Raw genomic sequence first — 252,661 nt, 5'->3', positions numbered from 1 at the left:
TATACATCATTTTAATATTCACAATAAATTTGTTATCAAACCCAATTCCAGAAAGCGATTGCAAGGCCGATAGTGTATCATAAAATTTATGGACGCATTAACTACCAACGATCCAGGTCAAAGCCTCTAGTATTGCATATAATTCAGCCTGGTTCACTGTATTCGTGAAATTTAATAAGAAATGTGTGTGATCAATCTCAGTTCCGTAATAATACACCACAAATGTGCAACCAACATTTTCTCTTAGTCCTGAACCATCAGCATAAATATTATATTCATTTACAGTACATAATAATCGATCATAATTTAGTCCAAATTTATCTGCAAGGTGAATTAATTCAAGACATTCTTCAAACGCATCACTTTTTAATTTTGCATTAGAGATTTCCAGTGATGTAATATATTTGTTTTTCATTAAAACTTTGTTATAGAAAAAGCCATTTTGATATGAGAGGGGTGCACACTGGCAAGCATACAAGCCACCTCCGTTGAAACGGTCTGGAAAGCACGCGTAGCCGCAAGCATCCAGCCTCTCTGTATCTCCTCTCTGTCTCACAAGTTCCCCCGCCCAGCAAACAAATGTGCTAATACCATACATAACAACTGGAATTACTAGATTTTAAAAAATAAGCAACAAGGTAGAGCTCTTCCTTACAAGACTTACCGCAATAAAAATATTGCGATAATATTTCAAAATACCATCAGCACTTTTGGTATATCCTTAAAATGATCCCCCAAAATTAATTTCGTATCGATAATAACTCCGAGGTGTTTCATCTTTTCAACGAACTTTAATAGTTTAGCATTATATTTCAACCTGGGAGGGCGAGTAACTCTACCACCTTTCTGGGAAAAACATTGCATATGTCTTTTCTAAATTAAATTCTATTTCTTCTTGCAATTTTCTGAAAGCTCCATCAAGTCGCTAAATAAATTTTCCAATTTGTCAAGCGATTTTTCATATAATAGAAATAAGTCATCAGCACAATAAACAAAATCTACATTTTCCAAGTCAATATTGTATATTAACTTATTGGCTATGAGGCCCCAGAACATGAGCCTTGTGAGCATCCCTGGAATAATTGACGTTTAGTCAGTACTTGTTTATTTTCATCCGTAACTAGGATCCATCTACTTTTAAAATAATTTCTTATTACCACAAATAGATTATCAGATATTTTCAAATCTTCTAACCTCCCAAGAAGGGAGCTCCATTTAACTGAATTAAAGGCACCGCGAACTTCAAACGAGACCAGGGCCACATGATATTCTTTACGTTTCTGCCGGACTTCACTTATAACCGTATACAACACTTGATCCGTGGATCTACCCCTCGTAAATCCATACTGATTATCAGGTACATTCCCGGTAATTTGTTGATGAAACAAGTTTTATTTTAATTAGCTTATCATAGATCTTCCCCAAAATTTTCAGCAAGCATATCGATCTCAAAGATCCGTTTTCTTTTGGAATGAAAACAATCCTTGCGATTTTCCACGTTTCCGGAAAAAGAGCATAACGTAAACATTGATTGTACAAAATAATAAAAACAGAGGGCTAGTCTTCAAGTAATTGTTTTATCAATAAGACCCCAATCCCGTCGAGCCCAGGGGCACATTTATTTTTTAAACTATGGATCACTTCGAATACTTCATAATAAGAAAATGGCCTTTCAAAAACCACCTCATCTATATCATGACCAATATCTTCAGTAGGGTGTTGTACGCCCAATAAATCATCTAACATCTCCTTATAGATTTCGGAACCGGTTCTGAACCGGTCTCCGTTATTTCTTTGTAAGAGCAATTTCTTTCTCATCTTATTTTTGGACACTCTAAAGTTCTTATCACAATTTTCAGTACTAAACAGTTATTTATTTTATACCTTTTTTTCGCTTTCTTAATATTCATCTTATATTTATCCAATTCACGTTTACAAATCCTTTTTCTCTTCAATCTCATGGAATCATCCAAAGTCAAAATCTGAAAGCCCTTACAAAATGCCATTACTCTCCTTCTTCGAGAATCTAAATCCGAAACTCACCAGGGAGAATGAATTTTTCGATCATATACTTTGTTAGAAATTACGAGTTTCGTATTCATTTTCGATTTTAATTTTTCTTCAAATTTTTCAATAACTTCGTTTAATTCATAACCGTTCTTTGAGTCCATAATATGACTTTCAAATTCCAACATATCCTCCTATATTTATTTGTAGTAATACACTTTTTCTCATTTTTCCTACATTCCACTTAATCAAAATCTATATATATGTATTTATAGTCACTCAATGATTCTTCCTCTAAAACTTCCATACATACTTTATTAAAATCAGTGCCCAGTGAACTAAGGACTATGTCCGTCCAACCCACTCCCACCAGCGACATAAAAGTAGGAGGTTCTTCTTTATTTACTAAAACCAAATCATGCTGTATAATAAGGTCATTAAGTAAGAAACCTCGTGCATCCACGTTATTTGCTCCCTAATGATAATGTCTAGCACTAAAATCGCCAGCGATAATAAAATCCTTGTATCTATTCTTTATCTCTTCCAGTCTGGCAAGATGAATATTCAAATCTTTAGTCGGGGAGAAGTAGATGGACAAAACTCCATATCCATTAATAATAATAATGAATTACAGATATGGCAACAATATTATCTTCAACAACATACATTATGAAATCTGAATTTTTATTTAAAACATAAATAACGGTCCTCCCAAAGTGAGCATTTATTGCCCTCCATTCTGTATCCATATATGCCCAAATTATTCTTTACATAATAGGGCTCTTGCATAGATATCAAATCAATATATCTACCAATATTTTTATAACAGAGAGCCAGCAGGCTGAGGCCGCTCAATGATTCAAGTTGATGTTTAAAATCTTCATAGTTAAAATTATATAAAATAACTCGTCCTACTGGTCTGGTGCCCAACTGCGATCTTCGAGCGCCCGATTCAACCGTACACTGACATGCGATGGGGTAAAAGGAGCATAAACCACAGGTCGTCGGGCGTACGGTCCACCTTCATGCAGTCGACGCGACACAGTTTGGCAGGATATGGGCGGCCGTACAGCATCAGAGAGATGCGATGCCAGTTGTGCTGTTAGTGATCTACGACGTCTTGCACAAAGCAACAGGAAGCGATCGTCTGCCGTTGTGGTAATCCTCCGACGTCCAGACCCACCTCTTCTACAGAGGTTTTAATACCTTTGGTAACGATTCCACAGTCTACTGTTAACACTACTTTGCATATTTAGCTCTCTCGCAACAGCGGATTATCTTGCACTAACCTGCAACATCTTCCTGCAGCCCTCCGTGGATTTCGTAGTCCAAATGGCATCTTCGGATCATGTTTTCCGCTTTGGCTACCGCGTATTACACAAACGTTGCTTGCCAATTGACGTACAGGCCCGGTATGCCCCTTTCTAAGGGGCTTTCATAGGACTGCAGGATTGCATTTTATGCTAATTTTGATCGCCTATTTGCATTCAGCGATGCAACCAAAACTAAAATCATATTGATATCATATACCTCATATGTTACTTGTGTGCTTTAATTCCTCTCTTTGCATTCGTACCTTTTCTTTTAGCGTTTGTTGCTTATTTTTTAGAACGAGTGTTATTATTATTTAACAAATTTCAGTTTCATTTTAAACCCAGTAGATATATTTCATTGCCATATGTCATGGTTGTTAATTATAATTCAAAAGTGAACCAAAATAGTATTTAACTCATACTCCGACTCAAAATTTCCGTATTAATTCCTTGTTCCAGTGAATGTGAATATGTTATTTAAAGATAAAATTTCGTCAGAAAACAGATAGAATGATAAAATTTGATTTTGGAAATTAAGTTAAAATATGTCAGAGAATTTCAAGATGAATCCGAAATAATTTTTCAGAGGGAATGGAAACTGTATTTAAGTATATTATAATTTTTCTTATTTAAAAAAAAATTCAAAGCACTGATAATGTGAATGCGTCTATGTCGTCAGATTTATTGGAATAATGCTTAAGTAAATTCAGAATATTCGAAATGATATTCTTAACAGAATTTGAAAACTAAACACACAGGCTGAATCCAAGGCATATAAAAAAATGTCAATTTCTGGAACCTTACCAACTTGGCTGTTGCTAGTTCTTGTTGATAGATGCTTCATGACAACTACTGACCATTCTTTCGCATTTGGAATATATTAATGCTCAACAGCTTTTCTTGGAAAGAAGGGATCTGGAGTTGTTGTAATTCTCATGTTCTCCACGTTATAAGGCAGGGATGGGCAAACTACGGCCCACGGATAGAATTTAGATTTGCCGGTCCAAGGCAAGTTAAAAGAAATATATATTTATATATTATATATCCATATCCTTTTCTACTTTGTTTAAATATTATTTTTTTCTTCCTTTTTTTTTCAAAGGACCGATGATCTTTTTACTGTATTTTTGTTCTACAAAACATAAATCAACATAAATAGCAAGCACAGGCAGCTTTCAATTGGTTATGTTATCAGGTTCAATGTTCCGTCTTACTTTCTTCGGGAACATGCAAGGACCTGACTCGGAACAGAGAGCTTACTAAAGCTATGTTCAATAACTGTGGGAAGTAGACAGGATACACAAGAAGGGTATACAAAACCCTTTATTTTTTCTCTATTTACAATAACTTCCGTACTTCGGAATACAAAGACCCACTACTTGTGGTCTAAACGTAAAAATATAAAAATAAAACTAAACTCTTAACTTTGAAATAATAAACGTGGAAGATTGGCCTTATATTAACAGGAAGCCGTATGTAGTACAGAGAACTGTGAACACTACAATACGTTTAAAGTTATCAAGAGGATTAAACCTCTGGCCTGGAAGGCAACCAGCAACTGAGTAAAACTTCTAAGGTAAGCGGCCTGCTTCGACTAACTGCTTCCTCTCTGCTTGGCAAAAAGCCACAACTTAAATACTTGGCGTTCGCCAGACAAACTTTGAATAAATACGTTAACGCTTATAATTCTGGCCGGAAGTAGAAAATAAGAAGTGATAGTAAAGATTTAAAATAAAATAAACGTTAGTAAAACTTAAGATACTTACAATGTGTTAAAATCAGAAGTTCTTTCGTATACACTTTTTTTTTCTGGAGGAGTAGCCAGGTGGGAATCCAATATAGGTGAATTAGACCTCACATGTGGCAGACTGCGCATTTTAAGTTGCAGCCAGCGGCGTTTTCTTTTGACCCAAGTTCTAATATTATTGATTGCGTTATGGAAAGATTGCGGACATATAGCATCATTGTGAATGGCAGTGAAATTAATTAAAAGTATAGCATAGATGGTGCTTTTTTAGGTTATTCGTAAAATACACTCATGTCCACAAATTAAGGATAATTCGGAGTCATGCGGAAACCGAACTCTAAAATAAATATATCACCTGTAACATCACTACATACATCTTCAAGAATCATATGCAAATATCAGGAAGTAACCAGATGACACCGATGGTACGTCACAATGACGAGAGTGATATATAAGGAATACAGGCAAAGAAGTAAAATTGTTCGCAGGCGCTTTATAAGCATTTCAATGCAATAACCGAATAATTATGACACAAAGGACGCATTTGGATGATTTTTTACGTGGTAGAGTGAGTGAGTGAGTGCACCGCTATGATGGCTTCCAACCACGGACATGAACCAAACGGAATTATATACCATCACGGCGGGGAAGACTCCAGAGTAACAAGGTTGAATATTATAAACTAATAACAGTTTTTACATATTGTTAACTGCAAGGCACTAAGCGTTATTCTGGTTATATGCTTTAAGTTCTGAACTTTTGAAACATTATAATATTATCCACTGTTGTTTCTGCTTAGGCGGTGTCCTGAGATTTTCTCTATTTTATCAAGGGCTATTCTGTTTTTGAGTGTGTTAGTCGTCCAAATTGCCCAGGCACAGTCCGCTGGTTTCTTCAAGTGCCAGGTTCCTGTATGTACATAGTGGAAGTAATAATGGTCCGTGTCGCCTTCCTCTCCGCATTCGCAGAAAGGAGTATCCCTAAGTCTGAATCTGTTCAGGTATACTGGGAATGGTCCATGACCTGTCAAGAACTGTGTTAGGCTAGCACTGTGGGTCTTTATTTCCATGTTAACTTTTGGCAGTAAGCGAAATGTCCTTCGTCCTACCTCTGCCTCTGTCCACCTACTTTGCCAATTTTGTAGCAGACTTGTCAAAGTTGTTCGCTTAATATGAGACCAAGGAAGTTTAGTTGGTCTTTGTAATATATCCGTGCAGTTGGCTGCCTGCTTGGCCAGTAGGTCAGCGGCTTCATTGCCTTGAATTCCTGTGTGAGCGGGAACCCATTTTAAAGTGGGTCTTTGCGAAATAGGCATTGTCAGAAGCTGTTTCTGAATTCTGTATAGCAATGGACTCCGGCTGTTTTGACTTGCGATAGCCGCCAGACTTGATGCCGAATCACTGAGTATGGAGAATTTCTCCTGTTGACATGTTTTCGCATATCTAATTGCAGCACTGATAGCTAGAAGCTCTGCTTGGTATACCGAGTTGTTCGAGCCTAATTTCCTTTTCCACTCGAATGTTACAACTCCATTTTCTAGTCTACAGAAGGCGCTGCCCGTGCCGTTCTCAGTTTTGGAGCCATCTGTAAAAAGGTTATTACTGTACCTCTGAATTGGTTGGTCGTTTATACTGATACCGTCAGAGAGATTAAAAGCTGCTGGATGAAAGTTATTGCAGTTGTTTTGCTCCTCGTAGTCCGAGTGGTGATAACTATGACCCCAGAGTGTTGAAGTTTGACCCAGCCTGGTAACCCTTACGATAGCTGCCTCCCTTTCTACTATCAAATCTAGGGGAGGAATTCCTGCTAGTTGTTGTAGGGCTAGTGTTGACGTGGTACGGTAGGCCCTGCATACTTGAAGTAGCTGCTGTCTCTGAATAGAGAGCAGGGATCTTTTCATATGAGAGATAAGTTCGCCACCCCAGATTGCTGCTGCATAAGTTATTACTCTTTCTGTAATGGTTCTATGCCAAATTTTTAGTAGCTTAGATGAGATACCCCATTTATGTGAAGTCATGCGTCTCATGTTGTTGCTTAGGATGCTAATTCGAGTCTTAAGATTCCTGACATGTGGCATCCAAGAAAGTCTGTTGTCAAGTAATAGCCCAAGACATTTCTATTGGGGGAAACATTTTACCGGTATCCCATGGAGTTTAATGCTTGGGTTGCGTCTTAGCTGCCTGCTGCGTCCTATGAGCAAAGCTTTAGTTTTCTCTGCCGAAATCTGAAGCTTATGTGCTCTGGCCCATTGGGAGAACAGATCAAGACAGTATTGAGATCTCATTTCGAGGTTACTCCTTCCTGCCACAACTAGCATAAAATCGTCCGCATAGGCTATGATTCGAGCGTATTCTACGCTCTCAAACTGACGAAATGCCGAGTTTGCCACTATATTCCACAGTGTTGGTCCAAGGCATGACCACTGTGGGCATCCTCTAAAGACATTTTTGACATAAATGGCCGTCTGGAATGTGGGCGTACCCAACTGGAAGTATCAGACGAACCTGGAATTGCCCAGAGTGTCATCTCCAGGCTTTGGCAACGATTCCAAGATGATGGTATTGTGAGTAGACGTTACAACACAGGTCGCCCCAGAGTTACAACACCGAATGAGGGCCGGTATTTGGCAGTTACTGCCAAAAGAAACAGGCGGAGCACATCCTCAGACCTGTCTCGTCAGATCTCTTCAGCCACTGGTACGACAATTTCAAGACCGTGTACAGACGCTTAGGGCAGATTGGTCTATATGCTCGTAGACCTGTCAGATGCGTTCCACTTACTGCAACTCACTGTCGCCTGCGGTTAGCCTGGAGTAGAGAGCATGCATTGTGGACACCGCAACAGTGGGCTTGTGTGATGTTTTCCGACGAGTCCAGGTGTAGCTTGCAGTCTTATCCTCGCCGGACTTTCATATGGAGAACTCCAGGTACCCGTTACCACCAAGAAAACATCATTGAACGACACCATTACGGTGGTGCAGGAGTGCTCCTTTGGGTTGGAATTATTCTGGGTTCCAGAACTGACCTGCATGTTCAAATTGGAGCCATGACAAGCCAACTCTATCGGGACGTCATTCTGGAGCAACATGTACGTTTGTTTTGGGGTGCCATGGGCGCACACTTTGTGTTTAGGGATGACAACGCCCGTCCTCACCGTGTAAACATCGTAAGCGAGTGCCTTCAATTGGAGGATATCACCCGTATGGACTGGCCAGCATTCTCACCGGACTTGAATCCAGTAGAGCACGTGTGGGACATATTTGACCGACGAGTTGCAGCCCGTCAACCTCCTCCTACATGTCTACCGGAACTTCGGAGAGCATTGCTTTTTGAGTGGTGTAATATCCCCCAAGATCAGATCGATAATTTGATACTCAGCATACTTAGGCGTTGTACGGACTGTATTGCATCGTCTGGGAGACATAGAATGTATTAACAATCATACCAACCATGTAATATTGGTTTTTTTAAAAAAAGTTTTTTTTTTTTTTTTTTTTTTTTTTGTAATTTGCTCCAGGGGAAAAAATCGCTAATTTTTTTAATAATATCAAACATATAGCATCTTTTTTTGCTCTTTACCTTTTGTTTAATAAATAAGCTTTACAAATAATTCAAATTTGTTTTGCTTCTAACTCTTCCTTTGCCTGATTTTGCATTATCCTTAATTTATGGACATGAGTGTATTTCAACCCCAAAATGGCTACTGAAAAACGTAAAGTTGATTCGGAGTGTCATGCCTTTTAATGATAAATGGACCTGGAAATATTTTTTGCAATTGTTAAAGATAAACCAGTGTGTCTCATCTGCAATGAAGCTGTAGCAGTCTTCAAAGAATTTCCTGTCATTTCACACGTAAGCATAAGAATTCCAATTACGAAACAATGTCCGAATATGAAAGAAAATAAAATGCAGAAAGTCTTTGTAAAAAATTTTCAAGCCGAGAAAATTTTTTCAAGAAGTTAAACAGTATCCAAGAAGCAGCTACACATGAAAGTTACATTGTAACATACAATATTGCTAAAAAAATAATAAAACTCTCAGTGATGAGGAGTTCGTTAAACAATGCATGCTCCAAGCTTGTGTTGTCTTGTGTCCTGACAAGAAAAATAATTTTGAGACTGTAAACTTGTCTCGAAAGACGGTGACTTCTAGAATCGGCAAGTTTAAATTTTGCTCCATAGCTATGGATGAAAGCACTGATATAAATGATAATGCTCAATAAGTGTTATTTATAAGAGGTGTTGATGAGAACTTAGAAAATTACCGAGGAACTTGCGTGCATGTGTTCTTTAAAGCAAACTACAACGGGATGTGATATTTTTCGTGAATTTCAGGAAAGGCTTTTAACTTTGAAAGTGCCTATAAGAAGTATATAATATTACGACCGATGGAGCACCAAATATGACAGGAAAAAAATCAGGATTTCTTGGACTCTTTAATCAAAACTCTTCCGGGAACAATGTTGTTTTTCTACATTGTTATATATCAAGATGCTCTGTGTAAATCGGCATTGAATATAAAACCCGAGCTTGATGCAGTCGTGAAGCTTGTAAGTACTTTTCGATCTCGTGGACTTACTCCGAGATTTTCTTCAGTCCGTGCAATGTGAACACTCTGAAGTACTGTATTACACGAAGTAAGGTGGCTTATCGCAGGATGTGTTTTCGAGCGAATTTGGCAGCTGAAAGACGACATTGTGTCGTTCTTCCGTGAGAAACAGTGTTCTTCAGAGTGTTAAAATGTTAAAAGATACAGAATGGCTTTCGGACTTTGTATTTTTTACAGATCTTCTTTGTCGTATGAGCAACCTAAATGTTAAAATGCAAGGTAAAAATCATTTTATCGACGATATCAGGCCCCATCTCAAAGCTTTTAAACTAAAATTTAATCTGTTTGCTGAGCAGCTAGCTAAGAAAGACTTGTTTCATTCTCCGAGGTTAAATTCAATACCCTCAGTAAATGAAGAAAAGCTTAAGAATTATGAAGATGACTTGAAAAAACTAAATTTTGAGTTCGAACGCAGATTTTAATATTTCAGTGCCATTCAAACAGAATTGGATATTTTTACCATGCCTTTCAACATAAATTGTGAAGCAGAGAGGTCAAATTTGCAGCTGGAATTAATTGAGTTGCAACCTAACAATCATCTCAAGCAGTTGTTTCTAAGTATTCCAAAGTTAGAGTTTTACAAATCATTATCGAAAGTAAGTTTCCAAAATTTAACATCTCGCGCCCAGAAAATCAGTGCTATGTTTGCTTTATCTTATATATATGAACAAGTGTTTTCAATTACGAACCTTAAAAAGAATTATTTCAGAAGTAGACTGACAGATAAGCCTTTAATCTAGTTCCTTAGAATCAGTACATCTCACTTCGAAATTCAATATAAGGAACTTTTGAAAATGAAATCGCAATTACATTCATCTCATTAACATATTTAAATTGTAATACTTGTATATTGTTTTTAAATTTTAGAAAAATTTATCTCGGCCCGCCAAACTTTTTTTTTTATTTTGGCCGAAAACTTTTGCCCATCCCTTTTATAAGGTACATCTCCAGCCTTCTTGACATGCCTTCGTGGTGTGGTGCTCTGCACGCTGGGCGCGTATTCCAGAGGCCCGCGGTTCGATTCCCGGCGAAGGCGTTGCTAATTTTTCATCTTGCCAGATTCCAAAAAAAAAACCTAACGTCTCTACAACGTAATGCTAAAAACGGTATCCCTTCCGACTGGTCATTAAATGATTGATGTATATATTATTATATTTTAAAGGAAAATTTAAAAGTGAAATATTATGTTTATATTTCTTTGTTTTTTCTCAATAATATTCATAATACATTTCGCATAATTTCTAAAATACAAAGACTAGAAGTGACAGAAACGTATTCTTTAGTGAAACGTACATGCTTTCCACTCTATCCTGTGCTCTCAAGAAATGAATTAAATGCATTTTTCCAAGTATGTCAGTTGCACTGAATTAGCTTGTGAACGTTAGTGTACTCAGCGGAAAGTACTTTTATAAAGCGAGTACTGATAAAATTATCTATGATCTTCAATGAATGCAAAACGATTAATTTATTTATTTATAATATGGCAAAGCACTCGACAGCTATCTTGCCTAAAGGAAGGAATGCCTTCGTGGAGGACATTCTAAGGGAAACTGGCTCGTATACAATTTACACATAAGGAGAGCTATGAAAACGCCCATGCAGCCAGCCTTTTGCCGGGATTCGAGCCCCGGACCGAAGTACCATTATTCCGCACAGCTGCTGGTGGACCCATAGAAAACGATTGAACGGTCTTTCTGTCACAACAGTTGAACATCAAATTGCACATTCATTGGTTGGTCACTCTGTAAGGATCTTAAGTTTTACTAACGTTTATTTTATTTTAAATCTTTACTATCACTTCTTATTTTCTACTTCCGGCCAGAATTAAAAGCGTTAACGTATTTATGCAAAGTTTGTCTGGCGAACGCCAAGTACTTAAGTGGTGGCTTTTTGCCAAGCGAGAGAGAGGAAGAAGTTAGTCGAAGCAGGCCGCTTACCTTAGAAGTTTTACTCAGTTGCTAGTTGCCTTCCAGGCCAGAGGTTTAATCCTCTTGATAATTTTAAACGTATTGTAGTGTTAACAGTTCTCTGTACTACATACGGCTTCCTGTTAATATAAGGCCAATCTTCCACGTTTATTATTTCAAAGTTAGAGTTTAGTTCTATTTTTATATTCTTACGTTTAGACCACAAGTAGTGGGTCTTTGTATTCCGAAGTACGGAAATTATTGTAAATAGAGAAAAATAAAGGGTTTTGTATACCCTTCTTGTGTATCCTGTCTACTTACCACAGTTATTGAACATAGCTTTAGTAAGCTCTCTGTTCCGAGTCAGGTCCTTGCATGTTCCCAAAGAAAGTAAGACGAAACATTGAACCTGATAGTGGCGCCCAACGAAGAAGAATAACCATGGCCGAGTTTCAAGAAGAACCTGTGCTGCCTGCAGAAGCGGCTCAGAATCCAGAAATGCCAGCTGCCGCCCTGGAAGGATTTGGTTACATCGTCCAGACCATGCGCGCTTCGATGAAACCAGAAGCAACATTTAATGGAAACTCACCGGTAACCAGTTTTTTGGAAAAATTGGATGACCACTTCATGCTCTACCCCCTGCACGAGTTTCAAAAAGTTACCTTAGCTACCAGCGCTTTGAGGGGCCAAGCGCTTAACTAGTTCAAATGTATAGGCACAAGTCTCTTGGGTCAAGCAGGAAGTCCCACCTATACTTACGAGAATTTCAAGACTGCCCTAGTAAAAGCCTTCCCTATTGTAAGGGATCGTGCGAAATTAGAAACGGAACTTTTCAGTATATATCAGCAAAGAATCGAAAATCTCTCAAGCTTTATTTTAAGAAAAATTCACGTCTTCAAACTCTTGTATGGAAACCGTCCGGATCCTGAGATAATTCAAGTGATTTTGCCGAGGTTACTGCCCCAAGTGCAAGACTTTATTGAATTAAGAAATCCGACTACACTGGAAAAGTTATTTGAACTAGCAATCCAGTTTGAAAGTAGAAGAACGGCGGACATTGAAAGAAGACTCCAATATCAACAGCGAAACCAATTTGGTGCCCCAAGACAACAGAAAACTCAAGCACACGGCTACGGAAACAAAGCGAATCAGTGGGCAAGGAAACCCGAGCATTCAAAAACAGCCGGCGAACGTCGACAGTTCAATAGCAATCCAGGAAAAAAGTCTCAAGGCCAGTGGAAAAAGAAGGAAAGCACGGAAATGAAAAATAATTTAAACTAAAACGGATTTCTGTTGACGGGAGGGTGCGGAAATCCGAAGGCCACGAAAACCCCTCTTCCCTCAAGTTAAATACAGTAATGGTGAAAAATTTGACTCTTCCGAAGATTGAAGTGTTGGTGAATAATATCCCAGCCACCGCACTCCTGGATACAGGCGCGCAGTGTTCCTGTGTGGCAGAAGATTTTTTTAGGAAGTATTTTCGTAAATATCGTATATATAATTCGGATAATACGACAGTGTTAGCTGCGCAAGGAGAAAGATGTAAGTGTATAGGTAAATTACCGCTGTATGTCCGTATCAAGGACGAACAAGTAAAGGTTATGTTTTTCATAGTAAAGAATCTGCAAGCACATATTATCTTAGGAATAGATTTTCTTTCAGAGGCACAAGCAACGCTAGATTTTTAACGAAGCGTCCCTTAAGCTGACAATGAAACCAGTTCGTGAAGAAAAGGCTGAACCGCCGATGTTAAACCTTGACCACCTGCCTAATGAAGAGCAACGAAGAATCCGACAAGTAGTAAGTGAATTTGCTTCGTTATTTAGTGATATTCCAGGATTTACTCAGGTTACTAACCATAGTATTGACACCGGAGATTCAATGCCAGTTCGCCACAAAGCATACCGGTATGATAAGAATAAGGAAAAAATTATAGAATGGCATATCACCGATATGCTACGTAAAAAGATCATAACGCCCATCTCAAGTAGTTATGCTAGCCCGGTAGTTTTATGTAAGAAAAATAATGACCATCCTTTGACACATCCAAAAAGGTGGAGATTCGCAATTGACTACCGTAAATTAAACTCCATAACTAAATATCCGGAATATCCGTTACCTATTATTGAAGAAATTCTAAAGAACATAACATCCACCAAATATATGACGACTTTAGACTTAACGACTGGTTATTTTCAAATAGGGGTTAGGCCTGAGGACGTGCCTAAGACTGCTTTTATAACCAAGTCTGGCACTTATGCATTTTTGCGTATGCCGTTTGGCCTTTCAGGGGCACCGGCAACATTTCAGCGATGTATGGACATTGTGTTAAGGCCTGTTCTTGGAAAGTCCACATTTATCTATTTAGACGATATCATTATTACTAGTGATAATCTCGACCAACATGTACAGGATTTAAGACAGGTGTTTTCTTTATTAAATGAGGCCGGTCTAAAAGTTAATGCCGAAAAGTGCAAATTTGCAGCTCCTGAATTAAAATATTTGGGTTACAAAATATCTCAGAAAGGAATCGAGACAGACGAATCAAAAATAATCGCTGTACAAAAGTATCCGACTCCAAACACGGCAAAGAAGCTCTCTTCTTTTCTAGGACTTTGTTCATATTATAGGTCCTTTATAAAAGATTTTGCAGCTATTGCTGAACCACTGTTAAAATTAAAAAGGAAAAATGCAAGATTCTCGTGGACGGCCGAAGCCAATAGTGCTTTCGAAAAATTAAAACAAGCATTAACGCAAGCCCCTGTGTTGAAATTTCCTGAAAAGGATGAGAATTTAGAAATTTCAGCGGATGCTTCGGATTATGCGGTAGGAGCGGTACTTTCGCAAAATCAGCAGCCCGTGGCATTTTTTAGCCGAACTTTAAATCAAACACAAAGAAACTATTCCGCGACCGAGAGAGAGGCACTTGCAGTTCTGTTAGCAGTGCAAAAGTTCCGAGTCTATTTTGGAAAGGCGCCAATAACAGTGTACTCTGATCATGCGGCGGTAACTAGATTGTATTCAGGGAAAAACTCATCCCCAAGGTTAATAAGATGGGCACTCAAGCTACAAGAATATAATCTGGTAATCAAGCATACCCCCGGAAAGGAAAATATCGTAGCAGATGCCCTATCCAGAATTAAAATAGATGAAGAAGGTAATACTGTAAAGGTGGCAATGCTCACAGCATGTACAATAAATTCCCGAGAAACTGTAACAACCGAACTGGGTAAGGATCCTGAGTTTGGAAGCATTTATGAGTATTTAAAGGATCCTGAAAATTTTAGCCACCAAGATATTGTGGCGATAAGAAATAGGGCGGCCCATTACGAACTAATAGATGGTCTATTATTTTATACAAAAACTACGAATTCCAACAACGAATTTCGACCTGTTATCCCAGCTAGTCTTAGATTAAATATCCTGCAGGAGCTCCATGACAGCCCTTTAGCTTCTCATGCTGGTATTCGAAAAACTATCCAACGCGTACGCGAGGCAGTCTATTTTCCTGAACTGCAAAAGTTAACAAGGGCGTATGTCCAGTCCTGCCCAACATGTCAAGCAGTTAATTATATTAATTTCCGCCCGGCCGGGTTTCTAAATAGTATTAAATCCGAATTTCCAAATGAAATAATTGGCATCGATTTATTGGGCCCTTTCCCAAAAAGTCAGTTAAATAAAAGTCGCTATCTCCTTGTTATGGTTGATCATTTTAGTAAGTGGACCGAAATTGTTCCCTTAAAACGAGCCTCCGCGAAATTAGTTACTGATTCTATTTTAAATAAATATATTTTAAAATACGGGGTGCCCCTAAAAGTTATATCGGATAATGGTCCTCAATTTGTAAGTAATGTATTTGAAGACATGTGCCAAAAACTGGGCATACGTCATTTAAAAATGGCCCCGTATCGGCCGCAATCCAATATAGCGGAACGGGTCAATAGAAATATAGTGAAAATTATCCGTAGTTATGTTAAAAATTTTCATAAAAGCTGGGATAACCATGTCAATGAATTTGCTTTCGCTCTTAGGACCGCAAAACATGATACAACGGACAAAACTCCTGCTGAGTTATTTTTAGGCAGAAAGATTATAACGCCGTTAGATAAATTATTTTATGTGCAACAAAGAGCCCCAGAATTTAAAATGGGTGATATAGAAAAACTAATTAAAGAAGCAAAAAAGAATACTGAAGTAGCACAGAGAAAATAAAAGCTGTATTATGACTTGAAACGACGGGGAGTAACTTATAAAGTAGGGGATGAAGTATTAAAAATTAAGCATTCACTTTCTTCAGCACCAGAAGATATAACTGCCAAATTTTTTCCACGATTTGAAGGACCATATGTCATAGAAAAAATAACTCACGCTGTAGTAGTGTTAAAAGCCAGGAATGGTGAATCTTGCTCCGCAAACATTGATCAAATCAAACCCTACTATGATCGTAATAAAATGCAAATATTTACAGATCTTTTGCACGATCCGGCACGGCAGACACGGCAGGCACAAGCTCCAGAGTTGGAACAACGACAAGTACAAGGGCAAGCCATTAAGAGGCAGGAGCAAGTGAAAAGAAAGTTTCCCCGCGGGAAAATTCAAGGTAACAAGAAAAAGAAGCCGTTCCACCGTCCAGAAAAGAGAGCTCACGAACACCCCCAGAATGAAGAAGGGAAAAGGACGACGTATGCAAAGAGAGCCAGGAGAAATGACGGCAACTATAACCCGGCTCTAAAACGGAAGATCTACTCATCCGACAGGACTCTCCGCAGCAAATGTCGCCGAACTGCGGAAGGGCCACCAGCGGCGGAGGAAAAGTTACTAGGAAAATTTGAACGGCCAGCAACGAGGTCCAAGCAGGAACGCGAAAGAAGTTTCCCGGTTCCGCCAAGACCAGCTGCCATCAAACGGCCAAGACCACAGGCAGAGGCGAAAAAGAAGGTATTCAAGGGTGACCGAATTGGAGAAAAAAGAAAGCTTCTAGAGGAAGGCACTGAAGGGCGAGCCCGCACAAGAAGGAGGATAAATCAAACGAGAATATGCGCTACCTTCCAGGACTGGGCTCAGAAAAGAATGTCCGAATATCACAAAGATAAGTAAAATTTTATGTTACTTTGCAAACTTAAGTTAATCTTTCATTCTTACTGCAAGTGGCAGAATTCAAGAAGTTTTACCTCATGCGAGGTCTACCTTTATCGCCAAAAGGGCGAGAAATGAGTTGTTACCGATTTTGGTATTATGTTTTTCAATTACTCGCGCGTAAAACTAAAGTTGATGTATAATAGCGATGTGTAAATACTTAAATATTGTAAAAGTTATTGTATAAATTTTATTTAAAACATTCTGGCAAGAAAAAAGTTTTAGTCTGAAAGACTTTTTGAAATGTAGCATTTCAATGTAGAAAGAATTGGCACTTGCTTTGAAAAGAATAGAAGTTAACAATGTACTACTAATGTATGTTTTCAAATGCGTAAAATTAACGGCATGTTAATATGTTCTTATATACAATGCGAACTGTTATTTCAAATGTTAAGAAATACCGTGATATGGTAAAAGTGAAAGTAATGTTAAATTTTTTTTTTTATTCGTGTGACTGTAAAAAGACCAAATCATGGTGAATATGTGTTAAAGGTTGAATGAATGTAGTTAGGCTCTCTGACGCTACACTTCAGAGTTAGCCACTTTCAGAATAGTACCTCAGGGTTTAGAGTTGAAGTTAGGGTGTGTTACGAGGTCTTGGTATGTTGAATTTTAACACGTTAGTGTTTTGATTGTAGGAGTAAGTGTTGAACACGTATACATAAACACATTCGTGTTTGGTGTTCTTTTACAACACATGTCAGAGAGCACGGGGAGAGATAATTAAAATAGTCATGAATGAAATAAGAATGTTAAGAGAAATATAATTATACATGTTACTTGCCATTTCATTGTGTAACATTTCATTAAACTAGTTTTCCTTCCAGATCTCTGGAAGGAACCAGATTTGAATAAAAGCTCCTGTTTAGATGCAGTACAGATGAAAAATTGCGTGTCCTTGGAGCTGCTATTGTAAAAACAAATTTCTTTTTTTTTTTTTAATTTCTAGTTTCTAGCCAGAAATGTTTGTAAAAGATTGGCCTCGCGTTAGATTCTAGAGCTAAAAGTTTTCAACAAGGTCGTTTTAGACCTCAGTTTCAAACTAATTAACTCTGGCGGGAAGTATGTAAGGATCTTAAGTTTTACTAACGTTTATTTTATTTTAAATCTTTACTATCACTTCTTATTTTCTACTTCCGGCCAGAATTAAAAGCGTTAACGTATTTATGCAAAGTTTGTCTGGCGAACGCCAAGTACTTAAGTGGTGGCTTTTTACCAAGCGAGAGAGAGGAAGAAGTTAGTCGAAGCAGGCCGCTTACCTTAGAAGTTTTACTCAGTTGCTAGTTGCCTTCCAGGCCAGAGGTTTAATCCTCTTGATAATTTTAAACGTATTGTAGTGTTAACAGTTCTCTGTACTACATACGGCTTCCTGTTCATATAAGGCCAATCTTCCAAGTTTATTATTTCAAAGTTAGAGTTTAGTTCTATTTTTATATTCTTACGTTTAGACCACAAGTAGTGGGTCTTTGTATTCCGAAGTACGGAAATTATTGTAAATAGAGAAAAATAAAGGGTTTTGTATACCCTTCTTGTGTATCCTGTCTACTTCCCACAGTTATTGAACATAGCTTTAGTAAGCTCTCTGTTCCGAGTCAGGTCCTTGCATGTTCCCAAAGAAAGTAAGACGGAACATTGAACCTGATAACTCGTAAATGAATTAAAATGTTTGCTGCTCAGAAGTCAAAAAGTTTGAAGATTTAAGTTATGCAGAAAAAGTTACCTTAAGAGGAAAGAAGTCGAGAAAGAAAAAAAAAAAAAATAAGTGATTTTACACAATAAAATTGTGAAGATGCAAGATAAATTGTGTTAAAAGTCATAAGCTTCAACTTAAAAATAAATCAGATTATGTATTTAAGTAAATGTACACAACATAATAACGTGAAACAAGAAAGAATTAGAAGAAATGTGTTGTAAAATATAATAAAGGGTATCCGGAATGTCTCTGTACCCCAAAGTTTGAGTATCACAGAAAAAATGTCAGTATAATTTTTGTTATGCTATTGGCAACATTACTTTTGACATTACTTTTCATGTTCGTACCATATTTTTTGAAGAATATGCGAATGAGCATTTTTATTTACGCATGTGGCAAACGTGGTTAATACCTTAGCTGTAACAAAAGAGAATCATGGTCCATATGGTGGATATACAGGATAGAACTCCAGCCCATTTTGCTCTACAGATTCATGATTTCCTAATGCACAATTTCCAAGCCGTCAGATCGGGTATGTTTTTTCAACATCTTTATTCTCATACAAAATGGCTCTCAAGAAAATCAGACATTTCAACGTCACTGTGGGAAATAATCAAATACTATGTGGATATAAGATAAATGATGAAGAACTGCGCGAAAATATGAAAGAAGCCTTTCGAAAGATCCAACTGGATTTTTAATTCATATACGTAAGTACTTAACTATAGTATTTGCTAAATAAATAAACTAAAATTATAGTTAACATTGTTTTCGTTGAAACTCAAACCCATGTGTGGGGACTTCCCGGACATCCTGTATTTGAGATAAACTTATTTTTCATACATTTTAAAATATTCCTGTTGAAATTTTCAAAGATGCAATTTTGAATTTAGTGAAAATACGTTAGACTTTTCAGATTTGTTTTACTAAGAGTAATATGTTTCAGATATGTTTTATGAAGAATAATATGGACTTTGGTTAATATTACACAAATATGACATAATAATTTTGTAATGCCACTGTATTCCATTTGACTCTAGAAAACTACATTATTTTGAAATCTGCTAATATGCAAAAAATATTATATACATAAGTACTTGTAATGTTTTCCTTTCGAAATAAATTGATTAGTGATAATGAATTATGTAATATTCTGACCGGCCATAGACAGTATAGTTTTTAAAGGAACACCGCTGCTATCACACATCAGTTTGTTTCGGAAGAACAACTGTTTGGAACAATTTTTCAATTCAGTGCATCAGTTTCATTAATGTATAGGTGTTAAAGGTTTCATTTCTAATAATGTATTACATAGCCATGTAGGATAATTTATGTTCATGTATTTTTATTAATCGTCATCTTTCATATTTATTCAAAAGTATCATCTTCAGTGTGTCGTTTCTAGTATTAATGTTTAAGTGTAGCACTTCTACTAATGTATGTATAACCACGTAGGACGCTACACGATTATGTGTATATATTAATTGTCATCTCTCGCAATGATGCATAAGCATTACACTCAGTGCAACATTTCTGTCAACTTACAGGTGTTTAAAATGTCTTATTTCTATTCATGTACGCATAGCGCAGTAGGATAATACATGATTATGTGTTATCATTAATCGTCATCTTTCGTATTAATGTGAAAATTTCATTGTCAGTGTACCATTTCTATTAATGTATAAATGCATCATTTACCATGTTATAAATGTATATTAATGTATAAGTGTATCATTTCTATTACTGTATGTATAGCCACTTAGGATGATACACGATTACGGGTTACCATTATTCTTCATCTATCGTATAATGCACAAGTGCCATTTTCAGTATTTCATTTCCATTAATGTATAAGTGTTTAAGTGTATCATTTGTACTAATATATATGTACAGCCAAGTAAGGTAATACACGAATATGTGTAACCATTAATTGTCATAGTTCACACTGATACACTGTTTTCATTCTCGGTGTATCATTTCTATCAACGTATAGGTGTGTATGTATCATTTTTATCGATGTGTGCATAGCCTAGTAGAATAATGCATGATTATGTGTTTTCATTTATCGCCATCATTCGTATGTGTTTATGCATATCATTTCTAGTAGTTTATGCATAGTCATACAGGATGACACACGATTACGTGTATTCATTAATTGTCATCTTCTGCATTAATGCGCCAGTTGCATTATCAGTGTTTCATTTCTTTTAATGTATAAGTGCTTATTGTTTGCCTATCTCATTAACCACTTAGACCAATATACATATGTATCCAATGTACCTATACCACCAATGTACCTGTGTATGAAACTTTTTATTAATTGTATACTGAAGCATATATATGCACACGCCCTTGTCTGGCTACGTCAATACCTCATATTCTCCATTAATTTCCGATGCAGCCCTTTCAGGAAGTCGCCGGGGTTGTGTTGTTCTAAATAGGTGCGGGTACCGGAAGACACCCGATTTGTCATATTAAGCCGTCCGGGTGTCCGGGCCCTGCATTCACCTGTCACCTGTTTTGTCACAGCAGCCAATCACCACAAGGACCAAGGAAGGGTTCTATCAAAGAATCTCTAGGGGAACTCACTATAGATTCTTTGGTTCTATTAGGGGGCTCTTAGGCATGTAGCCTTTATCCCCACATCGTCAAAGAATTATCTTTATCGCCAAAAAGAAGGTTCCGCAAAGAGGTAAATTTAGTACCAATGACCACAGATCACTTTGAAGTTAACATGCAAAGGGGAAACTGGTTCTACATTACAAACAAGCTGATAGCTGATTGGTTGAAAACGAACAACTTGCAATTTTTTTTCGAAAGGAAGGAAAAAAATCGCTCATCTTTCTTTCAATACTAAACCAAGCAGAAAAGTTGTCTAAAACAGTTGTTCGTATGAAACAAATGTATGTGTGATATGGGCCTTAGTGCATTCCATTCTCCCAGCCTGCGAGTGAGCCCCATATTCCTTAAAATGGCCCCATGTATATGCCTATATGACTGTAGGGCCTGACGGAAAAATAATTAAACCTGTGATAGTATACAAAGATTCTAACATGATAGGTAATTTTATAGAAAGCACTTAATGAGATGAAAGACATATATAGCAGAAACATTAACAGTCAGCGTGCCTAAATAACACTTCAAGAGGTCAAAATATTAAAGTCCTACTCATCGCTTCTTGTGTGAAAAAGATCTAAAAAAATGACCGTGCGAAGGCTCATGATCACTTTGCTGGGAAATACAGAGGAACTTTCCATAATGCATGCAATTTAAAATATAATCTTCAAAAAATTCTGGTAGTATTCCATAAATTAAAACGTTATTATGCACATTAAATTATGTAAGGAGTTGGTAGAATTCAAAACAGACTGCGTAATTACAAATAATAGTGAAAGATATATTTCTTTTGATGTCAGAAGAAAATTTAAAAAAGAAAAACTTGTATCAAATCTATCAGAATAAAAACTTTGCTTTTAAAAGAGAATATTTCGAATCAAGATTTAAAATTATTATTACGGAAGGCTATATATCTTTACAAGTATACGACTTCCTATGAAAAAACAAATTAGCGAAACTAAATTGCCTCCTTTAAAAGATTTTCAGAGCCTATTAGCTGGAGAAAGCTCATTCTTCGAAGATTATATACATGTACAAAGTGTTTGGCAAGCTTTTTATATAGAAAATTCAGATTAATAACACAATCTATACCACACATGCCTAAATTCAAGACGATTGGAGCCGCGTCATTGATTTAATGAAAGTTCGAGGGCCGCAAGTCCAAATTTATATCGTTTGAGAAAAACAGATTTTGAATAGAAAGAAACTTTTGAAGTAAATTAATGAATATGTGATTAACATGATTACATATAAATATGAATACATATATCTTATATCTACTGTTTTGTGTTTAGAAAAGTTAAGTCCGGAGAAATAAAAATTTGTAATTCTTGTACTGGGCAACTGAGAGTTTTTAATTCAGGTTAAGAAACTAAATATTTTCTTCTGATCTCCTTTATACCTCTCCGGTTATAACTATTGACTTTTATTTTAATAGAAGTAAAATGAATCCGAAGCATATTCATCGGTCTACAGTTATATAAAAAATGTTATTTTAGTAAACTGGAAATCATTATTTAAAAGAAAACCGAGTGCTTTTTTTTAACTCACGAGCAGTCTTTTAGAAAGGATAAATTGAACGATATACGTCAAAGCGCCCTGTAGAGAAACTGTTATTTGAGAAAGAATATTTGTTTAAAAATAAGCTATTAACTTATTTAGGCTTTTGCTTAAAAATTAGTTTTGTTTCTTTAAACGATTAGCAAAAAGACCAACATACTGAGATCATTCGAAACTTTGGATCCTAACCTAAAAAATCGTTAAACAATTTTTCCCAAAACTTTGGAATAGCTGATGGCCAATACAGAAGAATTCACCAAAACAAAGAAAAGAAAAGAAAGGAATATGATTACAATATCAGTGTTATTTAAGTAATCAGTATCTCTCATGATGGCTCTGGCTGATACAGTATTTCAGCGTGGCATCAAACGGAGTCTGCCAGAATGTTTTAGTAGTCAGTACACTGTGCATCGTTGAAAATTCTCAAAACTATGTCTCGAATCGTCCCGATAATTTTGGACATTGATAATGAAATTCAGGCGCATCATTGAAAATTCTCGAAACTATCTCTCGAATTGTCCTCATAATTTTGGACATAGATAATGAAGTTCATGTGCATCATTGAAAATCCTCGAAACCACCTCTTGAATCGTTACGATAATTTTGGACATACATAACCTATTGCTAATAAATCTAGTAGTTCATGCCGGGCTATATAAATGCTTCGTCGAGCACATATTCCATCTGTCTACTAGCTGAACTCTTCAACATAGCTATTTAATTTTGAGCTATTTTTCAAATGCATGTCAAATCGAAAGTAATGTTACAGAAAGAAAACATACCTGTCACTACTATAATGAGTTTATTTCGGAAATGCAAATATAACATGAACCCGTAACTCTTCATATTTCTATGGCACATGCACAGATGTTCGATGTGGAGGCCTTTTGTAAGACGGCAGACGTCTGCACAATAGTTTAGTTCTTAAGCTCTTGCTAAATAGGTCTACGGATCCACCATATTTTAACTGTTGGGCCCACAAAGGCGGTCAAATGACTTATCGTCTCGTCTTGAATTTCTAAGTAGAATAACTCAGAAGAAAGTTTAAAATAATCTATTGTCAGCCTAACGTATATCTTTCCATCGGGTTACCTAAGCTGTGTATAGAAAATAAATCTCAAATGGAGTTTGACATGGAATCTGTAGGCAGAGGATACATTAGCAAATAAAAGACCAGGCTTTAAAAATAAACGTTTACAGGAGCAAAATTCACGTTATTGCCTGAAATTTGGTAGTGATCAAGTAGTGGATCATTGTACGACTTTTCGTTTGGCTACTACACTTTCATGAAGCACGTGTCGGATGTAAATGATGATCGAAAATTAGGAAGACAAAAAATGTCAACAGATTAAAAGAAGTGTCAGAGCCAGGGCAACCACTACAGCTGCAGAGCGGCAGTACTAAGGGGTAAAAAGTTTAGATAAGCCGGATAGCAAAATGTCTCTAACCTAGTTCGATATTTACCGACGACTCTAACCTAGTGCAGCAAAATATCTCTAAACTGGTATGATATTTATCAGCGACTCTAGCCTAGTGCAGCAAAATGCCTCTAAACTCGTGCGAGGGGAAAAAAAATTATAAGGTATTTCTCCTACCTTTTTGGCGTGCCTTCGTGGTGTGGTGGTCTGCACACTGGGCCGGTATTCCAGAGGTCCGCGGTTCGATTCCCGGCGAAAGCGTTGTTAACTTTTCATCTTTCCTGCTTCCAAAATACCTAATGACTCTACAAGGTCATTGAACAAGAAATTGAAATATACGAGAAAATATCACAAGCTAAAGAGATTTAACCAATATCAATATGTCGATTTGACAGAAACTTTTAAGAAGAGAGACGTTTGTGTTCTGTTGATGCTCCATTGCTTGATGCAACGTTATTGATATGAAGATTTGACGATTAAGGTGAAAGATCTCGATCTAAAATAACAATATGCGATAAAATGGAAATTAAACATTTTGACTAAAATTTAAATCGTTGTCAAACCAGTGATGCTTCCCACCATTAGTGAAATAAATTATGATTTCTGTTTAGGATTACCAAGGAATTATTACGAAAGCTAGAGGTTTTTGTGGGGATAGTGTTCATTAACCATATTATAGTGAATGGTCACGAAATATGTGAAGCAATTACATAAAAATCCCTGACTTGCTTAGGGATAGGAAATTAATTTTGAAGGAGTTCCGCAGAAAATTGAGACAAGTCTCTTAATCAAGTAAGAGGCTGAAGGTTCACTCCACCAAAAATAAAAGCCTCTTAAAATTCTTCCACAAATTAAAAGAGCTCTGTATGGATTGCAAGGCAAAACAGGTTTCTTCAGCAGTTACTCACGCCATTTAATGACTAAGTAAAAGTAGTACCCTATGACGAATAGCAAATCCTCCAGTTGGATCACAACTGTTATGAACAATTGGATCACACAGGAATGTAAACAGATACTGCCTGAAGTAAAATTAACTTTCGAAAAAAATTATTAGGAAGAATAATTAAATAAAAATCGCGTTTTAGATTAACTTAGTATTAGTGTATTTCAATGACCATTACCTGTTAAAAAAGTAACATAATAGGAATAGTAAGTACCAGAAATGGAACTATTTGTAATTTTATGTATTTGTTGCTCTGACGATAAGCCAGCAGTATACAGTTTCAATCAAATTTTTGAATACATAATATCAGACATTAAATTAGCGATTAATAAAGAAACGTGGCACTGCATGATTTCTATTTCAGATTTCATTTGTATTAAAATTGAAACTATATTTATTCAAAACAAGTCGCATTTCAGATGGCAAAGGATCGAAAGTAGCTCGCAAGCCGCAGTTAAGATGTCGGAGAGCTGCACTTTGGCCATGTCTGATCTATACAATTAAAATCGGTGTGCGTCTGTCTGTTTGTTTGTGGCAGTATCTCCTCCGGAACGGCGGGGAGTTCAGTTTCGAGAGAGGTACCCCCAGCATTTCAAAAATTCGTGGGAAGCCATTTCGACCATTCTCATCTTCGTACGACTTTAATCAGCTGAGATATCAATGAAAAATTCTGAAAAACCTGATTTTCGCAATTATTTTTCCGAGTGGCAACAGCCTCGCACGCTGGATATAAAAATCTGCTTATTTCGAAAAGTGTTGTCACTGCTCGCTTTCAAATCGTAGAGTCTGTTAATAAGAAATTTGTAAGTTTTACAAAATATGAAATAAAAAAAAATCTGAACGGTTTCATATTTTAAATTACGCCCAAACGGGCGTTTTTTCAACGTTTTGTGTGTTACCTTTATTTATTAAATATCATATTCTTTCAACTTAAACCATAAAATTCAGTTCAGCAGCAACGTTGCAAAATAATTTTAAAATGAGGGTATCTTTAGAATTTCCGACACACAGTTCCGCGGCGCTGGAGATAAAAAAGTTCCCCCCCTCCCTCCGTAGAGTGTTGCCATTGCTCGCTTTGATATCCTTGAGTTTGTTACTCAAAAACACGTGAAAGTTTTACAAAATATGAAATCGATAATAAAACAAATTCTAAATTTCAAATTTGGTCTTCCACATGCCCATATTCGTAGGAGGATTACGTCATTCAAAATTCGATGGCTCTATGTACCGTTGTTTTATCACAATGCGAGAAATATACATACATTTATGCAGATTTTTCATTATTTAATTTCTTCAAATATAATGCAGGACTCTTAACATTTGGTGGCAACAGTTTGAAAAGTGAAATGGACATTTAGAGTGATTCAACGTAAAATCGCAAAACGAAAACAATAGTCCTTCAGGGACAAGCCCCTTTGGACTAAAAATAGTATTGCCAAACATTAAATAGTATATTATTTCTGATTCCAAGAATTCGTGGGAAGCCATATTGAACATTCTCATCTTTCTACAACTTTGATCAGCCGAGATAATTAAAAACTCTGAAAACGCTAATTTTCGCTCTCATTTTTCCGAGTGGCAACAGTCTCGTGCACTAGAGATAAAAATGTGCTTTATTTCGAAAAGCGTTACCACTGCTTGCTTTCAAATCGTAGAGTTTTTTGAGCAAAAATTCGTAAGTTTACAAAATATGGAATAAAAATAGCATTGCCAAACATTAAACATCTTATTATTATATAGGGTCCTATTTTGGCGTTGAAGGAAGCACGCGGTTTCATGTGACGTCAGAACATGTCGAAAATTTTTCTTTAATGTCAGCATTTTAATAAATAGCTGCTGTCGGCAACTTTTTTTGTTTTAGGTTAGGATAACTGAGATGGTATGTTACTGCCACGTTGATTCTTTTATCGCTATTAAAAGTTGTTATATTACATTAAATTTAAAAAATCAGTTTAACATTTTAAAAAAAAATCTGAAGGCTTTCAAATTTTATGTTAGCCCAAAGGGTAGCTTTTTTAACGTTTTGTGTGTTACCTTTATTTATTAAACATTATGTTCTTCGTACTCAAACCACATAAAATTCAATTCAATAGAAATATCACAAAATATTTAAAAACAGCATAGCTTTAGATTTTCCGATAGACAGTCTCGCGCTCAAGATATTTATTTATTCCCCCCCCCGTACAGTGTTGCTTGCCTTGAAATCTTTCAGTTTGTTAATCAAAAATTCATCAAAGCTTTACAAAATTTGAAATAGATAATAAAACAATTTTCAAATTCCAAATTTAGTCTTCCAGATGCCCATATTCGAAGGGAAACGTACGTTATTCAAACTTTGATGACTCTAGGTACCGTCGTTTTTTCACAGTGCGAGAAACATAAATACATTCATGCAGATTTTTCATAATTTAATTTCTTTAAATATAAAACAAGGCGATAATATTGGGTGGCAACAATTTAAAAAGTGATACGCAGTTTATAGTAAACCGACGCAAAATACGGTTTCCAGACTAATAGTCCTTCTAGTACAACGCTCCTTTGGGCTAATCATGACGTCACACGTAGCGTATTAAACTAAAATGTTAAACGTTTTTGTTTCCTAGTTTGGCAACAAAAAACATTTTACGAATTCGTTGTTGCTTGGAAAGACTGAAATGATTTCATTCATATTGAAATGTTTTTATACATTTTCTTTTCACGTGTACATAGAACTTATAAATTTTGCTTGGCCGCAAGCCGCTCATCTGGTGAGCTTGCCCGCTAGTTAATAGATAAAGCGTGATATCTTCCAGTTAGCTAATAATTTTGGAAATTTTAGAGACTCTGAAACATATTATAGTTTAAACTATGCACATTCAGTAACTGCACCCGGATTGCCTTGGTAAACCTGTTAAAAATGAGTAATCAAGCTTTTAAGTAACTGGAATTATTCCAATATCAACATACATTTATTTACAGAGCGCGGAATTTGCAAAAAGTTATTTATGATTAGTCACGTAAAGCTATCACAAAGAAGTATCTTGAAAGTTTCATCGCTCTAAAGGAAGCATATATTGTATCTTGATTTATACAGTTGTGCTACGAACCAAGCTTACAGAAATGCTGAATGCGTTGAACCAAATAAGGATAAAATAGAAAATGTTTTAACGTTATCTGAAGCTAGTTTGGAGGTGTACAGCTTGAAAGAAGACCTCGAGTATCCTGAAGAATTTAACGATACGTCTAATGATTACCTATTTGCTCCAGAAAATAATGAAAATATAAGCTATAATCTTTCTCCTCACGCAGTATGTGTATTAAATAATAAGTTTATATCTAAATTAAATTACTTCGTATACAATCAAAATTTACAGCTGTGTTTATAATATATCTAAAATTAATTTATTTCATAAAATATTAAAATTTAATCAAAAAGCGTTGTTACAGTTTTATATGCAATTTAACACTGATTACGTAAAAATGTGCAATCAGAGTAAAAGAAATATATTTTTAAAACTAATGGCCGATAATGTACAAGGAAAAACTACGCAAAACGTATAGGGTTCCTCTATATCTAAAGGCTTATTTCAATACCTTGCAGATCCTACCACACTGGGAAGAGAGATTGCGCTTTAAGTCTGAAACAAATGACCAAGTTATAAGAAAGTTCCAATAACCTTTGTATTTAACTCTTAAATGAAAAGAAGGCACTGCTTGTGCTACAGTATTTTACATAACATAAGACGAGGTTAATTTCAATGTAGGTAACGTAATCTGAGACTACACTCAAAGTAGATTACTGAAGCTGGTTCAAGATAAATAACGGCGTGTATTCTAAACGTTGTCTAGCAAGAATCTAAAGCCGGGGTACCTTTGACACAGCTGACGATAATACGTAACCGCAAGGCGAGGCTGTTAGAAGTTCTAAAATATTTAAATCTCTGGTCTTAAGTGCACAACAACTAAACTGCATTTTTTTCAAGACTACGGAAAGAAGTTAGTAAAAGTAAATGTTCAAATCATAATAACTGGTTAATTAGCATAAGAACATTAACATAAGAACTCAACAAACGTGATGAGACATATTGATGTTCAGTTAGGGTAAATACTGAGAAAAAAAGGCAATTAGACATGCAGGGCTTAATCTTCGAGACAAGCATGCGATTAATGGCAGGATCAACCAGGTAACTTTTCAGGTAACAACAGGATCGACCAGTTTACGTTCATAGAACGTTCGAGCTGCCCGCAACTCGATTCCGCCAGCGATAGCCTTAGAGATTCTTTGGATAGCCCACACCTTGAAATGCGCTGGGAGCTGCTGTCGAATGACGGCTTCCTCTTTTATTGCACACGCAAGGTTTTGGTTCATTCATTAGATTACGGCAAAGCACTCGATGGCTATCTGCCTTAAGGAGGGATGCCTTCGTGGAGGACTTTCTAAGGGAAACTGGCTCGTATACACGTTATACATGGGGAAAACCACGAAAACACCCATGCAGCCAGCCCGTTCGCGGGATTCGAACCTCGGACCGAACTACCAGTGTTCAGCGACGTTACCGCTCAGCCGCTGGTGGGCTGTGCACACGCAAGGAATCTTACCTCGTGCTTTCAGTAAACGGTTCAAATCACGTCCTCCACGGCATTAGCGCCGGGAGATGAGCCTTCGTGAGCAACGAGGGGCTTTACTGCTGCGTGGGATGCAGTTATAAAAAGCTGTGTTTCAGTTTCTTACGTCTTAGCAGAGCTGCTCGCAGACGTGCTGATGAAGTTTTCGAAAAAATTAGTAGCAGCTCTCTCTTTTCAAAATTTTAGTAAATTTTTAGTAAATCAAATTTTTAGTAATTTAGTAAATTTTAGTATTTTTTATAATGACATGGTTGGAAGACAAGATGTGAAATTGTGTTACTTTAAACAGAGCCATTTATGTGGGATTCATTATGCTGGAACTTAGCAAATATTACATACATAATTTTTATTATAATCACATTATAAGAAAATATGGAGAGGGATGCAGTGATCTAAATTACTTTTCACAGACACATTTTTTCACATAGGTAACTGAGGAAGTACATCAAGACATGAGTTTGCATATACATATTTATAATATATCCGATAATCTCCGGAATCATCATATATATATTATTACTACTAATAAAAAATGCTTCCCAGACGGAAAAGTGCATAGTGACTCTGATTGCCGTACCAAAAGGCAAGGGTACGAATCCCGGAGAAGGCATGGATGTAATTTGTACATCCCTTCAATATGAGGCAACGGTGGTCCACCTATTACGTCTCTCCCTAATAAATGACCACCGCTTCCGGCCGGCGTTAGTAGCGTCCAACTGCTCTGCTAAAGCTCGCCATTGGCGAAAAAAATTTTTAATAAAGATAATTGATGTTTCAAGGACGAGATGAACTCAGAATCTATAGCAGAATTTGGAGACCAAAACTCTAATCCTTATATTATCGAAGAATGGAGAGAAGGAAACAGCCAAAGGAGTCAGTTTTAACGTGTTAAAAAAATAAAAAATAAATAAAAAAAAAAAAAGCACAAAACTTATTAAAACGTTTAGAAGAACTCCCATTCGCAAGAAACAAGAGAAATATACAGTATAATATATAAAGACTATCCTCTTTTCATAGTTTAGCGCTAAATAAAATAGTACTTTCTTCGTTTGATGACAAGTGATATGTCCAGAAAAACGGAAATCTTCCCTATGGATATTATAGAAGTGAAAATTCTCAGTGAAGGGAAGAATAATGCATGGATTGCTGCGACACGTTTATAATGTCACGTGGAAGTGGAAAAATCCAAAAAATGATAATAATTTTTTCCAGAATGTTTAGCTTTCATCCGCCCCTGAAGAAGGATGATCTTTAGAGGAAAGCCACTGTTACGTCATTAGCTACACCTACGCAACTTAGCCCTCTAGCGGCATTTTCTGTATATACTTAGGAGAAGAATAAAATTATTCATTAGCGGAGTACAGTCCATGAATACTGGTCCGTCTCGGATGAAGATCAGTGCCCATTCAAAGCGACAAAAATAAAATGGATAAATTAATGCAACTAAATCGCCAAAGAGGCGTGATAAAAAGCAAAATTACAAAACTAGAGAAGTTCGTGAATAACTTCAAAGAATCCGAAGGAAGTTCAGTTGAATTAAAAGTAAAATCAAAGAACGTGAAGGAAGTAAAAGTTGGCCTGACTCACCTTCTATAACGACTACTACAGCGTTGATGAAAAGCTAGATATTGATGAAAGCTTTAAAAAGTATGGAAGAGCTGGACTCACCTCTGAATAATGTAGAGGTAAGAATTAAATACTTCTTTCAACGATTAAATTAAATAATGCTTCAAAAGTTAAAGAGAGTGGTGTATCAGTGGATAACGAGAGTGAAACTTTCTGTAATGTAAAATTACCTGAAATTCCACTGCCTGTATTTGCGGGAAATTATAAAGACTTTAGTAGCTTTAAACAGAAATTTGTTTCCTTAATTGGCGATAATAATAAACTCAGCGATTTACAAAAGCTCCATTATTTAAGGGCCGCCGTAAGGGGAGAAGCGAAACAAATACAAACAGATCAAGATAGTTATAATTCACTTTTTAAAGCTCTTGAAGCTCGTTTTGAAAATAAAAGAGCAATTGCTGATTCTCACATACAAAATATATTAAATCATGAAAAAAATTAACAATGAATCCCCCAGGGAATTACGCCATTTATTGGATAATATAAAACATAACTTGCGCGCATGGAAGGTTCTAAAATTTGAACGCAGTAACTTATCTGATGCTATATTAATGAATATATAGCTTCAAAAAATCAATAAGGAAACGCGTAAACAACTCGAGTTGACTTAAAAACAAAAGAAGTACCCGCTTTAGAGGAATTCTTAAGCTTTCTGGAAAACATAACTTTAGTATGAGAAAGTTTGTATAAAAACACTAATCAGAAACCAGTGCTGCGTAAAAATATTATTTCAGGTCAAAGGAATATAAAACCTAAGAGTTTAATTGTAAATACAGCGAGAAAAAATATGAAACCCTGTATTCTCTGTAACACGGAACATTCTTTACACAAACGTTCTAAATTCCTTAATATGAATGTCTCAAAACGTAATCAAATAATTCAAGAATCAAAATTGTGCAAGATATGTTTTAAAATGCATAAAGGACCGTGCAAGTCAACGTCTATGTGTAGAATCTGTAAAAATTCCGATCATAACGGTTTAATTCATGTTAATTCAAAACCCGAAGTTTCTCAGACTGTTTGTTCCAAATGAGCCATCGGCAATCGCCGCCGAGAAGAATGAAAAAGATTCCCTAGGTTGCGCAACAGTCTGCGGAAGTGTTAAGTGCCATATTAACCAGCAAAAGTAAACAAACAGGGTTACTATGTATAGTATCATTATTTATTGAAACCACATGAGGGGAAAAAAGTAAATATAAAATGAATATTGGACTCTGGAAGAAGCTGCAATATATTAACTACTGAAGTGGCTGATGCTCTGGAATTGAATAAGCAAAAAAGAAATACAACCATAACAGGAATAAGTGGAGGAGAATATTTTATGAAAAACGAAACAACCGCAAAAATCTCAAATGAAGATGGTGATTGGTATAGGAATTTATCCTTTTTGATTTTACCTCGCATTACGGGTCTTACACCTACAAATAAAATTGATATCTCTAAATTAGATTTCTCAAAGGAAATTAAACCAGCAGATCCTAACTTTCCTAGTAAAATTCATGTATTATTGGGGTGTAAATTATTTTTTGAATTGTTAAAAGCAGAAAGATTCAGCAGGTTCGATCAAAAATTCAATTTCTTATCATTTCTCTGGGTTAATTTCAGAAGATGATAATTTAGATCAATCAAACAATTCTTCGAGTTAGAATCCTTTCCTGGTGATCACGCTAAAAAAATGTAAGTGATAAAACTTTTGAAAGGCAATTCTGTGAGGAGCATTTCATTTCTACCCACAAGAGAATTGAAAATGGAAGATATATTGTAAGGTTACCAGTAATTGAAGATAAACTGCCGACGTTGGAAGAGTCGAAGGAAATAACAGAAAGGCGATTAAACTTACTTTGGAAGAAATTAGATAAAAATAAAATCATCGCAACTTTATATAAGGCATTTATGGATGAATATCTGTCCCTTGATCACATAGAAAGAATTAGAGACGATGAGTGTTCCAATATAGAATATTATATCCCCCACCATGCCATTTTTCGTCCTGAGAGTATGTCAACTCCCTCCGCGTCATCTTTGATGCGTCTTCTAAATCAAGTAATAGGGTTTCGCTCAAGTCTATATTGTTAAATGGAGGAACTGTACAACAAGAGTTATTTTCTATTTCAGCCAGATTTCGTACTCATAGGTACGCATTTAGTGCAGACATCAAGCAAATGTATCGTCAGATACTAGTGGATGGAGCTGATAGAGATTTACAACAGATATTGTGGAAGTCGAGTCTGTTTGCTTCCGTGGAGACATATAGATTGAAAACAGTAACTTAGGGAACATCATGTGCTCCATTTTTGGCAGCTAGAACACTGCGAACATTAGCAGAAGATGAACAAGGGAAATTTCCTCAGGCATCGAAGGCACTAATTAACGAAACATACGTTGATCTATATCATCCGTCGACACATACACATCCGGATCTAATAACCTAGAAGAAGCGAAGAAATTGCAGATTGAGTTACAAAACGTCTTAGCTGCAGGACCTATGGAATTACATAATTACATTTCGTATAATCCAGCTTGTTAAATGACAGTAAAACCGAGGAATACATATTCTCATCAGACCAACCTACAGTTCAGATTCTTGGTTTATTATGGCGACCTTCTTCAGATTGTTTTAATTTTAAGGTATCTGAACAGTTGTCCAACAATTTTACAAAACGTGAAGTCCTTTCAACCATCACTCGACTCTTCGACCCATTGGGTCTTGTAGGTCCAGCTATTACCAAAGCCAAAATATTTCTTCAAGAAATGTGGAGGAATAAACGCAACTGCAACGATCCAATTCCATCAAGTGAGTTAAAAGTCTGGTTAAAATTTCTAAAGCAGCTGCCAGAAATAAATAAATTAAAAATTCCTAGATTCATTTTTATACCTGAAGCCATTATTATTGATCTTCATGGATTCTGCAATGCATCCGTAAAAGCTTTTAGTGCGGTGATTTATATCGTCTCAAAGGCCAGAAACGGAGCTGTGAAAACAAGTCTACTGTGCAGCAAATCAAGAGTTTGCCCAATTAAAAGCTCTAACCATTCCCGGACTGGAACTGTTAGCTGCGCTGCTTTTGGCCCGACTTGTGGCAAAGGTGCTTGTAATTCTTCAAATCCAATTCAACCACATTTATCTATGGAGTGATTCAACAATTGCGTTAGTATGGATCAAGACGTCTCCTGAAAGATTAAAAACCTTTGTCTCTAATCGGGTTAAGCTGATAAATTCTTTTTGCCCAAATTTTGACTAGAGGTATGTTCCAACAATCAATAATCCTGCAGACGTCATTTCCAGAGGTACCTTAGCTAAAGAACTTTTGAGCAATTCCTTTGACCTTCCAGTGCCAGGTGCTTGAGCAACACCAATGGATGAGGACTTTGAAAAAGAACTAAAACTTTCTAGCTTACCAGTTTTATTAATTAATTCAAATTGTGACTTTATTGATAATTTTTTATCTTTAAGTTATAATTTCACTAAACTTTGTAGAATATTAAGCTTTATTTTCAGGTTTTTTCATAACATGAAACATCCCATGGAGCCCAGAAAGTTAAGTGTAGAAGAATTGAACCAAGCTTCAAAGCCATTTGTAAGATTAGTGCAAAACCATGAATTTTGTGAAGAAATTTCTTGTTTAAAGAGGAACAAAGGTATTAATTAACTAATCTGAACCCATTTTTGGATGAGAATGAGATCCTTCGTGTCGGTGAACGTTTGCAAAATGCAAACTTTGATCAAAACAAAAAAAACATCCCAAACTTACTAAAATTTAAATGGAATTCTGCATAGGAGATATTTACATATAGGTCCTCAAACGTTATTACATTGCGTGAGGCAGGAATTTAGCTCGAAAAATTGTAAATGAATGTATAATGTGCTTAAAAATTAAACCCAGATCCTCTGAACAGCTTTTGAGAAACTTACCTGCAGAGAGAGTTAACCTTAATCCTCCATTTTATAACTGTAGAATCGACTTCTGTGGCCCATTTTTGATTAAATACAAGGGTCAACGCAAGGGCACATTTCAAAAGATTTATGTCTCAATCTTTGTATGCTTTGCCACTAAGGCTATTCATTTACACTCATGTCCATAAATTAAGGATAATTCGGAGTCACGCGGAAACCGAACCCTAAAATAAATATATCACCTGTAAAATCACTACACACATCTTCAAGAATCATATGCAAATTTCAGGAAGTAACCAGATGACACCGATGGCACGTCACAATGACGAGAGTGTAAGAGAGTGATATATAAGGAATACAGGCAAAGAAGTAAAATTGTTCGCAGGCGCTTTATAAGCATTTCAGTGCAATAACCGAATAGTTATGACACAAAGGACGCATTTGGATGATTTTTTACGTGGTAGAATTATCGTCCGTCTGGAATGTGGACGTACCCAACTGGAAGTATCAGACGAACTTGGAATTGCTCAGAGTGTCATCTCCAGGCTTTGGCAACGATTCCAAGATGATGGTAATGTGAGTAGGCGTTACAGCACAGGTCGCCCCAGAGTTACAACGCCGAATCAGGACCAGTATTTGGCAGTTATGGCCAAAAGAAACAGGCGGAGCACAGCCTCAGACCTGTCTCGTCAGCTCTCTTCAGCCACTGGTATGACAATTTCAAGGCAGACCATGTACAGACGCTTAGGGCAGATTGGTCTATATGCTCGTAGACCTGTCAGATGCGTTCCACTTACTGCAACTCACTGTCGCCTGCGGTTAGCCTGGAGTAGAGAGCATGCATTGTGGACACCGCAACAGTGGGCTTGTGTGATGTTTTGCGACGAGTCCAAGTTTAGCTTCCAGTCTGATTCTCGCCGGACTTTCATATGGAGAGCTCCAGGTACCCGTTACCACCAAGAAAACATCACTGAACAACACCGTTACGGTGGTGCAGGAGTGCTCGTTTGGGATGGAATTATTCTGGGTCCCAGAACTGACCTGCATGTTCAAATTGGAATCATGACAAGCCAAATCTACCGGGACGTCATTCTGGAACAACATGTACGTTTGTTTCGGGGCGCCATGGGCGCACAATTTGTGTTTATGGATGACAACGCCCGTCCTCACCGTGCAAACATCGTAAGCGAATGCCTTCAATCGAAGGATTTCACCCGTATGGACTGGCCAGCATTCTTACCGGACTTTAATCCAGTAGAGCACGTGTGGGACATGCTTGGCCGACGAGTTGCAGCCCGTCAACCTCCTCCTGCATGTCTACCGGAACTTCGGAGAACATTGCTTTTTGAGTGGTGTAATATCCCACAAGATCAGATCGATAATTTGATACTCAGCATGCCTAGGCGTTGTACGGACTGTATTGCATCGTCTGGGAAACATACAATGTATTAAGAATCATACCAACCATGTAATATTGGTTTTTCGTAAATAGGGTTTTTTTTTTTTTTTTTTTTTTTTTGTAATTTGCTCCAGGGAGAAAAAATCGCTAATTTTTTAATAATATCAAACATATAACATCTGTTTTGCTGTTTACCTTTTGTTTAATAAATAAGCTTTACAAATAAGTCAAATTTGTTTTGCTTCTAACTCTTCCTTTGCCTGATTTTGCATTACCCTTAATTTATGGACATGAGTGTAGAATTAGTAACAACCTTATCTACAGCCGCATTAATTGCAGCTCTAAAACTCTTCTTCGCAGGACGAGGAAAATCTTGCTTATATTGGGATAATGCTCGTAACTTTGTTGGCGCAAATTCATAAATAAAGATGTTGCATAATCTAATGAGCTTTCCCCCAGCCAAATGTGTTTGCTTTCAATGAAGGAAGGAATTTCCATTTTGCATTGATTATAATAGTGTAATTGCATCTGTATTCTTTATATATTTTTCAATTATATCAATGTTGAACTGTAATTTAAATGCAAATTTGAAATTGAAACTTCAACGCGGAATGTATATGTTACGTTATTAGCTACACCTACGCACCTAAGTCCTATAGCGGCATTTTCCGTATATACTTAGGAGAAGAATAAAATTATTCATTAGCGGAATACAGACCAGCCACTTTTATTTTTTTTTCTCGTAACGTAGATTGTTTTCAAAGACGCCGACAGAATGATCGATTTTAAAAAGAATTTCAAGTCCGAAACATATATTTCCCTTTTACGTCAATAGAGAGGGCCATGAGCATATGTTACCACACCCCACAAAAAGTAAGATGCGCAAGCAAAAAAAATCCTATTTGTCTCCTACCGGTTGGCAATTTTGAAAAACAAAATTCAAATGTGAAAATGAAACTAGTAGCAGCAGGAATTTTACACCTTACATCAACCAGCAGCCTGAAACTACTCATCTCCACTTGTGCCGTCATTTATTATGTCGCTAACCTCGCCTTCTTATCCATTGTTGCAGAACTCCTTTGCTAGCAATACTACATATCCGATTTTCAACATCGTCATCGTCAGGTACCTAATTTGCATATTTCAAGGCGTTAACTTAATGTTCAGAAGACCAGTTTTGCGTTCAGTTGCACATAATTATCATAAACAATTACAGCGTTGACACTAGTTGAAAATTTTAATCAATCAATATATTTTTTCAGATTATCCTTTAATTTGACAATCAATGCAGTAGGCACCCTGTCGACCGACTACCATGAGAACTCTCCATCGGAAAACGAAAAGAGCAGCTAAACCAATTTATAGAGCACACCATAAACACTTGACAAGCTAAGCGAAAAAAAATGTCATAGAAACACTGTCACACGCAATGTTTACTCTATTTTTTTAAAACTAAAGAATTATAAACTATATCTTTATTAAAAGAAAAAATACTCAAGAAGAAATCCAGTGTCTTCCTTAGCCTTTTTATAAACATCATTTTTCTAAAAAACGAAATGCTGCCATTTCTGTATGAACATCATATTAACTTCTTGCTGCTCAATGTTACCAATTCCAATGCAATTTTCGCTTCGGCATTCAATAGATGTCTATACCCCTCTGACGGTATTTTTCCCCTTTTTGGACATATGACCTGTTTCATCGTCTTTGTCGATAACGATTCTATGATCATAAAAGAATGCTTTTTCGAATTTATTACCAGCAATTACACTATTTCGCATTTCTTTTTCAATGAATCTCGTGTTTTCCTCTATGCGTAAGGTGAATATGAGCCATTTTGCCTTAGAAAGCCCTCCACGAAAGCATCCTTCTCCTCAGGCAGATAGCTCTCATATGCTTTGGCATATCAAAATAAATAACTTTAAGTGAGTTCATTAGAGTCAAGAAGTTCCCGTTAATCCAATATCCAATATTTTTTAACACTTACTCAAGTGTTTCTATAAGACTTTCTTATTCTTACCTTCAACATTTAACAATATTTGATAAAAAAAAAAATCTTTCTGCTTATCTTTCCTTGATGAAATCCACAAGGACACTTGGATTTTTTGCCATTTTATCACACGGAAAACTTTATTTACAGCTATTTACAATTTGTTTTCTCATAGAAGAACATTCATAATTTTTTTATCGTTGCCACTACATCTCAATCAAATAATCCGCTAAGCCGTAAGAAAAATAATAATCATAAAATAAAAAAGCTGCACCCTCACGTGGCCAGCAACATGAAACTGTAACATCTTTGCTCTCGATGAACTCTTCGTTCATCAAAGGATTGGATTCTGAAGTTATCTTAATACTAAATGTTTTTAATGTTCTACAAGTTTAAATGTTTATATACTCAATGTTCGCAATTTAAACTGACTATGGTCAGTTCAAAGAGTTCAGTCATTTCTAACGGGTACAGTAACTGCACAGGACGCCGAAGATGATTTCCATTAGCTAAACGGATAGTGCAAGCCCTTATCTTTCCATCTCGTTCTGGATGACACTCCTGTACAACTCCCATCTTCCATAATAATCTTGGTAGTTTTTCTTCATCTACTAGAATTACAGATCTCTTCAAAAGATCTGTAACGGCATTACCTCTCTGTATTTGCTTTAAGTTTCTAATTTCAAGTAAGTATACCCTTTTCCCTCTTTTCCAAAAACTTTATAATTATCTTAGCCGATATTTATTTCGTCTTGTTAAATTTTCTTTAGTTGAATCATGTTCAAGAAATTTGCCAGGTGGTAAAGATATCAATCTTCGTCCATCTAGAAAATGAGCTGATGTCAGCGGTTCTGGTTCTCTGACTTTACTATAAATAAAAGTGAATTTAATATTGCCTCAATTTCAATTAAATATATTTCCAGCTCTTAAAATTTAAGTTTTGCCTTTATGAGTATTTTCTTCAAGCATGATTTGATAGATCTAACTAGCCTTTCCCAGAAACTGCCCCACGAGGCCGCCTTTTCCACATTGAATTTCCACTCAATACCTTTAGCGCCAAAATAATTTTGAACTTCTGTGCCCTTGATGGTATTCCATAGTTCTTTTACTATCCAAAATTTCTGTCTAACTTGAGTTAAAATTTCAGATAAGCCAGCGTGTCCTTGCGTTCTGTGACAATCTTTAATGATATGATCTGTTAAAGGACACTTCTCAGGTAATATTGCTGGGTATGTTTGGTTATAGTTTAAACCAGCATTTTGAAGCTTTCTACCTACTCTGAGTATTCCATTTGGTTGTAAATGGATTTAATGTAAACATTTTCGAACTATCTATGCTTTGTTTCATTTTAAACTTCCTTATTTCTTCTCTAAAATTTTCTTACTGAGTCTTTCTGACCCAGAAATTCTCTGCTTCAGTCATTTCTTCAGTTTTGACAGGTCTAATTCTTCTTAGTTTGGGGTTCTTCATATTATTGATAAATCTAAAAACGTAAAATGTTATTCTACATACTTTCTTTATATCACTGAAGTTCTCAATCGGAATGATAGGTTCGCTGTTTTCAACAATACAGTTTACTGTTAAGGTTTCTTGTTTCTTTCCTTTTCTTTTCTCTGAATTTGTTATTTTATCATCTTCATTAAGAATTCTTGAAGATATGGTCCAAAGGATGTTATTTTTAACAAGCCAAGGGCTCATACCACCACAGTTCATTTTTAAAAGGATTTCTACTTTCTGTCCTCTCGTTAATAAGTCCGAAGGGTTCTCATAGCTGGCACAATAGTTCCATCAATCTAGATCAGTTTCCTCTTGGATTTCTAAACACCTATTTTGCACAAATTGTTTCCATTTCGTCGGATCAGCCTTTACCCAATATAGTACAATTTCTGAATCTGTTCACACATAAATCTTCATTTCTAAGTTCTTCAATGCATGTCGAATAAATTAGATGAGTCGAGCTCCTATGACTGCTCCTAAAAGCTCCAATCGAGGTTGTTGTTGCTCATGCTCACTTGTCTGACGTAGTCAGCCCAAGCCCGCGAAATCTCTCGTGGCAAGCAGCACAACATTACGCCTGTCGTTGGCAACAGCCTTGAGCACCTAACAAGTGACAGTGCGACTTGGTTCAGTTCCGCCCCCACCCCAATTTTGATGGAGAGTACCCTGGGGAGTACGGGTCCGAAGGTCTTCTACCTCTCTCCCCTTCCACCAAACCTCACGAAAGGACTTTCGGCTTGCCGGATATTTAGACTGCCCCAATGCCGCATCGACACTATACATTTACAAACATCCATACCTTCTCCGGAATACGAACCCGGGCCATTCAACACGGCAGTCAGCCACGCTAACCACTATACCGGTTGGGTGGCTTCCAATCGAGGTAAGGCAACCTTTCTTTATGGGAGCAATTCTTGCTTTGGACATAACAAATGATGATTTTGTTAGCTCATTTTCATTGTATCTCAGATATGCAACGGCACCATATCCCTTTTGGCTACTATCTGTAAAACAACGAAATTGAATATTCGACATATGAATTTGTGAGAGATTGTTGAAATAATATATTGGAATTTCAGCATTTTTTAGTTTAGCCGTTTCATTATACCAGGCTTAAAATCGTTTCTGCAATTCTTGGTCAAGTGGTGCATCCCATTGTTATCCTCTTTGCCAACATTCTTGCATCATCGTTCTAGCTACAACAACAAAGGGAGATATGAAACCGATAGTATCATATATTTCGTCTGAAACTTGATGAATCTTCCGTTTTGTTACTTCCTCAGCCGGATCTTTGAGTAATTCATCTTTGATTCGAAATTCCAGTCTCTCTGCTTCCAGTCGCGGACACTTAACCGACACCAGTTAGTCGACAAAACATTTAGCCGACATGGACACTTAGCCGGCAGGACATTTAGCCGACAGGACATTTAACCGACACGGACACCTAGCCGATAGGACATTTAGCCGACACGGACACTTAACCGACAAGTCATTTAGCCGACATGGACAGTTAGCCGACATGGACAGTTAGCCGACAAGACACTTAGCCGACAGGACATTTAGCCAACAGGGACAGTTCGCCGACAGGACATTTTGCCGACACACAGAGTTAGCCGTCAGGACATTTAACTACGGGATACTTAACTGTCAACACATTTAATCAACCGGACACTAAGCCGACAGTGACATTTAGCTGACACGTACCCAATAATTATTCAAACTTATTATCAAATACAAAATTTCTCGACTTCTCCATGAGTTCAAAATTTAAGTATATTTAAGTTATTTTTTTTTTTTTCACTATCAATAAAATTCATTTTTCGATTCTTAAAGATCTCATATGTGCTTTTAATTATTTTGTTAATTTAGCATTTTTTTATATGTATAGTGCTGTTTGGTGTATATTGGCCAAATTGAAAAAGCGCTGAAATTTCTCGTCGGGGAATATGAATGAAATTTCGAAAGGAAAAAGAAAATTTTTTAGCTAAGTACGGTAGTCACTTAATTACATTTTAATGTGGGATCTTCAAAAATTATCCATAAAGCTTCTTCATTTAATCAGCTGGGTTCTTTTTAACACTTTCACATCATTAATAATTTTTCTTGTATACTTAAAGATATTAATTTTCAAATCTCGCTCTCCCAAATGCTTTCAAATTTCTAATACCTTTACGTTTCATTACTATTTTACTCATCACATCATGTTACAGTCTTTCCCTCACAAAATCGTTTGGCTCCTCCCACTAATGAAGTTTCCTTTCCCTGTTATGAAAAATCTGAATAATGCAATAAAAATTATTTTTATTCTTGAATTATACTTTTTATAGGATCATATGGTGCTGAGAGTTAGTTTAGAAAATATATTTTATTTTGTTATTAAAAAAATTAGAAAAAGTGAATTTTTAAGACAAGCAAAGGTATAAATTATTTGTGACCTCTATATTTTGCAGTTCATGTCAACATTCTCGAAATAAAAATTCTGTAACATTTTATTGACCATGCCTCTCGCTTAAAATACTTACTTAGGTTAATGTTTATATCCCTAAACTAGTGCATAATGTTTAATTTAGAAGTAAAATATTCTTTACGGTTTTGATTTATTCATAACTGAAGCTGCAGAAGGAAGGGGCCACAAACCAAGTAGGGCGGAGCAAAGCATCACATCGTAAAAGTCACCGTAATGTGGTGCCATCTATCGATGCTAGATTTAACTAGATTAGTCATGTAAATAGAAAATATTATGTACTATGTTTTGAAAGTCGCGATGTGTAATTTTTAATATGGTATGTTATGTTTTCTTATAAATTATTTTCATTTTTTTTTATCTCTTTTATTCCTTCTTCCTCGTTTTTGGTTTAGCTTTACGGATAATTTCTGAAGATCATATTAAAATGTATTTAAGTGACCGCCATATTTAGCTAAAAAAATTCTTTTTTTCCTTTCGAAATTTAATTCATATTTCCTGACGAGAAATTTCAGCACTTTTTCAATTTTGCCAATGTAAACCAAATAGCACGATACATATCACACAATGCTAAACTAACACAACAATTAACACCACATATGAGATTTTTAAGAATCGAAAAATGAATTTTACTGATAGATGAAAAAAACGACTTGAATATTGAACTTATAGAGTAGTCGAGAAATTTTGTAATTGATAGTTTAAATAATTTTTGCATACGTGTCAGTTAAACGTCACTATCGGCTTAGTAACCTCTGGACTAAATGTCTTGACAGTTAAGCATCTCGTACCTAAATGTCCTGATGGCTAACTTTCTGTGTTGGCCAAATGACGTGTCGGCTAACTGTCCGTGTCGGATAAATGTCCTGTCGGCTAACTGGTGTCAGTTTAGTGGTTGTCGGCTAAGTGTCGCGGACCCATCTGCTTCATAATTCCTAATATATCCTAACAAAATGCTATTCATTCCGTCTTTGTTAAAATTTTATTTTCAGCTGCATTCCAAATCGCATGTAATTGGGAGTTACTGCTCCTCCACTTTCTCATACTGAAACTAGTCAGCATCATAATCTTTCCCACATCTTTATAAATTTCTGCAGCTTCTTCATCATCATCTGTACCATGAAAAATCAAATCATCTAAATATTTTCTTCAAGAAGCTGGCAGATCTTCGAATATTGTGATTTCAACTTTCTTGCGTGATGCTTTATAGTTGGTGCTAACAGAAATGGACTACAGGTCGCTCCGAATATTACACGCATCATTGTTGAAAATCCTCGGTTGCTCCTCTTCTTTTGCAGTCCAAAGAAATCTTACTGCATTTCTGTCCTCAAGCTTCAACAGAATTTGTAAAAAAGCAGCTTCGATATCTCCAGTGAATGTTATTCTGTGTAGACGAAAATTAATTAGCAAATCTAATAATTCAGGATTTAAATTTGGTCCTGAATGTAAGCAATGATTTAAAGATAGACTGTCGTGAATATGTGAGGAAGCATCAAATACGACCCTTAATTTCGCAGAATCGTGATCTTCTCTGATTACACAATGATGTGGCAAAAATAGATGTTTTCTGCAGAATTCTAAGGAGTTTTTTTCAGCTATTCCTTTATCTATCTAGATAATCTTCAATTACCCTTGAATACCTGTCATAAATTTTAGGAGTTTTCTAAAACCTTATAAGTAAACTGTTCCATCTGTTTAAGGGATGTTATAATTACTACCCATTTTATTAACGTTGTCCCTCCAAGGTAATAAAACTTCATAATGATTGTTTTTATATTCAATTGTTTTTTCAAATCTTCGCATATCTTAGTGTCATTTTCATTTGTTGTACAGCAAGTATTTCAATTGCCTTGTAATTTTCGGCAACTAGTGGAAAGCTTTTTATTGACATTAAAGTTGTGTCCTTTAGTAATGATTTGAGGTAATTAAATTTGTCTACATCTTTTAAAGCAGTCATTATCTATAGCAGATTCATATTGTTATGAATTTTGTATTTAGTAAGATATTTTTATTTGTATTTAGTGAGATATTATATTGATACATATAACTTACATATATTGAAAATATAATGGTTAGCGTCACTGACTGCCGTGTCGAAGGGCCTGTGTTCAAATCCCAGAGAAGGCATGGATGCTTGTAAATGTATATTGTCAGTGCATCATGGCGACAATCTAAATATGCGGCGAGCCAAATGTCCTCTCGTGTGGATTGGTGGAAAGGGAGAGATGTGGGAGACCCTTGGACCCATCTCCCTAGGGTGCTTTCCTTCAAAATCGGGAGTAGAACTGAGCTAAATCACAGTATCACCTGAATGGAGCTCAAGGCTGCTGCCAACGACAGGCGTAATCTAGCACTTCTTGCCACGAGGATTTTCGTGGGCTTGGGCTGTCTATGTCAGACAAGTAAGCATCAGCAACAACAACAATTTCTTTCTCTTCTCCTCAATTAAAATTCTGCAGTTTGAAGTGGATTGTTTCAAAGATTCATTTTCCATCTTCCCACAAAATATACAATCGTCTCTCGATGTATTTGTACAACAACCCAGTGCTGGGGCAAAATGTTTTTGTATGTGTCCATATGTGTGTATATATATATGCGTGCACATAGAAAGAAATTTTGTCAAGTTTGAAACATAAATTTATATTCCTTCTAGAACAGTAAGGAAATAATACTTTAGAGAAAAATTTAAAAAATAGCATCACTAGAGCATATTAGAGTAAAAATGTTGTTCATTCAAAAATGCACTTAGTAATGCCCAACAGAATGTAAACGAACATCAGAAATGTAACATCACTTATGTGGGCAGAGTTAATGGTGACCATAATCTGGATTGTCATTGGTCAAACTCAAGCCATTATCCTAGCAGTGCATACATTTTGCTTAATGCTTCCCGGCTGGCACGCAGCCATGCCACAGCGTTTTCTTATTCACCACCAGTTGTTACATATTTATGTCAGTGTTCTCGAACGCTTTAAAGATCACTACATGGCATCCTGTGTCCATTCATTATTCATTACTTTTGAGCTGAATATAGTTTCAGGATTTCTAACCTTCAGTTTGATCACATTCTACGTAACGTTGATATGATGTTGCTGTGGAGGAAAGAAAGCATTATGTTAATAAACTCGTCTCTATAACTCTCCACGTGATATAAACATTCCGTTTCCAATATTCCTCCGAATCCTTTTTTCTGTACTTCACAGGGTCTTTTAGAGCCCACCAGTGGACGAGCGGTGAAAACCACTGAACACTGGTAATTCAATCCAGGGTTTGAGTTCTGGTGAACGGGCTGGCTGCATGGGCATTTTTGTCGTTTGCCCCGTGTGTAAAATTGGATATGAGTTACTTTCCTTTAAAAAGACCTCCATGGGGCATCCCTCCTTTTCCATGTAGTGCCTAAAGGCGGAGGATGTAATACATAAAATATAGGGCCTTTTAGGGTTACTGTTTGAAATTCTGTTATGCTTTGCGTTGTTTTCGGATATATTTCACGTTCTTTCCTTTTTATTTTTGGAAAGCCTCGACTCCAATTTATTATGTCGATTAAGCGTTATTTATCAGAGGAAGGATATACTCGCATAGTAAATGAGCCAATTAACCCTTTGAGGTTCGGTGCATAAAAAAAAATTGGGGGGAAAAATAACTTTACACATAGATAATTAGCCGCTAATACAATGTTATTTCATGAAAAAAAGAAGAAAAAACACACACACAGGTAAACTTTTAAGGTAATTCATGACATGGTGGGATACCGCTTGTCCCACCATGCATCTAGAGCAGTAAAATGGCATCTTTGCCTGAGCGTAAATTCTCCTAAACATGTTTATCTAAAGTGCTAGTTTTAGCAACCAAATGACAATGCAAGATAAAAAAATTTTGAAAATATATACATCCATAAACATTTACTTTATTAAAACAATAAATCTTCAAACAGCTGTAAAATACAATCTAAGTAAGATTTTACTGAAGATAAATTGATTGACGTAAGCACAATTCTTATATAAATTATAATAAATTATGATCAAAACTATTTATCACAGGTTCATAATTGACAGACGTTTTCATTATTGTTCTTATTCATACTAACATAGTAATTAACCTTTTATTATCACTAACCTATCTATGGACTCTTCCCCCCCCCAAAAAAAAATTTAAGTACTTCAAACATATTTTTTCTTTGTTTATATGTACCAAAGGTTATTTGGAATTATTACCAATAGCAAATGCTTCTCTTTTAATAAAACGGAAGGATATTAATAACATAAAATATACTGAAACATTTTGATAAAATGTGCACAACTTATACACTGAATCACATTACAAATAAAAATACAATTTTAATGCAATTAACAAAAATTACATTAATTAAATTGCTCATGACAAGAAAAATTCTTACAGATGTGGCAATAATTGCTTACTGAAGTAAAATGAATTATAAATGGCAGCAAAATTTTTATGACCTTTTGCTAGTTAGAGAATTGCAGAAAAACTTATTTTTTTCTTGAAAAATATATTTTCTAGATGCTGATAATAATAAGATGAGAATATAAACCTTTGCAAACCAGGAAAATGCAAATTATATATGCTACACAATACATGCCTTAAACTTTTGTATCAAAAGACAACTAGTACATATAAAAGAGTAACAAAAAATGTTGCCTCATCAGACTATAATAGAAACATGTTTTTTGTAAATAATACATATAAAAACTAAAATCATATGCAGATGTTGAATTTTTAGCTTAACAAGAAAATATCTTAAACTTCAATTTGAATATACTCGAATTAATATTTTTATAAGAACAGAATAAAACTTTTCATGATATGCCAAATGCTGCTTATAAACAAAAATGTAAATTTAAAATTATTAAATACTCATTTTTACATATTCTAAAATGAAAGTAACCACATACATAAATTTATAACAAAAAATTTTAAAAACAGGTATCAGAGGACAAAGAACATCTGTTCCATTTCATTCTTTACAGTTATTATATTGCAACATATCAATAATATATATTGCACTTACCAAAGTAAAGATCTAATAAAGAGTGCTAAAAATAAATACTCATTCATCATAACAGAGTTATGGCAGAAAACTTCAAAGTCAACAGACACATTAGTATAATAAAAACTGATAAAGATTACAATTCATGATATGTTAGAATTTTTAAAACAAGTACTAAGTTACTTTAATTAAATGATTTATCTTATCAAAATTAAATCCAACAAACAAAAAATTGGAAAGCAAATTAATCAAACTAATTGCACATATGGCATACTTATGTTTATTCGTCAAGTAAATTCTCATCTGCATATCCCTTGAGAATACATTCCTTAAACAGAGATTCAAACTGAGAACACTAGCATGATTCAAGAACTTTTTATTTTTAAATATTCATAATTTTGGGAAAAGCACGAATCACAACAACGTGCTGCAACTGCACAAAGAGCCATAACAAATTTCATAGGCATATTAGTAATCATAAAAAAGGAAAATTTACAAAAATTAGTTTGTATTTAATAAATTCATGCATAAAATTAGAATTAATGCAGTAATTTATTACAGTTAAATAGAAAACGTGATTTTTTTTTCATTATGGCATTTCTGATACTGAAGACAATAAACTAAGCTCTGCTATCTTTAAGCGAACTGACATTGAAACATTTTATGAGAACTACCAGTTTTACATCCAATGTAGCTGAAATAAACTATACTGTAGGATTAGTTTAAAAATGAATCATCAATGATAAATTTCGCTGCCCCCCAAAGAGTCTTTACTAAAGGAAGATTTAAATTTAAAGGAAAAAACATCTAGAAGTGAGCTCTTAAAATATCATAAATCACTAAATGGACGGAAGATGAATATTTATAACCTTTTTACAGAGATCTCCACAATTTTTTATGAATGCCATTTACTCACATAATTCCCCTCTCTTATTACTAATTTAGTCACACAAACTAACAAATGAAAAGTTTTTATGGATAAACTAACAGTAACTATAACAATATTATTTATTTAAAAGAAAACTACATTCCAATAAGATTTACACAGTAATATTATCAATAAGATATCGTCATTTTTACTTCCTGTATATGGAATCTCACTTTTATTACTTTCAACTCCTACTTCCTAGGCCTCAAATCATTATATACTTTTGGAACTGCTGTCTGCTACAGCCTGCAGGTCATTGCCATCATCACCATTCAATCTGTCTTCCCACCTGCAATGAGCTTTAGAATCATCACGAGCATGAGATATCTTCATTTTCTTGAAGTTCTTCACTATTATTGTTTAGAGCCCATGCAGCCAAAATCCACATGCAAATCAATTTGTAAGATGAAAATGATCTATATAGTTGAAACCATTTTAAAATTTAAGAAAGCTTGCTTTCTGACTTATCTTGAAGATGGGGAAGATTATGTGAATACTTAAAAAACTTTCAGCTAAGGGTAAATAGGGTATGTATTCAATTTACATAAACACAGCTTAACTATAACATGAATAAAGAAATAGCAATTTCATAAAAAAGTGTTTTTATTGAGAAATTTATTTTGACAGAGCCATATTTTAGCTTAGCATATTAGTGCACAATTCTATGAGAAGTAATCCCTGAAAAACACCTTTAAATGCAAAAGACTTATGAACACAATACTATAATAATCATGCTTCCCACAACAGTAGTCCATTTTTTTATAAATATTTCCATAAATAAGTACTTGTAAAGTTCAAAAAGAGAATGATTTTAAAACAATGAAGTAAATAAATACAAAGCAATGTTCTCAGTACTAGCATGTATTCAGAATCACTTTCTGATGTAAAACACGATCTCAGAAATCCTCTCTAAAAAGCTTTTAGGTGGATAAACATAATACGGATTTTACACATCATTAAGAACTGCTTTACAGTCAAAGATAATCACATTTCTTATCAAATTAGGTAATATCAATGGAATATTACTTAAAAATATGAACTCTGATGTCATTTCCTGCTGCCTATACAGACTCCTAATGATGGGGAATGACTGAAGCAGCAGATTTTTCAATTCACCTTATTGCTTCCTCCAATTCCGCTTATCATGCTTTGCTACATGAAAAGCAGGCGAATGGAGGCTGACCTAACTACAGTCTTACATGCGGTGGAGAAAATAATGAGTCTTGTGTGGTGATGATGGCATGCATTATTTTTGCAAATGAAGAAGGCTGACAACAGCCTTGTAGTTCCTATTTTAACAGAAACAAACTATGGTAATTTTTCTACAGTAGCAAATAATGGTAATGAAAAATGTGTGCGTTATTTTAAAAGTACATGCTGAGTTATATCATATTCTAAATATTTTCAAATGACTGAAATCTTTGCATCATTTAACAACCTTTAAATATGAACTCCAATGAGCATATCTACACCCACCAGAGCACATGTATATGCATTAATACCTTCAAATAAATACATACTTTAGTTTTCATTACCTACATACTTTAAAAATGTGTAAAGAGAATAAGAAAAGGTTTAAATATTGCACCATACAAATATTTTTTTAAAAAATGCACAATTACCTCATAACTTACACTGGAAGAATATTTGATTAAAACAATGCAATACTGCTCAGTTAGAATGAGCTTAAAATTTCAACTTTATCAAATATATTAGGAACACTTTGGCAAAACAAAGGAAATGGCTCCAAATTGCATTATTATTATAGCATTTTCAACAATTATCAAGCACAAAGCAAAGTCAACAATTACATTCCCAAGTCAACAATACAATTTCGCACAAGATATATTTACAACATACATCGACATAGCTTTTTCACTATGTACCATCCCTAGTATCAGAACATATTCTCAAAATACATACATATAAAGCAAGAAAATTAATGAGAAGCAGAAAAATTATCATGGAAGAAACAGTACAATATATCTGCAAAAATATAATTTTTTAAAATTTACAATATATTCCAATATTAGCTTACATATCCTCAAGAAAGCTCACCAAAGTTTATGAGGAATAAGGCAGCAATTACATATAGATTCGTAAAATTGGTAGACAAGATAACATTCTTAAGTTTTATTCTTATTTGCAACAGACTTAATTTTTAAATTCTAAATTTAACAATAACAAACAATAATATTTTGCTCTGAAATAAAACTTTTCATGTAACAACATTATACGCACTTCACATCCATTTTTTTCTGACACAACCACATGTTCTTAAACTTTAACATATTTTAGACAAAATAGCTTTCCTTTTCCTATTATTCTATAATAAGCTAGCATGTCACAGAAAATACGAAACAGTTTTCCTTATACGAGGCACACAATTACAATTTTTGAACATGTAAAGAATATAAAATAAATGAAAATGATAACAGCTTATAAGTCAACACACATGATCAAGTACTGATACACATTAAGTTATAACAATTAAGTGCACAAAACTAGGAAATGAAAATAGTAAAAGGTTTTCAGAAACGGAAAATAGTCAAGTCTACACTAGTCTACGTAATTTTAAAAAAAGGTATATTAAAAACTAAACTCTTTTTAACGTATGACCCAAAGAAACAATTATGATACAAAAAGACTTCCTATTTAAAGTTAAAGGAACCATAAGATGGACATTACATTAGTCACAACGTTTAAATGTAAATAAACATGTCAAAAATTTAAAAATTAGATTAAATCTAGTTAGCGTTTCAACAGAAGTTAGTAAATTAATTGCATAATAATGTAAAGATTAGTCTTCTCTTCAATATTGATACCAAGGTTGCTTACGGATCCAGCGGACTCGAATACCAGAATCAGTGCGTATTTTTATGGATGCAGCCTCACATGCACGAACTGTTTCCTTCACAGATTGCATTAAATTTTGAGCATTGCCAACCAACATTTCTGTGGCTTCCAAATCCTCGTCTGTTCCTAAAAAACAGTTTCATGTGTTAATGTGATATTTAAAAGTTTTTATTATTGAAAAATATTTATTTGCAACAAGGAAAAACATTAATGTCACAGTTAAAAACTGAACCTCTTGAGCTCATACCTTGGCCAGCAAGCATTGTAGCTTTAACCGTAGATAAAATTCGAAGCTGTGTACTAATAGTAGGGATACGTTCACAGACTTGGAGAATATTCTACGAAATAAAAGAATTACAAACATGTTAGATTCACACATTAAAAAGCAAAAATATTACAAAAATTTTAGACATAAAAATAAATTTAGGACACAAAAATAAACATCAGAAAATACACAAAATATTTACAGATGACCAATAGAACTGGATGTCCACCTTAGTGGTCATGTCTTTTTACCCCACTTTCCGAGGTGGAAGGGTGGGGTGAAATGTCAAATTTTGATACCTCTGGAGACTTGACCAATTATCTCTTCAAAAGCCTTTAAATTAAGAATATGATTTTCTCTATATTTCCCTTTTCATTACTGCAACTAATTTGGGATGACCGCATTTGTAAATTGTAAACATAGTCTTGATTTAAAATGTTTTCCTTTTTTTCAGTTATTTTGCTTCGTTTTATAGCAATATACCAGGTTGAAGAAGAAATACTCAAGCTTCGTCAAGAGCATGTGAAGACCTAAATTATGTAACATCATAAAACACAAAATAATAATACAAAGTATTGAAGACAGCAACCATGTTGTTAACTTCATTCTTTCAAAAAACTGTATGCAAACTGCAATTTCCCCTTCTGATTTGAAAGCTTTTAGCCATAAAACTTGCTTTGATTTTGATAACCCAGTTCAAGACATTCTTTTATTAAAACTGCAAAATTATTAAAAAAAAGACAAACGGAATTAACAAATAACTGTGGTACTTTCCAGTGCAATTGTACTACTAAATAATAAGTTACATTTTAATTAATTCAATTCCTTCTATTATTAATAACAGAAAAATGATATCATTTGCTAATTTTTACTACTAAATAATAAGTTACATTTTAATTAATTCAATTCCTCTATTATTAATAACAGAAAAATGATATCATTTGCTACTTTTTAATAAAATGCTATTTGTTCATATAATTCTGTGTTCTAATTTTTAAAATTAAATTATGCCAGTACTTCCTGCAAGGGATACGTTTGAGTAATGGACAATTATATTAGTTCTGGTCCCTCTGTATAGGGGACCTTAATGTATTTACCTCTTATTAAAGGACACTAAAAAAAAGTTTCAAAAATAAGTAAATGCTATTTATTAGTAATTTTTTTAAGTTTTAAAGGCAAGTTTGTGCTTAATGAAAGATAGTTTTGTGACTACGGGAAAATAAAACGAAAAGTTAATCACTCTCTCTTTGAAAACTACTTTTCAGTAGAGAAAGGGGGAACAATACAGTGGGGAAAATCAAGTTGTGATGCAATCAAAAGGATACTTCACAATGAGAGAATTCAAAATCCAGTTATTTTTACTAAAAGATGGTGAGAAGACTGGGATCACATGCCAAGATATCAAAATGAGGATAGAGTGAAAAATTTTATCAATTTTTATTTCTTGCTAGGAAAAGAAGTTTAATTTTGTACTAATGTGTTAATTTTTACATATGTTATTTAGTGTGTCTTCAATGAGGAAAAGATCAACATTTAAAAAAAAGAGTTGATGTAATTCCTGTAGCAGAAATTGAAAAACTTACTTTGAGAGATTTAGAGCAGAAATTTGAAATAAGCATAAATGAAGTATATCATGTGCTAAAGGTTAGAAAATGAATAACAGTATTAGGGATTAATAATTCAAATGAACATTCCAAGATTAGATCATTTCGAAAACTGAAGCATGTCAAATTGTACTGTTCAGTTGGTTTTGTTCTATAAGAATAAATAATATTCCTGTAAGTGTAGGATTATTGCAAGAAAAGGCAAAAGAAGTTTGGGAACTACAGAACTTCAAAGTATCAGCTGGTTGGTTAAACAAATTTAAGCATACATACCATTACTTTTAAGACTATTTGTGGTGACTAAAAATCAGTAGATTTGCAACATGTAACATATTGGATAAAAAAGCTAAATTTGTGACAGCTATGAGGCTAAAATTATCTACAGTGCAGATGAAACTGGATTATTTTATTGAATTTCACAAAACGAGACTCTATGCTTCAAAGAAGGAAAGCACTCTATGGTAAAAGCTCCAAGGAATGTCTAATTTTGCTACATTAAACTAGAAGAGAAACACGCTAATGTGACAATCAAAATCGTAAAAACAACCTTGTATTTAGCGTAAGTATGATGAAACAATCAATTTCGAGGGCAGCTATAACCACGTGCTGTGCTGATAAGGACCACATGTTTCTGAGACTCCTTCTCCTTTATTTTCTTCTTTCTAGGTATTTCTTTCTCCTGATGAGGAGGGACCTTTAGCTGCCCTCGAAATCGATTGAGTGTTTCATTATACTTACGCTAAATACAAGGTTGTTTTTACGATTTTGTTTGCTACATTGTTATAACATTGAAGGAGTATGAGCAACCTCTTATAACTAGAAAAGCTGAAAAAAACAAGACGCTTCAAACACACCAATCCAAAGATTTATTGGTCCATTAGCGTCACAATAAAATGTCATGGCTGAAGCAAAGCATGTCAGAATGGTTTGTTGCCCTTCATGACACAATGTATAGGAAAAAATAGGAATATTCTGGTATTTCTTTACAATTCGCCAGCCCATGCACCAAATGTAAAACTGAAATAAGTGAATTTAATTCTTTTACCCTAACGCAACATCAGCATGCCTTTGGATCAAGGTATAATTTGAAGCTTCATGATTCATTACAGAAACTGTTTTTAAGACATGTTCTTTGTCAAGCTGCTTGTGGAGAAAGCAATCAGCTTGCAAAATGTGTCTACATAATAAAGTTGATAACAAAGGCTGTTAAATCCATACCGCAAAGTTGTGTTCAGCACTGTTTTAAGAGAACAAACGTTGCAATTCCACTTTTGAGTGACATCAGCGAAAATATTACTGATGAAAAATGAATCGTTTGAACTTATCAAAATCAGTGTCAATGTTAAAATGCAAGAATATTTAGAAATTGATGCTAACTTGTGTTTTGAAGACACTTACGATGACAACAGAAATACCTTGGGAAAACGAGGCAGATGAAGATTAGCCAGACAAAAAGTGTGACCTAACTATACAGATGTCTTTAAATAACCTACCAATTAAAAAAACATCTTGATAACTGTTGGTGACAGTGAAGGACTTAAGATCATCAGTCATTCTAATACCCACGTGGAAAAAATGCTTACAGTGCAGACTTTCAAATAAACCTGTGTAAGGGATTATTTTCAATAATTTTTTTTGCAAGTAGAAAACTATTCATTTCATATAAGTTGTCCAATAATTAAAATTTTAAATTAATAATTTTTCTATTAACTTCAAATAAATACTTCTGACTATGTTATTTATTTATACATAATTTATTTAAAGCTTGAAACCATTAAATCTCAAATTACATTTTTTTAGTATGTACCCTCTGAAGAAGAGATACCTCTATCTAAGGGACAAGATGTCTGGTTCAGTTGGTGTCCCTTATTGGGAGGTACTACTGTATATTATTCCAAAAAATAGTTTCATAGCTTCTCTTTGGTTGTTTTATTTGCTTTTTTAAACTGAAAGGCATTAAATTAGAGGCACTCAGGTAACAGAACATTGCAATACGAACAATAATTTATGGTACAACAAAGTCATTTCTGAATTAAGCATTGCATAATCTAATGAAATTAAATGTGCATTGCCTGCTGAATTAAAGGACATGGCCAATAATGCATTCTATACATGCTTTCATGAACTTTACAGGTGCTGGCAAAAGTGTCTTGTTGCACAAGGGCCTTATATCAAAGGATGGCATGTTTCTGCAATTTAATTCATAATACTTTTTATGATATAGACTCAGTCCAGGAACTTTTGAATCCTAACTCATATATTGCCTTTTGTGTATCACTGAGTAGTCTGATTTAAAATCAATTACAGTTTTAAAATTTTTCCTCCATTAGGAAACATATTTGGCAGTTTGGTCAACAATACCTACATTTCCCTGCCTCTTGAAAAGTAAATGCATGAATCAAATTACTTACAATAACCATTGTTACAAGTATCAAGGGGGAAATCATTAGGTGTGAGAAACCCCATCTTTTTAAGGATCTTACAGATATTTGAGAAGCCATCTCAAAAAGTTAGTACAATCCTGGTTTACATCCTGCTAAAACACTTATATGCCAACTGTCATGCTTACGCGCCAGCAAGAAACGCACTCATTTACCAGCTGGCACACTGGTGTGCTGGGGCATTTTCTTGTTCACCCCTGGCCGTCACGCATTTGTGCCAGTGTCCTGGAATGTTTTAAAACCCACTGGATGGCATCCTGTGTCCATTACTTTTGAAATAATCTGGTCACATTCTGCATAACACTGGTGTCAGCTACTGCAGAGAATGAGGGGAAGTGTAATGTAAGCAACTCGTCGCTTTAACTCACCACATAATAAAAACATTCACTTTTCTGATATACCTTTGAATCCTTTTTTTTTTTTTTTTTGTTACTATGTAGGGTCTTTTAGAGTTACTACATGAGGTTCTATTATGCTTTGTATTGCTTATATTTCACATACCTCCCTTATTTCAGAAAGCCTGACTTCAGTTTATTATGGCGAGCAAGCATTATTTATCAGACTTGCGTGGTAAATGAGCCTGACTTCAGTTTATTATGGAGAGTTCGGAAAGCCTGACTTCAGATTATTATGGCGAGCAAGTGTTATTTATCAAACGAAGCATATACCTGCATGGTAAATAAGCCAGTAAGAGAATGAATGAGAGTGATTATTCATTTCCTAAAGAGTTGGAGGGCGATTTTCTAGCGATTCTCATATGAACATTCTGTCACAGACTGTGCTCATTGAGTATCTGCCTTCCAGTTCATGTGAAATGTTTTGTTACTTCTTGTAAATTGTCTTTCTAGTAGTTTTTTTATTAATTTAAAAGTTTATTAATGTATTTTTCAATTAAATCTTTGGAATAATTTGAATAGCGCTTCTGAAAATTATTTCTCTAAATGTTTTTATGCATTTTCATGTAAGGAAAAATGCTAATTTTAACATATATGAGAGCTTAAATAATAATCTAAAACAGTACCACAAATAACAATGTTAGGACAAATTAATTTTTGGATTTTTCCCCCCTAAAGTTAGGTTTAGTGGATGCAAAACCTCCATCCTGTGGGACAATTACTTTCAACTTCCATCTGTCCCGAGGGAACTTCTTAAACAAAGGTGCACCATCTCAAAAGGGTTAACCAGCATTAATATCCGTTAGACAGAAAAATTTAGGGTTGAGGAAACCTGAAATCTCAAAAGATGTCAAAATCAAATTTTTACAACTTTAATCTTTGTTCTTTAAATGAAACATGCACTGATCATCATCTGAGATCTGGTTTCTTAAAGGTGCTCAGACAGTTCAATAGTCTTTAAAATGAGGTCTCATTTGAAATTTGATGATAAAACCTCGCAGACATTCGTTCTGCTGGTGACAGAGGTATTTAAATCTTATGAATGTTACTTAGAATTTTGACTTCAATTTTTCTCACTTATACATGAGAGATGCAAGTTCTATCTTTACAAATACATTTATTTTAAGGTCATCTACAATTATACAGAACTGCAGCGAAATTGGTAAGATAGAGATCATGTGCTCCCCTCATTAGATAACTCACATTTAAACAGCAAATAACAATAAAAATCTTTAAATCACTTCTAATTTACACATATTGAGAGAAAACATACAGTTCTCATTCTCTTATCTGTGCACATTCGAGCTAGTTCTTTAGCTAGACGGGTGACTTCTTTCGATGCTTCAGCAATATCCTTAGAGCATGCTATAAGGTCTCTTTTGGATCCACCATCACCTCTATAATGAAAAAAAAAAAAGTTTTATAAATTTTTTCACAATAAAGCATGTAAGAAAAATTATTACTGCTTGAAAAATTTATTTTCTGAAAATACAGTCTCTCTTATTACTTGTTTTCTTTCAAAGAACTTTCATAGCATCTAAATAGCAGATTCAATTTCAATTTAAATGCATATATAATGACAACCTTTAATTAATCCACTGACAGTAATCAAAATTTTCAATCATCACTTTTATATTACACTCAGTATCTCACAGCAGCAGTAACCATAATCTCACCAACTTCAAAAATCAATTATTATTTTTTAAATAATAATTGATTTTTTAAAAAACAATCACTTTTTGCAATACTTTTTTTCCCAGACTGTAGAAAGAATGAGGTTAATTTTTTAAAGGAGAGCTACAACTACATGTTACATTTAAGAGAATCTTTACCCTTCTATACCTACAACATTTGATCACTTTGGAGTCAGATGGTATTCAGCAGTTTTATAAGAAAGCAATATTTAATAGGTTTACAATACAGTAAAATACAGTTGAAATCACCTTATAACCATCCAAAATTGTAATTAAAAAAATCTGATGTGTACATCACATGGTTTCCTTGCACAGACTATTATCCACATTTTTTCCTGCATTTCATTTAAACTTATTGAATTGAATTAAATCTACTTCGTTGATAGCACATAAACCACAATAGAATAAATGCACTCTTAAAAATTCACTATATTTATTTACCATAGTGACACTCTGGTGCTAGGTTCACTCATTTTATAACTCAGAATACGCAAAAATTATATCATCTGAAGAATTATTCAGTGGTTGCCACATGTTCTTTTCAAATACTATAATAAATCTAAAATGATGTAAAAAAGAAGAACAGTTGTTGTTGTTGCAAAGTTTAGTTTCTTTAGAGTGGCAACAAATCCACTAAGTTTCAAATATAAACAAATATGGCTGCTATGGTAAAAAAATTTAGGCTTAGCCACACTTAAACAACTTTTAAAATGTTGATAATTCTACAAATATTGCATGCAGGTTAACTAAAGGCATAAAAATCTTAACCAGAACATAAGAAACAACATAATTCAATCATTTTTAAATTTAAAAAAATGCACAATTTACCAACAAATAAGAATAAAAAAATTGAGCTCACAGAGACGACTCGGGTATATGTATATACATATTTATTTACTTTTGGTGTGGCCGATTGCCACCAAAAAGGGAGGTGCACAACTGCATCATATAGCTCTCCTATTTACAAAATTTAAATGTTCTGGAGCTACTTGTTTTTAAGTTATGCGAAATACATACAATGTATAGATACCACGAAAAAAATCTCTTCTGAATCCATTTTAAATCAGTTTTATAATATTTTAAGGGAAAAAGTGTCCTTTATTTTGTCCATACATACAGATGTCATGATGTATTGCAATAACATCATTAAACTGCATTCAACAGCAGTCAAAATGGATATTTTTGCTGAAATATGGTACCTCATTTTAAATTATTACAATAATTAATTTACTTTGTACAAAAAAGAAAAAAGAGAATGTGCATTTTAAAGGTTAGGAAATAGAAAATACAAAGATTAGAGTTGACAGATTCACTTAACTGGGCTACGTTGAGTCTCAGAAATCAAACTGTTCCATTGTTAAGAATCAAAAGATTAAGAAATGCTGTCCTACAGCACCCTCTACATTTATCTTTCCAATGGGTGTTAGAAATGAGAATCTATATGAATCAGTTATTTCATAGCATTTACTAAGCAGCATATTCTTCAATTTTGAGCTATTGGAGGTAATAACGGTAAACTCAGAAAAAATTAAGTAAACTGAGGGGGAAACCCTTTTCCTGACATATAATGTTTTCTACTGCATATACACGTGACATTTCCCAATTCTGTAAGCCTTCCCCTTTCTGATGAATGACATAATTTTTTTTAACCTTCACATACTGTTAAGGATTATGTTCTAATCCAAGAGAAGGCACGGATTATTATTATACACACATTTAACATTCCCTACTTTTTAAAACTTGTTCCTCAGTTTCCTCATGTTATTCTTCCCCTATATTGTTGGACCCGAGCAGAGAATGTGTAGATGCTTGTTCTTCTCCCTTCCTGTGGCTGTAGTAATGGTTGCTTTCTATGTAGCCTCAGTGAATAACTGGCTAAATGACTATTGGGTTCTGGCCATTCCCAATGAATTCTTAGCAAGCAAACTGTGCAGTCAATGGATTTTTAAAAAAATTCTTTGGGTTTTTTACTACAAAGGTCACTTCTTTCTATATGCATATATATGTTGATATTTCTCACTACAGCTAGGGAGACGCTTTAACTGCTAATGCGACTACAACAACAATATGGATTATGAATGCAGATGCCCAAGATGAGCTTGTGGACTCTTTCACAAGCTGTTTATCTCTTTTTATACATATTTTTGATGTATCAAAAAATACAAATCCTTGATGCATACCTGACAAGTTGACTTAGTTTGGCCATTAGTAATGCCATTTTCTTAGCAGCAGCAATTATTTCATTATCCTTACTGGACCACTGCTTAACTTCTTGATGTAAGCCATGAGCAGCCACCTATTAAAATACAGATGGAAAAGGCTTCAATAATGATGCATGAAAACATAACCAAGTTCCCTTAACTTACAAGAACATAAAAAAATATTACACACATGGTAGGATTTACAGAAAGAGATGCAAAAATTATTCACTTTACAAAATATAACAGTACTAAAACTAAACATATGTTTAATCATAATTTGACAATTTTAACTTAGTTTGTTAGAAACATAATTTTATTAAAAGTTATTAAACTTGCTGAAATGCATTCTAATGTGTAAAGATACAACTTTTCAGTAACTCCAGGATATGCAAACCATCAAATGAATTATGTATTTAACTAGATTGTTCTAAAATTGAAAGATGAAAAATATAGACTGGAGCCCCAATGTCCACAAACACTAATCTCTAAAATGGGGAGATACAGACACAAAAGTTGTTCTACATATGGCAGAATCATGAAGGCCCTACACAAAAGGTAATGATTCCATGAAGTTGAGCCATTAATATCAAGATCTACGACACATAAATGCAACTCTGATATATAGTACTTAAGTCTAGTCAACATTAGATGAGAATTTACTCAAACGAACAAAGCTCCTTCACATGCTACATATTTAATCCACAGAAAAATATAACAGATAGAAATCACATGACGCTCTGTTTTGTACCTGTGCGTTCACGAGTTATTTTCTTTTTATCTGATAATGGAGCTCTTCAATGCTTGAGGATTTTTATGTTTGCAGTTATACTGCTGCAGAATTTGCATTCTACAATGAGTATGTACGAGTAAAATCAATGAATAATATTTAAAAAAATGAACATATAATCTATTCTCTAAGGAACTGAAAGAAACTATAAGCAATCATCATCCCATCTAACTCATCAAAACAAAGAAACATAGAGTAGGCTTTTATTATGTCTTTGTCAGTGATAACATTATTTAGAATTTAAAATTTTAATCACATTAAGTAATGATGTATCAACTAATCAGAATAACGCTTGATTTTTGAATTATAACATTTAAAATATTAAATATCAGAGGTGGTTTCAGAGTGTTCATATGATCAAGCACACTGATGCTTTTCTTAATGGATCCCATTAAACTACTCACCATGCAGGAGTTTAATATATGGTAAGCATCATTAAGAGAAGCTAATACAACATGACTAAAACAGTATTTCTTTTTGTTACAATTTCATATAATTTTCATAGGGTGTTTTAGAGAAACACAAAAATTTGAACACAGGAACAACCCATACTGGCATGTCAACAGTTATTCAGTTACTATGTAATATACTTTATAACCAACAACTATGCTATGCAGCTATAAATTATAATGCAACACTGGAGTATTGTAGAAGGAGCATTTGCTGTGAAAGTCTTTTATAGAAAAGATGATAATGTGACAATTTTTGAGGTATTACCAGCTAGCATGTTATTATTACATCCAGTCTAGTCAAGCAGTTAGAGCATGGATTTTTTTTTCTTTAATTTTGCATGAAAATATACTTAAAAAATTCCTATCTTTTAAAATAATTTTCAGAAGCATTATTTAAATTATTCCAAAGTTTTAATTGATAAAATCCATCAATAAAAATTTTAATTAATAAAACAACACAATAAAGACTATTTACAGTAAGAAGTAACAAAATTTAAAATGAAGACCGAGTGTGGTAAATCTCAAAGCACGGAGAAATACCACTTTCTAACTCTTAGAAAAAGTATCACTTTCTAACTCTTTACAAAATGAATCATCACTCTCATCTGCATTAGTAAATTGTTCATTGACCATACAAGGGTATTCGTCCTCTGATAAATAGCGCCTTCCCGCCATAATAGACTGGAGATGAGGCATTCCAAAATAAAAAGAGAAGAAACAGAAATATATCTGAAGGCAATGCAAAACGTAACAGTACTCCACATTCTAACCCTAAAATACCATACATAGTAGAGGAAAAAATAGAATAAAAAAGGAATTGGGTATAAATCAGGCACGCGGATGTTTTCATTAGCATGCAGCGATTTAAATAGCTCACCTCTGTTTACGCTTTCCCTCCCCCCACCCTCGCAAGAGCTGAAGAGTAAAATACCAAAGTCCAGCAGAATATATCAAACTCAAGGTCAGGAACCTAAAACTGTGTTCATTTCAAAAGTAATGGACATAGGATGCCAATGGCCTTCAGAAAAACGCTCCAGCTTAAAATGCGTATATGCATCACCCGTCCTCTGAAAGCAATCTCTAGTGATGCGTAGATGGGATGCCCGGCTGTAAGAGACGTTCTTAGGGAATTCGTATATGGGACGCCCGTTTTGAAAGGGTTAAGTCCACTATAGCTCATAATCATCTAGCTTGAGAACATGTACAATGCTAGAACAACCTTTTTGCAGCTTTTCACCCGCCCCCTTCAAGTTATCCATACACACCAAACTCCCAGCGGCTGTTCGTTTCCTCCAATTCCCTGCGCATTTGGCGACTTCTTCCCATACCTAGCATATTTAATTAATAATTTTTTATGCAGTGAAGCTGCAGTTGAATCTATATATATATATGATTAATACAGTCAAAAGTCTTTAATCACTTCCGGCGCTTCCGGATTGTCGGTTTATCCGGATTATAGATCCTCAGTTTAAATCTGATAAGATGGCATGCAGAAATTATAAAATTAAAAATATGAAACCGTAATTTATGAAATAAAGAGCAATTATGATTTAAGGGTATCAAAATTTACAAAAAAAAAAAAAAAAAAAAAAAAAGCTTAATATTTATTTGTTTACTTTATTAAACATTTCTTTCAACCCGCGCATGCATAAAGCATACATTACGCATAGTCAAAATTAGAAAATTGCAACCAGAAAACTACTTGATGTGTATTCGTGATATTTATAATGACGAGGAATTTGTTTAAATCATATCAAAGACGGAGTACATCGAGATGAAATACTACATTTAGTAAGGAATTATATGCCAAATAAAATAAAAACATCTGCCTTGAAGATAAGGATAGTGCTGACAGACCAACTTTCAGTTCATTGCGCGCCGCGACGTCCCCCCCCGCACAGAACAGCGTGAAATTGATAAACATGTTTTGGAATGGTTAGAGAATCAAAGGATATGCCTTTATCCATTTTTTGCACTTTTGTTTGAAGGACATCAAAACATGCTTTCGCTTTGTAGATCCTTTGGTAGCTCCAGAATCGGAAATTCTTTTTGACATAATCGAAAGTTCAAGCTTACTTTTATAAAATTGCTCTAACAGTCTGCAAAAAATAATAGGCCGGATCCAATTAGAAGATTAAGGAACAACGCAATCTGCAACATTAACTGAAATAGATAATTAGATAATTTTAGCTTAGCTTATACTGTCCGTTATACATTAAACGCGCATGCGTAAACGTATTATGCGCATGCGTAAAGGTATTTGATGCTAAAGCAAAGTTTAAAGTTTATAAAATTAAACATTTAGCAGTGGTAGCAATAAAAGCTCCCTGAGATTATATGTTGTGCAGACATTGAAGACAATAAAGAGGTTTCAAACTTAACCAATTTATTAACAATATATATATATAAAAATAAAAACACAAAGAATAAATTTAAACAATATCAGAGTCTTAGAAAAAATATAATATAACCATCATTTTCAAACTTTCATTCATCAAATAATATTTTACCTGGTCTCCAAAAATACTGGCATTCAATACATACAAAATGTCCTAAACAGAAATTATGCGGTCTCAAATGAAATTGGCTACACATTCAATAAGTCCATGATCAATGGTCAAAAAAGCACCTGAAATTTAAATTAAGTCCTTGAAAGCACTTAAATCCGGCCTAACTCCGCTTACAGTAGTTGAACACGAGGAATCGCCGCTAACGTATTTTAAATGCCGCCTTCATGAAGAACAGGGATGCTGCCCACGGCAGTCACTCACATGGTAGCCTCTGGAACCAAGGAACTTATTCTGGAACAATCACCTTGTGGACAGGATCCAAGGAACTTATTCTGGAACAATCAATCTTGTATACAGGAACCAAGGAAGTTATTCTGGAACAATCATCTTGTATACAGGAACCAAGGAACTTATTCACCGGACTGCACGCATCCTTCTGAAGGGGCTGGAAATCGCACACCCAAGAGCCAGGAAAGCAGGAACTAGAACGGCTGAGCCAGAGCGATGCGAGATACTTATACCAGAAGTAGGCATGACGTCATCTCACGGCAACCAATCAGCTATCTGCACGATTTGGCTTTCCAGATGACGTAACATCACGTTTCGTTTTTGCATATCAATTAGGCTGAAACAGTCCGTTCTCAACACAAACAGTGGCAGTAAGAAAAAGAAGTAGAAGTAACTACTATATTACTTTAAAATAAGAACTAAGCCTAATAAACATTTCAAGGAGGAGAGATGATGCAGTAAAAGGGTTACAATAAGTCATATTTCCCAACAGTATTATGTGTGTGCGTCAACGCATGCGCAGAAAGTTTGTAGCTTTGAGGTCCGGATTATTGATCATTCCGGATTAAAGACTTTTGACTGTATAGCAATATAAATTATAGTATGTTTAATTTATGTCAACTGAATTAATTCACTGCCAAAAAAAGTAAAAATAAAAATTTAAATTATCAAGAAGTTTGTTTACTATTTTTAAATCATTCAGATAACAGTTGCTTTCTTCTCCTCCCAGTCAGTGAATGAATGAGCACTTAATCGTTTTTCTCAGCAAGCGTGGGATAAGGGCAGTGTTGCTGGAGTTTGCAGTTTTGCCAATATAGGGGGCACTTTCTATTGGCCAATGAATGATTGGTGTGATATTAACAAATTTTCAAATAAAGAGCTAGATACAATGTAATCTATCATTTCATATATTTTTTTCTGTCCATTCTCTTTGCTCAACAATATTAACATTTCACATTGTAATTTTTACAATGCAACTTCTCGGAATGATAGAACTATATTCTACAGCAGACACAAACACTTTCTACTATAACCAGTGTTCTTAACTTAGGCTCACCACTAGTATAGTGCGATTCGCATGGCCAGCCCAAAAAAAGAACACGAAATTTGTTTGAATTTCTATTAAAAGGAGGCCTTGCTCCTCATATTTCAAATTAAGCAACATAGCTATTCACTGGATCAATGTAGCATACAAAGAATACTGCACAAGTAGATCCCTAAAATTGCAGGTTCTGCAGACACTCAAACCAAATTACTATACAGTCAAAAGTCTTTAATCCGGACTCGTCGGGACGGCGATTCCGGATTATCAATTTTTCCGGATTATAGATCATCAGTTTAAATCTGGTAAGATGGCATGCAGAAATTATAAAATTAAAAATATGAAACCGTAATTTATAAAATAATGAGAAATTATGATCTAAAGGGTATCAAAATTTACAAAAAAAGAAGCTTAATATTTATTTCTTTACTTTATTAAACATTTCTTTCAACGCGCGCATGCGTACCTTACACATAGCCGAAATTAGAAAATTGCAACCAGAAAACTATTAGATTTGTATTCGTGATATTTATAATGATGAGGAATTTGATTTAAATCATATCAAAGACGGAGTACATCGAGATTAAATACTACATTTAGTAAGGAATTATAAGCCGAATAAAATAAAAACATCTGCCCTGAAGATAACGATAGTGCTGACAGATCAACTTCCAGTTCATTGCATGCCGCGACGTACCCCCCTCCCCGTGCAGAGCAGCGTGAAATTGATAAACAGATTTCGGAACGGTTAGATAAACAAAGGATATACCTTTATCCATTTTTGCAGCAATTCGTTTTTTGTTTGATGGACATCGAAACATACTTTCGTTTTCTAGATCCTTTGGGAGCTCCAGCATCGGAAATTCTATTTGACATAATCGAAAGTTCAAGCTTACGTTTATAAAATTGCTCTTAGAGTCTGCAAAAAATAATAAGCCGGATCCAATTCGAAGATTAAGGAACAACGCAATCATCAACATTAACTGAAATAGATAATTAGATCATTTTAGCTTATACCACTCATTATACATTAAACGCGCACGCGAAAACGTATTCTGCGCTTGCGCAGACGCATATGCGCAGTTGTAAATGTCTTGCGCGCACGCGTAAAACGCCTACGAGCATGCTTCAACGCGGCGCATGCGCAAAAAGATTTTAGCTCTGAGGTCCGGATTATAGATCATTTCGGATTATGGGTGTCCGAATTAACGACTTTTGACTGTATGATGCATACTTGCCAACCTATGACACTAAAAAATCCGGAAATTTTTTTAAGAAATCAGGAGATTTTTCACAATGTTAAAAAGACTTTTTAAATGATAAAAATATAGTTTTTAATAATGAATAACCTTTAAATAGTTACTAATTCTTAAATGCAAGCAACACAAAAATACCTTACAGATGAAAAACACTTTTATTACTTTCATCGTTTAAGAAAACAAAACAAAACAAAAAAAACTTTAATCAGTTTTCGTACAAATGTTATGAACAGTGGCAGATTTTGCTTAAGAAAGAAATTTCATAATTTTGTTCATAGCAATAGCCACATAGGCCTGCTTTCACCAATAAATGTTTTCTACTGTATCATCACTAATATTAGATCTAAATTTAGTCCTTGTTTTCGCAACAACACTGAAAATCCTCTCACACTCTGCATTACTATGGGAAACTGTCAAGATGGCCAACATAATTCTAGACAGTTCACTATATTTTAAAATTCCATCAGCACCTTTCAGTTTTCCAATTAAACTCCACTGGGTGTCAATCCTACCTGATCTTTAGAACTTCATCCAAGTTTTCTAATTGTAAACTGCAAAATTGCGACTGCAATATTATCAGTGGCAACATCAAATATCATCATCTTTCATGGCTAAATGAAGTAACACTGGAAATCTGTTCAAAAAGTACCTTATATTAAAAAAAGATGCATTTGCTAGAGCAGAAACATCAGCAAATTTAGCATGCAAAATCACTTCATCGTTGACTGGAAATTGTAGTATGTAATCGCATACTCGACAGAAGTAACTTCTAACATGAAGATAAAACTTAATTTTTGTCTTATGAAAGTTCTTTCACTACTTTTGTAGTTGCAGCTCCTAATACCAAATCGTCATCTTTCTTCTGATTATCTATTTCACCATAAATCACATCATATATAGAATCACAAGGCAAAACACAGACAGGTTTTACAAACTTTGATAAAATGTCTTTAAACAGATCATAAATCATTGATTTCAAAACATGAATTTATAGAATTCTGCTTTGTAGAACTGTGTTAAAAACTTCGAATGATGGCAAAATGAATTGTAAAAAAAAAAAAAAAAAAAAAAAAAAAAAAAAAAAAAAAGCAAAAAGCTTTGTTAAGGTTTGAAGAAAAAAACATAAATATTCGTTCTTCACAAAATATTCTTTGTTTTAGATATAATCTAGAGAAAATTCAATTGCTTTCAGACGTCCAAAAATGACTTTTGTTTTTTTGTTCATATAACGAAGTATTAACCTTTTGAAGACGGAATGTCCATTATAGTGGCCATAGAGTCCTCTCTTTGAAAAGACGGGGTTGTCCACTTTAGTGGCCATGTCTTTTTCCCCCATTTTCCAGGCTGAAAAGTGGGGTGAAATGTAAAATTTGACGTCCCTGGGGTTTTAACCACTTATCTTTTTTGAAGGTCTTTCTTTTGCGACATAGATGCACCCTTCTGTGAATCCATTAAACAACACAAGAATCTTTGTTGCAAATAGGAGGTGATTTCTTAAAGGGGGGAAAGCATTTGTTTCAAGATTCCCCATTCTTTGGTAGCTTTTACTGCTACCAAAGCCCCGGCCTCAAAAGGTTAAGCCAAGTTCCATAAAAATCATGAGAAATTATAAGAATAAGAAAAAATAGGGACAAATATATTGTAAATCGGGTTGGCGGGAGAGCGGTTGAAAATCGGGAGAGTTGGCAACTCTGATAGTGCAACAACAGCTTCATAAACAATTTGGATAGAGTCAATTGAAACTTCACAGGTACACTGCGCAAAAAAAAAAAAAAAAAAAAAAAAAAAAAACAAAAACTATAGTCTCATATTTCTTGCGTTCAATTTACAAAATTCAAACTGCACTTTTCATGTCTTGAAAGCACAACTTAGGATATGTATTACATTTATATATAGTGCTGTTCTAATATAGGTATTTTGACACAAAATCAGACTTTTTCTGAAATGACAAGCCATTTTTTCCTATATTTCCATTCTACACTCAAATTATGCTAAACTGCCAAGTTTTGTAAAAATCACACGCATAGTTTTTAAAAAATTAGCTTTCAAAATATTAGCTCCTCAATGTTAATTGAATTTGATATATTATATTTATTATTTATATCACTTTTTTTATTAAACTTACTTCATTCCTTCTTCCAGAATTCAAAATTTAGGTTCATTCCAAATAAAATTCGCCCATTTTTTATGATTTATTTTAAAAATTTGTATTTTTAAATAATATTTATAAATTTTTCAAAAAAATTTCATTTATAACCTATGAAATTTTTACCATCATCTTAAAGTAGACATTTTTCTAAACATATCTGCAAAAAATTAGAGATTTTTATTCAAAATTTCCTAGGGAATTTACATATTGGTGCGTTTTGATGAACGATAAGAATGCCAAATATGGTTTACATTGTTAAAATTATTTGAAATAACGAACAATGACTTCCCCCCCCCATTTACAATGAAAAAAAAGGAAAGGAAAATAGGTTGCTATAAATTAAAAAATTTGTCAAGCGAATTATTCTTGGCGTGAACTGAAAAAAATGCGTCAAGATAAATTTTTGAATTAATCCCTAAATTTAGCACCACATTTTACAAAATTTAATATTTATTCATAATTCAGTCACAGAATTGAAATATGAAAAAAAAACTGGCATGTTTTTCCAGAAAAAGTCTGATTGTGTCAAAATACCTATATTAGAACAAAGCTATATATAAATCTAATATATATCCTATGCCGTGCTTTAGAGACATGAAAAACACAATTTGAATTTTGTCAATCGGCCCAGTAGAATGGGAGATATAGACCTGACCCCCTTTTTTTTCGTAGTGTACATTCAACAAGCATTACATTATTGCCACAGAATTTCCATACAAACAGCATTTCCATTACTGGGCACAAGAAAAATTCTACAGAAATCCACCAACATCCAAACATTTTTAAGTTTTAGTTTTACCTGCTATTTACAATTCATATTGGAAAAAAAAATCACACATGCATGTGACACTGCTTGCAAGCTGGAAACATGAAAAGACGGAATAACACTTGCACGATCGCAATGAGGTTATCATATCCAGCGATGTGTAATGCTAGAAGGAATTTTTTTTCAGAACCGAGTTTCTTGTAAACTTGGCATTTCGTATAAATCAACAAATTATATTGCCTGGAAACAAATATTCCTGGAAATGTTTCTTTTGACATGCTGTTGAGAGTAGCTAGTAGTTTTATGTACATTTGTGCCCTCAGCCAAAGTGACTGCTTCGCTACTTGAATACAGCTACATGCCCCAATTTTCATTCAGCTGATTACTTATGCTTATATATATACATTTAAACTTAAAAATACACTAATTGCCGATAATATCTAAAAACAAGAGACCTGTGCAAGGGAAACAAACCATTTAATATAGAGTGGAAACTGAAGTTTTTCTTTATTTCTATGGTAGAGAAAAACGGTGTGTTGAGTTGTTAAGTATCATGATACGAAGTCTGAAAAAAATCCAGCAAATACAAGGCAACATTACTTAACTCATAAAAAGACCATAAATATACAAAATCAAAATTACCTCAACAAGCAGAGCTTCAAAAATTTTAAAAAGAAAACCTCCACAAACAGGTAGCTTTCAGTACTTTTGTAAAGGAGAATAACATTGTAGCTGATATTATATTGAAAACATCACAAATACTTGGAAAGAAAGGTAAACCATTTAATCATGTAGAAATAATAAAAGAATGCACTGTGGAAGCAGGGAACTGTTTAGATTCAGAAAAAGCAGACCATTACTGCTTTTGACATTGAACAGAGACAGCATGAATTAGCTCAAACTTCATTTCATATTAAAAAACAACTTCATTTAATATTAAAAAATGAAGATATATATTTTTCAATAGCTTTAGATGAAAGTACTGATAAAACACACTTGGTTCAAGTATATTTTATTTGTGCCTATAACTAAAGATCTTCACTGTTATGAGGAACTACTTGCATTGACTGGTTGGCACTTCTTGAACTAATATTTTTAATACCTTCAAGAAAAATCAGTATTGCTCCATTCTATATTGCTCTAGCAAAATTATTTTACATTATATTATGGATAAAGTTATGTCAATTGTTAACTTAAGTTTTAACAAAAAGTTAAGTTTTGCAGTGCACCATCATGAATTCAACATGTTTATATTAAATAATCAAACATACAGTGTTGATCTACCCTATCGTTGCAGAGTTTTTTGGTATAAAGTAGGCAAATTCCCAATAAAATTTTAACTTTATGAAAAATTTAGCATTCAAGAAGCTACGAAAACCTTATGAATTACAAAGCATACAGAAATTTGTAAATACACTGCGTTTTTGTCAGATATAATGCCAAAACAAAATGATTTAAATATTTCCCTGCAAAGTAAAACAAAACATGTATATGATACGTAGCAAAAAATTCAAGTCTTTTAAAAGATGTTAACCTATTTCATAATTTTACTCTCTATCTTGGATGTATCTGAATAACAATTCCCATTACATTCAAAAATCTTAAATAAGCAAAAATTTATCAAAGTTTCTGGCTTTATATTTCAAAAATATTTACATTGAAGAATACATGGAGAGATTTCCAGATTCTGAGGAGCATACTATTATGATGAAACTAGCTTTTGAATAATGTCTGATCAATGTTTCAAAAGAACTCATGGAACTGGAAACGAGTTTGGAAAAACATTATTAAATGTCTTTTTGATACAAAAGAGTAGCAATAAAATATGGAAAAATGCAGCTGAACATCTAAACTTGCATGAAATACCCATTGTTTGCTTTTGTGCTTAAGAAGTGCTGTTGCAGATCACATTTCATATATGAAAAGAAATAAAAATCATTTAAGATAACATACAATTCATTTAGAAGATAAACTACTGCTGTGAAGCTGGAACCAAATACTCCCCCCCCCAAAAAAAAACCATTACACTAATTAATACAATTAAATTAAATTATGTATTTTATAAAAGTAAACTTATAACAATCACCTCATGTTTTCACATCCTTATGTGCAAATCACATACACTTTTTTTATTATTATTTTGTAGTAATGCAATACGTATTTGAAAAATAATTTAATAATATTTGCAGAACAATAATACTCAAGATTCTGTCAACTCATGCTGCCTTTTGCCCAGCTGTTGAAGTTTAATGCAGCCAACAAGGGTAAAAATGTTCCCCACCCCTGCCCTATACTCTGGGTCTTTCCTGCCCCAATGCATTTTAAGTCAGTACTTTTACATCTTTTCTTCCTTGAATGCAATTAAAAACTGCAATGATGCATTATGCATTTTTATGCAAAACAGAATACTTTGTAAATTAGTTTATATATATATTAACACAGCAAAAACAGTAATCCATATTAAAATGAGGACACAACTACAATCAGGTTTTGATAAGCACCTATGGATACAAGGGCTATTGCCTAGGAAGCACCTATGCCAACTTTTAACAATACAATCTATTGTCCTACACTTTAGGGATTTCCAAAAGTATTCTTCTATTTTTTCCTATTTTAAGTGAATTTTTTTTCATTTTTTAAACCAGTATTCCTTTTTCTTGATGATAAAGCAGCTTAAACTTAGTATTTCAACTTCATTAAATTGGATGAGAAACACACTAACGCCAATATAAAAATTATACAAAAAAAGTAACCTTACGTTGTCACATAATTTGAATAAAACTCACTCCATTTTAAAAGCATTCAGATATAGGTCCCACTTTTTCAGGAAAAGAAAATTTTTTCCAATGTTGAGTTCCTACTCTTAAACACAACCTGGCTAACTCAGGTGTGCTCACATTCACCAAAATAATTTAATCATACATTTGATTCTTTAAACTTGGGGTGAATTTCAGAGACAATCTGAAATAAAATATAATTACCTTCTGATTATATGCAAATATCAAATGCAGATGTATAAATTTATTTAATTACACAAACACAAGTCTTGAGATTTTATGATATTTGATAAAATTGCTAAGGGCATTTAAATTTGTGATCTGAGATTAAATCAATATCACATCAACTTACAAACATTTCGAGGGATTTTTCAAGAATACATCACAATGTATTTAGCATGAATATCAGATAACCAACGAAAAAATACTTACATAGCAACTGATACTGATGCCAAGGTAACCTTGGTTAGTCAAGCCTTTCGTCCATTTTGGTAAAACAAACTTTGCAAAGACCATCATTCCAATTCATGATGGGTTTACATGCACATCCAAATCTTGGAAAAGTTTGACCAATGCTTTCCACCAATAGTAAAGAAATCATACAGCTGCCTTAAAAATGATCAGGCTTCCCTTGAATTAATTTCTTATACTTTTTTTTTTTTGTGTGTGTGTGTGTGTGTGTGTGTGTGTGTATGTGTGTGTGTGTATTTGAATTCATGTTTGCACTTCCATGTTTTTTCTCTACTGACGTATTAGTACAATGAATGGAAATTAAATCACTTCCAACTGTTTGGCAACATTCAATTATTTTAGAAAAAAAAGAATGGACAGCTTGTGTTTCATTATTTGATGAATCCTTAAGATCCATAATGAAATTAACAGACGTGAAACATATTGAAGCAAAGAAAAGAAGACTGAACACAAAATTAAAAGCATGCAGCAAAGGTTGTGACAAATGTAATAAAATACTTCCTTTAACTTGATTCTACTCAAAGGAGAATAGAACAGGAAATAAAAAACACATGAAACATGATGATGCAAACAAAACAAGACAACACAAGATTAAGAGAAGACAGCAGGAGTTGTAACAACATACTAGTTTTCATTTGATTATAATCAGAGCAGAATACCAAGCTTTTAAATACCTGTAATGCTAATGGCACTGCCTTTTATAACTAAATAAATTTAATTTGCAAAAACAAGGCGCAGATACTACAGGCAGGTAGACATTTATAGGTAAACTATTGCCAAGTTTCCAGTAATGGTAAATGGGTAAATACCGAAAAAGTTCTGGTATTTTTTTAAAGTTATAATATTTAATATAGTTGATAAAAAAAGACTGACAAGTAAAATGATAATTTCAGAGCTGAAAAGAAGCAGCCTACAAAAACTTTGTTAACAGAGAAAAAAAGATGCCATAAGATTATAAAGCTGACACGGAAATGGGCAACTTCAGCCACTTATGCTCATAAGTCACATACGCTTAAATTTGGGCAAAACACAGCGCAGATAGCCCAAAAAATAAGTCCATGCTTTCTTAAGGAGTTTGAGCTACCATTCTGCCACTTGAAAATGACTTCGAAAATGTCTCTTTGCTGACAAGTCATTTAAAGATGTAGTAAGTGATGGATAACCACTTGTCACTCATGACATCTATTTGAAAGCTGCATAAAAGAGCACATTAATCTGCCCGTGGCCATTAGGTGCTGATACAACTTCTGTATCAATGATGAAACAAAGGATTCATTTGCATTTCACTTCTTGAAGCAAGGTAAGCAAATTTATACCACACAAAGTGACACCTTCAAACAAGATTGTTTCCTTCTGATTGACTTCTAACTGCAAAATATAGCCATTTCTTGGTAGTTTATTACACAAAAAATAAAATGAATTTCATACAGCAAGACTATCAAACCTTTCTCACAGTGTAATGTTCTTTTTTCTGTGAGCAATATCACAATTTATTAATGTGTGGGGGGAATATAAAATAATAAACTAATAATTTTACAGATCAATACCTTGTGATCAACTAAAATACATACATTGCAATCAACTTTTAACTAGCAATTAATGGGCTGGTGGTTCCATTACACAACAACCTTAAGGAAGCTGATAATATACAACAAACCTCAAGGATCCACCAGGTAAAGATTTACTTATATATATGGGGATATAAAACTAGAATAGCTCTGAATGGAATTACTACTGTTTGGTCATTCTGGTTATATGAATCACCTGGGGAAGAAAACTTTTCTATTAAATTGTTCTGCCAGAACACTATTTGCAAATGTCTACTGAGTCCAACTGCACCAGTGGGTGAATAAGTCAACTGTGGAGGGGTAGTAAATAAAACAATAAATATTATGAACCTTAAAAGCCTTCTCATCCTATATGTTAATGCAAGATTTCACATTTCAAGTATGACTGTGACAGCACTTAAATTTTTTAACAACAGTTTCTTACGCAACTTTTTTCATTCTGCTGATACTATTCCTACGAATTATCTCATGTTTTCATGCCTAGACAATTATGTGAGAAATGAAAATCTCAGAAACAGAGAAGCAACTGAAAAGTAATCTAAGGCTTTTATTTCAACAAAAAAATTGTTACACTTATTTCACCTTGGCAAAAACTCATTATACATCAAGATAAGCATTTTGAAGAATTAGCAGATTAATTTTCCTTTTGGTATGCTTGTTTTCTATTGCTTAAAAAACCAAAACCTTTATGTTCACAAAATAACTACATAACCTTACAAAACTATTAAAATAAGTTATTGTAAAACATCCAGTTACCGAATTACACACAAGCACTAATGCAATACTTACCAAATTTTAGTACAGCTGCAAAGGGATTTTACAGGATATTAAAGCCTTAAACCTACTACACACAAATATACCCACCATTATTGGTTGGTTAGGTTGAATGATTGGAAAATGAGCCTCAAATTCATCATCAGTTTCTGGAGGAGGTGGACGAGGAGGAGGATTTTCTTCTGAATTGGGTAGAGGAGGACGTGGAGGTGCCTCATCTATATTAATAGAAAGTTGTATAAATAATCTACAGAGATAATATATTCCCAAATGCATAATATTTCCAAAAATCTGGAAAAGGACATTTGAAAAAGGTTTTAAAAATATTTATATTTTGAAACATAAAACATGCACTCCCTTCTTGATTTGTCCACTAGAATTTTTAAGTGCATACTCTCCAGAGTTCAGGGGGGGGAGGTACAGATTTAACATTTATTTTGTTACCTAGCTTAGTACGTAAGTTTCAAATTTTTTCTCATTACTGGACAGAAAAAGATCATAGGTAACACAAAATAAATCTTTATCTTTTTCGGAAATACCAACATTTGAATTACAAAACACATCAGAACAAAAAATTAGATTTTTCTCACATCTTTTCACTATGTTTAATTCTTTGGCACATTAATGCTGCATGCCATTAATGGCAAATTCAAGTCATTCAAGTCATTTGTCAAAATGGCAAATGACTTGAATAGTTCCCTATTTCAATACTATGATTATTGATTACTTCAATACTATGAGCTTCTGACATTCTCTACTTTTTCAAAATTAGGAGAATAAACACTTTTTTTTTTAAATTTTTGAACCAAGATAGGAAACTATAAGGTCGAATAATAATTCAATAGTGTTGATGTCAAACACATAACTGTACTTGCGCATGCAGGTGGCACTGCTACAACACGTGAAATAAAAATCACTCATGTACTGTTCTATTCTTATGTCTTTTGGACATACTGGCAATAATCATAGTGTTTCTTGTTAAGATTCTGTTAAATTTCTTAATGTAAATTCATCTGCAGATAATCCTGGACTCAATATTATTATTGCAACACCACAGAAAGATCATTATAGCAGCAGAGGTATCATGGTTTGTTTGGACAGGCATCATATTGGATGACTGCACAAGACTCTACATGTGTGACAAAGACGCCTTGAATGTTTCGAGGTGCACATAGGAGATCTTTGTGTTTTATGTGCAAATTCAAAGATGCAGTTGGCTCTCAATTCCTTTTAATGGATAAGAATGTTTTGCTCACATAAGGCTTACCTTTAGTTAGTATTATTACGATTCAAACAGCCTAAACGTATTAGGAAGTTAGGATATTTGACAGATGGACTGGCCAGCCAGATCACCAGATCTAAATCCCATCAGCCTGCCTGGGATGCACATGAAAGGACAACACTAAGATTCACCAGTGGCCTCTGACCCAGGAGCTAAGAACTGCTTTGTTGCAGTAGTGGGTGCTGCTACCACAGGGACACACCATCTGTCTTGTTAACAGTATAATAACTTGCAATGCAATCAGTGAAGGCCAGATTAGCCTCATCTTGCATTGTCAGTTTTAGATATTCCTACTATCATGAGCATTGCTCATAATAATGAGGAGGCACATACACTGACATTTGGTATTAATTATGGTCTTATATTCCTCTGCAACCATATTGAATTCAATTAAATACTCTCTGTATTTTTTGAGGAATTCGAAAAAAACATATTTTATTTTCTTAATTTTGAACATGTGTATATATAAAGATTTGTATTCTCTATAATTAGCTCACATATAAATAATATTACATTTCTTACATTTTTCTTAAGTTTAAGTTTTGTTTTAAAAAGAGCTACTGGTACTTTTCCGTTTTGATTGCGCAGGTGATAAAGTGGCAAATAATGGTACAACTGATGCCAAACGGAATAAATATCCTTGCTGATAACCTTTTACTCCTTCCTCATTTTCAAAACAAGTCGCAGCCATTTCTTATCAGATTGATTGTTTCTTTCAATACTGGCATACAATTACATAGAACTTTTGCAAGATAGTTCAATTTTATGGCCTAAGGCCATTAGTGGGTGGTAATTAAGTCAATTAGAATGCAATCATACCGCTCACCCGACTGTCAAAAATATAGAAAATGCAAAGGGTTAAATTCATCAATTCTAATGAGAATGCACTAGGGAAGTAAAGCACTGCAGTTTTACATAATTTCTGAGTAAGCTATTCGTACAAATTGAAATAATTCTTGCATTTAAACTTGTATTCCAAATTAAGATTTAACTTGAAATTCTTCCTCTTCTTTAATGGCCAGACAGCCCAGGATGGGCCCTTGCCTTTTTCAGAATCGAATTCCAAGCTCTTCTATCCCTGGCCATGGACATCCAATTGGTTACTTTTAAAATTCTTGTCTCTTTTCAAACAGTCGAGTTACTTAAGTCTAGGTCTCCCTCTTTTTTGGGTCTGGCCAAGAAGATCTTTTTAGTTATAATAGAAAACACGCCAATGTGACAATCAAAATTGCAATAACAACCTTGTATTTAGCGTACGTATATTAAAACACTCAATCGATTTCAAGGATAGCTAAAAGTTTCGTTCATCAGAAGAACGAAATTATTAGAAAGGGGGGAAAAGAAGAAAAATAAAGCATCGGCAAAGGAGTCTCAGAAACATGTGGTTGTTATCAGCACTGCAAGTGGTCGTAAGCGGATTTTGAATCACAATTACAACTGCCACCTACTTTTACTGAGGCAGGCTATCTGATCAAACATATAACACATAGACTAAAACGCAAAGAAAATCAGCGAAGTCAAAAAATAGGGAGCGAGGGGCAACTGCACCTTCACACACCAAGTCTGAACCTCAAATAAAGGAAAAGCAACCTCTGTAACAGCTTTTTATACCCTCCGGTAGTACCATGCACAAGGAGGCAACGCCGTCTATCGGCAAAAATAATAACCAAGAGTTATGTTAATAGAATTTTAAAAGCTTTAGTAAGGATTGAATTGGACTTAAAATCATTCACTAAACATGCTAAATCTTTTTGAATATGAAAAGCTTCAAGAAAATCCTATTCACCAACGAAAGAAGCCTTTCGGATAATTTTTGCAGATCCAAAGTCAAAATTATGATTAAATTTCCAACTATGATACGCTATTGAAGACTTGTTAATTTTGCCTTTTCGGACATAAGATTCATGTTCCTTGATACGAAACTTTAACGCCCTTTTTGTTTGGCCAATATATCTCAAGTCACACTGACAAGATATACTATAAATTCCCCAATAATTAAAGTCAGAAACGCAATCTTTTAGAACCGTGAATTTTATTGATAGGGGAGAAACTGACTCGAAAATTGAACGCGCAAACGTGCAAATGGGACATGCGCTAACATTTATCTAAAATTGAATTTAAATTATATTACCTCCATTTAAAAATTTCTAATTCAACTGTAAATTTTTCCTCTTTTGATCATACATCTTGGTTTAGAATGGATACCATTTGTCAACGGCATAAATATGTGCTTATTTCTAAATTCCTCAAGCTCACACACCATTCGGCTAGTCCCACCCATCTAGTTAATCTTCCCACTGTAAACGCTAACCGCATCATTAATATCTCCAACAAGAATCTTTTGAAGGATCAGTTAAAAGTATTAAAATATAATTTAAACTTTTCAAAGACATCTAAACCTTCAGTTCCTCAAATCATCGCCCTTATTGAGAATGCTTTTAAATTTGCCAAAATTTCAGAAACGCAGAATGTTGGAAAATATGATTTATTGTAACCCTTTTACTGCATCATCTCTCCTCCTTGAAATGTTTATTAGGCTTAGTACTTATTTTAATGTAATATAGTAGTTACTTCTACTTCTTTCTCTTACTGCCACTGTTTGCATTGAGAACGGACTGTTTCAACCTAATTAAGATGCAAAAACAAAACGTGATGTTATGTCATCTGGAAAGCCGAATCATGCCGATAGCTGATTGGTTGCCGTGAGATGATGTCATGCCTACTTCTGGTATAAGTATCTCACGTCGCTCTGGCTCAGCCCTTCTAGTTCCTGCTTTCCTGGCACTTGGGTGTGCGGTTTCCAGCCCCTTCAGAAGGATGCGTGCAGTCCAGTGAATAAGTTCCTTGGTTCCTGTATACAAGATGATTGTTCCAGAATAAGTTCCTTGGTTCCCTAATACAAGATGATTGTTCCAGAATAAGTTCCTTGGTTCCTGACCACAAGATGATTGTTCCAGAATAAGTTCCTTGGTTCCAGAGGCTACCATGTGAGTGACTGCCATGGGTGGCATCATGTTCTTCATGATGGTGGCATTTAAAATATGTTAGCGGCGATTCCTCGTGTTCAACTAATGTAAATGGAGTTAGGCCGGTTTTAAGTGTTTTCAAGAACTTGATTTAAATTTCAGGCATTTTCTTGACCATTGATCATGGAGTTATTGAATGTGTAGCCAATTTCATTTGAGGCCGCATAATTACTGTTTAGGACATTTTGTTTGTATTGAATGCCAGTGTTTTTGGAGACCAGGTAAAAATATTATTTGATGAATGATGGTTATATTATATTTTTCTAAGACTCTGATATTGTTTAAATTTATTTTCTGTGTTTTCATTCTTTATTATATTGTTAATAAATTGGTTAAGTTTGAAACCTTTTTATTGTCTTCAACGTCTGCACAACATATTATCTCAGGGAGCTTTTATTGCTACTACTGCTAAATGTTTAATTTTATAAACTTTAAACTTTGCTTTAGCATCACAGAAGGATACAATCCACCACCTAATTACTCATAACGTTAATTTTAACAACAAATCTTTGGGTTTGAATCTTAGCAAAAAGGAAAAGGAGACCTTACGTAAAATTCATTCTGATACTAATATTATTATTTCTAAAGCTGATAAGGGCAGACAGATCATTGTTATGGACAAACACACATATATTGCTGGAGTCAATAAACTGATAAATGAAGGCCCATACTGCTCGATCCCTAAAGATCCTTCAACTTCGGACCTCACGAAAGTTAAAACAGCTATTAAATCTTCTCATATACTGCCAACACAGTTGAAGAAACCACTTATTCCACCTATTACTAACTGCACTAGGCTTTATGCTCTCTCAAAAGTCTTCAAAACTGGTATTCCTTATTGACCAATTGTTTCCAACATAGATACAGCATCATATCCTTTGGCTAAATATTTAGTTTCCAGATTTTCTCCTTTACTTGCTAACAATATTCACACCGTAAAAAATTCTTGGGAAGTCATCGTCTCCACTGCAGTCCATTATGGTTTCATTTGATGTCAAATCACTGTTTACTAATGTTCCGGTCGAAGGAGCACTAAAATGTCTTGAAACTAGGCTTCGGGAATTCCATTTCACACATACTGAAATTGATGAGTTGGTTTCGCTTACTAAAGCCTCTCTCAGTCAAACCCACTTTGTTTTCCAAAATGAATATTTTCGTCAGATTGAAGGATTAGCTATGAGTAATCCTCTCAGTCCTGTACTTGCTGACATTTATATGCACTATTTTGAGGTGAAATTATTTGATAAACTATCTTTTCATCTCTGGATCCGGTATGTAGACGACACTTTTGCGCTTTTTCATGGTAATAAAGAAGATTTATCCCAGATTTTATGTATTACAAATTCAATTGATCCAGCCATCCAATTCACTCTTGAAATTGAATACAACAATTTCCTTCCCTTCCTTGATATTCTTATAATCCGCAATGAAATTGATTTTAGGACTACTGTGTACCGTAAACCCTTTGCAGTTTGTTTACCACCCCATGCTAAGTCATGCCACCCTGTTAAGCAAACAATGGCTTCTTTTTACCATTATGTATTTGGTGTGCTCAAAGTTTGTTCCTCAGAATCTTTGCTTACCAATGAACTTAATTATTTGAAAGCAGTTGCTATTGACCGAGCATTTTCTCCCGTGATCATTGATAAAGCTGTTAAAAAATTTTCAGATTCAAATCAAAGAAGACATTCCACTATTAGAAATAACATTAATGGCCTTGTCGTGCTTCCATTTTATCCTTCTGTTAGTTATAAAGTTGCACGGATTCTCCAGAAATTCAATTTTCAAGTCAGTTTCCCCCTATCAATAAAATTCAAGGTTCGATTCTAAAAGATTGCGTTTCTGACTTTAATTCCTGGGGAATAAAGTCAAAAGTCATTAATTCGGACACTGATAATCCAGAATGATCTATAATCCGGACCTCAAAGCTACAAACTTTCTGCGCATGCGTCGCATTGATGCATGCGCGTAAGACCGTCACGGCTGCGAATATGCGTGTGCACGTGCGCAAATATGTTTACGAATGCCCGTTTAATGTACAACGGACGATATAAGCTAAGCTAAAATTATCTAATTCAGTTAATGTTGCAGATTGCGTTGTTCCTCAATCTTCGAATTCGATCCGGCTTATTATTTTTTGCAGACTGTTAGAGCAATTTTATAAAAGTAAGCTTGAACTTTCGATTATGTCAAATAGAATTTCTGATATATATTAATTAATATGCAAAGGATCTACAAACCGAAAGTATGTTTTGAAGTCTATTAAACAAAAAGTGGAATTGCTGCAAAAAAATGGATAAAGGCATATCCTTTGTTTATCTAAACTTTAACGTTTGTTTATCTAAACTTTGATTATCTTTAAAGCCGCGGCGCCCAATGAATTGGAAGTTGATTTGTCAGCACTATCCTTATCTTCAGGGCAGATGTTTTTATTTTATTTGGCTTACAATTCCATACTAAATGTAGTATTTCATCTCGATGTACTCCGTCTTTGATATGATCAAATTCCTCGTCATTATAATTTGCTTCCGATAGCGAAGAAAGTGAAAGAGGTTATTGAAAACGAAAAAATCTCGATTGACAAATTAGTCGGTATTCTCGACACAGCAATTATAGGACTTGAACAGCGGAACTTTGTAACTGAACAAGAAATTATGTCTGTTTATAGAATTAAAGAGAAAGTATTATCATATAAAACGAAGCAACTTAAACAACTTACATTGAAAGAAATGTCTAATAAAGTAAACAAATAAATATTAAGCTTTTTTTGTCGTAAATTTTGATACCCTTTAGATCATAATTTTTCTTTATTTCATAAATTACAATTTCCTATTTTTAATTTTATAATTTCTGCATGCCATCTTACCAGATTTAAACTGATGATCTATAATACGGAAAAATCGATAATCCGGAATCGCCGATGTCCCGATGAGTCCGGATTAATGACTTTTGACTGCATATAGTATATCGTGTCAGTGTGACTTGAGATATATTGGCCAAATATAAAGGGCATTAAAGTTTCGTAGCAAGGAACATGAATCTTAAGTCTGAAAAGGCGAAACTAACAAGTCTTCAATAGCATATCATAGTTGAAAATTTAATCATAATTTTGACTTTGGATCTGCAAAAATTATTGGATTTTCTTGAGGCTTTTCATATTCACAAAGATTTAGCATGTTTAGTGAATGATTTTTAAGTACAATCCAGTCCTTCCTAACACTTTTAAAATTCTATTAACATAATTCTTGGTTACTATTTTTGCTGATAGATAACGTTGCCTCCTCGCGCATGGTACTACCAGAGGGTATAAAAAGCCGTTACAGAGGTTGCTTTCCCTTTTAACTACGATTCCATAACTGCAACTTTATAGTTTCACTCATTTAATCACCATCTTGTATACAGCGCACTTCGACTTGTAGTTCGTACATACTTTATTTTACTCAGGAATTTTACACTCTGGACTTAGTGCTTTTCTGTTTCGGTTGAGATATTTCTAATCGCATTCTTACTGGTTAAAAGGAAGTATAGCTTTCTGTCACGTCCGATACATTCATTAGCTTTCGGTCAGGTCCGAATTATTCTGAAACTTAATCCCATTTTTTATGTTACTTTTGATTGGTTGTTTATTATGTCTTGTTTATGATTTGTTCAACCATGATCTGTTGTAAAGTTATATATATGACCTCTGTAAATGTTTTCTCTGCTTGTATTTATCTGTTGGCTTGTACACTGACTACCAATAAGTATTTGGACACCTATGCAAATGACGATATCTGCGGTCCTAAGGTACGTCACGGACTCCGCCGGTATATATTGTGTAGGAAACAGCATCGGCTTTATGACAATGACATCAGCTTTAGTCGCATGCAAGATGCCTCTCAGTTCGGAGCTCTCGGATTTCGAGAAAGGTATAATTATCGTGTCTCACAAATGTGGCCGATCCTTAAGGGACATATCTAGGGATCTGAAGTACCCAAAATCGACAGTGGCCTATGTGATTAAGAAGTGGAAGGTGAGCGGTGATTGTCGGAATGTGCCCCAAGTCGGCAGACCAAAGAAACTGGGAGGTAGAGACCGATGAAACTGGGAGATAGAGACCGATGAAACTGGGAGATAGAGTGAGTGAGTGAGTGATTATGGTGCAAAAACCAAAAATGATTATACCGCGCCAAACACAATATGGGATGATTACAATTGATGACATTAAAAGTCAATAAATAAAAACAAGTAGACAAATGTATCAAATCCAGAGGATGAAGTCATATAAACACAAGTTAAAAGTACACATTAAAATTCAAGACACAGTCTTCAAAACAAATTACATTTGGTAATAAAATCCAGTCTCTTTTAAATAATAAAATAAATTACAATTGACCTCTCTTCCGATTAAACAGTCGAGAGGTAAGTCACAGCCATTAAAACATTTCTGACGAAGATTATTAAAATATGGACACTCAATTAAAATATGACGGACAGATAGACAAACATTACAATTTGAACAAACAGGCTCATTCTCAGCTTTTAAAAGGTAGCTATGTGTCACTCTAGTGTGACCAATTCTGAGGCGAGTCAAAAGAACTTCCTCCTTACGATTTTTGGTAGATTCCCAATGCTCAATTCTAGGTTTTACTTGTCTTAACTTGTTTTGAAGCTGAACATCCCAAATTTGCTGCCATTTTTTTCGGACCTTTCCCTTGATGACACAGCAGATATCTCTAAAAGGGATAAGGCGACTAGAAAGTTCAACAGTAGATTTGGCTGCGATATCTGCAAGCTCATTTCCCTTTATTCCAGCATGTCCAGGAACCCAGCAGTACAGGACTTCATATCCTCGAATCGTTAAGTTTATATGAATTTTGAGAACATCCACTACCACAGGATTCTGAGTGTTGGGAAAAGCTTCCAAAGATTTCAGAGCACTATACGAGTCTGTATAAACTATGAACTTTTTGTAGCAGAGCTTCCAGATGTACAAAAGACCATAATATATTGCAGTTAATTCAGATGTTATGACTGAGCAAGCATGGTGCAGGCATCTGCCCTCAATGTAATCTTCAAATACAAAAGCCATCCCGACATGATCATTTGACTTTGATCCATCTGTGTATATCAGATAATAACTGCTATATTTCTGCCTGTGCTCAGCAAAGAGTTGTCTGTAAACGATCTCGTTAGTGCTCGCCTTCACGTGATGTTTTAAAACATCAAGAAGCTGAATCCGTGAATTTTCCCAAGGTGGAATTTTAAAATTCTGTACTGCTTGGGGGCGCATATCAGAGAGGGAATGTTCCTCAATGACAGGGCAAACTCTTAAAGGAAAGGTAGGAACGCAGGATGGACGCGTTTCAAATAAAACGTTACATGCATCATCGAGTAAGCACAGCTTATTGGGATGTTGAGGTTGGGATAGAATATTAAAATATTGCAAGATGGACATTTGCTCACGCCTCAGATAAAGTGATGGTTCGTTACAGTCAACGTACAGGCTCTGGACGGGAGAGGTCCTGAAAGCTCCTGAACAAATGCGCAGAGCTTGATGGTGAACAGGATCCAGTTTTAACAATACTGATGGCCGAGCGGATCCATAAACAACTGAGCCATAGTCCAGTTTAGAGCGGACGAGCGCTCTGTAAATGCGAAGCATGGAGATATGCTCTGCACCCCAGGAGGTGTTCGCCAACACTTTTAAAACATTTAGTGTTTTTAGACACTTCTTTCTCAGGTTTAAAACATGAGAAAGGAAAGTCAATTTTTGGTCGAACGTCACTCCTAAAAATTTTACTTCGGGCGTAACTGGAATAATTGTACCATTCAGATATAACTCAGGCTCAGGATGGAGACCTCGCTTCCTACAAAAGTGAACACACACAGTTTTCTGTTTGAAAAAAGTAAATCCATGTTTGTTTGACCATTCTTGGATCTTATTCAGAGCCATCTGCAATTGCCTCTGTACGTATCTCATGTCTGCCCCTCGACAGCTAATCTGCAGATCATCAACATATAGAGATCCCAAGATGGTGGGAGGAAGTTCTTTTAGTACAGAGTTTATTTTTAAACTAAACAGGGTTACACTGAGCACACAGCCTTGAGGCACACCTTCCTGTTCAAAAACATCCGAAAAAACAGAGCCACTTCTTACTTGAAAAGTTCTAGTGTTCAAGAAATTTTGAATGAAAATTGGTAGGTTGCCGCGCAAGCCACTCTCGTGAAGATCCCGGAGTATACCGTATCTCCATGCCTTATCATAAGCTTTTTCAATGTCGAAGAATATCGAGACAAGGTGGCTTCTTCTTACAAATGCTTTTCGAATAGATGTCTCTAAGAGGAGCATGTTATCTACAGTTGTTCTTCCCTTTCGAAAACCGCTCTGATAAAGCAATATAATATCATTCTTTTCCGAGAAGTAGACTAGGCGGCTGTTTACCATCTTTTCAAACAGTTTGTATATGCAACTCGTAAGGGCAATTGGCCGATAGTTCGATGGATTCCTTGGATCTTTCCCTGGCTTAGCAATAGGAATTACAACAGCTCTCCTCCACGCACTGGGAAAAATACGCTCCTTCCACACTCTATTGTAAAGAGTGAGGAGGGCAGTCAGTGACTTATAGGACAGATGCTTTAGCATTTCGTAATTCACGCCATCAAGACCCGGAGAAGACCTATGTGTCTGCAATAAAGCTCTCTTTAATTCCAGCATAGTAAATGCTCTATTGTAAGGCTCAGATTTGGACGAGTTGAATGCAATGGGATTTATTTCAGAGTGCTGCTTGATAGAGAGAAATGCAGGTGAATAGTTTCTGCTGGAAGAAACGACAGAAAATGTCTCACCGATAGTATTCGCGATTTCTTCTATGGAGCTAATCACTCGGCCATTTTTTTCCAAAAAGGAAAGTGAGTGGTCTTTATATATTCCGCATGCTTTTCGAACTCTTTCCCAAACTCGCTTACTGGGCAAAGAGGATGTAATTGATGACACATAGGAAATCCAAGAATTCCTTTGGCTCTGCCTCCTTACTTTTTGTGCGTTTGCTTTGGCTCTTTTAAATGCAATGAGGTTTCGCAGAGTAGGATATCTACGAAAAATACCCCATGCTTTTTTCTGTTTTTTCAGTGCTTCATGACAATCGCGATTCCACCACAGTTTCGAATATTTCAGTATTTAGACTAGAAGAGAAATTTCAGTATTTTTCCGGATGTTCTAGGAATGGAAAGCATAGCTGCCTCAATAATAGTATTTGTAACAGCTTCAACAGCATCATCGATATGCGCATCTTCTACCATTTCATCTGTGAGCTCTGCAATGGAAGAGAAGAGTTCCCAGTCTGCCCTATCGAGTATGAATCGAGGGGATCTCGACATGGGGTTTGCTCCTCTTCGTGCTAGAGATATAAAAATGGGATAGTGATCACTGTTGTAAAGATCATTTCCCACACTAAAAGTGCAAAATGACAGCAGATATGGTGAACAGATGGCAAGGTCGAGAGCGTGGAATGTCCTTGAAGGCTCATGGAAGTAAGTATTCTGCCCATTATTCAGGAGACAAAGGCTATGATCTTCGATCATCTGCTCAATTTGTCTTCCACGGCAATTTGTATCTTTACTATCCCAGAGCGGACTATGGCCGTTAAAATCTCCTATTATGAAAGGTTCAGGCAGCTGCTCTAAAAGATCATTTAAATCTTGCTGATCAATGTGCTCATTAGGAGGCAAATAAAGAGAAATGACTGAAACTACAATATGAAAGTTTACTTGTACAGCGACAACTTGGAGAGAAGTCGTCAAAGGAAAGGAACTTGAGGGATAGTCCAGTGAGGTGAGGAGACATACACCTCCACTGGCACGCTCACCTGCAAGGTTATCCTTCCTGACGAGAGAAAATCTCCAAAGTTTTGCATGTTGATCTGGTTTCAGATTTGTCTCTTGTATTGCGAAGCACACAGGATGATAAGTACTGATCAGAGCTTTGATGTCAAGGAAATTTCGGTGGAAACCGCGACAGTTCCATGAGACGAGGGTGGCCATTATAATTGATGTTTGTTCTTCCTGTGTTCCTTTTTAGTTTTGCGCGGGAGCAGATGTTCAGGAATTTCCAATCCATCCTCCACTTCCATACTGTCTGAATCTAGAGATTCAGAATTCGAACAATCTACAGAACTATTGCTGTGGCTTCTATTTTTTGTTACTATTTTTGGAGGCACAGTTTTGGGTTTGCTTGGGATAGCTATTTCTTTATTTTGTACGATATGTGTTGTATTTTCCTCTTTCTTGTTTGCAGGGTTTTATTTGGTTGAGTCTGTGTACTTAGGGAAGTTTGGGTGGCTATAGTGCGTGTTGATTTAACGGCGCTGGCATATGATTTGTTTGATTGAGGCTGTGTGCTTCGAACTTGCTCCTGGCTTCGGCATATGAAATGTTCCTAGAAACTTTTATGGTCTGAACTTCCTTTTCAGATTTCCATTTTGGACAAGAGCGAGAAAATGCTGGGTGATCACCCTTGCAGTTAACACACAATGGCGCAGCAGTGCAATTATCACTATCGTGGCCAACCAACGAGCATCTGGCGCATGTAAGGGTGCCACGACAGGATGTCTTAGAGTGACCAAACCGTTGGCATTGGAAGCATCTCATTGGGTTGGGAATATATGGTATTACGGGACAGTTAAGATACCCAGCCTTTATATTCTTCGGCAGATCAGGCAATTTGAAGGTCAGGATCACGTGTTTCATGTCAATCAACTGACCTTCCTTTCGCATCTTGATCCGCCTAGCACCACAAATATTTTGGTCAGCTAACTCGGAGACGAACTCTTCTTCTGAAACACACAGAAGGTCGATCTCCGAGATCACGCCTCTACAGGTGTTAAGTGTTTTGTGTGCTGACACTGTTATAGTTACTTGTCCAAATTTGGTTTGACGTAAAAGTGAAGCAGACTGGGTGGCCAAAAGGGTATCAATGAGCAAGTCTCTAGAACGGAGACGCTTTATGTTCCTTGGCTCACCTACGCAGGAATGAATGTATTTGCTGACCAGGAAAGGAGACATCTTTTGCAATTCTCCAGAGGCACTGGAAACAACAACAAAGCACGGACAATCAGCAGATTCTTTGGCATTTGCATCGGTATGGATCTTCTTTGTAATGGATTTGTCACTAACTTCAATATCTTTGGTATTTTCATCAGCACGGATCTTCTTGTTAATAGATTTGTCGACAATTTCTATATCTCTGTTGGTATCATTTGATTCGGGTTTTTTTTAAATAAAAAGGGAAGCCATGATTGAAAAATATAAGATTCGGGTCCGACGGCCCCGCCCACCACGGAGCCCAACAAGGGAACACAGATTCCTGTGTTAGGGCTAGCCGGACCTATACGCAAACCGAAGCCCCACAGTCGGCTTTCCCGAAAGCAGGTACTCCGAGAGCTTGACCCCAAGCCACTGACACAAGGACTAGTAACCAGCCGATTGACACCCATGAGGACGACTAAGGTGCCTCCCGTTTAGCTGAAGCAGAGGCCAAAGCAGTGTGTTGGGGACAGTACCTCGCCCCTCAACTACCAGGACCCTCCTTTCCAGCGACACGGGTCTCCACGCACGGCAAACACGTGGGCAGTTTTCTTGCCACTCGAAAACTAGAAACAAGGTCTGATCCAGCCTCTCGTGACGAGCCCCAAACTCCGTAGAGAGAAACCACAAGGGAGAAGGGAAGGGAAAAGTTCCAGCCAAGAGGAGAGGAGACGGAAGAGAGGATGGATCACTGGGGCTCCAGGATCGTGACACCCGTCTCATCAAGAAGATGATCCCCTGAAGGGCTAGGGTACCTCGGGATTGCCACACCCGTACTCACAAAAGTGAGCCCCCTGAGGGAGGGAGATAGAGACTGACGAGTGCTATCCAGAGAAATTCGGAAGAACCCCACCCAACTGATGGCCGTCATCCGCGAGGAGTTTCAAGAGGCATCCGGGAGTATTGTTTCAATGAATACCATCTGTAAGGAAGCACATCTGCTTGGTTTTCATGGGCGTGCTGCTGCTCATAAGCCTTTGATCACAAAGTCCAACCGCGCTGCTTGGTTAATGTGGTGCAAAGCACATCGAAATTGGACCGTAGATCAGTGGAAATGGGTTCTTTGGAGTGACGAATCAACGTTCACCCTTTACCGTTCGGATGGCAGGGTCTGGGTCTGGCGTCTACCTGGAAAACATCTCCTGCCAGAATGCATAGTGCTAACATTCAAGTTCGGCAGAGGTGGAATTATGGTCTGGGGGTGTTTCTCCTGGTATGGGCTGGAACCCTTGGTCCCCATTCATGGTAAGCTAAACTTCAATGCCTACTGCACTATTTTGGATGACAATGTGCTTCCTACGTTGTGGCAGTTTTATGGGTTGGACCCCTGTTACTTTCAGGACGACAATGCCAGTTGTCATGTTTCGATGTTAACCAAGGCTTGGTATGGTGCCAATGGAGTTCATCGAATGGACTGGCCTGCCCAGAGTCCAGACCTGAACCCTATCGAGAACCTCTGGGACGAGTTGCATTGCCAAATTCAGGGGTGCACTACCCGTGCAAAATCGGTGAAGGAACTTCTATGTCTTCTCCAAGCTGAGTGGAAGAAAATACCACTAGCTGTCATACAAAGACTTGTGGAAAGTATGCCTTGGAGGGTCCACGCTGTAATTACCTCTCGTGGAGGCTGTACCAGCTATTGATTTTGAATAAAGTTAGTTTTTCTTTTCTATCAGAGGTGCCCAAATACTTATTGGTAGTCAGTGTATTTCTTTGCATGTAAATCTGTGTATATCTCTGCATATTACTTAGTAATAAATATTTGTTTTGCAAACCACGGCATTTTCAATGTGTAACAGCAGAGCGTGGTTCATCAAAAGTTAGAATTCGCTGATATTTTCCCTAATTGAACCTTCTATTCCAGTGTAATAATTTATCGTCTGCGCCATTTTGTTTTCGTGTTTTGTGAATGATGGCTTTTTCAACTGGAAGTAAAAGAGAAGCTTTTGGTGTTGCACCATTTGATCGTGTTAATAACTTTACTGTTTTGTGTCGAAGAGTTCAAGCAGTATTTACTGCAAAGGAATTGGATACATTTTTGGAAACAGAAGCAACTGCGGACAAAGTTGCAGATGTTTTGAAATCAAAAAAGGCTTATGCCTTAATACTTGCACTTCTAAGTGATAATATTATTGCTTCTCTTCAACGTGAAGACATGGCATGTAAAATATGGAAGAAACTACAAGCTATGTATACCACTAAAGGAGCAGTGAGCCAAATTTTAATGCATAAACGTCTAGCTACCATAAGAAAATCCAAAGATGTGTCAATGAGACAGCATATTATGCTTGGTTAGTAGCCTACGCTTCTCTGGATCTGAGTGACTTTGATGTTAGTATTTACATTTTAATGTCTTTGCCAAAGGAATATGAAAATGTTAAGGCATCACTAGAAAATCAACCGTTTCAAAAATTTCGTTCTCCTGATGAGGAGGGACCTTTAGCTACCCTCGAAATCGATTAAGTGTTTTAACATATGTACGCTAACTACAAGATTGTTATTGCGATTTTGATCTTTTTAGTTACTCGATTTTCATCCATTCTGCACAGGTGTCCTTCCCATTTAGTTCTCTGAATCCTTATATATTTTACTATATCTATTTCTTTACAGGATTTATAAGTAATAATTTGAGTTTGGATTTTTTTACAAGCAAACTTATTGATTGTGAATCTCTTATGTTTGATTATAAAAGTGAAAATAAGTATTCTAAACCAAATACAGACAACTCTATTTTTATTAGTGCTCGTAAAGAATTGTTTTGTACTTTGTATAGTTCCTCACTTTGGAATTCTAAGTTAATGTTGGAAGTGAAGAATCTAAGAACTGATAAGCGAATAATCACTTGAGTTCGGTGACAAGAAACAACAAGATAGAAGAGTAACTAACCCTTTATTATTCCAATAAGATTTAACAAAACTCCGCCTAGGAGTGTACAAGCAAAGCCCGCACTTGGACTTGAACTTAAAAGACTAAAAATTAAACTAAAACTAAGATTAACTAAAGAAGTATAGCCAAAGCTATCAAGGTTCAAATTGAGCTGGCCCCTTAACTTATTTGACTACGAAGCTTAGCAAGGGCCTGAGTATGGCCGAGCATGATAACAGCTTTGAGAGAGAGAGTGGCCAAAAAGGCAGACGCGCGTAAATCAGAAACTCTGATTCTCTCTGACTCAGTAAGTAACTTTGTGGTTTAAATACTGCTCCTCCTCATTAAATATTCAGCAAGATTCCAAAACTACGTTCTGGCCGGAAGTAGTAAGTTAAAGTTAAGAATTTGACAGGAAAGGAACTTTAACTTAAAATTTAACTGTTAATAAAACTAACATAATCCTTACAACTTATTGTAAAAGAAAAGGACATTCTGTTAAATTTTGTAGAAAAAAAGAACTGCGTCTGTCATAACTGTGGGAAACTGGTCATTTCAAAGGTGAATGTTTTGATAATTCTAAAAAGCAGGCAAATTCAAATTATGCAAATAAGTATGCATCCCCTGCAATATCTTTTATGGCTGGAAATCTTGTGCATGATCAATTTATTATTGATTCTGGTGCAACTTCTCGTATGTCTTCTCACAAGAAATGGTTTACCTCAATTAAGCCTAAGACTTCAAATGTTAAGTGCGCGTCTAAGTTGGCGGTTTCAGAAGTGGAAGGAATTGGTGATATTTGCAGTAAAACTAAGAATGGTGTTGAAATAATGTTAAAAGATGCTCTTTACGTTCAAAAATTAAATGGACAATTAATTTCTATCAAAAATATTGAAGCAGCAGGTTTGAGCGTAATTTTTAAAAATGAAATGTTTAAAATTGTTTAACAGTTTCGTACTCTGAGTACTACATTGGTTCTCAGAATCCATGCCTACAAGTTCAAGTTTTTCATTTAAATATTATTGTGTAAATAGTGCATCTTGTCTCATCTGTGTCATTGTGTAAATAGTGTCAATCTCATCGCTATGGACTATGTTTTAAAGGAATATACATAAATTGATTACATATTAAGTGTTTTTATTGCTAAATTAAGAACTTTTAATGAACTTTGCTGATTTCGATGTCGACCAACCAGGTGCCTTCTTACGATCACATGACTTCTCCTCTGACTGCCTCCATGCCAGCGTAGCGCAAGACGAAGAACAGCTTTCGTTCTTATTTTACACACTCATGAACTCTCATTTTGAACTTTCGCCTCGTGCAACGATGTACTAGAAGTACATCTTTGATTTCTTTAAAACAAGCAAATGTTTAAATGGTTAGAATTTTCAGGATACTGGTTAGAACTCTTTGTAGTTAATGCCAGCTGTAATGATAAGATCCAAGAATCCAAGCTTTCACTTTATTCGAGGTTCAGACTTGGTGCGTGAAGGTGCAGTTGGTTCTCGCTCCCTATTTTTTTACTTTGCTGATTTTCTTTGCGTTTTAGTCTATGTGTTACATGTTTCATCAGAGAGCCTGGCTCAGTAAAAGTAGGTGGCCAGTGTAACTCTGATTCAAAATCTGGTTACGACCACGTGTTTCTGAGACTCCTTTGCTGATGCTTTATTTTTCTTGTTTTTTCCCCTTTCTAGTAATTTCGTTCTCCTGATGAGGAGGGACCTTTAGCTAGCCTCGAAATCGATTAAGTGTTTTAACATATGTACGCTAACTACAAGATTGTTATTGCGATTTTGATCTTTTTAGTTACTCGATTTTCATCCATTCTGCACAGGTGTCCTTCCCATTTAGTTCTCTGAATCCTTATATATTTTACTATATCTATTTCTTTACAGGATTTATAAAGTTCAGAGTTAGTCTTCTCCAGATATTGTTACATTTTATGCCACCAAAAATACTTCTCAAAATTTTTCTTTCAAAGACAGAAATGGTACTTTTAGCTTTTTCTGTCATTGCCCAGATATCAGCAGAGTATGTAAGAATGGATCTAATTAAGCTTTTGTGAATTAAATCTTCATTTTTCTGCTAGTGAAGTTAGACTTCAAGTATTTTTTGAGACCAAAAAAACATCTGTTAGCATCTGTGACTCTACTACGGATCTCAGGCATTAAATCATTGAGAGTATTAACCTTCTGATCGTATTTAAAATTATTAACAGTTTCAAATCTGTAATTCCCAATTTCAAAATAGGGGCTGCTGTTATAACCACATAGCATGTATTTAGTTTTATTTTGGTTGATTGCTAGATGGATTTTGCTGGCTACGGCCTCTAGAGATGTAAAAGCCTCTCTAAGTGACTCAGGAGTGCGTGCAACTATGTCAATATCATCAGCAAACGCAAAAATCTGAACAGACTTGTTAAAGATTCCACAAGTATTAATGTTGGAGTCTTTTATGATTTTTTTGGAGGGCAAGGTTAAAAAGCAAGCAGGCCAGTGCATCACCTTGTCTGAGCCCATTTGAAACAATAGGCTCAGAAAAATTATTCTGGATTTTAACCCTAAGTTTTGTCTCAGTAAGAGTAATGGAGACCAAATTTATAAGTTTTTCAGATATTGCAAATTCTCTCATAGCTTCCATTAAATATTTTCTGTTTACTGAATCATAGGCAGTGTTAAAATCAACAAAAAGGTGGTGCTAACTTGAAATTAATGTAGATAATTACTGAGAGAATTAGATTTTTGTAACGCAGTTTAAGTGAGATTAGGGTCACGTGATATGAACCAGCAAATCAGATGTTGTACCATGAAAGCACAGTAAATTCTTAAATTAATGTCTTTTTACAAATTTCTTGTATTTATTTATTGGCGGCTTTTTTACAAAATTTTAACCTTCTCACTGCATACTTTTTTATCAAAATAGGTTCAAAAACTGCGTATATTTTTTATTACATATTTCAAATCTACATAGACTAGTTTAGAGTTAAAATATACAAAAATTTTTTGTAAAAGAGGTTTTTTTTTTTTTTTTTTTTTTTTTTTTTTTTTTTTTTTTCCCCAATATAGAATTAGATCATAGAAAAAATTTGTCAGAATACTGAAACTGAAGAATAATGATATAAAAGGAAATTTTTGAAAATTAATATTGGTTAAATTATGATTTATTTTACAAAATACACAGGTAAAACATTTATACTAATGAAAATATTTGCATAATGTAATATTTTGAATATCAATTTTGCACCACTGTCAAGCGTTTTTAATATAAACTGAATTTTCAGATTCATCACTATCTGCAGAGGAATCCGAGAAATTCTCATCAGTTTCGCTATAACTATCTTCAATATACTTGAAATCAGAGTCAGAACTACTATCCGTGTCCGAAATATTGTCAGGAATATAGGTTATATTACTCGTGAAACGCTTCCTGCCAGACATCTTTGAGCTCTGAAAAGTGCACGCAAAATGCTACAATACATATTCTTGTATATTTGGCAGAAATGTGGACAACTAATGCCATCTGTTAGCCCACATTTAAATAAATGATTAAACATCACAGAAAAGCCGAAAGGAAACCTTGAATGGAGAAAGAGTGGGTTGCACAGTTAAATAGATGGCAAAAATTCATCTCTGCGGAAAACGCGGATTGCGCAAATTTTGCTAATTTTACGTTGCATGCGGAAATTGCGCGATGCGCAGCGAGATGGTTAAACGACATTAAAATGTTTATCCTTTCAAAATAAAAAAAAAATTCTTAGAACCAACATTTGTCAAAATTTTTTATGTGTATACTGTGTGTTGTTGCCAACAAAGTCTGCTTGGTGAGATTTGCGCCAGCAAAACGCAAAAGTAACGAGCTACCTTATTAAATACAATTTATTCATTGTCTAATATTAAATACACTTATTTATTGGTAAATAATAATACCCAAATCTTTAAACCCTGTTGATATAAACTACTTGCCCTGAAACATGATGCAACTTTTTTAAACCTTATATTTCCTCATTATGCATAGTGCTAACACACAGCTTTTTCTCTTCAGTAGCATACTTTTATATTTAGAAAAAGGACTGTTCATCATCTGGTATATTTATTAGTATTGAGAGACAGTTGAAATGAACTTTTATGATGGCCTGAAAATTACTTTTTCTGGATTCCCTAACTTTAGCAAAACACATGGCTAACTAATAGGTAAAACAGTTATTTAAATATAAAGAATTATTCAGAAGTTATAGCAGTAATCATAGAAGAATGAGAATAAACTTAAATCCAAAGATTTATTCCAACATGATTATTAAGATAGGATCCAACATGACTTATGGAAGATTAGACAGTCACAAAATCTCAGGAAGTCCATTACAATTTTCAAAACTAATCGCAGAAATTAACACCAAAATACTCGTGGCACATTTTTACTGCAATGTCTCTGTTTTTCACACTAAGAATGCACCAACAAATCTGTTTCTTAAGAAATCAACAATTTAGGCTATTAGCTGCAAATGTATAGAAAAAGGACTGTTCCGCATCTAGTCTATTTATTAGTATTGAGAGACAGTTGAAATGAACTTTTATGATACCCTGAAAATTACTTTTTCTGGATTCCCTAACTTTAGCAAAACACATGGCTAACTAATAGGTAATACAGTTAGTTATTTAAATATAAAGAATTATTCAGAAGTTATAGCAGTAATCATAAAAGAATGAGAATAAACATAAAACCAAAGATTTACTCCAACCTGATTATTAAGATATGATCCAACATGATTTATGGAAGATTAGATAGTCACAAAATCTCAGGAAGTCCATTACATTTTTCAAAACTAATCGCAGAAATTAACAGCAAAATACTCGTGGCACATTTTTACTGCAACGTCTCTGTTTTTCACACTAAGAATGCACCAACAAATCTGTTTCTTAAGAAATCAACAATTTAGGCTATTAGCTACAAATGTATAACATTACATGGCTGGGTCCAATGTTGCATTGAACAACAGCTCAATGATCATATATTCATCCATGATGTTCTCACACTTTGTTAAAGGCTAATTATGTTTTTTAGCACCATGATGCCTTAGGCTTACAAATGCATAATTATTGCAAAAAAACTACTGCAGCAAAATTAGCTGAATCTCAAACTTCATCAAAATTTGTTAAACCCCATAGAAAGAAATGATAAGGAAGACTAGTTCTACTTCTAAAATTGTGCACCATAACTGCAATAGTTTGACTGTGAGTCTGTAAAGATATATACAGACATCTGATGATATGACATAAGAACCAAGTAATTCTGTATGTAATAAATAAAGATATATATAGAATATAGAAATATACAGCATAAAATATAGAACTATATAGCAAACTGATTTAACATGGAAATACAAGGGACTATGTCAATGGTTAATGCAATATCACTATTAATATGAAAGCAAATAATAAATATAAAATGGGAAAGAGAATAACTCAAATTAGAATTAACAAAAATATATTATTGACTATTTACCTGTATTTGTAAGCAGCCTGGTTTGGAAAAGTTCATACTGTTATGTGAATTAAATCAGCATTCAAAACAAAAACACTCTTCGATACACAAATAATCACGCTTTTGTTTATATTATTCTTGCACTTTAATAGGTATCAAAGGAAACAGAAAATCAACGGCTGTACACTTAATTAGTTTTTAATGGATGATTTAACAATGCTTATACATTTCAGATTATGAGCAATAAAATTATGCATCACTGTCGATATACACAATTTGCAATATTGTGACATCCTCTGCTTTACCGCTGTTAAACCATGCATTTTCTGTTCCTTTTTGGATTTTCCATAGGAACTGAGTTGGTCTGGTGGTTTGTGATAGTCATATCACCCTTATTCTGCAATAAACAAACTAAATTGCCTGGTTAATCTGCCTCAGTTATTTGGGAGCTGATTATAATTTAGTCTTTATGTAATTTCACACTACAGATACTTGAGGGGGGAAATAAAGAAAGAAAGAAAAAAATGAATGTGAGTAGTGTGGGGGGGGACAGAAAGGAACATAATCCTTAGAGTCAGAAGATGCCAGTAAAAAATACTAACACCATTTGCTTCAAAGTAATGTTAATCATATAACTAACGCAATTTGTTTTCAATATAATAAATACATGTATTTAAGCTTTAAATAAATGTTTACTGAAACTATTTATTAGTATTAGATATACTATAATATCTGTAAAATTAACATAAAAAATTTTGTAACCATCAGAGAAATGTTAACATTTTAAACCATAAATTTTGCTGGACCTTGTGCATTTTGTGTCCATTAATGAAAGCTTTGCTGATGTATATGAGATAACTATCTACATGAATATTTGTCTATAACTGACTTAAAAGAAAATTTTAAGTTATTCAAGACTTTTCATTTAAGCCCTAAAATTTCATGATTATTCACTCAAATGTAAAAATGCCACATATAATATTATTTTAGTGCATATCAAATAATTACCACCACGTCACATGATATTACACATAAAAGTAATATCACAATGAATAAAAAATTCCTGCACTATTTAGAAACCTTTATGCATGAAAGAAACTAACTGGTTTTGAAAAACTATTATAAACAACCTGTAGCAATAGAAAACAATGAATTATTTATCAATAGCAGCCACTAAAACTCTGATATGTATATTTAATGTGATTACATAATATTTTTTACTACTTGACTTTATATATTACAAATTTTAGATAATTTTAAATATACTTTTAAAGACATACACCACACCTTTATAATAACAGCATATTCATTATTGAACAGAAAAGAACAATATAAAAACATAATTCAAATTCACATAAGCACAAATGATGACAAAATGAATACATACACAATTATCAATTTAAAAATAATATACATGCTTCCGATACTAGAGCAAGCTCAAAACATTACCCATGCATTTAAAAATACTACAGTAGCACAGAGTTATATTTTTTAACCACTCTTGATAAATCTTTCTCTATATTTGCCTTCAAGGCTTCCTTTCTTCTAAATAATAAATAAAATTTTGGAGGGTGGGGTGGGAGATGCATATACAGCTGTAGTAAGCTGGTAAAATTACCATGCATCTTAAACAATAAATAACGTAATACATGCAATAAATTAAACCTATATTATTAAATAAGGGCAGAGATTTTTAAACCATGCAATATGACCATATGCAAGTATGTTATGACCTTTCTTTAACACAAAACAAAGGAATCAGGAGACACTGATGAATAAATCAGGAGACGCTGATGGATGAACCATGATGTATAAACCAATGTTATGCACTGTATTAATGAAATAGTTTACTGTTAACGAGAACAGAGAAGAAATGATGCATACAGTCAAACTTCCATTAATGAACAGTTTGTAAATCCTTGGATACCCAAAATAAGAAATACCCAAACCACTATGCACTCCCATTTGGCAAACACTGCCCTAACCTTATTCCCATGGGTGTTCACTAATGGGAAGCTCAAATGTACATTTAAAAGCTGTATAAGTGTAGCTTGCATATATAGCACTTTACTCAATTTTACTCAAAATTTTTTACTCAATTTCAACTTCACACATAAAACACACTCAAACTACTTCCACATCGCAATTCCTTAAAAGTAAAATTTTTGTCTTTCAGGAAAAGAATATTATGAAATTGCGCATGATACATACTTTCATGGTTTATACATCTTTACATACTTTCACAAGAGTAATTTCAAGGTGTTCCCACAAACAAAGTTTTTTAAAATACACTGGTTATCATAAATTAAGGAAAAATCTCAATTACTGAAAAAGTTACATGTAGAATTTAATGAAACTTATCCACAATATACAATACATAAGAAATTACCAGACAAATATGGTAGTATAGAAATTTGCACATGTATAAAATGAACAAATCGAAGGTGTCGATTTGCTATAGGAAAAGTACCTTCAATATGGAATATGATTGCCTCTAGAAGCAATACAGCACATACAGCGATGTGTGATGTTTTCAATTATGCGGTCTATCAGTTCCATAGGAAGCGAGAGCCATTGCTCTTGCAAAGCAGTTGCAAGCACGAGAAGGGTCTGAGGGGGCGGATTGAGAGCAGCTAGATGTTTCCCTAAAGCATCCCAACGTGCTTGGTAGGATTCAAGTCCAGGGATCGAGCTGGCCACTTCATGCGCATAATTGTTTCCTGTTGAAGATAATCATCTACGATGCAAGCCCTGTGTGGTCTTGCGTTGTCGTCCTGTAACAGGAAAGCATCACCTACTGCCCCGGTGCATGGGCGGACATGAACATCGAGGATGTCATCTCTATAAATCTTGAGCATTCACGGTTCCCCTTGGAAAGACATGGAGGTCTGTGCGTCCACTCAAGCAGATGCCACCCCAAACACAGACACTGCCCCTTCCGTATGCATCTCTTTCACGGATGTTTGACGGATGATAACGGGTTCTAGGTTCTCTCCATATCAAATAACACCTACTATCGCTTCCTAGACTAAACCTGGACTCATCCGTAAAGAGAACCGCCCTCCATTGATCAGGTGTCCAGTGGACATGTTGTCGTGCCCACTGAAAACGGTCCTTCCTATGGTGTGACGTGAGCGGCACACAAATGGCTGGTCACCTCGCATACAGACCATCTTCGTGAAGCCTTCTACGCACAGTTGACGTTGACACCAACCTTCCGGTGGCTGTAGCCAGGGAGGATCTAAGAAGAGTCAGACTAGCGGTTCTATTCCTGCGTGGACATAATGTCAAACATCGGTCATCGGCGCTCGTCGTAGCAGTTGGCCATCCTTGGCTGAACCTCCTAGATGCCGAATCTGTGGTTTGAAATTGCCTCCAAAGTCTATGAACCACAGAAGAACTCACATTTAGCCATCTGGCCACTTCTGTTTCACTTTGTCCTGCCTCTAGTCTCCCAATGGCTCTCCATTGCAGTTCTGCAGGCAAATGATGCCTGGAGGTCATTGTTATGAATTGGCTATCTCAGATTTCTGATGTCACTGTCACAGTGAAATATGTGGGCTTGCTCTTAAACATGGACTTTTATGCTCCTCGCAGATGACGTATTCCGAAAGCAGCGCCACTAATTTGCATATCGCAGTTTTACTCAGCTACTCTTACTTGGCAACATATTCAAATTTTACACAGTTTGGCTTATTTTTGAAGGAGTTATCACTATTTTTGTGATTTTCCCTTAATTTATGATAACCAGTGTAAATTTTTCATACACAAGAGAGTTTCTGTTCCTTTCAGCCACAGCTCTTGAGGAAAGATGTATAGAAGTTTAATGTGGAAAGGAAAGCAGGAAAATTTTTACACATCATCTTTTCACCGAAAAAAATTCTGCTTTACAAAGTTGTGCAGAAGTGATAAATAATCACTTGGAAAGCAGCCGAAAGAGAATAAGAGATGATGCAAAACTACATATGATTAATATAGCTTTTACAAGGTCATCAAGGTTGCTATGACAGAAAAGGAGGATGCCTTTTTTTATTACAGCAGCTAGTTTAGCCTTCAATATTTAATACACAACTTCTATTTCATCAGTACATAATCAATAACGAATGTATATCATCTCAGAAAACAGTAAAGTCACCAAATTATACACATAACCAGCATCAGATGGAATGCACATTTTGGAAAGTGTCAAAGAAATTCATATGCATATATTTAGACACTGTAATGATCCATTCTACTGCCATATACATGTTTTTCTTTACATCTCACTATCCATTTCAAAACTAGAGATGCCTATCAATAATACTTAACTAAAATACCTATATATACCATCAATTACACTTATGAGCAATATTTAATCAATCTGTAGCAGCTCTTGTCACATCCAAAATTCTGTAACAAAGGGCAGAAATGAGTAATAATTACAGAAAATTGGTAATAGTTGGCATCTCTAAACTTAATCACATTATCTTTATCTTGCAAATTAGCCTTTATCAGTCTCTTCAAAATTTAAATGTACATGACACAATTTTAAAAACATAAAAACACGATAGTACTATTTATCTTCGCCCAAAATCTCTACTTACATTTCCAACTACATCTACCAAAAAACATCAATTTTTTTTTTTTTTTTTACTTTAATCTTCTAGCAGCCTATATTTCTAATTTTAGTACACATGAAATATTACAAAAAATTAATATAATTGCCTATTTGCATCCCATTATGTTAGAAAAAGTGAACAATATCTAACAGCATCATAACATATACTTGCAAAAAAGTCAATTAAAAAATGAAGGGGAATTAGTATGTGTCACACAGGATGTTCAGAAGTACCTCGTTTTGGTGGTATTGAACACGGTGGGGCACTCGCAAACACGTTTGTATCAACTTTAAATATTTCCCCAAAATCTGGAACATTAACTTCTTGCTGACGGAGCTTTTCTATTAAAAAAATCTATAATGTAGCAGATCCTAATGTTCAATTTTACATCTTTTTTATAATAAATCATTTTATATACAATATGCAAAATGTAAACCTAATCTTCTGTTCCTGATAGTTTACTTTATACTGATGAATACTAACAGTACACTAGTAGAAATTACGTTAGTCTTATTCTAATAATTTTGGGAATACATTCAAGCATATTTGCTTTGGCATTACGCACATTTAATACTTAACCTTTATAGAAGGAATTAGCTTTCATTTATATCATGCAAGGTGAAAACTATAAGACACCTCAAATGATAATTAGCCAGATATACTGCTGGGAAAATACTTGTGATGGAACTATGAAGATTAAATAATTTTGTGTATTTTGTCCCTGACAACACAAATTCAGTGAAAATGCTTCACTCAATTTTTTTCTTGAGTTTTCTTTAAGAAAAATACATTATATTGCATATATAAAAATAATAAAAGCAAAAATTCTTTAGGAAACACCTACATGTCATTAAGATAAAAGCTGTTAAATGGTAATATAGTTTTCAACTGCTTAAACTCTACTTAGACCTAATATAAGACACCAACTCAATACTTTATTCATGTTCAAATTTAGTATAGAACATCCCACTATTATGCACATGGCATCTAAATTTCAAAGCTTATCATCTACCAATGCTTATTTGATCACTTCAATTAGGAAAGCAATATATTTTTTAGTAGAATATTCACTGCTGATAAAACGAGGTCACTACTATGAGCTAGAATCAAAACACAAGTATATGGCATGGAAATATCCCACACCTCTTTAAAAAAATTAAGACTCACCAGCACTGAAAAAGGTTGCAGCTTTTTTTTTAGTTCAGCAAAAGGATACATACTTAATTCGCAGGAAATGGGACTACATTCTATAGTGCGAATTAAGATGTAATTCTGGAAAACAAGCAATAACTGGCAATTTGCAACAAATACTGAAGTCTGCTGTTTCATTAAAACATCAACCTGAACATAACTCACCATACCATTCAGTCAGTCAACAAGTTGAAGTTTCAGGTACTGGAACAGCCTCCAGACAAGATCTTGCTAATTCTGACATTTATCTCTTTGGGCCATTCAAGGATGCTTTGCAAGGTTATCAAATTTCCACAGATGTGGAAAAGCAGCTACTTCTACTTGAGAGGGAACACAAAACATTACAGATGGATGGACCAAGTGCTTAACATGAGAAGTGACTGTACAGAAAAATGATTTATACTGAATCCCCACTTCTATGCAAAAGAATGTAGAACAAAAAGTGTAGATAATTTTTGATTTGCTCTCCTAAATACTTTTCCCAGGTTTTACACTCTGAAAATCTAGCTTTGCATTTAAAAGAGTTACATTTCACAAAGAAACCTTTTTCACAATGTGCTCATACAGGAAATGAGAGATTTCATTGAGCCTGTTAATTTGTATATTTTCTTTCAATTAAAATTATTATACATTTGAATTACTCTTCATTCTAAAAAGATGACTTTCTCTACTTGAGAGGGTTATTATTAACCAGTACTTACCATTTAGATTCAATGCACTCATATCAGGAGGAGGAGGAATTTCAGGAGGTACATCTGGAGAAACCAGAACAGCAAAATGGACTTGCCCAACTGCTGTAATCAACTGAAACATATAAAAAAGAATGCTGAGTAACTAAAACACCTAAGGTGAGTGATATATTAGTTATATCCAACCATTAGCATTTAATTATACACTGAAATGAACCAGTGACCTCAACAATATATAGCATGAACTGGGCTTCCAAATATTATTTTCCCTGAATCTGCTCTCCGGAGTTTTATACGTCGGTCTTTCGGTTTCATGAACTAATCTGCATATCATTCCTACATGTATCAGTCTCTGTTTAAATTTTACTGATGCTAATCCAAAGAACTAAGTTAAAAACTAGGGGAAATTTTATATCTCCATATTTGCGACCAAAGCATGGACACCATGTGCAAATCCAAGATGATGTAACTAAATTACGCATAGCTGAATGAAAAGCATGATGATTATTTATTACTTCTTTCAATAATTATATATTATACAAAACTATTTTCGAGATTATCTGAATAAAAATTTGTGAGAAAATGAACCAAAACATGCCACCAATCTGGCTAACAGCACATGTATAAGATATGGTATCTTGATATTATGTAAATCCTATTTTAGATTTTAAATCTCATGTAACATTTTATGGGTTTACCAAGAATACTGCCTTTGTACCTCCACTCCTCACTCATTTTTAGGATCTTTACTGGTGTAAGACCAAAGCTGTCTGCCACCCATGATATATTGCCATGCATATGGGATAAACTGGCATTTTCATTTGGATTCCAACCATATCAGCAGCAATGGATACAATCCGCATTCATGAAATATATGTGTGTATATACAGTGTGGGCATAAAAATACTTCATCAATATATTAATTCCTAGCAGCCTATCCACTCAACTAATCAAAATAAAATTTCAGATATTGTTATGTGAAGGTATGTGCTCAAGATTTTGACAATTTAAAACAATAGAGTATACAATGAAAAAATTTTGAAATTTTTGAATGGCAACATTCTTTTCCCTATGCAAATCAATCAACACATTAATAAAAAACCATAAATGGCACTAGAATGATACATGCATGATAAAAATTGAGAACATAAAACATTTGCAAAGGACCAAAGACAACACAAGTAAGGCGAGGGGGTAGCTTTTATTTGAATTACCAGTTTTCAAGGTGTCCACCTTCACAGATGATAATGCAACCTTGCATGCAGGAGAGTGTTGACAAAATAAGAAATATAACATCAGAGAAATCTGCATAACTTCATATTTTATGAAATCTTTCAATTTTGTGGATTTGATGTAACCTCAGAAGCAAAAATAAGTCGGAGTGAGGTCGGGGGATCACGGTCACCATGAAACTACAAAGTTATGGGAGATGATCCTATCTTGAAAATTTGCACACGTTGAAAACATGCAATTCCGATAAAAGTTTTCTTCCCTCGTCATCAGTCTTTAACAATGCTCTTCTTTGGAAATGTTTTACACTGGCAATTTTCGTTATATGTGTATCGTTCCTGTGCCATTTATGGTTTCTCATTGGCATATGCTTTAGAGGGGGACATTCTCATGTTGTGAAATTCCCTTATTGTGACAGAACAGATCATGAAAGCTGCAGACTTTATCAACATTGTAGGAGACCAGTTGCACCCTTACATATTATCTGTCCAACTGGAAATGGAATATTCTAGCAGGTCAATGCTTCATGTCACAAGGCTTGTGTTGTGATGGAATTGTTCAAGGAGTATAATAATGAATTCCAGTTAATGTCCTGTCCACCTAACACACCGGATTTTAATCTGATAATTAACTAGGAAAATACTGCAGATCCATGTTAATTCAAGCAAGATTCAGCATAAAATAGTAATTATAAAAAATGCTGTTGATGGATTTTAGTACTTTGCTTTAAAATGAAAATTTTTTATGCTAGATGACCGTTGGTGTTCATATTTTAGGAATACATATCAAAACAAAACCTTAACAGAAACCTGGATATTTGAATCTACTCGAACTACTGAAAAGGGGGAAAATAAAGATGAATGCAGGATAAAATTCCATAAAATGGTACTACGGCATGTCCTATACTGAAAAAGGAAAACAAAATTATAGGAAACTGAATTGAATAATACCATTCATTTTTAAAACTTAATACTGCAAAAACTCTACTGTTTTAACCAAGCATCAGAATGACACTAGATAAATATCACATTACTGAATAATGAGGCTCAATTTTGCATGCAATATTAGTAATAACAGCAGAGAAATAATTCAAATAATAATACAAAGAGAAATAATTTTTCTAAAATCTCATTAAATGATAAAATTCATGAAAAAAAAATTACTGAATATAAAAAGTAAAGAATCTTACTGCTTTATTACTAGATTTCCAACATGCAATAGCCTTAGGATCTGATATATTCAGAGCAACCATTTTGGCATTTTGGACCATGGGTGTTACAGCTATTAAGAATAAAAACTGAACGTTAAAAACAAAACTTTAATTGCCTTTTAAAAATACACCTTTATTTCATCAAATGAGTTTAATTTCAGAACAGGACTAACAAATATAACTCAGACATCTAAAACAAGATAACATATTTACTTTAAAAAAAACTGAACATTAAAATAAAAATTCATAATTTTTTTTAAATAGGCTTTTATTTAAAAAATCATTAAAAAGGGTGAATGAAAAGGAAATAAGAGTTTATCACACATTTTAATGGGAACAATAGATTAAAAATTTCTCTTTACAGAATTCATCTACAATTTATATCACACATAATAAAAAGATGAGGCATTTCTGATAAATTTATATGGAAATGAATTACGCTTTTGACAATGCAATGAAATAGATTTCATTCACCCATTTTTTTTATTATTCAATGATATAAATTGTAGAGCATTTTTTAATCTACAGTTCCCGTTAAACTATATAATAAATTATTTTTTCCTTTTCGTTAAATTATTTTATAATTCTTACATAAAAGTTTCTTTTAAGAAAAACTTAAATTTTTTTTTTAAATCTTTTTAGATTCAATAACACATTAACAGTCCAATTATTCAACTGGCAAATAGTTTTTCAACAATGACTAATCACTCTTTTACTTCTAGCAATTATGTTTCAGGAAATATTCTAAAAAATACAGCGATTTTGCCAAAACTCAGAAATTATGTTAAAAATCTCAAACTTCATTTAAAAGATTTTTTTCCACTCTATACTATGGTACAAACAATATAATTATGAGAGTTTTAGTTTGTTCATTAAATGAGGATATATGTAGAAAAAATCATTTTAACATTAATTTTTTTAAAAAATCAAGTTTTGAAATAATTGCTTCTTCACATTGTACTGTCATCCACAATGAGTGTCAGTGCAAAATCTGAACTTCAAATAGGAAACAGTTTAAAAATAGAAAAATAGAAGGATATGTTTTGACCATAATGACAAACACCATCAAAGAGTTAATTAAAAGCTTTTAAAAATTCTATAAAAATGCATAATTGATATTTTCTACGATTCTTGTTTTAACACTGTAGGCCATTAAAATTGCTTTACACAGCGTATAAATGGAAACATTGCACGGCATGTTTCTCTTAGGAAATTGCATTTGAACACTTGAAATCTTTTGTTTGTCTAAATGTCATGTTTTACCTTGTGTAGGAAAGAGACATTCCTATCAACACTTGTCAAAATTCAAGTGACAGGACTGTGGTTTATCCGGATTGCAGTTTATCATTTGGAACACGCTGCTCATGTTGGTCATGATCTCATGACTGTCAAGCAGATATGGAATTGATGAGTTCATGAGGGCCATACTGAATGCCGCATTGGAACTCAGTAGCCCAGGCCACTAAATGCACTAAGTTTTAGCATACGAATGCTTATCTGCAAATACACAAAGAGCCCTCCATTACAGTGTGTTTCCATATGAACCCTTTGTACTCATTTTAAGTTTATACACAGGTATAATGGTGGTTGGAAGTAATTTTCATTGAATGAACAGTAATCACAATATGCAAGATTATGAAGCTTGTCAGCTTAATATAAGATCAGTATGGTTCTTTGGTGTGGTGGCTGACAGAACACACATGACTGGAACACTAAAAAAAAAAAAAAAAAAAAAAAAAAACTATGGTGGCTAATAGCAGACTTATCACTAGAATGATAAAAGAGCTTTGGTGGCTGAGAGTAGGCATATGACTGCAAAGAGTTAATTACCCCACTTAGTTTGATAGTTACGGCAGCATCACAAAACCCTATATTCACAAATATTTATTAAAGAGTTGCTGGATTTCTTTTTTAATGGGCTGCAAAAGAGAATTATAAGGGAAGACACACAATGTTACTCTAATCCTGAGCTGCAATTCAAATAACATTGGGGACTTAGCATAATGAAAAGCACGCAGGATATTGCAAAAATACCCAGCATTGTATAAAAAGCAAAAAGTTAGCAAGTCCCAAACCATTTCTGCATTGAAAAGAAACTGTAATTATCATGACAGCTTATGTTTGTTGTTTTTATTTGTGCTCCTGCTATCACTGAACAGCATACTAAATGCCCAGTTTACTCCAAAATAGTAGCTAAAATAGAGTGCACAGTTTACCTAAAAACAAGATTCAACACAGTTTACCTGCAAACAAAGTGCCTCATCAAGTACATATGAGCCTTGACGTTTAAAAGCAGAAAAAATCATGGAAGTTCAGTAAAAAATTTTTTAAACTCATTCATCTACTCCCCCCCCAAAAAAAACCCTCGTCCATATTTTTTTATGTAGTTGTGATGAACATGACTTCTTATTACACTAGGTCTTAAAGGCAATAAAAAATGGTTTCGAATATGCATGAAAATACATAGAGAGGCAATCTAAAAATTATACCACTGGTTAGCAGACACAATTTTATTCTGTAGATCTACAATTTTCAGTACTGTAAAAAATTACAGCTGTTAAATACCATGAAATTTTGCATTTTAACTGGATGAATCTAGGGATGTAGCATACATAGCTCAGTTCTGATTTTCGAGTGCTATAGCTATGAAAAGAATACTTAAGATTTCCAATCTATGATCAGAAAAAATGATCAAACAATGCATGTATAATAAGCACAGACCAAATAAAATTTTGATTTAATAATCATGACTTAGGTCACAGATCTTTTATGTTTGATTATAGCAGAGATAAACACCAGCAAATATATACTAAACACATTTAGAACATTAAAAAAAATGTAGTACAGAAACACTCAACTCAGTAGTACAGGACAACTGTCTTATCTAGCACAAGTGAGAAAGACATCAACAGGAAAAAACTGTATACTATTCTAACACTAGATAAAACAACTTCAGAAGAGTGTTGGAACTTTTACATTGCATTTTCCATTTCTTTTTCTTCAAATTTCTCTTCTACCGAGATTTGAAAGATATGCAAATTACAATATTTTATTTGTAGTATTTACACAGTGCAAGACAGATTCAGTAACTGATGGCAGATCATAAATGTGTGTGACAGATTAAATGAATTCAAAATTGCATTCCATTTAAAGCTGATAATTACACTCTTAATTAAATCTTTTATATATTTTAATAATTTAAGAAAACTGGCTTAAAAAACTTACTTGATTGTAACAAATCTGCAGCTTGGTTAACTCTTTCTACAAAATATGTATCTTCAGAATTATCTGACTCTTGCTTGGCCATCATCAAGACTCTGTTAGCTAAACGGGCAATTGAAGATGTATTTTCAACCATTTTTTGAGGCAGACCATTTGCTATTGCTTCTTCACAGGCCTTTGTATGTTTTAATATATTATCCTCTGTCAAAAATACAAATACTTTTATTCTCATTCTAGATTCATTTATACCCAAATCCATAAAACATGTCAGAGCAATACACACCATTTAAAATCTAAAGTTTATATTTACAACACTCACATATAGTCAGTGTTAATTAATCAATTAACTGGGTTACAAAGCCTAAGTACATCACATATTTTAAATATGTACTAACATAAGTTGATCACGTTTCCCCCAGGCCCAATTAAGGATTACTTAATAAATGGAAAACACACCATGCCAACATGTCTTAAGAATTGAGAGGCTTCATGAAGAACTATATAAGAGAAACACCCATATTTACTTGCAATACATATGGGTAAAATAATTCAAATATTTATGTGCCTAGTCTATTCAGTTGTAAGATAGTGAAATTACAAAATTTTCAGATTAAAAACTCCTACGCTTTGGTAAATATGTGACTCAATATATGGCTATACAGGTATCCCCTGCTTCACAAAGTTTTGCATTCACAGAAAACTTAGTGTTAATGAAAGAAGTCCACAAAAGATGCTCAATACTACACACAATGATCTTTTAATTAAATATGGTGATAAGATATCAATAGCTCTCCCTTGCCTGCTGCCCTATATCAGAGGCTTTCATTCTCCTTATGGTGGAATCTCCAAAATTTCAGCACACTATTGTCACCACCACCATCTTTACAGATTTCAGTATGTTTCCATTTTAGAAAATGAAACTGCATTGTACATAAATTATGAATAATGTCCATTTACATAGTTTATATATTTACCACATTAATTCTTTTACTACTATTTTAGAGTTTATAATATATCTATGATAAGATTTGATGGATTTTTCTAAAAGTCTGGGAATATTATGAGCATTTTGCATGTAAATAAATAGTTAATCTTTCTTGGTTTTGAACTAATTTTGGCTTATAAAAGTTCCACATGAACCTTCTACTTTTGTGAAGGGAGAAAACCCATATTTACTTTTTATTGATATAAAGTATGATGAATTTGTAGGAATACAAACATATTAAAAATTCTAAAAATATTTAACACGTTGACTGCCACCCGCATTTTATGTGGTTTGCCCATGGCGCCAACATTAATTTTTTATTACTCGATGTATATTATGTTGAAATATTATCTATAGAAGATAGGGTAAGTTATATAATTGTGTTTAATGCATTTTTTGTGGTGTGGGTCACCGCTCACCCCCGAGGCACAGCAGACCACTTTTGCGATTTATTGTTTAAATTTTTACTATCTATTACTCTTCAAACCATTATAGTAATAATGGTTATTATTTAAAAATTTATCTGTATCGATATTTATTCTAAGTATATATTTTTACTGTTGGTCGCATCGCTAGTTACCGATGCCCCCCCCCGGGCACTATAGCCAAGTTGAGTGCCGGCCACCGGTGACCCCCCACGGCAGTCAACGTGTTTAATATTAAGTTTCTGCCAAAAGTAATATTAAAAATAATAATTTAAATTTGCACCTATTAAAAAGAAAAAAAATAATTTAACTAAACGAAAATATTATTGTAATTTTTATTTCAAACAGCTGCTATGGTGACAATTTGACCAAAATATAAATGTTTATCATAATGCTAGTTTGATCGATGGATTTAAAATACATTAAAGTCCTTGGAAAGTGTAAATAATTGTAAATGTTTCATTAGTATCAACATTGTTTTTTCTCTGCCACTTTTATTTGGTGACTACAAATTTTTAGGATTTAGGATCAATTAAATAGTATGGCTAAATAACTTTTAAGAGCATGTGTGCCCAAACACACATACACACACACACAAAAAAAAAAAAAAAAAAAAAAAAAAAAAAGAAAGAAAGAAAGAAAGAAAGAGGGAAGAATAAATGCTTTAAGGCAAAGACAGAGCTAGAGAGATGATACATCTGGATGATTTTTATCATATGACTAATGATGAAATCGTTGACAAGTAGAGTGCAACAAGATTCTGATCCTGACAATGTCAGGAATGCTAAAAAGATAATATTTTATACAAGTTTGGTTTTAGGAGGAAAAACATTTGAAATTTTGTGAACAAATCTTGTAATAAATTAGAAAATAATGATTCAATATAATTTGAGGTAAAAGAAAGTTAACATTAATAAGTATAAAACAGATTTATATAATTTGAGGTAAAAGAAATTTAACATTAATAAGTATTAACATATATAGGGTATTTTACATTGATTTAACTAATTTTTGTGATATGGATCTTTACTATAACTTCTCCTTTCCACAAGTCCTCACTAGGATGCAAATAAAGATATTTCAGGCAAAGGTTTTGTATGCTTTAGATATAGAACTTTAGATATAGAATGGCATTTCATATGGCTTAGACTTAACACCAAAGTTCAGTCAATGTGTGCCCCACCAGCTGTACAAGTGAGTTGCCTACTGATGAAACTCCAGGCATGCTCAGTTGGTGACATATCTGGGGAATAAGCAGGCCATGGAAAAAGCAAAACCTGTTGTGCCCTAAAGAAGGCTTGTGCAGTCTGAAAAACATGTGCACAGGCATTATCCTACCGAAATACAGCACCCAGAATACGTTGAAGAATAGGAAAGACCTCTGGCTTCACAACTTCCCTTATGTAGCGACCACTGTTGAAGCTGCTTGCAATCTGCACTAGATGGGATCAACAATTATACCCAATAGCTCCCCACACCATGATGACAGGTGTTTGTGTAGCATGACTCTGTGGGATAACACACTGTTGGAAGCAGACATCCCCCTCTATAATGTCTGATGTATACTCTTCCATTATTGTACTCCAGATTGTAGCAAGATTTATTGGAGAAAACAACTTGTCACAAGGCCTGCTACACACTGTGTTGCCATGCCATTCAAATCTGAGGTATCTGTGATTCAGCAAAGAGGGGAATTATGTGCAGAGAACTCTTGCATGCAGTTCATGCTGCAGCAGATGAACTGTGGAGTTAGACAGCACAACACCTGTAGCAGTGTTTTAGTGCTGTGCTAACACATGAGATAATGATGTACGATCTGTCACAGCCATGCGGATAAGGTGTCTGTCACCCCAAGCTGTTGAGATATTGCATGCTCCCACTGCCAGGACTTCACCTCACTTGGTTCTCCTCTGTACATTTCTTTCAAACACGCATCACTGTTGTGGCATTACACTGCATGTGGGCTGTTACTGCTCGATATGAAAGTTCACTCTCTCGCATACTGGCAATGCAGCCTCATTCAAACTCCATTAGTTTTGGTATGGCACCTTCCACTTTTGATGAGTCACAATGATGCATTCACCGCAGACAGAGGACGATAAACAGATCATGCAAATTTACAGTTCTTTTAAATACACGGACCAAGCAACATCTTCTAATTCCACGCATGCGCAATCACTTTGTAATTCTAATCATCTGCACGTCTTACCTCACATTACATTTCCTGTTAGTTTGGTTATATTTGCATAACTCCTTCCCGATATTGCAATTTTTGTAAACATTAGTGTATATATGCACGGATGTGCAAGCGTAGAAAGCAATTTGATGGATAACAATAAATAATAATAAAATAATAAATTTATAATAATAAAATTATTAATGCCATGCAAAAGCCACAAATGCCATCAAATTAAAAGATTTTATTGCTATATCCCCCCGGTTTGTTTACAATAACAGTAAATTGGTTGTTGCAGTTATTAGTGCATTTACTACAAGTTTTTCTTGTGTATATATATTTTTGTTTGGATCTGTCCATGTTTTTTTTTTTTTTTTTTTTTTTTTTTTAACAAAAGAAAATTTTTAACTAAACTATTTTTACCACATATATACCAAAACATATACAGTCAAAAGTTGTTAATTCGGACACCCATAATCTGGAATGATCTATAATCCGGACCTCAAAGCTTCAAACTTTGACGCATGCGCAGAATTATTATGACAATTGACGCATGCGTCTTATGCTTACTGACTTATGCTTACTGTCTTATGCTTATTGAATGCTTGGCTGAGAATATGCTTGTGCGTGTGCGCAAAATACGTTTACGAGTGCGCGTTTAATGTATAACGGACAGTATAAGCTAAGCTAAAATTATTTAATTATCTATTTCAGTTAATGTTGCAGATTGCGTTGTTCCTCAATCTTAAAATTGGATCCGGCTTATTATTTTTTGCAGACTGTTAGAGCAATTTTATAAAAATAAGCTTGAATTTTCGATTATGTCAAATAGAATTTCTGATATATATTTATTAATATGTAAATGATCTACAAAGCGAAAGTATGTTTCGAAGTTCATTAAACAAAAAGTGGAATTGCTACAAAAAATGGATAAAGGCATATACTTTGTTTATTTAAACTTTGCTTATCTTTAACACCGCGGCGCCGCGCAATGAATAGGAAGTTGATCTGTCAGCACTATCCTTATCTTCAGAGCAGATGTTTTTATTTTATTTGACTTATAATTCCTTATTAAATGTAGTATTTCATCTCGATGTACTCCATCTTTGATATGATTTAAATCAAATTCCTCGTCATTATAATTCGCTTCCGATAGCGAAGAAAGTAACAGAGGTTATTGAAAACGAAAAAATTTCAATTGACAAATCAGTCAGTATTCTCAACACAGCAATTATAGGACTTGAACAGCGGAACTTAGTAACTGAACAAGAAATTATGTCTGTTTAAAGAATTAAAGAGAATGTATTATCACATAAAAAACGAAGCAACTTTAACAACTTACATTGAAAGAAATGTTTAATAATGTAAACAAATAAATATTAAGTTTTTTTTTTTTTTTTTTTTTTTTTTTTTTTTTTTTTGTAAATTTTGATACCCTTTAGATCATAATTGTTCTTTATTTCATAAATTACAGTTTCATATTTTTAATTTTATAATTTCTGCATGCCATCTTACCAGATTTAAACTGATGATCTATAATCCGGAAAAATCGATAATCCGGAATCGCCGAAGTCCCGACAAGTCCAGATTAACGACTTTTGACTGTATATAAAAATAACGTGAAGAAAAAATCCAAATTAATACTTTCTTTTCTCTCTGAAATGTAAACTTTTTTTCCTGCAGCATTTCTTCTGTTGGTTACACTTTGTATTTCAAATACATTTACAGATAATCAAAACTTTCAGACTGACATTTATTCAAATAATTCCAATATACTGAAGCAACCAAAAAATAACTTACTTTTAACCTAATTTATAAAAACTTCCCAAGAGGGATAGTTGAGAATAATGAATTGTAACTTATTCTCTTTATTACATTTTTTTTTGTAATACATACAAAAAAATATTTGAATGTAAATAAATATAAACTTCCTTGTTTTTACTACGCCATTCAGATACACCTTATGACATTTCAATATTCATAAAGTTTATAACATTTGACGAAAGCTACTAGAAAGTATCTACATCACAAACTACAGATACTCAATCAACAATTTGGTTCTTTTCATATATTTATCAATATTTAATTATGGAAAAAAACCTGCTCACATGTAAATGTATCCAAAAACAAAGTGCTAATTCTTATTGCAAAAATTTTTAAGTAATAGTATCCATCTTTTGACAAGTACTGATAGAAGTGAATTAAATTTGTATCTTCAATTCTCTGAATGAGATTCATCTCACAGAGACAATTAATTAGCACCATCTGTAGATTTTCTGGGGGAGCGCTTTCAATTTTAGCTATAAAAATAATGTAAAACTGGACTCCAAACAAATAACATCTTGAACTTTTACTTCAAAGTTTTGTCATAATAATGTTGATTAACTTACAGGAAATGTAATTACAGTAACAAAATTAATTAATTTATAGGATTAATTTACAGGCTGCATGCAGCCCACAGGTTGAAAGTTTGAGACTACTGCTAAAAAGTTAAGTTTCTTGATAAAAGATTAGACTTTAAAACCAATAAACTAATCTACTGGAACCCTATTACCCCTAAAAAACGTAACAGCCTGCACAATAGTTTACAGATTTTACAATTTTTTTTTACCTTTTATTGCATGCTGAACAATTTAAGATTTAATTACTTTAGTTTTTTTTTTTTTCTTTCTTATTATTCCTGCCTATGCTTAAAGCTTATCCGAGTCCCAAATAAATGAATTCCCACATACAATTAAAGCTTATCAATGGCTGATGCTAGACAGTTTATGGCTTGGTGCAATCTCCGAGCATCCTACATTCTAAACCCCCCCAATTTTGCACCCCAGTACCTTCCCTAAATTCCAATGATTTTGTAATTCCTTAATTTTTGTTGTTCGATAATTCTCTAAATTTAAAAATTTTGACTCCCCTAAATTCTGTTACCTGGTGCACAGGCACCAGCTCTGGCAGTGGTCCTGAACATATCTAAATAATAAATCAGTTATTCTCAATTCAAACAATACTTAATAGAATCTTATTTTTTGCACACAGAAAGAAATTTCTGTTAAATTTCCCCTTGCTAATACATACAGTACTTTGTAGCACAGTTAGCTGAAGTCTGAAATCATCGGCAAGGATAATGTCAACATAAAAGATTATCATGCTCTTTGGTATTCAGTTACTAGTACTTAAAAAATTGTTTAGAAATTACTGTGTGGAGACATTTCTCAAGTTCCTGTGCACAGACAGTTCTGCAAAAATGAAATAATAATGATTCACCAGTTTGTCATCAGGGTTTTTATAATTCATAGGCATAAAATGCTTGCCAATGTATAAAGGCATTTCAAACAATATTCATACTTTCTTCTTCACCAAAGGAACATTTTAGAAGGAAACAAATCAGTGAAAATAAAAATATTTTTGAGATTAATACCTTATAACTAGTTCAAAGAGAAAATTGGCATACTATGCACTTGCATTTAGATTGTAAATATGTCTCACTTTTATTATCCATGCGAGCTCTTTCAGTGATGGTATGGTGTTTCTCAAATTTAAACTTTTCATTTAGATGGGAAAAATAGGTTCATTATATTAAAATGCATACTTGTAGCTTACTTACAGAATTATATGACATGGTATGAAGTAGATATAGCAGATAACAACCTATTAAAAAAGCCCAATTATGAATATGGTATTTACTATCTATGAATATTTACCTACAGTACAATTGAAATTAAAATTGATCATTTTGCCTTTTTTTCTCCAAAAAGAAACATCATCAAAGCTAATTTTTTTATTAACATCAAAGAGTTCTAAATCAAGAAATTGCAATCAATTTCTAAAGAAAATTCACGTATAATAACTTATAACTTTCAGCTCACACAGAAAATTATTTATATTTACAAAATTTTCAATAGAGTACACATTTATTTTATAAATGCTTAATAATTATTAAAAATAAAAAGTACAGTCAAAAGTCTTTCATCCGGACTCATCGGGACTTCGACGATTCCGGATTATCGATTTTTCCGGATTACAGATCATCAATTTAAATCTGGTAAGATGGCATGCAGAAATTATAAAATTAAAAATATGAAACTGTAATTTATGAAATAAAGAGCAATTATGATCTAAAGGGTATCAAAATTTACAAAAAAAGCTTAATATTTATTTGTTTACTTTATTAAATATTCCTTTCAACGCGCGGGTGCGTAAAGCATACATTATGCATAGTTGAAATTAGAAAATTGCAACCAGAAAACTATTTGATTTGTATTCGTGATATTTATCATGACGAGGAACTTGATTTAAATGATATCAAAGACGGAGTACATCGAGATGAAATACTACATTTAGTAAGGAATTATAAGCCAAATAAAATAAAAACATCTGCCTTGAAGATAAGGATAGTGCTGGCAGACCAACTTTCAGTTCATTGCGCGCCACGACGTCCCCCCCCCCCCCCCGCAGAGAACAGCGTGAAATTGATAAACAGATTTCGGAATGGTTAGAGAAACAAAGGAGCCTTTATCCATTTTTTGCAGCAATTCCACTTTTTGTTTGATGAACATCGAAACATGCTTTCCCTTTGTTGATCCTTTGGCAGCTTCAGCATCGGAAATTCTATTTGACATAATCGAAAGTTCCAACTTACTTTTAAAAATTGCTCTAACAGTCTGCAAAAAATAATAAGCCAGATCCAATTCGAAGATTAAGGAACAATGCAATCTGCAACAATAACTGAAATAGATAATTAGATAATTTTAGCTTAGCTTATACTGTCCGTTACACATTAAACGCGCATGCGTAAACATATTATGCGCACGCGCAGAAAGTTTGTAGCTTTGAGGTCCGGATTATAGATCATTCTGGATTATGGGTGTCCGGATTAACGACTTTTGACTGTAATAAGAAAAAAATCATACACCAAGAAGAATAACATACACGTTCTGCCCCGCTAAAAAAGCATATAAAGGACGAAGTAGCTTTCTGAATGGTGCTTACTCATCTATTAATTAGCATTTCATATAAATATTTACATATTATAATATTACCCTTTCCCATACAAACGTTAAATATATCAAGCCAGTATCGATAATAAATAAATAAAAAATCTCTTAAAAATACCTGACATTTTAATGAAGCTAACTGTATCAGTTGCTTCATCCACAAGAGACCTCATTTTCTCAACACTTTCAGCATACTGATCCCTCAGATTTTCAAAATGCTCATCAGCAGCCTTGTATTAAAAAAAAATAATAGTAATAAATTTTTAAAAAATCTCAAAGCTTCAGATTTGCCCAAAGGGGCATTTTTTTAACGTTTTATGTGTTAACTTTATTTATTAAATATCATGTTCTGCACATTTAAATCATAAAATTCAGTTCAACACCAATATCGCAAAATAATTTTAGAATGAGCATATCTTTAGAATTTCCAATACACAGTCTGCGCTGGGGATAAAAATGTTTCCCCATACAGTGTAGCTATTGCTCGCTTTTAAATCATTGAGTTTGTTAATCAAAAATTCGTTAAAGGTTTACAAATTATGAAATAGATAATAAAACAAATTCCAGATTAGGGCTTCCATATGCCCATATTCGGTGGAAGATTACGTTATTCAAAATTTGATGGCTCTAGGTACTGTTGTTTTATCACAGTGCGAGAAACATGTATATATTTATAGGGGTTCAGTATTTAATTTCTTTAAATATAACACCGGGCAATAATATTTGGTGGCAACAATTTGAAAAGTAAACCGACATTTATATTGAACCAACGCAAAATGCCAAAATGAAATTAATAGCCTTTCTGATAAATAGCCCTTTGGGCTAAAAAATTAAAGTTCATATGTTCGCAGTTAAAACAATTTGGGGGGAAGTGCACTATTAAAGTAGAATTTTTTTTTTTTAAAAAAGGAATAACAAACAATGCACTTAAGTTTAAACATTATTTTTTACTATTACTTCCTGAAGTTGCAAATCTTTCAGTAATTCATCTATACACAAATTTATACACATCTATACACAATATTTGTGTACACAAAAAATTTTTTAATGTGAATTTGGAATTCTTTTTAAAATTCATATGCATAGAATTGGTTATTAGAATTACTTTTAATGTAAAAATATCATAAGGTACACTAAAAGAAGATTCAACCCTGTCTGTACCTTTCTCTCAGTATCAAATCCATTACAATTACTTTCTACTTCTTAGATACCATACTAAACTAAACTTTTAAAGTAGAAATATACACTTATAAAGTGTTAAAGGAAATTAAGAAATTTCTTGTATGGGAATCAAAACTTTGTGTTTCATTTCCTAAATGAGTATTAACTTTTACTACATATTTATACAGGCTTGGGGAGTACAAAAAGTCAGGTTTTACGGTTTGAAAACATTGATTTTTAATTTAAAAATGCCCCAACACAAATATTTTCCTTATTTTAAGCATTTTAAGTTGGAAGCTTATGTCTCCATCTAATGGTTGTGAAAATAAAGGCAGCATAAGCACTTATAATGACCAAATATATTCTGAACACATTTAAATCATTTAATTGATCATGCAGTTCTGACCATTCAAAATGCAGACCATCAAGAAAACAGATATCAAAGCAATATTGATTGGACAAATAATTTATGCACAAGGATGAAATGGTTAAAATTACAGCCTCAATCAAATTGCAGAATATAGACATATGTTAGATTACTTGAGTAAGGCAAAGCATGCAAGGGCTATCTGTCTAAACAGATGCCTAAGGGAAACTGGCTCACATTAACATTACACATAGGAAAACCATAAAAAACACTCATTTAGCCACCACACCTGCCTCTGTTCAAATGCAGCTCAAACTATCAATACTCAGTGATCTTAACAACTTAGTCCCTCGTGAGGCCAGAAAACCAAGAAATCAGTATTTCGTGCAGCTGCCATGGCTAGCAATAACTGCTACAATGTGCCTCAACATTAAAAGACAAAAGCTTCAGATATGTGCCTGGGGTATGTTAGCACATGTTCTTTCTACACAGTGGCAAAGTTCTCTGGCATAGTTATGAATGGTGTATGCTGGATGATTTCAGTTCATCCTCCAGTTTTGATAGCTCAGGAAACACTTCATTACAATACACTAAAAGTTAAAGATAGCAGATAAAAATGGCCAAATGTGTTATACATCAGAAGATGGGTGGACTAAAGGCAGCAGCACAACCTGTGGCCAAGAAAAAATTATTGAACAATGGAGTGCAATCTGTGATCATGCACTGGCCTATGGAAACTAGACAACAGCCCAGCCTTGAACGGTCAGAGAGAACAATAGGCTCCAAAACTTCAGATATATAGCAGTGACTTATTAGCATTTCAGTAATGCATATTCGGCAAGTGCAGCAGTAAATAGAACCATTATGGTAATGCAGGCAGAATGAAAATTCATCTGAAAAGACAAAGATGCACCATTTGTTTATCTATATAAGAGTTCAATGCATCATTGCAAGCACATATGCTTATGATGCAGAGAGTCCATGGAAATCACAGCAATGGATACCTTGCAAAGATTCCTTTAATCTCTAGATAAGGTTAAATGGCACATGCTGCTGCTGGTTGTTGTGTAACAGATATTACTTATTGCGCTAGTGTTCTTGATGTTACTGGGCAATCTATAACTGCTATGCACACAACATGCTTGTTCTCTCATTTAGTAGCAATCATTTCAGGTTGGTGCAATCATTCCGGTCAGCCCTCCAGTCTTTCCCTGCACCCAAAAATTGAGTATGCATCTCTCTGTGGTTTGATTTTACGCATAATGAGCACTGATTCCTTGCAAGGGTAAGCCATAGTCTCCATAAATAACAATACTTTCCCTGTCAAACTCAGAAATTTTCTCAAATGATTGCTACATTTTTTGCCAATGCAGGAACCACAGAAAAACACAATTGTAGTACTTATCCTGTTCTTCCTTTTAATACTGCTGCTAGGACACATGATTTAAATAAGTGCTGCAATGCAAATCATGTGCAAGTTCTTACAAAAGTCTTTATATCACAGGAAGGGTGTTGCATTTTGGAAGGCCAGCAGCATACTTCTTGCATTTAAAAGAACATACGAAACTCAATGCCACGTAACTCTATTTCTAAAAGTGTTGAAATTTTAACAAGAAAAATATCTCTTTCCCTTTTCCTGTGGTTATATTCTAGTCTATTTTACTACAAACAAAGGCACAGAAAAAAATATGTGCGAGTTTTATCATCAATGAGACAAATGCAGATGCATTGCGTAAAGTCTGATCGAGAAAGATTGATATAGACATGGTAGAAAATACTGAAAGAAGAAGAGGTATCACATTCAAAAATGAAACAAGATGCCCTTCTTCAAAGCACATCTATTAAGGTCATGCATAGTTTCTGAAACTGCTACAGTAACACTAATCACCATATTCAAGGAAGTAGCACAAGACCTCATTAAAACAAATCAACCATATGGAAACACTTCATATGGAAACACTGCAACCAAAACAGAGAAGACTGCTGCAGCACAACAGTACTTTGCCTAAAGTGCTTTTCATTTGACACAGAAGGTTATGCGGTTTAGTATCAAATTCTCGGCCATAACTTTAACACAGAAACAAAGCTAATACTGAAATAATGGAAATACTAGAAGTAATTACTATCAATCCTTTAAGAAATTAAAAGTGCAGATTTCTGTTGAGAAAACAATGGCAAATATTTTCTGGGATGTGAAAATGCATTCTTCTTATTGACATTTTATAGACAGGCAGCATTATGAAAAGACTGTATGCTGCAAACTTGCAGAGTTAAAATACTGTCTGCTTTTTTTTTTTTTTTTTTTTTTTTTCCCAAATCAAAGCATATTTTTTTTCTAATTAGTTTGTTACTACTGATATAAGGAGTGATCTTGATTGAAGCAGATATTTACATATGGTCTTTTCTACTCATGCTGCTTAATTCTTTCGCGTATTGTTGAATAATTTTTTCCCCAATGTACTAAGAATGAGGAATTCAGAAGTTCATTTTCATCATACTCATGCTGTGTAATTCTTTCATGTATTGTTGAATATACTTTTCCCCAATGTACTGGTAAGAATAAAGAATCCAGAAGTTCATTTTCATCATGTTATGTTCCTTTATTTTAAAAAAGGAAAAAATGCCAGACAGACTGCTTGTAAAACTTGTGCTACATGTGGACAAAGTGCTGTTTCTGATGACACAATTTGGAAGCAGTTTGAGAAGTTTAAGCATGTAAATTTCAGCTTCAGAAATGATACCCATTCTGGATGACCATCCAGTATAAACAAAGACCCATTAAAATGAGTTATCGCTGCTAATTCAAGTTACACAATTCAGGTACGATCAGAGAGTCAAACTATTCCAAAAAGTACAGTACATGATCATTTGAAGAAACTGTGGTATGTAAACGGTTATATGATGCATGGGTACCCTATACTTTAAGAGAGCAGAATATGCTTGCTCGAGTTCTGGCATGTAATTCTTTGCTGACGAAAAAGGAAGTTCCTGTTTTCAAACTGCTCGTTAATGCATATGAGAAGTGGATGCCATACAATAATGTTACAAGAAAAAGATCATGGAGTAAGCCAGGAGCATCATTGAGAATGGCTTGCATCCTAAAAAAGTAATACTTTGTGTATCGTGGGACTATTAAAGAACTGCAAACTAAGAATTGGCCACCAAACTGGGCAATAGATTTGGAAAAATACTGTGGACCAATAGTAGAAGTGTTGTCTTCCACTATGACAACAGCCATGCTCAGACCCACATTTTGCCCAGACACGACTTAAAAAAGGAATTTTTCAGCTCTCAGAGATTACAAAAAGTCACAAAACAAAATAGTGCTTATGTGCTTCAATGAAATTTGTTTACATTTTCTGTACTCTTCACTGGTATTTAAATCATCAAAAAACCATGATCGTCATAACCCAATACATAACGAGAAAAATACACAGCAACTAGTATACGGTTATTACTTTAAACACAAGTTATATACACCTTTATATAAAATTTTTAATCTAAATAAAATCTGTCACTAAAACAGTTAGTCTCAAAGATTTATCAACAACACAAAAGCAAAAATTTTCAAACCTACCTTATTGTCTGGATACGACATTCGAATTCGTCCAGCATTTATAAGTTGTGGAGTCAAACTTTCTAACTAACAATAAATCAAACATTTTGTGGAATAAATTACATGCCAACATTAATTTCACTTTTAAAAAATATTAAAAGTAATGCAAACTAAACTTTTGATAATATTTTCTGAATATAACTCACCTGATTTGCAGAAATCAATAGCATTTCAGCTAGCTTTTTATTGGCAGACCCTCCTGTGGCAACACTGCGTGCTGTCCCAGCCATACGTTGAGAGAAATTACTAAGCACTTTAGCTTTTTCATTGAAGTTCATCTCACGATTTGGTGTTCCTGAAAAAATTATCATTATACATAATTTATAAATTGAATTTTAATTAATGCAATTGTTGAACTTCAATTGAAATTGAGAAACACAATTGCATGCAAAGAAAATTCAAACTGTGCTGCCTTGAAATATTATTTACAGTGCTCCACTTTAGTTAATGTTATGAGCAAAGAATACAATAAAGTAAATTTGGTAAATGCATAGTGTCAATGAAATGTGTTGGAAGAGTTCATTTATATGCAGAAAGCCCCCCTTCCAAAAAAGAAACTACATTTGCTCTAGAGCAAATGGGAGATGTAGCATACGGACCATAATACTGGATCTGAAGGAAATTTTTTTTTTAATGAATCACAGGCAAGTATAGGTTTAGTTTCCTGCAATTCAACTAACGTTATCAGAAGAAGAAAATGCATACACATATATAAAACCACAGAGTAATTTTCATTCATATCACATATTTGATAATACAACTAAGTTTTCAGAATTATCGCTATTTTCAAATTTAAGAAAAGAAACATACTGATCATTTGATTTTTTTTTAATATGTGTTTGAATAGCAGCTTCAAAGCACAGAAAAGAATTTGATAACATTCCCAAAATATGAAATGAAAATATTTACACTGCTTGATTTCCAATTTGTATATCTTGTAATACAAAAAAAATCTATTCTAGTATGGTAATATATATGTGTATGATATTCAAAAATAATTTTAAAATTTTACTAAATACAGACAAGAAACATAACAAAACTTGAAACACTGTAGTGGATCTTTTCCATTATAATACAGCATACATCAAAAAATTTTCCCCCCAGAAAGATGTATACGCTAGCTTGATACATCTAGCAAGAAAGCTTTTGTCTTCAGCTCATTTCAACTACAGTACAAGTTTTCTAATCATAAGTAATCCTCTTATTTTTCCCCCAATAAACCAAATAGAATGACATACTCTAAAAACTTTCTAATAACAGTACTTACTTTGAAAACAAGGACTCTCTATAACTGTTAATGTGGTGTTATAAAAGATAAAAAAAAACAACTAACAATGGTCAATAAGCTAAATTGATGCATTTATCTTTCTGTAGAAAACTGTTTGGCCTGTAACTAAAATATCTGACAAGTTTTATTATCTCCAATTACAGAACTAATAGAATTTGCAGATAAAAAATGGACTAGAATGATAAAATGTAAATAAAACTTCTATTAATAATTAACAAAAGTTGTTAGAAATCATACTGCTTTTGAAATGAAGTAATTTCCTTTTATAAATACCAAAATTAAGTTGTGATGGGGATAGATTATATTGTCCACTTTTACAGTATTACTGTAGCAAGGTATTTTATGATCCTTGTTCCTGTACAGTTGCACAAATTTTAAGTGCAATTGACATTAGGATGATTAAAAAACTAATAAATAATAATAATATATAAAATCTGAAAACTTTTACATTTTATATTATGCCCAAATGGGTATTTTTTTCATTTACAGACATGTACACATTTTGAGAGCATTTGGGCTAAGCATATTTAACCTTTTGAGGCCGGGGCTTTGGTAGCAGTAAAAGCTACCAAAGGACGGGGAATCTTGAACCGAATGCTTTCCCCCCTTTAAGAAATCACCTCCTATTTGCAACAAAGATTCTTGTGAGTAGTTTAATGTATTCTCAGAGGGGTGCATCTATATCGCAAAAGGAAGAACTTTGAAAGAGATAAGTGGTTAAAACCGCAGGGACGTCAAATTTGACATTTCACCCTACTTTTCAGCCTGAAAAATGGGGGAAAAAGACATGGCCACTAAAGTGGACAACCCCGTCTTTTCAAAGGGAGGACTCTATGGCCACTATAATGGCCATCGCGTCTTCAAAAGGTTAAAAACAACATAGCATTAGAGTTTCTGATAGACAGTCTCATGTGCTGGAGATAAAAACATTTTATTCCCTACAGTGTTGCCACTGCTCACTTTGAAATTGTTCAGTTTTTTAATCAAAAATTCGTTAAAGTTTTACAAAATATGAAACACACAATTAAATTAATTCAAAATGCTGAAGTCAGGATTCCAGGTGCCCATGTTTGGGTGGAGGATTTTGTTTTTCAAAATTTGATGCCCTAAGAAACATACATTCATGCAAATCCTCCATTATTTAGTTTCTTTAAATATAATACAGGGCAATAACATTTGGTGGCAACAATTTGAAAAGTGATACAGTCTTTTACAGTAATTCTATGCAAAATGTTGTTTCGAGACTAATAGCCCTTCTGGCTAACAAAGGTTACAAGACATGAATAAAAGATCAGCTTTGCCAAAACGTCAGCATCAGAATAATGTTCTTAAGATTTTGATATAAATTTAATTAGCAGATAGTTTGTATTTTTATGCTTTTTAAAAATTTTAAATTGTTAAAATTGTCAAAATAGATGTTTAATTTCTGAAAATCCTAGTCTTTATTTCAAGAACTGTTACTAACATAAATTTAATAAAATGTGGGAAGAAACATAGTATGGAATGTGGAAAGCTTACCATTTCCACCAAGCAAAATACTGAAATCTCTACGATGTATGTTACTATGACTGCTGGTTTTCTTTTCCCTCTACAGAAAACAATTTGTACATTCACAGCATCACTGCTGCTGTTTAAACGTGATTAAAATGTCTTAAATTTAAATTTTTAAAAAAATAAGTGTTTGACAAAATATATAGCTTCTAGCTCTAAGATCAAACTTAGCACTAAAAGCTTATTTTTGGTCTTTTGACAGAACAAACACAGTACAAAGTTGAGATCTGGAATCGTCTGGACTTAGACAATTTTGGATTTCAGAATTTATGAATTTTGAATGATCAATTTAAATCTAGTAAGATAACAAGCAGACAGAATATTGGGGCTTCACCTATTGTTTTAATGTTGGAGAGAAAAATACTAACCCTTCACAACCACCCAAGAGCCAAAAGTGTGATCCTGGCCAACATGAATCAATGTACTGTCATTGGCTACAGTGCCATGCCCTTAGCCAGCAAATGCATGAAAAACATATGCAGGACTATCAGTTAAATGGGAAAGATATCACATTTATGGCACACAAGCTTCCTTTTTTTGGGGGGGGAGGGAGGTGCTATTCTTCATTCCTAGACTTTGAAAAGGGAGATGGAGTTATTTTATATTTATTTATTTATTTATTGGCTAGTGCTGCAGAGGTCTGAATATTGGACATCTGAATTTCAGACTTAGTACTGTATAATAGCATAGTAAATATTTTGAGATAAATATTTCCAAATATACAACAAATCACAGAAATAACAAACTCATATTTTAGCTAAATTACATTCCTTAATAACAATGCATAGGCTAAAAACAAACATAATTTTACTGTATACATCAAAATGTTTAATTATTTTTTCAAATATTTCCATACATGAGTTACAATCATTAATGTGAAATAATTGGTTTTAATCTTTGAGATGCATTTGTTTAAAATACATGCATTTTGACTAGAACTCCAGTTAAAATCTACTACTGTTTCAGCTCATTATTGTGCATATTCTGATATTTTAAATATTTATTATTATTATTATTATTATTATAAGTATGTTTAACTTATCATAAAACAACCTAAAATGCCAAGAAAATTTACAGAATTTCTCTCCATAATAATATAAATATATTCCAATTACACATATATAATACATGGAATATAATAATAATATATAATTCATGGCATTTGTATTTAAGGTAAGTAAGCAAATAAGATTCTCTTCTTCTGCAGAAGTAAATTCAGATAGAGCACTAGTGACATGTGCCCTTCACACATGGTATTTATATTTTGAGAAAGATCATGTTCATTGACATCAAAAATAACTGCAATATTTAAAAACTTTGCCTACATATTCATTCAGTTTTCTTCTCCATAGTTTGAGTTTTTTTTTAATATATAAAAGCTAATATTTTTTGACTGCCTTCAAAAGGTGCATGTTTTTTCCCTGTAGAGAGATATTAAAAGAATTCAACTTTTCAAAAATATTGCATAAATATGGCAGTTTTATTAAAAAATAAGCATTAGAAAATATTCCGCATCTTTGTATCCTTCCTCTTTAATGGAAATTTCTAGCCGCAGTTCAAAGCTACATGATAAAACATTAGCTCAAGAGACAGTCATCATGAAGTGCTATAGTACAACAAAGACAAGTGTTCGGCTGCAATATCTTCATACAGTTTTCTAAGAAGAACCTTGCTTTCAATGAGATTTTATAACTGGAAGTATTTCCTAACAAACCTGGTAATGAAACTATTACTTTTGCTGCTGATTTCACTGCAAATTTCTGTGGCAAGCATAAATGACATGAAAGAAAATGGTGGATTTTCGACTCCAAGGGGGAAAAAGACCTCTGAAAGCCAGTGCAAACCTGGAATCAAATGACATGATGAGCTAACTTAAGCAACAATATGAAGAAAGGTTCATGGTTTTCTTTTATGGAACGAGGTGTGAGAGGTCATTCTAGCCTTGCATTTATTTCTCAAGTTAGATTGTTTTGAGGTATAGCACGACTGAGAAGGCGCTGCGGTGCCGGCTCACACACGCAAGAATGTTCTGCTCGCACATGCAAAAATATTCTGCACCAGCAGCTTCAGTTAATTATGAAGGTTTTATAATATTTTGTGGTGCCCCTGTGAAGAGGCCAAGGCTTCCCGGGTGCTGAGATGCACACTTTGGAATCCCTGGTGCAGCTATATACACTACAATATTCAGAAGATTTTCTGTATTTATTCCTGAACAACCTAAAAACTCTTCCAAGACTGGTGGATTGTCTACTGATGACCATTCTTCTTCAGAATCATCCAAATCCAGGCTTGAATCAGAACTGCTTGAAATTTGTGGTCCGGAAAAAATCCTAGGATGTCGCATAATTTCGATAAGCTCATTCTCGCAGGAATAATTCAACAAACTATCTATGCAGATTTCTTCAGCATCATATTCTATTCTGTTGTGCCCAGTTTAATGAATTTACTGAGAAAAAATTCATGTTACTAAAAAAATCCCTTTGTCACAAAAAATTCACTGATAACAATAATTCAGCAATTAATTTGCAGAAAACCAGTTTTGCCCTCTCCTGCACTTTAATAATGAAAATTACTTTTGTCACTTCCCATGCTTTAATAACAATAAGCACAAAATGAGTTTAGTTGTTTCCCCCTATGATTTATTAATTTGTATTTGTATAATGCTCACACATAATTCATATCATAGATTCGAGTAAAATTGAAGCAGATGTAATTTTGAAAGAAAAATTTTCTTAATGAAACAAAATACTACCATTATTACCAAAAACTTGTGTTCCTTTAAGCAGCAACTTATTAATTATGAAACAAAATTGTTAGTTTCCCTAGATTCTAACAATGCATTTGGTAGCATACATTTTTTCCCCTACTTTTAAATTTCTACCCATTTAAGAATTCAAGAACATTTACACACATTAAATTGGTAGTCTGATAGTGCAACATTTCAAAATACAGGAGATTTGAAGAATTTCATAATCTAATTAACCTAGTTTTTTTACTCTTGTGTCTCAAGTGTAGTATAAATTAAAGTAGCATTGTACTGAGATGTCTTTCTGATTGCCTTCAAATGCCAATTTATCTACCTTGTTTTCTGAATCAAATGAAAACAGATCAAGGGAGAAGTTCAAATTTCTTTCATATCCCATCATACCATAAACACTGATGACAGATATGGAAGTTAGAAACAGGTCAACCATTTAGTGAGGCAAACAGTCTACCGCGAATGGACACATAAGTTATTTCCCCTCATTAGGGGCTAAGTAGTTCAAAAAAAAAAGAAAAACTGTATAATTCTAATAACAAAAAATACATGACACCTGTTAGTAAATTATTTTAGCCTGAAATCATGTCGAATATATCCCCTGCTTACATTTTTAACATAGTTTCTTTATTTGACAAGATACAGATTTCTAAACATGGATCAATCTTTATTCTTTACAACATGCCCAATTTCCTAAAGGTTTCTGTTATTTGATTATGACAAAGCACGGGGAGACATGCATTTGTGGGAGACTTTCTAAGGGAAACTGGCTCATATCTACATTACACATGGTGGGAAAATGGCCATGCCACCAGCCCGCTCATCTGGAATTGAACCCATGTTAAACTACCGATGTTCAGCAACTTTAGCACTTTGGAACTGGTAGGTGCCCATTCACTAAAAGTACACCTTCAAGAATAGAAGTACTTGAGTACCTGGCCACCTGTTTTCAAGATTTAAATTTTGCAACTTGAAATTTTTAAACTAATCTTGGAACCACTTTTAACAGTGCTATTTTTCCTAGCAAATATCATAATTCTTTAGCCATTATAATTGCACTAGTTGTCCTTTGAAACACACATAATATGTAGTGTCTTACATTTCATTCACTCTGTAAGTCCATATAATAGATCTTGGTGCTCAACTGCTCCTAAATAAAGCTATAAGGAAATTTGTAAGTTTAACCTGAGTCACTTAGGTGACTGTTTCAGTTTTGTAAAGAATCCTAACAGATGCACCACTTGTTCTGAATTTCAGCATGAAATATTATTGGTCTCAGATAATATTAAAAAAATAGCATCTCTGCATGCAAAAAATACAATTTAAATCAATACAAATATTAATTAGATGTTCATCTATTATTTTTTTTAATTCTATGTTTCGGTAGTTCTACCAAACTTTTTAACTCATAGTAACTTAATATTAAAAAACTTTATCATGGAGAATAAAATAACCAAGTACACATGCATTTTAATTCCAATTCAGCAATATATACAAACTTATTTACCAATATAATATTGCCAAATAACTGCAGGTAGTTCCCAACTTTAGGAATTAACTAAGACCAAATTACCAAATATAAATTGAAGGTTCATAAAGCAAGCATTCTTTTCCCATAAGAATAATAATAAACACACTGGTTCCTAATAAAAAGAACACTTTCAATTTCGGTCCACTGTGTTTTTTACTAAACTACTACTTTTTGTTCCTCAAATCCTTCAAAATTAGCCCTTATCACTTGAAGACAAGAAAATTGATTAAAGAATAAACTAATCAGTTTTCTGTAAATCAAAAAAAAGTTTGACAAAAAATAAAGAAAAATATGATAAATGGCAATTTATTTATTTCTGTTTATTCTTCCCCCTCTTGCTTTTCATTTTTAAAAGACACTATTTTAAGCAACTTTTCATCCAAAAGCTCACTACAGTGTGGTTTAAGATCAGTTATGTCATTAGTAAAAGCTTCACTTCCCAGTGCTTTGCACAATCGCTTCAGTCTTATGCTGAATTATTTCTTCTTTTTACTCAAATCCTTCAAAATCAGCACTTTAATTGGCATTTAGGCAGTTAGCACTTAATTAACAGTTCAGAATTAGAAGTTAGGACAAAGCTTTTGCAAAACCCCATTCACAATTTTTTTCTGAAATTCTGCTCCAAGCATGCTCCATCATTTTTAATTCATTCAAAACATAAAAAATCCTTCCAAAATTGTTTAAACCTCCTTCAGTATGCATGGCCTTTGATTACAGATTCAAATATTTCATGTAAATACGCTTTGAATATTACAGTAGTATCTGGATCCATAAACTCAAGATGCGACACTATATAGGAGGGATAAAAATATTGGGTTATCTGAAAAGTTTTGTGATTTTTTTAATTGCATTTTCTTCTAAATATATTTTACTGCTAACACAGAGTGACCTCGTTTGAAGAAAGTGTTTAAATTCAGTCTCTTCTGCTTATGTTGCACAATACTAGCCTGTGTTGTGACATGAGTTTCAGTGGAGTGCAAGAATGAAAAATCCAAAAGCTCCTTCTGTCATATGCTCCTTTATTTTTAAAATGATAAGAATGCTAAGTCAGACTGCACATAAAATTTGAACTAAATATGGGAAAAGTGCTGTTTTTGATAACACAGTTCGAAGGTGGTTTGGGAAGTACCTCTCTACCAAACATCCTTTCTAAACAAGGACCTATTAAAAGAAACTGCCTCTGAAAACCAACATTATACAGTTCAGGAACTATCAGACAGAATAAATATTCCAAAAGCACATGTTCATTTGAAGAAATTAGGTATGTAAGCAGCTATGTTGTATGGGTACCTCATATTTTAACAGAGCAGAATAGGCTTGCTTGAGTTTGGTATATAACTCTTTGCTGGGACGATTAAAAAAAAAACTTTAAAAAAAAATTTTCATTACAGGAGATGAGAAGTGGATCTCATATAACAACAAGGGATACGCCTTTATTTAGAAGTACTAAGGAAGGAAGGGCTTCATTCTAAAATGTAATGCATTGCACACAGTAGGACAGGAAAGGAAATGTATACTATAAATTGTTGCCACCAAATCAGACAAATTCCAAAAAATGTTGTAACCAAATGGCAGTTTTAGAAGCATAAATCGAAGCAAAGTGCCCAGAACTGATCAATCTTCACAGTGTTCTCTTCACTCATGATAATACTGAAGCCTGCTATTTTGATTAATGCCAAACACGACTTGTGCATTACACCTTGTCATTTCATATTTTCATCAAGTTACTTCAAAATTCTCTGAGTGGCCTGAAGTTCACTTCTTTGGAGACTGTCAAACAGCATGCTGTTAATTCTTTACATGTAAACCTATTGAATATTTTAAAAAAGGAATATCCCAGCTACCTGAGTGATGGCAAAAAAAAGTTATAGAATAAAATGGTACTAAGTGATTCAACAAAATTTTCTTATGTTCTCAAACGGCTTCATTTGTATTTATTATTAAAAAAAGCTGCAGAACTTTTGGGATGATCCAATAAATTCTTAACATCTGGATGATGATTTTGTAAAAAAGGAGGGTACTTGAGTAGATATAGGATGCAAAAAGGAATGTTTTTGTTTTTATTGTTGTTGCCACTGCTTTATTTTTGGAATGAAATGATGTAAATGATAGACTGTCCTGGCCTCTCAATAGACAGTAAGTCACGATTTTCGCACAATTTGCCACAATTCATGGATGATAATGATGATAATGCATCAAGATGCCATTTACTGGAATATAAATCTTGAATGAATAATTTGCACTAAAAAAAAGCTAAATTGTTTCACTGTTAAAAAATAATTCTTCCAGGTTTTCTCCACAAAACTGGCCCACCAGCGGCCGAGCGGTAAGTCGCTGAACACTGGTAGTTCGGTCCGAGGTTCGAATCCCGCGAACGGGCTGGCTGCATGGGTGTTTTCGTGGTTTTCCCCATGTGTAACATGTATACGAGCCAGTTTCCCTTAGAAAGTCCTCCACGAAAGGCATCCCTCCCCTTAGGCAGATAGCCCTAGTGTGCTTTGCCATAATTAAATACACCACACCACATCCCCACAAAACTGCAATTTTTGCTACTGTAGATTTATAAATACTTAAAAAAAAATTTGCCTTTATTTTGAAATAAAAATCACAATCACTGAAATCCCCTTAATATATGTTAGTCTCTGTTTTAGATTAAATTTATTTCCTGAAATATTTAAGAATTTTTGTTTACTGAAATCCGAGGTACACAAATTAATTTAAATTTCTGACACCTTTAAAAAATATGAAAAAATATTTCAAAGAACGTTTTATGATCTATACCATTGGGAGGGCAGTGGAAGACTGCTGAGGGGTGATGAGCTTGTTTTGGGTGGCAGGGAGACAGCGAGCATGTTTTATGATATGGAGTGATGAGCATGTTTTGGCATTCAAACTTAATACAAAACTCCAAAACAAATTTATTAAATCGATTATCTGATTTACACCATTTGTAACAGCAGTCAAATGAATTTATGTGATGGCTTCCCTACTGCAATTCTAGGAATGGTGAGAAAAATCTACCAGAAATTTATCCTGACAAACAAAATAAACATTTGATTTTTTTTCAAACACATTTCTGAAAGCTCCGTCTGTCTCAGGGTTACCAGCAACCTCATCAAGTAACAGTTATTGATATAATGTAAAAATTTAAATTTTCAAAATAATACATTCTCAGACTTTTACCAGGAAACAAAACTTAGCATTTTAATTTTAAAATTACGAAAATCTAAAAATTCCAAGAAATAAAAGCCCTACCTTCTGGCGATAAAACAGCATCAGTAAATTGCTTTAAAGGTGTAGTAATATCAATAAAGTCCCTCACAACCTAAAAAATTCAAATAAAAAGTCACAACAATACTGTATTATACATTGTCACAACACACTGTATTATTTATTGGTTAACAACTGCTAAGGACGGATGATAGTAACAGCTATAGCAACTGCAAAATGGAAAGCAGGAAAATGCGGAAATTAGCACATAAGTGCGGGATACAGTCAGTGATTACGCAAATTTTGGATTGCCAAAGTTGTTCGTCATGTGATAAGGCTGATAAGATATATAAAGAATTTGATGCGTATTGACCATTGCTTAAAAGTAAAATTTAATAATAAAAAAGGTCAATTGATGAACTTGCAATTTTTGGTATGTCTTTCCAACATCACTTATATGATTTTATGCATAACTGAATTACTGGCAAGATTGAAGAAGGATGAAAAATAACAGATGTTGCTAAAGAGTCTGACGTTGTTTCATGGCTTTGGAAATCATTTCAAACAAATATAATGCATAGCAAATGTGACACGGAAGGTCATGCTTGCAGTGTGATGCCTGCAGAAGATAAATACATGGTGCTGTCGACAAAAAAAAAAAAAAAAAAAAAAAAAAAAAATCTGGCACAGCACAGCTAATGAGGTAGCAAATCAGTTGCTTGTTGCTACTGGCAAGGGAAATTGAAAAGGGAAAGGGAATTGTCCATTACAAGCTGCTGCAGAATCAACAATTCGGCCCTATACACAAGTTGACCGTTTGAATGAAGCAATCCAGAAAGGGTGAATAGACTTGGCCAACAGAAAGGGAGTTGTGTTCCATTATGACAATGCATGGCTACACACATTTCTGATGACTTGGAATAAATTGACGGAACTTGGTTGGGAAGTTTTGATTCACCCATCATATAGCCCAGACTTTGCACCATCTGACTACCACTTGTTTCAATCTCTGCCAAACTTTCAATGGTAAAAAATTGGCCGAAAGAAGCGCTGCTGAAAATCACTTGGCCAAGTTTTTTGATGATAAATGACAGAAGTTCTACACCGATGGAATTATGATGCTACCCAAAAAATGGCCAAATGTTGTAGATAATAATGTTCAATATGTAGTAGATTAAGACGATTTTCAATAAAGAAAACTTTTGTTCAAAAATGTATCAAAAAAGTGTGGAGACTTTTCATATAACCCAATACTATTTAGAACAATTAGCATATTCCTCATATCTATCTGTGCTCGATCAGTCAAAGTATCAGGAATACTTTTCTCTCGATATCCTCCACAACCTCCTCCATCATCAGATTCACCAACACAGGGTGCTGATGATAAGGTTCAATCAAATTGCCATGATAAATGGTATACTATATCCGGATTCTGTATGGTACACTTGGTTTCGGAAATCACTTTCCCTGGCCCTATCCAATTTACTGCCATTTTGTGAGGCTTAGATGTAATTAAGTATTTATTTTCATGTGAACTACGAATCAGAGGTCCTACTGCATCAATATTTAATCTGTTATACACTTCTGATATAACTGGCACAATCTTCATTATAGCTTTCTTTTTATCCCTATTGTGACTTACATGCTGACAAATATCACACGTCCTCACAAATTTTTCAATTTCCTGGTAACAATTAGGCCAGAAATAGTGTGTCAGAGCTCTATACTTGGTTTTTCTTACCCCTAAATGACCAGAAATTTTCTCATGGCATAACTTCAAGATTCCTTTCCTAAAAAGAAGAGGGACCCAGAGCTGAAGCTTATCTTCCCCTTCTTAGAGCCTGCCACTCCGAGTAGCCTCCCCTTTACAATTCTAAACTCTTTCCCTTTCACTTTCCCCTTTCTTCCAGAGGGCTGCTAAACTAGCGCATGCCTTTTGTGCTTCCACGAATTCTGCTGCCGAAACATCCACAAGGATGGACCTTTCTTCTGAACTGATTATTGGAATTTCAATGGACTCTTCCATATTGCTTGCTAACTTCCCTTCTTCCAAAATCCCATTATTCACAATACTTTCACATCCTAAGTCTTCCGATCTGGTCTTCCGTGCCCACTCTCTAAACTTCTGCATGCATGTGCCTGACTGCAGGTTTCCATGACGTTCATGAGAACCAATTGTTCCCTAATTTCCTCTATCAACTGTGCAGTTTGATTTCCTAACAAATAGTACTCTTTATCTAACTGCACCAGAGTAAGAGCTGCCTTTGTGGTGACCACACCAAAATTACCTTCAATGGTGACTTTCGACAAAGGTAAAAATTTACATTCTGTGTCCAAAAGCTGTTTCACCCACACAGTTTCCCCTCATAAGTCACTAAAATTAATCCAAGCACTATTCCATAGATCTACTGCAGCTCCAGTACCTCTCAGATATTCTCTCTCTACCCCATTAATTAATGCTTTTTTTTAAATACGTCTCAAAATACTTCCTTAAACTCTCCGTTCCCAAATTATTCACAAGACTAGCCTTATTTTTTTCCAGCGATGGACATTAGGTCAGATACACCTATGCTTTCCACATTGGTAACACCTTATTTTCAGCTGTTTCTTGAAACCTGCTTCCTTGAAAGCTTGCTCTTTTTTAAAAGCCTCCACTTTTCTATGCTCCTTCGATTGTATTCTTTGATGACCATTACTTTTCTGATTATCACTACCACTGAAATTTATATACCGCTCTCCAGTTTTCTCAAATGGTTTCTTAAACCTCGCTCACTGCTTTAACCTCCTCGAATCTCTTCGCAAAGCCTCACACCTGCCACATTTCTCTGCTAAAATAGAAGCTGTTTTAAATTCTTCCCAATTGTCTAAGTGGTGCTCTCTTATTTCTAAAGGGACTCACTGCTTAATTTGCTCTTTAAGCATAAGTTCTTTAAGACTTTAAAAATCCTGAACTTCCACTGAATCCAACCAGTTCTCTAAATAAACTTTCAATTCATATACTAAATCCACCTACAATATCCCATTCTTTCTAGGATGCTCTTCAAATTTTGCTTTTAGAGCCAAAGAATTGAGCTTGAATCTATGCATGAGTAATTTTTTAACATGCTGATAATCCTCCCCTTTATCCACTGGTTCTTTTAGTATTAATTGAGCTACATCATGAGGTAATAAAGGAATTAATTGCAAGACCCAATCGATCTCATTAACATTCTCTTTTAAAGCCTGATTCTCAAATAGCATAAAGAATAATGAAATATCTATATTACACGATTCAAAACGTGGTACCAGATCTTTCAAAATCAGCCTTTTTTTCTTTAGGATGTTCAACTCTCAAACCCGTAGAAGCTAAGCTATTAGTCTCAACCACTTTCATCAACTTTCACTTGTCCAATTCAAAAACTTGCTCCCGTTCCTGTTCTGCTCTGTTATAGTCCACCATTTTTTCTAAACTTTCCTGCTCGGCTGCAGCCCAAATTCATGCCATGTATTCTTTTGCCACTTCCCTTCCATAATGGGCGAGTCCTCAGTATTAAGAATAGCCTGCCTAATTCCTCTTACTTTATTTGCCTGAGACACATTTGTATCAAACTCTTCCGCTAACTCTAGTGGCAGAGCTTTAGTAAATTTCCTCATAAACTCTCCCATTATGGAAAAAATAGTTAAGAAAATAACCTACCTCAAAGTACAAAAACAGGTCTATTTCTCCAAAACCGAGTAACAGCCTAATAATTTGACACATTTGTGAGACACATTTGTATCAAACTCTTCCGCTAACTCTAGTGGCAGAGCTTTAGTAAATTTCCTCATAAACTCTCCCATTATGGAAAAAATAGTTAAGAAAATAACCTACCTCAAAGTACAAAAACAGGTCTATTTCTCCAAAACCGAGTAACAGCCTAATAATTTCTGAACACTAATTGCCTTAATGATCTCTAAATGTTTAACATATACATACAAACATAAATCAGAAATGCTAAATTAACATGAAACTTTTTCTAGCACTAACCATAAAACTTTTGTCCTATAACTCTGGACTGATTTTTAAAAAAATAAACTTTTGTAAAGCATACCGTTGCAATGCTTCAAGCAATATAAATTATTACTAGAACAATAGAACAAACAGCTAAATTTCAATTACCAAAACCTTAACCACAAGAAAAATTTTAATCCCCCATAACAGAGCTATATCAAACATCAGCCTAGTCTCGAATAACTGGCATAATTTCTCCAAAATCGAGGGGGGGAGATTCCTTCACTTGTCCATATTCTGACTGACGAAAAGACTTCTTTTATTCCTTTGTCCCTTGGAGTAACCTTCGAGGCTGCAACCGGAATCATTAACAAAGGCACCTCGTTAAAATAAGATTTCTCCTCTGATCTGAAAGAGCTATCAATGCATTCAGAAATCATTCATCCTAGACAAAGAAAATTCTATGTGACCTTATCCCACCTCCAATAAAGGAGAGTACCCTGATCTGTGTACTGACAAGAGGAATGGGATAAATTACACCAACAGCTGCTGGATAATGCTGTGCAAAGCATGACACGATGTCAGGAATCTTCCATTGCCCTCCATGGCATCTTCTACTGACATCTTACGCTAGAATGCCTGCAGACAGTAACTGCATTTTTTTCACTATTGCGAATTCATCGCAAAAATGACCAGATTGTACCTTGAACACTTTTCAAAGTCTCCTGGATTTCAGAGGATAAAAATTTCTCTTTATTGTTATGTCCTAGTATTCTGGCATTATTTTATTTCACTTGGCATCCAACCACACTTTTTAAGCATTATACAGCCATTTGTGATCCGTCTTTAGCAACTGTTCGTCAGTTTATTAAAGTAATTCAAAGCAAAACTCTTCAATAAGCAAACAATATTTTTTATGCCCGTAATTTTGAAATAGGGATAGATTAAAGAAAAATAAATACTTTCTTATTCTGTTCAAAATTTAAATATATTCAGAAGAATAAAGTATAATTTTCTTGTATTGTGTATTGCATACGCTCACACATTCTTCATCTCTCATACTCAAAAAAATTTACCAGAATATCTCACATAGTGTGCAAACATTAAAAAAAAAATATATATTATTTAATATTTTCATATGGTGTTTCAGAGAAAACTATAAATACACCTCTTGATGACCCAATTTTTACCACACCTTACTCTTGGAAAAGATATCTAGAAATACAGGTTGATTATGATTATTCTTATTTATTTAATTATGATTATTCTTCCTATTAGACACTGTTCTATTATTTCAATAAAAATGAAAATACCAAATCAGCTATTTCATCTATACCTTATTCAATCATCTTCTAAAAAGTGGACTCTTATGAGAGGAATAGTCATTCAAAAATATGCATATTACCTAATTAATCAGTTATAAAATTACATTTTGAAATTAAAAAAACCTGCATATTGTAGTATGAGTATATATCACAGAAAACGATTTACTTCTCATTTAAAAGTTGCATACTTTCTGCAACACCTTTGTACTTGGTCAAAATAAAATCAACATAAAAAGGGAAGAAAGAAAGAAAATTTACTTAAAAAATACATTTGTTCATATTACAGCATTTCCAAAACATAGTTTTTAAACTGAATGGGGTAAAGTAATTAACCCATTTACTAGCATATTCTTTCCCCTTGCATGTTTTTCCCCTTAGCTTTCAGGAAATCCAAGTATTCACATAATTTTCCTCTTCTTCACAGCATTCAGAAAGTGAGCTTCCCTAAATTTTAAAATGGATTCATCTATGTAATGATTGTTTTCATATTCATTAATTGATTTGCTTGTAGGTTTTGGGTGCATGGGCCAATTGAGGAAGCAAGAATAATGATGAGCATCAAGAAAATGCAGATATCAAACACCTAATGGTTCTAAAAATATTGCATGTGCAAGACAGCTTGATCAGTGATGAATATGATGACAGCGGTTTTGAAGAAAATGACTTGCAAGCTGTAACACATGACAGACAGAAGTTCCAATAGCAATGAATAATTTGAGGTGTAGGGAATAGCAATGGCTAACAATAAAAATGGGCGAGAGTAGAGATTAAGTAGAAATTAAGGTGATAGATATTGTAATGTTCATATGCATTCTTATTGAAAAGATTTTTATTCCAAATTAATAATATTGTGATAGTCACTGGCAGTTTACCCATGAGTACTTTTCATTTATCTTGTTCTTACTGTAACAGTGTTCTTTGGAAGTTAAAAAATTCACATAATTTTTGCATACTAAAATTAGTAAAAAAAGGAGAGGAATATGCAACGAAATGTGATATTTAAATTACTGAAATTTGACTGTGGCACACTTTTCATACATATCTTTTTTGGCAATCAATGATAAGAATTTTTCAATTTCAGTCAACATACAGGGGAGGGGAATTTAAATCATTCATTAAAAAGGACACAAAACTTTTAAAAAAGTTCTTACTTTGCTCACAATGGTTTCCTGAATTTTGTTTTTCAGCTCTTGCAATTTACCTGATATTGTCTCGGCTATTGCTACTGCCTGATAACTTGAACCCTGATAAAACAAGAAAATCATAATAATAATAAAACTAACAAAATTATAGAAGAAATCAAATGATAATCATATATGTAAAACAAACAAAATAAAATTTCTTAAATTTTAAAAAATCATAAAAAGATTAGAAAACTAACTCATTAAACTAACTTTTTTAAAAATTCACTTTTCACTTACCTCCTGTTATACATATAATGAAATTATTTAACACATTTGCTTAGTTATTTTTACAAACCTGAACTTCACAAAAGAAATGAACCCAAAATCAATGGATATATTGACACTGTACAGATTGTTTTACCACCCAAGCTATCAAAACTATTATCTCCAATTGTTGCACTTGTTAAATCCATCCATTTAGTTGTCTTTATATTTATCCAGGACATTAACCCTTTGAATGATTTACAGGATGATCTTGTGCTGACAAATAATTTCAAACAGTTACTTCAACGGATTCCTCTGTTAATTTTAGTAGATTGACGATAGATATGGTGCTCTAAGTGAGAATGGAAATAGTAAAAAGTAGTACATTTTGAGCAACACAGGAGCATTTGAGTTACATTTTGGGTGGTCTTATGTGAAAAGCTCTTACCCATAGTTACGCCAACCTAATTTCTTACCAAATAAAATGCCAGAATATGTCATAGAGATATGGGTGAAATTTTTATCCCACCATATCTATCGTGACCTTGGATCTCCAACTTTACCAGTTTCCTGACTATCAGCCTGTTGACTTAATAGTCACGAATTTTTCCAGCATGACACATCTGAATATCGAAATATCAATTAAAACTGACAAATACTTCACAAAATGAGTTTAAAAAATCATTCAAAGAGCTATGATAAGTACCAACAGAAGTGTACTGTCACAAAAGACAAACTTTTGATATGTTTACCCTGAGTTTAAACAAAACTATGATCAACAATAAATTTTATGTTAACTAGCATCCCTTTTTTATTGGGTCATCTCAACAGTTTTGCTGTTTTATAATGATGCATACAAATGAAGCAATGCACAAAAATCAGAAACTTTCATTAAATTTACTACACAGAGACAATTTTATTCTGGTTTTTTGCCATCTCTCTGACATCTTAAAAATTCTTTTTTAAAAAAATTCATTAGGTTTACTTGTGGAGAAGTTACTGATGTGTTGTTTGAAAATCTTCAAGAAAGTAAATTCCAAGCTATTCAGAGAATTTTGAAGTAACTTCAAGAGATGAAAATCCAAGACAACAAGATCTAATGAATATGAGGGGTGACACAAAACACTTTAGTCATACTCGATACAAAGTTTCTACTCGACATTTACCAAAAAGTGCAGCCAAGCATTATGATGATTGAAGACAACACCTCAAAGATTTATCAATTCTAGATACTTTGCTTCGATTTCTGTTTTCAAAACTGCCATTTGGGAACAGTATTTTTTCAAATTTATTGTCTAATATGGTGGCAATATTTCATAGTACACAACTCCTTTCCCACCATACACAAAACATTACTTTTTTGGTATGCAGCTTCATTTCTGATGTCACTAAGAGAAGTTCTCCATGATTTCTTATAACATTATTGTACACCGTCTCTTTTTCATCTCTAGTAATGAGCCATTTCAAAAAGGGAGAGGTTATTTTTTTTAGGAAAAAATTACATGTTAGAACTTCAGCAAGCACATCATGCACTGTTAAAGTATGGGGTCCCTCTTAAAATGATGATGTAAATTTTTTTAGCCTAGAGGGCGTTAGCCCATAAATTTTGTTTTGCGTCAAAAACTTTAAACGACTGTTTCATTTTTCAAATTGTTGCCACCAAATATTATCGCCCTGTGTTATATTTAAAGAAGTTAAATAATGAAGAAACATCATAAAATTATGTATGTACTGTGATAAAACATTACCTAGAGCCATCAAATTCTAAATAACAAGGTCCTCCACCAAATATGGGCATCTGAAAGCCCTAATTTGGAATTTGTTTTATTATTGATTTCATATTTTGTAACACTTTCACGAATTTTTGATAAACAAAGTCAATGATTTAAAAGACAGTAATGGCAAAAGTGTGCGGGGGGACGTTTTTATCTCCAGCGCAAGACTGTGTATTGTAAATTCGAATGATATCCTCATTTTAAAATTATTTTGCAATAATGCTTTTGAATTGAATTTTATAAGTGGGAAGAACATGATATTTAATAAATAAAGGTAACACACAAAATTTGAAAGAAATGCCCCTCTGGGCGTAATGTAAAATCTGAAAGCTTTCAGATTTCCCCCCCCCCCTCTAATACATATTCTCTCTGATTGCTGCTGAACTGTGTAAGTTTAATTTTCAGCAGCAGCTTTTTGGAATAGGACCCTGTTTACAGAAGATGGTTTTCACAGCTTAAGTGTTGCATGCGCATGGGTTCGTAATACATTGAATGCACAATTCGAATAAGAACTTAATTTATTCTTATCACAAGAAATGTAACAAAATGCTAGGTTTTCCTCAAACATATTCATATAATATCACATTAGTTAGTTAGCAGTATATTTTAAACTACTAAAACATTAAATAAAATGCAATCCAAAGCGCAGAGAAAGCTAATCCAGTCTCGCCGCGAATTCATTACAATCAACAACAATAACTCAGTAAACAACTGAACTAAGATGTTTCTCAGTGTCTTTTTAAAGCTTTTTAATCGTGCACGAGAATGTTCTGTTAATTTGTTTCTGGAAACAAAAGAGTAGAAGTAGGGTAACAGCTAACACAGTAGTCAATTACATTTATACAGTTTAAATATAAATTACGAGATATCTATTTGTTAAATGTGCGTGCTCTTGTATTTTTACTCGTCCGGCTTAGCTTTGTCTTAAAATGTGTCTCATAATGCATTGCATGGGGAAATAAAACAATTTTAATTATAATTCTACTAAAAATAGCCAACTAAATACAAATCCGTAACAGAAGTTTTCATGCTTCTCAAACTTTCTTCCCAATTTCTACAACCTCCTTTGAACTGGTCACCTCAAACAATTCTTTTCCCATATATACCTGATCAACAGTCTGACAAGCAAAATAAAAAAGCCAATGATGAAAATGAATTTTTAGCTGCCCATTCTTAGCAGTACATTGAAACAAAAATTACGCCGCATCACATGCTAAAATTGTACATAAGCTGAAATGTCTGTATTTAAACATTTGCTTTGATCAAGGTCACTTCATATCAGAAGTAACAAAATAATTATACGAAAACGAGCTTTGATTTGAAACATTGCAGAACTTTTCAGATTTCTTCCTTAGATTCTATTTCACAGCACAAAGCTATTTACCTTATAATAATCAGCATAAATATATAATCAGAATACACAAGATACTAGTTTACACACAAGGCAAATGTTTGGACACGTGACATTTCTTTAAGAAGAAGGGCAAGTATTGACAACATGTAAAGCAGGAACATTTCATCATAGGAAATAAATGCAACTTCTGTACATTTAGCCACCTACGGGCATTACTTGTATCAGTACAACAGAAAATAACTAAAGATTTCTGAGACGTAAATTGTGCATAATGTATTTATAGTAAGAAATTATAATAAAATTCACCAAAAAATTAAAATGAGAAAGTAAACAATTACTTACTTGACCCATACGACACATTTCAGCAAGCTGCCGTGACAGACTTTCAGTTTCTGAACATAACTTTTGTATCGACATCTGTTCAGCAACAGGGCAACTATTGATGATTTTTCTGCCATCTTCAACAACAAGCTGAATTGCCTGGTGGCCTTCAAAATAACAGAAGAACTTATAAAAGGAATCAAGCTTTAAGACTTCAAAAATATTTTTCAAGTTACAAATTAGTGTGAAGATCAAAGTAGTTTGGTTTTTATGTTTCTTTCTAAATGTAAAACGAAGCTTCCAAATATTAGAAACTATTTACATTAATCCTAGTAAAAATTCTAAAAACATTAAACAAAGTTTTTTTTTTAAACAAGGATGTCTAAGTGAGATCCAAAGAACTCTATAACAGTAGCAACAAGAATTAAGGAAAACTATAATTTTATTAATTGTTTAAGCAGTTTGCCAAAATAGAAATACTTTTAATTTATATTAATAAAATAGGTCGCAAGCTTGTTATCATGGAAAACAAACATATTAATAGAGTAATAAGTATACAGCAATAAATTCACCACCCAGCCAACTTACAAGCAGTGGAATTTTCACCATTTTAATAAATTAGTATTGTTGCGAAGTTCTCATTATTATTGTAAACAATAACGTAGATCGACAGACAGTTTCATATAGTTAATTTTGTATGAATAATTATATACTGTTAAAAATAAACAACATGCATATCTTCTACATTTAAAAGATTTATTTATGAAAACTTGCCCTTACCCCAGCCCTACCCATCTAGAAATGATTAAGACCAGATAATTCAGACATCTCCACAAGAGATACTTCTGGTGCATACACTATCCTAATTTGCAATGAAGATAAAAGCACAAAAACTCAATATATTGGCTCAACACACAAAATACTATCAATAAGAATTGCCTAACATAAAAAAGGTACCTCCAAGTTCTCTGTCAAACATATATCAGATCAATGGCCAGAAAACTATCAATAAAAATTTCTGAACATAAAAAAATAATAATAATAATCTCCAAGCTCTCTGTCAACCATTTAATCAATGAAATAGCACATCCTTAGTCAAATACTTCGTCGAGCATCCACACTCAATGACTAAGTAGGACGAAACCAACATCATCACCAAACCCTAGCATAAAAACACACTCAAACTACAGAGGCACATGAAACCAGAGAAGCACTAAGCTGTGTTGCAACAGAGATCTTTCCTTCAATCTTCCATACATCTGCTCGGCAACCCTGTGGAAACCAATAAAGACGATGAATGTGAGGAAACCATCCATTCCAGCTCCCGCTGTTGCAGCAGATGGGTTGCTTGCAAAAGCTTATGTACTTCTGAGTTTAAATGATGTTCCAACATATCAACCTAGCTATTTTATCTCATTCTAACTTCATTTTAATAATATGTGCCAATTAATTTTTAAATATTTTCTCCAACATTTTACCAAAGCTGTTTGAAGAAAATGATAAGCAGTTTTTCCATTCTAAACTTTTGTTTATAAAATATTCACTTATATGATTAACCCTCTGGCTGATCAACTCGCGATTTCCACGGGCAACTCAAATGTAACAAAATTTGCTCATTCCGCGGGTATATGTTTTTCTTCCTTTATTGAGGAGTGCATCCCGTTTAACCATTGAAATAAATTATATACAGTATTAGGTGTTTAGTTTACGTTTTGGTCAACAGATATCATTAGTTGTCCACTAAATTGCGGCATTTGAAGGCACGTGGTATTAGCTCTCAAACTTCAATTTTGCCCCTTTTTTCTTACAGAAATGGCTGCTAGAAAACGTTCAGCGATTATCTTGATTATTTAATTAAATTATTGATTAGGTTAATAATTAGATTTACTGAATTTGGTGCAAAGACTGTGAAGTTTGAATTCTATCATACTAAACTGCATTTTTAAGGTATTTTTCCCTCAGTGCTTTATATTTTCTTAAATTTTACTTTTTATATTATGTAATAAATAGAAATTAACTGTAATTCGACTGAAATTTATTTTAAAAAAGTTTTTTTTTTTTTTTTTTGTGATAACATCTGAAATTGGTTTTTCTGGCAACTTAGTTTCTCATGATAAAAATCTATATAAAAAATATTTTCTAGAAAGAAAAAGTGCATTTTTCAATTCTCCTATATATATATATATAGATTTAAAATATGCAAAAAAAAAAAAAAAAAAAAAAAAACGCAATTTTGGAAGCGATTTCGATCCACAAATTGAGCAGTCAGAGGGTTAAAAATACCTCATCTGGTATTATATGTGCATTCTAAAACAGAAAGGAATTGCTACACTTTTTTTCTTTGCTATGGCTTAATCAAAGGGAATATCAATCTGTTATCATAAGTACTTTTGAGTAAATAATGTATTGCACATTGATATTAAAATATTTGCAACGGTGATTCTGCAAACATTTTCCTAACAGTAGCACTTTTCATGTGCTCACAGCTAAATTTTTTCCTACGGCAGAATCCAGAAATGCTGCATCAAAAAGCTGTTTTGAATTATGGGAAACTTAAATCACAACGCTGAATTCAATTAAAAATCAAACAAAACAGCATTTGGCTTTTATAACATCCATTTCATTGGCTTTCATGAAGAAAACTGATGCATATAGTTTATAGTCATTTCTTCCATCATGTGCAACTGAAAAGTCTCTGTTGTATAATGCAATGTGCGCAATTTACAGAAATTTTCAATGCTTTAATGAAAGCATGTCAAACTCACTATTTCAAGTGACCAAATACTCATCATGTACAATAATGCTTTGGGCTGTAGTTGAAAAGCAAGTACTGGTAGCAATAGGATGGTCAATAATGATTTTTCCTTTTTCCAGCTTTTCAATAAACCTAATGATTCTACAAAGGGGCTAGGGCCTTTTTCAACATCAGTTGAAAGAGTATTTCTTTTAAAGAGATCATTTTAAGGGTCCATTTTAGCATTTATGGTTGTATATAATAATGTATTTAAAAATGGTTGAAATACATAAAATCCTGCTTAATACTACATTTTTTTTAAACATAGAAGGAACATAAAAAATCCGAGGAGATGGATACCTATTGTTTCTTTTTCGACACCTATCATCTTTTCCCCAACAACCAGCTTTCTGAAGACATGCTGCTTGCACTAGTGATTTTCAGAACAGAGCTCAAATAAATGTCTGTTAACCTAGATCTTGCGGGAACTTCTTCCTTTTCAAAAATGAGAAAAGTTTCTCACACCAAACCCAAACAAAGAAATCACGTACTATGCAGATTTGCAGTTTCCAGTGGATATCAGAGGCAAGTATTTGTATAATGCAATGATTCAATGATTTTCTCATTTTGATTCAGAGCTGAGTCATAATAAATTTCTGCTAATTTCATCTTTAAATAAATGAATTTTTCTTTTCTTCTCACTATGCATTTGGGTTGTAATTGAAAAGTAGGTACTGCTAGCAATTGGAAGGTCAAGAATGATTTTTCCAGCTCCACAATAAACCTAATGATTCTACATTTGGGCTGGTGCTTTTTCAATATCAGTTGAAAATTTCTTTTAAAGAGATCATTTCAGCATTCATGTTTGTATATACCCATCACTATTCAGAGGAATTCTAATTTTTACTCATATATTTTGTTAATCTTCTCAGGTGAATCAAAGGCTACAAAAAAGGACTCAAGGTCCACATGCAACCTATAGGTTGCAAACCTGACACACTTGGGCTTATTGCATGAAAATTCTGTAAAATATCAGTCATTAAATTTCTGATAATTTTAACTTTAAATTTCTGATTCTGATAATTATATATCTTGATAATTTTAGCCACTTTTTTGAGGTGGCATAATTCACAAACATAAAATACTTACACTTTAACCACAACTTACACGATGCATGTGTTATGTTTTCTCCCATAATCTAAATGAACACAAAAAACAACCTGCAGAGTAAACAAGCCCTTCACTGAAAAGGATCCTTCTTATATTCATATGCTACGGCTGGTACGGATACGCAGATCAACAATTGGCTACTGATCAAAACCAGCAAGACTTTTAACTTAACACGTGACAGATGATGTCACAAGCATTTCACCAATCATCAGCTGAATAAGATGGTTCCTTCTTATACTCCCTTTCTGTTAAAATCCAGTTTCTACATATATCTGTAACTCACAATTTTTAAACTAAGGATGAAAAATGTAGAAATTACAGAGAATCCATAATAGTTCAGTCTATTCAGATAAAGTACAGGAATTAATTTACAAAATACTATAAGTTCTTTCATGCAAAATGTACATTTATTTATTTACCTATATATGTATTAGAAGCAATATAGTTTTGTGTGATACACAATATTTTTTCATAAGTATTTTGATGCATTTTTACAAAATGCATAAAAATATTTTATGAAAATAAATTTTAAAAATGAGTTTTTCACCTTCTAAAAACAAATGCCCTACAAATTATCATGTCTCTCAATATTATTCCTATGCTGACATTTTCTTTGTATATAAATATATTTTAAAAAGTATACAACACTGCAGTATCTTTAATTTGAATTAAGTAATTCCTAAAGTATGATTGTTAGTTACTTATGTGCAATCAAATCAAATTCAGTGTAAAAATTATAAAAGAAATACATAAGCAAAACTTAGCAAGACAGGACCCATAAGCCACAAAATACTCTAATGCACGTAATATATGATTCCAAAATATAGAGATTATCAGAATTATACTGTAAGGCACTTGATGTGCAAGAAATATTTGTCACAAACCCGTACACAAGCAATTCAATGAAAAAATGCACAACTCTCAACACAGTGTTAATTTATAATAGAATAATTTCATAGTAAGTTTCTCTCTCTATCATTTGAAACTGTCTTTTGAATAACTCATTTTAAATATATGATTTTTTTAAATCTTAAACATTTTTAATGATAAACTCCTCTTGGAGATTTTAATTGTACCCTGAATTGTCGAAATGTAAATTAACCTACCCCTAAATCTTCATAAATTTTTCAGGCTTAATAGTTACTGATGTTAAATTCAAATGCTATCATTTGAAGTAACAAAAGGAAATTTTCAGCTGCAGCTTCTGAACCTTTATGACAGCATGTATGAGAGATGCTAAAAGGATAATTACTCAACACCTCACTGCCCATACCAAGTATCAAGACCATATTAGCAAGCAATTAAGACGATTCAACATCTAATTGCCCGTCAAAAAACTGCCTGTACAAGTGGAAACCATTATGTCATGCTAATGCTTGATCTCTGCAAGATATATGCATTTTTTTAAAAGTCTATGCTGCAGTTTTATCATCTCCTTAATGAAAAATTATATTGTTTCACATTGCTAAGTATTTAAACCCATAATAGAAACATCAGACAGATGGTATGAATAAAAAACAGAAGAAAATTTTTTAGAAGGAAGAAGGATCACATTTATTACAGCCACACAATCCATTACTATTGCTGATAAAGGTTAGCATCAGACAACTACATCCAAGAAGAATGTTGTATGGTCAATAAAGCTGCCACTGAGTAGAATGATTATCTTCAGAGTTGTCTGCAGGTGAAATACAGGAAGAAAAGAAATCAGCAACCATCCTTAATCCCTTGAGGACCAGCACGCAGAGAACGAAGCACAGTCACTGGACCGGACCCCTTCGAAATGGAACATCACCACCGGCCCATGCATTTTCAGCAATTAAAGTTAATTTTACAAAAAACATTTCCACATAAAATCAGCATTTTAATATAATGACTTCAATTTTTGAAGTCACGTTCTTAATCTGGATTAACATAAAGAATATCACGTTAATAGAAATAAATGAAACATTCAAAATACTAAAATTATAACTATACAAATTAAAGCAATCAGCATACACATAAAAACAAAATTACAAACATAAAATGAAAAAGAAAATTAATCAATAATTATCTATAGGTAATTAAATTTCAATTTAAAAATTCTGCTGTGTGTGCAATAAAGCAAAACGAGGATCGACACATCAAACAATGATGGCTTTTTTCACTGAGCATATGCCAAACAACTAAGATGCGTCATGCATCGGGAAAGCTGATGTCTTTTCCCTTCCGTAATAATACTGTAATGTTACTTTTTAATTAATCAAGAAAGCTTATGTTAAGTTTTAAAATAAATGGTATGAGTTTTTTTATCAAGGAAGTTAGGCAACGTTACACCCACTAGTCAGCTAGATACATTTTCCCACGTTCTGCTAATAAAAAAAGAAAACAGTGAGCTGGATGCACCTCCCCACATTCTAATAATGAAAAACGCAAGGAATAAAAATGAAAACAAAAAGACGCCAGTGTCTCTTTAGTTTAAAGAGCTGCTATTCCCAGTTCATTTACACCAATAAATCTATCCAAACCAGAAGCACAGAACAGAAACTGATACTCATACATGAAGGTCAAAAGCCACATGACTTAAACGATGTGAAAAAACATTACCATTTAGCACCATCTGCTGATATTTAAAAATTCAAATAAATTGTTCCATTTCCAAATTATGCATACGCGATACCGACATGAAAAGATTGATTAGAGCTCTTTGTATATTAGTGAGGCTGGTAATAGAGGTATCGTTGTGTCGCACCTATGCAACATTGGTCTTAAACGGTTAATACTCATTTTGATGCATATACTACTTTAGTGCCATTCTAAATTCCCTATATCAGATAATATGCAAGCACAAAAATACATTTCAAAGCCTACGTAGATGCACACTATGCCTATAATTATATAACTAAACCAAACTGTACAAATATGAAACGTCAAACTAACACAAGCGATGCCAAAATAACTTTACAAAAAATGAAAATAAAATTACAAAATAACTACTTTAAAAAGAAGCAATAACATAGATTGAAATTAGAATCACTCACTAAAACATGGGAAAATCTGATAGTTTAGTAAGCTATTACGAAGTTCTAATTCACCAGAAGATTTTTGATTTTGGAAGACAGTAAATTACAAGCATGGTTCAGAGCACAACCAAAATATTGCAAACAGAACTTTTTAACAAGTTTTAGATTTCTCTGTCCTTCAAAATAAACAGCATGGCTTTCCTAGCTTTCAATAATCTTTAATTCAGCTACCTTCATAAAATTTAATATACAACGCAGATATTTATTTATTTGCTCACAACTTGAAAACATTGCAGCAATACATTACTACCGGTTTAAAGAAATCAAAGATATGTCATGAAAGTTTAAAACACTAACATTTAGTTTCCAACATAAAAAATTCATAGACAAATAACTGAATAATGACATCATTACCACTTCTGCATACTAATGACAATGAAGATGACAAGCAAATGCTCCAAAAGGCGGTTAATCAGACATCATATTTATTACATGTAAACAATTTTTGGTTTTACCACTCACAGATTAAACAAATTAAATTTTAATGTGCTGCTGGAATTAAGGCAAAGATATTAAAACTCTTTATAGCTAATGCATATAATTAATACATTTTGAAATCATATATTTTGAAAAAGGCTGAACTTTTATAGTTAAAAAAATGTAACAAATTATTTAAAAAATGCTGCATGTAGATCTCTCATCTGCTGAACAGTTAACAAAGCCTCTGCTATCTCAAATGGCATCACCACTGTACATAAAATTCAGAACTTTGAATTTATTCTGTATTAATTCTACAATAGACAAATTTATAACATGTAGGCTAAAAGTATACACATAGGAATATATGCACTCAAAAGCTTTTACAGCAATATAAGTCTGAACCAAGCGAAAGACTGAAAAATAATTAAAACCATTTAGGATTAGATTTTGAATGTTAAACACTGCCTTTAACTAATAGATTTCTTAGTATGCAATTACCTAAGCCACTGTCATTAAATGATGGATTTGTCAACCATGCTCGAGCTTGTTCAATTCTTCCACGTAAGGTGTGTGCCGGTTGTTGAGTACTGCTTCTCTCTACATTAGATATTCCTTGGCTAACTAATCTTATAAGTTCTCGTAGTTTCTGACTAATACCTCTTGACAATGCCTCTGCTTGCGGAGTAGTGCCCTGAAAAAAAGGCCCAAAAGATTTGTAATAAGAGTTTTTTTTTTTTTTTAATAGCATAAAGAAATCAACAACACATTTATCAAAATGCAATGTATTCTCAATTACCCAGGCTAATGCTCTCTCAAATACTCAGGATGTACGGTCATAGATAATTGAAAACATGGATAATCCAAACTATAAATTTTCATGCTTATTGTGCTTATCTCTAAAAAATTAGTAATTTTACTTTGTTTTTGAGAACGTTTAAATATTTATCAAATTTCATTGAATATTTTTCAACAGCTGTTTCATCACTGTATTCAAATCACCTCTAGTCGTCTCAGACTAACATAATTCACACTATCTTATTTGGTAGTAATTTCAGTATCACTCTGTGCCTCTTCTGTTCTTACACATTAGAAATGATACCCACATCACTCAAGCACTGAAAGGCCCAGCTCATATGAATTATACATTTAACCATTCCTTAATGTGTAATGATTCCTCGATGTACTCTGGTTAAACCCTGTCAACATAGCTGAATCTTAACTCTTCATGTGTTAAGAGTTCCATGCTCTTATATTTAGAAACAAACACTTGCTGCACTGTCACAATCTCTTTCGAAGTCTTCCAACTTCTTTTTTAAAATCATATTATAAACAGTTTGCAAGAAAAATTATAATTCTTCACTGAGCTTTATTGCTGATGCACCATGCAAAAATTTGTTAATTAGCATAAGTTTTCGCTTTAAAGCAATTTTCTGGTGCTTAGTACATGTAGTGTGTTCTTTATTCATTTTTTAATTCTGAAATTTTATATAAATTATTAAAAAATTACAAAAATATACACAAAAATATGTACAAAACAATCCCAGTGATCAACCGAAATGATGCCTTCGACTGTGCACATGCAGAATAAATTGTATGAGGTAACTGATGAAACTAAACCTAAGGATGCAATTTTGTGATTTATAGAGCATGTTCAGACTTGTGCATGCTCCCTTTTATTACACACTATCATACATTGTATTGAGTGTATACGCTTGGTAACTGTCATGCATGGATAATCCGCACTCGCTAATTAAGAGTACACTGTACAATTAATATACATTTGATGCACATCACAATACTGAAGAGTATAAAATATTGCACTAAATCTAATATATTAATTATTTTTATATAAATTACCATATTTCTCCGATTCCAAGATGCACTTCCCCATATAATTTTTTAAAAATTAGCTGGGTTTAAAATTGCATTTTTTTTTTATCATATCATGGTTTGCCATAACATGGCTTATTCTTATGCATTTTGATTACTTGACATATACCACAACACCACAGCTATTGCTGCCAACCTCAAGATGTGAAAAATAGGAAGTTTTTCCTTATTGTTCTACACAGAAATGTGCTTTCGAAAGGACTTGATTTTGCAGGCAAATCATTGGGATTCCATCTTAAGTGTTACATTTGGTGCCTTCTTTACAAGCAGGAACTGCAGGCACTTTATAGATGCTCCCAGATGAAAAATAATCAGATGTTAAAGCTTTAGAGTTGTGGTTTGATGGAAAATTTCTCAATTATTACCCACTGCAGGTTTAGAATCCGAAAATGTTCACCAACATCTTTAAGAACTTATGACAAGTGTAAAACAATTTATTCATTTAACATTTTCCAATAGTGGAGAAATTAATGATACACTAAATCCACAATATTTTGTTAATGCTATTAAGGATTCCTGATACACAAAAAGCACTTCAAATAGTGGACAACAAAGATTTTAAGACCACTGTTGGTTAAGACAACAATAAACAAAATAAAGACTGTCATTAAATGCCAACAGAATCATCAGCGTGTAAGAGGTATCCACACTGCAGAAAGCGATGACAGGGCTCACAAAATGACTGGGTGTTAGAGAACCATCAAAGTATGGGAACAGATTAACCACTTAACTGATTTGCTAGCATGCTATATGTGCATCACTTCCAGGACACAGTTGATTTGCTTACACAGTATGAGCTCAGAAGAGTTCATGTTTATATAATTATTATTTATGTAGCCATATGGTTATGAAAAACATGTTAATTTTTAGAAATCTCCTCATAAGAGTTACTCTAAATTACTTAAATTTAATAGTTCAGGGTACGTGAAATGAAATTAACCTCTCTTGAAGCCAAACTTTATATAAAACTAATAAAAAAAGTGAAATTTTTTTGGACCACACTGGTTACAATAAAGTAACAGTTAAGTGGTTAAAGAACAGGAACTGATATACTGAAAGACATTGCGTGTGAAGGACTGAGGAGTATAAACCATAACAAAGAGCTGAAATTAATGAGGAAAGAAAATTCCTCTATCAGTTTCCATAGACATCTTCACTTCACAGAGGAAATTAGAGACTGTGTGGGGAAGGAGAAACATGCAGGTTTCCTCACCACCACATAGCTAATGTTCCTATTTTACCCCAAGATGTCTTGAACCAATGTCTTGAAGAGTCAGATACCTCAGTTTTTTTCATTAGCCAAGATTGCACTGAACATGCAGCAGCAAATAACAGTTGCCCAGAATTATCATGAGCACATGAAACTGAAAATGCAATATCAATAGAGCATTGTTCCTGTTGATAGTGAGAAAGTTCAGAAAATAACTACTTACAAGTGGAAACATTCAGAGAAGAAAAACCGTAAACAATTCCTAGCAATACTGCTCTAGTAATGTCAGTAAGAACTGAAGCATTTGAAATAGTAAGCAGTTTCAGGAAATAAAATGAATCCGATTAGTACATTGTTGCATATTTTTCTTCAGTTTGAAAACGTGAACTTCAGTTTGAACAATTCTGGCACTAAGTTTCCTGATTTTCGTCTCGTAAGAGCTATTACATAGGAATTTTCTTATGAATCTGGATACCATTTATCTTTAAGTATCATTTGAAGAAAGAACAGTTTAAATTAAACTCTGTTAATAATTACAAAATGTATTAATTATGCAGTTTCTTATCAGAGGCATAAATTCCAATACTTTCAATTTATACAATATCTAACTTTAACCTTAAATTTATATCATTATTTTGCTGACACGATGCTTTTTGTTTTCTTGAATAACTGGAATTATTTTTCAGGGACTGTTTGAATAAACTGTTAACATAATTTGTTCATATAGTTACATTAGCAAAGTTTACCTTCATGCAGGTATCTCTATTCTAATGATAATACTATTTGCTTTACAACTGATTCATATAATTTGCTGGATACATACTTCATAATTTATGCTTTAAAATAAAGATTATTCTAATTGCATTTTATTGTTAAGTTGTCCCATGTGATATCATAGTTAGCAACAATTGATAATACGTCCCAAAACTGAACTGGACTCCCATTCAATACTTGATTGCTCATGCAGTCTTTTTCTTGTCCTTTCAAAATTCACCACTCTATAGCACTCTTCTCGTGAAACAGTTAATTGAAAGATTCAGACATAACAAAAGCCTACTATGGAAGTACTTGGCCCAATGAAAAAGGTTTTTTTGCTCCCTTTTGTTTTCAATTACAGTAAACTCTCGCTACAACGATACCCGATACAACAATAACTCCCTCTACTACAATAATGTTTTGTGGTCCCGGTGATTTTGCATATAAACTAATGTTAATCTCCCCTCAATATTGCTATATTCTCTAGAACAATAAACCTCTGTAAAACGATTTTTTCAATCTAAATTTCAGTATTATTTTCTCCCTTTATAATAATATTTTGATTTTCAAATGCTTTTTTTTTTCGTTTTCTTTTGTTATTTTTTCCGTCTATTAAGACTCATTGTGGATATTCAACTTATCCCTGAATAAATAGCTATTGTTCAGATTTCAAAACAGATGAAGACCACCCTTTTGGGAATTGGAGTGGGTGAGGGGGGGGTGAAGTGTAAATGTATGCCTAGTCTCATTTCCCAGTAAGCTTTGGAATTCTGATAAGGTTTAAGGAGATCTAGACCTGCCTGGTCACCTTGTCACAGAACAAGTGCCCTTTGTTAGAGGAACAGGGGGAGATGGAGGTGGGGTGTTGTTAAGTGACGTACTGAAAAGTGAGTTCAAAGGTTGTTTTATAGTCTTTACCGATTTTGAGTTCTACGCGAAACATTTGGTTTAAACTTTTCTTTCTTTCACACGATATTGTTCCCTAAGATGGCAGGGCGAAAGCAACATCTTTTTGAGATAAACTGAACGTTATCAATGATATTGATGAGGGAATGAAGCAGATTGATGCGGCTAAGAAACATGGATTATCACAATCTACAGTTGCAACGTTCCTAAAGAAGAGAAAGCAAATCGAAGATGCTGTAACTTCAAATGAAATTAACCCAGAGCGAAAACGACTGAAAGTTGCGACAAATGAAAACATTCATGCTGCTGTTTTAAAATGGTTTCAAGGGATGAGAGCAACAAATGTCCCAATAAATGGACCTTTATTATGTGCAAAAGCACGGAAATTTGCAGCAATGCTAGGGAACGAAACTTTCAAAGCTAGCAATGGTTGGTTAATGCGTTTTCGAGATCGTCATGGAATAACTTTCCAAGAAGTTCACGGAGAGAAAAAGTCAGCCCCGATAAACGACGCAAATGAATGGCGGCAAAACAAGATGAAAGAAATCTTAGAAAAGTATGCTCCAGAAGACATTTATAATGCAGATGAAGCTGGGCTGTTTTTCCAACTCCTACCCGATCGAACATTGGCATTCAAGGGTGAAAAGTGTTATGGAGGGAAGAAATCAAAGCAGAGACTGAATGTTCTTCTGTGTACAAATAGCACAGGAACGCATCGAATACAACCTCTCGTCATTGGTAAATCATTGAAGCCAAGGTGCTTTAAGAATGTGAAAAGTCTTCCCGTGGAGTATAAAGCAAATAAGAAGGCTTGGATGACGTCTAAATTTTTTTCCGAATGGTTACAGAAGTTAGACAATGAAATGAAGAAGAGAAAGAAAAAAATCGTTTTGTTGATAGATAACTGCGGTGCTCACACGTCATTTCCAAAGCTACAAAATATCGAAATCGCTTTTTTCCCTGCCAATTGCACTTCAATTTTACGGCCTCTTGATATGGGCATAATTAAGTGCTTCAAAGGATATTACAGAAAGCAGTTGGTGGACTCCATATTTGTAAACTTTGAAAATAAAGTAGAAGACCCTTTCAAAGCTGTAAATGTCAAGGAAGCGTGTGACAATATTGCTGGAAGTTGGTGGGAAGTAACAAAAAAAACCCTTCGGAATTGCTGGAAAAAGGCTGGTCTTTGTGTTATGGAAGATAAGAAATCTGATAATGATGAAAATTCCATAGACAATGATCTCTCAGATGATCAAGAATGTGTTTTGCACATCAAAAAATCCGTATCCCAACTTGAGGAAACAAGCAGTAAAAAGTTTGGAATTAATATAGAAGACTATTTAACAGCAGATGATGATCTTATGGTTTTCGCAAGAGTTACTGATGAAGATATTCTCTCTGAAATTACTGATGAGATAGGAAACAGTGATGAAGATGATGATGATATTGATGATGATGATAATACAGGTCCATCGCAGTCCTTATTGTCATCCCAGGAAGCTCTTCAATCTGTGAATTCTCTACGGACATTTTTCTCAAGCCTTCGGTCGACAAATGAAGAACATTTCTGTGCACTAGACTCAATGCATACAGTATTGGTGAACTTAACAGTTAAAAAAATGAATAAAGAAACAAAAATATTGGATTATTTTCAATAAAAAGTGTTTTCAGGTATGTAAATATTTCTGTGCTTATTTTCTGAATTTATCTTATTTATTTATTTTTTTTAGTATTTAAACCACTATTATTAGTATTTTACAAATTAATTTCTTCTAAATATAGACTTAAAAGTAGTATGTTATGCACCTTAAACTAATAATAATAAAAAAAAACTCTTATTAAATGCTCAAAATATGTGGGCCCTCGATATAACAATATGCCTCTCTACAACAATATATTTATTTGGTCCCTAAAATATTGTTGTAACGAGGTTTCACTCTAGTTTGTTGCTAACTTGCATACTTTTCAGCTCAGATATATAACAGGATTAAACTCTTTCACACTTTATGTGTTTGGTACAGTCAAAAGTCGTTAACTCGGACTCGTCGGGACTTCGGCGATTCCGGATTATTGATTTTTCCAGATTATGGATCATCAGTTTAAATCTGGTAAGATGGCATGCAGAAATTACAAAATTAAAAATATGAAACCGTAATTTATGAAATAAAGAACAATTATGATGTAAAGGGTATTAAAATTTACAAAAAGAAAAAGCTTAATATTTATTTGTTTACTTTATTAAACATTTCTTTCAATGTAAGTTGCTTCGTTTCATGTGATAATACTTTCTCTTTAATTCTATTAAACAGACATAATTTCTTGTTTAGTTACAAAGTTCCGCTGTTCAAGTCCTATAATTGCTGTGTTGAGAATACTGACTAATTTGTCAATCGAAATGTTTTCGTTTTCAATAACTTCTGGGTCATATTCTTCACTATCGGAAGCGAATTATAATGACGAGGAGCTTGATTTAAATCATATCAAAGATGGAGTACATTGAGATGAAATACTACACTTAGTAAGGAATTATAAGCCAAATAAAATAAAAACATCTGGCCTGAAGATAAGGATAGTGCTGACAGATCAACTTCCAATCCGCGGCGTGAAATTGATAAACAGATTTCGGATTTCGAAACATACTTTCGCTTTGTAGATACAAATTACATATTAGTAAATATATATCGGAAATTCTATTTGACATAATTGAAAGTTCAAGCTTACTTTTATGAAATTGCTCTAACAGTCTGCAAAAAATAATAAGCTGGATCCAATTCGAAGATTAAGGAACAACGCAATCTGCAACATTAACTGAATTGGTTAATTTTAGCTTAGCTTTTACCGTCCATTACACATTAAGCGCGCATGTAACATTTTCGCAGCAGTAAAGTTCTTACGCGCGCTCGTAAACGCCTGTGCGCATGCGTGAACGTGACGCATGCGCAGAAAGCTTGTAGCTTTGAGGTCCAGATTATAGATTATTCCAGATTATGGGTGTCCGAATTAGCGACTTTTGACTGTATTTGTCTAAAGAAAGTTCAAAGTTTTTTCAACAGAAAATAAATTTTATGCTATTTAATTTTAAAATGTATACTAATTTCAGTTTTAAAAGCCTGAACAGATGAAAAGCCAATGTGGTGAATCAATTTTATTAAAAACATCCAACATAACACGAAAAATATTTTTCACCTCTGTTACAGTCTGCAAGATGAAGTAGGTTCATTACAATTTGTTTATGATTCTGTGGATTTTGAACAAAATGAATGAATTTTACATACAAAACCATTCTTGACATTCATTTAACTTCACCTAAGTATTACATTTTGAAGAAGAAAAAAAAAATTAAAAATTTAAATAAATCAAAAAATTAAAACCATTAAAAATTACCAAATATTTTACAACTAAGAACTAAACAGCTTTATTTCCCACTTCCCTACATTAAAAGGTACACGCAAGTTAAATGCAAAATAAATTAGCATTAAATTATGTAACTAAGTCACCTTTCAAAGTTAACATGCTAATATATGTTTTATTTCCACAACAATGCAAGATAACTGTAAAGTTGGAAATCTTTTAATCTAAGTAACTGTTATATATATATTTACTTTTCCTTCTTGCCTTAGTTCACAAAGGGCATTTGTCATAGCAGTAATATCACCACACATTTTCTGAATAGCACTGTTATCAGGAGGAAGGCATCTATCGGCAACACGTTCAGCATATTCAAGTATCAAACGGAGAGCCTTTTCACCAACACCTCCAACTACGGTAGTTGGATCTTCCAACCAATCATGTGCAGCTTCTAATTTTCCATCCATAGCATTCTAAAAGTATACAGCAAAAATCAGTGGACTAAAAGATAGTACAATGTTAAAATCAATATAATTAAAAGAAGGAAATAACAACTGAGATTAAAATAAATAAATATGAGAAGTCAAGATTGTACATATATAAATGTAGACAGAATAAAATAACACAGCAAGCAGCATAAAAGAAACACAGTGAACAAGCATTAATAAACCAGCTTCAAACATACTTTTTCTTAAAATTCAAATTATTAAAATACAGGTATTTATTCTACATGCAGTTACAAATTGGTTAGGAAGGGAATTATTAAATATAATTATTTACAATAAATAAATAAAAGATGCAAACATGGATCAAATTCAGCTATGTGAACTTTAACATGTCTTCGCAATGCTTCATCACTTCACACTTTCTCGTCCAATCATCAGCTAATTCCTGCAATTTTCGGTATTAAGTATTATAAAATTTTACTTATTTATATTAAAATAAAACTTCCTTTTTATTGATAATATCTGCTTCAACAGCATAAAGTACAAAAAAAAGGCTGTAATGACCCATATACTACTGTAAGAGTTGATGTTACAAATATTTTAAGCTACAAATCAGAAACACTACAATAACTGAACTGGGTATAATCCAAGTACTTTTAATAATTTACTTCCAGTTATTATCTATTTTTCCTTTTGTAAACTGAGGTTCATATTACAGGTAACATACTTGGAGCTTTTGTCCAAGAAATACAGCTACAACTTGCAAAGATAGAAATTGATGTTAGAAATAAGCTTACTTCGGAAAATAGCAATAATGCCTATTTTCTTCAATAATCAGTTGATGATAAAGAGAGTTCTGGTGACAGTGAAAGACAAAATTTGGGGAATTTCTTCTCAAAACTAAAAATTATTGGGAGTTTATATCCTCAACAGCAATACAAACTTCAAAACATATTTTATCCTTTCATAATAGTTCTACTAAAAGTGAAACTCTGAAGTATGCCTTCAAATATTTTTTTACATAAAGTATCATGAAAGAAATACTCAAATCTACCAATAAAAAGCTAAAAACTACTCAATATAAGGATACAAATCCAGAAGAAATTCAGTAGAAAGAATTATTCCAATTAAATATTTGGGGAAAACTACTACTTGCTCAGTGCAGTTGAGAAGTGTTTATCTGAATTTGTCAGTTGCTGTAAAGGAAAACTATGAAATTCCTCTATACATACTATTCTAGAAAAATTAGTCATTAGTCCTCACAGAAAAATTCATACTGTAGTATCACTTTACACTTTTTCACAATCTTAGTATTTTAATATATGGACACATACCTTAATTATTGTCTGCATAAAATAAACATATCATTTCATTAATTTCTATAAGAATGTTCAACAAACCTGTGCTTTCTTCATAACTGTTAAGTTATCAGCATCCCATTCATCTTCATCATAACTTGTCAGTTGCAATACACGGATAATTTCATTAATTTCATCAGTCATTCTTTGGGCAAGATAATTTCTGTTTTCTGCTGCTTCCTCTAAACCTTTTCCACCTAAGTTTAAATTTTCAGCATGAATGAGAAGATTAACAAATGTAAAATTCACTTTTCCATGAGAATAACACTGCTGACACATTGCCAAAACCATAAATCTCCAAAATATCTGTTTAAAAGTTTGCATATGCACTTGTTTTCTGTGAAAAATCAAGGCATGACTTCACACAATTATTTGCATAAAGTTATCTAGCAGAATATGAACTACGAAGCACACAGCATAAAAAAATAATATTTAGAATGTGCATGAGCAAAAATGAGAAAAACACAGATTTTTTATTTTGGCAACATGCAGATAAATTTGCTAACAATATTGAATAATTTTTCATATACAATACAAAGTCCAAGAGCTGGATGTCCAATATCCGGACCTCAAAGCTACAAAAAACTTTTTTTTTAAGCCCAAAGGTAGTTAGCCCAGATGGGCTATTAATTTTGTTTTGGCATTTTGTGTTAAAAACTTTAAATGTCAGTTCATTTTTCAAATCGTAGCCACCAAATATTATCACCTTATTTAAAGAAATTAAATAATGAAGAATCTGCATAAATGTATGTATGTTTCTCGCATTATGATAAAGCAACAGTACCTAGAGCCGTCAAATTTTGAATAATGTAATCTTCCACCAAATATGGGCATCTGAAAACTAATTTGGAATTTGAAATTTGTTTTATTATCGATTTCATATATTTTGTACCACTTGCAACAAATTTGTGATTAACAAACTCAGCGATTTCAAAGCGAGCAATGACAAAACTGCACGGGGGGGGGGAGCAATTTTATCCATCTCAAACTGAAACATTCTAGACAGAAACACTGTCAACTTTACACCTATTAGTATTTTATATGCCTGATGCCGACCTGGCAAATCATTATTTATTATACTTTGCTTTCTCACCACATGTTTATCAACACATGACAACTTGAGTAATGACTCATGCAGACATGCCTAAACATTTTTTTTAGTATTAGAAATTGAAAAACAAAGAGTATGGTAACCTCTTATGCTGACATTACACTTTGTGATGATTACAGATTTAACAAAAATCTCTTTCTGTGTACTAATAACGAATTTTGTTAATGAATCTCATAGGCCAAAAGATTACATATAGTGCTATTTGAATTAAGAACAACTGATATGTTATTCACGTAAACCCAGAACCGGCGTCACAGCTCATATGGCCACACCAGGCGGTAGAATTTAGGAAAGACAAAATTTTCGGAATTTTGAGAACAACCGAGCGGCAAAATTAATTTTATCATATAGAGAAAGCTCTGGGATCCAAAGTTTAAGAGTGGCAAAAATTTAGAACTTAGGGGGGCACTTTGTACCAGAATTTAGGACCTGCAGAGATTGCATCAGGCGGTAAGATACCACCAGACATCAATAAGCCTTAAGTATACATGGAAGTTCATTTATTCAAGACACATAACCTTAAGCATATGCAAAAAATAAGACGTAAGTATAATAAATAACTAAATTAATACAATTAGGTCTTCATTGTCTCAGTATGCAATAGAAGTGAGACAAAATTTATCAGAACAACTTGTCTTTTCTCACCAATCTCATGACACATAGCCAATAATGAATAGTGGACACTATTAAGCTAGGCTAAAATTCTACTTTACTGATTCTAAGGAATATCACTTAATATAGCAGGTTGCACTCTTCCTTAATCTTCTAATTTGATCCAGCTTATTATTTTTTGCAGACTGTTATTATTACAGCAATTTTATGAAAATTCAAGATTGAACTTTCGATTATGTTGAAAAGAGTTTTTAATTCTGGAGCTGCAAAAGGATCTGCAAAGTGAAAGCATGTTTTGATGTCCATTAAACAAAAATGGGAATTGCTGCAAATGGATATAGGTGTATTCATCTCAAAATTATGCTGACTTTGGCATTGGAAAGTCAACTGTAAATGACATAACAGAAAAAGGAACTTTATGAATTTTTTGTAGATTTTAACACACCCCACTCACAATGAATAAAAGAAAAATTATTCGTTATGCTAAAAGTGACAATCATGACAAAGTGATAGTTGAATGGTCAGAGAGAGACAGACACAGTGAGTGCATTCCATTGATGGTGCAATGCTAATAATGGCTCAAGCCAAAATATTTTTATGAAGAAATAAACTTAAAAACTCAGTTCACAATATTTGACAAGTTGTTAGCCGAATTTAAAAATCACCATGGTATAAGACAATTAAAAATTTCAGGTGAAAAAGCTTCAACTTATACTGAAATTGATGAACTATTTGCAGATGAATTCACTAAACTCATTACTAGTGGAAAATTATCTCCAGAACTAATTTACAATGCTGATGAAACTGGTCTTTACTGGCAATATGTACCGTGAAATACCTTACCAACCTCTACAGAAAAGGCTCCAACTGATGTCAGAGATTCCAAAGCGAGACTAACAATTTTAGCATGAGCAATGCTTCAAGAATGCACAAGTGCAAGCTTTTCATAATCGGAAAAAAAACTTAACCTCGAGCATTTAAAAGAGTAACAATTTTTCGTTACATATCATGCAAATAAAACAGCTTAGATGACAGAAGCGTTAATGAATGATTGGTTTGAAAATCATTTTATATCCGAGGCTCGGCAAGATTTGAATTCGGTTGGTTTACATAATGACACAAAAATTGTCCTGATTGTAGACAACTGGATATTGGAATAGAGCGAGTGCTGAAATGCAAATATAAAGTGGTAGCATTTTGAAATCCATGTTAAATTTCTTGTACAATGGCAAGAGTATTCAAGAATGTTTGAAATATTTTAACATAAAATCTGCTGAGTGGAGCATCGTAAGATCGTGGAAGAATGTGTATCCAGATAATTTAAAAAAATGCTTGGCATAATTTATAGCCAGCTAACATACCATATTTCATGGTCAGGATGATGAAGATAATAGCTGTGAATTTGAAAGTTTTCGGATATCTCAAACCAAAATTTTCCAATTAATGGATTTTGTAAAGAAATGTGAAGAAGCGGTATTAAATGAAGGTAATATACCAGAGGTTTTTCATTGTGATGACAATGCTCCAATCATTAGCCAATTAACGGATGGCAAAATCTGTAGTATGGTTCTAGATCCAGAAAATGCTATTACCGATAGTGAAGAAAGTGACAGAGAGGTTATTGAAAACGAAAAAATTTCGATTGACAAACTAGTCAGAATTCTCAACACAGCAATTACAGGACTTGAACAGTGGAACTTCGTAATTGAACAATAAATTATGTCTGTTTATAGAACTATAGACAAACTAATAGCATAAAAATCGAAGAAACATAACTTACATTGAAATAAATGTTTAATAAAGTAAACAAATAAATATTAAGCTCTTTTTTTGTATATTTTAATACCTTTTAGAACATAAATATTCATTATTTCATAAATCATGATTTCATATTTTTAATTTTATAATTTCTGCATGCCATCTTACTAGATTTAAATTGAGGATCTAACATCTGGGAATCGAAGTCCCGACGAGTCTGGATCTCGGGTACTGTATTTCAGCACAATAATTTTCACACATTGCTCTTTCCTTGTAGTTAATTCAGTAAATTTCTCAAGAGAATTCAAATTATATACAGTTAAACCCTGAAATTATTAAAAAAACAAAGAATATGCTGGGCTGCACAGATAATCTTTGTTTATATTTGTTGTTCTGATTAAAAATTTTATAGCAAAATGAGTAGTTTGTATTAGATATAAAGCAAATATATAGTCACCAAATGAAGATAGCTGAGGAGAAACAATGTTGATACTAATGAAACAGTTTTATTAAATGAAATATTTGGAGCTATTTACATTTTCCAAGGACTAACATATTTTAACTCTATTAACCTAACTAGCAATCTGATAAAGGATTTGTTTTTTTAACTGTCATAGCAGCACCCATTTGAAACAAAAATAGTAAAAAGGTTACTTTTGTTTGTTCAAATTTTAAAAGCTTTTTCAGTAGATGTAAATGTAAATCATTATTTTTAAATATTACTGGTGGGTGAAACTATTAATATTTAAATATTTTTAGAATTTTTAAAACATTTATACTCCTACAAATACTTTTATCAGGGTTGCCACTAAAACAGGAGAATGAAATTCCCTGACTTTTCCAAGTTTTCCAGGTATGTTTCGAGAAAATTCCAGTCTATCCACATAATGTACGTTGGCTGTGCTAAGAGGTAAATTAATTATGGTATTACTTGTACTGTGTAGCAAATTCACTTAATTAATCAATAAATCCCAGAGGACATTTATTCTTAATTATTCTTGGTACACTTTGTTTGATAAGTTTGTTTACTTTTCCACTTAAGAAACTTAATAAAATTTAAGATATATATACATTGGATAACAACTGTACGTTTTATTTAATTATTACTCATTATCATCACCAGTTCAACACGAGGCTAATCCGGTTCTTATAAATCACAACGCAATGCTAAAAGTTAGGTTAGATTTTAGGTAAATTTAATTTGTGTGAGGTGTCTTCTTAAAAGGCACCTTAATACTTGAAAACACAAATATAATTATAATAGGAGTTGTTTTCTCCACTGAAGATTGAGATTAGAATCTGCCCAATCTGGAATAAAATAAGGCTTTTTTGCAGACATTCTGCAGCTAAAAGAAAGAAAGAAATCTATTTAATATTTTTTTATTAAATTACGGTATTTTATATTTATTTCGCAGCATACATAAGGAAAAAATATGTGCATTAAGTTTTGTGATGTCATCATACTGCTAGAATTAATTTCAGGATTATGCCAGAGAAAATTTCCTGAAATTTGGAAATATTATTTACTAATGATAAATAAATTTAGAGGGAAGAAGCAACATTAAATTATATGAATAACATAAAAATAATGATAATTACTTAAAAATTGAATTAGAATAATCAACAATATTTTAGCGAATATAGTTATATTACACGGTTAGCCTAGATGACTGGTTACTATTTTTTCATTTTACTGCAAAATGACAAGGTATTTATTAGAAAAGGAAAAAAAAAGATTTTGCGGTAAAATCCTAGTATACGGTACGGCCTTCGCACGATTTTGAAAAATGTCGCCAAGAACAAAATGACCTGTTTACTGCTCATCATCATGTCGCCAAATCCCGCTGTACCATACATGGAGATTATTCTAACCAAAGAACGTCTATGTAAAAAGCGGAGGGAAATTTTGCCAAGGGATTTGGCGACGGAACCTGGCAGCCAGAATTTCCCTCTCCACGATGTGTACAGGAAATTGAGAAACACGTGTTAAGAAACGTTCTTTGACAAAAAAGAAAACTAAGAAAATCCGTTTTTAAATTATTGTGAAAAATCCAAGAAGAAACGTTTTATCAAAGAACGTTTTTTTCTTGGACTTTCCGCAATAATTTTTAAAATGCATCTTCGTACTTTTTTTTTCCCTCAAAATAACTAATCCATGAATTAATTTACTTGCGCCAAAAAATATTTTCTTTTCCTTTAGAGTTTAAAGAAATTTTAAACGATATTCATTTTATGAACTCTTGATAATGTGACCTTCGAACTTCGACACCGGTTTCGAGCTTTGGCGACAGATATATCGCGCATGCACAGCCGTTTCCCTTTATGATGGAACGGAGCCACGTCTGTTGCAGAGAGGTTTTCCTTCTTTACAATACATATTTTTTTATTCTAACCTTCATGGTACCGTATACTAGGATTAAACCCATTTTGTTTTATACGAGAACAGGTACTTTCTTTAGTTCATGCACTGCACATGCGATTCTCGAGGTTACTGGAAACCAAAAGTTGCGGAAAACTTGCTTTGCCTTTCTAAAAGATAATCAATTTGGAGCTGCGAAAATTGGCTCTATGCCAGCTGCCCGAATGACACTCACGTGATAAACAATTCACCAAAAAAGTTATCTCTTCCGACGTCGGCGCAAAACTCGCCTTTTTTGGCGGGATCGTTGTATGAAATTCTCCGACTTTTCCAGATTTTGACTAAAACACTTAATTCCCTGACTTTTCCCTGATTTTTTTGGTCAATTTCCGAATTCCCTGACTTTTTCCGGTTTTCCAGGTAGCGTGGCAACCCTGTTTTATTCAACGCAATGGGTAACTTCCCAGAATCTAGAATGCATTCATAAGGGCCATATTTCAACTTTGGTATCAATTTTGCATGTCCCATAACTTTGAAATTTAACATAGGATATAGTTTAATTACTACCAAGAGTTATATTTCATTATTCATTTGAACAGTAGCAAAAGCTATTCACCTAGAAATTGTTTCAGATTTACCAACTGATTTATTTAATGCTGCCTTGAAGAAGTTTGCAGTGCATTGAGGTGTACCCCAACACATTTTCAGTGATAATGCAGCTAGTTTTATTGGAGTGAAAAGGAAATTGCATGAAATTGAAATAGCTTTAAAAGAATTAAGTAAGTCATAAGAATTTAATGGTTTTTTTTTGGCTACTTTTTCTATTCAGAGGGCATACAATTCCTCCTGCCTTTCAGCACTTCCATGGTATACGAAAAAATGAAATTAAATGAATCTCTAAAGTTTCATTTCAGAAGAAGTACTTATATTTGAAGAGCTGATTACTTGCAGAAATAGCAACTATTCTAAATTTTATGCCTCTACATTTCATTACTTCAGATGTATCAAGTTGAGAGTTACTATATTTTTTTCTTATTTTCTTACAGGAAAAACAATTACAAGTGTTCCAAAAATGTGGCTCTATTAGCCCTCAGGTTCTTCATACCAGGTGGTCCATGCTACAGGAAATAAAGCACAGATTTTTGAAGAGATAGCACAATGAATCCTCAGTACATTGCAACCCAGATGAAAATGGACAAAGCATTGGGCAAATCTGGAGGTTGGTGATATTGTTATATTAAAAGATGACACTTCTTCAGCTACACGACTGTTGGGAAGATTAGTATAAGTATATCTAAGACAGTATAGACTTGTTCATGTTGCTAAAGTTTGGGCTGTTCAACCCTTACTTCAGTACCCAGTAAAACAAGCTCTAGCCTATGGGTCAAGAATCCAATTCTTGAGGATGGAAGTGATGGTGGAGTGCCGTCTGAGAGCTATGCCTGATGGTGGAGTGTTGCTTGGGAACTTTATTTCACTCTGCAGTGCATTCTAAGCTGTGAGAACAAACCTCTCTGGTGCTACAAATAGTCACAGTGTACTGCTGTACTCCGAAAAGCCCAGTAATAGCTTTAATCACCTTTTACTTTCTTTTATTTATGTTACATTATGTTATGTTAACTATATATTCTTTTTGTTTTTTAGTGTTTTGTTCAATGAATTATTTTTAGGTTCACCAACAAACACTTATTGTGTATTCCCTAAGATTAAAACCAATTTCTTGAAATTATACTATACAGCCTACTTTGCATACTCATTTTACAGAAGTTCCTCATCCAATAAGCTATAATAGATTGTAGTTAGCATGGTTCATCTACAGCATTTTATTTAGTTATCACATACAAAAAGACATTATATTATATTTCCATACTTCGATGCTTACATTGATACAGGCACAAGTTATCTTAAATAGTCCAGCCAAAACAAAATATAACTTGTTAAAGAAAAGTTGTAAATAGAAAAATATAAAATTTGACATTTTTAGGACTTACCCTGGCTTAAAATCTGAACAAAGATCTTCATGCTACATATTAAAATAGGAGCCAATGATTTTACAGATTCCAAACAACGAATTAATATGTCTCGGTGCGCTTGATGTATGAGTTCCTTTTCCCTTGCATCCACCTCTCGAGACACTTTAGTTAAACAAGGACTGAGATCCTTTAGAGAGAAATCATTAACACTGCTTAATAATCAAATACACTTACTGATTATCATACAAAAACAATAGCATAAAGATAATGACTTCTTTTACACGGAAATTTAAAATACTTTTAAGTGTTCTTTTTAATCAGGTGGCTTGGACATATTTTTAGATATGATAACTTGAACCCTATTAAAATGGTGACCTTAACCAAGTGGTACCAGGAAAAGAGAAAGACCTCGCACAAGATGCATAGACTGTGCCGAGGCAAATCTCAAGACTTAAGAAATCAATCATTGGCAGACCTTAGCGACTAATCAGATCCGTTGGAGGAAGCTTATTGAGATGGCCTTGTCCTGTGATAGGCTGTAGTGCCACTGAAGAAGAGGTGAATAAAATGAGATATCTCATTTATTGTTGACAACACTTAACTAAATATCAAATAAACCTTTCATTCTTTCAAACAAAAACCTTTTATCTGTTCAAAGCGGTGCAAATTTAATCACAGAAGATTTGTTTGGAAATACATATTCTTCCATTTCCCTTTTCATCACTGCTAATAATCAATATATTATTCCTAGTTAAAAACCTTTTTCATTGGCTTTAGATTCTGTAGTGTCCTGTTTGTGTTCAATTCATCAAAAGTACTTGTTTAGTATATATGTACCAGGGGTGGCCATAGGCATGGCTCGCAAAACATAGGTGGCTAAACTATAACTACTTAGTATCTAAAAGAGTGTAATTTATTTATTTCATTTCCTTTTACAATATTATAAGACTTCTTAAAACAGTGAAACAATTTTCACTGCTTTTAAAATGTCATACGGACTTATGGCTATATGGAAAATCTAGCTGAGGCCCAAATTCCAATATGCAGCTCTTACTGATATGACATTTGGCCACCCCTGATATATATATGCAGTATGTCTACAAAATTTTACTTTTAAATGCAATCAGCCAACCTGCCAAATGGTAACTGAAACTATTTATTATCATTTTAGCCAACACCTTAACTTACTTTCCCTATAATATTATCTACTTATGGAGAGAATTTTCTATGCAGTTAATCATTCATTTTGATACACTGAACTTCTGCAGTCATGGACTAAGTCCGAGATCCGGATGCCCAATGTGTGGAATGATCTAAAATTCGAACCTTATAGCCACCAACAAAAAAATTTTTAGGAATTTTTTTAATACTTTATACATGCACATTTGATTTTTTGGGGGGGGGGCATAAGAAAACGTGGAGAATCCAAAATCTTAATTTCACTTTGGTGTGTGTGTGTTGTGATAATGGCAAAGCCTCAAGGGCTATCTGCCTAAGGGGAGGTATGCCTTCGTGGAGGACTTTCTAAGGGAAACTGGCTCATATACACGTTACACATGGGGAAAACCACGAAAACGCCCATGCAGCCTGCCCGTTCATGGGATTCGAACCTCGGACCGAACTACCAGTGTTCAGCGACTTTACCGCTCGGCCGCTGGTGGGCCTAATTTCACTTTGGAATTAAATCAAATATCTCATTATTGAAAAAAATAATAATTTTAACATAAATTTGTGTGATCAATAATTTGGCTCTTGTTGTATCATAAATTATAATATGACGTTTAGCTTAAGAGCGCTTCTCCTAACACATTCGCCGTTTGCGTTTATCCACGCGGTGATGACGTATCTGTTTAAATTACATATGTACGTATATGTATACCATTCTTCTTACTTCTTCGCCTTTTTTCCGCTGTATGCAACTATGTTTAGGTTAATCTCTGTCATTAAAAATGTTCATTGATGTTACACTCTGTTTAGGCCCATTTATTTTCTTCAATGGTTATGGGTTATGGGCCCAGGAATGTTTCGACTATGCCTAAGTAGCAAGATAGCTTCATTAAAATGAACATTTTGAAGTTTTCGAGCATAGAACTCTTAAGCCTAATTCCGTGCAAGAACTGTTGCATCTAATCAACGATAAGAACTGATCAGCATTCAGTTAAGCCTATTTTTACATCGCCCAATCTTGTTTTTTGGCTGTGAGAAACAGTATTACATTATGTTGCATTAGACTACTATAGAAAAGCTTGGAAAAGATAATTTTGCCAGTTGGAAATTACAAATAGAAGCTGTATTGATCAAAAACAACCATTGGAATTATGTAACCGGTAAAGAGCTAAACCTGCTGAAGGAACGAAGACGAAAAGAAATGGCTCCAAGCTGATCAAAAAGCTCGCACAGTATAATTCTTGCTATTAATCCTAGTGAACTGTGTCATATAAAGCATTGTGCGACATCAAATGCTGTATGGAATAAACTCAAAGCCGTATATAAATCGAAAGGACCTGCGAAGAAGACTACCTTGTTAAGACAGCTTTTATTTCGAAAAATGGTGGAAAGCATATCGATGTCTGAACATTTGAATAATTTCTTCGAAATAGTTGATAAGCTTAAACAAATGGAAATTGACATAGCTGATGATTTATTATTGATTTTTCTGCTTTACAATATTCCAGAAAACTTTGAAAATTTTACATGCGCCATCAAATCAAGAGCTCAGTTACCTAGTCCCGAATCTTCGAAAATCAAAACGTTAGAAGAATGGGAAGCAAGAAAAGGGAAAACACGTCTCAAGATTCACAGAATGCATACTATACTGAAAATAAAAGACGAAATCAAGAACAGAAGAAAAATGAAAAATGGAAGGTAAATTCAAACAAAACTTTTCCTGCTGAAAGAAGTTTTCGAAACTTGAAGTGTAATTACTGTTCGAAAATTGGGCACAAGGCATCTGAATGCAGAAAGAAAATAGTTGATAGAAAATATACACAATCAAATAAGGGAAATCAAGGTTCTATGATGGCTTCTAATTATGAACAGCAGATTAGTTTAGCAGTAAACAATGCTTATCAGAAGACCTCCTCATGGTGCTTAAACAGTGGCTGTACATCTCACATGTGTAATGACAAAAGGCTATTTTCAGAATTTCACCCTCGAACGAATTCAACCATAAAAGTTAGCAGTTGACAAAATGGCAAAAATTACAGGAATTGGAACTGTCCTTATAACAGTACATAACGGAAATAAGACAAACTTACACTCAAAAATGTGTTGTGTGTTCTGGAATTAAAGTGTAATTTGCTGTCAACATCTAAAGCTACCGCAAATAATCGTTCAGTGATTTTTTACAGAACGACATGCTAGACATAGAATAATAGAACCAAATGGATCTATACTAGTGCAGGCTATTCGTCAAGGTGATCTATATTACATATATCTAAGCACTGAAACGGCTGCAATAGCACAGGTAAGTGATTTTGTAAACTGGCATCCTAAATTAGGTCATTTAAATGAGTCTGATTTGAAAAGACTTAAATCTGATAACATGGTTAGAAATTTAAATTTTAATAACACTGAATCTCTAAATGACTGCAAAGTCTGTATCTGAGGTAAACGTGCAATCTTTTCAAAAAGAATAAAAATTTCAAAGTGATGAATTAGTGAACTTGATTCATTCAGATTTGTGAGGACCTATGAGAGTCCCATCCCATGCTGGTTCGCGTTATTTTGTTACTTTCATAGACGACAAATCACGTTATGTCGAAGTCAGTTTTCTTAAAACTAAAGATGAGGTGAAAAATGCATTCATTAAATACAAAGCAGCGGTCAAAAATCGTCTAGGAAAGAAAATAAAACTCCTTCGAACTGATAACGGTCTCGAATATCGTGGAGAAGAATTTAATAAATACTGCAAACGAGAATTCTCTGCACCAATGACCCCTCAACAGAATTCGAGAGCTGAACACATGAATCGCAAGTGAATGGCCAGATGTTTGTTACTGCAACATAATCTTCCCCAATCCTTCCCAATCTGAAGCCTTGAATTGTGCTGTTTATATATGTAATCGTTGCCCAAATTGAAGCCTGGGAGTAAACAAAACACCATATGAGTTATTTTTTGGCATCAAGCCAACTGTGTCTCACTTCAAGGTATTCGGACAGAAATGTTTCGTACTTAATAAAAGGTCTAAAGGGAAATTTGATCCTCGATCTGAAGAACATATCTTTGTGGGATACTCAAATTAATCGAAAGCATACAGGCTGTGGAATAAAAATTCCAGAAAAATCGTTATAAGCCGAGATGTTAGATTCATTGATGAATTTGAAAACTGTACTAATTATGATAAAGATTTAGAAGTTTTATTTCTTGAAAATATTCCTGATGAAAATAAGGAAGAACCTTTGAATGTAAAGCAAATATCGGCTGATGAAATAACGGAAGACCCCTAAAATACGGCAGAAACATCTGATAATGAAGATTCTAATTCCAAAGCAATACCTAAAATGCAGATTAAAACCAGGCCAGGTCGTCAAAGAAAATCAAGACTGGGAAGCCAGGAAGACTGAAAAAGGAGAAATATACAAAATATAACTGAAAAAGGAGTAAAATATAAACATAGAAAAGGAAGAAGCACAAATTGCTGAAGATACAAATCCGACATTAGAAGAAACATTAAATGGAAGTCATGCCTGAAGAATGGCATAAGGCTATCCTTAGTGAGTATGAAGCACTTGTTAAAATTGGTGCATGAAAATTAGTTAAGCGACCACCGAACAAAAAAATAACAGGATGTCGCTGGGTTCTTGGAAAGAAATATAATGCAGATGGAACATACAGAGACAAAAGAAAAAAGCTGGATTGGTTGCTAGAATATTTGCACAAGAAACTGGATTTGATTTCAATGAAACCTTTGCTCCAGTAGCCCGAGCAAGCTCTATAAGAACTGTGATTGCATAGAGTGCTGAACAACACCTTATGTTATATCAACTAGATTTTGTTATGGCTTGCTTATATTAACGGAGATTTAAAAGAAGAAATTTTCATGGAACAAGCTAAAGGCCTTGAAGACCAAGATAATCTTGATTATGCTTATGTCTTGCAAAAATCTCTTTATGGTTTGAAACAAAGTGGACGAAAGTGGTACGAAAAATCAGACAAAAAACGCAAAAACTTTGGATTAAAACCATTACAATCAGATGTTTACAGGACCAGGTGTTTACAGCATGAAAACATCTCAAGGTGAGTTCATTCTAATTTTATATGTGGATAACTTAATACAGTCAAAAGTTTTTAATCCGGATGTCCATAATCCGGACCTCAAAGCTACAAACTTTTTGTGCATGCGTAAACGCATAAAATACATTTACGCATGCGCATTTAATGTATAATGGACGATATAAGCTAGGCTAAAATTATCTAATTATCTATTTCAGTTAATGTTGCAGATTGCGTTGTTCCTTAATCTTCGAATTGGATCTGACTTATTATTTTTTGCAGACTGTTAGTACAATTTTCTTAAAAGTAAGCTTGAACTTTCGATTATGTCAAAAAGAGTTTCGATTCTGGAGCCGCCAAAGCATCTACAAAGCGAAAGCATGTTTTGATGTACCGCTTCTGATAGTGAAGAAAGTGACAGAGAGGTTATTGAAAACAAAAAAATTTCGATTGACAAATTAGTCAGTATTCTCGACACAGCAATTATAGGGCTTGAACAGCGGAACTTTGTAACTGAACAAGAAATTGTCTGTTTATAGAATTAAAGAGAAAGTATTAGTACATAAAAGGAAGCAACTTAAACAACTTACACTGAAAGAAATATTTAATAAAGTAAACAAATAAATATTAAGCTTTTTTTTTTTTTTGTAAATTTTGATACCCTTTAGATCATGTTAAAGATTTAGGCAAACTTCATTATTGTCTTCGAATAGAAATTAATCAAGATGTAAATAATAATTCTATTAGTTTATCTCAGCAGAAATATGTTGATAACATTCTACGAAGGTTTAATATGCAAGATGCAAAACCAGTAGCAACCGCTTTAGATTCTAGTGTAAAATTAAGTAAAGAAATAAGTCCTTCTGAAACTGAAAAGGAAGAAATGGACAATGTACCTTATCATCGTCTAATTGGTTCACTTATGTATCTTTCTATGTTTACTAGACTGCATATTATATATGCTGTCAGTCATCTGAGCCAATTTAATAACAATCCTGGAAAATTACACTGGTTGGCTGCAAAGCGCGTTCTTCGATACTTAAAAGGAACTAAAAATTATTGTTTAAAATTTCGAAAGACTAGAAAAGCACTTATTGGATATACCGATGCTGACTGGGCGTCAGATGTTAATAATAGAAAATCCTATACAGGTTACTTATTCAAGCTTGCTGGAAATCCAATAGCATGGGAATCACGAAAGCAACAAACCACTGCATTATCAAGTACTGAAGTAGAGTACATCAGTCTTTCAGAAAATGCTAAAGAGGCAGTTTATTTACGTCATTTTCTTAAAGAATTAAATTTTACTGCTGATTATCCAACCATTACATATTGTGATAATCAAGGTGCACAGAAGCTTATGAAAAATGCTGTTTTTATCACTCACACACTAAACACATAGATATTAGACATCATTTCATTCGTGAAAGTTATGAAAGAAATTAAATAGACGTTAAATACGTGCCAACAGAGAAAATGTCTGCTGATGTACTGACAAAAACACTGATTGCTTCGAAACATTCTAAGTGCTGTAAATTAATTGGAATAACTGTAAATGACTAATGCTCATTTTTTTTCAGCCACCAAACGTCGAAAGGGGGATTGTTGTATCATAAATTATAATACGATGTTTAGCTTAAAAGCGCTTCTCCTGACGAATGCGCCGTTCACATTTATCCGCACGGTGATGACGTATATGTTTAAATTACGTGTACATGTATATGCATACCATTCTTTTTACTTCTTCGCCTTTTCTCTGCTGTATGCAACCATGTTTAAGTTAATCTCTCATTAAAAATGTTCATTGATGTTACAATTTGTTTAGGCCCATTTATTTTCTTCAGCTCTGTTGCTGCATATCTGCTTAGCATACATCTCTAACCAAAACATTCTACACAAAAACATTGTTGATGATGCCCAACCTGGCGAATCATTATTTATTATATTTTGCTTTTGCTTTCATCACAGTATGTTTATCAACATATGAGAACTTCAGTAACGACTCATGCAGCGATGACTAAACTTTCTTTTTATATTAGTGATTGAATAACAAAGAGTATGGAAACCTTTTATGTTGACATTACGCTTCACCATGATTATAGATTCAAGTTAAATGTGCTAAATGCTGACGAGGAAAAAATTTAACAAAAATTTCTTTGCATTATACTAAAAATAGATTTTGTTAATGATACTCATAAGCCAAAAGATTACATTTAGTGCTATTTGAATTAAGAATAACTGAATTTTTATTCACATACACCCAAAACCAGTGACAGAGCTTGCATTGCCGCAGCGGGTGGTAACATTTAAGGAAAAGAAATTTTGGGAATTTAGAGAAGCACTGAGTTTCAAAATTAAAGGATGATAAAATTTTAAGACTCAAAATTAAGAAGTGTCAAAAATCTAGAACTTATGAAAGCGCTTGGTAGCAGAATTCAGGACTCGCAGAGGCATCAGGCGGCAAAATATCTAGTGCCAGCCCTCAGTAAGCTTAAGTAATTTATTCAGGACTCAGATAAGCTTCTAGAATGTGCAAGAATTAGACGTAAGTATAATAAATAACTAAATTAATACAATTCAGGCTTAATTGTCTCATTGCACAATAGAAGTGAGACAAAATTTATCGGAACAACTTCTCTTCTCTCACCAATCTCATGATACATAGCCAATAATGAACAGTGGACACTATTAAGTTAGTCTAAAATTCTACTTTACTGATTCTAAGGAATTTCACTTAATATAGCAGGTTGTGCTCTTCTTTAATCTTCTAATTTGATCCAGCTTATTACTTTTTGCAGACTCTTATTATTACAGCAATTTTATGAAAATTCAAGATTGAACTTTCGATTATGTTGAAAATAGTTTCTAATTCTGGAGCTGCAAAAGGATCTGCAAAGCTAAAGCATGTTTTGATGTCCATTAAACAAAAATGGGAATTGCTGCAAATGGATATAGGTGTATTTGTCTCAAAATTATGCTAGGACTTTGGCATTGGAAAGTCAAAGTGACAATCATGATAAACTGATAGTAAAATGGTCAGAAAGAGACACAGTGAGTGCATTTCATTGATGGTGCAATGCTAATAATGGCTCAAGCCAAAATATTTCATGAAAAATGAACTTAAAAACTAAGTGCACACATTCCAGAAATTCGTTAACCAAATTTTAAAATCACCATGGTATAATGCAATTAAAAATTTTAAGTGAAAAAGCTTCAGCTGGTACTGAACTATTTGCAGATGAATTCATTGAACTCATTAATAGTGAAACGTTATCTCCAGGAGAAATTTACAATGCTGATGAAACTGGACATTTCTGGCAATATGTACCATGAAATACCTTGGCAATCTCTACAAGAAAGGCTTCAACTGATGTCAAAGATTCCAAAGTGAAACTAACAATTTCGGCATTCACAAATGCTAAAGAAAGCACAAGGGTGAACTTATCATAACTGGAAAAATACATAACTTCGAGCATTTGAAGTTAATATTTTCCCATTATATATCATGCAAATTAAAGAGCATGTACATTAACAAAGCGTTAATGTACGATTGGTTTGAAAATCATTTCATACACAAGGAATGGCAAAATTTGAATTTGGTTGTTTTACCTGATGACGCAAAAATTTCCTGATTCAAGACAACTGTTCAGCTCATAGCTCACTTAAAGTCTTAAGGAAAGATAATATATCCGTGTTATTTTTCCTTTAAACTTACGACCATATTCAGCCTATGGATATTGGAACAGTGCGTGCTGAAATGCAAATATAAAGTAGTATTTTTAAAATCTGTTAAATTTCTTGAATAATGTCAAAATTATTCAAGAATTTTTGAAATATTTTAGCATAAAATCTTCTGTGTGGAGCATCACAAGATCGTGGGAAAATGTGCCTTCAGATATTTTAAAAAGTGCTTGGCATAATTCATGGCTAGCTACCATATTTCATGGTGACGATGATGATGATAGACGCAAATTTTAAGGCTTTTGGATATTGTAAACCACAGGTGAAATTTTCTAATTAATGGATTTTGTGAAGAAATGTGGACAAGCGGTAATAAGTGAAGATGATATAACAGAAGTTTTTCATTGCGATGACAATGCTCCAATCATCAATCAATCAAGGGACGCCGAAGTCTGTATATGGTTCAAGATCTAGAAAATACCACTGATGATAGTGAATAAAGTGACAGGGAGGTTACTAAAAAGGAAAAAATTTCGATTGCGAAATTAGTCGGCATTCTCGGCACAGCAACTACTTCACAACTTGAACAGTGAAACTTTCTAACTGAACAAAAAATTACGTCTGACTATAGAACTGATGAGAAAGTATTAGCACAAAAAAGGAAGCAACTTCAATGAATTACATTCAAATTTTTTACATATTAAATGTTTAATTAAGTAAACATTGTAAATTTCGATACCCTTTAGATCATAAATCACGGTTTCATATTTTTAATTTTATGATTTCCACATGCCATCTTATTAGATTTAAACTAATGATCTAATATCCAGAAAAATCCCAAATCCAGAATTGCCGAAGTTCTGACAGGTCTGGATATAGGACTTTGTACTGCGCTAAGAATAGCAAAATGAGAAAAATTACAATGGAAACAACTGAAACAAAATAACATATACAACATATTAAAAATAATCTAAATTTATATAAATGTATACGCATTTTCTGAGTTTGGAAAAGGAAGGGGGGATCATGGTCTAGCAATGGTGAAATGGGTGTATAAGACAAAAAAGGGTTGAGAACCACTGCTCTAGATGACTGTATACTCAAGGTTAAGAAGTCAAAATGTTGCTTGTTTAACTTTTGATTACATAAACTTTGTCCTAGCACTTTTTCGATACTCTGTGTAAAAGATCTAACTCTACATCTTTTCATTCCCCCTGGCAAGACACAAAAAGGCATTATTGCTTGCAGTTTGTGATAAAATTCAGCAAAATATCATTACTTTAAAACATTCTATAAAATCTCTATATACGAAAATCATATACAAGAAAAGGTTGTTGCCAACTGATGCAAAATAATTGTCATAAATTTATCAAACCATTTATTCCTAGGAAATGTACTTTATTGAGCATAATGAAAGTTTAAAAATACAAGAATATATTGAAACAGTTTCAAATTATCTGAAATGTATGGGCAAAGTATGCATAGTATCGGCTTAGAAATGAAATAGGGCAATTTATGAATCGTTTTACTATGTGCTTTGCCAAATTGTTAAAACACTAATAACTGCTACTCAGAGAAAATCAGAAAGTGAATTATCATTAGGATACATTAAAAACATGTTAATAGACTAATCATGTAGACACACTGAAACTACGCAAATTCATAAATAAGCATAGTTTAACAGTGGTAAAAGGTACAGTGGTAAAAGGAAGCAGTGATGGAAAAACAAAGTACTGTAATTTCAGGTAGTTAAGCTGCCTACCCCATAAACAAACAAAACGTTTTTTTGGCAGAAAACTTTCATTACAAAGTTTATCTACAAAAATATCTAGATAAAACAAAAAAAAAAAAAAGCAGCACTAAACAATTTCATGAAGTAACAAAGCTCAAGAAATAGAACCACATTAGTCATGAAATTCAAAGAGAAGTTGAGGGAAATCATCTTTTTTACCTCGGTGCAGATTAAAAATGAGGGAATTTTTTTACCACGGTGTCAATGATTTGGTAAATACTTCTGTTATGACATTTTTATTTGATATTCATTGATATTCTGAATTGATTTTATTTGATATTCTGAATATTCAGAACATGATATCCATTTATCAATAAAGCTTTGAGCTTGACTGTTTCTCATTTGCAAGAAAAATACATCAGTGATTATCAATAAGATAGAGATGGAGCTATGACTCATTTTAAATGTCATACCTCAATCAATCAGCTGGCATCAGCATGGATTCGCCCATGCATGGAAATGGCCAATATTTTTTCTGTAAATGTAAACAAACTACATAAAATCAATTACAGATAATTCCTAATTAAACAATATATATAAACATACCTTAACAAACTGCACTAAATCTTCCATACTTTCAATCACTTCAGCAACAGCAAGATAATCAAGTACCCTTTTGCATTCTCTAATGATTTTTCGCACTTCAGACTCATCAAAACATAATAAAAGAGCATATGTATCCTTAAGAATACCTAAAAAATATAACACAACAGTTAAAATAAAGATTTTTTGCTACATTGTACACTTCTGTACTGTACACTGGTGTGCAAAAATTAAGGACGAGACGGTTTTTTCAATATAACTTTGTACAAAAGCTTTCCAAATCAACACATTTAATACCGTAAGATCCCCAATACTTAAGGACATGAGTAATGTAAGCAACACTTACTAAAAGAGAAATCAGAGGGATAAAAAGAAGCTTTATTGAAAAAGTAGCATGAAACGCAATGCGACTGAAGGCCGAAACATCCCTGTGATGGGTGTCCAGCAAGAAACATCCGGTCTTTAAAAGGGGATATGATCTCCCCTGACTGCTAGGCAGGTTTCACAGCGTCTGCTGATACTGAGAATGAGGGTGTCAATGAGTTGTTGAGGCATTGCTGCCCATTCGTCTTGCAGCGCCAATCGAAGCTCCGGAATCATTACTGGTGGTAAGGTACAAGCTGCCAAGCGTCTGCCAAGAAAATCCCATACATGCTCGATGGGATTGAGATCCGGAGATCGTGCCGGCCAATCCATACTTTCAATATCCTCACTCTCTAAGAGCTGTTCGGCAGCTACTGTGCGATGACATGGTGCATTGTCGTCCATGAAAAGGAACTGCGGACCCATAGCGTCTCTAAACAGACGCACATATGGAAGAAGAATCTCATTACAATAACGGGTCCCGTTGACTGAACCTGCGTCAAAGATGTGAAGGTCTGTACGACTACCAAGCATGATGCCTTCCCAAACGAGAACACCGCCACCTCCATACCTGTCCCTTTCAATGATGTTCGAGGGATGATTGCGGCTTCCCCACTCTCTCCAGATGAGTATGCGATGAGAATCGCTACTCAGACTGAATCTGCTCTCATCTGTAAAGAGTACTCATCCCCATTCATTGTCTCTCCAATTCCGGTGTTCCCGGCACCACAGAGAACGCCTTCTCCGATGGGCAGGCGTTAGAGGTACACACCGTACAGGGCGTTGTGCAAACAGACCACCACCGTGCACTCTTCTGGCCACGGTAAAACGCGATATCGGTCGTCCAGTCGCCTGTGTCGTGTGTCTAGCGATTTCTCCCGCTGTCTGCCACCTGTTTCTTCTGGCCTGTAAGGCAATATACCGATCATCTGCGGGTGTAGTTCCTCGTGGACGACCACTACTAAACCCCCGGATAGCTGTTCCTGTAGTTGAAATTGTCTCCAAAGTCGTGAAACGTTGCTGTGAGCAATTCCGAACTCTGCAGCCACACTTGTCACACTGCGGCCTTCCTCCAACTTCCCAATGATTCGACCTCGGGTAAAAGCATCCAGATATCGTCTAACAGATTGATTATTCGCCATTTCTCGCTGAGGCAGCAACTCGGTGTGATTTTAAATGCTATACGGCGTGCAATCTCTTTGTCAGAAATATTGATCTTACACCGACAAAATGCTTTACACTACTCAGACACTCCCCCATTACGTCTACCTGCATATCTGCGCATGTGCTACCGTACATCATCTTACTTAATCTCCTGATTGGTCTTTCTGTCCTCTCTGCCTCTTCGTTCAGCTGATATGCTAGTTTTTCGACTTCGTCCTTAATTTTTGCACACCAGTGTAGTTCTTTATATTTACTAAAGCCACAGCTGAATTTCTAACATTAGTAGGACAAGAGCTCTGCAAATGGTCATCAGAAAAGGTAAATGAAATACAATTAATAATTCTTAATGAAGACTAAATAAAATGTAAAGCGATAAATACAAATTACAAAAATAATGAGATTATGTTTAATAAATTAAAATACCAAAACTCATCTTTTTGGAGCTCTGGAATTATAATTTCACCCCAAAATTGAAAAACACTAGAGTCAGACTCTGGCAAATTTCTTTATTTCATGCATCAAGAGTTGAATTATATGAAAATTAAATAACAGTGTAATCAAAGCGAAATTGTTGCGTATTTATCAAAATTAATTTCATATCGCTGAATACTACAAATAAAGACATCTTTCAACTACAACCTGATAATACACTGATTACCAATAAGTATTTGGACACCTGTGATAGAAACGAAAAACTAACTGTATTCAAATCAATAGTTGGTACAGCCTCCACGACAGGTAATTACAGAGTGGACCCTCCGGGACATACTTTCCACAAGTCTTTGTATGACAGCTATTGGCATTTTCTTCCACTCGGCTTGGAGAAGACATAGAAGTTCCTTCACCGATTTTGCACGGGTAGTGCACCCCTGAATTCGGCGATGCAACTCATCCCAGAGGTTCTCGATAGGGTTCAGGTCTGGACTCTGGGCAGGCCAGTCCATTCGATGAACTCCATTGGCACCACACCAAGCCTTGGTTAACATCGAAACATGACAACTGGCATTGTCATCCTGAAAGTAACAGGGGTCCAACCCGTAAAACTACCACAACGTAGGAAGCACACTGTCATCCAAAATAGTGCAGTAGGCATCGGAGTTCAGCTTACCACGAATGGTGACCAAGGGTCCCAGTTCATACCAGGAGAAACACTTCCAGACCATAATTCCACCTCCGCCGAACTTGACTGTTGGCACAATGCATTCTGGCAGGAGACGTTCTCCAGGCAGACGCCAGACCCAGACCCTGCCATCCGAACGGTAAAGGGTGAACGTTGATTCGTCACTCCAAAGAACCTGTTTCCACTGATCTACGGTCCAATTTCGATGTGTTTTGCTCCACATTAACCGAGCAGCGTGGTTGGACTTTGTGATCAAAGGCTTATGAGCAGCAGCACGCCCATGAAAAACCAAGCAGATGTGCTTCCTTACGGATGGTATTCATTGAAACAATAATCCCGGATGGCCTCTTGAAACTCCTCGCGGATGAGGGCCATCGGTTGGGTGCGGTTCTTCCGAATTTGTCTGGATAGCTCTCGTCGGTCTCTGTCTCCCAGTTTCATTGGTCTCTATCTCCCAGTTTCATCGGTCTCTACCTCCCAGTTTCTTTTGTCTGCCGACTCGGGGCACATTCCGACAATCATCGCTCACCTTCCACTTCTTAATCACAAATGCCACTGTCAATTTTGGGTACTTCAGACCGCTAGATATGTCCCTTGAGGATCGGCCACATTTGTGATACCCGATAATTATACCTTTCTCGAAATCAGAGAGCTTCGAACTGCGAGGCATCTTGCATGCGACTAAAGCCGATGCTGTTTCCTACACGATATATACCGGCAGAGTCCGTGACGTACCTTAGGACCGCAGATATCGTCAATTGCATAGGTGTCCAAATACTTATTGGTAGTCAGTGTCCAAATACTTATCACTGGCGTCAATAGGAGGTTTGAGTTAGATAATTCATTATTTAAGTGACTTTTAGCCCTTTTTTCTTTCAAAATAATATCACTACTAAACTACATCTTACATAACTAACAGTATTTCAAAATAATACTGTTATTTAACTACATCTGAGATTTTGAATGTTTAATGGTGGCTCACATTTCAAAACAATGCTCTGATGGCAAATCCAGTACAAAATATATGAAGTAAATATTAATTTGGCATATAGAGTAGAATTTGCACAGTAAAATCAGACTTTTTCTAGAACACCAGAATACTTCTGCATTGTAACTGTTACACAAATATAGTAAAAGCCCAACTACCCAGCATTCAACTAACCAAAAAGCTCGAATAACAGAAAAAGTTTTATATATATTTTTTTAACATCCCTTTTGAAAAATTATGCAGATGAGAGACGTTAAGTCATCAAAAAGTATGCACAGAACTCTGGAAATCCTTTTGATAACTTTTAAAAGGTGAGTAGAATTACATGCCTCTCTTTCAGAAGACACACCTCCCCCATCACTGTATCCCTCTTTTTGTTCCAAGAATTTATCCTTGGCCACATCAAACCAGATTAACCAGTAAGCAATATAAGCATGTGCTTTAGGTATTAAGGAAAAGGAACACCATAAAAAGATCCTTAAATATTCAGGAAAGGGACACTTAAAAATTTCCCATTGCCAGTTTTCCCAGTGCAGTTAAATAGAAAGAAGGAATGAAGGAAGAAAAACTGGTGTAAATATATATGGGGGCAACAAAATCTTCTAAGTGCTTCAGCCCTCTATAATTTTAAACCAACCTTGATACAGCTCATAGAAAGAAAAATGGGATGTTACTATCAAACTTCTAATGGCAATTCCTATTAGAAACTCTTTGTTACTAAGCAGAGAAGCATATAAAAGATTCCAATGTTCAAAACAGGCTTTTAGTGTGTTTATTGTGATTACTACACTCAGCAGTATGCTTAACCCTTTGTGGCATAGTGTGTCCGGTCTGGACACACCTAAAAATTTCCTTCTGTATGCATCTTACGAGATAAGGAATTTTTTAAGTATATTTTCACGCAAAATAAAGAAAAAAACGTTATTATGTGCTAATTTTAACATACATAAGAGCTCAAATAATAATCTAAAATGATACCAAAAATTACAATGCTAGAAGTGAAACTTTTTTTTTTTTTCCTGATTTTTTTTACAAAATTAGGCTTAGCAATGCAAAACTTCCATCTTGTACAGTGACTGCCTTCGATTCCCTTCCGTCCCACAGGAGCGTGTTAAACAAAGGTGCGCTGTCGTGAAGGGTTAAAGCCCTACCTACATGATGAGACATACCTCCAAACAAGTCTCCCTTACAGATATGTTGCTTAATAGCATTTCATCTATACAGAGAGATTTTTGTATCTAAATTTCTCTGAGCTATTAAGATTATCACAGCAGTCAAAGCAGATAATGTGATTTGTATCCAATAGGAGATCTTCATCAATTTCCCAACAAACATAATAAATTTAAAAATTTTTAATGCTTTTATTTTTCAGGACTTAATTCTTTGAATAATTTGTAATAATAATTACAGTTATAATAAATAGAAAGCTAAATAAGCAAACAGAAAGTAATAGTGATAAAAAATGTGAATAAAAATGAAAAATAATTAAATATTGTAAATTTTTAAAAAATTAATGAAACGGAAAAGGAGGGCAATTACAAAATGTATGTGTATATATATATATAATGTTGCATGATCTTTAGTAAATAAATTTATATATATATATATATATATATATATATTATCTAGCATAAAATGTAATACACATTGCTGATAGGTATAGTCATAATAACACCTTTTTTTTTTTTTTTTAAGTACAAGAAAGAAGAAAACAAATTTTTTCACTTTATAAATAATGTAAAAATCTAGTCATTATATTTACATAATTTATAAATAATTATGCTAATAATTAATTGATATAAAATTTTATGTACCATAATGGTACTTTTCCATTTTGCCGGCGCAGGTGATAAAGTCGCCAATAATAGTACAACTGATGCCAAACGGAATATATTCACTGGTACCTATTACGCCTATTTTTAAAACAAGTCTCAGAAAATTTCTTATCAGATTGATTGTTTCTTTCAATATGACATACAATTACATAGAATTTTTACCAGATAGTTCAAGTTTATGCTTTAAGGCCATTCGCAATAATTAAGTCAACTAGGATGCAATCACACTACTCACCCGAAGGCAAAGTCAAGTGTTAAATTCCTCAAGTCTACTGAGAGAATATAGAATAGGCAAAGTTAAAAATTTAATTTATCAATTCTTGTGAGAATGCACTAGCGAAGCAAAGCACTGCAGTTTTACATAATTTCTGAGTAAGCTATACATATGAATTGAAATAATTTTTGCATTTAAACTTGCATTTGGAATTATGATTTAACTTGAAATTAATGTAGATAATTACTGAGACACTTCGATTTGATTTTTGTAGCGTAGTTTACGTGAGATAAGATCACTTGGGGTCACGTGCTAAGAAACGGCGAATCAGGATGTTGAACCATGAAAGCATAGTAAATTCTTAAATTAATGTCTTTTTACAAATTTACTGTCTTTACTTATTGGCTGTTTACAACATTTTAAATGATATTAAAATGCTTATGCCTTCAAAATAAAAAATTCTTAGAACTAACATTTCTTAACATTTTTTATGTGTATACTGTATGCTGTCGCCAATAAAGTCTGCTTGGTGAGATTTGTGCCAGCGAAACAGAAAAGTACCATAATAATAAAATGACATGAAATTACTATATACCACATGTAAAATTTTAATAATTTACATATGAATAGAATTCTGTTAATTACAGAAGACAGAAGAAATAAAACACTTATTTTCAGTGGAAAAATTCAGAAAATAGCTCAGCTAGTTTCGAATTCACAATCTGCTGGTTCATGGGAAATTGAAATACTTTGGTAAATGTGCCTAGAGTCTAACAGTTGAAAAATCATTAACAATAAGAAAATCAGAAATAAAATCAAGCACAATCAGATGATAAATTAATTCCGGTATTTTCCAGTTTCACCGGCGCAAATCTTGCCAAGCACACTTTGTTGGCGACAGCATACAGTATACACATAAAAAATGTTAACAAATGTTAGTTCTAAGAATTTTTTATTTCGAAGGCATAAACATTTTAATATGGTTTAAAATTTTATAAAAAGCCAATAAATTTGTAAAAAGACATTAATTTACTATGCTTTCTTGGTTCAACATCCTAATTCGTCGGTTCGTATCACGTGACCCCAAGTGATCTTATCTCACGTAAACTACGCTACAAAAAACTTATTCTCTCAGTAATTATCTACACCAATTTCAAGTTAAATCTTAAATTAAATCTTATGGAATACAAGTTTAAATGCAACAATTATTTCAATTTATGCGAATAGCTTAATCAGAAATTATATAAAACCGCAGTACTTTACTTTGCTAGTGCATTCTCATTAGATTTGATGAAGTTAACCCTTGATTTTGTCTTTTCTATATTTTCGCCTTCGGGTGAGTGGTGTGATTGCATCCTAATTAATTACCGTGAATGGTCTTAGAGCATAAAATTTAACTATCTTGTCAAAATTCTATGTAATTGTATGCCAGTATTGAAAGAAACAATCAATCTGATAAGAAATGTCTGTGACTTGTTTTGAAAATGAAGGGTAAAAGATTACCAGCGAAGATATTCCATTTGGCATCAGTTGTACCATTATTGACGACTTTATCATTTGTGCCGGCAAAACAGAAAAGTGCCTTAATTCCCTTAAACAGAAAAAATATTCTATTAGATTTAGTTATTGCTAAAAAGGAGATAAAAAAATACACCACTGTATAGTTTACAATGACAAATCACTTGTATCAAGGTGAAAATATATTCTATTTATAAAGAAATAAACCAGAAATTAAAATTTGAAAGAAATATTGCATCATAAATTAAGTTTGTTCAAATAATAAAAACTCCAAATGATTAGCAATGTATGTTATTCAGTAAGCTTATAAGGTATTTCTTCCACCTTCTTGGCATGCCTCCGTGGTGTGGTGGTATGCCCGTTGAACGCGTTTTCCAGAGGTCCGCGGTTTGATACCCAGCGAAGGTGGTTGCTCATTTTTCAATCTCTCTTGCTTCCAAAAAATCATAATGTCTCTACAGTGACGCCTGAACTAAAAGGACTGTGGATGATGATTCTCCTTACCCAGGATTTGGCGACTGGGTCCCCTGAAAACCCCAGTTGCCCTTTAAAAGGGGGAGTATATAAGGTATTTCTCCCGCCTTCTCGGTGTGGTGGTCTGCACACTGAGCGCATATTCTAGAGGTTCACGGTTCTATTCCCGGCGAAGGTGGTTGCTCATTTTTTATCTTTTCTGCTTCCAAATTACCTAATGTCTCTACAAGCTAAATGATAATAATAGTAGGCTTTTAGGACATGATTTCTGCATACAATTTCATTGGCTGTCACCAAATATGTCTCTGGTTACAATGTATCCTATCGTGTGCAATGATTGCAACTCTCACTCTTGCAGGAATGGCAGACACGTATGTGATACGCGAGAGATACATATCCCTGTGTTGATGGATTGGCACAGCACTGCAGACATGTAGAGATAATTGCTTGGAGATATTCAAGTAGGCAGGGCTTAAGCAGGGCTTAGGCAAGCCCAAGCAAGTTCCTATATTTTTTGCCAAATGCTTCAACTACTTATTTTGAAGTATATTTCCTTTAATAAAAAAAAAAAAAAAAGGACAGAGCAAATCAACATAGATTATATGATTTGAAACCTGCCAGATGATGTAAAGTCACAATTAAATTCTTCCAAAACAGAGATGTTATCCATATTGAAAGATTTTTATGAAAACATTTGAAACTGTATTTTTTAATACCAGAGCATCATAATCATCCAACTTAAAGATTATGCCACGAGAAATAGTGCTATAATGAAAAAAACTGGGCTGTAAGAAGCTAAGTTTACATTGTGAATTCCAGTACTTATCTTTGTTTTTGTGGTTATTTTGTAGATGTAATAAATTAGCTACTCCTTTCATGAAGCTTTATACATCGTTAGGATTACAATACCTATTTCAAGCTAGATTTTGCATCAATTTTTATAGCAGGTTCCAAGTGCATCAATTTTTATAGCAGGTTCCTAGTTATACTGTTAACCAAAAGATACCAAATTTATTACTAATACTGGATATATTCTGACTTACTCTACAGCCTGAACATAAAAATACATTTCTCTTTTTGATTTGAAATTGGTCAATATTCAGTTCAAATCAATATTCTCAACTCTAAAAAAAAAATAATAACAACAGTCATTGTTCAGCCAAAATGCAATATCACATGACATGATTTATGCACTGAATACAAATTCATGTTGCAACTTTTTGTTCAAGAAACATATAGTATAACTAGCTTCCTTTTTACTTAGACATAGATTCATCCTTTCAGTGAGTGCCGTACTTTGCAGAAGTATTGCATTTTGATTAACAATACTTTAGCACTGATTGCCAAAAATGCTTTGTGGGAAGTTAGTCACAGAAAATGAATGAAAGCATAATTTAAAATAAAATGAAAGCAATGAAAAACACGACTTCATAAACTGACCATCAACAAAAGCTAGTTATTAAGGTACTTATGTATTAAAACAACCACCTTGACATAGTGTGACAATTTTTTCCAGAAATAAAGCTGTTCAGTGGAGTTTTGGACTGCAATTTATAATGGATGTGGTTACCTAAAGAACTGTTGTGGGCATGGTTGCCCGAGTTTGGCGACTTCTGAAAATTTGGCTACCTTTATTAAGGTGGTTGCAATAATACTTAAGTATTGTAACAGTACAAATACCTTTAGATCCCTCGATTAACTTTTTTCTGGCAGGTTGAGAGTATGGATCACATCCAAGCATAACAGAAGCTTCTTCAAGAAGTTTGGAAGCCTTTTCAACTCTCTGTAATGCAGCAGGCATTTCTTGTCTGAAGATTGGATCATCACTGCTATTGATAGTTTCTCTACCAACCTTCAAATAAAAGCACAATAAGTCCTCTACCAGTGAATTTCTGAATTACAAACTTTCTTAGGAATAAACTGATCAAATTTTGGTACAGCAGAAATATTTCTTTTTTAACAGTTTGACAGACTTCATCAGAAATATTCAAAACATTGGATGTTTTCTCTTATTTCCAATAAGTAACAGCTCTTATTAAAAATGCCAGCAATTCCCTTTGTACCATAGTAAACATGGGACTTAGAGAAGTAAATATGAAACATAATACAAAAAAATAACAGTAAAGGAAAAATTTAAAAAAAAAAAAAATTATGAAGGATTACAATAATTCATATAAATAGTTAAATGCACTTCTCTGAAAAATAAACTGATGAAAATCTGGAGGCCAGTTAATATTTTTAAGTGCCAATTTTAAGATCTTTCTTTCACTGTAGTTATAGCGCCTCCATGTTCTTTTCAGGAGCATTCACTGTAGGCTCTGCAGAAAAAGATTGCATAGCAAATTCTTGCTATATCTTTGAAAAACAGATACTGCAGGTGAAGGTTTAAATAACTTTTTTATTTGAACTAAATAAAGGTTGCACACACTCGGTACTCACAATTACCACCACTAGTGGCTGACTTGAACAGAAAATAAAAATATAAAATCACAATAAATTAAGATGACTAAACAACTGGCTTCTTATTTATATAAGCCGGTAAATCAGCTGCACACAGCAAAGCCAAGCCTAGAATATCAATATAATCTGAAGAGCATGGCTAACACCAACTATAGAGGTATTTCAAAACATGCAGCATAAATTCAGAACTAACTCTGCTACCACACCTCACGAACTCTTAAAACCGCTACTTAAATACTGCTTCTGAAATCACTTAGATTTGCATATTATGTCATTAAAATTTACTTTCTGGCAGGAAACTGAAATTAGAAGGGAAAAGAAAGTCTCTTAACTTAAAATAATTGGTTACAATAAAATAAGGACTTTACAACGTGTTCAACATTTTCCTTGGCACCAGGGCTCCAATCACAAAAAGTCTTTCGACCCAATTTAACTCTGCTCAGGTAACTTTTAAAGTTTCCATGGCCAACTTTAAAGGCCAGTAAGAAACTGTGTCATTGTAAAAAAAATGATTACATGACATCATCACATTTTGCTGAAAGGGAAAAATCTTAGTTCACCCCTCTTTATTTGAACTCTTTATTTGAATGTATTCCACAACTCCACAATACTTTCGTTCATGACCTTCTTATAAAAGGATTTAAGGATATTGACAAAAACGTTCATTTCAGGCTTGGGGACAGTCTTTCCAAGAATATTAACCTATGTGCCCACGAACAAATGCAAAAGAAAACAAAATGTTTTTATCTTTCAGGTTTCTAAGTTGTCTTTGAATCTTGATGATTGTGTTATTTTGAAGAACAAATACATTTTAGAGTCTCCAAGGATGAAAGGGGATCGGTTCAAATAAGATAATCTGAAATAGCACTATTTTGTTCAGTGATCTATTTGATGATGAAGTTTAAATTCAGAAGGTCGAACAGTGCGTCTCAAATTCTAAATTGAAAGTGCTCGAATTTAAGACTATTTCTGAAGACAACAAATGTGAAACCAACTTTGCTATAAATTTTACTATCATGATATAGTTAAGTTGAGAAACCACCTGCAATTTTATTGCTAAATTGAATAACATTTTAGAGGGGGAAAAAACAGTTAAGAATACAAACTGAATTAACAATATCATGAAAAAAGTACTGCTTAACTTCTATTTGAAAGAAAGTTAAAAAATTCCCAACATTTTTAGAAAGGGGGTAGTAACAAAGGAATGAGAAACTATGGTCTAAATTAAGCATGAAAACAAATATGCTGCATGTTACAATTAGTCACAAAAAAATTGGTTTCTTTTCCATCCGATTATAAATTTAAAATGGCAGACATTTCACAGGAAGAAAAATATCAAATCGATAATATCACATGAACAACTTCATAATAAAAAAAAATCTCAAAATTAAATGTTGCACATTAAAAATCTTAGTCATTTATTAAGTTTCACAATTCGGATGACTAATTTTTGTGAATGACTGAGGTAGCCAATTTAAGAAGCAAGTACTTTATTTATTGCATGCATACATAATTTATATTTTAATTTGGTAGTTATCCTGATGATCGGTTAAACCTACTTACAAACAGGTTTCTGTTTCTTTTATTCTGGTAGAAATTTCACTGCAATCACTTTAAGAATGTATTGAAAGCAATTGTTCCTTTTAACAAATTTATGGCAAAATACTATATTGTTGCAAAATATTTTACAGTACTTTCTTCCACTGCAGGCAAATCTTATAAATGCTTACAATAAAATTTAATTTAAAGCAAAAAATATCATAATTTGTTTAAACGCAAAGAACACATATAAAAATGACGTCGCTTGTTAAAACTGAAGAGTTGTTATATGCATAATTGCCATAGTTTGGCCCACTTTGAAAATTTGGCAATTTTTACTAATACACATAAGTCTCCACATTGGATACAGGTGACTGGCTGGTACAGACAAAACTTTAAAGGCTACCTCTTCTCTTTCATACATAAATATCAGATGGATTCTGCCTAGATCTCTCCTTTAACAATAAATAAATCTAACAGCTGTTGTAAAAATAATAAAGCTTTCTTAAAATGAATTTATAATACTTAACAAAAAGTTGGTGAGGTTAATTGATTAAGTCAAAGCAACTTGAAGGTTATCTGCCGATAAAGTGGGTTGCCTTTGTGGACGATTTTCAAGGGACACTGGTTCACATCAACATTACACATGGGGAAAACCCCAAAGCCAGCCACGCAGCCAGCCCGTTCACTGGGATTCAATCCCAGGTTGAACTACCAGTGTTCAGAAACGTTAATGCTCAGCCACTGATGGGCCCTCAGCAAAATGATACCTGATCAGTAGTTAAATATGGTACCCTTGTTAAACTAAGAAACTAGAATGCTCTGTGAAAGTGACTAAGTTAACTCCCATACTGTGAAGTCCCACTACTTCTGGTAAAAATATATTTACGGGTGATCTTTGGTGAAAATTGGCATAGCAGCCAAAATAACAAGTCAAAGAACTGCACAAACTCAGTATCCATTGACCTATTTTCCCTTTAAAAAAAAAAAAAAAAAAAAAAAAAATCACAGAATTGCACAAACTCGGCATTTTGTCCATGTATACATCTATCTATTATCACTTAAAAATCAAAGGAGTATCCAATTCTACTCTAGAGCCAAACAAAATATATATAATCTCAATAAACTACATTTTAAATCAAGCAATGAAATAACATGAAAAAGCAATATGCACTACTATCGCATCCACGCACTACACAAAGGAAATATCCACTTACCTTATTAAGAAATTTCCATTGTCTTCAGTCTGTGGCACACAAAATTCCTTAACAGCATCCAAAAACTTTCCTCAAACCATGTTCTCTTTCTAATGGAATGTTTTATAATGGACCATTTGAACTTTTCTTGCGATAAACCCATTCAAAGTCATTTCTATGATCTTTATGTACGACCATACACATTTCTTTAATACAAACAGGACACTTCTAATGGCTACTCAGTAAACCTTCATTTACATACTAGTCAAATAATGCTTTTTTTCCCCCTTTTGTTCAAAATCATACAGAAACTTCAAATTAATCTTGCCACATTCAGCTATTTTACCATGTAAACCACAATATAAGCAATGTACTTCCTAATCAACATCCAACACACAAACAAGCTCTTACAAATCTTTTCCCATCAGTCAAATTCACTGCAATCACACAACCAATTACATCATAATAGGATTTCCATAACATTCAACTACTCCGGTTACCATAAATGAAACAACAACTTTGCGATAATCTAAAAGACAGCCTTAAATATAGGCTAACCCTGTTTCTAATACAATTATGTAATTTCCAAGAATCTGAATATATTACACATTTTTCATCTTAAGGATTAGATGTTTCAGATAGAAAGTACTCATTAATTCTCTTAGCAACATACAGAAGTAGCTTTCTCATATTTAATAAACAATCTTTTATCCACTTTGATGATCAAATTGAGATATTTATTATTGATACTTTTAAAATGGTATCAATAATAAATATCTCAATTTTTAATTTTTATGGTGTGTATGGTGTATTTAATTATGGCAAAGCACACGAGGGCTATCTGCCTACGTGAAGGGATGCCTTCGTGGAGGACTTTCTAAGGGAAACTGGCTCGTATACACATTACACATGGGGAAAACCACGAAAACGCCCATGCAGCCAGCCCGTTCGCGGGATTCCAACCTCGGACCGAACTACCAGTGTTCAGCGACTTTACCGCTCAGCCGCTGGTGGGCCCTTTTAAAATGAAACACATATAATTACTTCAGTTTACTATGGCAGAGTGGCACAGCAAACTGTTTTTTTATTTAGATGTTTCTCTATGATTATTAATTTGGTGACTTTTTGATATCTCAATAGGTAGACGAAAATGCATAAATCATTTCTGTCTGGCTAATGGATAAGTACCTCGAGTTTACCATTGTTCTCAATATCCATCTATGCATTCAAGGCCGAGTGTCTGTAATGTATTTTCTTTAATCATGTAGAATTCCACTATCTGGATATTAGAACATTCAGCAAAATTTCACAATTCTGGAAAAAAGCAGAGGCGAACAGCCATAACCAAATCAACTTATGTTCTCTGCCATAATTAAATAAATTCCAAGTCTTAAAAAAGAAAATAGACTGCTCCCACTTTCTTATCTGGCAAATTCCTAAGATCAAGCAGAAAAATAACTAATACAGAACATACTCAAAAAAATTGAGCAAGTGTTTAGACAATGAAAAAGGCTGATGGTTACACCTCGAAGGAAAAAATTTACCGACAATCTATCATGACATTTTGATGCAAACTGACAATTTTAGAAGCAGTCAACACATAAGTGTTGCTCGATCTGCTGCATTTAGAAATAATAATAAGCATTATCTTAACTTCTTTAAAATATTCAAATATTTTCAAAAAAAAGTTAATTACTACATGGCAAATAGTTTTATTCAGAAACCTGCAAAATTAATTAACACATTTCAATTAAGACTAACATTTTGGATCTAAAACATCAATTTTAATTGGCATGCTATATCCAAACAATTCAATAATCAAATCATCCAATAACTGGTTAAATATCTGAATAAAATCTGAAATGTTTCATAAAGACACATTATACTAACTTTAACCAAATTTGCAACTGCTCTGCTAACAGCTTGTACAGGTCTTGACAAATCAGGCATGGCATTCCCATCTTCAGCTTCTTCATGAAGTATTACCAACCTAGAAACCTGTAAGGAAAATATCAAAATTATTCAAAAGATTTTTTCAAAAATACACACACATTTGATACACTTAGCTGATTAAATCATATATTAAATTTAAAATCTCTAATATCTAAACTGATTCACTAGCTTACATTACATTTGATTCAGTCAGGAGTAACAACATATCTCTGAAATTTTTAATGCTTAGAAAATAATGTGGAAGAAATTAAATACAAATTTACATACAGAATAACAAAAAATGACTATTTCACGTTAACCATCTAAAGCCTACTTTACTCACATTAGCCATAAAAATTGATTAAATATAGTATGCAAAACAAATTGACTGATTTATAGCTATTTCACCAATATCTAAATAAGAATGCATACTTTAAATTTTCAAATTTTTAATGGGGGGGGGTTCAAAATATAGTCACAAAAAAAAAAGAAAAATTATATTACAACGTAACTGAGAAAAATGTGCTAATTAAATGTGAAAAACTAAAATCGACATTCAGTTTTCCATAAATGAAAAAGATCTTTCCTTGTAAAGAAATAAAAACTTTATCAGTATGATGGTAAATTTACAATGTATTAACTTAAAATTATTAATATTTTAGACGAAAACCGAATATAAATATAGTGCATGGCATAATTTCTCACAGAGGTGTTTGATATGTCTCATATGCTTTTTTCTGGATACCAAAAGACTTCCTTCCTTTTTTTTTAAAAAAAAAGGATAAACGGCTAGGAGAAACAAAAAGATTGCTCACAATTTATATATTAATTTTATACATTAATTTAGTACTTCTCGGAACCTACATTAAATTTGATGAGAAATATGCATGAAATTACAAAATATTTATTTCGTTCACTTTCTTTTAAAATGACAATCTAACATATCAAAAAGTATTTCTACTAGGAAAACTGTTCGTTTTTACTCTTACACTTGATAAGCCTTCAAAATTCTATAATTCAGAAAACTTTTGCTAAATGAAAAACATACTTGTTGAGCTACAGGTTCTAAGATACTCTGTATGGTCTTGGTATGAAAAACTGACATTTTCCGAGATATAAACAAATATCAAAAGCACAAAACAAAATTCAGCAAATCAGTGATATCCTAAGAGATAAAAATTAAAGTGAAAAGAAACAGAAATTTAACCACACAAATTACACAGGTGTGGCTCCAGATCAACCCATCGCTTCCCTAGCATTTAATGTCAAACCATAAATGGAAACAGCACCTCGTGTTCTGAGGAACCACAACAACGATTTTTATTGGACGATTTAAGGAGTTCAAACCTACGCAAGATCAGTGATTCAAAATAAAACTGTGCTCTGTGTGTGGGTTGGCTTTTGTATTGGTGTGATTGGGTATGATATTGTATTTACAGATAGGTGGAGGTCGAATCATTCAAGTACAAGGTCATAAAGAACGTTTTAAATATTTTGATAATAGCATAATTAATGCGTCAGTTTTATGTAAAAGTCATTGCTTTGTAATATTCTAACTTCTTGATAACTCTCAAAAATTATTTTCTTTAAAATTATTGAAAAGGTATTAGAATTTCAGCAGATCCCAATATTTTACAATATTCTCAAGATAAATAATAATGTCTTTTAGGATATTTTATGATAATTTGGGAATAAATTCTATGAGCAGGCTGACGTTTTAAACGAATAGTACTTTTTTCTAATGAATTTATTTTTTAGTTTTTAATCTATTTATTTTTATTTTGTAGACCTTTTGACACTCCCAGGTCCTCTTTTCATTTTGATAAATATTTTAATTTTGTTTCTTTTTTATCAAAATTATAAATATGCTTGGTTACTGATCTGTCATGAATTATTTTTCAATCCTGAACTGCATATCAAAAGTCTAAGCGTATTTGCTGGATCTTGAGAGAGATTTTGCGAGCTTTCTCATTGCTTTAGCTGGCATTGGCATTTTTATTTTATTTACTTAAATTACACCATCTAATCCCTTGGATTCCAAGATTCTAAAATACACCGACGACACGGTCGTACTTACGGATTCTGTCAGCCCGCCTCTTGCAATGGAAAAACTGCATTTCAAAGTAAATATCGTTACGAAATGGTGCGAGGATTGGAAAATCAATTTAAATTCTAGTAAATGCTGTGTTGCGCTTTACAGACGCTACAGGCAGAATGTAATTGTTAATACGGATATCAAAATTAAAAACTATACGGTTCCGATGGCTGACTCCTTTAAGTATTTAGGAGGTATTATAGATAGTAAGCTCACCTTTAAATACCATGTTACAGCCGTAGCGGAAAAAGCGAATGCTGCGTTCTGTGCCCTTTACAGCTTGATTGGCAGGAAGTCTAACTTATCGATAAAAATCAAAAGAACACAGTATCTGTCCTTAATCAGACAGATTATGTTATACACAGGGGCGACAGCCAACAAGACTGAGCGTGCTAAACTAGACATAATACAAAATAAAATACTTAGAGCGATTGTGAACTCATCGTAGTTTGTGAGGAACTCTCAAATTCAGGAGGATCTGAATGTGAAGGCCATGCATGAACAAATTTTGATCCCTTCGCATAATTTCTTTGAAAGCCTTAGAACCTCTTCCTACGCTTCTATTAGAAGCCTGTGCGATTATGACCCTATTGTTGAATATGTGGTCAAAAGACCCCGCACCATACGTCACAACCCGTCTTGGTAGTTGTATTTATGTAAATAGTTTTCAGCTTTTTTCTGTGTTTTATAATTACGACTTTTGTTATTTTTGAATGCAACATTTGCCACCACGACAAGGAATGCCAAGCTCTGAAAGTTTTTTACGCCTCCGAGTGACAGATGTACCTAAAGTACATCTCTTTTATTTTACTACCGTGAATGGCCTTTGGCAACTCTGAACTTTTGGTAATAACTCTGTGTAGTTGAAACCAAGTGCGAGCGAAAGCAATTGGAATTGGACACCATCTCTCTTGCTCGGAGAACAGCGTTCGTGGCGACAATTGGTTCCTGTTGGACAAATATATCTTGTTATGATTCGGCAAATAGCTAAAAGAACTTGTTTGAAGCTCGATTCGTATTTGCAAGAGATTAAAAAATCTCTGTTTCGAACAAACATTAACTTAACTAAAAAGATTACGTTTCAGCTGTAGAAGAAAATCTCATAAACAATTAAATAAAATTTCGAATTACTGTTGAGGTCAGAAGACGCAACTAGCTATGCTTGTACGCAATAGAAGCAGCATCGAATTGCAATTTTAGTTGCTGTTACTGTATCTATGGGGAGCAAGAATAAAGTAATGGAAATGGAAGTAGGAACACAACCAAAAGCAGAACATTTAGCTAATTATATAATACGTATGTAGATGATATGAGCAGAAAAGGGATTCATTAATACATATATGAAATCATATCCAAAAGTAATTGCCCTACATTCTTTTCATAAATCCACATTACTTCACTTTTAATATTAATTTAGTTGGATAACAGAACCAAATTAGGTCTCAGTTTATAAACAAAATAAGCACTTCTTAATCCCTTTTCCCCCATAATATGTCGTCTATATCCTTAAAGCCAAATTGTACCTACCAAGACTCTTAATATTACACCTACATTATTTTGCGGAGAAATTAGCAATTCAAAAATTACCATAATCAAATAATACTCTGTTAAATTAACTCAATAGTTTTAAGAAGGCCATCAGAATCATCAAAAAGAAATCGAGCAATTGTGAGACAGTTGTAACAATTCCAAAAATTTTCCTTATAGGGATAGGTTATAGTCTTCACCTTGACAAGGACTCAGAATAGAACTTCATCTCTGTCATTGGCAAAAGAGGGTTCCTGTCACATTTTCTTCTTCCGACTAGCTTATTTAAGCATTGCACTTCATTAGGACCCCATTTTTTCCCCTATAATTCTTCTTCCCCCTGCATTTTGATAGCAATAGGTTGCACTTAGGAAGCACTTTTCTGACGTTTGGTCCTAGAAGCTATTGAAATAATTTAATCCATGTGGGAAGAATCGTGCTTTACAGCCAGGGATTCCTAATTATTTTCTTGCATTGAACCCCCCCCCTCACTTTTTTCTATATAAATGCCATGCCGAACGTAATCATAAATCAAATAATTCCATATAAATAAATTAAAGATAACATTTACATTAAGAATATGAACAAAGGTTTTGTGAAAATAGTTATTAGATTCATTCTTAGTTATTAGTCCAAAGGGGCTTTGTCCCTGAAGGACTATTGTTTTCGTTTTGCGATTTTGCGTTGAGAACTTTAAAAGGCTGTACACTTTTCAAATCGTAGCCATCAAATAATATCGCCCTGTATTACATTTGAATAAGTTAAAAATGTAGAATTAAATGTGTGCATGTTTCTAGCATTTTGATAAAACAACGGTATCTAGAGCCATCCAGTATTGATTGACGTAATCCTACTGCGAATATGGACAACTGAAAGACCGAATTTGAAATTTGGAATTTGTTTTATTATCAATTTTATATTTTGTAAGACGTTAACGAATTTTTGATTAACAAACTCAACATTTTAAAAGCGAGCAATGGCAAAACTATACGGAAAAAAAAAAAAAACTTTTTTCTCCATCTCGCGGAACTGTGTATCGGAAATTCTAAAGATATGCTCATTTTAAAATTATTTTGCAACATTGCTATTAAACTGAATTTTATGGTTTAAGTGCAGAGAAAATGATATTTAGTAAATAAAGGTAACACATAAAACGTTAAAAAAACACCCCTTTGGACGTAATTTTTTTTGGTATTATTATTATTATAAATTTTGAAATGTAAACAGGTTTTCAAACACAAAATCACAGGTTCTAATTGAACAAAAATTCAGTTTTAATTAATGTGGTGGCTGTACTTCATGTATTGATGTAAGTGTTTTAATATTTGGCAAAAATTGCTTAATTTATTTTTTTAAATCATAGCATTCGAATATATTCAATCTGTTTTTTATTTTCCACTACAACTGTGCTTTCTTCGTAATTTTCTTAATGTGTTTTCTTGCGATTTACCTTATTATAATGTACCTATTGCATAAAAATTCAAATATCAAAAAAGTATTATTGATTTTTTCTCTTACCATATGATACAGCTTTATATTAATAAAAAATATTAATCTTATTAATAATTTTGTTAACGAATGGGATCTTGATTATGCCGATCAATTGCCGGGCCATTATTATTGGTCGACCCCACGGAGTATGATTATACTCCGTGGTCGACACTTAGTCATCATGGATCCCTTTTAAGCACAGCCGGATTAGGACTTTTAAAGGTCCTACGCAGTTAAACGAATTTTTTGTACCTTCCCTCCCAAATATATTTTTTCTTCATTCCTTCTCTCTTTCTCTCTCTCTGTCTGCTTTGGTTTGGTTCGGATAAGGTTCGGAGAACAGCCTTGTTTGCGCCAACTTGGCTCCTTTAAGGATATGGGCGACATTTCATTATGCCAACGGAAGTAAATATCATGTGGGGAATAGGTGCTAGGGAGAAAAGGAAAATACATAGGGAAAAACGGGATTAAGATGTGCTTATATTTGTTATGTATCTGATTGCTAATTTTGTTCTGTTATGTTTCTAAACTAGCATTAAAAGTCGAGTAATGTGCGTCTATTACGAAAACGCATTGCAATTACTTTTCGATCCAATTTTATATATGTATTAATATATCACATTCCTGCTCATATAATCTACGTATGTATCAGATGACTAGCTACTTTTGACACTTATTTCTTAATGTGTATTATTTTATAACTTTTTCTGCTTTGAAAACCCAAGTATTGAAACATTATGTGTATGCTTGTGAAAATATTATTTCAGATATTCTCGTATAACTAACTATACTATAATCTGATATTATTCAGTTCTCATATAACTACGATAGAAATATGCTTCCATTATTTACTTTAAAAATGCTGTATTTTATAGCCTTCCACATAGTAGCCATTCTAGAATTAGTTCTGTAATGTTATACAATGTTAATTGTCTTATGCATTATTTTGTCTAAATAATCATTTTCATAAACAATATATAATCAATGTAGAGAATGCGAGTGCAATATATTTTAAAGACAGAGGTAATAAACAAAAAATAAAAGGGAAACTACACATGCAACCAGATAAAAGTGAACATATTCTAAAGAAGTTAACAAACTCAAAATGATGTGAAATTATAGCCCATGCCACAAAATTCACTTAAGTATTATTTCTGAGTGGTAAAGCAGAACATATATATCTGAGTGCATTTTTTATATCTAAAATAATTCATCAGCAACTAATCTGTGATTAGTTGCTGATGAAAAAGTAAGAAAACAATTTTTATAGATAGAAATTTATGTAGCTGAGTATTGAAAATCTGATACTTCATCGACACTGAAATAGCAATTTATGTATTGCATAAAAGTGAAAAAAAAGTGTTGTTTTTTGAAAACTTCAAAAATCTGAATAATTTTCAGAACATATTCTTAAAACAAATTAAAGAATATACTGTTTCTTAGAAGTTTTTTTTTTTTATAATTATATGCCATATACTTTATGTACAGATTAAGCATGGCCAAACTGAGACTCGGAATTCATAATTTACACACGTTGTAATTTACTCATGTAATAAGCAACTCACGTTGTTTTGCTTTTGAAACATAATTGTCATTTGAATCAGAATTTGTGTGTCTTTTTAATAATTACTAATTTAATGTTTTGAAATCACATTGTGTGTATACTACACTGGTGTGCAAAAATTAAGGACGAGACGGTTTTTTCAATATAACTTTGTACAAAAGCTTTCTAAATCAACACATTTAATACCGTAAGATTCCCAATACGTAAAGACATGAGTAATGCAAGCAACACTTACTAAAAGAGAAATCAGAGGGATAAAAAGAAGCTTTATTGAAAACGTAGCATGGAGCGCAATGCGACTGAAGGCCGAAACATCCCTGTGATGGGTGTCCAGCAAGAAACATCCGGTCTTTAATAGGGGATATGATCTCCCCTGACTGCTAGGCAGGTTTCACAGCGTCTGCCCATGCTGAGAATGTGGGTGTCAATGAGTTGTTGAGGCATTGCTGCCCATTCGTCTTGCAGCGCCAATTGAAGCTCCGGAATCGTTACTGGTGGTAAGGTACGAGCTGCCAAGCGTCTGCCTAGAAAATCCCATACATGCTCGATGGGATTGAGATCCAGAGGTCGTGCCGGCCAATCCATACTTTCAATACCCTCACTCTCTAAGAGCTGTTCGCCAGCTACTGTGCAATGACATGGTGCATTGTCGTCCATGAAAAGGAACAGCGGACCCATAGCGCCTCTAAAAAGACGCACATATGGAAGAAGAATCTCGTTACAATAACGGGTCCCGTTGACTGAACCTGCGTCGAAGATGTGAAGGTCTGTACGACTACCAAGCATGATGCCTTCCCAAACGAGAACACCGCCACCTCCATACCTGTCCCTTTCAATGATGTTCGAGGGATGATTGCGGCTTCCCCGCTCTCTCCAGATGAGTATGCGATGAGAATCGCTACTCAGACTGAATCTGCTCTCATCTGTAAAGAGTACTCATCCCCATTCATTGTCTCTCCAATTCCGGTGTTCCCGGCACCACAGAGAACGCCTTCTCCGATGGGCAGGCGTTAGAGGTACACACCGTACAGGGCGTTGTGCAAACAGACCACCACCGTGCACTCTTCTGGCCACGGTAAAACGCGATATCGGTCGTCCAGTCGCCTGTGTCGTGTGTCTAGCGATTTCTCCCGCTGTCTGCCACCTGTTTCTTCTGGCCTGTAAGGCAATATACCGATCATCTGCGGGTGTAGTTCCTCGTGGACGACCACTACTGAACCCCCGGATAGCTGTTCCTGTAGTTGAAATTGTCTCCAAAGTCGTGAAACGTTGCTGTGAGCAATTCCGAACTCTGCAGCCACACTTGTCACACTGCGGCCTTCCTCCAACTTCCCAATGATTCGACCTCGGGTAAAAGCATCCAGATATCGTCTAACAGATTGATTATTCGCCATTTCTCGCTGAGGCAGCAACTCGGTGTGATTTTAAATGCTATACGGCGTGCAATCTCTTTGTCAGAAATATTGATCTTACACCGACAAAATGCTTTACACTACTCAGACACTCCCCCATTACGTCTACCTGCATATCTGCGCATGTGCTACCGTACATCATCTTACTTAATCTCCTGATTGGTCTTTCTGTCCTCTCTGCCTCTTCGTTCAGCTGATATGCTAATTTTTCGATTTCGTCCTTAATTTTTGCACACCAGTGTAATTTCAAACTATGCCTTATTTACTAATATCTGATAAGTAAAAACAAAAGTCAAACAGCGCCATATCTGTAACTACCATGTTGATATTACTCTTGAAATGTATAGTGTTCATCTGCGTAGCAGAAAAGATAAATGTTTTTTTATCCTGGTAGCACCTGCATTCATAATGTACCTCAAATCGTACTGAATGCCCTATAAATATCTGTACTGTGATTTGCATTAGGAAATACAAAACATATCTGATGATCCAAATTTCCAATGAATTAGTTGTTATGTGATGCAGTAGTGAGTTTTGATCTCTATATTGATCCTGAAGTGGGCTGAAGGCCCACGCAATAGCAAACAACTAACTATACTTTTCTATAACCCCAATAGTTTGACAGCTTACAGTCTTATTCCCCTCTTTTTTTTATGCTTTTTACCATTACCATGAGGAGATTGTATAGATTAAGAGCCGAGTAAAAATCCATAGTTCTGTATTTTCAAATTACTGCTTTATTTTTACATTATTGTAAACAGCAGTGTGTCGCTTCTTTTATTTTCAGTTTACTGCTATTAAAATCTGTTTTTAATTATAACTGAAAAAGAAAAATTGAAAATCTGAAGGAAAAGCTTTATTTATTAGCTATAAAAGATAGAAAATGTTACAATTCGTACATCCAAGGAATATGCTTCCTCGGATACTGAGCAAAAGCAGTAACAGTTATTTTGGTACTGTTCTATTATCAAGGGATTGGATTCAGAAATGTATGAACGTGTGTTGGTATGTATGTGCTTATATGTGTATTTGTATGCACCCATATATTTGTACTTATGCATACAATGAACACATATATGCATACATACATTTCTGAACTCGATCCCGATAACAGAATAGTACCGCTATTTCTTTATTCGTGTAAGTAAGCATTATTGTTGAAATAAGAAAACCTTGGCAATTTACTGAAAATATTTATTTTTTATTGAAAAGCTTTGCTAATTTTGAAACATGATAAACACCTAATTGTGTTTCTTGAATATTTATGAATTGTAACATGCAGTTCTTACTGACATGATGTCTGATGACTTTGAAACAGAATTATCTAATACAGGAATATAACTGCCTATGCAAATATTCTTAAATCTTTGTGAAACTTGTCCAGTCTTTATGAACCAACATGTGCAAAAGATCATTAAACACCAACAGGTGGTTTCTGGAGTTGGTTGCATAGTATGATTTTTACTGTTTTCAACTTTTCTTAATTTTTAGTATCTACTCAACATTTTTGTGAACTTATAAGTTCTGTGCAATAAAACATTTGTGAATTTATTTTTCTTTTTAGTCAAACTAAAGTTGTAACCTGGAAAATGATAATACAGTGCACAGGTTTTGAGAACATAAATGTTACAGTAGCATGACTAATCTGAGAATACAAAGGAAGTACAGTACTTTATGGCCTTCCCTTTCACAAAAAACACAAAAATACTTCCTACGTACACATTTTAGATGAATAGTTATGATGGTAATGTGTTTTTGAATGAAGATTAAAAGGATATTACTTTGATTCATCAATTATAAAAGTATGTGAAAGCCATGGCTTTTTAATTATAATAAATACTATAACATAGATGTACAGTCAAAAGTCGTTAATTCGAACACCCATAATCCGGAATGATCTATAATCCGGACCTCAAAGCTACAAACTTTCTGCGCATGCGTCGCTTTGACGCACGCGCATAGGCGTTTACGCGTGCGCGTAAGACCTTTACGGCTGCAAATATATGTGTGCGCATGCGCGTTTAATGTATAACAGACGGTAAAAGGTAAGCTAAAATTATCTAATTCAATTAATGTTGCAGATTGCGTTGATCCTTAATCTTCGAATTGGATCTTCGAATTGGTTCCTTAATCTTCGACTTATTATTTTTTGCAGATTGTTAGAGCAATTTTATAAAAGTAAGCTTGAACTTTCGATTATGTCAAATAGAATTTCTGATATATATTTACTAATATGTAAAGGATTTACAAAGCGAAAGTATGTTTCGAAATCCGAAATCTGTTTATCAATTTCACGCTGCTCTGCGGCGGGGGAAGGGGGGAAACGCCGTGACGCGTAATGAATTGGAAGTTGATCTGTCAGCACTATCCTTATCATCACGGCAGATGTTTTTATTTTATTTGGCTTATAATTCCTTACTAAATGTAGTATTTCATGTCGATGTACTCCGTCTTTGATATGATTTAAAGCAATTATAGGACTTGAACAGCGGAACTTTGTAACTAAACAAGAAATTATGTCTGTTTAATAGAATTAAAGAGAAAGTATTATCACATGAAAGGAAGCAACTTAAGCAACTTACATTTAAAGAAATGTTTAATAGAGTAAACAAATAAATATTAAGCTTTTTTTCGTAAATTTTGATACCCTTTAGATCATAATTGTTCTTTATTTCATAAATTACGGTTTCATATTTTTAATTTTGTAATTTCTGCATGTCATCTTACCACATTTAAACTGATCATCTATAATCCGGAAAAATCGATAATCCGGAATCGCCGAAGTCCCTACGAGTCCGGATTAACGACTTTTGACTGTATTAAAAATAATAAAACAACCTATTCTGCCCTATGCATCTCTTTCGACATTGCTAGAAATTCCTTCCCCCCTCTCCAACTCTTGAAAAATGCATATACATTTATTTAGATTCAGACTATGTTTCAACTTGTTTTATAAATTAAACAACAAAAGTGTAGAAAATGTTGATAAGTTCCAAAACTTGAACAAAAGTAGACTTTAATATTCATGAACTAAATACTTAACATATAAATAAAAGGCTAACCATGTTCTTTCCCCTGAAGCCCCCTTGGTTGAAAATCCCTGTTGTAGAAAATATATCAAGATAGGAGAGGACAGAAAATTTTTTAAGAAGTAACATATTTTTCAAATCAAGTTGAATGTTTACCTCACAAAAGCATTCAAGGAATGGCTGCTATGAAATATATACCTGGCTAAAGGGTTTTTCTCTAAGGATTATTAATATGTAGTATGTATGTTAATTTTTTCGCCACTGGGAAGTGAATGTTTTATCAAGTGAAGTATACTATTTTGAAAAATATTTTAGCTAATGGAGATCAATTTCATAAAATATTTACAAAGTTTCAATTAGGCATTCGCAGTTGTTACCTGTTATATACAGTGATGAAATTATATTACTGGATATTCACTAATGATTATTAACTTGTTTAATTATGAGTACACATTCAGTGTATGCGACACCATAAATACTGGATCAAAGTATCACTAATAACAATCATGGTAATACAGTAAATTTTAACTTCTCTTGAAATCAGTAATCTATATTTGTAACATGTAATACATTGTAGCATTTAATGGTGTTAAAATTAACCAGCTCTATTTTCTAAGTATAATGATGTTGGTACTTTTATAAAGGACTCGATTTAAATATTGGAGGCCATCTGATGTTTTGAATGTGGCAGATGTCACTAATGCATGTTATTGATATTATTCATGTAAATAATGTACAGTACATTCTCATATAAAGTATTTTGTGAAATAGCCTTATATTATTTAACAATTTTAATTTGTTATTATTTAAAGAAAAAATATGTCACCTTTTTGAATGTTTTGTTTTTATGGTTTCAGTTTATTGTATTAAATATAAAGTTACACATTTTTAACACTTTTTTTTTTTTTTTTTATCTGAAAGAAACAGAAAGTGTGAAGTACTTTAAAATACATACTGAATTTGTGCTAAACTTTTATCAAGTTACAGATATGTGACAGTTTAATGCAGTTAAATTATTTATCAATTCAACAATGAAGTCTATGAATAAAATATAAAATTAAAAAACTTTTTTTTCAACTGTGAAAGAAATAATATTGTCTAATGAATTTTCCTTTGGTATTTACGTAGCGTATTCGGAAACTAAGTACCGTTTCATTCTAGCGCCGTCGCAGCACTGTGGTAGGCGTCCCGCACATGCGCACTAGTCTTTCTTGTTCACTGACTTTCAATTGTCGCCATTTTGGTTGCTCTATGTTGTGTTTTCAGCTTGCTGTGCACGTTCAAAATGTTTAAGACAATTAGTTCTCCCGCTGACTGTGAGATTCGTGCCGTGATTAAATTTTTGAACGCGAGGAATGTTAAACCGGCCGAAATTTATCGTCAAGTGACAGAAGTTTACGGTGATTACGCGATAAGTGATGGAATGGTGAGAAAGTGGGTAAGAATGTTTAATGCAGGTCAAACAAATGTCCACGCCGAGGCTCGGATTGGTCGGTCTTCTGTTGTCACCGATGATTTGGTAAGGAAAGTTGATGAAGCAATTCATGAGAACAGACGCTTCACAATGACAACTCTTTCAAAGGCATTTCCACAAATTTCACGTACTGTTTTGTTCGAAATTGTGTCTGACCGCTTGAATTATCGCAAACTGTGTTCCCGATGGGTTCCAAAAATGCTCACTGATGTTCACAAAACAAAGCGACTTGGTAGTGCCCTGACATTTCTCACGCGGTACAGTGATGAGGGAGAAAACTCTTTAAACCAAATTGTGACAGGTGATGAAACTTGGGAGTGTCATTTCACACCAGAATCGAAACAACAATCGATGGAGTGGATATACACTCATTCTCCGAAAAAACAAAAGTTCCAAGTGACAATGTCATCACAAAAAATCATGTGCACTGTCTTCTGGGATAGGAAAGGCATTTTGCTTACTGAATTTCTTCCCAGAGGTGAAACCATTAATGCGGCACGATATTGTGAGACTTTAACAAAACTAAGGCGTGCCATTCAAAACAAACGAAGAGGAATGCTCAGTAAAGGAATTGTGTTGCTCCATGACAATGCTCGGCCCCATACTGCTGGTGTCACTCAATCGTTTATTCGACAGTTTCATGGAAGCAGTTCGATTATCCGCCGTACAGCCCGGACTTGGCGCCGTCCGACTATCACTTATTCCTGCACATGAAGCGCAAGCTTGGTGGCAAGCGCTTTGGATCTGACGATGACACGAAAAATGCTGTGGAGTCGTGGTTATCGAAACTGGCGGGAAGTTTCTTTGACGATGGTATACAAAAACTGGTCACCCGCTATGACAAGTGTTTGATCATTGGCGGAAACTATGTTGAAAAATAGTTTAAGACATGTATTTTCATGTAAAAAAAAATTGGATTCGAAAAAATTGTTTTACTTTTTTTTTTCTTTCAAAACGGTATTTAGTTTCCGAATACGCCTCATATATATTAAAACCATCTTAAAAATTAATTTTGAATTGTTTAAGAAATCATGTTATTTTGCTTTTCATAATTTATTATATAAAAGTTTAAATGAATAAGATGGCAGTTCTTTTTATATTTTATATCTCTATAATTAAATAGTCATCAATTAAAATTTTAAAAAATCCTTAAGTAAGTAGAATATTTTAACAAAAATGGTCAGTTGAAAAAGGAACATTGATATAGTTTTGATTAGTCTTTATTCAAAAATATCACTGCCCTGCAAGAGTACGAGATAAAAATACAAATTTTGACATTTCATACCTACTTCTTGTAGTTTTTCTAAGTAGCCCACCAGTGACCAAGTGAAAGCTGAATATTGTTAGACTCGTGTTCATATCCCAATGAGCAGGCTGACTGCATGAGTGTTTGGATGGCTTTCCATATGAAACATAAATACAAACCAATTTCCTCTAGAAAGTCCTCCACGAAGATATATGTCTCCTTGAGCAGATATTCTCATATGTTTTGCTTTAATAAATTAATCTGACCTAACCCTGATTATCAGTATACCCCTATAGAGACTGAAATCTCAAGCATACCTTAATTCTGTAGATGTTTGTGTCTTCCATACTACAAGCAAACATCCACCAGTGGCGAAATCCCTAAATATGGATGCTTCAAATCCTTGTAAATGGGCTGGCTGCATAAGAGTTTTTGAACATGTTTAACGTAATACAAGCCAGCTCACCTTAAGAAAGTTCTCCACAAAAGTACCCCCTTCTGCAGATAACCCTCATGTGCTGTGCAATATAAATAATCTAACCTAATTTAGTAAAAAAATATCTATTAACAACAGTTTTGCCATATAACTGTGGCTCAAGTCTATGGTATTAATAAGGAATTCTCACCTATTTTTTTTTTTAGAATTAAAACTATTCTGCCTCTTTTAACTATTGCCTGTATGTGTGTGTGTGTGTCATGCCTTCAGACATAACATGGACATTTTGATTTTGTATTCTATCACATGCAGAACAACAAAGTTCTTTAATATTATCAAAATACAATGAAAATCTTGTGTCATTACCAAACTAAATTTAGTGACAGTTTCCACACAAATTGAAAAATTTTTGTTATTGCCAGGTAGATTCTTTAAACAATCTCTGAAAACAATACATTGTCACTTGTGAAATGTGGTGTTACGTAGTTTACTGCCATATGAATTTTTTTTTTCAGAATTTTGTATAATCTTTGCTTTATATTCTCATATAACAGCATTAGTGCTATGTATTAAACAATTTTTATTGCTTGCATATCGAAATCTTGCTTTCATGTTTGAAATCATACACACTGGAAAGGAATGGAACATAGGGAACACACTGAGATGGCATAAAATCCATAAATGTGATTAACAACTCTATCTGTAATATATACAACCTACCATGGAATGTGGTGGGTAAGACTGCTGAACATTGATAGTTAGACAAACTCCAAATTATGGTGAACAAATTCGCTCCGTGGTTTTCCCTATATATAACATGAACAGAGGCAGTTCTTCGTAGAAATTTATCCATGAAGGCATTTTTTTCCTTCACAGCCCATCAGGTAAGACAGCTGAGCACTGATAGTTCAGCCCAAGCTCAATTCCCAGGGAACAGATTGGCTGCATGCATGTTTTCATAGATTCTCCCTTGCATAACACGAGTACAAGACAGTTTCCGTCAGAAAGCCCTCCTTAACAGCATTATTCCATCAAGGAATATACACTAGCATACTTTTCCATAACTTAATAAATCCAAATCTCTTTAGGCAGACAGTTTGTGTCTGAAATCTGAACTATAGATATTAAAGTCTTTTTCTGCATATATATTTAAAAAATACCTCAGAAAATAGAATATTAATTTTTTAATGTTTATTGTATATTGTTAAGTGTATATTTAGAGATTGATAGATAAAAACTATGTAAATAAAAATTCTAATTAAAATTTGTTTTGCCCGTAACTCATCATTTTAATTTAGGTATTTTCAGTTTCTGTACTAAAAATAGTAACTGCTTATAATAAACATCTCTGGAATGCGTCATTCCTTTATTAATCCATGTCAAGCGACTTCCTACATACACATTTCTAGTAATGTCTGTCTAGTCTGTCTACATAATGCTGGTGATGTTTTGTAATTCGAAACTTAACCAGTCAATATTATTTTAGAGCGCTATTTATCAATCAGTCAAACAACGTCGAAACTAATTCACTCTGAATTAAGATTTTGTACTGACCACAAAAAAAAAAAAAAAAAAAAAAAAAAACTATATAAATCATTTTGGATCCCGCCCCCACTGTACATTTTTTTATGTTGCTCTTAATGTTTAGCTTTGAAAACTTCCTGTCCTAACAGCAACAGCATTTATAAGAATTTTCGGGAATACAGGAGAGGTTGTAAATAAATTTAGGTATATCTCATTATGTTTCCGTTAATAATCATTTTTATTATGAGGACTATTAAGTTTAAAAACACTCTTTAATTTTATGGAAATAAATCTTTTCACATATTCTATCATATAGAAGTTTCATTCATAACATTCCAACTGGAAAAGGCAGTTGTAGGCTAAGTTAATTGGTAAGCACCCGTCCATTCCCGAAAGTATATTGTGTATTGCTGAGTCTTGTTAACTGCATCTCAGTTTTTAATGGAAGATGGCCCTGCGGGTATTCCGAGGGTCTCCCTACTTTTATTCCTCTACTATCAGCTTCTCGAGAGAATTTCGGCTGCCCTTGTATTTTGAGTGCTTGCTTGGTTTACGCATGAAGAAAGCATGGATGACTGTAAATTTATAATAGCTTCACATTATAAGCTGACAAACATCCATGCACATGGTGGCGTATAATGTGAAGATATTATAAGTTTAACAAAAGCTACGCCTTCTTCGGGATTCAAACCCAGACCCTTCACTACGGCATTCAGCGTCATTAACCATTATACCGCCTGGGCAGCCCTATACATACCAACAGCATAGAAACACCAAATTCATACATAACCAAGTGTTTGGATTTTATTCCTTAAAATACACTATAGGTCGAACTAGGGATCTGGTGGCCTTTTTGCATTCACGCACTGCGCACTTAACAGAACTGGACCTGAATATGAGATAGATTCTGATATAAAGATGCAAATATCGACGGTTCAAGATTGTAGTACAGATTAATAAGAAGATAACAAATACGGTGCTGTTCATTAAAATTTCTATACCAGGAAGCAAAGCAAATAACAGAATCATATTTATCGTATGTATTGTATTTATTAATATAATGAGAGGAAGATATGATTAAATTAACAAGTGGTTTGACGTTCATAACATGCGGAATTCAGTACACCAAGCTGACACATCTGGCAGCCAGTAACATCTGTAATCCGGTTGAACATCTGATTGAACTAAGCTGATACAGGTACTTCATTCCATGCAGCTTTAGTTCTATTTTCTGGCGAGTGATGGCATGGCAATCTCTCGGCAACCCATGATAAGATGTTCTCAATGAGTGAGAGGCCTGGAGAATGTGCTGATCAGGACAACACTCGGAAACATTCTGTCTCAAAAACCTTCAGGGCAGCACAAGTTCGTGCATCATCTTGTTGAAAGATAGCGTCAAGCAGGCCTTGAAGACAGGGCACGGGTATTAAGACATCACAAATGTAACGACATTTGCACACATTACCGGTTATGGGAACAAGAGGTGACCAGGATGAAGGTGGAATGGCACCTCATGCCAACACGCCAGGTGCTGAGCCCGTATGACTTTCACGAATGCAAGCTGGCAACGTTCATTCTCCTCTATGCCTCCACACACGGATGCGTTCGTTCTCATGCTGTACGCAGAATAGGTTTCGTTTGAATTACGATATGGTGCACTCCTGTGCCCAGTGTCGTCGATGACGTCCATTGTAGGTGCACTTGTCTCTGTTGTAGCGTCATGGGAAGCAGCAACAGTGGTCACTGTCCGTGGTGCTGCAGACGTCGTATTTATTAATGTAATGAGAGGAAGATATGATTAAATTAACAAGTGGTATGGGGTTAATAAGATGCGCAATTCAGTACATAAAGCTAACACCTCTGGCAGCAGTAACATTTGTAATCTGGCTGAGCATCTAATCGAACTAAGCTCGAATGGCAAAACAGGTACAGTCGGTCACAAAAGTATTCGAACACCGGTACCCTATCAGAAAATGACAAGATGGCGTTTTTTTTCTCTTTCTCTCTGTGTGTCGTGTTATTCCATCCTAGGTTTTCTTCCCCCCCCCCATCTTGGAAAAAACTGGAAAAAATTGGTCACGATCTCTTTTTGAATGGGGAGATGCCATTTTGAGAAAAAGCTGACGACCCTATCTTGGAGAATGAACATGACCGCTCTACACACCCTTTTACTCTCTCTCTCTCTCTCTTTGAATTGGGAAGCCATTTTGGGAAAAAGCAGACGACCCTATCTTGGAGAATGGAAATGAACGCCTCTCCTTCTCTCTTTGAAATGGAAAGCCATTTTGGGACCCTCTATTCTTCGGGAGGGAGAAAACTGAAGTCTGCATTTCGCTGTCTCTGAATACGGAAAGCCCTTTTGGGAAAAGCGGACCCTCTTCTTCTGATCTTGGAGAACTGGAAATGAACGCTCTACACGATCTCTCTTTGAATTCAAAAGGTATTTTGGGACCTTCTAATGTTGGAAAACTGAAATGAACGCTCTACACCTCTCTCTCTCTCTCTCTTTCTCTGAAATGGGTAGCCATTTGAAAACTCCCTAACTTTGGAAAAAAACAGAAATGAACGCTCTACACCATCTCTCTTTGAAAATGGGGGGTGTCATTTTGAGACCTCCCTCCCCTAAACTTGAAAAAAAAAAACTAAAATGAACGCTCTACACTTTCTCTCTTTGGACATGGGTAACCCTTTGGGGACCCTCTCCTCTTGGTAGAAAAAAAAAGAACTGAAGTGAAGGCTCTACACAATCTCTCTTGGAATGGGATCCATATTTCGGGAAACGTGGATCATGGATCACCTCATGCTGGAAAACTGAAGTGAACCACCAAGATTGGACTCTATATAATATTTTTTTTAATTGACATCATGACCCTCCTCCAATTTGTTATTAAAAAAATTTTTCTTTGTTTTGGTTTTTATCCCATTTCCGATGTGATTTCAGAAATGCAATTCCATAACAGTTCAATTTCATTCGAGGTTAAATGATCTAAACAGTCTTTGACCCACCCATCCGTATGATTATTTTCTTCTCCTTCCTGTTGCACCAAATTTTGTAAGTCCATATAATCATTCCATACGGGAAGGGCTGGATCCTCACAAGGCTGTCTTGAAACACTTGGAGTCTCTTTGGGATGAGTGGAGGGATCTAGGATGTCTGGACCCGGCTGCGATTCTACCTCCATGATTTCTGGACCCGTTGGAACTTGTTTACCCGGCTGAAATTCTACCTCTACGATTTCTGGACCCGTTGGAACTTGTGAACCCGGCTGTGATTCTACCTCCATGATTTCTGGACCCGTTGAAACTTGTGGACCCGTCTGACATTCTACCTCTACGATGTCGGGACTTTTTGAAGCTTGTGGACCCGTCTGACATTCTACCTCTACGATGTCGGGACAGGTTGGAGAAGAAGAAGAAGAAGAAGAAGAGGATACTGTAAGAGGTTCTGTCTGTGAGGAGTCCGAAAGAGGCTGCCTGTTTGAACAAGTCGGGAAAAAGAAGAAGAAGAAGCTTCTGGATTCTGAAGCGGATCTTGCACGCCAGGTAGGTTCCGGTAAGTCGACCGTTTTTTAAGAGGTAATTTTTTTTCTTCCTCCTCATCTTCAATTGTGATGACTTCAATTTCATTCCGTTGCCGGGTCGATTTTGTTTCGGGCCATGACGGTTTGGTCCAACTCCTCTTATCATCTAAGGAAGGGATGGGTAAAGGTGGCGGAGGGTTTTCTTCTTTTTCTTGAAACATCATCGGCGATTGGAAAGAAATCTCCTCTTTCAATTGTTTCCAAAGCGAGTACGAGCACCGATCGACGAGAAAGAGACTCTTCTGGGTTGTGACGATGAGATATTGCGTTTTCGGGGGAACGACATAGTTTTGAAAAGGTCTTAGAATATATTTCTTATATTTCATCCTGTCGCTGACTTTAAAACTTCTTTCCTTCAGATTGGGGGACGATGATTCGTAATAGGCGAGAGGAGCGGCTGTGGTTTGAACAATATGAACTTCGTCCTCAGCCGTCGTTCTCACTCCAAACGTAAAATATCGTTTCGTGAGAAAAATATTCTTCCACCGAAAACTCGTGCGCGGATCCGTATATCGCCGGTCTGTTTGAATGGGCCGTCTCAAAGCTCGATCCATCCGATTCCAAGAGAAGGGAGATTCCTCTTTCGTTTGTTGCGATTCGAATAAATTTCTGTATATATTCTGAACGAGCGGGTTGGAGGATTCGACATCTTGGTTGAAAGAAACGATCGCTTGATGAGGTGGTAAATGCGGAATAAATGTCGCACAATGATACGCCAAAAAAATTTTCAAGTTGGAGATTTGCTTTAGCGTCTTCAAATCCTCCCCGTTCGAAATCCGTTGAGTTGGAAAAACGTCTAACAGCGACATGGCTCCCAATGGAAAAGAAATGATCTCGCCCAGTACTCTCGCCTTTTTATATATATAGACACACACAGACACACATAGAGGCTCTATGACGTCCGTTTTATTTGTTTTTTTTTGTTTCTCTCTCTCTTCTTTCCAAGAAATCTTATCTCCATGACCTCTTTTTCTTTTCTTAAAAGATGAATGTGTGTGGGAATGAGGAAGTGAAAGTAATAATTTAATAAACAAAAAATTATCCAACCATGACCTTCTTTTTTTTTTTTTTTCAAAATCACCCTTTCCAATCCAAGGACGTCCAGAGATAGAGGAAGCAGGGAGAGAGGAGGAGGGAAGGGAAGGTCACACTCTCTTTCTCTTTATAAATAAAAGGGGAGAGCCCCAAAGTCGTATTTTTGTCCAAGTGGATCATGAGGAGGCATCCCCAGCTCACTACGTGTATTCCTTTCAAATATAAATATGTTGATCTTTCCTTTTATATCATCCAAGGAGTCGTTTACCTGAAAGCCTCCAATTTTTCCAAATGTGCGGGTTATCATACCGTGGGGAGTTATCAAAAGATGCGGGACGAATTTTTGTCCGACGGAAACGTGTTGATGGCTCGTGACATTCCACCTTTGGATGCACAAATTTTGTTAATGAAACGAGCCAAATATTTTTACACGTCCCACTTTCTAACCGTCTCGCAAATGAATAGGATTATGGATCGTCTTGAGAAGACAAAAGGGATTCTCGTTCATTTTAGTGAATGGTTGCACAAATGTTTTCACGAACCTCTCTCGATCGAGAAGACTAGGAAGAATACTTATTATATTCTTCTCGAGGACTCTCCTCCTTCGTCTCATCTTAAAGAGGCCACGACTTTTGAAAAAATCCTCGAGCAAGAAAAAATAGAATGGTGGAACAACTACCCCATCCCTCTCCCCGAGCATCAAGAGGAGCCTGTTCAGAAGAAAAAGAAAAAATCTTTCCAAAAGCCTATCCTCATCCTCCTCGATAATGATGGGGATGAGGAGAAGCCTGTTCAGATTCCTCTCAGTTTGTCAAAACCCGTCGAGGATGAAAAACCTCTCCCTTTCTCAAGACCCCTTGAGGAAGAGAGACCCCTCGAGAAGGAGAGATCTCTCCCATTCTCAAACCTCCTCGAAGATGAAAAACCTCTCCCTTTCTCAAGACCCCTTGAGAAGGAGGGACCTCTTCCTTTATCAAACCCCCTCGAAGATGAAAAACCTCTCCATTTATCAAGACCCCTCGAAAATGAGGGACCTCTCGATTTGTCAAGACCCCTCGAGGATAAGGGAACCAAAACTTCTCTCTCTTTCGAAGAGGAGGGTCCTCTCAATTTGTCAAGACCCCTCGAGAATAAGGGAACCGAAAATCCTCTCCCTTTCTCAAGACTTCTCGAGGAGGAGGAGGAGGAGGAGAGACCGCTCCATGTCTCAAGACAGGACCCCCCTCTATCTCTTGAGGATCCCAGGGAAACGATTCCTATTGAAAAACCATCTATCGACGATCCCCAGAAAAGGTCTTCGGAGGAGATTAGACTTCCATGTAGAAAACGAATCTGCCACAATCATCATAATAATAATAATAATATACCCCCTTCTCAACAACAGAATCCTACAACATTTGCAGATAAATGCATTCAAACCAATCCCTTTATAGTAACCCTTTTGATTGGAGAACCCGTGCATTAGCCTCGAAAAAAAATGAGATTGTAGACTGTTTCTATGACCAGAATATTAAACCAATAGATAGGTCTAGCTCAGAATTTTTCTTTTTAAAAGAAAATAAATAAATAATCCAAAGACTATTCGTAAATATAAATGGTAAACTCTCGAGTCGGCTGGAAAAAATTTTCAGAGCTGAGAAAAATTCTCCAACTCAAAAAAAAAAAAAAAAAAAAAAAAAAAAAAAAAAAAAACTTTTTGTTAAATTTTATCATGTCTTAGACATGATAAAAATTAACGACCCCCTTCCCTTTTCGTCTGGGAATGTTGTCTCACTCTTTTGAAAAACAAATCGTGATTCATTCATGGAATGATTGCCATTAGCGAAAGGATGAGTCATGGTCTATTTTTAGAAAGGGTGAGACATCCTTCCCAGACAAAAAGGGAGGGTCATTAATTTTTATCATGTCTAAGACATGATAAAAATTAACCAAAAGTTTTTTTTTTTTTTTTTTTTTCATTAGAGAATTTTTATCTCACCTCTGAGAAATTTTTTTTTCTCCCAGCCGATTCGAGACTTTACCATTTGTTTTTAAGAATGATTTCTCCCTGATCTATTATTTCAAAATTCCAAGTTTCGCTTCAGAACCATCTGTGCTGTTGAAGAAGTAACGTGATATATGTATTTTTTTAATGAGTTCTGTCAAGATTGAATTGTGCAGGATCGACCTTGCGAATTTCTTCTCTGTGTCTTTAAATAATAATGATACCGAACCGCTTTTTGTAGAGCGCAATGGAAAAAACCTTTTGTATGGTTAGGACAATTCATGTGTTCGATCCCATTGTATTTGAGAATCTCTTGCGTCGATCCCGAAATGCAATAAATGGATCTTTGCAACCATTTCAATAAAAACTGCTGTTTCATTTCTCCTCGCACCCAAATCATGGAAAAAGGTTCCGTCAACATCGTTAACACCCATGGAAAATAACTGTACGGAATTTCTCCTTCGTACCACGACAAGCCGTGATAATAATCACTCGCCCACACAGCGGTTCGTTTTTCTTTCTCGGTGAGCATTTGCCATGGAAACGGGGGTTTAAAAACAAATACCCCTCGAGAAGTACCGTCCAATGTGACGTAAGCCAATTCTTTCACAATAAAGGCTCCTTGAGAATCGTAGAAACCTTGAGAATCGTAGAAAGTCTGAGCACGAGTTCCATGTTTTTTATTTCTTTTTCTTTCCAAGGTGACCTTTATTATTATTATGAGGGATGTGTATTGAGATACGCACGATATTATTCAAAAAACAAATATATATACGAATGTGACCTTTCCCAGAATTTATACGACCTGTCACGTGCAACCTTCTCTCTCTATATATATAAAAGAGGAGACGGCGAGAGAACGCTATCCATTTTTTCCTTCAGGACACACAGCGAGAGAGAGAGAGAGAATTTTGTTTTCTTTTTTTCCTCAATTGAAGAAGATGGACATTTTGAGTGCCAAACCTCTCAAAGATTCCTACATTGTTCTGGACATGGAATAGTTTCACTGTTATGATCCAAAGACGGGAGATATATGTTTCATCTTGAAAGAACTGGGCTACATCACTTGCGATTTAACCTTATGCGGATCCATGATTTTTCTCCCTCCTGTCCATTACGATGACTTATCGTCCCGCAATCAAGCTGTGGTCAACCAGACTACAAATAACCGACACGGCCTGCAATGGACCGAGGGTCGTCTTTCCTACGAGCATCTTCCTACGATCCTGAAAATACTGACCGAAAATGTGGAGGTGATCTACGTCAATGGATACGATAAAGCCGAATTTTTCAGCAAGCTCTGCCAGCGATCCGTTTACGAGTTTTACATCCCAGGGAAAACCGAGTGGCGGAACAAGTCGAAATGCACGCGACACTAATATTTCCAAAAGATGATTCATTGTGCCGAGAACAAGGTGAGAAATTTTCGATACCATTTGATGGAGGGTAGTTACGTTTTCCGGAAATTACATTGTTACCCCTCCGAGAGCAAAGCTGTCGAAGACGAAGAGGAGGCGGAAGAATCTCCCCAGGAGAACTCGTGCGACGATGAGGAGGAGGAGGAGGAGGATGAACTTTCTAATAATAATAATAAATGTCTGAGTTGGGATGCTTTAGAGACCCAAGAATATTGGTCTCAACCCTTATCTCACCTAGACCTGAAAGAGGATCCTCAAGTGTACTCTTTGTGGTCCTCTTCTAAAATTTGGTCTTGGAGAGAACCCTTGAATGTTCATGAATGAAATGGTATGTAAATCCCTAGAGAAAAAAATAGAAAAAAAAAGTTCCTTTTTTTTGTAATGTGTTGATTTCTTTCCAATCCCATTTCTTTTCCATAACTCCAGCCCAATCGACGAGAAGAAGAAGAATTTTCCAAGTTACACAAGACGAATCTTCCAAGTTACACAAGACGTAGAAAGATTTCACAAGGATTTATAAATCACACGCTCCCACATGATATATGTATAGAGAGAAAAAGACCCTCTGTTCTCTAGCCAATACGTCAAGACTTCCCTAAACTAAGAGAGACCATGAGTACCGAGGAAACCTTAGCAGAGCAAGTGGAAAGACTTTCAAAGAGATTAGAAGAGTTAAGACGGGATAGATTTACAGTTCCGCCGACTAAAGAGGAAACTATCATCGATTTCAACAAACCGCTGTACTTTCATCCTCTACCCCAAAGAATGAGACGAGTGGACTCGCCGTTGAACAGTTCCAATGAGAAACAAAATGTCACTTATTTGAATAGTCGATTTCAACACATGAATATTTCATAAGTATTTTTTGGTTTTTTTCCCTAAAGCGTAGGGAGATCGGATCAGTAGTTTTTCCCTTTTCATCGTCGAAAAAGATTGGGAGGAAAAATCTTTCTCAGCTCTCTCAGAAAAATTTTTCGGCCTTTAAAAAAAAAAAAAACTTTTGGTTAATTTTTATCATGTCTTAGACATGATAAAAATTAACTCTACCCCCCTTTTGTCTGGGAATGTTGTCTCACACTTTCTAAAAATAGACCATCACTCCTCCTTTCCTAAAGAATAGAATTCCAAGAATGGGATCTGGTCTATTTTTAGAAACGGTGAGACCCTATTTCCAGACAAAAGGCGGGTTGAGTTAATTTTTATCATGTCTAAAGTTCAGGGTCCATCCATCTTCTTATGTGAAACGGTGACCCTGACGAGATCGAGATAAACAAGTCCTGTGAGTTGTTTTGTAATCTTGACGCGATCCAAGAAAGACTTTTTATTTATTTTTTTTTTTTGAAATAGGCGGGGGGAGAGAGAAAATGTTCTCACGACCCTCAGATATCTTTTCATAAATATATTTTTTATCAAAGTGTTTCTTTCATTCCGATCCTTTTAAGAGGTTGGAATGACCCTGACATTTAGATGGGGTCGCGATCCCGACAGATGTCGTGCGAGTATAAAAGTGTGTGTCCTCCACGAGATTTCTTCAGAGAACAGAAGAAGACGTGAACTGAGCTGGTAAGTCCCTTTGGTCCTATGAATATGGTTATCTATAAAATTGATTTGATTCTTAGTTTTTTTTAATAATCATAATAATCATAACTTCATTTAAAAAGAACTCTCTTCTTAACCCTTTGAAAAGAAAAATGTCTCTTTCAAGACGACGACTCTAAAACGTTTTATTGTTTTTCCCCCCTTACTAGATCTTCCCTGTTATACATATATACCTTTTCGATTCTTTTTTTGCTCCTGTTTGTGGGAGACATCACCGTATTCATCGCCATGGCGTGTTCAGAAAAGTTTATCGTGCTCGATCTAGAGGGTTTCCAGTCCTACAACCACAAGAAGGGTGAATTTACCTACGTTTTAAAAGAATTGGGCTATGCGACAAAAGATTTTTTGACCGTGGGATCGTTGACGTTTGCTCCTCCTCACCCCTTCCACCAACTGAGTGACAAAAACCAAAAGACGAATGCCTGGCTGACGAGAAACCGGCACGGAATTCGTTGGAACGAGGGTCATATTCCCTACAACCATTTAGGACGCATTCTCCAATCGCTCACTCACAGCTTCTCCACGATTTATGTGGTGGGATGCCAGAAAGCTAAATTCTTTGCTAAAGCCTTGGATTATCAAAAACCCGTGACGGAAATTTATGTGCCAGATGGAATCATTTGGAAGTATCGGGAAAAATGTGCCCGACATCATCAAAGGAGGAAATATTTCCATTGTGCCGAAAACAAAGTGCGCAACTATCGATGGCATATTACGGAAGGAGATTTTCATATCAATCACGTCTATCCAGACGGAACGGAGAAAGAGGAAGCAGACAATCCTCTGCAAGTTTTTGATAAGGCCTACGATCAGTTAGAGAAGGATCCGTCCCCAAAAGCGTACGATAACCTCATCCAGAAATGGGATAATCTGTCCTGTTTCCAAGTGATGGAACATCCGGATGAGCATACGCCTTTAAACTTGATGGGCTCTTCTACTTCTTCTTTGTCGTCAACTTCCTCCAATAACTCGAGGAAGACGGAGGGTTGGGGAGACATACCTGAAAATATTCCCCATTACGATCCAGCAGCCTGTTGGGACGAACCTTCCAAAAAATCTCATGAGACCCCCAAAATATCTTCAGAGGATCCAAAGACAAAATCCACTGAGTGTTGGGACATTGAACGGACGACTCATGCTTCAAAAATCCACTAAGACTATGTCCACTGAATGTTGGGACAATGAACGGACGACTCATGCTGCAAAATCTACTGAGACTATGTCCACTGAATGTTGGGACAATGAACTGACGACCCATGCTCCAAAATCGACTGAGACTATGTCCACTGAGTGTTGGGACGATGAAACCGAAAAGACGACAGAGAATTGGGATGACCGTTCTCAAAAGTATTTGAATTGATATATACATAAACTCAGGAGAAAAAAAAAAGAAAAGATTTTTAGAAATAAGGAGGGAAATGTTCTCCGCTTTCCCTATATTTATGGAAATGGACTGAGAAGAGAGAGAGAAAGAGACGAATCAGGAGACCAAAAAAAATGGGTCTTGGAAGGAATGAGTGCAAATGCATTCGATTCCTTCGGAGACCCATTTTTTTGGGTCCCTCTCTCATCCAATCTTGGAAAAGAACTTTGTCCTATTTTTCTAGGTCCATTCAAAAAGAAATGAATCTATCCATAAATTTTCTTAAAAGAAAAAAAAAACAAAAAGATCCATTACCTCTTGACGGTCCAAAGTCGAGAATCTTGGAAAAAATCATCCACTCTCCATCCAGTCAAGCTTCTCTGTAGAAAATCTAGTAGGTGCATCTGCATTCTTGAACACCCGGCAGTTATTATTGGACGCGAAACGTCGAATGCTGAAATAGTTAACAGTGAGCCCATTCTTAAAGAAACGGGGATGTTTTATTCATCCAGTCGAGTGCGGAAAAATTTCTGAGAGCCGGAGAAAAATTTCTCTGGTTGAAAAAAAAAAAAAAAACCTTTTTTTAGTCTGAAAATTGATGTCTTCAATTTTTCAAAAATTGAAGACATCAATTTTCAAATTTTCAGACTAAAAAGGGGGGTAATTTATTTTTCAGAAACTTTTCCCAGCCGACTCCATGTGAATAAAACTTTACTGTTTGTTAAGAATGTTATTTAATGGATCGATTTCAACATATCGAGTTTCGCTTGAGTTCCGGCCGTGCTGTGGGCCCACCTGGATACAAGTTTTCCCCTTTTGGAATAGAATAAAACTTTACTGTTTTTTAAGAATGTTATTTAATGGATCGATTTCAACCTATCGAGTTTCGCTTGAGTTCCGGCCGTGCTGTGGGCCCACCTGGATACAAGTTTTCCCCTTTTGGAATAGAATTTCCGTCAAGGTAGGCGACTTTTCCTCTTTTTACATTTTTCATGTCATTTCATTTGTATTACAATATACTGAAAACGGGCGTTCGAACTGATTTCTAGGCTATTTCTATACAAATGGAGCTCGATCCAAGAAAGAAATGATGTCTTTTTTTTATTTTGTGGACTGCCAATTTGTATTGGAATATACTGAAAACGGGTGTTTGAGTCGGTTTTCAGTATATTTCAATACAAATGGAGCTCGATCCAAGAAAGAAATGATGTCTTTTTTTTCTTTATTTTGTGGACTGCCAATTTGTATTGGAATATACTGAAAACGGGTGTTTGAGTCGGTTTTCAGTATATTTCAATACAAATGGAGCTCGATCCAAGAAAGAAATGATGTCTTTATTTTTATTTTGTGGACTGCCAATTTGTATTGGAATATACTGAAAACGGGTGTTTGAGTCGGTTTTCAGTATATTTCAATACAAATAGAGCTCGATCCAAGAAAGAAATGATGTCTTTTTTTTATTTTGTGGACTGCCAATTTGTATTGGAATATACTGAAAACGGGTGTTTGAGTCGGTTTTCAGTATATTTCAATACAAATAGAGCTCAATCCAATAAAGAAATGATGTCTTTTTTTTATTTTGTGGACTGCCAATTTGTATTGGAATATACTGAAAACGGGCATTCACGTCGGTTTTCAGTATATTCCAATACAAGTGGAGCTCGATCCAATAAAGAAATGATGTCTTTTTTTTTATTTTGTGGACTGCCAATTTGTATTGGAATATACTGAAAACGGGCATTCACGTCGGTTTTCAGTATATTCCAATACAAGTGGAGCTCGATCCAATAAAGAAATGAAGTCTTTATTTATTTTGTGGACTGCCAATTTGTATTGGAATATACTGAAAACGGGCGTTCACGTCGGTTTTCAGTATATTCCAATACAAGTGGAGCTCGATCCAATAAAGAAATGATGTCTTTATTTTATTTTGTGGACAACCAATTTTGTATTGGAATATACTGAAAACGGGCATTCACGTCGGTTTTCAGTATATTTCAATACAAGTGGAGCTCGATCCAAGAAAAAAAATGATGTCTTTTTTTTATGTTGTGGACAGCCAATTTTGTATTGGAATATAGTGAAAACGAGCGTTCACGTCGGTTTTCAGTATATTCCAATACAAGTGGAGCTCGATCCAAGAAAAAAATGATGTCTTTTTTTTATGTTGTGGACAGCCAATTTTGTATTGGAATATACTGAAAACGGGCGTTCACGTCGGTTTTCAGTATATTCCAATACAAGTGGAGCTCGATCCAAGAAAAAAATGATGTCTTTTTTTTATGTTGTGGACAGCCAATTTTGTATTGGAATATACTGAAAACGGGCGTTCACGTGGGTTTTCAGTATATTATAATACAAATGGAGCTCCATCCAAGAAAAAAATGATGTCTTTTTTTTTTATTTTGTGGACAACCAATTTTGTATTGGATTATACTGAAAACGGGCGTTCGAGTCGGTTTTTAGCATATTCTAATACAAATGGAGCTCCATCCAAGAAAAAAATGATGTCTTTTTTTTATGTTGTGGACAGCCAATTTTGTATTGGCATATACTGAAAATGGGCGTTCACGTTGGTTTTCAGTATATTCCAATACAAATGGAGCTCCATCCAAGAAAAAAATGATGTCTTTTTTTTATGTCGTGGACAGCCAATTTTGTATGGGAATATACTGAAAACGGGCGTTCGAGTCGGTTTTCAGTATATTCTAATACAAATGGTCCAAGAAAAAAATGATGTCTTTTTTTATGTTGTGGACAATCAATTTTGTATTGGAATATACTGAAAATGGGCGTTCGAGTCGTTTTTCCGACTATTTCTATACACATTCCACTATATTAGAATGACGTTATGGTTGAGTCCAAACAGAGTCGTCCCCGGACAGAGTCTCCGGACAAAATCGTCCCCGGACAATTTTATACCGAATTTGTATAGAAATATACTTAAAATGGGCTTGGAGGGGGGGTGCGCTTTCTAATATATTCCTATATACATTCGGTTGCATTCAGAAACAAAAAGAATGTCTTTTTGAATGGACAGGATGACTATGGAAACCGGATCTCTCTCTCTCTCTCTCTCTCCCAAGATTGGATGAGAGAGTGCCTCCTATTTGTATTGTAATACACTGAAAACGGGCTTTCGAGTCAATTTCTAGAATATTTCTATACAAATGGAGCTCTATTTACGAAAAAAATTATTTCTTTTTTATTTTGTGAACAGCCCTATTTGACATGATAAATGACATGATTTATGACATGATTTATTTTGTGGACAGCCCTTCTAGACATGATAAAAATTAACTCACCCCCCTTTTGTCTGGGTATGTTGTCTCACTGTTTCTAAAAATAGACCAGAACCCAGTCTTTTCTTTGAATTCTATTCTTTAAAAGGATGAGTCATGATCTATTTTTAGAAAGTGGGAGACAACATTCCCAGACAAAAGGGGGGTGAGGTAATTTTTATCATGTCTAGAAGACATGATAAAAATTAACAAAAAGTTTTTTTTTTTTTTTTTACATCTTATAATTTTTTTCTGAGCTCTGAGAAATTTTTCCTAGCCGATCCCATTTCGTTTTTCGACTTTCACTTTCAACTCTTCACTTTTCTATAAAAGCATTCCACGTTTCTGTTCAGAACAGTGTCTCTCTCTACCCAAATCTGGAACCCTAGACACGAGAGAATATGAGACTAGAAAAATAGTTTAGCTTATTGATCTAAAAAATGTCCCATGCTAGAACTCAGAATTATAATCAGAGCGGGGCTTTCCAGTATCCACTTCCAAGATTTTAGATTTGCCTCTCCCAAGATTGGAGGAGAGAGTGGCCCAAAAAAATGAGTCTCGCAAGGAATCGAATGCATCTTGAAATGCACTCATTCCTTCCAAGACCCATTTTTTTGGTCTCCTGATTCAACTCTCCAGTCTATGGAATAGGGAAAGCGGAGAACGTTTCCCCTTCTTTAAGCGACTGGAGACCATAGCGCATCATCATCATCATCATCATCACCATCATCCTCTTTCTGATACTTTTCAACGAAGGCTTGATGTCTCTGGATGATTTTGGCGGAGATGATGGATCCCGAATTGAGTGATGAAAAAGAGAGGACTCTTTTTCCTTTCTTGTTCGTCTTGCACAGTCTCTCGGAGGGGGATATACGTTTCCCCGTCCTCCTCAATTTTCGTCAGAGGTCTCATGAATATTTTACACATCCAAGGGAAGAGCGACTTGTTATGCAGGGATTTCGAAGCGACGAAGGCCGCTTCATTCGAAGTGAGGACAATCTGGTTCGGTTGACCCCATTCTTTGGAGTAGTTGTCCAAATCGCCTAGTCGAAGAAAATGGTGTCGATTAGGAAAAAAGACTTGGAGAACACTCGTCGTATGCGAGACGTTCGTAGGCAAGAGAGTCAAGATATCTTTGGCATTCCAGTACAGGAATCCTAGATCCACATACGCGTGCACGTAATAGTCATCGTTATATTCCAGTTTGAGCAGCATGGCTTTTGTGTTTTTTTTTCCGTTCTCAAGGCGAAACACTCGTCTGATATGAACAAGAGCTCGCTGGCGATCCGTTTATATAGACTCAGAGAGAGAGAGAGAGGGAGAGGGGAAGAGGAACAAGGTTGATGAATTCTAAAATAAAAAAAAATGATAAAACATGAGTGTTTGTGAAGGTCATAGAGAGATGATTATAAAGTTGTTTTATTTTTTATTTTCTGAAAAGAAAAAACCAAAAGGGTCCCATTCCATACGACATGGCCTTTGAGAAGGTGACGGGGTCGAAATGGGTGAAGATGGGTAGCGTGAAGCGGGGGACACCTGGATCAGGATTCCCGATTAGGGTAGAGAGGGAGGCGTGTTGCCTTTTATAGAAAAGAGAAGAGTTGAAAGTGAAAGTCGAAAAACGAAATGAGATCGGCTGGCAAAATATTTTCTGAGCTCAGAAAAAAATTCTGAGATGTAAAAAAAAAAAAAAACTTTTTGTTAATTTTTATCATGTCTTCTAGACATGATAAAAATTAACTCATCCCCCTTTTGTCTGGGTATGTTGTCTCACCGTTTCTAAAAATAGACCAGAACCCAGGCTTTTCTTGGAATTCTATTCTTTAAAAGGATGAGTCATGGTCTATTTTTAGAAAGTGGGAGACAACATTCCCAGACAAATAGGGGGGTGAGTTAATATTTATCATATCTAGAAGACATGGTTGTTTTTTTTTTTTTTTTTTTTTTTTTTTTTTTTTTTTTTTTTTTACATCTCAGAATTTTTTTCTGAGCTCTGAAAATATTTTGACAGCCGATCTCATTTCGTTTTTCGACTTTCACTTTCAACTCTTCACTTTTCTATAAAAGCATTCCACGTTTCTGTTCAGAACAGTTTCTCTCTCTACCCAAATCTGAAACCCTAGTCACGAGAGAATATGAGACTAGAAAAATAGTTTAGCTTATTAATCTAAAAAATGTCCCATGCTAGAACTCAGAATTATAATCAGAGCGGGGCTTTCCAGTATCCACTTCCAAGATTTTAGATTTGCCATGGGTGACATGTTCCCAAATTCATAAATTCTTCAATTATAGTCCCCTTCTTTGACAAATGGCTAAGAAATTCTTAAAGAATATCATGATAAAGATTTAGCTATCTATATATAACATTATGTTTTCTTTTCAAAAACAAAATCCAGTCTTGATCGAAATGGACTTTACACACAATTTATTGTATCCCCACCTTTCCAAGATTGGCTTGAAGAAGTGATAAAAAAAATGGGTCTGGAAAGAAAAGAGTGCATTTCGAGAAAAGAAAAGAGGACCCTCTTTTTCTCGCAATGCACCCGTTTCCTTCCAGACCCATTTCTTTTGCCTCCTCAGAACTCTCTTTCTTTTCTCCTCCCTCTCTCTCTTAAGAGGGATTGAAAGAAAGAGGCTAGAAGTTTCTTTTTTTTTCTTTCGAGAAGATAAAAAAAATTTGGAGGAGGAGCAAATTTTTTTTTTGGGTGGTGGTGGTTGTTTTTTTTAGAAGGTGATGACTTTAGTGACATTTAAAGAGACCACCAGAGGATCCGTTTGAGTCTCGACGACCTTTTCTTGACGGGGGTCTGTCTGGCAATAAGCGCTGGCATATTGTTTAGGGTAAGTAGAAGAGTCCGTCATGCCTGGATGAGGCGGTATGTAGCGCACTCCCAGATTAAAGAGGGTGATGAAGGGAAATTTCTCCCCCGGATAGAGCAGTCGGTAAACGGGTTGATTGGGTACAACTCGAACCAGCGGCTGAGTTAAAATGCTATACACCCAGGCCAGAAGCTGATTATTTTTAGGATTCTTTTCGGCCAGATCTAACATTTCTTCGCTGGAGAGGACATATCCCTCTTGAGAACTGCCGAGACTTTCGAGATCTTTTATTTTCCTGAAGACGTGGTGTTCGTCGAAAAACACGGAGAGAATGTCCCAGGTTCTTTTACTGGAAGTATGAATCAGAGGCAAAATGTCCGTAGCGTTCCAAAACAATCTTCCGTCATCCACATAACAGCGAATGCTCACAAACTCATTATATAAGACGCGGATCATCGTCTTGAGTAGAAATATGGATACGCACAGCAGTCTCTCTCTCTCTGGGAAATAGAGTCTGTCTTCCACTCGCCTCTCTATATATACGAGAAGACCACGTGATGGGCGACGTGACGGTTGACTTATAGAAAAAAAAATCAACTTTGTCTACCTCTCTCTTTCTATGACCTTCTATTTTTTTTTCCTAAAGGACACCCCGTCACCTTTTCAAAAGTCATGGGATTGAGAGGAACGAAAGAAAAAAACAACCATCCTTTGTATACTACCTATGACCTTCTCCTAGAGACCCCTGTCATTTTCTTCTCGAGAGCTACGTGATGACAGCTTTTTTTTATTCTAGAGTTTATCAACTTTGTAGACACATGACCCCGTCACCTTCTCAAAGGCCATGTCGTATGGAATGGGACCCTTTTGGTTTTTTCTTTTGAGAAAATAAAAAATAAAACAACTTTATAATCATCTCTCTATGACCTTCACAAACACTCATGTTTTATCATTTTTTTTATTTTAGAATTCATCAACCTTGTTCCTCCTCCCCTCTCCCTCTCTCTCTCTCTCTGAGGAGTCTATATAAACGGATCGCCAGCGAGCTCTTGTTCATATCAGACGAGTGTTTCGCCTTGAGAACGGAAAAAAAAACACAAAAGCCATGCTGCTCAAACTGGAATATAACGATGACTATTACGTGCACGCGTATGTGGATCTAGGATTCCTGTACTGGAATGCCAAAGATATCTTGACTCTCTTGCCTACGAACGTCTCGCATACGACGAGTGTTCTCCAAGTCTTTTTTCCTAATCGACACCATTTTCTTCGACTAGGCGATTTGGACAACTACTCCAAAGAATGGGGTCAACCGAACCAGATTGTCCTCACTTCGAATGAAGCGGCCTTCGTCGCTTCGAAATCCCTGCATAACAAGTCGCTCTTCCCTTGGATGTGTAAAATATTCATGAGACCTCTGACGAAAATTGAGGAGGACGGGGAAACGTATATCACCCTCCGAGAGACTGTGCAAGACGAACAAGAAAGGAAAAAGAGTCCTCTCTTTTTCATCACTCAATTCGGGATCCATCATCTCCCCAAAATCATCCAAAGACATCAAGCCTTCGTTGAAAAGTATCAGAAAGAGGATGATGATGATGATGATGATGATGATGATGCACTATGGTCTCCAGTCGCTTAAAGAAGGGGAAACGTTCTCCGCTTTCCCTATTCCATAGACTGGAGAGTTGAATCAGGAGACCAAAAAAATGGGTCTTGGAAGGAATGAGTGCATTTCAAGATGCATTCGATTCCTTCCGAGACCCATTTTTTTGGGCCACTCTCTCCTCCAATCTTGGGAGAGGCAAATCTAAAATCTTGGAAGTGGATACTGGAAAGCCCCGCTCTGATTATAATTCTGAGTTCTAGCATGGGACATTTTTTAGATCAATAAGCTAAACTATTTTTCTAGTCTCATATTCTCTCGTGTCTAGGGTTCCAGATTTGGGTAGAGAGAGACACTGTTCTGAACAGAAACGTGGAATGCTTTTATAGAAAAGTGAAGAGTTGAAAGTGAAAGTCGAAAAACGAAATGGGATCGGCTAGGAAAAATTTCTCAGAGCTCAGAAAAAAATTATAAGATGTAAAAAAAAAAAAAAACTTTTTGTTAATTTTTATCATGTCTTCTAGACATGATAAAAATTAACTCACACCCCTTTTGTCTGGGAATGTTGTCTCCCACTTTCTAAAAATAGACCATGACTCATCCTTTTAAAGAATAGAATTCAAAGAAAAGACTGGGTTCTGGTCTATTTTTAGAAACGGTGAGACAACATACCCAGACAAAAGGGGGGTGAGTTAATTTTTATAATGTCTAGAAGGGCTGTCAACAAAATAAATCATGTCATAAATCATGTCATTTATCATGTCAAATAGGGCTGTCCACAAAATAAAAAGGAAATAATTTTTTTCGTAAATAGAGCTCCATTTGTATAGAAATATTCTAGAAATTGACTCGAAAGCCCGTTTTCAGTGTATTACAATACAAATAGGAGGCACTCTCTCATCCAATCTTGTGAGAGAGAGAGAGAGAAAGATCCGGTTTCCATAGTCATCCTGTCCATTCAAAAAGACATTCTTTTTGTTTCTGAATGCAACCGAATGTATATAGGAATATATTAGAAAGCGCCCCCCCTCCAAGCCCATTTTAAGTATATTTCTATACAAATTCGGTATAAAATTGTCCGGGGACGACTTTGTCCGGAGACGACTCTCTCCGGGGACGACTCTGTTTGGACTCAACCATAACGTCATTTTAATATAGTGGAATGTGTATAGAAATAGTCGGAAAAAGGACTCGAACGCCCGTTTTCAGTATATTCCAATACAAAATTGATTGTCCACAACATAAAAAAAGACATCATTTTTTTCTTGGACCATTTGTATTAGAATATACTGAAAATCGACTCGAACGCCCGTTTTCAGTATATTCCCATAGAAAATTGGCTGTCCACGACATAAAAAAAAGACATCATTTTTTTCTTGGATGGAGCTCCATTTGTATTGGAATATACTGAAAACCAACGTGAACGCCCATTTTCAGTATATTCCAATACAAAATTGGCTGTCCACAACATAAAAAAAGACATCATTTTTTTCTTGGATGGAGCTCCATTTGTATTAGAATATACTGAAAACCCACTTGAACGCCCGTTTTCAGTATATTCCAATACAAAATTGGTTGTCCAAAAATAAAAAAAAAGACATCATTTATTTCCTTGGATGGAGCTCCATTTGTATTGGAATATACTGAAAACCAACGTGAACGCCCGTTTTCAGTATATTCCAATACAAAATTGGCTGTCCACAACATAAAAAAAAGACATCATTTTTTTCTTGGATCGAGCTCCACTTGTATTGGAATATATTGAAAACCGACGTGAACGCCCGTTTTCAGTATATTCCAATACAAAATTGGCTGTCCACAACATAAAAAAAAGACATCATTTTTTTCTTGGATCGAGCTCCACTTGTATTGGAATATACTGAAAACCGACGTGAACGCCCGTTTTCAGTATATTCCAATACAAAATTGGCTGTCCACAACATAAAAAAAAGACATCATTTTTTTTCTTGGATCGAGCTCCACTTGTATTGAAATATACTGAAAAACCGACGTGAATGCCCGTTTTCAGTATATTCCAATACAAATTGGCTGTCCACAAAATAAAAAAAGACATCATTTCTTTATTGGATCGAGCTCCACTTGTATTGGAATATACTGAAAACCGACGTGAACGCCCGTTTTTAGTATATCCCAATACAAATTGGCAGTCCACAAAATAAAAAAAAAGACATCATTTCTTTATTGGATTGAGCTCTATTTGTATTGGAATATACTGAAAACCGACTCAAACACCCGTTTTCAGTATATTCCAATACAAATTGGCAGTCCACAAAATAAAAAAAAAAGACATCATTTCTTTCTTGGATCGAGCTCCATTTGTATTGAAATATACTGAAAACCGACTCAAACACCCGTTTTCAGTATATTCCAATACAAATTGGCAGTCCACAAAATAAAAAAAAGACATCATTTCTTTCTTGGATCGAGCTCCATTTGTATAGAAATAGCCTAGAAATCAGTTCGAACGCCCGTTTTCAGTATATTGTAATACAAATGAAATGACATGAAAAATGCAAAAAGAGGAAAAGTAGCCTACCTTGACGGAAATTCTATTCCAAAAGGGGAAAACTTGTATCCAGGTGGGCCCACAGCACGGCCGGAACTCAAGCGAAACTCGATAGGTTGAAATCGATCCATTAAATAACATTCTTAAAAAACAGTAAAGTTTTATTCACATCTAAAACTCAAGCAAAACTCGATAGGTTGAAATCGATCCATTAAATAACATTCTTAAAAAACGGTAAAGTTTTATTCTATTCCAAAAGGGGAAAACTTGTATCCAGGTGGGCCCACAGCACGGCCGGAACTCAAGCGAAACTCGATAGGTTGAAATCGATCCATTAAATAACATTCTTAACAAACAGTAAAGTTTTATTCACATGGAGTCGGCTGGGAAAAGTTTCTGAAAAATAAATTACCCCCGTTTTTAGTCTGAAAATTTGAAAATTGATGTCTTCAATTTTTGAAAAATTGAAGACATCAATTTTCAGACTAAAAGAAGGGTATATTTTTTTTTTTTTTTTTTTTTCAACCAGAGAAATTTTTCTCCGGCTCTCAGAAATTTTTCCGCACTCGACTGGATGAATAAAACATCCCCGTTTCTTTAAGAATGGGCTCACTGTTAACTATTTCAGCATTCGACGTTTCGCGTCCAATAATAACTGCCGGGTGTTCAAGAATGCAGATGCACCTACTAGATTTTCTACAGAGAAGCTTGACTGGATGGAGAGTGGATGATTTTTTCCAAGATTCTCGACTTTGGACCGTCAAGAGGTAATGGATCTTTTTTTTTTTTTTCTTTTAAGAAAATTTATGGATAGATTCATTTCTTTTTGAATGGACCTAGAAAAATAGGACAAAGTTCTTTTCCAAGATTGGATGAGAGAGGGACCCAAAAAAAAATGGGTCTCGGAAGGAATCGAATGCATTTGCACTCATTCCTTCCAAGACCCATTTTTTTTGGTCTCCTGATTCGTCTCTTTCTCTCTCTCTTCTCAGTCCATTTCCATAAATATAGGGAAAGCGGAGAACCTTTCCCTACTTATTTCTAAAAATCTTTTTTTTTTTTTTTTCTCCTGAGTTTATGTATATATCAATTCAAATACTTTTGAGAACGGTCATTCCAATTCTCTGTCGTCTTTTCGGTTTCATCGTCCCAACACTCAGTGGACATAGTCTCAGTCGATTTTGGAGCATGGGTCGTCAGTTCATTGTCCCAACATTCAGTGGACATAGTCTCAGTAGATTTTGCAGCATGAGTCGTCCGTTCATTGTCTCAACATTCAGTGGACATAGTCTTAGTGAATTTTGGAGCATGAGTCGTCCGTTCATCGTCCCAACACTCAGTGGATTTTGTCTTTGGATCCTCTGAAGATATTTTGGGGGTCTCATGAGATTTTTGGAAGTTTCGTCCCAACAGGCTGCTGGATCGTAATGGGGAATATTTTCAGGTATGTCTCCCCAACCCTCCGTCTTCCTCGAGTTATTGGAGGAAGTTGACGACAAAGAAGAAGTAGAAGAGCCCATCAAGTTTAAAGGCGTATGCTCATCCGGATGTTCCATCACTTGGAAACAGGACAGATTATCTCATTTCTGGATGTGGTTATCGTACGCTTTTGGGGACGGATCCTTCTCTAACTGATCGTAGGCTTTATTAAAAGCTTGCAGAGGATAGTCTGCTTCCTCCTGAATACTCTCCTCTTTCTCCGTTCCGTCTGGATAGACGTGATTGATAAGAAAATCTCCTTCCGTAATATGCCATCGATAGTTGCGCACTTTGTTTTCGGCACAATGGAAATATTTCCTCCTTTGATGATGTCGGGCACATTTTTTCCGATACTTCCAAATGATTCCATCTGGCACATAAATTTCCGTCACGGGTTTTTGATAATCCAAGGCTGTAGCAAAGAATTTAGCTTTCTGGCATCCCACCACATAAATCGTGGAGAAGCTGTGAGTGAGCGATTGGAGAATGCGTCCTAAATGGTTGTAGGGAATATGACCCTCGTTCCAATGAAGTCCGTGCCGGTTTCTCGTCAGCCAGGCATTCGTCTTTTGGTTTTTGTCACTCAGTTGGTGGAAGGGGTGAGGAGGAGCAAACGTCAACGATCCCACGGTCAAAAAATCTTTTGTCGCATAGCCCAATTCTTTTAAAACGTAGGTAAATTCACCCTTCTTGTGGTTGTAGGACTGGAAACCCTCTAGATCGAGCACGATAAAGTTTTCTGAACACGCCATGGCGATGAATACGGTGATGTCTCCCACAAACAGGAGCAAAAAAAGAATCGAAAAGGTATATATGTATAACAGGGAAGATCTAGAAAGGGGGAAAAAAACAATAAAACGTTTTAGAGTCGTCGTCTTGAAAGAGACATTTTTCTTTTCAAAGGGTTAAGAAGAGAGTTCTTTTTAAATGAAGTTATGATTATTATGATTATTAAAAAAAAACTAAGAATCAAATCAATTTTATAGATAACCATATTCATAGGACCAAAAGGACTTACCAGCTCAGTTCACGTCTTCTTCTGTTCTCTGAAGAATTCTCGTTCAGGACACACACTTTTATACTCGCACGACATCTGTCGGGATCGCGACCCCATCTAAATGTCAGGGTCATTCCAACCTCTTAAAAGGATCGGAATGAAAGAAACACTTTGATAAAAAATATATTTATGAAAAGATATCTGAGGGTCGTGAGAACATTTTCTCTCTCCCCCCGCCTATTTAAAAAAAAATAAAAAGTCTTTCTTAGATCGCGTCAAGATTACAAAACAACTCACAGGACTTGTTTATCTCGATCTCGTCAGGGTCACCATTTCACATAAGAAAATGGATGGACCCTGAACTTTAGACATGATAAAAATTAACTCAACCCGCCTTTTGTCTGGAAATAGGGTCTCACCGCTTCTAAAAATAGACCAGATCCCATTCTTGGAATTCTATTCTTTAGGAAAGGAGGAGTGATGGTCTATTTTTAGAAAGTGTGAGACAACATTCCCAGACAAAAGGGGGGGATAGAGTTAATTTTTATCATGTCTAAGACATGATAAAAATTAACCAAAAGTGGTTTTTTTTTTTTTTTAAAGGCCGAAAAATTTTTCTGAGAGAGCTGAGAAAGATTTTTCCTCCCAATCTTTTTCGACGATGAAAAGGGAAAAACTACTGATCCGATCTCCCTACGCTTTAGGGAAAAAAACAAAAAAATACTTATGAAATATTCATGTGTTGAAATTGACTATTCAAATAAGTGACATTTTGTTTCTCATTGGAACCGTTCAACGGCGAGTCCACTCGTCTCATTCTTTGGGCTAGAGGATGAAAGTACAGCGGTTTGTTGAAATCGATGATAGTTTCCTCTTTAGTCGGCGGAACTGTAAATCTATCCCGTCTTAACTCTTCTAATCTCTTTGAAAGTCTTTCCACTTGCTCTGCTAAGGTTTCCTCGGTACTCATGGTCTCTCTTAGTTTAGGGAAGTCTTGACGTATTGGCTAGAGAACAGAGGGTCTTTTTCTCTCTATACATATATCATGTGGGAGCGTGTGATTTATAAATCCTTGTGAAATCTTTCTACGTCTTGTGTAACTTGGAAGATTCGTCTTGTGTAACTTGGAAAATTCTTCTTCTTCTCGTCGATTGGGCTGGAGTTATGGAAAAGAAATGGGATTGGAAAGAAATCAACACATTACAAAAAAAAAGGAACTTTTTTTTTCTATTTTTTCTCTAGGGATTTACATACCATTTCATTCATGAACATTCAAGGGTTCTCTCCAAGGCCAAATTTTAGAAGAGGACCACAAAGAGTACACTTGAGGATCCTCTTTCAGGTCTAGGTGAGATAAGGGTTGAGACCAATATTCTTGGGTCTCTAAAGCATCCCAACTTAGACATTTATTATTATTATTAGAAAGTTCATCCTCCTCCTCCTCCTCATCGTCGCACGAGTTCTCCTGGGGAGATTCTTCCGCCTCCTCTTCGTCTTCGACAGCTTTGCTCTCGGAGGGGTAAGAATGTAATTTCCGGAAAACGTAACTACCCTCCATCAAATGGTATCGAAAATTTCTCACTTTGTTCTCGGCACAATGAATCATCTTTTGGAAATATTGGTGTCGCGTGCATTTCGACTTGTTCCGCCACTCGGTTTTCCCTGGGATGTAAAACTCGTAAACGGATCGCTGGCAGAGCTTGCTGAAAAATTCGGCTTTATCGTATCCATTGACGTAGATCACCTCCACATTTTCGGTCAGTATTTTCAGGATCGTAGGAAGATGCTCGTAGGAAAGACGACCCTCGGTCCATTGCAGGCCGTGTCGGTTATTTGTAGTCTGGTTGACCACAGCTTGATTGCGGGACGATAAGTCATCGTAATGGACAGGAGGGAGAAAAATCATGGATCCGCATAAGGTTAAATCGCAAGTGATGTAGCCCAGTTCTTTCAAGATGAAACATATATCTCCCGTCTTTGGATCATAACAGTGAAAGTATTCCATGTCCAGAACAATGTAGGAATCTTTGAGAGGTTTGGCACTCAAAATGTCCATCTTCTTCAATTGAGGGAAAAAAGAAAACAAAATTCTCTCTCTCTCTCTCTCTCGCTGTGTGTCCTGAAGGAAAAAATGGATAGCGTTCTCTCGCCGTCTCCTCTTTTATATATATAGAGAGAGAAGGTTGCACGTGACAGGTCGTATAAATTCTGGGAAAGGTCACATTCGTATATATATTTGTTTTTTGAATAATATCGTGCGTATCTCAATACACATCCATCATAATAATAATAAAGGTCACCTTGGAAAGAAAAAGAAATAAAAAACATGGAACTCGTGCTCGACTTTCTACGATTCTCAAGGTTTCTACGATTCTAAAGGAGCCTTTATTGTGAAAGAATTGGCTTACGTCACATTGGACGGTACTTCTCGAGGGGTATTTGTTTTTAAACCCCCGTTTCCATGGCAAATGCTCACCGAGAAAGAAAAACGAACCGCTGTGTGGGCGAGTGATTATTATCACGGCTTGTCGTGGTACGAAGGAGAAATTCCGTACAGTTATTTTCCATGGGTGTTAACGATGTTGACGGAACCTTTTTCCATGATTTGGGTGCGAGGAGAAATGAAACGGCAGTTTTTAGAGAAATGGTTGCAAAGATCCATTTATTGCATTTCGGGATCGACGCAAGAGATTCTCAAATACAGTGGGATCGAACACATGAATTGTCCTAACCATACAAAAGGTTTTTTCCATTGCGCTCTACAAAAAGCGGTTCGGTATCATTATTATTTAAAGACACAGAGAAGAAATTCGCAAGGTCGATCCTGCACAATTCAATCTTGACAGAACTCATTAAAAAAAATACATATATCACGTTACTTCTTCAACAGCACAGATGGTTCTGAAGCGAAACTTGGAATTTTGAAATAATAGATCAGGGAGAAATCATTCTTAAAAACAAATGGTAAAGTCTCGAATCGGCTGGGAGAAAAAAAAATTTCTCAGAGGTGAGATAAAAATTCTCTAATGAAAAAAAAAAAAAAAAAAAAAAAAAACTTTTGGTTAATTTTTATCATGTCTTAGACATGACAAAAATTAATGACCCTCCCTTTTTGTCTGGGAAGGATGTCTCACCCTTTCTAAAAATAGACCATGACTCATCCTTTCGCTAATGGCAATCATTCCATGAATGAATCACGATTTGTTTTTCAAAAGAGTGAGACAACATTCCCAGACGAAAAGGGAAGGGGGTCGTTAATTTTTATCATGTCTAAGACATGATAAAAATTAACAAAAAGTTTTTTTTTTTTTTTTTTTTTTTTTTTTTTTTTTTTTTGAGTTGGAGAATTTTTCTCAGCTCTGAAAATTTTTTTCCAGCCGACTCGAGAGTTTACCATTTATATTTACGAATAGTCTTTGGATTATTTATTTATTTTCTTTTAAAAAGAAAAATTCTGAGCTAGACCTATCTATTGGTTTAATATTCTGGTCATAGAAACAGTCTACAATCTCATTTTTTTTCGAGGCTAATGCACGGGTTCTCCAATCAAAAGGGTTACTATAAAGGGATTGGTTTGAATGCATTTATCTGCAAATGTTGTAGGATTCTGTTGTTGAGAAGGGGGTATATTATTATTATTATTATGATGATTGTGGCAGATTCGTTTTCTACATGGAAGTCTAATCTCCTCCGAAGACCTTTTCTGGGGATCGTCGATAGATGGTTTTTCAATAGGAATCGTTTCCCTGGGATCCTCAAGAGATAGAGGGGGGTCCTGTCTTGAGACATGGAGCGGTCTCTCCTCCTCCTCCTCCTCGAGAAGTCTTGAGAAAGGGAGAGGATTTTCGGTTCCCTTATTCTCGAGGGGTCTTGACAAATTGAGAGGTCCCTCCTCTTCGAAAGAGAGAGAAGTTTTGGTTCCCTTATCCTCGAGGGGTCTTGACAAATCGAGAGGTCCCTCAGTGTCGAGGGGTCTTGATAAATGGAGAGGTTTTTCATCTTCGAGGGGGTTTGATAAAGGAAGAGGTCCCTCCTTCTCGAGGGGTCTTGAGAAAGGGAGAGGTTTTTCATCTTCGAGGAGGTTTGAGAATGGGAGAGATCTCTCCTTCTCGAGGGGTCTCTCTTCCTCAAGGGGTCTTGAGAAAGGGAGAGGTTTTTCATCCTCGACGGGTTTTGACAAACTGAGAGGAATCTGAACAGGCTTCTCCTCATCCCCATCATTATCGAGGAGGATGAGGATAGGCTTTTGGAAAGGTTTTTTCTTTTTCTTCTGAACAGGCTCCTCTTGATGCTCGGGGAGAGGTATGGGGTAGTTGTTCCACCATTCTATTTTTTCTTGCTCGAGGATTTTTTCAAAAGTCGTGGCCTCTTTAAGATGAGACGAAGGAGGAGAGTCCTCGAGAAGAATATAATAAGTATTCTTCCCAGTCTTCTCGATCGAGAGAGGTTCGTGAAAACATTTGTGCAACCATTCACTAAAATGAACGAGAATCCCTTTTGTCTTCTCAAGACTATCCATAATCCTATTCATTTGCGAGACGGTTAGAAAGTGGGACGTGTAAAAATATTTGGCTCGTTTCATTAACAAAATTTGTGCATCCAAAGGTGGAATGTCACGAGCCATCAACACGTTTTCGTCGGACAAAAATTCGTCCCGCATCTTTTGATAACTCCCCACGGTATGATAACCCGCACATTTGGAAAAATCGGAGGCTTTCAGGTAAACGACTCCTTGGATGATATAAAAGGAAAGATCAACATATTTATATTTGAAAGGAATACACGTAGTGAGCTGGGGATGCCTCCTCATGATCCACTTGGACAAAAATACGACTTTGGGGCTCTCCCCTTTTATTTATAAAGAGAATGAGAGTGTGACCTTCCCTTCCCTCCTCCTCTCTCCCTGCTTCCTCTATCTCTGGACGTCCTTGGATTGGAAAGGGTGACTTTGAAAAAAAAAAGAAGGTCATGGTTGGATAATTTTTTGTTTATTAAATTATTACTTTCACTTCCTCATTCCCACACACATTCATCTTTTAAGAAAAGAAAAAGAGGTCATGGAGATAAGATTTCTTGGAAAGAAGAGAGAGAGAAACAAAAAAAAAAGAAATAAAACGGACGTCATAGAGCCTCTATGTGTGTCTGTGTGTGTCTATATATATAAAAAGACGAGAGTACTGGGCGAGATCATTTCTTTTCCATTGGGAGCCATGTCGCTGTTAGACGTTTTTCCAACTCAACGGATTTCGAACGGGGAGGATTTGAAGATGCTAAAGCAAATCTCCAACTTGAAAATTTTTTGGCGTGTCATTGTGCGACATTTATTCCGCATTTACCACCTCATCAAGCGATCGTTTCTTTCAACCAAGATGTCGAATCCTCCAACCTGCTCGTTCAGAATATATACAGAAATTTATTCGAATCGCAACAAACGAAAGAGGAATCTCCCTTCTCTTGGAATCGGATGGATCGAGCTTTGAGACGGCCCATTCAAACAGACCGGCGATATACGGATCCGCGCACGAGTTTTCGGTGGAAGAATATTTTTCTCACGAAACGATATTTTACGTTTGGAGTGAGAACGACGGCTGAGGACGAAGTTCATATTGTTCAAACCACAGCCGCTCCTCTCGCCTATTACGAATCATCGTCCCCCAATCTGAAGGAAAGAAGTTTTAAAGTCAGCGACAGGATGAAATATAAGAAATATATTCTAAGACCTTTTCAAAACTATGTCGTTCCCCCGAAAACGCAATATCTCATCGTCACAACCCAGAAGAGTCTCTTTCTCGTCGATCGGTGCTCGTACTCGCTTTGGAAACAATTGAAAGAGGAGATTTCTTTCCAATCGCCGATGATGTTTCAAGAAAAAGAAGAAAACCCTCCGCCACCTTTACCCATCCCTTCCTTAGATGATAAGAGGAGTTGGACCAAACCGTCATGGCCCGAAACAAAATCGACCCGGCAACGGAATGAAATTGAAGTCATCACAATTGAAGATGAGGAGGAAGAAAAAAAATTACCTCTTAAAAAACGGTCGACTTACCGGAACCTACCTGGCGTGCAAGATCCGCTTCAGAATCCAGAAGCTTCTTCTTCTTCTTTTTCCCGACTTGTTCAAACAGGCAGCCTCTTTCGGACTCCTCACAGACAGAACCTCTTACAGTATCCTCTTCTTCTTCTTCTTCTTCTTCTCCAACCTGTCCCGACATCGTAGAGGTAGAATGTCAGACGGGTCCACAAGCTTCAAAAAGTCCCGACATCGTAGAGGTAGAATGTCAGACGGGTCCACAAGTTTCAACGGGTCCAGAAATCATGGAGGTAGAATCACAGCCGGGTTCACAAGTTCCAACGGGTCCAGAAATCGTAGAGGTAGAATTTCAGCCGGGTAAACAAGTTCCAACGGGTCCAGAAATCATGGAGGTAGAATCGCAGCCGGGTCCAGACATCCTAGATCCCTCCACTCATCCCAAAGAGACTCCAAGTGTTTCAAGACAGCCTTGTGAGGATCCAGCCCTTCCCGTATGGAATGATTATATGGACTTACAAAATTTGGTGCAACAGGAAGGAGAAGAAAATAATCATACGGATGGGTGGGTCAAAGACTGTTTAGATCATTTAACCTCGAATGAAATTGAACTGTTATGGAATTGCATTTCTGAAATCACATCGGAAATGGGATAAAAACCAAAACAAAAAAAAATTTTTTAATAACAAATTGGAGGAGGGTCATGATGTGAATTAAAAAAAAATATTATATAGAGTCCAATCTTGGTGGTTCACTTCAGTTTTCCAGCATGAGGTGATCCACGTTTCCCGAAATATGGATCCCATTCCAAGAGAGATTGTGTAGAGCCTTCACTTCAGTTCTTTTTTTTTCTACCAAGAGGAGAGGGTCCCCAAAGGGTTACCCATGTCCAAAGAGAGAAAGTGTAGAGCGTTCATTTCAGTTTTTTTTTCCAAGTTTAGGGGAGGGAGGTCTCAAAATGACACCCCCCATTTTCAAAGAGAGATGGTGTAGAGCGTTCATTTCTGTTTTTTTCCAAAGTTAGGGAGTTTTCAAATGGCTACCCATTTCAGAGAAAGAGAGAGAGAGAGAGAGGTGTAGAGCGTTCATTTCAGTTTTCCAACATTAGAAGGTCCCAAAATACCTTCTGAATTCAAAGAGAGATCGTGTAGAGCGTTCATTTCCAGTTCTCCAAGATCAGAAGAAGAGGGTCCGCTTTTCCCAAAAGGGCTTTCCGTATTCAGAGACAGCGAAATGCAGACTTCAGTTTTCTCCCTCCCCAAGAATAGAGGGTCCCAAAATGGCTTTCCATTTCAAAGAGAGAGGGAGAGGCGTTCATTTCCATTCTCCAAGATAGGGTCGTCTGCTTTTTCCCAAAATGGCTTCCCAATTCAAAGAGAGAGAGAGAGAGAGAGTAAAAGGGTGTGTAGAGCGGTCATGTTCATTCTCCAAGATAGGTTCGTCAGCTTTTTCTCAAAATGGCATCTCCCCATTCAAAAAGAGATCGTGACCAATTTTTTCCAGTTTTTTCCAAGATGGGGGGGGAAGAAAACCTAGGATGGAATAACACGACACACAGAGAGAAAGAGAAAAAAAAACGCCATCTTGTCATTTTCTGATAGGGTACCGGTGTTCGAATACTTTTGTGACCGACTGTCTGATTATACTGGGAGAACCATAAAATCGGAAAAGCGATGGGTTTCATAGTTAACGAGGCAATCGAAGATAGACTGGGAAAGAGAGATCCTTTTTTTTAGCTGAGAAGCAGATTGCCCTGGAAATCCGTCACTCTGACCATATAATTTCTCCATAGACTCTTTGAACGGTATTCAGGAGACATCCTCCATGAGGGAAAAAAAATCTCCCCTTCCCCTTCTAAATCGACTGGAAAGAGAATGAGGTGGAAGAGATCCATCCACGAGAGATCATACTCTTGAACGTCAGACAAATATGAAGTCGAATAGCTTAAACAAAAAATGCGAGAAAAGTCATCGAGTCTCGAAAATCTAGGTCTCTCTCTCTCTGAAGGAAATGAGAAAATGGGAATCTGCGTTTTTCTTCCTAAACGGCTAACATTCATCTGAAGTGACACTCGAAATACTTAAATAGATAAACGAGAATCCATTCTTAAAAAAATGACGCTGTGTCGTCAATTGGAGAATCGAGTCGGCTGGGAAAATATTTTGAGAGCCAGGAAAAAAAATTTTCTAAATCTGGAAAAAAAAAAAAAACTTTTGGTTAATTTTTATCATGTTTTTAGACATGATAAAAATTAACTACCTTCCCCTTTTGTCTGGGAATGTTGTCTCACCGTTTCTAAAAATAGACCATCACTCATCCTTTCTAAAAAGAATAAAATTCCAAGATTCTGGTCTACTTTTAGAAACGGAGAGACAACATTCCCAGACAAAAGGAGGGTAGAGTTAATTTTTATCATGTCTAGAAGACATGATAAAAATTAACCAAAAGTTTTTTTTTTTTTTTTTTTTTTTAGAGTTAGAAATTTTTTTTCCAGGCTCTCAAAATTTTTTCCCAGCCGACTCGATTCTCCATTATCAAGACAGCGCCATTTTTTTTTAAGAATAAACTCTCGCTTATCTATTTAAGCATTCCCAGTTTTCCTTTAGATGAGTGTCAGCCGTTGAAGAAGAAGCATCCTGTCACTTGGGAGAGACATATTTTGAGGAGTCAACATGTTGTGTGAACCGTTGAGATCGATTTTTCTCTTCCCATTGTGTGGACATTGTTGAGCGTTTTGTGAAGCTTTGAAAGAATGGAGGGGATGGAGAATATTTCTTTTTATTGAATTTTTAAAAAAAGATTTAAGATTGACATTTTATAACAGGTTTTACATGGAAAGAAGGTTTTTCTTCTAGTTTGACAACTTCTTTTTCTTGGGAGATGTTTCTATTGGAAAGATGGAAGGAAAGACGATTCCCACATTGAAGAAGGTTCATGAGAAACTCGTACGGATCTTGGTTCTCTTTTCGAGCCGATATATCATACGGAATCCGGGACATGTTTTGCAATCGCTCCAGTTCCTCCTCGTATTTTTGCTTGCTCGCCAATTTCATGCGGGGACGAAACTGGTCCAGAATATACAATCCCTGGGGTTGAGTCACTCGAGAAAAAGCGACATATTGCTGAAATCGATTAAAAGGTCCGTGCATGCAAATTGCGATCGACGGAAAGGTGGCTCCTTGGGCTTTATGAGCCGTAATCGCTTCGGCTAACATCAAAGGAAACTGTTCGCGATAAAATGCGAGTCTTTTCGTCGAACAGGTGCCAATACGAATGGAGACGCGATCGATAGGAGCTAGACTATTGGAAAATTGCAGCCAGACACGCGTCACAACTCCGTCTTCGTCCTGGTCTATTTGGTGTAGTGTTCCAATCGCTCCATTCATCCATCCTTTGGATCTGTCGAGCGTTTTAGTCAATTGATATCGCGCTCCTCTTTGTAAATGGAGGACGGATTCGAGATTCGCCATCTGAGATCGATGTAAATGTCGACTCCGTTTCATCATCCTCTTCCGCAATTTTTCGCTCTCGGAATAAATCACGTCTCGAGCCAGACACGAACAGTACGTCCCTCGGGATTGGAGACGTTTCATATTATATTTCTCTGCATCCTTGCTCGAAAAACAGAGAATAATAGCTTCGCGAGGAATTTCGTCGAAACTGCGAACGCGGGACTGAAAAAATGCCACATCGTCCGGTTCTAAAAAGTGATTTCTCGTTAAACGATCGAGTCTCTCCTCGTAATCCAGAGAGAATCGCATGCATTCGACTAGTTCATAGTAGAGCGTGGATTGAGGCGTCCATCACCCTTCAGAATAAAAAATGGGCGTGTCGCGAATCGGTTGGAGCTGCTGCAAATCTCCGAATTTAATCATATGCACATTCCCAAACGGCTTATCCGGCACATGACACAATTGTCGAAGTTGCTGGTCGAGGCGCGAAAATAAATTGGATCCGATCGTGGAAACGTCATCCAAAATCACCATCCGTAAAGGAGCATACAGGGGTCTGTAATAGTTTAAAGTCTCTTGGGTCAGAGGTCGAACAAAAGTCCCGTTCATTTGAAGACGCAGGGCATGATGCAAAGTATCTCCCGTAATGTAGACCGCTCCTTGAGCACTGAGTGCGAGTTTGAGAACCGAGCACGCCTCGCTAAAAAGAGGCGTTCGAATCAGAGTTTGGTATAAAGCTTGGATCAGGAAAGATTTACCCGTTCCGGCAGATCCTTGCATAATAATATCCAGAGGAGGGGGACGTTTCGATTCAGGTAACGCGTAATAGGTGTACAAACGGACGAGAACGTAGATCAGGAAATTGTATTGCTCTTTATTACATTGTCGAATACATTTTTGATAGGCTTCTTCGGACCACATATCCTTATACTGCAAATTCGTATAGCTTTCCCACTGCTTGGGAGGAAGATGTTTCTTTCGCGGTCGGGAGTTCTTTTTAAGAACAGCATAACGTTCCCTTTGAAGTATTCGTTCTCGCTCTCGATTAGCTGAATTGCTTCGCCAGCGTCGTTTCTGTTCACGCATTCTTTCCCTAAGACGTTCTCTACTGGATAGGCTCATCGTGACACCACTCAAAAAAGGTGAAGTGTGTGTATGAAAATCACTTCCTTTAATTTATATATATATATATACTTTTTGAGGAGAAAGAGGGGGGTGTGTGTGTGTGAAATGACCTCGTCTCGAAACGAACCAATAGCACTTCGAGAAGACTTGGAACGAGATAGGTTTCTTAGAGAGAGAGAGAGAGGGACACAAAAAAATATATAAAAAATCAGAATGATTTATCCGTCGACCTCTGGGCTAAAAGTAAACAAACAAAATTTGAAAAGGTCAAGGTGAACTCACTGAATTCATCTTAGAAATCAGATAGGAAAAAAATATGAGGGTACCCATGTTTCCTCTTCAACAACATAGACTCATCTAAAACGAAACTCGGAATGCTTACACAAATAAACAAGAATCCATTCTTAAATAAAAATGGGGACGTCTTGTCGATCGAGTCGGCTAAAAAAAAAAAAAACTTTTGATTAATTTTTATCATGTCTTCTAGACATGATAAAAATTAATGAACCCCCTTTTTGTCTGGGAAGGATGTCTCACTCTTTCTAAAAATAGACCATCACTCACCCTTTCTAATAGCAACAATTCCAAGAATGAGTCATGGTTTGTTTTTTTCGAATGGGTGAGACATCCTTCCCAGACAAAAAGAGGGGACTGTTAATTTTTATCATGTCTATAAGACATGATAAAAATTAACCAAAAGTTTTTTTTTTTTTTTTTTTACTCAGAAAATTTTTTCTAGTCGACTTGGCTGGACAAGACATCTCCGGATTCTTTCTGGAATGGACTCTATGATCTATTTAAACATTTCGAGTTCCGAGTTTCGCTTCAGTTGAGTGTGAGCCGTTCAAGAAGAAGAAACCATCCTTTGACTGGAGAGAGATAACTATTCCTTTTTCCATTCACCCATTGTGTTGAACCGTTCAGATATTTGCTTTTATTAATATTTTTTTTTCCTAACCCACCCGTCTTTAAACAATGGAATAGTTTGAAAGGGTCAACCCATTTTATAGATATCAACCTCATACCCTCATCTCAACGGGTCTCGAGTGGGAGGAAGGAAGGAGCAGGCGACGAGAACTAAGCATGTCTGTTTATCGAGTAGACGCATCGGGGAAAGAACGATACCCGACCGACCCCCAACATCCTCATTACGAATTATACGTTACGGATCCTGAAGGAAATCCTATCTTGGCTCGAGACGAAAATGGTCATGAGTATTACGCGGTAGATTTAAACGGAAACCAATACATTTTAGCTCCTCGACGGTATTCCCGAACGTCTTTTGGACGAGAATACTACCCGAAATTTCAAAATGGGGACGAGTATTCGCTTTATACGTCTGTTTTATTCCCTTATGCCAAAGACGAATCGGGGCATGAAATGTATCCTAAAAAGGCGGATGGAGTCGAATATTGTTTAACGGCCGGCGATCGAATTCGTTATGCTCGCGATGCTTGGGGAAACGAGTTTTATCCTCGAAGAGCGGATCAGCAAACGGAATACCTCTGTGAAGAAGTGGGGTATGCGAAAAGAGCCGACGGATCCGAAACGTATCCTAAATTTTATATCTACACTTCTGGTTAAGATCTCTCTCTCTCTCTCTCTCAAAAGAGAAGAAAATAATAAAGAGTGTGTTACTGCAATGGAGCATTCTGACGCGGAACCTGTTTCGTATTCCATTTGGTGTGTGAAATGCCGAGCCAAGACCGATACGGTCGACGTCCACTATCGCATGTCGAAAAATCGACGGCCGATGGTCACGGGGAAATGTCAGGCGTGTGGAACCAAGAAACAACAGTTTATTACAAATGCTTCCGTTCCACCTGGAATTCAGTTCCTGGATGAGGAGGAAGAAAAAGGAAAATGTTCCGAGTAAGAAGAAACAAGTATATTCAAATCAAAATTGGAAAAAGATGGATCTTACTATTATCTGCTCTCCTAAAGCGGGTGGTTCTCCTTTACAGTTTGGTATACAGACGGATTCGCATAATCCGGTTCCAAGACTCGTGAATTTTCCTCAACCGGCAACTTCACCCTTAGATACTTCTTCTTTGAATGAGTTTTCTAGCATTCTGAAAGAATATCTAAACGTCGTGAGAGAATTGATTCTTCCCCTGCATCGAAATGTTGAAGAAAAGAGCTCTGAATGTGGAAGCAAGGACACGGATCCAAAGCCAAACTCGGAGGGTTGAAAAGGATAGGTGAAAGTCCATTATTAAAAAAAACAATGGTCATGTCATGTCTTGTCGATCGAGTCGGCTAGAAAAAATTCTCTAGATGAGATTAAAAAAAATCTTTTGGTTAATTTTTATCATGTCTTAAGACATGATAAAAATTAACTCTCTCTTCTTTTTTGTCTGGGAAGGATGTCTCACCCTTTCTAAAAATAGACCATCACTCACCCTTTCTCAAGGCAATTATTCCAAGAATGAGTCATGATCTATTTTTAGAAACGGTGAGACAACCTTCCTTGACAAAAAGGAGGGACAGTTAATTTTTATCATGTCTAGAAGACATGATAAAAATTAACCAAAAGTTTTTTTTTTTTTTCATCACTTAGAAAATATTTTCCAGAGCTCTGAGAATTTTTTTTCCCAGTCGACTCGATGATCCAAACAACAAGACATCCAAAATTGTTTCTAGAAGAAACTCTCGCTTCTCTATTTAAACCCCTCGCGTTTCCAACTTCAGATCCGTGTGTGCTGTGCACTCAACCTAGATACGCGCTTCTCCTCCCTCCTGGAAAGAGCCTTTTTTTTCCTTAGCTCTTAGCATTTTTTCTCAGCTTCATTTCCATTCTCCAGGTTTCTGTCTCCTCCTTTCCGTTAACACTGCAAAATTTCTAAATTTCTCATCACTCGGAGCTTGGAAATCTGTCATCAAAAAAACATGACATAGCTCTGCTTTCAAGGAGTCGGTTTAGATCCGTCAGGATCATGGCTGATTTTCCATGATGGCTCTCCAACCGCAATATTAGAGTTTGAAAGGAATAAGGTAAAAAAGTTCGTCCTAGATATCCAACGAAACGTAAAAAGAGCGACGAGGATCTAAAAAAGCTACGACCCTTTCCAGAAGGGGAGGGAGCAATGGATATTCAGGTGAGTCCACAGCATGGACTGCACGAAAATGAAACGACTTCCGCAGATAACAGAATGTTCGAGATGTCTGTCGTCGATCAAGTCAGCTGGTAAAATTTTCTAGGAGCTGAGAAAAATGTTCGCATACCTTCACAGAAATTCTTTCCAGGAGGGAGAAGTGTGTATCCAGGTCGAATTCACAGCACAGACTGAACTGAAGTTGGAAACACGAGTGGTTTAAATAGAGAAGGGAGAGTTCCTTCTAGAAATAATTTGGATCTGTCTTGTTTGGATCATCGAGTCGGCTGGGAAAAAATTTCTGAGTGAAAAAAAAAACTTTTGGTTAATTTTTATCATGTCTTCTAGACATGATAAAAATTAACTCTCTCATCTTTTTGTCTGGGAAGGATGTCTCACCGTTTCGAAAAACAAACCGTGACTCATTCTTGGAATAATTGCCATGAGAAGGATGAGTTTTGGTTTCGTTTTCGAAACGGTAAGACATCCTTCCTTGACAAAAAGAGGGGACAGTTAATTTTTATCATGTCTATAAGACATAATAAAAATTAACAAAAAGTTTTTTTTTTTTTTTTTTTTTTTTTTTTTTTTTTTTTTTTTTTTACTCAGAAATTTTTTCAGAGCTCTGAGAATTTTTTTCTCCCCCAACCAACTCAATGGACTAGACGATGAGTTTTTAAGAATGGACGTTTTGTTATTTATGCAGATATTCCGAGTTTCGCGTCAGGTAAATGCGCGCTCACCTTAGAGTGGATTCCCTTCAGATAGGTCTAGAGAGTGGATAACCCATCAAGAATTCTTCGACAGGTTTTTGGAAAAAGAAATCGTCAAGAAGTGAGTATTGATTTTGATATTTTCTTTTCAACCTTGGGTCAGTTTCTAGTACATTCCTATACTAATTCCATTGTATTTTAAAAAAAATAATGTCAGCACGGACTGATTTGACCCGAAACGCTTGCCCATCCAGTTGGCTGGAGGGAGGAAAAAAAAAAGAAATTTGTTTTGAAGGATATGTCAATTCTTTTCTAAAAATAGATTTCTAAGAAAAGAATGAATCTTTGTTGGAAATCTATTTTTAGAAACATGTCTAGACAACATGTTGACAAGAAAAAAATTCTTTTTTTTTCCTGAGAGTGAAATGATATTTTTCTTTCCACCCATTTTTCTTTCTTTGGGAGGAAGGAAGAACTTCCCTCCCCCCCGCCTTTTTTCCACTAGTATTTATATAGATCCGAGTTTTTCTGCCTACAGGGTTCATTTTCGTTCTTCCTTCTCAACCAAGCAAAACTAAAATGTCGACCGATGCTGTTGCAGTTCTACCTACCCTGGTGGAAATCACGCCCGTCTGTCATCTCGAACGAGCTCATCAATGGGAACCTCTCTCTCGTTTCGAAGAATGGTTTCGGGACCCGGAGCGTATGGAACAAATCGTCCAAGAAACCATGTGCTATTTATCCTGTTACGATGGAAAAATCCTGTATTATTTTTCGTCCATCGAAGCTTTCAAGCATTTTGCTTTCCAATCGATGATGGAGGCAGGAACCTTTCGCTTACACGCTTATCTGCGATGGGAAAATGTGATCGCCGTCGATGCTGGAACCTTTTTAAAACTGTTTTACGTTTCACCCGAGTGGGTTCATATTCTTCAAACCGGAGAAGCTTCTATCCGTCTTTATGGATGGGAAATGGAATCAGAAGCCGACGGGTATCGTATGATTCCCTATCGACTGCGAGCTCGCTCCGTGTACATTATTCACGGACCTCTTTACTACCAACTCCAATTTCATGACAAGACGGTGTTTGCCGTAGACGCCCTCTCCAGGAAGAAAATGGAGCCTTTACGAGCGTTGCATCCTGAACAGCATTTTCAATTCCCTGCTCGCGAGGAAGAGAGGAGAAGGAAAAGATCCAGAAGGAGGAGACACCTAAAGAGGTACTAAAAAGAAGTCGGAAGGTGGAAGCATTTTTTTTTTCATTAACGGAAAAAAAAACAGTGGATCATTCTTTGTATATTTCTTGGAAAAAAAAAGAAAAAGACTAATAGTCATAATAGAGGGAGTTAGGAGGAACCCTATCTATATATAGCTCTCTATATAAATCGGAAGCGTCAACAGGACGGTCCACCCAAAACAATCTATCCTATCTTTCTCAGAGCAGAGTGGAAGAAAGGCCAAGATGCGTGGACTCATTGGAAGCAAAATTCGAGTGGTTTAAATAGATAAGTGAGAAAAGATTTTGAGAGGTGTTGTTTTATGGATGGAGCTGGCTGGGAAAAAAATTGGCAAAGCTCAGAGAAAATTTTCTAAATTGAAAAAAAAAAAAAAAAAAAGACTTTTTGTTAATTTTTATCATGTCTTATAGACATGATAAAAATTAACTCTTCTTTTTGTCTGGGAATGATGTCTCACCGTTTAGAAAAATAGACCATCACTCATCATCCTTTCTAAAATAATAGAATTTCAAGAATGGGATATGTTCTATTTTTCGAAACGGTGAGACATCATTCCCAGACAAAAAGAAGAGAGAATTAATTTTTATCATGTCAATGTTTTTTATCATGTAGAATATTATTACCATTCTTCGAGGGTGAGACGTCTTACCATTAAGTCAGGTAATCCGAGATGATGAGCATTCCTTTTGACATGCCTCATATGTTTTCTAATAGTTATGTAACATAAATTTTCCAGGCTAAGAATACGTGGTTCAACAGCATAATTGAGTAACCGCATATTTTCCTCTTCCAATTTTCCATTTTTTCGCCAGTGTTCTAAAACTGTTTTGGGATCGCAACACCGGACATTTGCACCAGCAAGCAACAACATATCCACGATGAGTTTGCATCGTAATTGACAGGCATAGTGTAAAGGGGTAAAACCAAAAATATCATGTTTGTTCATTACGCATCCAAGAAGAATCAGTTGCCGAACGATATCATCCATGGAGAACAAAATAGCGAAATGTAAAGCATTTCTTTTCGTGCCTCTGTGTTCATAAAAAACGGGTGGTTCCGCGTTTATTATTAATTTTGTGAATATCCATTGATGAAAAATGTTAGAAAAACTCATATTGAATTCAACTCTATTAAATTTACGCGTAGCTTCTTTGATAGATAGGTAGGAGATATCCTTAAATTCTTCACTGGACGGGGTTCTTGAGAAGAGAGGGTAGAACCATGTTGGAGAGCACACACTCATTCTAAAAGGAAACACGGATTGAACTAAAGCGAAACTCGGAATGCTTAAATAGATGAGCGATAGTCCGTTCTTAAAAAATTGGATGGTTTTGTCCATCGAGTTGGCTGGGAAAAATTTCTGAAAGCCAAGAAAAAAATTTCTATACCTTGAAAAAAAAAAAAAAAAAAAAAACTTTTGGTTAATTTTTATCATGTCTTAAGACATGATAAAAATTAACTCTCTCTTCTTTTTGTCTGAGAATGATGTCTCATCCTTTCGAATATGTTTCTAAAAATAAATTTCCAAGAAAGAAATGAGTCATGTTCTATTTTTAGAAGCATATCGAGACAACAGGTTATCAACATCATTTGAAAAAGAGGGTATAGTTAATTTTTATCATGTCTAAAGACATGATAAAAATTAACAAAAAGTTTTTTTTTCTTTTTTTTTTCTTTTTTTTTTTTTTTAAGGCTGAAAATTTTTCTGAGAGAAATATTTTTCCCAACGACTTATCTTTTTTACTCCTACCTGCTTTCATTCCCCCCTCTCACTCTTTCTCTATATAAACGATTGCAGAAGGAATCGCGGCTCATTTTCTTGAGCAGATAGGTCGAAAACAGATGGCTACGGGAGACTTAATCATGACGTGTGAAGACGATGATGAACCCTGTTTGGACTTGCAACCTTCTTCGCCTTTATATGAATGTGTTTCTTCGGAGAATGAGTATATCACGTCGTGGTCTGATATATCGCCAACTCCTTCTCCTCCACCTGTCCACCGTAGGATCAAAAAGAAGAAACCTAATCCAATTCGTGATACTCCTTCTCGGAATTTCAATCCGCCGTTATCGCCCATTTCGTCTTCTTCCTCTCATTATTCAGAAATAATGGACCAATCCTCTCCACCACGCATGCGTTCTACAATCGAAGAAGATCTTCCCTCCTCATCTCATTCTACTTCTTCTACTAAAAAAAAGAAATATCGAACTGAAATTCATCCGAGTGTCATAGGTGTGCTGGCCATCACGTCTGATGGATACACTCTGACAAACAGTGTCCGGTTTGCCTCTAGAGACATGAAAAACGTATCGACCGCATACCAAATGGATTCAGCAATTGAATGAGGATCTGCGAAAACTTCATATTCAAAGACTGTATGTCGCGAATGAACATTGTCGAAAAAAAATTATCAATTGCTCCGTGTTGAATCTGTATGGACAGTAAGCTATAAACCTTCTCGTCGTCCACAGCAATGTGGGTATTGTGGAACGAAATATTGTCATCGATTAATGGCTATGATCGCCCTGCAACAAATAGTGAAATATGGTGTCAATAAATATATTCATTGAAGAACCAAATGAAGTGTCTTTTTTTATAGATGATGATTAGTATTTTGTCCAACCTCCTCTGTGTTCTATGACAGATGCAATTCGTCGAGGCATGGACGCGATTAATGTTTCAAAATAAGTTTCTTCCAAACTATAAAAAGCATCGCGGATCAAGTCCCATAATTCCAATCGGTTTCGAGCTACCCGATTCGCTAATCGACGTTCTAATTCCGCCCAAACATTTTCGACGGGATTCAAATCGGCTCCTTTAGGAGGCCAGTCTTCGACCATAGGAATTTCATGTTCTCGAATCCATTGTGTGACGCGTAAACTCGTATGGATCGGAGAGAGATCGTGCATGAACAACAGACGGTGTTCGGTGATCAAAGGGTTTAAAGAAACATCGGGAGGTTGACTATGATCGAGAAGCACCGGCTCTAAAATATTAGAGAGGTAATAGTCGGCATTTAAATGCTGGATCACGATTCGACGGATTTGGTTGGGAAATTTTCCGCTCATGCACATCCAGACACTGAGATTAAAACGACCGGAACGTTGACGGCCTTCTAACGCAGAAGAAAAATAACGTTCGTCTTGATAACGCAGGACCTGTCGATGCCGCCATACGCGAATAGGACCGTACCCGATCGAACTGAATACTTTCTCATCGGAAAATATAATCCGGGACCAATCATCGACCGTCCATTCCGCACGCTGTGAAGCAAAGTCGTAGCGTCGTTGACGATGAATCTCCCGCAAATAATCTTTTCGGACGGGGATGCGCGACACTAATCCTTTTTCTTTTAATCGACGACGAACCGTTTGAGCGGTGCAAGGCACTTGTAATCGACGACCAATATCCGTCGCGGGTAAAAAAGGATCACCCGTCGACATTTCAAAAATACGTTGATCCATTTCTTGGGTCGTGGCTCGAGGTCGGCCGGATTTGTGTTTGGTTTGATAGTTCTCCTCATTTTCCGAGGAGCGGGAGATCCAATATTGAACCGTGGAAGGAGCGACATTCAAGTGTCGAGCAATTTGACGAACCGTTTGCCCTCGTTCATAATACGAACGACGAATTTCCCGTCTTATTTCAATAGGTGTATACGGCATGATAAGAAT

General features: G+C 34.8%; 1 protein-coding gene across 2 annotated transcripts; it reads right to left on the bottom strand.

The window, feature by feature from the left end:
* Positions 1 to 46,309: 46,309 nt before the first annotated feature.
* Positions 46,310 to 195,143, bottom strand: Vinc (vinculin). Of its 2 annotated transcripts, XM_085809507.1 has the most exons (23): positions 194,899 to 195,143; positions 193,809 to 193,916; positions 188,404 to 188,575; positions 179,051 to 179,196; positions 167,835 to 168,003; positions 160,046 to 160,200; positions 158,454 to 158,672; positions 150,588 to 150,780; positions 142,725 to 142,870; positions 139,017 to 139,109; positions 132,616 to 132,685; positions 122,379 to 122,527; positions 122,194 to 122,259; positions 117,207 to 117,318; positions 108,515 to 108,712; positions 105,269 to 105,360; positions 102,862 to 102,964; positions 101,203 to 101,310; positions 74,748 to 74,875; positions 59,794 to 59,909; positions 57,193 to 57,316; positions 51,462 to 51,552; positions 46,310 to 51,340 (listed from the first exon to the last, which is right to left on the bottom strand). In XM_085809507.1, the coding sequence occupies exons 1-23, from the start codon at positions 194,953 to 194,955 to the stop codon at positions 51,171 to 51,173; spliced, it is 2,985 nt and encodes a 994-aa protein (XP_085665633.1). In that variant the 5' UTR covers positions 194,956 to 195,143; the 3' UTR covers positions 46,310 to 51,170. The 2 variants fall into 2 exon arrangements, with proteins under 2 accessions (XP_085665633.1, XP_085665634.1); XM_085809508.1 differs by lacking the exon at positions 101,203 to 101,310 and having other exon boundaries at positions 194,899 to 195,142.
* Between the last annotated feature and the right edge of the window lie 57,518 nt (positions 195,144 to 252,661).

This window comes from Stegodyphus dumicola, chromosome X2 (assembly GCF_044657685.1).
Source record: "Stegodyphus dumicola isolate Sdum_Otavi_A_Nest chromosome X2, ASM4465768v1".
Classification (NCBI taxonomy): Eukaryota; Metazoa; Arthropoda; class Arachnida; order Araneae; family Eresidae; genus Stegodyphus; species Stegodyphus dumicola.
The sequence above is the reverse complement of the archived record's forward strand: the minus strand, read 5'-3'. Positions and strand labels throughout refer to the sequence as shown.

Coding starts and splice junctions, on each gene's coding strand:
- Vinc (XM_085809507.1), bottom strand. CDS start 194,955: ATGTCAGTTTTTCATACCAAGACCATACAGAGTATCTTAGAACCTGTA. Junction 150,781..158,453: donor AACTAAGGCAAGAAGGAAAA/GTAAATATATAT, acceptor CCTTTTTTTCAG/GGCACTACTCCGCAAGCAGA. Junction 132,686..139,016: donor AGGAAACCATTGTGAGCAAA/GTAAGAACTTTT, acceptor TGAATTTTTTAG/GTTGTGAGGGACTTTATTGA.